We start from the raw sequence: 288,358 nt of genomic DNA on the forward strand, positions 1-288,358 counted from the left end.
TGTCACATAAACCTGTAGTAAAATATAACCAACTGCATACAACAGAGTTAAGGAAAACTCTACCTCATGACCTGCAAACAATTATACAACACTATTCTTGACATAATAAACAGTGAACACAGAATAGTTTGCATTGATGTTAAGGCTGGGAGATTATATGATTAATTGTGATTATTGATGATTATATCACTAGCTTTAACAGTTATTGCTACATACTGTAGCTTAGCTGTTGACATGTGTAATGTGAGTTGGAGTTGGGAAAATTTTTAGTTTGTCATCACATGATTTTTGTAGTCACTGGAAACAGACATAACTATGGAGAAATTGTGAAACTAGCTATAAACAGAGGTCTCAAATTACATGCAGCATTTTAAAAATATCAATTGGTACATGGCATTGTGTTGGTCTAGACACCATCAAACCAGTAGATTATGAGCATTATGATTGCATTATACTGGATAATTTTTGAAATAACTGAAGTAATTATATCTGTGCGTTATAATCATTGTGATTTCTGCACAGTAAAAATAATATAATGCTGCTCACAGCACATGCATATGACTATTGAAGTTACATTAGTAGATGAAGCAAAGCTGTCATCTGAAGTATAGAAGTATTATGGATCATGTAGGTTGATGTGTGTGATATACATTGTATCATAAACATTTCCATTCCTAATTAATACAAGGATGTAGCTATATGCATATCTTCAGGATGTGCACCCACATTATATGCTTTGATCAACATGTTTGACTTTCTTTCATATAAGAATGTGTGATATACAGATTTTATAGTTAAGTAGGAAGGACACTGTCCATTACCTACATCTAACCATGCATGTGTCATTTACACTGACTAGTGCTAATAGGGACTTGCAAGTAGGCTACTGAAATCACCAAAATCCTGGAAGTCAAAAACTTAAAAACACTATTGAAGATCCCAGACCAGGTGATTACATTATAAGCATGCGCCTGACACAGCCTGGAATCCATGCACTCTACATCATTCAGATGTAAGACAATGAGAGCACTGTGGGTATGTCATTTTTGTCAGTTGTGCTGCATCAGGATATTATTTTTAACACCAATATCTTCACTTTAAAATTAATAATTAATAATTATTCATTTATTCTTTTGTCTGTTTGCTATATTAGAACATTTAATAGTTGTGTTTCATACAAATACAAATCTGACTGTTTTATTAAAGTAACCTACTACTGTATACAGGGGCAGATCCAGGGTTTGACGAAGGGGGTGATTCTTGTTTTATGTATATTAAATGTAAGTTTTGTTGTTATAATTGTATTGTGTATGTATGCATTGTGTGGTGTACTATTGTATGTGTGTGTTTCTCTGTCAAGGAGAAAAGGCCATAGCCAATTGGTAGAGTTTAAATCACCTGGGTAGTATATAAAGTAGAGGGTGCTCCCAGAGGCTTTAGGTATTTTATATGTTTTCAGGAGTGAAATATTTGATGTACGGTAGTTTCATGCACACATGTCAAAACAATAGTAATAAACTAAGTGGTCTGCATTAATCAAGAGCTGCATGTAGGGATCAGTGACAGTCATGAGTTCAGGCTATGAGCCTAAATTAAATTATCACATATAAGAATGACATACAAAGGACCAAGCAAATTTATAGTTTACAAAAAAAAACTCCTAGCAAGTCACTCAGCTTAGCATGGATTGGTGCTGCAGATGCAAGCTTTCATACTCAGTGGAGGATTGTTATAGTGTTACATGCAGTGACTGTTCTATTAGAGTATTTTACTGACTGCTCTATTAGAGTATCTCAATCTTGTGTATAGATTTTTTTTTTTTTGTGGAGGGGGGGGGGCTATCTAGGTGCACGTGCTTTCACCTGTTAATAATAGTACATCACCTATATGTCCTGCCCATACCTTCTAGAGTGTAAAGTTCCTGGTAGTGTATAGATGTAGTTATAGGTAGTTAAAAAGTTATTGTAAACAACCCATAATAAGAGAGTATCATGAATCCTATAATGCATATGAAAACTCTATTAGTGAGAACCATCACATATTTGTTCATGCAAGAAAAAGTCAAATGCAATGACCAAACACTAAACACTTATCAAGATAATGTTTATCATATTTCACGAACACTTACCCATGTTGCGATATAGTATTACTTGTGACACCCAACTATACATATTACGTAGTTGCATTTAATGCTAAAGTTTAAGTATTTAGTGACATGTTAAGCTGTAAATATTGCATCACAGCGTTGTCCCTCATGTGTAGTTGGAACAGCTAATAATGATGAATGGTTAATGATTCATCTAAAATATCTATTTCAGTGAACTAATTATTAAATGATATATACTGATGCAGAATATGATTGCCTACTCAGTGACACTGCTGGGCCACCTGTGTCCTACTTTGTAACAGGCATTGAAAGTGAGTGCAGGCAAAAATCCTTGCTGCAAGTACCATATGTCATGGATGCATCTGAAATCCCACCTCAACTTCACCCACTATGTGAGACATTGATAAAGAGTTGCTTCTCCCTAATCCTTCTAATGGTGATCAACATTCACACACTTATAAACACGCGCATAATCAAATACAGTATACAACATGATGTATATAGCTATATGCATGTGTGTTGTGTATTTTTGTGTATGCATCATGCCTTGTTATTTTCTTGAACAAGAAACTTTGTTCGCATTGCTCCTGAATACCCATGGAGACTTGGAGAAAGTAAATACAATTTGACTGACAGTAAGACATGGTCTCAAACTGGATGACTTTATTAAAATGTGGGTCATGTTATGAGGTGCATATAGAGCTCATGCATGATCATAACCTCAAGAGGATCATCATATAGCCTTCAAGACCATACACAGTCATCACCAACAAAGATAACCATTTTACTAGTGCTATTACTTATGTATGTGCATATATACCTCCTGTGACCATGTGTTTGTGTAAATTTTAACTTTCTGGGTTGATATAATATTGTAAGGCTAATGAATAGTTCTTACATGTGCTAGCTATATAGACAGAATCTTAGATTACTATAATGCTACATATCGTGTGCAATAATGTGATCAGCTCATTATTGCTGAAGTTTGGTTAATTTAAAACTAACAGTTCTTAAAACCATTTTCATAATGACATTATTGATTGGACATCACCTGAAGTGAATTCAGCAATGCCTTAGTTAACAGTAATCCCTCAGGTTGCACAAATAACAATAAAATTCTTTTAATTCTGAACAATGATTAATTAGTCATCTCCCCAATCATTGGTCATTACATTTGAGAATACTTCAGCATATATGCCTCTATCATCATCATTATACCCCATCATGCCAGGGGCGGATCCAGAGGGGGGGGGGGGGGGGCTTTGGGGGCTGAAGTCCCCCCCCCCCCTTCATATTCAGGCTTTACTTGATCAATATGCTGAGTATAAAAATAAAATTTTGTCTTAGCATAATTATATGATCACTAATAATACAAATACTCATAAAACCACCTTATAAACATCTTTCCAAGGTATTATCAGTAGATTTATGCTAAAGTTTATGCAACAAGGACCCGATCAGCATTGGAGGTGTACAAAGATCGAGATACTCCAATAGAGCAGTCAGCTAACTACTCTAATAGAACATTCACTGGAAACATGTAGTTGGTTCTGTTATGGAATTTTTCAAATCTGCCTGCACCTATACATACAATGAAGTGCATTGGTCTGTTCAAAGGGCTTCATTTATCTACTTGTGTAGTTAATATGTATGGCAATACTTAATTCAGGTACACAATTTCCATTGAAAATGCTCTCAGATTCAATCTTGTATTGTTCAAATTTCAAAATTTTCCACTTTCAACATTCTTATTCTAACATGCACCTATTCAGTGTTGTGCAATTGTGAGAGGGGTGCATCATGTACTTGGTTGTCTGTACCTACCCAAACTTTTCCATTAGCAAAATGCTTCAGAGAGCCATACCTATAATCTAAAGGCAGTATATAAAATATCTACAGGTATGAATTTTATGTGGAAATGTCTCCAAATTGCAGTATTTTAGCATCTATTTTTCAAAATTTTCCTGGGGGGGAGCATGCCTCCAGACCCCCCTGGTTGCAGCATGCTTCACATGCTGGGAAGTGTGCTTCGCACACCTCTACCCAAGAGATTAGTACCTTGAGTTAGCCCCCCCCCCTTTATATATCCTAGATCCGCCCCTGCATGCCATACCATATAATTGAAGATAGGTGTGACTTGAGGGAGGGGGGGAGAGAGGGTAGAATGTGATGTCACAATAACTGTGTGATGTGTTCATACTATGCATTTTGCCATAGGGCTTATTTCCAGTAAGCTATGAAGTTTAGTGCTATATTTATTGTCAAATATGGTAGCTGTGTTATTATTTGCTGTATTCTTAGTCATTACAATCGACTTTGTTGCCTACAATGATGCAAGTAGCTGGTACGTTAGTTTTTTCATCATGTAATAATCATTGGGATTACACAAAATCATAAATGTTATGATGTCATATGGTACCCCCTACCCTGAGTGTGACTTACTGTATCGTGTCAACTTCATTTTGTCATTAGCAAATTCTTGTATTAGTGCAACACTTTAATATTTAAGAATTTCACATGGTACTTGAGTAACCTATGATCAATAATATTTTAACCATCTATGCTATGTTGACAATACGTCCACCCCTCTAGGCATGTTTGATCATGATGGTAATGGTCCCATTGATGTAAATGAGTTCAACCAGTTGTGGCAGCACCTCAACCAGTGGAAGGGAGTGTTCGACTGCAACAATCGTGACAGATCAGTAAATATCAATCAGCAAAAATTATGTACTGCCTTAATTGAGATGGTCTTCTGTGTGTCCATGAATTTCTGTTCACTTGTGATGACAAGATTTGACTGACAGGCAAGACATAGTTTCAAACTGGACAACTTTATTCAGGCATGTGTCATCCTATAATGTCTGACAGATACATTTAGAGCTTGTGACCAGAACCGTCAGCTATGAAGACTTCATTCATGATCATGGCCATCAATAACAAGCAACCATTTGACTATACACTGTTATAACATATAGTCGCATGCATCATTTGTGTGTAAATATTGTTTAAGCTATTTTTCCACAATAGTGGTACATTTTGTATATTAAGTCTTTATTTCTCTATGATGCTACTATCATCACATGATGATCATTGCATAGTATGTGACCATGTGTGTGTGTGTGTGCGCGCGCGCGTGTGTGTGTGTGTGTATTAGTATACATATTACTGTGATCATGTTTGTGTAAATGTTTATTTATCCATGATACTACATGGTACACTATAGTATTGATTACATGAGATAATGTTGAGAGTTTTGTAACTATTATCATCTGCAATCTCCACTGCATATACAATTCATGCACATGGGTAGAAAATTGCTCATGTCTCTGATATAATATTGTGTGCAATGACACAATCAGCTCATTGCTGCTGAAATTTAGTCAATTCAAAACTGACAGTTCTTGTGCAACTGTTCCATGATGACATTATTGATTGGGCACTAGCAGAAGTGAACTCAACAATGTACCGTTTATCCCTAAAAATCTTGTCAATCCTAAACATTGATTGATCAGCCATCTCCCCCAATATTAGAAACTACAATAACATCAGCATATATATTATATGTGCGTACATGGTGTAACAATGCTGCATACCACAACAATGTGATAAATCATAGCCATGTAGTGTTTATGTGCATTATACACTGGTACCTTTCTTGAGAATAGAAGCCCTCTGAATATAAGGAGATAGTAAGCTATTTAGCATTCTTATGTGTAACCTGTAACAAGATAGTTACTGTTTGTCAGTGGCAGCTATGGGATATCAATACATGTCAGTTCCTAGTTCAGTACATAACTTGACATATCATATATGTACTAGTGTTCCACCGATAATCGGATCGGTATCGTATCGGAGCCGATATTGGGCTTTTCGTATCGATCGGTATCGGTTATTCAGGTATTCCGATACCGATTAATAGCCACTCGCGCCAATCGTCATAACCATAACTATCATCATAAATCCTATGCTAGCAAAACATGAGGTATAACAAGTTGGAAATAGTGTTGAGTATTATTCTAGCATAAAAGGTACAGGAATTGCTTTGCTAAACATCAAGCAACTGCTACTTACTATGTTTGCATGAAAAAGATCGAAATACTCTAATAGAACAGTCACTACACAATAATATATTCTACTAGAACAGTCACACATAGCCAGCTTGAGATGATTGTAAATTGTATAGCAATTATCGGTATCGGAATCTGTATCGGTGAAAATTTGCTTCTAGGTATCGGTATCGGATCGGTAGTTATTTTTCTGTATCGGTGGAACCCTAATATGCACATAGTCCTTAAACTAGTTTTGAAGGATGTGTTTACCACAAAAGTTCTGTAATATGTGCAAATATATTCTTTATATACATGTGGCATGGTGTACTATTACAAGTCTGAAGTCCCTACCAGCTGACATATCATGTACATATGTATAGTGTCTTACAACATGTTGTGGTGGACATGTTATACTGTGTACATTATAAGCAACCCATAATTGAGGAGTATCTGAATTATACATGACAAGCACTTCAAAATGTTATAGTGTTATTTTGACACATAATGACATGGTCACATGTAGGTCCGACCGTTCACTTCTTATAACAAAGTTTAATTAGTACTGCCATTGTCCATTTGAGGACATGTCAAGCTGTGAATATTGAACTAACAGTTTCTATATGTTATGATGACACACATTCAGGTTATGCGACTATACCATATAAGGTATCTTGTATGTATGTAACTAAAAATAAACTAACTAAAATAACTCTCTCTCTCAGTTCAAGTGCTCAATTAAGTTAATGAATGAAAGAAAAATGAGTGGGACTAATTGTGGCGAACTGTTGATTCATTCACTAATTCTGTACCAGCTTCAATGTAATATTATGGAGTGATGAAATGTACACATAACTGTTAAGCAGAGATCATTTATACTGCTCCAGTTTAGAAATAAGTTATGATCATTCTAGATCTGTAGAAAGTGTATCTACATTGATAGCAGCTTTGCCGTCACAGTCTCTTGTCACAATACAGTCTCTGCAACTGTGTCCTTAAGCCCTACAATATCAACAGCAGATCCAGTATGGGTGATTACATTTATTTATTTATTTATTTATTTATAGTAGAGCGGCTAAGCAACAAAGTTTGATGAAATCATTCACTTTATGATGAAAGCACCAAATTTTTCTGTGAAAGTTGAATAAGGTATACTAAATCATTTGAGATATGGTGCCACATCAAAATCATTGTCTTAGGGCATGTTTTGAAACTTTAAAACTAGGTTATAAGCCCATTTCTAGCTACAAGTGCACCCAAAATCTTCATTTCTGCTTAAATAGCATGAATGTATCTCAAATTTACAGGTGTAATCAGAAAATCTTTCAAAATGTGGTAAAATATCCTGTTTTCAAACATTTCTAATGCAGACAATATTCAGTGTTAAAGTACAGGTATAATCCAATAGAAATAACACATCTATGGTTTCATATACCATGACCCTCCATGCTCCTTAACATGGCAAGCTAATGACCTGGATGGACATATTCCTTTGATCAGCTTTTGGATATGACCATCCCTTGCTTGTCTACTCAGGTGCAAAGTTTCAGTATATCAATACCGTGTGTCGTGCGGCCCAAGAAGCCGGCGCGTAACACCCGTGAGTATATTGACAGGAAGAAAGATAACGCAATTTTCGCACCTCCGTAGCTCTGTGCTTCCTTGATGAAACAAGACGATTTTTGCTGTGGACATGCCCTCCAACTGCAGCACTCCACATTCCAAATTTGAGCGAAATCGCTTCGCGCGTTCCCGAGATATGCGACTTCAAAAATTGGCTCAGTTTCTTCGTGTTTTTTTCTTCTTCTTATTTTTCTTTTTCTTGTCGCACACTTACAAAAACTGCTATAAAACTCGAACGCCATATTCGATTGCCTTGAAATTTGGCACACAGAAGGGGAATATAAAGGCGAATCTTGGTACCAACTTTGGCTGGAATATAATAAACAGGCAAAGAGTTATGAGCGATTATTCACGAAAAATAACACCAATATGTTGTCACGCCTACAGGATAAACCGCGTATGGGAAGAAGCTGAAAATCAGTGGGTAAATAGGTTAACTATTGAACCTCAAACCTTTTGTAGTTTGAAAGAAATTGAGCTAAAAACCAGGAAGATACAATGAAAAAACCAACAGTGTGTAACAATTATGCAATCGAGATCAGCTAATAAAAAAACGACTGCTTGCCACGCCTACCAGATAAACTGCTTGGGGTAATGCTTTGAAAATCGTTGTACAGATGGAGTAATCATCTTAGAAAGGCTCATCAATGGTGTAGAAGAATCAGACTTAAAGCCACGGAGTTATAACACGAAATCCAACTTGGTGCAGCAAGTGCGAGATCGAGATACTCTAATAGAGCAGTCATCCTAATAGAGCAGTCATCCTAATAGAGCAGTCACCCTGAAGAGAATTCAAGAGATCAGCTAGAAATAAGAAACCTGTATAGAGATCAGCTACACACAAGTCACCCTGTAGAGAGATCAGCTAGAAGAAGTTACCTTGTAGGGAGTTCATGCAACTATGGAAAGAGATAGTTCAGCTAGAAAAAATCACCTTGTAGAGTTCAGCTACAAAGAAACCACCATGTAGAGAGTTCAGCTACAAATAAATCACCCTGTGGAGAGATCAATAGAAGAAGTTACCTTGCAGAGAGTTCAGCTACAAAGAAACCATCATGTAGAGAGTTCAGCTACAAACAAATTTCCCTGTCGAGAGATCAGCTAGAAGAAGTTACCTTGTAGAGAGTTCAGCTTCAAACAAATCACCCTGTAGAAAGATCAGCTAGAAGAGGTCACCTTGTAGAGAGTTCAGTTACAAAAAAACCACCATGTAGAGAGCTCAGCTACAAACTAGTGACCTTGTAGAGACATCAGCTAGAAGAAGTTACCTTGTAGAGAGTTCAGCTACAAAGAAACCATTCTTTAAAGAGCTCAGCTACAAACAAACCACCTGTACAGAATTCAGCTACAAATAAATCACCCTGTAGAAAGATGAGCTAGAAAAAGTTACCTTGTAGAGAGTTCAGTTACAAAGAAACCACCATGTAGAGAATTCAGCTACAAACTAGTGACCCTGTAAAGACATCAGCTAGAAGAAGTTACCTTGAGAGAGTTCAGCTACAAAGAAACCATCATGTAGAGAGTTCAGCTACAAACAAATCTCCCTGTAGAGAGTTCAGCTACAAACAAATCTCCCTGTAGAGAGATCAGCTAGAAGAAGTTACCTTGTAGATAGTTCAGCTACAAACAAATCACCCTGTAGAGAGATCAGCTAGAAGAAGTTACCTTGTAGATAGTTCAGCTACAAACAAATCTCCCTGTAGAGAGATCAGCTAGAAGAAATTACCTTGTAGAGAGTTCAGCTACAAAGAAACCACCATGTAGAGAGTTCAGCTGCAAAGAAATCACCCTATAGAAAATTCTGCCAGAAAACAAATTGCCCCGTAGAAAGATCAGTTAGAAGAAGTTACCTTGTAGAGAGTTCAGCTACAAAGAAACCATTCTGTAATGAGCTCAGCTGCAAACAAATCACCTATACAGAATTCAGCTACAAACAAATCACCCTGCAGAGAGATAAGTTAGAAGAAGTTAACTTGTAGAGAGTTCAGCTACAAAGAAACCATCATTTAGAAAGTTCAGCTACAAACAAATCTCCCTGTAGAGAGATCAGCTAGAAGAAGTTACCTTGTAGAGAGTGAAGCTACAAACAAATCACCCTATTGAAAGATCAGCTAGAAGAAGTCACCTTGTAGAAAGTTCAGTTACAAAGAAGCCACCATGTAGAGAGTTCAGCTACAAACTAGCTACCTTGTAGAGAAATCAGCTAGAAAAGTTACCTTGTAGAGAGTTCAGCTACAAAGAAACCATTCTGTAAAGAGCTCAGCTGCAAACAAATCACCTGTACAGAATTCAGCTACGAACAAATCATCCTGTAGAGAGATCAGCTAGAAGAAGTTACCTTGTAGATAGTTCAGCTACAAACAAATCTCCCTGTAGAGAGATCAGCTAGAAGAAATTACCTTGTAGAGAGTTCAGCTACAAAGAAACCATTCTGTAAAGAGTTCAACTGCAAACAAATCACCTGTAAAGAATTCAGCTACAAACAAATCACCCTGTAGAGAGATCAGCTAGAAGAAATTACCTTGTAGAGAGTTCAGCTACAAAGAAACCACCATGTAGAGAGTTCAGCTGCAAAGAAATCACCCTGTAGAAAATTCTGCCAGAAGCAAATTACCCTGTAGAAAGATCAGTTAGAAGAAGTTACCTTTTAGAGAGTTCAGCTACAAAGAAACCATTCTGTAAAGAGCTCAGCTGCAAACAAATCACCTGTACAGAATTCAGCTACAAACAAATCACCTGTAGAGAGTTCAGCTACAAACAAATCACCCTGTAGAAAGATCAGTTAGAAGAAGTTACTTTGTAGAGAGTTCAGCTACAAAGAAACCATTCTGTAAAAAGCTCAGCTGCAAACAAATCACCTGTAAAGAATTCAGCTACAAACAAATCACCCTGTAGAGAGATCAGCTAGAAGAAATTACCTTGTAGATAGTTCAGCTACAAACAAATCACCCTGTAGAAAGATCAGTTAGAAGAAGTTACTTTGTAGAGAGTTCAGCTACAAAGAAACCATTCTGTAAAGAGCTCAGCTGCAAACAAATCACCTGTAAAGAATTCAGCTACAAACAAATCACCCTGTAGAGAGATCAGCTAGAAGAAATTACCTTGTAGAGAGTTCAGCTACAAAAAAACCATCATGTAGAGAGTTCAGCTGCAAAGAAATCACCCTGTAGAAAATTCTGCCAGAAACAAATTACCCTGTAGAAAGATCAGTTAGAAGAAGTTACCTTTTAGAGAGTTCAGCTACAAAGAAACCATTCTGTAAAGAGCTCAGCTGCAAACAAATCACCTGTACAGAATTCAGCTACAAACAAATCACCTGTAGAGAGTTCAGCTACAAACAAATCACCCTGTAGAAAGATCAGTTAGAAGAAGTTACTTTGTAGAGAGTTCAGCTACAAAGAAACCATTCTGTAAAGAGCTCAGCTGCAAACAAAATCACCTATACAGAATTCAGCTACAAACAAATCACCCTGTAGAGAGATCAGCTAGAAGAAGTTACCTTGTAGATAGTTCAGCTACAAAAAACTCTCCCTGTAGAGAGATCAGCTAGAAGAAATTACCTTGTAGAGAGTTCAGCTGCAAAGAAATCACCACTGCCCAAATTTCAAGGCAATAGCTCTTTCCAATCTGAAGTTATCAATTGTCAAAGTTGGCAAATTGGATGTGTGTGGAAGACCCCTTTTCGCAAATCCGATCACATATGTATTCTATATATAATTTGTACATTTACTGATAAAATATTTAAAGTACATCTACTTCATCTTTTCTTCTTCCTGTAGTAAAGAAAAAAACATAGGTTAAAAAAGTCCCAAAGCTGGCCATAGGCCGGCTTTGGGGTATACAAATACAAAAAGAAATGAAATCTAATCCAAAACAGCCAAGCTGTAAAAAAAGTGTGCGGCCCTCAGAAAGGCTATGGTGAAAAAAGATGTGAAATCCAAGGTGGCGGCCAAGAAATGGCTGTGATGGTAGGTTAATGGTAAAAATTTTAATAATGACAATTCAGTTGAATTTTGTGCCACTTAATTCACCTGAATTGTCGTTATTAAAATTTTTACCATTAACCTACCATCACAGCCATTTCTTGGCGGCCACCTTGGATTTCACATCTTTTTTCACCATAGCCTTTCTGAGGGCCGCACACTTTTTTTACAGCTTGGCTGTTTTGGATTAGATTTACTATTAAGCCAGCTCAGAGCACTTTCATGGTTTCCCCAATACATTTTCTATTGATTTTACTTTTCAGGTTCGATATTATTGGTAATTTTAATGGCACCGTATCTAATATGAAATAGTATGAATTAAGCAAATCTTGTACCAAGTTTGGTGCTTTTATCAAAAGTAAACGATTTTTTCACTTAGCTGCTCTACTATTATATTAAATACTGTGCAAACCTTCAAAATGAAATATTTATGCACAGATACAAACAATTACACAAAAATTATACAGTAGCTGGGTTAATACAATAATATTTCAATATTCTCTTCTTTAAATCTTCTACATTTGTTGCTTCAATGACTGTATAGCTGGTAAACTGTTCCACATTTTAAGAGTTGAAGGAAAAGAGGAGTGCAAATAAACATCAAGGTGAGCTTGTGATTGTTGGAATCTTTGTGAACGATCTCTTGTACACGAGTTAGTCATTGTAGGAATGTGATGGTTAGGTATACTGACTACATTGCCCACCTTCCTCCCTCCTTTCCCATTATCAAGCTATGTATACAGTTATTTATTAGTGTGTATAGAAAAGTTGTACATGAATTTGGTAACTTCATATAACTTAAAAAAGACATCTTCCCCACATCCCCTAATCATATAGGTATCTACCAGATACTCTATAGAATCTCTAATAGTACATACAGTCATTGTAAAGTACTATTCAGCAATACCTTTATAATCAACATTGGTATTGATATATACCAATGTATAACCCATTTAGACAATTCAGATAAACAATATCCTATTATAAAACTGAGCCTACATTTGGAACTTTTTCTTTTGTAAGCCTTGGTGTACCCTTTCCCTTAATTTGCCGACTTCTGGATTTGTTCCTAAATGTCTGCCCACTCTTGTCAAATTGCTATGCATTCTTTTGTGACCATGTAAACCCTCAAGCATGACTAGTGTGGGTGAGGATCATGTTTCTTTTAGGAGCATTACAATGTGTTTATCATACATCACAAACTATAGAGACATATTACAGTGGTATAGTGGTAGTATACTCACATGTGATCATATAAGATTGATTAAATCAGCAGGATGTTCTCTATGTAAAGACAATAATCAACTATAGACATGTGTATTTTTAATCACATGGCTCTATTGGAGCAGAGAGTGATACTACCATAGGTGGATCTGAAGGGGGGGCCAAGCTTCCCCCCCCCCCCCCATTGGACTTACAGGACCATATTGGCACCAGAAACAGTATTCAGAAGAGTACAGAAAGCCAACAGGCAAACACACTGTAGAAGACAGCATGAGACAAATAAGTCCAAATTTTTGTGCTAAAGATCGAGATACTGTAATAGAGCAGTCACTACTCTAATAGAACAGTCACAGTTCGACATTAACTAACAATTTTTGTAACAGTAATTACTACCTTATTTTGTTTAGTACACTTTACCATCAAACAGGTTTATCTAACCAATTTTACATGTCTTGCAAAGCATGCATTCTGTTAGCCAAATAGCTATCAAAAATGCTCCCAAATTCAAACTTAAGAGGTCTAATTTTAAAAATTTTCTCAGAAGATATATCCAACTAGAGCCTTAGAAAGTGTATTCCCTTCATTCATCCAGCTAGCTATACCAGACAAAGTTATGCAATTGAATATAACTTGCACTACTAGAGTTCCATTATTCTCTTAGTGGAATGAACACTGTTTTAGTGTATAACTTCTTTCCCCCCTCAGCCCCCCTAGCAGTATCTCCTAGATCCACGTATGACTGCAAAGGGGGGAGACAAGTCGTGTGGGGTGCATGGCTGTCATTTAACTGCATATAGTGTGCACTAGCACAAGTAGTATGCCAATATTATGCATGGAGGTCTGGGGGCATGCTTCCCCCCCTCAAACAAGAAAATTTTTTAATTGTTGGTACATGTTTTCTTGACACTACTGTGGCAATAAGATATTGTATATACATCACTAAACGAAAGCATTTCAGAGACTCATGTCATGTACTTGATTATGTATAGATACATCTGCTAATGGAGACAGACAGACAGACTGAATATCCCAAATCTTAGGGGTTAAGTCCATTATGTCAATGCTACAGAAAAATCATAAATAGCTTGTGGCTGCTAGAAATATGCAGGTTAGGATTGGAGATGATGCATTGAAGATGGGTGGTGGGACACAAGAGTTGATAAGTCCCGGCAGTAATGTCATGTGATACCATGTACTAATTGTATTAATTGATACTATAAACAACATGACGATGTGTACTGGCACTTCTCACTCACCATCATGCCCTGATAATGTAATATTAATGGCTTTTATGTCAAGATACACAATAAAAATGCTCACCCATAGACTGTTCTATTAGAAAACATATCATTTAACAGTGTGCAGGTCATGAGGTAGAATGTTGTTGTACACATGACATGTGTAATGTGAGTTGGGTGAGTTTCTAGTGTAACTCATTTGTATTCTATATTAATGTTGGTATAGATTCTTAATATACATGAGTTGCATGGATAAACCCGATAGAGATTATATGAGTGGATGATCGCATTATTGATGATAGTTAACATGTGATCTGAATTAAATAGTTTACTTACGTGTACATTGTCAAAAGTTAAAGGATTCAGTACATGCTACGTATAAAGAATTAAAAACTGATAATATGTGATCATTTCACAAATTTAATAGTGTAAAGTGTCTAACCATTATGAACTCCTGATTTAGCATTTACTCCAATTGGCTTATATCTTACACATGTAGCCAATTGGAGGAAATAGATGACTTATAAACATGTTATAATTCCAAGTATCTATAATATTCATTCTGTCTGGACTAATTCAGTATTTAATTTTCAATTATGCATGACTCAAAATTGAGTTTATTTAATGCGCATGCATGTTAAGTTAAAGTATTAAACATGTTATCACTTTAGTAGCTGCCGGCACAGAGCTATGGTCATGTTGCAAAAAGTATAAATGACTTGCTTCATCTGTCTATATTAAATCTTGCTATTTTAAAAAACACATTCTTTTATGCAAGAAAGTCAGATGTGTTGATCAAGTACAGCATCATGACTTATGTAGGTGAACATCCTGAAGATATAGCTATACATGCATAGCATAGTATTCAGGAAATTTCATATATCGCAAGCATTACCCCACAGCATTACCCACAGCTATCACGATGCTACAGTAACATGTATGCACATGGCTATATAATATACTTTGTGCACTTCAATGTCCCTCCTCACTTCTATGTAGCATTTCCAATCCTTCTATGGTTTTAAAATTTTAATTCTTTCGTTGTTCCTGTTGGAGACTAGGAAGGCTTTTGTTATGCACAAAGGTAAGCCAAACATAACATTATGGGTAGCATCCTGAAGATATGTAAACTACATCCTTGTAAGAGCTTGTTATGACTGCAATATATTTATCATATATCTACCACAAGTATACGTATATACCTAATGATGTCATAATGAACCTGATCTGTAGTAAAATACAGCCAAGTGCAGTGCATACAACAATGTTAAGGAACATTCTACCTCACACAATGTACATAATATATTCTTGACATAACAAATAATTAATAGTCATGATAATTACATTATTAGCCTTTACAGTTATTGCTGCATACATAGCTTAGACTGGTAAGCCGATGACATGTGTAATGTGAGTTGGGTGAGTTTTTAGTATGACTCATTTGTCATCACATGAATTTTGTAGTCACTCCTGACAACAGACATAGCTATGGAGAAACTGTGAAACTAGCTATAAACAGAGATCTCAGATTACACTTTAAGAATATATGACAATTGGTACGTGCTGGTATAGACACACATAATGTGTTGATTATGAACACAATTGCATTGTAATGCTGCTCATTATAAGAGGGACTACAAGGTATAACCAAATCATCTGAAGTATAGAAGTATTATGGATCATGTGGGTTGATGTTTGTGATATACATTGTATCATAAACATTTCCATTCCTAATTAATACAAGGATGCAGCTATTTGCATATCTTCAGGATGTTCACCCACATTAGTTGCAATGATATGCTTTAGTACTTGATCGATTTTCTGACTTTCTTGCATAAAAGAATGCGTGATATATTCAAGTAGGGCACTTTCCTTTACCTACATCTAACCATCTGTCATTTACACTGACAAGTGCTAATAGGGACTTGCAAGTAGGCTACTGAAATCACCAAAATCCTGTGTAGCTGGGAGCAAGGATTGAGGAAACACTTTTATTTAAGGGGGCAGGGTCTAGATTGGTGATGTCATGGCCTAGCTGTACATCAAAGACCAATAAAAAAGAAAGAAAGAAAAGGTCACAACTTAACACTAATGAAGATCCCAGACCATGAGCAAGTTCCTGAAGAGTTACACAGCCTGGGATCCATTCTGCATCATTTAGACCAGCCAGATGCAAGACAATGAGAACACTGCACACATCAATGGATATGCCATTTTTGTCAGTTGTGCTGCATTAGATTATTTTAACATTAATATCTTCACTTTAAAATCAATATTCTTCCATTTTTTATGTTTGCTCTATTAGAACATTTCATAGTTGTGTTCAATGCATACACTTCTGACTGTTTTATTAAAACATAGTCTACTACTGCAGATCCAGGGTTTGACAAAGGGGGTACACCGTGACTAGAGTAGTATATAAAGTAGAGGGTCTGGGGGACACAGCCCTCGGAAACTATAGGTATTATAGGTGTTTCAGGAGTGAAAATTTTGATGTACAGTAGTTTTATGCATACATAAGTAATAAATCACTTTCTAAGTGGTCTGCATTAATCAAGAGCTGCATGTAGGGATCAGTGACAGTCATGAGTTCAGCTATGAGCCAAAAGTAAATTGTCATATATACAGATGACATACAAAGGACCAAATGAATTCAATCTGCAAAATTTCTAGCAAGCTACACAGCCATAGGTTGGTGCTGCAGATGCAAGTTTTCATACTCAGTGGAAGATTCTTATATGCAGTGACTGCTCTATTAGAGTATCTCAATCTTGTGATGGGACAAGTTTAAGGATTTTAAAAAAGTCAGAAAGAGATGAGTGTAAATGTACTTTGCTTTGATTTAACTAGTTATACACATGCTGCACACTTATGATGTATATATAGGCATGAATCATTAGAAGATAATTACAACCATAAAACTTAATCAGTTTATTGGGTCATACTTTTTATTTAAGTGCATGTACTTTCACCAGTACATCACCTTCCACTTGACCTATGTCCTTCCCACTGTTTACTCTAGAGTGTTAAAGTTCCTGGTAGTGTACAGAGTTAGGTGCGTAGTTAACAAGTTATTATAACAACCCATAATAAGAGAGTATCATGAACCATATACGCAAACTCTTATTAGTGAGAAATGGATGATCCATCACAAATATTTGTCCATACAAGGAAGTCGAATGCATTGACAAACACTAAACATAGTAACTAATGTGGTTGAAATGCGCTTATCAAGATAATGTTTACCATATTTCACGAACACTTACCCATGTTGTGACATCATTATAAGTAGCATTAATTGTGACACCCAATTACATACATATTAGTTATTGCGTTTGTATTCAATGATGTGTCAAGCTGTACATAAATGTTAACATGAATACTTTCCAGGTCATATGATCATACATCACTGCCTTGTCCCTCATGTGTAGTTAGAGCAGTTAATAATGATGAATGATTAATGATTTATCTAAAACAGCTGAAAAACAGCTATAGCTGATGCTGTCTCCCTGTTTAAATAACAAGAAAAAATTACTTACAGTATTTCAGTGAATTAATTACTGAATGATACTGATACAGAATATGATTGCCTACTCAGTGACACTGCTGGGCCACCTGTGTCCTACCTTTTAACAGGTACTGAAAGTCAGTACAGGCAAAGCAATCTGCATGCACCATGTGTCATGGGGCACCTGAAATCCCACTTCAACCTCAGCCACTATGTGAGACATTAACGGTTGGTATTTGTTTCTCCTAATCCTTCTAATGGTAACAACACTCACACACTCATAAACACACACATAATCACATGCAGTATGTAACGTTACCATTAGTTAAAGGTTTGTAGCTATGCATGTGTGTATTCTTTGTGTATTATAGTGAGTGTGCCTGTTTAGTGTATGTATGTATGTATGTATGTATGTATGTATGTATGTATGCCCAATTGTGCCTTGTTGTTGTTTTCTTGAACAAGAAACTTTATTCACATTGTTCCTGAATACCCACTCATCAAAATGGGAACTTGGTGGAAGTAAATACAAGTGGTAAGACATGGCCTAACTGGATGATTTTATCAAAATGTGTGTCATGCTATGAGGCGCATATAGAGCTCATGATCAGAACCTCAAGAGGATAATATAGCTGTCAGCTATGAAGACTTCAAGACTATGCACGGTCATCACCTATGAAGTTAACCATTTTAGCAATTATAACTAATTTATGACCTTGGTAAGGGTATGTACTTCATTATAATTGAGAACATATTTTAATGGTCCTTCAAGATAGCTGGATACATTAATCAAATTTTACCACAGTAAAGTGTAAGAAACAAAAGCCATATATCACCAACAAGATGTATCAAACACATTCAAAGTAGGAAAACATGAACTCAAACTATAATGGATATTACCATACAACACTGCCTGCATTACGTAAATGAGACGAAGCTTCTGAGAAAGTGAATTGCTCACATTTTCAGAAGCCTTGTGCTACTATATTTAGTGCAGTGTTTGGTTACTGTATTCCATCTTGCTTGAGAATAGAAACCCTTTGGATATAAGGAGCTAGTGCTGGGTATATGCCTTTTAGCATTCACATGTAGTAACTACATGATAGTTACTATTGTACCGGCAGCTGTGGGATACACTAGCACTGATTCCAGTTCCTAGTTCAGTACACAAGATGATGTATCATACAGTTACTTTAATGACATGCTGTGAATTTTGAAAGATGCAGGTATGTACCACATTAATGGGTGAATGCATCAGTTTTAAAAACTGTTTTTCAGCAGTGCTCTACAATTCAAAATATACAATATTAGCTAGCTATGCAGCAAATGAAACATCACTAGTGCCAACAACAGGAAAAAAAACAACAAGGAATATATACAAGAACAATAATCACAAAAATACAAAAACAATTAACAGTACAAATGCTTAAAAGAAGATATAAAAAAACAACAAACGATCAAGACCAACTAATGTATTGTTCCAAATTACTGTTCCACGATAATAAAAAACTATTTTTCCAGTTCCATAGTTATTAAATGTCTGTCTGAAGTAATTGTATGTTGCCATCCAACTGGCCAATCATGCTATCAAGAGTTCATAATACAATTATAAGAGTTCATAATATAATTATTATGAGCTCTTGAACCTACTGTGCTGTAAATTGTACAGCATGTGATGTTGTAGACTGAGATGTAATGATAGTTGACATCATAACGACAAGTTATTGTAGTTATGGTTACCTTTGTTGTTGTGTGACACTATTTGGTCAACATCAGATACTTTTCTATTGTGGGTTGTTTATGCACATATTCATACCAGGAAAGATACTGTTTATTATAAATGACAAGCACTTACCATATATGCATGTCAAATGTTAAGGAGTCACCATGACACATAATGACATGGTCACACGTAGCTAGGTCAGTTCACTCAACTTCTTATGACAATGATTAATTAGTACCACCATCGTCCATTTGAGGACATGTCAAGTTGTGAATATTAAACTAACAGTTTCTATATGTTATGATGACACACATTCAGGCTATGTGACTATACCATATAAGGTATCTTGTATGTATGTAACTAAAAATAAACTAACTAAAATAACTCTCTCAGTTCAAGTATTCAATCAATTTAGTTCATGAACAAAGAAAAAAATTAAGTGGGACTAATTGTGGTGAACTGCTGATTCATTCACTAATTCTATACCAGCTTCAGCATAATATAATGGAGTGATGGAATGTACACAGAACTGTATTTACAAACTGTTAAACAGAGATCATCTGTGTTGTTCCAGTTTAGAAATAAGTAAAGAGAGTATGTCTGCAGAATTTAATGTTGATAGCAACTTCTGTCAGCAAATTTAACAGGTCACAGTCTCTTGTCACAACACAGTCTCTGCAACTGTGTCCTTAAGCCCTATAATACCAACAGTATAGATCCAGTATGAGATGATTACATTGTCACACACCCCTTTCATTTCAAGTTACAGCTCTATATGTGCTATGCACTCATGGGGCTATATATATATACTAATTATGTACAGAAAAATTGTACACATATTTGGTAACCTCATATAGCTTAAGAAGGAGCATGGAAGGCATCCTCCCCACATCCCTAACCACATAGGTAACCAGCTAAACAATTGAGATACTCTATAGAAATCCTAATAGTACATACAGCCATCGCAAAGTACTGCTCAGTAAGACCTTTGCATTGATATTGATATATACACCCCATTTAGACAATCAGATGAACAAAAACATGTAAATATTCCATTTTAAAAGCCTACATTACGGTTTTACCACCTGCACCTAAGCTTTGGTGTGCCCTTTTCCTTTGCCAGCTTCTAGATTTGTCCTGAATATCTGCCCACTCTTGTTAAACATGCTATTCATTTTTTTGTACCACCATGTATTTATCCTCAAGCATGACCAGTGTGGGTGAAAGTCATGTTTCTTTTAGGAGCATTACAATGTGTTTATCATACATCACAAACTAGAGACATATTACAGTGGTGGTAGTATACTTACATGTGATCATACAAGATTGATTAAATCAGCAGGATGTTCTCTATGCAAAAAAATAATGACCTATAGACATGTGTATGTAATGTAATTTAATCATGGCTCTATTGGGGCCAGTGTTTATTCTAGGATTTCTCCCTTGGGGGGAATCTGGAATTTGGGAGGTGACCAGGTGTAAGTCTACATGTAGTTGTCCAAGTTTACAACTAGCTATACAAATAGTTGTCAAACTGGTTAGTCATTTAAGACTGTATATTATGAGTGTCGATTTTGATATTTGTGACCTTGATGCATGAGTGTAGTAGTGATGACATGATGATGTAATATCTAGGACAACCATATGCACTTCACGTACACAATTATTCTATTAGTAGTGCACTGCGTATGAATCTGTGGAATGCACAATTTGTGTGAGACCACTGAGATAGCTATTATATTAACTATTATTGTATGATACCACAAAGCACTAGCAAATTAAAAGATCTGCATGGGTGAAATGTCTTCCAAGAAATTTAGCCAATTTAAAATTGAATATTAGGGTAATAGAAATTTGTTGAAATCAGGATTTCTGAGGTTAAATCTGGGGGTATTTTTGTTGACTGTGCATACCATTTTGAAAGTAAACTGGTTTTTACAAAATTACACTTTCTGAGTCTGAGATTAAATTCTGAGAGTTAAGCATGCTAAACTGGGGTAAACTTGGGTGGGCTCTCAGACATTGAATATATATCCATCACTATTATGTAGGGATTTTTGTTATTTGTATATGTATCTTAGGAGATTTTTAAAATAATTAGATATTGAATCTGAGGTTGTATTTGCAATTTTAACCTGGGAAATTTTTACATATTAACACTCTGAGATTGAATCTGAGAGCATTTTTGATAAATTCTGTACGTGTGTCATTTTAACAACAAGCTTATTAACCTAAGTATAGTGTAGTACAGTCACTCACAATTTTAGGGGGTGAGTCTGAGATTTTAGGGGTGGAAATTTCCCCCTGAACAGTCCTAGAATAAACACTGATTGAGACAGAGAACAGTACTACAAAGTATATGGGGGCAAGTCATGTGGGGTGCATGGCTGTTAATTAACTGCACTACTACAAGTAGCATGCCAATATTAGAGAGGTCTGGGGATATGTCCCCACCCCACCCCCCCAAAGGAAAATTTGTACATGTGTACTTTAAAAATAAGATACTGTAGTACAAACACATACATCAGTAAATGAAAGCATTTCAGATAGACTTGTGTCATGTACTTGATAATGTATAGATATATCTATTAACAGAGACATGCAGACAAATTGGAATGTTCTATTAGAGTATAGTTAGGTGACTGCTCTATTAGAGTATCTCCATCTCGTGCTTTCCCAATAGTTATTGATTCACATAGTATTCCGTTCTTGCATAACCTTTAATTAACACATGCAGATCCTACTAAATCAAAGCAAAGTAAGTTGGCTAATGAATAAAAAGAAGTACTACTTCAGCTACTAGGCACTGCTCTCCACTCTTCAAAGTGGGGGAAAACTGAGGGGTGCTGTTTTTCCCTCTGCCAATTCCCCCCCCCCCCCATTTCTCTACCCATTCTATTTGGTAGAGCATTGGCATGCAGACCTACGTATAGATGCACTGGACACACTATTCCTATCTTCCCCTATTAAATCACAATTACTAGCTCTAATATAACAATCACAAATTGTAAATGTTCCAAGTGCACTTTAAAGTATGTCTCAGTATAGTATGCTACTGCAAATGTAAGTCCTTCAAACATAGTCATGACTGCCTTTTGCATACCATAACTATGTCACATGTTTGACATATACTACTCACAGAACTCACCACTGGCAATGGTCCCTACACTTTACAAAGACCACTAACTAAGAAAACTATTACTTTTATTTACTACAAATGGCTGCAGTGCATGATGTTGATGTGGCTCATATGTTGATGTCATCAATTAATAACATTTGTGTCATGGTAAATGCTGAGTGGAAAAAAACTCTTCAGTTTGTTTTTAGGGCAACTTCATATCAGTAGTTACTTACTTGAAATCTTATAATAGCTATAGTGATTATTTTGTAAGAGTTACGCCTGCCATTAGCACATTATACAACTATTATGGTGGACAAAGGAGTCAGTAAAAATATGTGACCTATTCTAATTGATGAGTACTACAAGGCTGTTATTATTAAAAATTGCCAGATACTTCTTGGCTGCCACCTTTGAATAACTTTAAACCCTGAAGGCTGCACCTTTGTTAACAGCTTGACTGCTTTGAACAACCAAGCCCTGACTTTTTTGAAGGCTGCACTGTTGTTAACAGCTTGACTGCTTTCCATGGATGATTTTAACTGAGTAGCTAACTAGCTATAAAGTGTATAAAATGTCAACAACTTCTGCTTCATGTACCTACTACCCTGGTGTGCATTTACTTGCCAAATCAACACTGAGAAATGGGTTATAAGTTTTATCAATAGCCTTCTGACCCCCTGCCACTTAGGATGTCAATAAAATAAGTGCTGGATGATGCACTTGGAAGGGGCATGTAAATTGATGTAATATACTTCAGTATTATAGAATGTATTACATAACCCTCAGTTACAACATACATCTAGCACCACAAAACTTACAGGGACTCTAATTCCAGCTAAACAAAACAATCTGGAAAAGCATGGGCAGCAGGGCCGCCCAGAGAAATTAAGGGGCCTAGGGAAAGAGTTAAAGTGGGGCCCTAGGGGCAAGGAGGGTTCCACTCTGAATCACAACTTCAGCCTAGCTGTAAGTCAAAGACCAAAAAAAAGTCACTAGGTGCTATATACAATGACAATAGCTATCCCTTACCAACTATATCTCCTTAATACATAGCTTGCTACACTGCTCCTCTGAAGAATATGGTGACTGCTGTATTAGAGTACCTAGATCTTGACTGCTCTATTAGAGTATATTGAACTTTTTAACTCACCCAACCTGTGGACAACTCTGATGGGCAGTTTATTAATACTGAGTATAGTACAAAAAGGATAATTAAACATGCATCATCACACAAGAAGATATATACTGTTGACACCATGATTATCATGTTAGCACCTATAGAGCCATGCATGCATGATCATCAAGGAAACCATGGAGATATTATAAACAGCTCACAATAAAGCCTACATATATGAAGTATTGGTATTATGATTGTACATTCTTTAATACAAGAAAGCAAGGTGTACCGATCATAGCATCATAATTAATGTGGTTGACATGAATATATATATATATATGCATACTATATGTGGAACTCAGGGGCGTAGGGAGGGGGGGTTCCGGGGGGTCCAGGAACCCCCCTGTAAAATTTAGACTTCTGCAAGCAGGATCCTGACACCATTTAGTGTGGCAGGACAAAATGAGTGAGCAATATAGTGTAATGGCACAGCACAACAATTGATAAAACTTACATTCATCTCTCAGGGAAGGATTTACAGAGGTAACATGAGCCCTCTTCAAAACTTGTTAAAAAGATCGATATACTCTAATAGAGCAGTCAGGTATATACTCTAATAGATCAGTCAGGTATACTCTAATAGAACATGCATGTAAATATCCATGTCCATATGAAGTTTTCAGACATTCCAACATTAAATGCAAAACTTAGCATGACCTTATATTGCTATAGCTTTGGTGTGCAGTGTTTAAAGATATAGAGCTCCAGTAATTTATCACTTGTGTTATGCAAAATGAATCCATGTTATGCATGCATATTTGTATAGTTATATTGTTTTGATTGTCATTTGTATCAGTGGATTCATGGCTCCTATACTACAGTGAGATATAACCATCACTTACAGATTACTATATATATGTGTCTCTATGTGTTATGCTGTCTGTTTCTACTAGGTGGCTTTATATAGTACTACCTTCATCCCAGGGGCACTTAATGCATCATAATTAATGTAAAGCTTCTTCAAAACAAAAGGCCTTTAGGTCACTTGTGATTCCTATTCTGGATTATGCAAGTACTGTGTGGAATCCACACACTCATAAAAACTCCATTGCCCTTGAACGAGTACAAAACCGTGGTTCTCGCTGGATTTGTGGCAGCAGATTTTGTCCTAGGACCTATAAATGGTCTAAATCATCTGAGGAATGCTGTACAGAGCTATCATGGCCATCTCTTTCCACCCGACGTAAACATCTGTCATTGACAATTATCTATGATATTCTTCACCATCATATATCTCTAAAGTTTAGCAATTACTTCACTTTTTCTTCTGCTGCCTCTACCAGATCACACTCATTGTCTATTCTATGCAAGCAGTCCTCCATAAACTCTTACCGTTACTCCTTTTTTGTGAACAGTGTTTTTTTGGTGGAACTCCATCCCATTTGACATTCTGTCAACTACACGCCGCACTACTTTTAGGCGAATGTTATACAATTTTTGTTTCTGATTAAGTCATGTATGTTTTTAATGTAGGCTTTTATTTCAATGTACTGTTGTAATGTATCCTTAGTTGTTTGGTTTTGTATTGTATTGTTTTTGTAGGTGGTACTCATATAGGCATATTTGCCTTTTGTATTCACCTTACCTTTTGGTTAAACTAATAAAAATAAAATAAATAAATAATGTACTTTTTGCATAAAATATAGCAATTTGCTGAGTTTTGATTTATTAAAATATTGAAAGTCTCTCAGCGGCTGGGGGCTGCACCCCCAGACCCCTGCTTCTAGTAACTCAATGCTGGTGCTGGAACCCCCCTTCAAAAAATCCTGGCTACACCCCTGGAACTAGCTACATCCTAATTAGGAGTGTAAAATATTTATCATGCACCACTAGTTCTAACCCTCATCATGATCCATAATAATGTGTAGCCTGCCAGACTTATTTAATCACTATATATCCCACTGCATGCATACATGGGTTCTGCAAGAAGCCTGTGAAGCAAGAAATCAGAAACTTAACACTAAAACTCGTATATAGAAAAATCTCAAACCAAGAAGATGATATACTTGACATTTATGCCCCTCCCCCAACTCCTCTCAACTTCATGGGCTACACTGACCACTGAAGGCATACCTTAAGTATGAACTTCATGTTTCTGAGAGCACAAAGAAAAGTAATTAATAAGGGAATATGAACTTAATTAATTCCATTGTATCTTTGTTTCAAAAAAATCGTAAATAACTTGTAGATACAGGTTATAGGACATGCATTGAAGATGGGTGGTGGACACAAGAGTTGATAAGACTATATATTAAACAACATGAGGATGTATACTACTTCTGTTACCTACAGCTGATAATATTTACCTGTAGACTGTTCTATTAGAACAATTTGCTGTTCTATTAGAAAACATATCAAAAAAGTGTGCAAGTCATGAAGTAGGATGTTTTAAACATTGCTGTACACATGACATGTTTCTAGTGTAAATTTGTGCTCTATATTATTACAATTTGAGCTATATATATATATATGTTTGTACTGATGCAATAACCATGGAACCAACTACAAACAAGGGGTTTAATCATAATGTGCATGGAGTTGCATGATAAACTATTATTCATTATTGAAAGAAATGCTTCAAACTAGAGGTGTGCAATGACTAATTTAGACCCATCTTGATATTTCCTTTGAAGTTATTTCATGATATTTCGATCACTGACACAATTATTTATTTTAGTAAACTGCTAATATTGTAACCAGTGTAGTGAGCAAATTGCAATTTGAAGACTATAAAAAAGTGAAAAAATGTTAATCTTAACACTGTTCTCAAGTGGTAGGAGAGTTGGAGCCCCCAGGAGGTACCTACACCATCAGGTATACAAATAATTTATGGAATTTTACTATTATCTAGATTAATAAACCTATCATCCTTATCTCGATAAGTCTTATGATATCCCGATAATCGAATATATCTAGATAATCGCACACCTCTACTTCAAACCACTGGAACAGTAGGCTATCTGTCACTGTAAAGGTTAGTTAAACCTTTCTAAAAGCTAATAATTACATTTTACTTGACAGAGATTATATGATTATTGATGATGGTTAACATGTGAATTAAATAGTTTATTTACGTGAAGTTAAAAGATTCAGACATATTAAAGAATGCAAAAATTTTAATTGTTATGTGCAAGAACAGTTTGATCATTTTAATAGTGTAAAATTAGTATCTAACATTTCCTCCAATTGACTATATCTTATAAAATATAAACATGTTAAGTATAGTTGCAACACTTCAACAGTACAACTAGAGTCACGGTTAGGCCGTGCAAATTAATTATATGTTTCTGGTCCTACCATTTCCCCAAAATTGACCAGGTGACCAGGCTTTTTTTTCTTTTTTTTTGATGTGGTACACTACATTTGACATACATAGCAGTACATGGAATTAGCAGGCTATAGGGAAAAACAAAGTTGATGTAAAAAGTTAGTGCATCTTTATAAGAAAAAAGTGTTTACTACAAGACATGAAAACTTTTTGACATATATAAAATATTATAAATTATTGTGTGGTGATTATGCAATTCATTCAGCAAAAAAATGACCAGGAAGGGAAGTAGAAACATATAATTAACTTTTCATGGCCTTATGTAAGTGAGAAGTTGCTATAAGCAGTTCGTTATAGCTTACTTAATGTGAATGTGTCTATACTAGCTGTATGTAGTCTACTATTAAAGATCATGTACACATTCTTTCATGAAAGAAAGTCAGATGCGTTGATCAAGTGCTAAACCATAACATTTTAACTAATGTGGGTGAACATCACATGCATCTTCATATAACTAGGATGTTTACCATACATCACAAGCAGTTAGTATATAGTGATTAATGATACCATGACACATCTATATATAGTGTTAATAGGGCTATAAAATGTTTCACTTTTTTTCTCCAGCCCACTATATAATACAACTTGCTATTCAAGCTATGTAACAGTTAAAGAGTAAAATACCCTGATGATGTAATCATCACGCATAACATACTATAGCAACATACATAACTACACACAGTAAAACAAACTACTACTAATGTCTGCCACAATACTCCTTATTTTTGTGTAGTGACATTCACTACTAAATTTGTAGTGAATGTCACTACCATGTAGTGATGTTCACTACTGTGTAGTGAAGGTCACTACAAAAGAGTAGTGATGGTCACTACAAAAGAGTAGTGAAAGTCACTACAAAAGTAGTGAACGTCACTACACAAAAATAGTGAGTATTGAGGCAGAAATCAGTAGTGACCTTCACTAGTTTGTTGTTACAGTGCATGCAAGGTAATAGACACTATTACATGACAAGTATACACATGGCATGGTATATAGCTGGCAGAGCCAGGATGGATGATTGCATTGTAGATAGCCACCCTATTCATATACTACACGGCTAACTTTTATTTCTTATGTGAGAGTTGCAAGTTAGCTAACAAACAATGAAGTATTCCAACCATCCAAACATATAGGAACCTTATGACCATAAACTGTAACTACAACACTTGCCAAAATTACAATCATAGCTTATACACTATTATAGACAAGAGCTTACACGTATACAGTGGAAAGAAGCACTTTGGATGTATGGAACTGGTAGCCTTATATATGTTAATTGAAATAATTTACCTAACTTTAAGCATTCGGTGCATGCTATAATTATACCATTAAATCTGAAAATTAGCTATAATTACAGTACATGAAGTGTCCATAATATTTATTTTTCCTGCAATTAAATATCACAATATTTAATTTAATTTTTAGTTATGCAAGACTCAAAATTGAGTTTAATTCATGTCAAGTTAAAGTATTAAACATGTTATCATTTCAGTAGCTGCATAGAGCCATGGTTATGTAGGCAAAAGATTATAAACAACTTGTAATATCTTACTTCACCTGTCTATATTATTAATGAAACACATTCTTTCATGCAAGGAAGTCAGATGTGTTAATTGATCAAGGACTTATGTGGGTGAACATCCTGAAGATATAACTACACATAGCATATTGTGTCAAGTGTTTACTACATATCACAAGCACTGACCCACAGTGGGATTACCCACATGATGTTAGTAATACATACATACATGACTACATAAGATACTTCATGCACTTTAATGTTCCTCCCCATGCACCTCTATAGTATTTTCAGTCCTTCTCTGATGATAGTTACACTGTCTTGTTATTCCTTAAAATTTTAAAATTATCTTCCATTGTACCTGTTGGAGAATCTGGTATTAATATTAGAAATAAAGAAATCTGAACTTGAATTTCTGAAACTATAGTAAAAGCAAACCTGCTAGCTGTATGGGATACAGCCATCAAATATTTAATTTGGAGGTTTAATTTTGTAAAAGTTACAGGTTTAGCACTTGTATACATGCATTTTAGCTTTTGTTGAAAGAAAGTGTTCTCAACAATGAATTTTCTCTATCTATACACAATGTCTGTCTTTACTTCAATCAAGTGAACTTCAAGTTAGCAGATTTAATCAAAATCTAATATACCATGTGATTTAGTTGTCAACAATATTTTGCATATCTTTGCAGGAGCTGTAGCAAAGACCACGTACTTTTATAAAGAGAAAAGTAAAAAGTAGGAACAATAACTTCGTGTCCTTTAATATAACAGCTCATGGCTGTTCCTTATTAGGTTAGCATGCGGTTAAGATGGGAAATTATGTGGTGGGCACAAAAGTTAAGACCATGTGAACACTACTGATTTGTTTAAAGCTATTAAGACTAAACAACATTACACCAGAGGATGTGTACCACTTCTACTACCCTGATGATGTTTTCACATTATAACTACTTGTTATGAATACATAATAAATATATTGTGTTATTGTGTGCGGGTCATGAGGTAGAATGTTCCTTAACATCATTGTATGCATGACAATATGTAATATATGAGTTGGGTTAGTTTCTATATAGTTTAATTCATTTGTAGTCTATATTATGATTGGAGCTATGTTAGTACTGATGTTAAAGCAACATACGTCACCATGAAACCAACTATAAACAAGCTATAAATGAGAATATCAAATTAGGTTGGTTTAATGATCAACAGTTAGTACATGACATGCATACATGGAGTTTTATGAATATACCTGACAGAGATTATATGGGTGGATGATCTTGAAACCAACCTTGCAGCTCAATTAAACATGAAAATATATTTTATACTTGATAATACTCTCACAGTGCATGTAATTAGAGACAAGGTTATGTATATGACAAACTGTTATAAATGGCTCACAAGTATATGTGTAGCTATCTTGCTGTATGTGCAGCCTGCATGAAGCCTTGTGATTTAGTTCACTGACACATTCTTTCATAGAACAAAGTCAGATGTGTTGATCAGATACTGAAGCATAACATCGTAACTAATGTGGGTGAACATCCTGAAGATACAGGCTACATCCTCATATTAATTAGGAGTGTGGTGTGTTTAGTATATATCACAAATTAATGTAATCAAGAGGACTATCACTTTTATGTGCTGGCCTTTTGTAGCTTTTCCATTCAAAGCTATAGTATCGGACTTGTGTTAATTTGAGCTTACTTTCCGCAATCTTTACTAGTACATTTTATGACATTTATGAGCCACATAGCACCAATAGTCAGGCAGTGTTAGCAAAATGCTGGGGGATCTCCCCATATACAAATCGTATTTTCACTCTTGTAAATTAAAACTCACATCACATTGATACAGCAGAGTACTCATACATAGATGTACCTAGCTAGGGCTATGGGACATGCATGTACTGGGTGGGGAGGGGGAGGGAGGCACAGGAGATTTGATGGGGGGAGGAAAAGATTTAGGATTTATTTTACAGGGCTTCTCCAAAAGCTTTGAGGGAAATTAATTGATGCATGGACCTCTATGATATGATACACAAATGATTCTTCTCGTGAACAAAATTGACATAGTGTATGAAGTACACTTACACTCTAAGAGCTGTCTGTGGTTGAATCTGAGGACATTTTTGTACTTTGATAGCATGTATAGCATGTGCTTTAGATAGAATTTGTTCGATAGCTGAGTGTGCTCTGTGTTAATTTTTAAAGAGAGAAGAGGTAGTGTCACAGTAGAGAAATAATATAATCAGTGATAAGAGTATCTTGATGTTTCAATTCTGTTGCCAAATGGTTCAGACTGTGCAGTCAACAACAAAACTTTTGTCTTCTAATTACTCAATGGTTATCTATACTTTATTAGAATTATTTTATTTTAAATACTGTGCGAATCTCCAGTATTGAGTATTTATGCACAGGTACCAACAGTTCTATACAGTACATACAGTAGCTGGGTTATATACAAAAATACGTAGTTCAATATCCTCTTCTAAAGTCTTTTACATTTGTTGCTTCAATAACTGTAGCTGGAAACACATTTTAAAAGTTGAGGGGGAAAAAATGCCTACTAATTTAGTTAAGCTTTTGTACATGACTTTTTCTTGTACTTGTAGCAACCACTGTAGATAGGTGCATGATAGCTAAGTATATAGACTACATTATGGTAGAATCTTATATAGCACGGTACATAAAAGTAATATTGTTCTAGGGGGTAAGCATCTTCGTTTTCTTGTGATATCAATTCTATGTCATGTCAAGTTAGAACACTACATGAGGATGACACGAGTGCAAGTGTTGATAAGACTATGCGTGAAGACCATTGTTTATGAAAGTATTGCATCACACCAGAGGATGTGTATCACTTCTATCACCATCATACTCCTGATGATGTAATCATAAGTATTATATGAAACTACGTGTTTGTTATGTCAGGTCATGGGGTAGAATGTTCCCTAACACTGTTGTATGTGTATGATATGTGTAATACAAGTTGGGTGCATTTCTACTGTGTAACTCATCTGATTTGTACTCTATAGTATTATAATTGGACTGATGCTATAGCAACATGCATCACTATAGAGAAACCAACAATGAAAAGACCAGAGGCATCACATTCCACACTCCACATGCAGCATGCATGAGTAGCAGCTGTGGCCTATGGTAGCCAGTCAGCTGCCATAGTGCAGACCCTATTCAGAGGTGCTGTTGATTTCTAAGTTTACAAATAACATTATGAAATACAATACAATTCCAAATCTTTTTGTAATAGACAATTTGTATATGGTATTGTATTGTACTGGGTGCCATCAAAGTTGATGTGTGGATTATGCATGAGTAAGCAGTCTCTTGCCACCAATCCTGCTCAAAGCACATGACTAAATCACATAATTTTATTATTAGAAGAAAACCACATTATACATGGTTTTAACCTGAAGAAACAAAAGAAAATTTGAACTGAAGCTACAACACTGAAATACAGTATACACAAGGCTTCTAAGCATAGAAAGAAAAGCAATTATATAATAAGAATATTTCACTGGATGTCCTCTTACAAAGTTATTGCCTAACTGTAAGGTTTTATATCAAACAACATCCACCTGATATTGTATGATGCATACGCTAAAACGCTCTTACGTACAGTATATATAAATACACACAATTTTTATCACTATATAGTTGTATACACATCAACATCATGGTTATGATTGTACAGGTGTCCTATGTACTTCCTGAAAGCTTGTGCTATGCACATTCCTTTATACAGGAACATAACATGTGACTAATGTGGGTGAACATCCTGAAAATGTGCACCTACCTACATCCAAGTAGTTACCACAGTAATTAATGATGTCACATAAACCTGTAGTAAAATATAACCAACTGCATACAACAGAGTTAAGGAAAACTCTACCTCATGACCTGCAAACAATTATACATAATAACACACTATTCTTGACATAATAAACAGTGAATATAGAATAGTTTGTGTTGATGTTAGGGCTGGGAGATTATATGATTAATAGTGATTGTTGATGATTATATCACTAGCTTTAACAGTTATTGCTACGTACTGTAGCTTAGCTGTTGACATGTGTAATGTGAGTTGGAGTTGGGCAAAATTTTAGTTTGTCATCACATGATTTTCGTAGCCACTGGCAACAGATATAACTATGGAGAAACCATGAAACTAGCTATAAACAGGGGTCTCAAATTACATGCAGCATTTTAAGAATATCAATTGGTACATGGCATTGTGTTGGTCTAGACACCATCAAACCAGTAGATTATGAGCATTATGATTGCATTATAATGCTGCCAACAGCACATGCATATGACTATTGAAGTTACATTAGTAGATGAAGCAAAGCTGTCATCTGAAGTATAGAAGTATTATGGATCATGTGGGTTGATGTGTGTGATATACATTGTATCATAAACATTTCCATTCCTAATTAGTACAAGGATGTAGCTATATGCATATCTTCAGGATGTGCACCCACATTATTATGCTTTGATCAACATGTTTGACTTTCTTTCATATAAGAATGTGTGATATACAGATTTTATAGTCAAGTAGGACACTGTCCATTACCTACATCTAACCATGCATGTGTCATTTACACTGACAAGTGCTAATAGGGACTTGCAAGTAGGCTACTGAAATCACCAAAATCCTGGAAGTCAAAAACTTAAAAACACTAATGAATATCCCAGACCAGGTGATTACATTATAAGCATGCGCCTGACACAGCCTGGGATCCATGCACTCTACATCATTCAGATGCAAGACAATGAGAGCACTGTGGATATGCCATTTTTGTTAGTTGTGCTGCATCAGATTATTATTTTTAACACCAATACCTTAACTTTAAAATTAATAATTATTCTTTTATTCTTTTGTCTGTTTGCTATATTAGAACATTTAATAGTTGTGTTTCATACAAATACAAATCTGACTGTTTATTAAAGTAATGCATGCAGACCACTCAGTAAACATAATTTATTACTATGGTTTTGACATGTGTGCACGAAACTACTGTACATCAAATATCTCACTCCTGAAACATATAAAATACCTAAAGCCTCTGGGGGCACCCTCTACTTTATATACTACCCAGGTGATTTAAACTCTGCCAATTGGCTATGGCCTTTTCTCCTTGACAGAGAAACACACACATACAATAGTACACCACACAATGCATACATACACAATACAATTATAACAACAAAACTTACATTTAATATACATACTTAAAGTAAAACAAGAATCACCCCCTTTGTCAAACCCTGGATCTGCCCCTGTATACAGTAGTAGACTAACCAAGAGCTGCATGTAGGGATCAGTAACAGTCATGAGTTCAGCTATTAACCTGAAGTAAATTATCACTGATGTATAAGAATGACATACAAAGGATCAAGCAAATTTATAATTTACAAAAAACTCCTAGCAAGTCACTCAGCTTAGCATTCCCATGGGTTGATGCTGCAGATGCAAGCTTTTATACTCAGTGAAGGATTCTTATAGTGCTACATGTGGTGACTGTTCTATTAGAGTATTTTACTGACTGCTTTATTAAAATATATCTCATTCTTGTGTATAGAATATTTTTTATTGGGGGGGATGTGCTTATTTACCCCCTCTAGATTGGCCACTGGTATGATTTTTTGTTAAAGCCAAAATGTCTAAAGAACAAAATTTAAATTTCTTGTGTTAAAGTCATTATTATATTGTTGTTTCATAATGTTAACATGATTAATGCCTATAATTCTTACACATACTTATTAATTCTGTGATTATTCTAAATTATAAATTGCCACCTCCCTAGTGATACTATAAAAATGCTGTGCAATAGATTGTTCTGGATAAATGTTAGATTGTTGATTCTATACACCAAAATACAGTTTTGAAAGGAGAGAGTGATGGCAGAATCTTAGCTACATGCCACATTGACTAAATTTTCAACAGTAAAATTAATAGTTGAGAACAAACCAACAAAAGTCATATAACAAAGTACACATTCAAACCATCCTAAGCATAGAAACAGGAAAACTGTAACTACAACACTGTACAATGTGTATTACTGTACCATACAACACTATACTATTGTATACACTATGGTATCAGTTTACTATGATGGGACAAGTTTAAGGATTTTTAAAAAGTCAGAAAGAGATGAGTGTAAATGTACTTTACTTTGATGTAACTATAGTTATACACATGCTGCACACTTATGATGATGTATAGGCATGAATCGTTGGAAGACAATTACAGCCATAAAACTTGATCAGTTTATCAGCTCATTCTTTTCATTTAGGCGCATGTGCTTTCACCAGTACATCACCTTCCACTTGACCCATGTCCTTCCCACTGTTTACTCTAGAGTGTTAAAGTTCTTGGTAGTGTACAGATGTAGTTATGTACATAGTTAACAAGAACCCATAATAAGAGAGTATCATGAACCCTATAACGCATACGCAAACCCTTATTATTGAGAAATGGATGATCCATCACAAATATTTGTCCATATAAGGAAGACGAATGCATTGACAAACAATAAACATTGCAACTGATGTGGATGAAATGCACTTATCACGATAAATGTTTACTATATTTCACAAACACTTACCCATGTTGTGACATCATTATAAGTAGCATTAATTGTGGCACCCAATTACATGCATATTAGTTATTGAGTTTAATACTAAAGTTTAAGTATTCAGTGATGTGTCAAGCTGTACGTAAATATTAACATGAGTAGTTTCCTGCCTTGTCACTCATGTGTAGTTGGAGCAGTTAATAATGATGAATGATTAATAATTCATTCAAAACAGCTGAAAAACAGCTTTAGCTGATGCTGTCTCCCTGTTTAAATAACAAGAAAAATACTTACAGTATTTCAGTGAATTAATTACTGAATGATACTGATACAGAATATGATTGCCTACTCAGTGACACTGCTGGGCCACCTGTGTCCTACTTTTTAACAGGTACTGAAAGTCAGTACAGGCAAAGGAATCTGCATGCACCATGTGTCATGGGGCACTTGAAATCCCAGCCACTATGTGAGACATAAACAGTTGGTATTTGTTTCTCCTACTCCTTCTAATGGTAACAACACTCACACACTCATAAACACACACATAATCACATACAGTATGCAACATGACCATTATAATCACATCAGCCAAAGGTTTTACTTCGATGTATGTAGCTATGCATGTGTGTATTTTTAGTGTATTATAGTGAATGTGCCTGTTTATGTATGTATGCCCAATTGTGCCTTCCTGTTGTTTTCTTGAATAAGAAACTTTATTCACATTGTTCCTGGATACCCACTCATCAAAATGGGAACTTGGTGGAAGTAAATACAAGTGGTAAGACATGGCCTAACTGGATGATTTTATCAAAATGTGTGTCATGCTATGAGGCGCATATAGAGCTCATGATCAGAACCTCAAGAGGATGATATAGCTGTCAGCTATGAAAACTTCAAGACCATGCACGGTCATCACCTATGAAGTTAACCATTTTAGGTTAGTTTCAATTATAACTAATTTATGACCTCGGTAAGGGTATGTACTTCATTATAATTGAGAACATATTTTAATGGTCCTTCTTCAAGATAGCTGTATATATTAATCAAATTTTACCACAGTAAGGAGTAAGAAACAAAAGCCATATATCACCAACAAGATGTTTCAAACACATTCAAAGTAGCAAAACATGAACTCAAACTATAATGGATATTACCATACAATACTGCCTGCATTACGTATAATGAGACAAAGCTTCTGAGAATGTGAATTGCTCACATTTTCAGAAGCCTTGTGCTACTATATTTAGTGCAGTGTTTGGTTACTGTATTCCATCTTGCTTGAGAATAGAAACCCTTTGGATATAAGGAGCTAGTGTATATGCCTTTTAGCATTCACATGTAGCAACAAGATAGTTACTATTTGTATCAACAGCTGTGGGATACACTAGCATTCAAGGAATAAATACAAGAACAATAAACACAAAAAAAACAAAAAAAAAACAACTGATAATACAAATGCTTAAAAGAAGATTTAAAAAGCAACAAATGATCAAGACCAACTAATGTGTAGGGTATAAATTGTTCCAAATTACCATTCCACAATAATAAAAACTATTTTTCCAGTTCCGTAGTTATTAAATGTCTGAAGTAATTGTATGTTGTCATCCAGCTGGCCCATCATGCTATCAAGAGTTCATAATATAATTAAGAACTCTTGAGCCTTTTTTAAAAGCCTTTTTTATGAACTCTTGAGCCTTTTTTTAAAAGCCATTATTATGAACTCTTGAGCTGTAAATTGTACAGCATGTGATGTTGTAGACCAAGATGTAATTGTAGTTGACATCATAATGACAAGTTATTGTAGTTATGGTTACCTTTGTTGTTGCGTGACACTATTTGGTTAACATATTTTGCTTCCTTATATATACATGTGATAACTTTATTTATTTCTTAATAACAAGAGACTGTAGTGTTTATTATAGGGTTTACTCAAGTCAGATACTTTTCTATTGTGGGTTGTTTATGCACATATTCATACCAGGAGAGATAATGTTTATCATACATGATAAGCACTTGTCATATATGCATGTCAAATGTTTAGGAGTCATCATGACACATAATGACATAGTCACATGTAAGTCGGTTCCCTTAACTTCTTATGACAGGGTTTAATTATAGTACCACCATTGTCCATTTGAGGACATGTTAAGCTGTGAATATTGAACTAACAGTTTCTATATGTTATGATGACACACATTCGGGTGGCTAAATAAAATCACTCTCCTGTACTCAGTTCCATTAATTTCATGAAAAAATGCTAATTCTGTTGTCAATTCAATAATTATGTGGAATTACGCAGAATACTCACAAACTGGATCATTTATGTAGAAATAAGTTGAGGTCATTCTGTAAAAGAGCTAGTACATCTGTAGAGTTGATATTAATTGACAGCAAGTCCCTTGTGCTAACACATTCTCTGCAACTGTGTCCTCAAGCCCTACAATATCTTGCCCACCCTTGTCAAATGGTTATGCATTCTTTTGTGTTACAATGTCCTTACCCTCAAACATGACCACCAGTGTGGGAGAGAATACCAAAGAAATGAACATGTGTTTATTATAGGAGCATTATACAATGTGTTTATCATACATCACAAACTAGAGACATATTACAGTGGTATAGTGGTAGTATGCTCACATGTGATCATACAAGATTGATTAAATCAGCAGGATGTTCTCTATGCAAAAAAAAAATTACCACCTATAGACATGTGCATTTTGATGTAATGCTCCATACTGTGATGGGACATACACTATTCATGAAAACTACCATATGCATGGCAGTGTCCCCTGTACACATTAAACAAAGAAGGTATTATTTGTTTTTGATAGAAATAATGTTGGTATTCATCAGTTTTTATAATCATAGGGCAGGGGTGTCATTATTAAACTTGACCACCACTTTTAATTGTACAACTTTTTAAGTCTGGACCTTTTAAAAAAAAAGGCTTTTACAGATTTGACTGATTTGGCAGGAATAATTTGTAATTTGTTGATTTAGACTACATCAACTATTATGATTTTTCTGAACGGCTTTTGTCACTCCTGTATGTAGTATTTGCCATTTCTGACGAAGCTGTTGACATTTATAAACCGGCATTATATACTCACGCCAATGACTATGTTTTAGTTGTACTAGTGGTTGGGCGCAGTAGTTGGTAAGACCATGACATGAACTAGGCTAGCTAGTTGATCAGTATACTATATTGAGACTAAACAACACCACACTAGAAGATATGTTCTACTTCATCAACACCATCATTGTATCCCATAACAGTAACCATGTATGGTATAAGCTATACAGGAAACAAGATATTATAAACATCACATGCACATGCAGCAAAGGATGTAATACTTTGCTGAATATTTACTATTGTCTAATACTTTGAGTCAGTTTTGTTGACCAAGTACTAAAGCACAACACTGTAACTAATGTGGGTGAACATCCTGAAGATACACATAACTACATCCTCATATTAATTAGGAGTGTAATCATATACCACAAGCACTAACCCAAATGATGTTGTCATGATACATTTATAAATAGTAACATATGATAGCTTACTAGGTTATGCTTAACCTTCATACCCGCTCAGCCTCCTCCACCATATTTTATTACATAAATTTGTTGATGAATTCAAAGTAATAGCTATATCACTGAAAAGTGAACCTGTGTTAACCCCTACCACAATTCCTATCAAAATATTTTATTTAAGCAAGTCCATACTGGATGTATAGTGTGGTTAAAACAGCATTCCATTTTGCAAGTAAATAGATAAATAAATGACATTATGAAGGAATTTCAATATTCATATTAGACCATCAACTATACACCTTTACTAATTTCACAATTGTGATTATAGCAGTAGGCATAGCACAGGGAGTAGCCATGTTCTGGAACAGAGGAGTGTTTTGTCATTATTTACTCTTTTGTTTGTGTTTTGTCACTATTTTTATTTAGGTGTGTTTACATGGTTGCCCAGGACACAGCTGAAAAACAGCTTTAGCTGATGCTATCTCCCTGTTAAAATAAATAAAAAATATATTGATGTCTTTATCTGTTTCATTAGTTATCCAATAGATTGTCTTCAGTGATCATAACTGACCACTGTAGGATTTGCCTGCACAAGACTTGAGTGCCTGGTGCACAGGCATCCCAGTGCTGGTTCACTGGGTGGCAATAGTTGTTTTTCACAGCTGCTGGAGGCTTTGCCTTGTGTGCATGTTTTCACTCCATTATAGCTAGGTTGTATAGTTACTAGTGCATGAATAGTAAAGTCCTCTCCATGCAATGTTGACCAATTATTAGAGACTGCTGACTGAATGCCATAAGAAAGTAACATGATGAGTCTCTAAAACCCATCAATGTACGTGTTTTATATATGACACACATTCTGTGTGTAGGTGCTTTTATTAGTGTAATGACAAATATTTATACTTATACTGTGAAATTTAGCATGGTGCGTACAAAGTACACTCAACTGCAAGGAAACAATAAAGTGCAACGGTGTTTGGTTTGTACTGTATACTGTGTATGTAACTTATTGATTGGCTGGATCTAACTGTATTATGTTTAGTACTGTGAAATATCAAGCACCACCAGCACCTTTTGTTTTGTATCATTATTATGGTATCCATATATGGATTGATAAAATCTACACAGACTAGTGTAAAAAATAATTTTTAAAAATTGGAAAAAGACAAATAATGGTCAAACAAGTCAGCAGCATGTCAAATGCTTTAAGGCCTAACACTTGAAATTGTCACACACAGATCTCTATTTGGACCCAACGGATATATGGTAGCTAGAGACTGAGGGGAAATACTATAGTTATCATAAATCAGGAGCAGATAAATAGCTACTGAGAATGTTTCTGTATAGCTACCATGACTTTTAGACATGGAAAAAGCAGCTACACATGTATTATTCTTAGCAAGGGTTGTGCAGCAGCAATTTCAGCATACTTTTCTAAATATGTATCACTATCAATGGTATGTACCATATACATTGAGTCCGTATAGAGATCTTTGTGGAACAATTTCAAGTGTCAGGCTTTAAAGCATTTGACATCTTTAACATGCTGACTTGTTTAACTCTTTGTTTTTTTCCGAGCAATCTCTATTTTCCATATTTTTAATTTTTTAACTGGTACATACCAGCTGTATTAATATATTAAATTAATAATCCATTAGCTAGTTCAATGTTGACATATATAAGTGTAAGTGTTCCTGTTTGATAAATTTCACAACTTCTTCAGTACTGTCGAGTGTACAAGTATCCAAAGCTGACATTACTTCAGGCCAGGGATCTTGCTTCTTCTCAATTTTATTTTCGTACCACAACTCAAGAATATCATGATCATTCCATGAGGAATTGTCATCAGTGCTGAATTCTTTCTGAATAGTTCTCTTGAATTTTTTTATTAGGTATTCCTTGATCTCTTGATTTAGTCTATATATGCCTTTCTTCAATTCCTTAAAGTTAATTGTATAGGCCTAAATTAGGAGGATAAAGTTGTACTGTTTGCACTGAAATGCTCACCTTTGATACAATCCTTTCATTATTTTGGTCAATATCATCATGATATCCACAGCCCTCACATTGGAGGTAATCTGACCATTCATCATTACCATAAGTGATGTAGGTTAATAGTCGCTCTTCTTTACATTCTGAGCAAACAGCAACAGGTCCCAGGTGATAGTCAATATTGTTGAGCCCTTTTAGCACAGTTTTCAGCTGTTCATGTAAGTACTGCATAGCTGGAAGGATGGTACGAATGCTTTTCCTGGTCCTGTAAGAGAGAGAGAGTCTGGACAACTTATACATGGGGCACACATTTGACCTCTTAAGATTGGCAGATGTGGCTTTGTAGACTGAAGACAGAAGCTTCTGAATTATATCAATTAAAGCTTCATAGGTTGTGCCTATGTATCATGCCTCTAAATATACCAAATTGTCTTTTAAGCAATTCCTTTTTTTCTCTTCCAAACTATTCTTTTTTCTCCACCAACGTATTATTCCTAGGCAGAGCACCTATTATTCCCAAAATTATTTCCAGAAATGATGATGCTACATATAGGTGTTCCAACACATGTTTTTAATAAAAATGTGATAATATACTCATGGAGTAAGCAAGAACAAAAACAGAGTGAAAAATGAAAGATATAGCTATAAATGTCTAGGTGACTAATTTTATTTTCTAACGGTAATATGATTTTTATTCTAGTCATACGCTAATAATAGTTTAGAGGTACTACAAACAAATTTCTGGAATTAAAATAAATACACTCTCACTCACACTGCAAGTATGCAGTGCAGATGGGATCAGTCGATAATGTGCCGTCCCATCAGGGATGGCTCTCACCTCAGCATGGGAACCAATCATTTGACTACTTCTGAAATGAGGCACAATCAGAACATCCCTACTAATGGATGAATTGGTCCCATGAAAGTTACCATATAACATACAAACTATTACAATGTTTCTGCTATAGCATTGCAGCTGTGAAGATGAAGATGTGCACTTGCATGTACAGTATATACAGCACTTCACATTAGGTGACTTAAGATATGTTTGGAAAATTTGGAGAAGCTTGGCAAAGCACACAGTAATGTATGTCAGTCAGATTAGTCTTGTGTTATGTATCCAGGCCAGTAGTTACTATCAATTAGAGATTACAGGTATAAGCACATTGTTAGCTGTTAATATTTGGCCTGGAAATATGCAATCAGGAGTGTCTAAATTAAGGTGTTATATGGATGCACTCATTTCTAACCTGACAGTGACATGAATGGTATCATTACTCTGATTGAGCCACCACTGACAGTCGTTCACCCACTCTATGAAGCATTGTGTCTTCAAGAAACAACAGTTGTCCTTTTGTCCATCACTCTTAGCAGAAGAATACATCAAGAACATCAAATGATGCAGGACAAATGGGGGAAGAAAACAGTGCTCAAAACTGACACGAAATTTGCTGCAGTTATTGGTTTGTGTCACCAATGTGTTATCTTGGGTGGGTGAAGTTGGCAACTTGCAGGGGACATAATACAAGGAGGACTGTTGGTTCACAGGAATGATCAGCCCGTAGGATTGAAGTAGGATGCAGATTTGTTCAAGCAATTCAGGCTTTCCACCATGGTATTTCTTCAACAGTGGACAAAGAATCCTGTATCTGTCAATTATTCCTTTGTAATCTAGCTGATGTAGAGCTTCAGGATCATAGCCACTATTTCTCTTTAGCTGCATCAACTCCTTCATCACATCAGCTAGCCATTGAGGACTGATCAGTATCACATCTTGTACTCTAGCCATTTGTTCCTTAGTAACAAACAGTATGGGCAACTTACCTGTAACAACATTACATCCAATATTGTATTCATATATTTTTAAACTAGGCTATGGGTGTGTGCCTGGCTTCCCAATATTGTTTTCCAAACACTGTGCATGTGCCTGTGTGTATACATATATGGGCTCCTCAAGATATTTACAATATCGAATGTTTGTGTATAATAAGTATTAGAACAACACCATGCAGTGTTACTAGTTTACTGGACTATTTTGGTTGGCCAACCCTTGAAACTAGATCATACTTGAATGATTTGGGATAAGTTACAGTGTGGCACTTTGATCCTCCCATGAGGGGAGGATATAAGACACAATACAGCTACCTGTGATGCATGAGGCTGATATCTGATTTTATAAACATGGTGTCCATGGTCCAAGGACTGTGTGTTAATCAGACTCTAACTGAAGGAGTGTTATACCTGTTTTGTGATAACATTGATGAAGCAGCTGTAGTGCTAGCTGCTTTTGCTTTATCATGCATTCAGTTTTTGTTGCTGGTGGTGCAGCCTCAATGAACAGATTCACAATGAAGCCAAATTGTATGAGAGTGGAATAGGCATCAAGTTAGCCAGCTAAACATGTTGGTTCTGTAATGAAATATTTTGGCCTGCCTCTGTTTTAAATATAGAATATACTTTTGAAATTGTGTGATTTTTCTAACTTACTAGGATCAATGATTGTTCCAATATCATGGAAGAATTTCAATGGCACAGAAGAATCATCAATCCCATACTGGCTGGCCCAGTCTGCTACATCTTCACGAGAAACCAGACTGTGCAATCCATCCTGACGTTCCATAAAGATGTGAAGCTCCAACTGAAGATAAGAGATAGGAAGATCATCCTTGTTACCAGAATGATCATCACCAAGATCGGACAGTTTTTCTCTGATGATATCAGCCCCATTACCACTCTCACTGTCATCTCCTCTGATCGAGTTCTCAACTGTAGCTATGATGCTGTTTTCAAAAAACTGCAATTGCTGCACATAATCCTTTCTATCAAAATGTTTCTTCATTATTGCTTTAATGTATTTATCCTCTTCTGGTGTAAGAGCATTAAGATGCTTTGGGCCAGGGACATTGTATGGTCCTCGGTGGGTCCCTACCAACACCATTTTAGCATCAGTGTAAACATGTATGCTATTGACCCAAAACTTCAGCTCCTCAATACATTTGTGCTCCTTTTTAAGAAGATGACGAACATTGAAGGCAACCACATAAACAGCTCTGGAAGAGATAAAGCAATGATGCATTGGTTTGTAGTGCTTTTGACCAGCAAAATCAAAGGATGAAAACTTAAGAGGCAAATTGGGGATTTCTGTTATATTTTGTTTCCTCCGCTTGGTTGCAAGTTTGAAGATATCTTTTTGGGTAGAATTTGGATCACTGGGCACATTTTGTGATGGGTTTGCAAGTGGAGAGGTTACTGGTCTCATTTCTTTAACTGATGGAGGATTGCTTTGTAAAGGTGTAGGTGCAGGACGTACATCTTTTTCCCTCATCACAGGAAGTGGTGGAGCACGGGAAGGTACAGGTTGAGGCAAAGAAAAGGGCTGGTGAGGAGGTGGTTGATTCATGATGGTAAGATTAGGTTGTACATTGTGAAACGGTGAACTCATCGAGGATTGCATTTCAGAAACTCTTGGTCTTGATGCTGCTTTAGGTTTTGGTGGCACAGATTGTGATTGCTGTTGTGTATACTTCTTCTTCAGCATATCAAACTGCTGTTTTAGGGCAATACTATTATCAGGCACAATAACAGCTTTCTGTTTGCTAGATTTGACAGTTGTAGATTTGTTATCTGCCCAGAACTTTGCTAATACCCCAGCTGCTATTTCCTTGTACTCTTCATGAAGGAGGTAGTACTTCATGGCCCTCTTCTCCCAAGTGTCAGTGCGGATGGTAAATGTATTGACAAGATCAGTATCAATTCCTTCTGTCTCATTGTGCTCTGGGTTGAAGTCTTCTCCCGTCAATACACTGAGTAAACTGGTCTTGCCCACACCAGCCTCCCCAAGGATCATAAGTTTACAACGAGGCATTTTAATCTTTCCCTTCCTCAGTTCTGTCAAATATTTCTTAATGGCTTCTTTTCCTTGCCTCTTGATCTCAGCAGGAACTACATCAATGACAATAACTCAAGGTCATCAACTTAGTATGATGGTAAATGACATTACTGGGCATTTATACTTATGACCAGCTCAGCAAAAACTCACGTACAAATTGAATCTTAAAGTATTTGGTTGGTACTGTACATGTAAAGTAACTTTAAAGTGTTACATGTTACACAATAGATGTAACATGTGCACTAGTGCACTCTGGTAGACATATCAGGCAGACCACCTGTGTCCATGTTACAACTATAAAATAGCCACAGGGTGATACTGATATCATATCATTCTGATCACTTTGATGCTGAGACAGTACAAAGTATTACTTCTTATTGATTCTAATTACAATTGAGCTTAAAGTTTACATTGTAGATTTGAGTTTAGCTCAAATTTCTTAGTTCAGTTAGGCTAAGCGTTTTCTCAAAGAAAATGTATTGTAGTTCAGATGCTTTGAAGGTTAATAAATCAAGACACACGGTAGTGTGTCATGTGGCCAAGAAAGCTGGCACACCACACTGTGAGTATATTTACAGGAAGAAAAAAATGCAATTTTCACACATATGTAGATCTGTGCTCCCTTCTTGAATTGAAATCATTTTTACACTGTAAATTCTCTCCACCGTTAGCACCCCACATACCAAATTTGAGCATGATTGCCTACTGCAATCGTAAAAGATAAGCTTTCAAAATCCGGTTTAATTTTTTCATTTTTTTTCTTTGTTTAGGGGGCTTGGGAGATTAGATTATTCTTTTCACACACTTTACAAAAACCATTATAAAATGCAAATGTGTAGCTCAATTGTCTTGAGCTTTGGTACACTTTAAGAATGTATTGCGGCATAATCATGAACCAAGTTTAGTGCAAATCTGATCAATAGTCATAGAGCTAAGATGATTATTTCTGTTTAAAAAAGGCTAACTTGTTACCACACCTACAGGTTAACCTCTTAAGGGAATTACTTATAAATCGGTATGAGTATAGGTTAATCATCATAGCTCAAACCTTTTTGTGGTTTAAAATAAATTGCATTGACAGCTATAGAGTTACAAGGCAAAAACCAAACAACTGTAAATCGCGGGGTCGAAATACTCTAATAGAACAGTCACCACAGGGTGAAAAAGTGCATGAAAAATGTCAAAAAAAACTTACCAGCGTTCTAACCAGGGACCTCCATACTGAACACCCAAATTCTTAACCACTGAGCCACTGCTATCATGGCTGATCACCTTACTTAATTTCTATTTTATAAATGAAAATTCTAGCTAAAATCTAGACACTTACACTTACACACACACACCTACAATGGTCAATGTGAACAGACAAGTTCTAGGGATATATCGAAATATGTTTACCAAGTCCCACAATCAATTGTGCATTGTGAGCAAACTCAATCACTAGAGGAAGTCTATGAGTACTATGCCAAACTATGGTGAATTATGCATGTGTGTGTGTGTGTGTGTGTGTGTGTGTGTGTGTGTGTGTGTGTGTGTGTGTGTGTGTGTGTGTGTGTGTGTGTGTGTGTGTGTGTGTGTGTGTGTGTGTGTGTGTGTGTGTGTTACCATCCATCATCTAAGTTGAAGGTATGCCTGTAAAATGAATCCAGTGGGTAGACTCTTACTGGTTGGAGTGGTTGGTCACCTAGTGCAGCGCAGGCTATTAGCCTACACTGGCTTGGGTGATCAATCGTACTGACACCCGCTGTGGGCTATTGGCCTGCAAATAGGCATGACACACATTAGTGTGTCACTTGCTTCAAACCTCAGGTGAGTATATTATGCACTTACCTAACAGCAGTTCACCTGTGGCTTGAGGTCTATGTGCTCCCACCAAGGGCTGATCTAGACTTTTGGAAAGGGGGGGGTCAAAATGAAATGGCACTACATTGTCTGGTTTGGTAAGGTGAGACCAAAAAAAAAGTCCTAGCCTGCATGCTTACAATAACTGCCCACCTCACCAACTACACATTTATCACTGATAAAGTACATAAAAATCCTGCGCTACACACTGCTCTGAATACTGTGACTGCTCTATTAGAGTATGCATACTAAAAAAATTTGGAGGGGGTCAAGAGCCCCCCCCTCCCCCACCATGGAAGATATTGAAAGATGGTGGGTAGTCAGAACTAACAACAACTGAAAAGAGTTGTATATGGACAGTTTGAAATGATACTGGAACTTTGAAAGGGTGCAAAGCTTGTGTAGTAAACATTGTTAGCATTTCACCCTTGCTAGAGAAGAGTCCCATAGTGAGCACTGATAGTGTAAACTACAGTTTGTCAAAACAATGCTAAAGTTGGTAGTAGGTGATTCTGAGTGAAATTAATGCATCTTTAGTACTTGGTTCAGTTGGTTATATAATTACGGTAATTGGTAAGGTGACTAAGGATTGATATGCAGTAACTCACTCTCATGATTCTTAAACTGCACATCTTTGGGACACTGTCCTTCCTATTGGACCAACTAATACTCATTACTAACATGTATTACACCAACTTTGTTCTTTATTGTTTTATCAGCACCTTCAGATATTAACAATTCTTGCACCTTGTAGCTTCCTCTCTTGTATGCTATATGGAGTGCAGTTTCTCCATACTGAGGGATATGTGCAGTAATTTAGAATTTGTAGCTATAAAAATTACCTTATCCTCAAGGTCAATGGGAAAATCTCCCTTAGCCAATACAAATTCAGAAATTTGATCAGCATCATGTAATGCGGCTACATGTAGCACACACTTCTTATCCTGTAATAATCCAATACTACACCCAGTGCATTTTATAGTGACCATGTAGTATACCTTTGTGAGTGCTGTCACCTCACTACACTTGTCATACAATAACTTAAACATTTCTATATTTTGATATTCACAGGCAATCAAAAGAGGTGTAGCTCCTTTCTACAGTTTGTACTACAAATGCAGTACATTACTACAGCCACACCCACTTTATTGGGTAGGTTGACATCAGCTCCACACGATGACATGTTATCAATCAGCCACTCCATCACTTCAGTGTTGTCTTGAGCACTAGCATGACATGCAATGTTCCATCCTCTCTGTGGGAGAAGCTCATTATAGCAACATGTACAGAGTATGGTCTACCTTGTCCATTGCAGGTGGGGAAGGTAGTGATTCACTAGCTTCAGCTGCAGCAAATAACTCCTTGAGACATGCCAAGTGACCCTTACAAGCTGCTAAGTGGAATGCTGTGTGTCCTTGCTATAGTAATGCAATTAGGGAATATGGTGGTTTTTTAAGATACACTTTTAGGATTGTATGATGGCCTTGGATGACTACTACTAGACCACAAAGCTAACCAGATGTATGAGGTGAACCAGTATATGCAATCCTTAAGGCTAATGTCAGCCAGGAAGATGTGACTACAGTGGATCCTCAATTACCTGAGCATCTTTATTCCCACCAGATAGGTGAATTCTGTTTGGATAAATGAAACCCAATTATAGAGCTGCATTACTCTAATAGAACAAAATACTCTAATAGAACAGTCACTTTCATTATCAAATAATTGAGATTGAAGATGTACAGTATAGGTGCTACCAGTGTTGGGAGTAACGCGCTACTTATGTAACGCGTTACGTAATATTATTACTTTTGTGGTAACAAAGTAATATAACGAAATACGCTATAAAAACAGGTAATATAACGCAAGCTACTTTACTTACAAATGTAACGCGTTACCTAAGTAATATAGTTACTGTAACGAGTCTAATATTACATAATATTATTACTACAAGTAACGAAGTTACTAATCTCGTTAGTTATCCTCTGAGTAATGCCTAGCCACAGCGAAGTAACGAGGCCTACTGAATGAAGCTTATTCACCAGCTTCTTACTTATAACCAAAATTTGCATATTGTCCAACAGCGCAATCATGTCACGTGATAAGGTGGTAGTTTCACATGTGACAGCTTAAGGCTGTGGACACAAAGTAATATAATATGTAATATTATTACAGTTACTTTATTTTATGGGTAATATGTAACTGTAACTAAATAGTTCAGTTGCAAGTAATATGTAATATGTAACTAGTTACTTTTACAAAGTAACTTGCCCAACACTGGGTGCTACATCTCTTATGTAACCACACGGGAGAATCATGGGTACAAAAAGACAGCAGCAAATTCCAAAGATAAAACAAACCATTATTTTTTGTTATACTATTATAGGGACCTGCTAAAAGCCTGTATATTACAATCATGAAACTGAATGCAGCCCAGCCAGATCATTGTCAGCAAGAGGTCATAATGTCAGGTATTTAGCTATGCATTTGTACACTTTAATAATTAATGCATCAAGCCATTTATTTGACTCATTCAATCTCTTTATGATCACATTATATTACACAAGTATCTAGTTGAGACAACTGCAGCTAGGCATTTAAAAATATAGCTGATGGCATCTCACATTTTTAGAAATATTGATCTATCAAATTGCTACTTCTGTGGATTCTCCACTTATAAACATGGTATTTCCAGCACACATTATGTATTATACATACACACTTACCCTATTCACACTGGTCACATCACAGTTTTTCTCCATCACTAACACACGAAGGATATCAATATATCCATTATTAGCAGCATAGTGCAATGGAGTCCAACCATGCTGTGTGCAGACAGCTAATTAGCAGCCCCACCTCTCAATCGATGCAAACCTTATTCTTCCTGTTGATGATGCCATGATTTGAATTACTCTGTTGAGAACGTTGTTGTTCTTGATTAGGGCTTGATAGTGGTGACTGAACTCTCTTGATCATATGCTGCACTAGTTCATATTTGCCCTTGATGACGGCTTTATGGAGTGGAGATAGCCCTATTGGCTGTAAAGTAAATCGGATGACATCCCAGCTATTATAACATCTTTTATTATACCTTGCATTTGATCCCAATTTGCTTTGGTGTCATTACTACTTTAATTACCTCTATTGTACAGTCTTGGTCAAGTGCTAAACAAAGGGGAGTGGCTCCATCCTGCAATAGCAGTACATGATCACTACAACATCAAATAAGGACTAGCCTACCTTATTCTTAATATTATCAATATTCACACCTGTCTGAAGTATCTCCTTTAGCAAGTCAAGACAATTACTGTGTATGGCACTAAACAATATTTTGTGCAGCTTCTCTTGATCTGGCTTTGATAGTCGTGAGTAAAGTGTGTCTTTATCTATGGGTAACATAGACATAAGTACACATACACTACCTTTAGGTGTTCTAGGTCACATACTCTGTGTTGTCTGTGATCCATGGGATACATGTGGTGAACTGTTTGTCTTCAGTTTCTTATTGGCCACCGCCACACAATCTTGGCTGTATCCATTGTCCTTGTCCATCATCGAGCTAACATCTCTTTTTCTAATACGCGACTGTGTCTCAATAGATTTGACACCTTTACAAAGTAAATAACAAAATGTAACTGTAACACTACAACGTTCAACAAAGAAATGGTGCCACACGCCCAACTATCAATTATTGTCTGAAAAGTGGAGTATCCATTACGCTTTGTTGTCAGCTATGTTCAACTTGTTACACAGCAGTACGAATCAAGAACTGTTCGAAAATCACCTCTGCAATCAAAGTAGCCACCAGTGTTGGGGGTAACGTGTTACTTATGTAACAAGTTACATAATATTATTACTTTTTGTGGTAACATAATGAAATAATATCATGTTATAAAATTAGTAAATTACTACTGGTAGCCACTATGAAAAATACGACGATTTCCGTTGCGAAAGGAAGCCATCACATGCTACTGCCAAATTGACACTTTTGGCTGTCAGCAAAGATGAATGGGACACAAAGGAGGACACTGGTAAGCCCATGAAGAATCCATTGTAGGTACTGTGGTACGCCAAAAAGGCAGCTGAAGTGACGTTGAATAGTGAAAAAATCAAACCTGTAGCTTTTTGGCTGTTATTAAGTTACACTTGTCTGAAGGAATCAGTCAGTCAGTACCGTGAGAAAATTCCATTTAATAATTTCTAAAAAAAAAGTCTATATCAACTTTTTGAAAAGTGTTTCAGGTTGATCTGAAGGCTTGTTTACAAGGAAAAGTGAGGCTGGGTTTTGGGTGATGTTTTTCATGCGTCACGCCCAAACCTTTGTGGTCCCTACTATACAGTACTATCGTAATGATTGTATGATTATCTATGACAGTACTGATATACTACCAAGAGCTCATAATATATATAAGAGAGTACCCTACTTCAGTATAGCCTGTACAAACACGTAGCATGAAGTAACACTAGGATATCATTTCAACACATAAAGTGAGTGTTGTTAGAGTGCTGATTGCTTATTATTAAAGCCATGACTACACAAGGATCATTAATGCTGAGTAGAGACCCGACCAACTAACACATTAAAAGTATTGGACCCTAACTTCATGCTACTGCAGTGGGACACTCTCCTCTCTTTATATCCGTACTGTATGATTATGTAATCGCTCACCAGGATCACGGTTCCTGTCAGCCATCACTCCTCACAGATAATAAACAAACTCCGCGCCCCTCTATTATCTCTGACAAAACCTGAATGCCGGTTTCCGAAAGAAATTGACGTCACCCTGTGCTGTAGATTGCCACACCCATAACCATTTATGGTCGCAAATAGTTTGGCGCCGCCCGCCCCTTCGCAAAAAAGGGTTGATCATGAACTGCAGTTCATTCGCAAAAAAAAATCATGCTTCAACCTAGTCTGGCGGCGCCCGTAGGCCTCTTTTGCGAAGGGGTGGGCTAGGGGCGGGCGCTGCCAGACTAATCATAGATATGGCTCAACCTTGAAAATTATTATTCTCCTTTTATATTAGCTATGCAAGATCAAGCAACAACAAAGTATAGCTAAATAAGGTGTCTAGCACCGCTAGCATAAAATATATAAAAATTTAATGGGGTGGAAAGGATACGAGTTAAAAAGTATTATGTAATGGACAAAAATTTACAAATCAACGATTAATAGTAAAATAGTTGGTAGGAGCAAAGGTTTAGAGGATAGCTATAGAGACAGTAGCTAATAAGTAGCTTGATGAGTGGTTAAAAAATATATTGTTATTGCTGAAATGATCTCAAATAATTCCTCCCGATTGATGGAAGGGAATGCGATAGATCAATTACTGTATGGTATACTATTCCACAGTCTGGGTAGCTATAGCTACTGTTTGTAGCTAGATCCTAACTTGTGTCTAAGCTTAGCTATATCTGGTATGACCATGCAGAAGAAGATTTCACATAGCTAGCTAAATTAAGGTGTTAAAACTTCTGTGTTGGAAGATTTTCAGTTATTAAATACATGATATCGGTAGGTCGTAAACATAGTCTTACTTTATGGTTGCTGGTGTAATCATGCATGTAAAATATACTTAGATATACCACTTTAACACCTCAGATCAAAGGAAACTACACGGTTATATTTCATATATTACCCTGACCACAACTACCTTTGATGCTGAGGCAGTTACGAAACATCAGTTCCCTTTGATTGTTTATATAGAGCTGCTTAAAATTTGCATTGTGGGTTTGAATAGAGCTGCTTAAAGTTTTGCATTGTGGGTTTGACTCTAACATGTTGGTTTAGTTAAGGGCATTGTTGTGAAACAAAAAGAATTGAGTGAGTCAGCATTGCATAGTTCAGTTACTAGGTATCACTAATAATCATTTTTGCAATGTGGGGATTGTTTTTCTACACAGTACGTATCAAATGCATGAAGACATGCCTCAAACATTTCCAACCTATATAGCTATATGTCTAAGTGTTTATTTTAGTACCTTAGCTTACTTTATTCATCCACAAAGTGGTTATTTGGTTTAAAATGGTATCACTACAACCATTGAAACCCACATTCATTTCTTTTTGTGCCCATAATTTAAACCCACAATCGATGTTTGCAAACCTCTGTATAAAAGTAATGTGGTGAATGCAGATTTGTCTTCCTTCACCTATTAGGTGAGCATACTGCAGTGTTATATATTATTTATACCATGGCCACTCAGGATTTGCCCGATATAATTATATGCTCACGCCCTCAGCATATATATGGCATATCCCTCGTGGCCATGGTATAACTATTTGCTTCTGTACTGGTAGCTAACCTCTAATGTCAGGACTGTGCCTTAGGTCAAGTATAAAATAAAGACAGTGGTAGCTACAAGACATTAAAATTGTACAATTGATTTGATTTCTGCTTTACATGGAGTGGCTACACTTGCTCAGACAGACAGCTATACATGTTGACTAGCACTGGTGTGTGAAATTCTCAGTATGTCGGCAGTTGTTCTTACACTCAGTGCCAATAATTTTAGTCATGTCTTGTGATGAATGTGTATGTTGTCTAGTTGACTCTGAGTACATGCAAAGACTTTTTTGCAGCAGGACAATGAATGCTCTCAATGTTCATACAATTCTATATAAGTGGGTAGCTATAATGAGGACTATTGTCATTGTATATTATCACTATAAACCAGTGTTGCATGCATGATGCAATCAGCTTGTTACTACTCAAGTTTGGGTGATCCAAAACTCACACACGTCATACATTCCTTAATGACACTATTGATAGGACACCAATAGTTACACTAACCCCTCATTAGCCACAAACGATCAGTTAACCAAATATTTCTAAAATCCTTTCAATGGCAGTGTAAATCTGTCAATCAGTGTAACTGTAAGTATATGTGGCACTTCAATCAACAACATATACCTAATTTTACATGAAGACAATGTGATAAATTATAGCCATGCATGCAGTATTTATTATGTATGTACATTGCACACATGTCATGCAGTAGAATATCGTGTAATGCTGTTATACGCATACACGCATAAAGTGAGTTTCTTCTGGCTCAGTTGTATTCCATTAAACACTAAAACTACTGTGCTGTAGTATGCCATAGCAACAGAGTTAACATAGACACTACTGAGATGAATTCACCAGTCACTTGATGGTGGTAGTACATTTCATGTGATCAACTTTCATATTATTGAGTGGGCAAGAGTTTGTCATGCTTAAATGTTTTGAGAAGCTGATACAATGTATACTTAGTATATATTGTGTAATTATAGAGCAAATGTCAGGTGAAAGTGGTTTAGAGTAACCATGTAGCTGTGAAGAAATAAAAGCCATACATATCAAAAGGAAATGTCGACTATTCAAAGTATATAGAAACAGGAAGACATAAACTATAACTGTACAATGGATATCACAATACTACATTATAATGGAACAAAGCTTCTGAGAATGTAAAGTAACCACTATTTGGCATGTAAACAGCAATAAGATAGTTACTGTTTATGGTAGCTATGATATTTTGATACATGTCAATTCCTATATTATTGTTCAGGACACAGCTGACAAGCCATAATATTATGGTTACTACACTGACATACTGTACAGGTGTTATTATGGCACACATTCAGGCTATGAGACTACCGTATACATCATACAAATTTTTGAGGGACATAATTTTTGTGGATCGACATATTTAAGGATTTTCTCGGTTTTATTTTCAATGATCGCTCTTTTTTCACTGTGTTTACCTATTAGAAAACATAGAGATAATCATGTTTTGAGCATGAATGACATTCCAAGTAAACTATATCATCATCTATACCATAATAGTTTAGTAGTTGAGAACATATATTTACAATCAATACAAAATACATTTATACGGTAAGTGATAAGTCATTGTAGCTTTGCAGGGTTGATCAGTTGAGCATTAGGACCATATTTGGTAAGATTGCTATTTTTAGTTTTCTTCTTTGACTTTGTATCAAACAATATTTCTTCCTCTGTCTCTGACTCAGTCACCATGATACTGTTCATGTTGTACTCTATGGGGAATGATGTAGATCATATTATACTGTGATGTACACTGTAGGCTAAATATCAATGGTAATACTAGACTTTATACGATCTATGATTACTACAGGCGACTGAATGTGTTTAAAAGAAAACTTGGCCATTTTTACGATGCTAAATAGTTTAACACATTCAGCGATATTTACATGAATCTAATCATCACAAAATGATATAAGACAATGACACAGTACATGAACTAACTTTTATTATCATTGTCTCCTGGCAGTAGAGCATAACGCACCCTACGATTGCTCACCACACGTTTTTTCCTTGATGAGAATAAACAAACAGATAAACTCTTCCTACAAGCACGTGTAGACTCACCTCTTGTAACAACAGCAGCAGATACACCATATCAAAATGGCTACCAACACCACTGGTGCTAGCAGTATTAACACAAAGTATAACACACTCCAGTCACAGTTTAGTCCTTTCTTGCCGTCTACACGACGGAAAGGATTAGCCATCCAGCCGACATCACACATACAAGTCTTGCTATGGTAGTCACAGTGTCCGTGACCAGAGCAGTTAGTCTGACACACTGAGAAAAGATTGAACAGGTGGTGAATGTGAAGTGATACATTCAGTGTACATGTACATTTGACAGTAAGTGTAAATATAACACAATAGCCTCTGACCCTCTTTTGTCCATAGTTCCACACAAAATGACTATTCAATTAGAATATTTCAATAGCTAGAGCTCTGTAAAGCTTCGATGACACACTGGCCAATGACCTCAACGAACTAGCTCTGACTTATTTGAGAACTGCCATCACTCCGCTAGAGAAAAAGAAAGAGCAAATCACTGCCCTTGATCAACAAATCATTGGTCTTATACAGAACCCAGATGAACTGGAAATAGCCATCTTAGATGCAGAGGAACTACAAGATCTGATTATGGAGAAAATCAATGAACTGAATCAACGAGTGGAGATGCAATCAAGACCAACTCACGTTGTCCCTGCAGTGTCATCAAGCAACAAAGTAACCCAAGAAGCCATCCATGAGAATGTGAGTAACACAAATAACACACCTCAGTCAATTAACACCATTATCAATGACACACCTGCAGTTAGTGCTAGTACTGTAGCAGCTAGTGATTTAGATACTCCTATGTTGTGGGCGATTGAGTTTGTATTTTTATTTACTATTGGAGGGTTAACAGGTATTGTATTATCAAATAGTTCTTTAGATGTGGTGTTACATGATACTTATTATGTTGTAGCTCATTTTCATTATGTTTTGTCTATGGGTGCGGTATTTGCTATTTTTGTTGGAATGTACTTTTGATTTGGGAAAATAACAGGATTCAGCTTTAATGAGTTATGAGGGAGAGTACATTTTTGGGTCATGTTTGTCGGGATTAATTTAACTTTTTTTCCTTAACATTTCTTAGGCCTAACTGGTTTGCCTCGAAGATATTCAGATTTTCCTGATAGTTTCGCTGGGTGGAATTTTATAAGTTCTGTGGGATCTGTTATTTCTATAGTTGGGGTCTTCATCTTTTTATATATTATTTATGATGCATATGTTAAAAAGGTATTATTTCGAGGTTGAGGGTATGATGGAGGCACATTAGAATGAGTGTTAGGATCTCTGCCTGAGTGGCATACTTATTTGGAAGCTACACCATTGCAACCACATCATTAACACTTGAGTCAGCCATTTCTAGTACACCACCCGCGGTTACATCACTTGAATCAATCCCACATCCAATTTCAGTGACATCAGTTTCCCACCCACTTGTGAGCCATGTACATAATTCAGGACCGCCTCCACTGATACCAGCAAACATGACTCAACACGAACCATTGTCAACCTCTGCTTATAGCTCACTACTGTTACCACCCTTGTCAACTCTTAACTTTGGGAGCAGTACCTCATCAACCTTTGCAACAGTACCGGTAGTAACATCTAGAGTAAATCCAGATTTGATGGGTGTCAGGACCACAATCACTGCAGTAGATCACCGTGACCACTCTCGACAATTTGCTGCAAGTAGGCTACCCAAGTTGACCTTACCGACATTCTCTGGAAACCCCCTAGCCTGGCTTACTTTCTGGGATTCATTTCAGGCTGCCATTCACTTGAACCTCAATTTCAGTGGGGTCCAGAAGTTTAATTATCTGAAGGCTCAACTTCAAGGAGACGCAGCACGAACGATTGACGGAATACCTCTCTGTGATCAGAACTATCTTCACGCAGTCACCCTACTTCAAAACCGTTATGGGCAAACTCACAAGTTGGTTTCTGCTCACATGCAAGCCTTGCTACAGGTGCCAAACCCAACGAACACATTAAGTAGTTTGCGCACATTTCATGACACAATTGAGAGCCACTCCCATGGCCTATCGTCCCTTGGGAAATCTGAACAAAGCTATGGTGACTTGTTGGTGCCGATTATTCTGGGCAAACTACCCAAGGATATCCAGCAGAACTTGGCAAGAAACTCCACAAGTACAGAGTGGAAATTTTCTCAACCCATGGTAGCCATTCTCAGGGAGATCGAAATCTTAGAAACTGGTAACGCCAACCCTCACAGTTCCCCATTTACAGCTGCGTTTATGGTGAATTCTGTGCCACCTCGAAGCACCAAACCTCAGGACAAGGGACCACCAGCTTGTGTGTTCTGCAAGGGACCTCATATAGCCAACCAGTGTACTACAACTGATCATCATAGAAGACTAGACATTGTCAAGCAGAATAACCTATGCTTTAACTGTTTAGGGAAACACAAGGTCAGCACTTGCTCATCAAAACATCGCTGCCGCAAGTGCCATCGTAAGCACCACACTAGTCTTTGCACTGAAGTGACCACTGCTAAGAAAGAGGAAAACACTGAGACAACTCCAGTCGCCAAGACAACCCCAGTCACCAAGGAAGGGTCCTTTAGTACAGTGGTCTCTCAACCAGTAACAACTTCACTTCACCTGGCTAGTAACTAGACCTGTTTACTGAAGACTGCAGTAGCCACTATTTCAACTGGAGGTGTTTGTGTGGAATCCAACATTCTCTTTGATGAGGGAATGCAACGTTCCTTCCTAGCCAAAGGACTGGCAGACTGCTTACAAGTGCAGCCACATGACACAGTGGAACTATCTCTCTCTACCTTTGGCACCGGTACCAGTCGCACGGGCAAGTTCGATGTCGCCACAATCAATCTGCACAGTATCTCTGGACATTTGATACCATTAACTGTCTTGATTGTGCCAACCATTGCAGCACCGATACACACAGTGACTCAGAAGTCAATTGCTAACCTTCCTTATCTCAATGGATTACGTCTGGTACATCCAATTTCTTCAGCAGAACAATTCTACATTACCCTGTTAATTGGAGCAGATCAGTACTGGAAGATAGTAGAGGATCATGTGATCAGAGGCAATGGTCCAACGGCTGTAGGATCCAAACTTGGTTACCTACTTTCAGGTCCACTAGACACAGCCGCTTCAGGACAGTTAGTCACCAATGCATTCCATGTGGCAACTCAACCCACTGCAACCCCTGATTTAGAACAGTTCTGGAATGTGGAGTCAGTAGGAATTTCACCCAAGGATGAGTCACCAAACAATTTTCTGGACTCTTATATCACCAATAGTGTCGAACGCTTGAATGATGGTTCTTACTGCGCCCGTTTTCCGTGGAAGGACAGCCATCCTCCCTTACCCACGAATTTCTCAACTTCTGCTCACCGCACTAGATCACTGGCTTGCAAACTGGCACTGAACCCTCCATTGTTGACCAAGTACAGTGACATCTTAACAGATCAGGAACATCGTGGTTTCATTGAGAGAATGACAGATCCAACCAGTACCACAAGATGCCATTACATACCACACCATGCTGTACGCAAGGACTCATCCACTACTCCAGTACGTACAGTGTACGACTGCAGTTGTCACCAAACAAGGAACCAACCTAGTCTTAATGATTGTTTACTTACCGGCCAACCCAAGCTTAATGATCTCTGCTGTATCATTTTAAGATTCAGGCTCCACCCTGTAGGAATTTGCACAGATATCGAGAAAGCTTTTCTACACATACAACTTCATGAAGATGATAGGGACTGGACTAAATTCCTTTGGCTAAGTGATCCACAAGATCCAGACAGTGAGTTTGTTACATATAGATTTAGAGTTGTCTTGTTTGGTGCTGTGTGTTCACTGTTCATGTTAAACGCTGTCCTACATTGTCATTCAACTCAGTACAAATCACCAAATGCAGAGAACATGCTTGATGACTTGTATGTAGACAATATTGTACCTGGATGCCCAACAGAATCAGAGGCTATCAGTTTTTACAACAAAGCTCGATCCATAATGAATGATGCTCACCTCAACCTTAGAAGTTGGGCATCTAACAGCTCCCGACTTATGGACCAAGCAAATAGAGACAAGATTGCGGACACCAACAATCCAGTCAATGTTTTAGGACTACAGTGGAACACCCAGACAGATACATTAGCACTCACATCCAAGTGTTCCATCCCCAGTATCAATTCACTTATCACCAAGAGAGATGTCTTGAAGGAATCATCCAAGGTGTTCGACCCCCTGTGTCTACTATCCCCAGCAACTGTTAGAGCAAAGATCTTCATGCAGTCATTATGGCAGAGAAACATAGACTGGGACGAACCACTATCTGATGAGGACCAGCAAAAATGGCTTACAATTGCAGGGAATATCTAGGAGGCTAGAAGTTTACAGATTCCAAGACGATACTTCCCAACAGTTAGGGTTTCAGAACAACCTGACAGGCTACACATCTTTGCTGATGCCAGTCTCACTGCTTATGGAGCTGTAGCCTTCCTTTGCAGTGGCAACAGCACATCATTCGTTATGGCAAAGTCCAGAGTCGTACCCCTCAAACCACTGACGTTACCTAAACTGGAACTGATGGGTGCACTGACAGTGGCAAGGCTATGTGACTTCATTGTTCAAGCTCTACACCCTCTCAGTCAGTCTACTCACTTTTGGTCAGACAGCCAGATCACTCTTCATTGGATCAAAGGAGAGAAACATGTCAATACATTTGTCACTCATTGTGTTGTCGAAATCCTCAACCACTCAAAACCAGATCAATGGTGATACTGTCCAACACAGGACAACCCAATGGACTTGCTCACTAGGGGCATCACTTCATCTCAACTGAAGTTGTCAACGTTGTGGAAGCATGGACCTCAATGGTTCCCATTCGAGAACAGTTGACCCACTTGGAGCTTCTCACCAACTATCGAATTACAGGCACTGACCATTACCGCAACCAGTTTTAGTCCTTCAACTACTCCACAGTATGCAGGTACTTTACATATTAACTGTATTATTGACATCTCCAATTATAGCACACTGTCCAGACTTCTGGCAGTTACTGCATACATGTATAGATTCATCTCCAATTGTAAGAAGCCACAGCAGGAACGAGAAACTGGATCATTGACACCATCTGAGCAACACCACGCTTCAATCATTTGGGTGAAGCAGTGCCAAGAAGAGGTTTACTCCAGAGAACTTGTGAACCTTACCACCAATCCCGCCAAGAGACTACCACTTGTTTGCCAATTACGTTTATTTGTTGACAAAGACCACCTGCTCCGCTGTGGCGGAAGAATCCATAACATTCCCCTAAGTGAGACAGCAAAGTTTCCGCTTCTGCTACCACCCAAACATTGGCTAACATCTCTGATCATTCATAGTATACATGTACAGTTATTTCATGCTGGAACCAATGCTACCCTTGTAGAGAACTAGACAGTATATAAGTTAGTATTGTAATTTAGGCCTCCCTTTGATAGCATGTATTTAGGCATTGTTATGCGCATGCGTGTATGTATGTATGTATGTACGACGTAACGTATTAAGATGGTGAACGTGTAGGCACATATGGCGTGTTAGTACTCACGGATTCATTGAACCCTGCTACGAATACGATATTAGTTGGTGGTGTGACTAGCTGCAGAAGTGCTTCGTGAGAAGCTACCCTCTTTGAACGCTCAACGCCACCGATCATCTGGATTGATCGCTCCTCCTAAACTCAGAAGTCGTGGTACCGTGGCATTCGATTTATTCGAAACGGTACCCCATAAGGCAAGCGTTCCGTAGTACTAGAGCCGTTGTTGTTTTTTTTGCACATTTTCTTGCAGTGTGCGCTAATTGAAATCACTTGTTCACACGATGGCAGAGATCACAGGCCTCAAGAATTCTAGAAAGGCCTACAAAAGCCACGTTACTAGAACACTCAAGAAGGTGGAAGAACTGATGGCCATAAAGGATATCGATGAACTCCAAATGTCATCCCTGAAGACCTCACAAGAGATTCTGGAAAAGAAGAAAGGTACCATCCACCAGTTAGACTCCCAAATCCTTGAACACACAGAACCAGTTGACTTAGAAGATATGATCCTAGAAATTGAAGAAACTCAATATCTCCTTTTAGAGAAAATTAACCAAGTTGAAACATTCATCAGTCTGCATACCAGGGCTCCTCCAGTTGTGATGCCACCAGTTTCAACACTACCATCTACGACCCCGGTTGCCGTTGAGTCTACCGCTGTTGTGTCACTTCCACATGCTGTGACATCCAGTTCTAGTGCTGCAACTAACACTGCATCCACAACAGTTACAATGCATGGAACATCACCGGTGGTCACATCAGTTATACCGCCTAGTCAACCACCACCGGGTGTCCCGACAAGCACCAGTGCAGCAAACCTGTAACCTCAAGCAGCCAGCAGGCTCCCCAAACTGACACTTCCAGTATTCTCCAGTGACCCACTTTCTTGGCAGACGTTTTGGGACTCTTTCAGTGCCGCAGTGGATACTAGTCCCACATTGGGTGCAATCCAGAAGTTTAGTTATCTCCGGGCCCAGCTCCAAGGAGACGCTGCCAGGACCATTGCTGGTGTTCCTCTTACAGAGGCCAATTACACCCACTCAGTTTCGTTACATAAAGAACGCTTTGGTCAATCTAGCAAGATCCAGAATGCACACATGCAGGCTTTGCTAGAACTTCCTGGCCCAACCAATGAGCTGTCCAGTCTCAGATTATTCTATGATTCGGTTGAGACGCACATTAGAGGACTATCATCACTTGGGGTGTCAAATGAATCCTATGGAACTCTTCTGGTGCCAATTGTTTTAGCCAAATTGTCAGTACCAACCCATAAGAACTTGGCTAGAGAACACAGTAATCTGGACTGGTCCATTGACAACCTTCAAGCAGCAATACTTAAGGAGATTAGAGTGATGGAGACAGGATTTTACACCAGTGATGCACAGTCAAGTACTACCAAAGGATCATATCCTACCGCACTGTTTTATGCTGGTATTAGAGGATCACGCTTTAACCCCTCTTCTAATGGTAAGAAGAAACCACTGTGTGTATATTATAAGGGTGACCACTCCCCAAGTATGTGTGAGGTAGTTAGTGATGTTCAGAGGCGGCTTGACATAGTTAAGAAGGGAAATTTAGGTTACAATTGTTTGGGTAACCACAAGGTGTCACTCTGTAACTCTAAATTTAGATGTAAGAATTGTAGACATAAGCACCACACTAGCCTATGTAAGCCCATCACTGAAGACCCCAAACAACCTGATAAGAGAGACAGCGAGGTGAAAGGTGCAACTTCATTAACACAGGCCAATACTCAGACACAAACCAGTATGACCATGGCTCCAGTACCATATGATTCTAATAAGTCCCCACTTACCACCAATACCATCAGTCTGCTAAAGACAGCTGTTGCTCCCATTAGTGCTGAAGGCTTACGGATACAGGGTAATATCTTGTTTGACGATGGTTCCCAACGTTCTTTCATTACAGAAGAGGTGGCCATTAAGCTCAAATTGAAGCCTACTACCAGTGAACATATAGCAGTTGCACCCTTTGGTGCAGAATACACATCAGCACAACATTTGTCAGTAACCTGTGTGTATGTAGAAACTAACTCAGGGGAACGAATACCAATCGCCGTTCTCATTGTCTCATTTATTGCCGCACCACTTCAAAATTCTGTGCGTGCTTCTGTCAGTACCTTTCCACATCTACAGGGACTGAAATTTGCTCACCCCATTACTAATGAAGAGAATTTTCAGATATCTGTGTTAATTGGGGCAGACTTCTATTGGACATTTGTTGAAGACAAGATAGTGAGAGGAGATGGTCCAACAGCTCAACAATCTAAGCTAGGTTACCTCTTGTCTGGACCGATACACCAAGTGATACCACATTGTGCCACAACCAATGCCTTTCATATTGCCGTGATGAACCTATCTGTTGAAGATCCTGATCCTCAGCAATTTTGGTCTTTGGAAGAAACAGGTACAGTCAAACCTGCTTTGCCGAGTACAGATGAAGATTTTCTCCACCAATATCAATCAACCAACATCAACCAAGCTAAGGATGGCACGTACACCGCCAGATTTCCCTGGAAACCAGACCATCCCTATCTTCCATCGAACTTTGCAGTGTGTGAAAGACGTACACGAAATCTAGTTTCAAGACTGACACAATCACCAGCTCTCCTACACCTATACAATGACATCATTTCAGATCAGGAGAAAAGGGGCTTCATAGAGAGACTATCGTCTGATCATCAACCTGAGCAACTTCACTACCTCTCTCATCGTCCTGTCAAAAAGGACTCTGTTACTACACCTATACGGATAGTTTTTGATGGTAGTTGCCGACAGGGGAAAGGGTCAGCAAGCCTTAATGACTGTCTACTTGAATGACTTGTGCTCCATTCTGCTTAAGTTCTGAGTACCAACATTTGCATTTGCCACAGATATTGAAAAGGCATTTCTTCATGTGAAGTTAGACAAGGCCGATATTGATTATACTCGTTTCCTGTGGCTTTCAGACATTACCAAGCCAACTGGTGAACTAGCAACATACTGTTTCAAGGTTGTTCCCTTTGGAACCACAAGCTCACCCTTTATGCTTAATGCCACCCTAGACTTACATCTCAGTAAGTTTTCCTCTCCAGTGGCTAGTGACATGAAAGCAAACTTGTACGTTGATAACCTCCTTTCCGGTTGTAATTCAGAGGACGAAGTTATAGATTACTACGAGCAAGCCAGACACATTATGGGTGAAGCGAGATTCAATCTACGTTCATGGTCAACAAACAGTTGCCGTCTTCGTTCTATCATTACATAAGATAACACTAATGATCTCAACACAACTGTTAACGTGCTAGGTTTACAATGGGACACCTTGACAGACTCGATATCATTCACACCAAGGCATTTTGTTTCGCTTACTTCAACCTCACTTGTAACCAAGAGGGAGATACTACGTGACTCGGCACAGATCTACGATCCTCTAGGGCTTTTAGCACCTGTCACAGTTAAGGCTAAGATCTTGGTACAAGCCATGTGGAAACAGAAGATTGATTGGGATGAGCCACTGGATCAAGAACTAACCAAAGAGTGGTCCATCATAGCTGAAGACATCAAGGAAGCAACCACTATCACCTACCCACGGCCCTATTTTGTGCCACACCATCAACTCTCATCAGCAACGCAACTCCATGTATTTGTTGATGCAAGCCTTAGAGCATACGGAGCAGTAGTGTATCTACGACAAAGCAACTCCATTTCACTGGTGATGTCCAGATCCAGAGTCACCCCCACCAAGTCAATCACCCTCCCAAGACTGGAACTTATGGCAGCAGTTACCGGTGTGAGCCTGGCGAATTTTGTGATAACCTCAGTGATGTACAAGTTTTCTGAATTTTCCACATTTCTTTGGTCTGATAGCCAAATTGTGTTACACTGGATCCATCACCTGAAGTTATCCACACAATCCAAGCCTTTTATTGCCAATCGTATTCAGGAAATTAGAGACTCTTTTCCTGTGGAACACTGGAGTTATGTCCCAACCGCAGACAACCCGGCAGATCTTCTAACAAGAGGGTTACCCACACAACAACTACGTACATCAAGACTCTGGCTCTATGGACCTTCATGGCTACCATCAGAAACTCAATGGCCAACCTGGTCTCCCATCAATGTTCTCTCTCTCCAAACAACAGAGGCTACAGAAGCAGTATCAGATCTTGATTCCACTAGTGACATTGGACAACCCCAGAGTCATGGGATTCACTGTATCATTGACGTGTCTCGGTACAGTCAACTTTACAAGCTCCTGTCTATCACATCCTATGTCTTACGTTTCTGCAATAACCTACAACATCCTACTAACAAGAATTCTGGTCCAGTTACAGCTAAAGAACTATCTACAGCTAGATTAGTTTGGATACAGTGTTGCCAATCACAAGCATATAGTAAGGAAATCACCAACCTTAAGGAAAAGTCTGGCAAAAGATTACTATTAGTCCGACAACTCCGCTTGTGTCTGGACAAGGATGGTTATATTAGGTGTGGCGGGAGGATTCACAATGCTCCCATAGGTGAGTTAGCCAAGTTTCCGTATCTGCTTCCAGCAAACCACATGTATACAAAGTTACTTGTCTATGCTACACATGTTAAGCTTTGTCATGCAGGTGTAAACAGTACAGTAACTGCACTGCGACAATCATACTGGATTCCGACAATAAGGCAGTGTGTGAAGAAGATATTGAGAAGGTGTGTTGCATGCATTAAGTTGATTGGAAAACCGTACAGGATTCCGGATCCCCCACCACTACCCAAACTCCGCATTGAACAGCCAAACCCCTTTGAAGTCACAGGCGTTGACTTTACAGGTGCACTTTATGTTAAGGATGATGGAACTGAGCGAAAGGTATACATTTGTCTTTTTACCTGTGCTACCACACGTGCAGTGCATCTTGAGGTGGTCCTGGACCTTTCTCTTGAGAGTTTTATGTTGGCGTTTTGCAAGTTCACCAGTCGCAGATCAACACCTGTAACCATGGTGTCAGATAATGCATCTACATATATGGCTGCAGCAGAGGAGCTAACCAGACTGTTCCAATCTCCATCTTTGAAGACCGCTCTTGAATATCATGGAGTCACCTGGAAGTTTATTCCCAAAAGGGCTCCATGGTATGGGGGCTTTTGGGAGAGGTTAGTAGGACTTACCAAACAGTCACTCAGAAAGGTGCTGGGAAGAGCTTTCGTCACTTTACCAGTTCTCCAGACTATAGTAGTAGAAATTGAGGCAATACTGAATGATCGCCCATTAACGTATGTTTCAACAGATGTCAGAGATGTGGAGCCTCTTACCCCTGCCCATCTGTTATGTGGCAGAAGAATCACATCATTACCTCATGAGTACGATGAGAATGTTGACGACCCAGATTATGTGGATGCTGCAGCTATGAGGACACAAGTTACCAGACACTCTAGGATTCTTGTTCATTTTCAGTCCAGGTGGAAGAGAGAGTACCTTACCTCCCTGAGGGAGTTCCACAAGGCGTCCGGACACAACAAACAATTGATCAAGAAAGGAGATGTTGTTTTGATGCATGACGACAAACCTAGACTGAACTGGAAACTTGCAGTAATTGAAGAGCTCCTAGTTGGAAATGATGGACTCGTCAGAGCAGCAAACATACGGACTGGCAATTATATCACATCTAGACCTATATCGAAGCTGTACCCGCTAGAAGTATCTACAACTCCGAGTACTGAAGCAGACAGACTCACAGAGCAAGGTGACAGTGAACCCGCTATTGTTGAACAGACTGTTATTGAAGGACGTCCTAAGAGAAGAGCTGCTGAAAAGGCTAAGTTACAGATGGTCAAGAGACATATGCCGCCCCCCGGAGGATGTAGAGAACTAGACAGTATATAAGTTAGTATTGTAATTTAGGCCTCCCTTTGATAGCATGTATTTAGGTATTGTTATGTGCATGCGTGTATGTATGTATGTATGTACGACGTAACGTATTAAGATGGCGAACGTGTAGGCACATGGCGTGTTAGTACTCACGGATTCATCGAACCCCGCTACGAATACGATAACCCTAACGGCCATAAGACAGAAATTTTGGATACCAACTGCCACACAACGTATAAAGTCACAACTATGCCAATGTGTTATTTGCCGTAAACATAGCAGAAAGCCATACCAGATACCTGACCCTCCACCACTGCCACAGATTCGCACTTGTGCTTCAGTTCCCTTCACCATCACAGGCATCGACTTTACTGGGACACTCTATGTACGCAGTAATCACACTGAGGAGAAAGTCTACATCTACCTGTTCACATGTGCCACGAGTCGTGCCATTCACCTAGAGATTGTTACAGATTTAACAGTGGAGACTTTCCTTCTGGCATTCAGGAGATTTGCCAGTCGCAGGTCACTCCCACAGATTCTCATGTCAGATAATGCTTCTACCTATCTGGCAGCTGCAGATGAACTGCAAAAGCTTCTACAATCAGAACGTCTCACAGAAGCACTTGGGAGGAAAGGTGTACAGTGGAAGTTCATCCCAAAACGTGCCCCCTGGTACGGTGGGTGGTGGGAGCGCCTTATCGGTTTAACAAAGATGTGCTTGAAGAAGGTACTGGGGAGATCAAGGATCAGCTTAGTTGTGTTGCAGAAACTAATAGTAGAAGTAGAGGCCACACTCAATGACAGACCTCTGACACACGTATCCTCAGACCTCAGTGATGCCGAGCCACTCACACCAGCCCATCTTTTACATGGTCATCGCATAACACCACTTCCTCATGAAGTAGTGGAAGGGCAGGACTTGACTGATCCCACATATGGTGGTATAACCAATGTTTCCCATAGAGTAAAACTGCAAGCCTTTCTCTTCAACCAGTTTCAGTCACGCTGGAAATTTGAATACTTGACCTCCCTCAGAGAGTATCATAGAACCACAGGAAGCAACAGTTAGCAGATTAAGCAGGGAGATGTTGTCCTGATGTGGGATGAAGCTCCACGGAGCACTTGGAGATTGGCGATTGTTGAAAAACTGATGATTGGGAAAGACAGACTAGTGCGTGCTGCCTACATCAAGACATCACAAGGAAGAACAAACCGCTCCATTGCCGAATTGATACCGTTGGAAGTCTCATCTCCAACAGTTACCGAAACTGAAGGATCTACCAGTGGTTCCCAGAAGGATACAATCAACAAGCCCACAGTGAAGAACACAGCTGATAAACGACCGAGAAGGGCAGCCGCTCACAGGGGCAGAGAGAGAGTTGTGAATTGGGTGAAACAGCTTGGTGCCTCCCCGGAAGATGTCATGGACTGACTGCATAGTTACAGCTAACAGTAATGTATAGTAGTAATATAAGTAACTTAGGCATTATTTAGAATGTATGGTGTCATGTGCGTACAATACAATAAGATGGAGTCGTAGTGTGTTCCTTGCGGTCTGAGCTGTATCTGACTGTATCGGTAGAAGACGAAGTAATACTTCCTAGAAGCACTCCCGAACCTTCTCTACTATCACGCCGTCCCCTACAGACGCATCAATTTTGCCACGGAACTAAGTATTTGTTAAGTGCATGTACCTAATAAAAAGCCTTGTTGTAATATGGACTTACTCTCTTGGGGTGGTGTGATTTGCAATCACCACGTGTACCAGTATTTGGAGTCCAGTTCCTGTGCAAATCCTTCGTATGAACCACACTGCAGAAGACCATTTTGCTTGGTAAGCATAGCGAAAGGCTTGTTATTATTGGCCATGTGGCAGGCGGAAATTTTGTACTTTGCGCCATTGACAAATCTCTAGCATTTCTTCTCTTGTATAACTACACTTCATGTTGGAGCTTCGTGTTTGCCACATGCGCTTATCAACCATGATTAAAAGCATTTGATAATATGTTGCAGTATATGTTGGTGTTCTTTGTCCATTGGTTTACCAACATTATAGAATTTATAGCTTAGACATAAAGTGGATTTTGCAGTAGGATTTATTGTACATGTCTGAACAATAATAAGTACTGTATAGTCTGATTGTTAAGCACACACAAATATATATATATTAAGCACACACTTGTTTCTGTACACTATATGCAGGAACATTAAATAACATTAATACATTTAGCAGTAAACAACTCAAGATTTATAATTCTAAATTACCTTTAGTCTCCATTCCACTGATGGCAAACTCATCATTCAGTTTCTTGAACACGCTGGACTGGTCTAACTGCTTTATCACATAGCTAGCTCTATAAGCCACTCCTGTTGACCCCTTCACCACATAGAACTCTATGACATTCCTACAACAACATGATCACATGATCAGGAGGAATATAACAATACACAATAGTAAATGATAAAATGTGCTGTGAATAAGCCATCATTATTCGGCTAGGGTGTATGTTCTATTAGAGTATTATTAGTGGTGTGGGTACATACTTTGACAGTAGTTGTCTTGTTTCTTGAATGATCACTTTACTATCTGGTCCTATTTCATTGCTGATCATCTCTCGTAGTAAATTCTGTGTAGTAGTATGTAGCAGATAAATCTAGTGTACTTGTACACCATGTAGCACTAATACCATGTACTAAGATACAATACTAGACTACACATACTCACCAGCTTGTGAAAGGTCAGATCAACATAGTCATCAGATAAGAACAATTGTACCAGGTTCTCCTCATGAACATCTAGATAAACACAATATACAACATTCACACTAACAGGCAGTTACTAATTCCCTCACCAGGTAGCACAGTAAGATTGACGATGGTAGTAGAGTGAACATTATACTTGTTGTGTACGGTGAGGTTGAACAGGTAGACCCCCTCCACAAAGTTAGTGAAGTAGAGCACTGCAGACCGGTCTGATCCCGGTAACATCTCCTGTAATGGATGTAACACAGCAGCTACCTTTATGGGATACTAGTAATTTTCACAAAATGTGTAGAGAATTATCAAGACTTAGCTATAATTAGAAAATTATGTGATCACGTGTCAGGCTTGATTCTATAGTGAGTATGAATTAGAGTGTACATGAGAATGGTGTATATGGTCTGCTTCCAACGTAGGTTCTCTACTTCAGTGCTGTGACCAGGATCAGTCAACTCTTGTTCAGGTTCTAACCCTAGTCGCAGAAGCCATGGTAAGGCACAGCTACAAGGAGATGCTTCCCGACCAATTACTGGTCTACCACTTACAGATGCAAACAATATTACTCTGCTAGAAAGAGACAGATATGCTCAACCACATAAACTATTTAATGCACACATGAAAGCACTCCTGGAAATGCCATCCACAATGAACTGTCTTGTTAGCTTGCATATTTTCCATGACTCTGTTGAAAGTCACAGCTGGGGATTATCATTATTAGGCAAATCAGAACACTTATATGGAGACATCCTAGTACCAATCCTTATGGGCAAGCTATCACCAGAAAACCACATAAACTTGGCTTGTGATCACTCCAACACTCTGTGGATCCTAGCGGACCTAATGGTAGCAATTCTAAAGGAAATCCAAGATGTTGAGTCTGGACTATATGACTCACACAATGTCTTATCAAGGTCGACTGTTGCATCCTTTCACATTAACTCCCAAGATTATCTAAAGAAACAGTGCCAAGACAACACCGATGGCAAGAAGAAATAACAGTGTGTGTTCTGCAAGGGATCCCATCCTGCACCCTGCACACAACTGTGATGCAGTAACCGATTGCCAGAAGCAGCTTAATATCGTCAAAGTTTGTGCTTCAACTGTCCAACCCATCACAGGGCTTCCAGTGTCCATCCGAATTCCACTGTAAGAAATGTAAGATGAAACATCACATAAGCTTATGCAATGGATCAGTGAACACAACAGTTGTCAACATCCCAAGATGGAGCCACCAACACCTTGACAACACAAGAGACTCCTGCGTTACCAGTCTCATCCCATGTAGTTCCTGATTCACATCACACTCCTTACTTGTCACTTGCTGTTCTTTGAAAACTGCTGTTGCTCCTGTGGTTGCTGGTGAAATCAGAATGAATGGCAACGTTTTATTTGATGAAGGAGCACAGTGTTCTTTCATTTCATTACAGTTGGCCACAGCACTAAAAGTTGTACCAACCACTACTGCACATGTGGTCTTTTCCTCCTCCAGTACTGAGATTCTTCCAGACACTTGGAATCGCTACTGTTCATGCAGAGACAAATATTGGCAATCTGATTCCTATCTCAGCACTAACAGTTTCAACAATTGCAGTGTGGTTCAGAGAACAGGTAGCCCAGTCTCTGATGGTGTCTTAACAAATAACCAATAGTAATCTGTACCAATGAGCATAAACAGATAAAATCTTACCAAGATTAGCACTGAGACCCTTCCAGATCATGAGCTTCAACAGTTGTGGTCCATAAAGGCCATTGGAACAAATCCTAATCAGAGTAATGCTCGAGCATTCCTACTAGTCCACCAATAATATCTCCCCATATACCAGATAGAACACATGTTGCCAAGTTTCTGTGACAAGCCACATCTCCCATCCAACCTTGCCATTTGCACTAGACAAACAAAGTCACTTGTTGCGAAGCCCGGAGCTGCAAAAGTTACATTGCAGAGCAAGAATGTCATGGATTCATTTGAACAGGTTGATGATGCTTTGACCACCTCTGATGCCCACTACTTATCTCATTACACAGTTAGGAAGATTAATGAATATAGTTATCATGAGAATTCTTATGCTGTGATTGCTTGACAGTGAGGCCACCGTTTATTAATGACCTACATGCCATCTTGTTACATTTCCAATCACATCCCTTCACACTGTCCACCAACATATAAAAAGCATTCCTCCATGTTTAACTCCATGAAGGTAAGACTTTTCACTGATATCCGTTCCTTCCACCGTCAGAACATTAAGTGACTAGGCCGATCATCTTAGATATGCACAACAAGCTCCTCGTTCTTGGAGGGATAGATATTATCGTTACAGCACTCCATAAAATATATTGGATACCCATCATTCAACAGTATGTCTGAAGAGATGTTACATGACATGCGGAAATCTTCTAGGCAAGCCATACAGAGCCCCAGAGCCTCCACCTTTACCCAAAGCGAGAATCACAGAACCCTTACCATGTACCATCACTGGTGTTAACTTTACTGGTGCACTATACGTCAAGGGCTCCAAAACTGATTCAGAAGAAACCAAAGTTTATATTTGCTTTTTTAAGTGCAGTGTAATGAGCTGTACGTTTTGAATTTGTCAATGACCTTACTGTCGACACCTTCCTACTAGCATTCCACCATTTAAATCACTTCCAAGAAAGATGATGCTTCTACATATTTATCAGTGGCAGAGAAGATAAGCAAGATAATTGTTGAGTCAAGCACTCAAAGAGGCACTAGAATCCCAGAATGTCTCATGGACCTTAACTCCTAAATGGGCACTGTGGTATATGATGATGGGTTCTGGGAATGTATTATTGGTAAACAAATCAGACTGTGAAGAAGACACTCAGTAGAGTCATAGCAGACTAGCAGTGTTAAACAACAGGCCCCTAACATATGTATATTCGATCTCTCAGACCCAGAACCCTCGCATGTTATATTCAATTCCTTATCACGTTGAGGACCCAGAAGATTTGAACAATCCAACTTTCACTTCCAGTAAGGACATCAGAAGAAGTGTAGCATCTGATTTCGCAAATATAGTGGAGGGAATACCTAACTTCACTTAGGGAATTTCATAAGACTTCTGGGTTCTGGGTATAATCAGCAGGCTATATAAGGGGTGATGTGGTGATTGTCCATGATGACAAGCCATGAGTCCAATGGAAATTGGCAGGAACTAATTGAAGGGTTGGTTCAATCTGCCCATATCAAAATGGTAAACAACTCAACCAAATGCTAATTATACGTATCCTCTGGAAGCGTCAGATACTGATGAAACTACTGACCTTGATGTTACTCCCTCTGGCAGCTCAGAAACCCCCCCGTGGCAAAAGAACCCAGCACACAAGTTGCTACTATGAGGGTTGGCCAGAAGATGGCTGAATGGACTAGTGCACTTTGGGCCCCAGAGGACATATAGAAATATTGAGACTTAGAACATTATGTAATAAGTGATCATGTGTATGTTTAGGCTTGATTCTTTACTCAGTATACAGTAGACATGAGCATGGTGTATCTGACAGTAGTTAGTTGATCTGAGTCATCTGATTTCAACATAGGACCTTATCAATCTCTAAGTGATTAATTTTCAGAAACAGCCACTCAATACTTCATGTATTACAATGCTCATTTTTAGATTTTTTTTTGTTTTGTTTTTTTGCTAAAGGTTCCTTTTCCAAGCCTCAAAACTTTTGTTTCTTGAGATATATTAACTGCCTACAATTGTGCATCATGCCAACAGCCTGATACCTACCTAGGTTTGCCAGGTACACAACTGCTTGTTACCGCAAGCACCATACACACAGCCTCCCCCAACTGCATATACAATATGATCTTGACAGGTATGAGACATATGGTACCCAACACCAGTCATAGTGTATTGCCTAAGCACAATACACCAGCATTCAGGTGTGAACTTATTTATTATTAATTTTATGATTGATTGTAATTATTTATTTTAACTACTTGTATATTTATGTGTACATGCAAATTATTAAGATCAGTCTTTTAGCACCATAAAACATGTTGTACCTGGTACAGCTACACTGGTAGCAGAGGACAGTTTGGTGAAGGAATCTACTACATAAGCACATCAGTCTACCATGACAATTTTTCGAGGGCGAGCCAACAGAGTGGTTCCAGAAGTACGAAATACGTTGTGATGCCAACAATTGGGATGATGCCATGAAGGCCAAGAAGCTACTGATGTTATTGGAAGGCAAGGTGCTCACAATTTTGGTTGGAACTGAATACAGAACAAAAAGGTAAGCAAGGCCAAAATAATCGCTTGAGTGGCACTGGTGCAATTCGTGTATCTTGATGATTTCTGTGCACAGAAGTTAAATACTGGGGAGTTTCGGTTTTCTTACACGAGTAAAAGCTGCTATCCAAAAAGCTAGTCTGATACAAGTCCTACATTGATTTGTGAGTGGACTCCCACCGACTCTGACTCCCAGGCCACACTGAGAAACAATTGTGAGCCATGGGGGAGGTCAGTGACTTGGACAAGTCCTAGAGCAGGCGAAGCTACTCATGACAATTGAAGAACCCCAGAAGGCACCTGCAGTTCAGTCAAGTGAGGTGCAAGAACTTAGGGACCAGGTGTCAAGTCTGACAGAGCAGGTGGCAGAATTGTCTGTTAGGTGCACTAAACAACCTTCAAGTGTTACGTGCTGTAGATGCAAGCAACCAGGAACTGCCCCCTAGCTAGAAGACATTATTTATGTGGGAAGCTTGGAGATATGGCTCGAGATTATCATTCGGGAAATTACCAAGGGATGTCCCAGAGAGGGGGTGGGGGCATCCCAGGAAAGAAGCCACGCCAAAATAGCTGGTGCCATGGCTGCAGCTATCCAGCCCAGTGCAGCTGTTGTCATACAGGGAATGTTAGACAACAAAGAAGTGGACATGATGCTGGACTCAGGTTCTTCAAATTCACTGATTGAAGAAAGTGTTGCAGTAGGCTTCTCTACATAAGTAAACATGACTGAATCACCCATTAGACTGATGTCAGCAGCAGGTGACAACATCCCCACATTAGAGTCCATTACTTTATCCATACATTTGGGGTCCCTGCAAATCACTCCCTGGTAATAGTCTGCTCATTGATCCCTCCAGTAATACTTGGGTTGGATTTTCTCCGCAAACACACGATAGTTGTTGATGTATCATATCAGCAAACCTTATTGGACCAGTATCACAACCAACTGGTTACTTAAGACTGCAGCTAGAATACAACAAGTGGGATACTGGGCAGGTATGCTCCATGACATTAACAAGTATTGCAGAGAGTGCACAGAGTTCTAAATCACCATTTCCACAAAAAGCTCCACTGCTTAGTATGCCGATAAGAAGACCATGGTGAATGGTGGCAGTCAACATCCTGGAAGTGCCGTTGTCTTTTAAAAAGAATCGTTATTTACTTGTTATCCAGGACTATTTCAGTAAGTGGGAAGATGCTATCCCACTCTCCAACCAGATCGCATCACAAAAGAGCTACTGAAGGTGTTTGCCAATTATGGCATGCCTGAAATCCTACACTCGGATCAGGGCTGCAATTTTGGTTTGAGACAGACCCTTGAAGCTTTTGGAGTACAAAATCCAGATCTACCGCATATCATCAACAAGGAGACGGTATGGTTGAGCATTTCAACTGCTCTTCACTGCATATAGTTTGCTCTTATGTTTGTGATATTGCAGAGTGGGAATGATACTTGCCATCTGTTCTGTTTGCATATCATACTGCTGTACATGCCTCAACTGGTGTGTCGCCATTTGAGATGATGCTTGGAAGTCCACCACATCAGCCACCCCTCCCTGAAGCCACAGCTTATGATGTTGTACCATACCAAAACCAATTATGCTCTAAACTAGCACCACTAACTAGAAACACGTATGACAGAAGCAAAAGTTGTGTTATGATCAGCACACTACATCTTGCTCTTTCAACCCTAGTGACTAACATCACCCACAGACGGCAAGCTGGATCCTAAGTGGGAGGGAGATTGGGAAGTACAAACAGTAAATACACCTACAGCATACACCATCTTTGATGGATACATTATCTCTGATGAGGAATGAACAAAAACTGTCCTTGTCAACAGACTGTGACCTCAAATTCAACCTGCTTTAAGGGCTGCCACCACTCAAGGCCATAAAGTGTAGACCACTGGTTGCCTCCATCCTTTGAACAAATAATTATGGACACAGGAGAGTCACCAGCAGAGTCTTGTTACCCTACTCGTGATCGTAGACTAGTTTAGACCACCTTAACTCAAGGGAAAGTTTAGTCTAGGAGGGGCAAATGCAACTGAACTGAATTTATTAATTTTAACCTTATGATTGATTGCAATTACTACACGATTGTGTATTTATGTATGTGTGCAAAATTATTGTACCTGGTACAGCTACACAGATATTCTCCTGGGAGAGGAGAGGTCGGACAAACTAGTTTACGCCTCTGCCTCACACATACGCTGCTCTATGGATGCATGCTGGCTAGCCTGCCACCTTTTTCTGTCCTTGATACCCATGACACTCGATTGAACCATGCCTAAGATTGGCCAGTCCAACTGCATCTAACCCTCATTATAGCAAACTTTCAATTAATAAAACTACTGCAGAGAGTGATGAAAACTGTTTGGTACACAGCAAAAGTACATACATTTTAAGTGTCCATTAAAGGAGCTATTAAATATACTGGAAAATTGGAGTAGCACGTACTCATATGTTTTTAGAACTACATTCATTCACTCACCCCAATGGCAAGGTTCTGAGGGTGTGGGCTCCACTCATAACTGACAATACCAAAGTCATCATGACTCTGACTGGCATTGAGCACTACCAAGTGTTGAGGGAGGGACACCTTGACTAATGACTCCATCACTATGCTGGGGGGAACTGCTGCATCTGTAACAACAAGACTAGTGTGAAGTAACGATACTGTTTTAGACACACTACACAGAAAAACAGACACACATATACTGACAGACCCATTTACAGAGACAGACACACATACAAGCTGTACATAGAGACCAACCTTTAGTTACAGTCACCAACACAACATCACTGCTGGTCAGGTTATGCTCATCAGTCACAGTCAAGTTAAACTGGTACACAGTAGGGGACTTCCCCTGAATGTGTAGTTGTGTCACATTAGTCTTCACAGAGTGAGCATCCGTAATCACTACCCCTGAATTGTCTGGCATAGGCCTGTGAAGGAACAATCAGATTGCTAAGCAATTCGTGGGCTTGGAAGAAGATCCCACAAAAACATTAAATGGCTTTGTAATTTTTTCAAACTAAAAGTCAAATAATGAATAGGATATGTAGGTAAAGTAATGGGGCAGAGCCACTGCACCAGCCATTAATGGCCACCTCCTAGGTGTATGTTCTATTAGAGTGGTTAGGAATATAGCATTTCAAAGGAAGTGTTATATTAAATGCAGCTTATCCAAAATACATGAGTGCAAGAGATGACATACTTGACTAGTTCCCAACAATACTTGATGATCCTCTGGTTATCACTACTACCACTACCATCAAGTAAGACACTATCTGATGGCCATGATATTGCCTGTAATGTAGTAGATAATAATAACACAGCACCAGACTCCTTGGCTACCTGAACCACCACATGATGAACTACTATTACATCATGTCACACTCGAATACCTCTAAATGATGGTTCTATTTAAGATAATACTTTTGAAAGTGTAAACCATGGAGCCAGTGAGCTGGTCTAAGTATGTATGCATTTTTTACAGGAAGAGATTTATCATAAACATTAAAAAGTAAGAATTCTTGACTTACAATGTAGCTGACACTGCAATGTTTACGTAAGTATGAGCAAGTTAGTAATGGTTTTTCAATGTCATATTTTAGAGGCAAAAATCAGTGGGCTCCATGCAAGAAAATGAAATACACCACAGCTTCCTTATTTTTTCCAGCATTCCTTGGCTTGCAATTCATTCTTACTTCAGGCATTCACAAAGACCCTGTGATTATCTCCAGAAAATATTTACATGCCGCTATTTCTATTTTAAATGTGGATAATGGACACATGTCTGGTACTAGCCTACTATATGTTACATACCTTGTCCTTGCCAGCATTGGCTACAGGCGGCTTGTTAGCCTCTACAGAACAGTACACACATACAATATATACATACAACAGTGATGAATCATAACTAACCTTCTAGTACAGCTACAGACACTTCTGTAGCGGAATGTTGTCCACTGGCATCAGCTACAGTCAGTGTAAACACATATTCTCCTTTCTGAAGATTTTTCAGTTGTACGATTGGATTTGTGCTACCCTGAGGCAGATGCATTATAGCCAATCAAATCACAGGCTACTACATACCAGAATATCAACTGATGGTCCCACTGTCTTCTGCCAGTTGTATGATACTATTCCCTAACATGGAATGACAAATGATCAACACAACCATTACTCATGTACACACAAACAGGAGTAGAGAAATCTTTCGGGGTGAACAAGCATTGTTTTTTTCTGTGGTCTACTTACAACACAATAAAACTTGTAGAAAAACTTCATCAGTTGCTCAATTACTGTTAATATCTAGCAACTTTTCTATCAGAAAAGCATTTACTCGTATGCTACCACCGTACATCTCAGAAGTCAGGAGAATCATTTCCATGAATAGTGAGGTAATGTAACTTAAGCATAAAGATAAACAAATGATAATATGGTGAGATGGCCAAACTCAGCTAGTGATGATATAATGACAAGGAATCAAAGGTACTGTATAGTGGAAAATTTTGGAGAATTTGGCGAGTATGCATGGATTCGCCAAAATTTTACTCGTCATTTTTCTAAACACAGTAGACGCTGTTCATCAGTGAGTGAATATTGTTACAGCAGTGAGTGGTTAGTCTTTCGCATTGAATACAGTATGGTTTTAGACTAATAGCTCAGGCAGATGGGCAATTCAGCTAGTCTTGCATAACCAGACCACTACCTTTTCTTTTTTGTTTGGATGGGAAAAAGTAGTACCTTTTCCCATCCACACAAAAAAGAAAAGGTAGTGGTCTGGCTACGTGAGACTACTATTCAACTCAGTGCCCATGCACATGCCTTGCCTCACTTGCCACGTGCATTCCAGTCAGTCTTGATTACTGACTTAGCGAGCTAGTGCATGTTTTTTTATTACAGCTAGTTATTTGCATAAGAACATGTCAATTCGAATGAGAGGTATTGAACTGTAGTACTTCATCCGTAGACATCGCAAAGCTTCATTGCCAATGCTGTCAGATTTAATAAAATTGCGTGGGCAAAGTAATGTCGTGCATTCGCCAAAATATTATTTGCCAATTTCTGCTAATGATCAATTCGCCAGCGGCAGCAGCAGTGGCAGCAGCATGCAGAAGGGATAGATCAAGCACACATGAATTGGCAATGGAATCACAAACAGTAAGACCCTATGTTAGTATGCACTAGCTGTGTTTCACCTTTCTGTAGGGGAATATCCCATATGGATGAATATTAGTGGTTGTCTAATACATGGATGCAGCCAGTAAAACTAACAATAAAATCACATGACCATCAAGATGGCATAGACTCTTGTGATTTGTAGCAGGTGCAAAGGGGCTACCTGAGTAAAACATTTTCACTTTATGTAACTTAGCCCCTACATTTGTCAAACCAAGATACTCTAATAGAACAGTCAGCAGTCAGATGCAGCTACAAATCTGAAGAATACTAATTTCATTGATCTGCCAGTTCATTAATGAGAATCTGTGAGACATTTTGGCATTCAGGAGTGGGTGTACAAACAATTTATATTATTATAAAAAACTTACATTGTCATCAAAGCTTGCATTACCATATAACGTGATGTGGTTGTTAGGCCAGACCAGCACTTGTGCCCCACCAGCTTTAGCAACAGGAGGGTTATCAACAGAGGGTACCACAGTGATGTTAGCAGTGGTGGAGTGACTGACACCATCAACATCTGTCACTGTCAGTCTAGCAGTGAATACCACAGAAATGTGAATGCATGTACAATAAAATAAAAACTGGTTTCCATTTAATGGCAAATTCCCTGCATCATTGCTCGTGATTACTCCTAGGGTCGTGATGTGAGCATATAAAATAATACGGAAACAAAGCTGACTATAGCTGTGCCAGAGCCACTGCAAGATTTGGGAGAGGCTAAACTTTTCTAGTCCTTTTAGTACTATCCTGGATTGTTTGTAAATGGAAACATACACCTCAGAGCAAGTTCAACACACAGCAATCAAGATTAATGCTTCCACGCTTCACCTTGTGTCACTAAAATGTTTACCACATTGCAACAGAGAAGGTGCACAATTGCTGTCACACTTGCTACTAAGGTTGACTAAATAAAGGAATATCCAGAAATCACAAATATGTAGTTTCATCCATCTTGACTATTGTTTTAGGTCAGTCACAGTTTACAGCAAATATATACCAGCTTGCATTTGTGACTCAGGCAACAACACAAGCATTTGCTGCTATATATTATGGAAATCAGCTTTACCACAAATGGACATGGACAATTGTCATAATTATCAAGGTATCCTTGTTAGAAACACTTGTATGGTATAAAATTGTTTACAGACCACGAACAGGTATCCTTATAAAGAGTGGAGGGGTACCATAATAGCTTCTTCACAATACAAGCAACACACACTATACACTCTTACTCACTTGAGAATGTATGTACCAGCTACTAATCCCCTTAAGGTGAGCACAGGATCAGTGGAAGATGGCAAGTGAGTCTCCAGTGGTCCGCTGACCTCCTCCCACTTGTACGTCATCTTCTCTGCCTTGTAATCGTCAGTACTACCTACACAATATAGTACACACTGGCATTAATAAAGCCATTGGCTGCCATATATACAGTCACAGCTACCCAATACAGCTGCCGGTGGTGATACAAATCAATGCATGCAAATCCTCCTGGGGTCAGGACTATCCCAAAGAGTCTGTACAATGTCTCACAGGCAAAGGTGTGTGCACCCACCTGTTATGTGAGATATAAACAGTTGACTAGGTTAACACCATGTCCCCACAGATTTTGGAGCAGCGTGATAAAGTTGCTTGCTCAAGGAAATGTATCACGGATCTAATGCACTACTCTAGTTGCACACATGGTGTCACATTACAATGTAAGGATACACCACATGATCAAGTGTGCACTAGTAATAAGATCACCATGGCATTGATACATCAACTATGACTAGAGACTAAGACCACTGTAATGTGGACATCTTACAGGTAGCTATAGTCCCAGTTTATAGAACAGGGCCAATACACCTTAACCACTGTTGTTAAAATACAGTAGTTCTCCACACTCAGAGCAAAGAGAGGCACATAAATGCACAGTTTACCCGTCCTATACCCTGGAGCATCATGTGCTCCATGAACATGCTATTTACATTAACAGCACACAATTTTAGTGGCACCATTTCTCACTTGACCCATCCAATATGGTAGAGCTGGTCGGTAGGTGCAGCAGGACATGGTTGCTTGGGGTGATGATAGCGTGAGGAGGCTTGTTCACACGTGGGGCAGGGTGGACAGTGACATTGACAAACGTATCTCCATAGCTACCATCACTGCCAGTAACCGATACCTTGAGTCCATAAACTCCTTCAACCAGCTAAACAAGATTGATGTTATGTCACATGATATGATAATGGAACAACTCACATCAGTTAATGAGGCCTCCTTGCTGGTCTCTCCTGAGATGGCTCCCTTGTTCGGTCCAAATACTCTTGACCATTGCCAACTGTACTGTATCCCTGACAATGACATACTCAGTCACACACTTTCACACTACCCATGCGCGCGCACACACACACACACACACACACGCATACCATTACGAAGTTTGGGCCAGGTGCTGGCAAAGATCTTCACACTAGTAACTGGCAAAGTGATATCCTTGTTTCCATCAAGAGCATCAGTAGCAACAGTGATTGATGAAGCATGGCTAGGGGTGGGTGGGACTGGGACATTACTAGTGTATGATGTAGCCTGAGGGGAGGGCGTGACAGCCGGAGTTTCAGTGTACGATGTGTCCTTCACAACAACTACACTAGCCAGTGGAGCTAAACTTGATGAAGAACTACTTGTAATAAAGATAACAGATGATGGAATAATGTCTGTAGTAGAGAGAAAGGACGATGAGCCAGCTAGTTCATCTGCTAAGTCTTCAAATGCTGGGTTGTACTCATCATTAGGGCTTGTTGGCTGCATAGTCCCTGTGGGCTCTTTAACAGGAAAATGAAATACCATTGTGTAAACAATAACAACACAACATAAACACAGAAAATATGTTAAAACAACCTTCATAGGTTTAATAATAATAAGAAAATACACTGGAATCTGCATAACAATTATGGATCAACTTGGGTATAACAAAGTATTCAGACTATCATTGTCCAAAGTTTCCAGTACTAAAGATGTAGGTGTCCTCAAGTGTCCACATGAACAGAGTGCACTCACAGTTAATGTATACAAAACAAACACAACAAAGAGGTAGCATATCACACACCTGGAGTGACATGGTCCTTGTCGTACTTAATCTCCACTAGGACAGACGGTAAGGACATCAGAGTATGAGGACTACATGCTGTCTTGTTAGTAATACATGGCAAGGCAACACAACGTGTGCCAAACAGCCACAAATAGCCACACTGTGATGGACCCTCATTGCAACAGAGTGAAAGACACTCATTAAATGAAACGTTTCCAGATAAAATGCGAAGTCCCTCTACATGTGTCTTCCCCAGCGGGTAAGAGTGAGTGTGATAATGGGCGACTGAGCACTGATCACTACCTCTGACACTACCTAGAAAAATAGTACATGAATGCCATTACTTGTATGTCTTGATATCACATACCGTGTTAACAAAGGAAAAGTGAGTACAAGTGTAGTAGATAATAAGTTTTAAAATAAAGAAAGGTGTGTGATTATAAGGACAAGGTATAGTCAGGGGGTCGGGCAGTTTCCTGGTTCACTCGCCCACAAATGTACACCACTTGCCGGGCCACTCGCTAGCCACTAAATTATCGTGCTAACTTACCTACACTTTACACTTCACTCACCTATACACAACAAGAACAACAGCGAGAGCAATATTCGTAACGTCATCTCCCCTCTTTCAATTCCAGCTCCGTATTTCGTTCAGTCCGTAAAACAGCCAGTGTCAATGGATACGGGAACAGGGGCAGCTAGCGCCACCAAGTCTCTGACGGTGCTGAATAGTTGGAACGTGGAGAAGTACGCTAGATTTGTGAACGAACCATCCTCTGCATCTTTAGTGCCACAGAACAGCAAAACCGGCTCTTGGAAGGTGAGGCTGTGTGTACTAGTAATATTACGGAGATTTACGGATACCAATTCTAGCTGTATTCCAGCAGCCCAAGTGGACAGATTAAATTGTCACTACTAGAGAGCAGCCATTTGATGATATACAATGGAGCAGTGATATATGTGTGTATGTTTTGAATGTGTGCAGTTACTGGCATCTTTTGATGTAGGAGAGCTTCTCACTGTGGAATGCCAAGAAGTGGATGAAAGGTATCACTAAAGGTGACAGTATTCTCTTCATACATAAGATAAACGTGTGTGTAGTGTAATAATGTATGATGCTGTCACTTGGAACCATTCTAGGTGGAGTCTCGACGGTTTAGGATCAAGTTAGCACCTGACAGTGGTGTCAGCTCCCTGGAGATGTGTCATCAGTGTCGCACGATGCTTTCCACGTTTATCACATTTAAAGAAATATCCAACACTACACTAGACAGCTCCTTCACAGAGTGTTCCCAGTCAATGTTGGCTGAGAGTAGCCAGTCACAACTAACAGCTACATGTCCATCACCTCCAATGGAAACTGGTGGTAGTCAGCTGATAGATACTAGGGAGACCACATCTCATGAGCAATCTTCTCTACTTGTTGATACCAACTCTCTTGCAAAGGTACGAGTTTATTGCTCTAGGTGAAACTCGCTTACAGAATTATATTGACACCAAAAACAAGCATTCACATTGTATTGAAGTATGGGAAAATAGAAGACAACAGTTGTAAATGGATAACAACACTGCCTTATTTTGATTATCATCAAATAGGTTTTATCTCAGATAGGCTAGCTAATTTTCTAGGTTAATACGTGCTTTGCAAAGCACACACTTTGTTAAATATCCGTCTAAAATTCAAACCTAGAAGGTCTATTTATTTATTATTATTAATGCTTTACAGCACAAGTGCTGAAGGTCTGTAGGACACCTGGTCCTACAGCCTGCTCAAAGACTTTAGTCTAATTTTTAAAAAAAAATTCTCAGAAGATATCCAACTTGAGTCTTAGAATGTATTATATGTCCTTCAACTATACCAACTATGCAAATGAGCCGTTTACTGGAGTTTCATTCTTTTCCTCTTAGTGGAATAAATACTAAAACTTCTTGATGTCCCCCCTAACAGTGTCTCATATGATCCTGTGTACATAAATAACTGGTTGTTTGCAGTAGATGTCAATTGGAGTGTTGTGATGGTGTATCACAATGCAATGCAGCTGTTGGCATGTTTGCATATCAATATTATGATTTCACAGACACAGAGATATGAAGGTCTTGGCTTTCAGTGCACCTAGTCTCTATGCAAGCATCACAATGGAGTTATAGGTTATAGCTTTTACTATACAATGAAAGGTTTTTTTTTTGATTTGCTACAGTTTCTCACTAACAACACGTCACAAGACTCACAATTAATATCCTTGCATACAATTGACTGTTCTATTAGAATAGTCTGTATTATTTAATTTATTAGAGTTAAGTGAATAGTTGATTATCAAACATGGAGGAAAGGATGTTTTTGTGCAACTGAAAGTACGTGAATTCAAACAGTCATTCGTTTAAATGCAGGGTTTTTATCAATTATTCTAATAGAGCATAAACTTGTTGACAAATACTCTAATTAAACAGTCTTGGAATTCAGTTAATCGACATTCGGATAATTGTCTTTTCACTGTTCATAATATCACTCCTCAGGAGCGCATCAAATCTTATGGACAAATTGTCCAATGCACTCCTGCTATCATGTACTCCTGATATCATGTACTTCTTGATAACTTGTAATATGTTGTGTCACTCAAGCCTGAAGTGTTGACTTCTGTATGTTTTTTAAGTACTGTGTGTAACTTAAGGAAATTTTCTAAAAGGAGGACCATTTTTGGTGAACATTAAGGATTCAGTGATTATCCTGGAATAAATATGGGAATAATAGACATTATACTGGCACTTTTACTTTAGAAGTGAGAAAATTAGCCATGCACATTTTGGGTACAAAAGATCAAGACACTCTAGAAACATTATTAGAAATGTCATGGGGTGATGGTTACCTACCCTTTCAATGAAATACTCTAATATAGCAACCAACTAAAGCATGGGAAGGCTAAGGCATTAATGTTATGGCATTATTGACAAAAGATGGTGGCAAGTATTTCTGGTGATAATAGGCTACTGCTCAAAAGCACAATGCTCATTTTTTTATGAGGGCTCTAACGATCAATACAGTAGTCAAGCACCCCAATAGAACAGTCCCTGAATCAACCTACAGCTTGTACTTGAGAACGTAAACATTAGCAATAGGTCTAGAACACTAATAAAAAGATGAAAAATTTTAATTTCCTTGGAAGGATTCCCCAACTGACCCCTGGTGTAAAGCTGCGTATAAAAGTTTTCACACTGACTACCTTACGTTGGCATAGTTACATGTACATATCATCTTTACTAAAGACTGGCTTTCAATAATACATGAGCTGTGTCCGCTAAACCCTTTGCATGCATCTTATGCCTACTAGTGTTGTTTTAAAATACTTTTACTAGTACAAAGTCAGTGTTCCTGATAACAGTCGGATAACAGTCGGACAACAGTCGGACAACAGTCGGACAATAGTCGGACAATGGACAATTTCCAAACAAATTAGCCAATGTCTGACCATAATTGTATTTGGCAGGACACAATGTCCTATCAAAGGAGCCCAAAAAGCCCAGGGTGTGCATATTTGGTTTACTGTTTACTTTACTACTAATAGCTGTCTCTTGGTTGCTAGGAGATTAAACATTCAAGCCATCCAAAAGAGTGACCACTAATGTACCAATGCCAACCCCTTTGCTGTACAGAAACCTCACAAAATCACTTGTAATAGTGTCTCAGCACATAAAAGAATGTCTATCCCACATCACCTGGAATGCCTACAGCCAGAGTGCCTTAATGCTTACTACAGGCAGTGTTATAGGTCACTTGTGTCCATGCAAAGTATAAATTTGTCTGGAAAAGTTTGGATTTGTCAGGACATTTTGCCCTGGTGTTTAAGAATTTTTATCTGGAGCACTGCAAAGTATATATCACTGTTTTGCCATTAGTATTGCTTACTACATGAAAGCATTACTGACATGAAAGCATTAAGGCTGTGATATATATATACTAAGTAAATACTCAATACTATATAGTTAAATACTAAGAAATTGTATTTGTTATTTATTTATTTGGGGAAAAAGGGCAGACAGCAAAGCTGATTAAGCCCAAACAATTACAATTATAAGTGCTGTTCTATCAGGTTTGAAAATGCAGCTAAAATGTTCAGTTCAATTAGTTATACTTAGTAAAATTCAAATGAAAATCCCATAGTTCTTAAACTGACATTCCTACTCAAAAGTAACTGTATCTGAAGTCCTCATATATATGCTGCTGTAGACCTAAAAGCTTTTGAATAGCTTTGTACAATGTTGAGTGTTATCCTATGCCTGTTAATTCACACAAGACGGACATCACTTGAAACTTGATGCAGTATATACCTAGAAGAGCAAACTTTTACCAAGGGGTTGTGAGCGAGTGGAATTCCCTGCCAGAAAATCTAGTTTTATAATAGCTACATTGTCATAAAAGCAGAGTGCTTTGTATACTAAGCGCTTTAATCGGAATTGAGCATGTTGCTTTGTGATGATCGAGTTATTTCACTCATATTTTTTGCAACTCTTTTATTAACAGTAAACAATGGTGAAGTGGATTGATTATCTATCTATTGCTTTGTGGTAAGCTATTTCACTTGTTTTTTGCAACTCTTCTTTTACCTGTAAACAATGGTGAAGTGAATTATCTATCTATTAAAAGGAAATGGTATTGTTTATAGTGTAGTGAGTTCCGTCCAGGGGGTAGGACAGCCAACGTGAACTGTATAAATTATGCTATGCTCGAAAATAGTTTATGTGGGTCCAATGCTTTCTGTAGAAAATAACTGATTGAAAGTTTGACAGGGTCCTATTGTAAGAATTGGTCTACCTGCAGGTATGTACTATATACATAGGCATGAAAAAAAATTCAGACACTAAGGAACAAAAAATTATAAATTTGAACGAGAAGATTAGGGATTGGTGAAAAAATTGCATAAACAAGAGATGGAGAAGGGAACACTGAGGTGGTGGTGTAAACCACAATTCCCTATTTGACTCTTCTATCAAGGCAAAATAGGGATGTGATTTTCTCAGCAATCCCCTGTTTCTTCTTGTTTATGCAGTTTTTTCGTCATCACAAGTTCACAACTAATGATCCCTATTCTTCTTGTTCAAATTTACAATTTTTGTTTCCCTACTACTATTATTACCATTACTAAAGGGCTAATTAGTGATTAAATTTTATACTAATTCACCTACACTATACTAGCACACATTTTTGAGTCTAATACCAATATTAAACTATTCTAAATAAAATCAGAACATACGATATATGTTGTGTGGCCAAGTACAGCTAGTGCGAACATACAACAGACAAGTGTGTATTTTACAGGAACCATGCAAGAAAATGCCATTTTCATACATCCATAGCTCAATAGTGCCTGAACGGAAATTAACCAGGTTTGCTGTGGAAACTCCCTCGGGGTAGGGTACCTCCTTTTCTAAATTTGAGTCAAATCTGTCCAGTCATCACTGAGATATGCGCCTTCAAAGTTCATCTTATTTTCTTCTTCCTAATCTTCTTACGTATTCTTCCTTTTGCACAATTTAGAAAAGTTGCAGTAACTCACACGTGCTTTAGTTGATTTACTTCAAATTTGGAGGGCAGTAAAGCATAATGCAGCACATTTACAGTCTTATTTTCATACAGATCAACATGTGAAACAAGTTACTGTAATAGAACAACACTCACTGATAAATATAAAATATCCACAAAAATGTTGGAAAAATTTTTCTCCAGGGTCCCTCCACACCTATATACCCAAACCCTTTACCACTCTGCCACTGCAGTCAGTTGTTCACCTCACTTCATTTCTACCTTATAAATGACACTTCTAGTTTAGTATGCAATGATTAGGTTTTATCTATAATCTCGTAGATCTATCAGTGGAAATTCTATGCCCGTTGTATTAGAAGTGATCAGAAAAATGTACACTATTAGAGTACTGGCTATATCAAGACACATAGTATGTGTCATGCAGGCCTGGTGTCATGCAGCCAAGTACAGCCAGTACGGGGATGTGATGGACTCGTTTATGGAACCAAGAAAATGCCATTTTTACATATCAGTAGCTCTAATAGTGCTTGAATGGTAGTTAACCATTTCTGCTGTGGAAACTTTTACTTCTGATTCTTTTTCAATCAAGTTGCCATGTAGAGAGTCAATTCAGCTTCAAACAAGTCACCCTGTAGAGCATTCAGCCTTGTAAAATCATCTGTAGATATTGCTGTAGATAGTACATATCACCCTGTACAAGGTTCAGGTTGTGTAACGAGTCATCCTAATAGCTATATACAATACATGATAATCATTTTATTCAGTTTCAAATTTACAAAAAAATACATAGATTCATGCGCAAATAGCTGTCTTCGATGATTCCCGTAGTAAAGGGGAAAAAAAAGTTAAAAGGAAGCTCCAAAGCCAACCATAGACTGGTTTTGGGGCTTGCAATTACAAAAAGTAGTATCTATACTAAAACAGCCAAGCTGTGAAAAAGGTACAGTCATCACCATTGATTCGTAACTTTTTTTTACCCTGGCCTTTTTGGTAGGCTGCACCCTTTTTTACAGCTCAGCTGTTTTAGTATAAATATCTAATACTGGAACAACACTATGTACCCACATGTGTACCTCCCTTGCTAACCCCTGGGCTTATTAAATAAAGTAATCAAATTTCACATCAGAATTTAATCAACAGTTGTGTTTACTGTGTAGTTAGCTTTGCTTCTGAGGCTATGTGAGTTTTAAGTAATTTACCAACACTTTCCAGATGAGCTATTTGATTGTGAATAAACTATGGTATATAGGTTGTTTGTATAGCTGTCTTCTTACATGGGAAACTGAAAATGCAGAACTTCAGTTCATAATGGGTTCAAAGCCAACAGATCTCATTTGCTGTGTGGTTTCATGCAGTTTTTATGGCTGTTTCTCATGTACACATTGTGTTTTCTGTAGTCACTACTACAACAATCCAGCTTTAGTCTGGGCAGAGCTTATGCTGAAACTAACTTACCTACCAGCCAACTTGGACCATTCATTCGGCTCTGTTTGTGTGATCCCAATTTTCCAAATTTTGTGGAGAAGGTGGAAGCAGAACTCAACAAGATTACTAGCTGAACATGAATTGTACAATTGACTCCAACAATGACTATAATACATGATGTATATATAATATTACTATGTATATAATGATGATAACAGTTCTAATAAGAAATATGGTAAGGTGTTCTAATTCTTAGATTTCTGTGTCCTTTTCTTCTTTAATAACCATAAACTTTTTTGACACATTTGTGTATCCATGAAGCTTTATTCTCTTTGTTGTTGAGGTGGTGGTTACCAATTTTGACTCAGTCTTCTCAATCATTTCTGCTCTGGTGCCATGGCTACTTTTCAAAACCTGAAATTTTTTCTCAAGCTCAGAGAGTTTTGGGTCCATGGCTTTGACATGGTGAGGAGCAGCTGACCCTTTAACTGTGGTTGTATCCTGTGCACACTGTTGGTTGGTTTGTAGGGTGTGGGAATTTGACATTGATGTTTGGCCAGTTGCCTTCATCGTTTGTAATTTATTTTTAAGCTCTTCCTGAAAATCAATACCTTCAGTTTTCTTACAATTTATCTCTTTGCCTGATTGTGTCACTGATGACTTCTTTAGAGACACACTAGAGGAACTCATACCCACATTTTGACCAACAAGTGAATGAGCTCCTGTCTTGTTAGCAGCTTTCTCAGTAAAGGATGCCGGTAGTGGTGGAGGTGGTGGAACAGGTGCCACAGGACTGAAGCTCTTAGCTGTATGACCACTAGTACTAGTGGTTTGCATTTGGTTGTTAGCTGTAATAGACATTCCAGCAAATGGTGCTGGTGGAGGAGGTGCTGGTGCACCCGGTGGCTTGCTTTCCATAACAACATAATCTTCCTCATCACTTTCATCAATTTCATCATAATCAGAATCTACATCTTCATAAATGTGAGGGGAACTGTAGTTACGTCGGCCTGTTCTGGCAGCTTGTGAGAATCCTTTAATTTGAGATTCTTGTTTACCAGAATGTGATGGCTTCTTCCCACATTGCCACAAGCTGTTGCTTTCAGACATTACATCTTGAGTAGCTACATTGTAGTAGTAGTTGTTAGCTAATGTCTTGGTACCAGAAGTAGGAGGTGATGTCACTGGTGTTGTGAGCTGCTCTACAACATATGATTCCTCATATTCTTGAGGCACCTGACTATTGTTAAATGTGGCTGTTGTATTAGAGTGTTCACCACTAGAAGTCACTGGAGGCTTACTAAAATCCAGATGGTCATATGTAAAGTGATCTTGGTGTTGGTGGTTAGATTTAGGGTATGCCACATTATAAACATGCACTGAACTCACTGGTGGCAGGTGCCCAGCCTCTTGTTCTACCTTATGATCAGCAACAGCATATAGTGTGTCGTCATTAGAAACAGCTACATCATAAATGGGAGCACTGTTTGGTTTAGCAGTGTGGTGGGAGTTGGCATCTAGTGCTGCCTCAATATCTTTAAAGCTAAAGAGAGAGTCACTACTCATTCTTTTGTACTGCAGTATAATATCTTCATCTGAAATGTCGGATGATGCAAGGGATGAACTCCTCTGGGGTACTCTTGGTGGACTTGGCTTTACCACAACAACATTTGGTTCAATGGATGGTTGTGATGAAGTAGTCATCGCAGCTCTTATTGCCATCATTTCCTTTACTGACACATTATAATCAGAAGGTTCTCTGACTAAATTTGGTTGTGAGTTCTTTTTCGGAGATTTAGAGGTTGCAAATTTCATGATAGCTGCTTTCTTGAGTGAATCAGGACTACAAAGTGATGTTATCTTTAAGCTTGTCTTTTCCAAAGAACTTCGAAAGTCAGACACGCTGATACTCCTTCTTCTCTTTATGGATTTTGGAGGGCTATTATATTTTGGCAGTACTCCAAAAGTTGCTTCTGGTTGTTGCCCATTTGAAGGAAATAGATCCAAATAAGTTGGTGACTTTTGTATTGCCTTCTTCTTCTTAACTGGCAGTGTACTAGAGCTGTAAGTGGTAGGCCCAAGAGTATCCATACGTCGTGGTGGTGGTAGAGGTGGTGGAGGGGGAGATGTTATAGCTGGCTTGGAATTTGGCACATCTTTTTTCTTCTCTACTTTGTTATCTAAATCTTTCCTGGTACTTGATATGGGTTGTGTACTGGTACTGTTTGAAGCACAGTCATTGTTTGCAAGGGCTTCCATAAGACAAGGCATTGATATACTTGATAATAAGGGACTGTGGGATTTCATTGGCTTGAGGTTTTTGGATGATACTCTATCAAGACTTAAAGACCGCACGCCTTCCCTGGTAGCACTGTGGATATCTAAACTAGAACAGGAACTATATGGTGATAGTTGTTTGAGCAATCCGCTCTTGTTTGACTGACTCAATGAACCAGTATGGGAGGGAGTATCTTCTTCAATGACACTTGGTACATTAATGATTGGGAGAGAAGTGTAGTGTTGGAGTGGCCTAGCAAATGGATGAACTTTGCTTTTGTGTGTTGAGCTGGATAAGTCGGCCATTGACTCAACTTGTAATTGTAGGGGCATGTTGTTGTTGTTGTTGTTAGAATTGTTTGAGTTTACATTAACACCTTGAAGCAATGGAGAAGGCGCGACACTAACAGTCCTCATCAATGGATGATGACTTGATGGTGTATCTATGTTGCCAGTGCTCAACATTTTTGCTAAAGCAGGTCTTTGCTGTTTGCCTCTGTCAATCGTGTATGATCTGTTCAAAGTGGTAACTGAGTATGATGACTTCCTTGGGCGTGATTGTGGTTTTACCACCTTGAAGTGTATTCCTGACTCAATGTAAGGGTCAACAACACGCTTTTTACCCTGTAACAACAGATGATGTTTTATATGTGCTAACATATGTGTAAAACCCTAAATAGTTAATTAAGTACCTATATTAAGGTACTGATAGTTTCAGTATTGTAGGAATTCCTAAATTATTACCTCATCCAGTTGTGCATTTGCCTTGGCCCAGGCTTCTGCAAAACACTCAGCAATATATTTGTTTGTGACCTCATTTATGGTTTTGCCATTGTGCACGGCTACAGTGGATAGCTTGCCACGACATGTTGCCACTTTAATGTGCTTTTGTATTTCTGTATAGCACACAGATCATGTTCACGATCAGATATGTTGTGTTTAATCACTTACTTCTGAAGTCTGTGACATCGTGAGCAAAATCAGAATCATCTCTTTGTTGCTGCCGCTCCATCTCCAAGAAATCTCTTGCAAACGATGCACCTGTAAAGTAGTTAATGTGTGGAGTACACTTGTATTGATAACATACATCGTGATCTTGAATATGAAAATTCTTCTTTACGGCACAAGTAAATCCTTGTCACAGTGTCCCATGTGTTTGGATTAATCTCTCCAATTCTTTCATCTTCCCCTGCAATTCTTCCATCTGTTATGCATACAACTGCTACACTGAATGGATTTTGTTTGCCCTGGGCTCACCTGAAATAGCATACTGGATGTATAGGCCATACTGAAAAATTCTCATATCTAAACTGATTTTCTTTAGTACATGTTGTAGTATCTCTTTACAAGTAGTGTCGGGGTTTGTCCTGATAGTTTTGTGTGTTCCATTTCTGTACAATTCAACTCATATGAGTGTACATGAGGCCAACATGAGTGAATACCTTAGAAACACTCTGATGGCTTGCATATTAATATCAGGTACCTCCATGCCTACATATGTTCACAAATGAAATATCATTCTGCTAGTGTTACACATAACAGGAAACACTATATGCAGTGAAGTGCTCTGTGTGTGCATGTGAGCATTAGAATGATGGACTACTTCCAGACAAGTGCAGGGAAGGTGTAAACAGTACAACATGAGAAAAGTCCATAGCTATATATAGTATTGCATGTGCATGCATATATGCCATGTATATATACACGCGTGGTAGCTATACACGATATAGCTATACACAAATAATGCACATCTAACTATTAGCCAATATGTATGCGTGGTGTGTGTGTGTGTGCGTGCGTGTGCGTGTGTGTCTGCGTGTGTACATACATGTTTTTGGTACATTAATTGGGGCCTCTAACCATACAATTGATGCTGCTTGTTTTGCCAGTATCAACACACTAATCAAAGGCATGCATACCTCCGCCAGCTCGTCTAGATAAAGTGGAGAATCCTGAAACAATCATCCGTTCGACTGGTTTTTTACTCCTCTGTGTGAGATAGTTTGTCCAGTTCTTTGAAGAGGTTTCCTGCTCTTGCTTCACCCCACCGAGGGAGTCTGGTTCTTGTTGCTGTTTGCTCGGCTCTGAATCACTCTTGGCTGATTCATTATCGCTATTCGCTTCTTCCTCTAACAGGTCGTTCAGTGATTTTATTTTCCTCAAAGTACCATAACCTGATCGTGTGGTTGGCATCTCAGCAAAGCTGTCATCCTCCGTCATGTTGATTACGTCCACCTTATAGAACTTTGTTGAGCCACCAGCACCCTTCCTTCGCCTTGACAGCGTCCAATCTAGCACTGGCATGTCGTCTGGTCGTATTTGTATGAGCGCGTCTTCTCAAGTTACCCAATCGTCTTGCTGTATGTGATTTAGTAGACTTGGGGCTTCAATCACTTCTCAACTTACCAATGTGACTATACTGAGTGCCACACGAATATTTTCAGCTATTAACGCATTACCTGTGTTAACCTGTTGTTTATGACCCGTAACTATCTACACTATAGCTATATCATGTATATGGACGGTTTGTGCATATATGGTTTGTGTGCGCGTGCGCAAATCACGTGAGCGTCGGCTTTAAACAATGGACAAGGGGAGGGATGAGCACAGGTCGCAGGAGGAGGATGAGGACGAGGATGAATATACTGATGAACATACCATCACCTTTAAGGAAAGAAAATCGAAGTATGGTCGTAGAACACAAGTTGAAGTACTACTTGGTTTTGTGGTCCATTTGTTGATGTTGTTTTACTGGGTGTTCGTGCACGTGTATGATGCATCTGTTGTCAAATCTTTGAGCGAAGATGCCAGGCGTGTCGCCTTTCCTACGCACGACCAGTTCCTCGGGCGATGGAGGTTTCTCACATACATTAACATGGTAAGAGGAGTAACTGTGTATTTACGAGGCGATTGTACTGCTCGCCACAGCGTAAAACAAAAAGTTGTATGGAGGAAAAATTGCACAGCATGTAGTCAGGACTGTCATTACACTAAAACAAAGCCTTAGGATCACACCTACACCCCGCCCATATTTAGTGTGACGTGACGTCACATGAGTCAAAGTTTATTTCTACATAGATCAGGGGTGTAAAGGATCTATGATTTCTGCAAAGTGAAAGTGCATACATATATACAACTCAAAGGATATGCTTTGCTTGACTTGTAGAGCAGCTCAGGTATTCTCAGTCACCATGTACTTTTGGACAAAATATTTCCTAGAAGAACAACAAGACTCGATCAATTAGGAAGACCCATAGGAGGTTGGACGCACTATAAGCGTTACTTAAATATATTGCTCTTAATTGTATTCTTTTCTTTGGTATTTCACGTGATCCTCAATAGTCGCAATACTAAACTGAAAAACTATGGAGTTCACTGAGGTTCATTAGATATTCAGATCGTCCTTCATGTAGGCTTGTAGGTTTCAAGACTATGTACTTGTTTTCTCAAAGCACTTGAGATTCAGGGTGAAATTAATAAATTGTGATTTGATGCATACAACTTCACCAGACTTGTCACGTATGTTTTCTATAATGAAACAACGACCCTTTACTGTGACCGCTGTATTACCTTCCTCAATAAAACTGATTTTGCGTAATTTATTTTATTGGCGCTTTAAACTCTGGCTTTGTTACCAGCCAAACCAACGGGGTTCGCTGGGGTTCGCCACGCTGTTAGATTTAGAAATGCACTATAATTTTAATAAAATTGTCAAGATTTTCCAATGAAAATGTACAGCTCACGTGAACGCGTCCAACCTCCTCCGAGGAAGACCTATGACTATAACATCCATATACAAAATATGAAAGGATTTGGTAATATTGTGTGGCTGCAGTGACCTTGGAAAGCCACTGTCAATGCTCTGACAATGCCATGTGCACTCAGACGACACCTTCTGTACCCTTCCCATGCAACTATTGTGTGGTAGCGATTTATAAAGCTAACCTTAACCTACCCCAGGATATTTTATTAACTGGTGTTATAGATAGCCCTTGTTTCCCAGAAGTGGTAACATGATCAAACATCGATGGAAAAAATAATTTTTTTGGACTTGTCTGATTTTGTGAATTTCAATAAAGCACTAGCTTAAAATCAGCATTTGAAACAAAGGTGTTTGCCATCAATTCTAGACAGGCTACATGCATATAGCTACAATACAGTAAGCCTGTACAAACTAGCGAAATAAAATCACTCTTCTTACTCACTTGACATTCTTGATCTTAGTGGAGGTCAACAATAAACTGCTACAGTGTGCAAAACCTTGCTACTGCTTCTATGACTGTTCTATTAGAGTACTCTGTACGTTGAGCACATTTTGCTTGTTAAGTTTTCGTCTATGCATGCAGTGGTTAGATATAATATATAAAATACCTACATGTACAACCTGTTCCAGAACAGATTCTAGAAAAGATATAGCTAAAAGCAGGAGATTACAACACAAAAGTTAACAAATGAAATGCACTCAATGTATGGACTATACTCTAATAGAACAGTCATATATGAGGCTTTGGACACTGTTGCAGGCAGTTTATTGTTGACCTGAAATGAGTAAGAGGCTTTTTTCACTTAGAATCGATGACAAACACCTTGTACCTGTGTTTTGCTGAATTTAAAGTCTTTTAAGCTAGTGCTTTATTGAAATTCACAAAATACCAAGATTATTACAAATCTATATATATGAAGCTAAAAAGCCGTCTGTCCATCTGCCATGCTGCTTACTCACCAAACTTTGAACGAATCAACACAGTCTGTGTTGATAATGAAGCACTCATCACCTGGCTACTCTAAGATTGCTATCACACAAGTTCACGTATATGTGCCACTACAACATCAGAACTGAAAGTGCATAGCATAGGACAAGTTCTGAACCTTTGCTTGCCATGCAGTAACTATAATTGCAAATTGTGTTGGCTTTAAATTATGCCCAGGTTCATTTCTCTTTGTTGGCAGTAAGGTTAAACATCATTTAGAAACTGAAACTGCATGTGTACACCACCTGTATGCAATGTAGGCATACTGTATATACAATTTGCCTTAGCTCATATGCAGTTTAATTAATTAGCCCTGCATGCTCATTGTTTCACTATATTTACTTCAAGAATGGCATAAGGATCGTGTACTTTAAAGCACTATCGGCATGCATGCTACACAACAAATATAGGACACTAATATTTATGCTTGGTTCCCAATATATTAATTATTGCCGCATTAGTTGTCCTGCTTGTAAAGCAGGTACTAATGCTTTTGTTTGTTCTTTACAGCACGTTGAAGTCACTGGTAGGGAAGATGCACTGAATAATTGAACTACATTCCTGTCAAAACCACAAACAATAAATTTAGGTATTTTGCATCAATAATTTCAGCACGATGGCACAAGGAAACCTCATGCTCTTTAAAATGTGACATCACCATGCACACTACGTAGCTACATGAGCAGTGCTGGTGTTTAATGCTTGGTCCCTCTTCCTGGCATTAATGTGGGCATGGTCTTGCATGTAGGGCCTGCACCAATTACTAGCATTGGTCCTGCACCAATGCTAGTAATTGATAAGTCCGAAAATAAAATGATTTTTTCTGTCAGATCATTTTGCCACTTCTGGGAGAAAAGTACTATCTACAATACCAGTTAATAAAAAAATCTCATCTGCTTATGTTCTGGGATAGCTCATAGCTTTATAAATCACTGCCACTCAGTAGCTTACATGGGAAGAGTACAGAAGGTGGCGTCCAAGTGCACATGGCATGGTCCGAGCATCAACATTTTTGGACAGTGGGTTTCTATGGTCACCGCAGTCACACAATATAACCAAATCCTTTCATATTTTATACATGCATACTACTATACATGTACCCACAGTAAACAACTTTTCTCTACAATGTTTACAAGAGAGTTTACAAAAGGTATCAATGGAACTGTAGGTGAGGAGTACACACTGACACATAAGTATAACAAGTTTTCTATCCCGGGCCTTACGGCCCTCTATAATCTATGACTGGGGTAACTTCATGAATTCCAACTTTTGATGAGCTGTAACTCCTAAACTGTTTAATGAAACTTGTGTTGAACCAGGGCATGGTGTTATTAGTGGTAGTTTCTAGCTACTCTGGTTGTTATGGCAACACAGTTTGATTTCAGTAGTGTAGCACAATTCTGTTAGAAAAAAAATCAGTTCTATGTCTAACCTTTGCTATAGCCGAGGTACATGCAGTCACATGTGACCGAGGGCTTGTTTTGTATGTTTAACAGTTTATCTGATGGGTTCATGTTAAAACTGTTTTTCCACCACGTATTATCAGAATCATCCCTCCAAACTCTCTTTTTTCACTTTTCTTTACTAAGCTAGATGATATAAATGCTCCCTATATGATACATACTTCTTGTTTTGCAGACTTTGCGGTAATGTCATTTTATGACAGAAGTGTTAATTATTTCCTTTGATCAACACATCTCTTTACTGATAATGATGATAACCCATCTATTTCTTTACAATGCAAATGCTATTTGTAGAAAAAATTTGGGCATTTTGTTCAAAGGTTGTATGATCCATCCACCAGATTGTTGACCAACTAATGGTTTACATGATACTTTTCTCTAGAGGATAGTACATGTCTTATAGGGTTCAAGATCTCATGCAGGCATATATATATCCAATGAAAATCTCTCCCTCCTAAAGTTAAAAAATCAACAGCATATCCTGTGTTACTTGACTGCTATCATGTGTTGTATTAGAATAAAAAATAAATAGTATAATTAAACACATACAGATTAATGGTGTAATGATATACCATTAATGGATTATTTAAAGGGGTTTCTGAAAGTGTTACAATGTTATGCAATAAGGTATAAAAAACAATGAGGGTTGGAGACAAGTCACTCACCAGCTCTGAGATTCAGTTTTAGCCAGTAATCAAATGTGAACTACATGTGTATTGCTGAAATATACTTTTTGCTCTGCTGAATAGAGTCAACACGGCAGTAGCATAACTACTGGAGCTTCTACTGAGCTTTTAAATTCAAAACCTCAGAAACCCAGCTACTACAAGACACAAGTTTTGCCCTTTTTTTTTTGCTAAGGAAGGCAATACATCTTAGAATTTTGCAAAAGGCTAAAATATTTTCTAGTACTTGTGGTAGTATCTGTTAAATACCATGTGTGTAACTATGTAGCTGCCATCTCTTTGTTTAGTGGATGTGCTTGGGATACTATTTCCTTGCTTTTTTTACCGACATCATGCCCAGAAGTTATCTGAAAGGAGTTTTCCAAGACATTGTTGATTTTGCCTTCACTGCATTGATATTCCCAATGTCGTTGGTGAGTATGGCTTACATTGTGTACCGGTTTGTGTTCACTATTAGTCACAGTTTGTAGCAGTTGCATTCTGGGGTGTGTATGCAGTGGATCGTGAAGGGATTTACCCGTTAATCCTAGACAGTTTGCTACCTTCTTTACTCAACCATGTCTGGGTATGTGATTATGTCAGTGATGCCATGATAAGGTGTACTATGTGTTTCCTCCAGCATAGTTTTATAGTTGTGTGTGTCATTCTGGAGATGTTGTTAGTATTTCACCCCTACCCAACCGCCCTGAGGGCTATCATAAGTATGTTTGTGATCAATATCATATACTCAATCATGTAAGTGTTACTTGTACACACCAGACGTGTTGTTACATCTCATGTCATGATAGGGTAGTGTATTTGAGACAAGCAACTGGCAAGTGGGCATATTCATTCCTACATAGTTTCCCTCCACCATTAGTACCAGTGTTCTTTGCTTCGTCTTATGTAACGACGATAATTTTCTACTATATTGGGAAGACACTAGCATACTTGAGATGGGGAGGTGAAAAATATTTGTTACATGGTTTCTTGTTTATTTGTTGTATACTTTACAGACCGTATCACTGCTAACATCAAGGGTGAAGTGAAACAGGACTAACTCTGTGTGTTCGTGTGCATGTTTGTGTGTGTGTGTGTTTAAAGTTGACATGACTAAAACAACTATTGCTTCTGACTGCAGCACTAAAGATAGTGAAACAGTCACCTCTTTAACAAAGACCATGTTGTTATATTAGTGGCCATATCAAGTGGTCCCAAACACACACACAACAAAAAATTGTAAAACATAAGTCGGACTCTTGAGTTGGATTAGATTTTTACTAGGTTGTGTTGCATTATGAAAAGATCCATGGAGTAACTTTGGGGCAATTTTCGATGTGCAAAGGTAGCCATGAGGTTTCTCATTGGCGTATGTCTATGTCTGTGAGCTAATTTTACTGTAGACAATGATTTTCTGAAAGAAATAAGGGCGTACGCCTGGTCTAAGCGCATGCGTTTAAAATAGACATGGAGCAGGGGACCGTGGCTAGTGGGAAAAGGTTGTTTACTGGAACGTTGTTACTACACCTTGTCTTGTTCATGTACTGGGTGTATGTGCACGTGCACGAGTCGTCCCTGATATCGCAAGTCGAAGACACAGTGGGATCTCATGTATTTCCAAAATTTTTAGAATTCCCTGGACGATGGAGATTTATGACATTTGTAAACATGGTGAGCCATTGCCATTTGTGTGCATTCACTTGGTGTGCGCGTTGAAGATGTAATACCGGATAGGTTGAAGTATCACGTGATTAGCTCTCAGAGGTGCGTACCATACCCTGTATTTGTATTTTAAGGATAAAGGCTTATGCCTGTCCTCTGTCAAAGTGGTCAAACTCGAAAAATAAGCCTTGACCCTTGACTTACGCCAAATCCGTGCTTGACTCTTGACCATTTATTATTTTTTTTGTAGATTTTTGTAAAATTATGGCTGTGTTCAAATTACACTTCACAAATAGTCTCATGTAGCTAGACCCATCTAATGCACAGGTCGATTAGAGATTACAAGCGCCCGCGCTGGAAGGCTTCCATGCGTAGGCACTTATAATCTCTAATTGATAAGCGACCTGCGCATTAGATAAGCTAGATTACTTTTACAAACAAACTTGTCTTTTGACCTACTGCAAATTTCTTGCTTGGCTTGACTTTCGTTTTGACTGAGGACAAAGATCAGAGTACAGGATATGTTGGAGTGTCATCATCCCCTTGTATATATACTCATCCGGATTATCTTGATTTAATTGTCAGCAGAAGGCAATATATGTCTGTGTGATCATAGATTAGGCCAATATAGTAATACCCTTGTTCCCTTAAGGAGGGTAGGTGATTATAGTCTTGTACCCAGACCGCTTTTTTTCCCTTTTGTATTTGGGATAAAGGTTTTTTTTTGTTTTTTTTTCCACCCAAATACAAAAGGGAAAAAAGTGGTCTTGGTATAAGACTAAGGTGGTTATTGGTAAAGCCTTCAAAATAACAGTTTTGTATCCATCCTACTTTGACTTTGTTCTTTGTGGTCCCATGTGACCAAGGAATCGTACTTATCATTTAACACTTCATCTCATTTGATGGTTTCAAAAAAAATGTTGCCAGGTAACAACAGACTAGATGTTTCAAACAATTCTGTAATGTAACAGGTGACAATGAAGCACTTGCCAATAAGTACGTAACAGTGCAATAATAATAATACAATGAAACCTGTATAATCAGGTCACACCTGTCTAAACTGGTCATTATAAAAATCCCCACATGTGCCAACTGTGTACAAAGTGACTGGCTTAATGCAGTCACCTCCTTAATGAGGTCAGAAAATTTTGTCCCTATGATGACCAGAATAGACAGGTTTCACTGTAATGATGATGGTTTTGATGTTAGCTGAGTGTTATATTAGAGTGGCTGGCTGCTCTATTAGAGATTAGCCATCACTCACCTGACTCTTTATCCTGACCCATTGACAAGGTTGGTCATGTGTCATAATAGCCCTATGATGTGTTTCTATGTGTAAATTTGCAGACTTTTATTGTGAGTCATTTTGTCACGAAGTATGCATAATGTATGACTTGGTAGTATTGATTAGGTATAATCAAGCCTAAAATGTGCTTTCAGAGTGACCAAGAATGCTATTGGTGAGTTATTACTTTTAAATTGAATTTTCTAACTAACAGTAAACTGATTCCAGACTATAGCAAATGCTACAGAGTTGATTTCTTCACTGTTTGACATCACTTCAAGCCTGAGACATACCTACTACTGCAGCTACAATACGTGCGTTGTGGCCTGTAATGATATATTTGGGCCCCCAAAAAAGTGGACACCTGGTCCACTTTTTCTTGAAATATTTGAACCCCTCTGAAATATTTTATCCCCCTTGCAAAATTTATTATTAACACTATTTGCATACATTCAAAGGGGGGTCCAGATATTTCAGCTGAAATAATTTGATATCCCACCCACCCCCCGTCTATATTATCCTTGTCCTTACCTGTTGCATTCAGCTAACCATCCCAGTTTATTGTGGAAAAGTGACAAGTGTATAGTGTCTATCTATACTATTATTTTCTCTTACGGGCTACCTCTGCCGACACTTTGCCCACTGTTGTCAGTTTTCAACATCGATCCATGCAATGTGATGCAAAGGCTTATTGTGTAATTCCACCTGCCTTACTACAGCAAATGTTTTTAAATGATTGTCCCCTGTCTCTTGAAGTTCAGCAGAGATACACTTACCATCACATTAAGGTGCTACATATTCTAGCTACAAAACTTATTCAAATTTTTGCTAATTTTTAGTATATGCAGACCTACAGAACTTCCGAGCTAGCTACTAAATCACCTTAAGCAACAATTCCAGTATCATACTAACAACATGCTATCGCCCAGATATTATTCAATTCACTACTATGAAAATGTGACGTTAGAACTGACTTGCCCTCTGGACTTTGTACATCGTATACAATCAGCCCACAATCCAAAATAGAGTACCTTCAATTGCTGCAGAGATTTAAAAGTAGCTATTATGTTACTATGAGACAGTTAAAATTACAGTGCTTGGCCACTACCAGCCAGTCTCCGTGAATAATCTGCTGGAATTAACAGCATCTTCCACGTTGTTTGTTAGAAAGATGTTGAATGATGCTGCCTGTATATAATAGATTTCATCTTCTGAGAGAATTTCCTTAGCTCAATCATGCAAAGAGTGGCCAACCATACTTATTATAATAACTGTATTTTACTGATGTAGCTAAACTTTATTTTTGTAACCACACCATGCCCACACAGGTCCTTTATGTTGAGGTCCTGTTTGGTCACATGCGTAAAATTTACCTGCCATTTAATTATTTTTTTCTTTTGTACACATCCAGCATCATTAATTTATCAATGATGGTTTCATTTCTTATATGTACTGTGGGAGTGTGGGGAACAAATAATTTCTTTTGAAATGTTTTATTTCCCTCCTTCTATTGACTTTATTGACTATAGGGAATTTCAAATTAAACTATTTAATCCTCTTTTAAAGGTAAGGTTGTGCTGCAAGGGAGCAAATAGCTGAAATATTTATAGCCACACTCCCAGTTTGCTAATCGGTCCACTACTTCTTTACTACTGGCTACAATGTACACATGACTGGGCTAAAATACTTGACAATCGCCCACACTCTCACTGTAAAGCATTTGATTCTGTCCGCCATGAAAGACTGTTGTTAAAACGGGAAGCTTATGGAATCCATGGATCATTGTTACTATGGTTCTGTTCATTCTTCACTACCCGCAGACAAAGAGTTGTCATCAATGGTCATTATTCTGACTGGAGCTATGTATCTTAAGGTGTTCCTCAGGGATCCATTTTGGGTCCTCTTTTGTTCATCCTGTATATCAATGATATTCCCTCTGTAGTGAAGTCAAAGATTAAGATATTCACTGATGATGTCATCCTGTACAGAAAGGTAGCAACACACAAGGACTGCATGTGACTTGTTACAAGAAGATTTAAACTGTGTATCTGATTGGTGTAGGCTCTGGAAAAATGAGCTTGAACCCACGAAAGTGTGAACTTTTGTAAGCGATCACCTCCTAAATACAAGATCTGTTAAATTGGTGCAATTCTGTTAAATATTTACGGGTTATATTTCCTCAAATTTGTCTTCAATGTGCAAATGTTGCTTCTAAGGTAACACGAATTTTGAACTTTCTTCGCTGTCATTTGTTCAGCTGCTCAATGGAATGCAAGCATAAAGCTTATCGTGCATTGGTACAACCTGTATTGGAGCATGCCTGTCAAGTATGGAATCCTCACACCCAACAGAGTATTAAACAATTAGAATCTGTTCAACTTCATGGTGCTAGATGGGTTTGTAGTGCTTGATTTAATTGTTCTACCTTTCATCGACTCATCTTAATGTTACTCTGACTTACAATGGCTTTCCCTCGTATCTCGTCACAAAATTTTTTACCGTCCTATCTGCATGTCTATGACATTTTGAACCAGCATCATGTTCTTCTATAGGCCTATAACCTTTTGTATTCACCATGATCTTGTCATTGTTGTAAAGAGAAATTAATGTATGTATATATAGCTATATTGCCTGAAGTATACTTAACAACGGTATTACGCTTGTCACTTTTCCATATAGAGACTGGGGTGGTTACAGGTAAGGGCAAGGATAATATAGACAGGGGAGATTGATTATTTCAGCTGAAATATCTGGACCCCGGTGCAAATGGTGCTAATAATAAAATTTGTAGGGGGGGGATAAAATATTTCAGAGGGGTCCAAATATTTCAAACATTTATGTTCCAGGGGGTCGGACCACCAGGGGGAACCAAATTTTTCGTGATAGACCCTACCTTTGTTCTCCTTTGTTTCTCCATTACTGTTGCTGATTTGTGGATAATGGCTTCTTGTGCTATCATGAGAATTGTCTGAAATTTCATTGGATTGATTGCAAAGCTGTGTTGTTCATTTGTAATGCTGTATAACAAGTGGAACAGAGCTAAAAATGAAGCAGAATAGCCACCTCGTTTTATAGTAATTGATAGCTAGGGAGTGTCATTCTTTCCTTTGATGTGGACTGGTTCACCAGTCATACATTATTCATAAAAATAAACAAACAAACAAACAAGCACCAAGAATGTTTTAAGGACGAGCGTGACCAATCAATGGGTGTTTCTCTGTACATGAAAAGTATTATGTATTACAATTTTACTTTACAGTTTTCTCAGCTGGTATTCTATGGTCTGTGCTGTGTTAACCATGTCCTCCCATCTGGAGGTGTGGTCAATAAATACCTTACCAAGTTACTGGACTTGATGTTCACCACAGTAATCTTCCCAGCATCGTTTGTGAGTTATTACGATTGTGTGATGTTGATATTATGGGATGACAGGTGGTGTTTACTGTGTTCTGGCCGATTTATTATTTGGACAGGGAGAGCATCTTCCCTAGCTTCTTTGCCAAACTTGTACCAGTCTACCTAGTCCATCTCTATGTGAGTAGTGTATGATATATGCTTTTGTGTAAATTAAGTAGCTACTTGCCAGTAAACGTGACTGTTCTATTAGAGTTATGGATTGCTCTATTAGAGTATATATCTGACTGAATCTTTTGTTCCATGTTTGCACTGCCCATGTGATGTTTTGTGATGTTTTGTGCAAGTCACAATGGTCAGGCTTTACAATTAATAAAACAACTAGCTTTGTAGTAACTGCTTTACAGAACAATTTTTCAACTTAGTTGTGAAGGGATTGTTTAATGGATCTATGTGGTACAAAGTACAATGTACAGTAATTGTTTACTGTTCAGCACACAGGTATTGTGATCATTGCACTACTGGAAGTCTTGTTGGTGTGTCACCGCTACCCTAGTACCCTGGTGGGGTTGTTCTTCATGGGTGCCTTCAACTCAGCCTATCTGTGCATGTAAGAAGACACTAGGGCTGTGTGATAAAATTTCTTAATTACATTATATACGCACATAAAATACCACAAACCCAGAAAAACGTTTGTTAAACTTTCAGCAAAATGGATTTCCATTTGTCACCCACTTTCAACAAAAATCACGGGTTTTCTCCAACTGATAAAAACATGAAAGTTAATTTCCCACTTACAATAGTACAGTGTATCTATATCCTCAGGTTACACATAAACTTGTAATAATCCAACGAGGTGCAATTACATAGGAACTGAGTGTTTTCTGATTAGGCATATTTTCAATTAATCTTTGCAAGTCAAGTGATAATTATCCCCACAGCCCTAGACAAAGCCCCACCCCGTGTATGTAACATGATACAACCCACAGGATGATATCATCATTACTAATACTGGGTCACTGGCCTTATGATTTCCTCAACAATCTACCCCCAATTGGACTGGTGATATTCTGCGGTACATCATTCCTACTCTATATTGCACTGTACTATGTCGGCAAGATGTTGTCCCATCTCAGATGGGGAGGTGTGTTTGTGATCATTTGCTGCACGAGTCACTCTGTGTGTGTGTGTTTTAGATCGTCTGAGATGTGTGAAGCAAGATTAGTGCCTGCGTATATTTGCACTTTTAATGCAATATTTAATATTATATTTGCACTTTTAATACAATATTTAATATTATATTTGCACTTTTTATACAATATTTATGTTATTTATTGTATATAATTGATTTATATCCATTTCACTGATCTGGTATACAGAAATATTATAATATACACTTCCTGTGGGACCAAAAACTCGGCCTCAATAATGAGGTTAATAAAGTACATTTTGGGACCTACAAGAGGTGGTCCACTAAGTGAGGTTTCACTGTATACGCACTTCTGTAAAGTTTAAAATGTATTAATGTGAAAATAAATGTTAGCGAGAGTATATAGATATCTCACAAGTAAACATTTATTATGTCATATACTCACTCCCCAGTGTTAGCTAGTCTGCTTTTGTTTTCTGACCACCCAATACCTTCTTCCTCTGTGAGATCATGTGACCATACAGCTGTGGGAAGACTGTAACACAATGCATACCATATAAGGACTTGTACAATCAGACACTGGACAAACAGTTAATAAAATCTTAGAAGTTGCCAAATGTCTGCCTTCCCACAACATAATTATGCATACACCTAGTGTACTTTCGTTTTGTGCTATAATATTACCAATTTTGCTGTACACCTCAAACGTTTTGGTGACCAGGTCTCACAGTATAGCAAAGTACTTGCTTTACTGCCATCAGACAGTGTAAGTAACATATGTACAAAACAATATACACTACAATGCAAGCACACTATATTAATTCTACGCTACAACCACACTGGGCATTTGTCAAACTAGTATATAGCTATAATGCGTTGTTCATTATCAGCAGCATAAAATTTCGTTCTCCAAATTGCTTAATATAACAATCTCATTTGTCAAACTTTTGTAGTTTATGGTATAGTAATCTAGTAACATAAAACTTTATGGTGCAAGAGCACACTTATACATACACAATATACTACACGTCAAAGCCTTCAGCTACCGTAGTAATACTTTTGTGCCCAGACCCATTGAAGACATGTCTGAAAGTTTTGAACCGACTCTAATTTTTGCAATGCTAAAACAATGAAATCACCAACGGATACAGAATGCAATATGACAAAAGGTCCGCAAGTCACCAGATCCTATCCCAAACAGTGTGCAGGGTCTGGGCAAGACACAAATGGTCACACCTACACACTGACACTTACTAGGGATATAAAGGAAGATGATCAACACTAAAAAGTAGTAGTAGCTGAATGCCCAGTTGATGAGGTTAGGTAGAGTGAAGGAGAACTGTCCGGTAGCATTTACAATGGGTAGAGCTGAGAACACTAACATTAGTTCACCCTGTGGGGTAGTAGCAGTTGGTAATGAAGGACACTAACAACTAGTACACACTACACTCTTACCAACACACCAATGGGATAGAGAATGTAGAAGAACGTGTACCTACAAAACGAACAGAAAAATCTCAACATGATGTTTCTTTCCCAGGAGCTCATAAGCACTGCAAGCTCCTCTTGCAGCATATTATATGATACGTCATAGTGGGACATAACAACAAGGGCCTAATACTATGTATAGGTTTATTTGAGGGGTGTTATACTTTGGGACATTAACTGCTGTATTTATCTGTATAAAGGCCTGGGTGTTTTAAACCATTTTCGGGTCCAGGTGCTTGTTTCTTAAGACTCCACAAGGTGCAGGATAAAGTGGTGCTTACTTACAGTTCAGAATTTTCACTGCAATAATGAAACACCAGGTGAAACATGTTTATTCAGTATGTAGACACATGACTGGACACTTACTAGTCTAATTTGTTAACAACCTGACATGTAAATGGCCCAGGTGTGTATGGAATGACTTATAAAGCCCATACATGTATTTGAGTCCGGCTTTAATAAAATACAGTAAGTCTCTGGTGTCCTCATTTACAGGTTTTAGTATACACAGCTAGTACTAATCATTACAACAGACTACACTACCTGCTCCACTGTAGGATGTAAGGGACTGATGAAAACATCAAAGATGAGGCATAGAATGCATAACGGATCACTTCAGTTATTGACCAAGCAAACAAGATCAGTAGTAACCCAAATGTTGCATTCACCTGTCAATAGATCATGAGAACAGCTTTTGTGGCATGTGTACTCACCCCTGCAACACTGTGTACCACCCCCCACAAGACAAGTAGACGAGATGACACTTGGAAGAACGTCAATACCACATTTGATCTCACAATACCTACACAACAGCAAATAGACATTTAACTAGCAAGTGTATTAGTACAAATGTTGGGGTTGAACTTTTCTTTGGGACCAAGAGACTTTTTGACATGTGACCAACTTCCTTAGAGCTGGGACCAAGTGGCCAATATGTAGTACCACACACAATGCCATAGTATACACAATAGTCTAGGGTGTAATAAAAATGTTAAAGGCTAACTGGTGGTAAGCACTATCTAACCAATGGGGGGTCAGTAGTAATATTACCACATCATGATAGATAAGGTTGACTTAAAACCAGGCTGTTCCATTTCAGCAAATCCACAAAACCAAGAAAACATTTTCCACTGTAAGGTCATCATTATTATATTGCTTGTTTCCCGTTACCTAGTGAAATAAAAACTATACAGCTGACCTGTGTGTTTAATAATTGAGTATATGACTGCTCTATTAGAGTATCTCCGTCTTAAAAGGTGCAAAGACTATGCACCCACGCACCCTGTTGAACAACAGTAGAGAGACTCTTGATATACACAGCTAATATAGTTATCTTACAAGGGGGTGGCATGCCAATATATACTATACTCCGATCTTCATCCTTGGTAAAAGTGGTCAAACTAGATTTTGACTTTTACTAAAAATCGTACTTGACCTGACCAAATTTTAGTACATTTTATCTGAAAGTATCAATAGTGGTATAGACTGTTCAAGCTGTGCTTATCTTTTGACCGACTGCAAATTTTCAGCTTGCCTTTCATTTTGACCGAGGATGAAGATCAGAGTACAGGATATACTGGAGTGCCACCCCCTTGTCTTACCACTTAGTCACTCTGTGCCTCCCTCTATCATGAAAAATAGTGATCAAATAATTAAAATTTGGTGTGGCTACTCTAAAAATTGAAGCGGGCAGTGACAGGAAACAATGATAGTACAATATTAGGCCATCATCATTACATTCCTTGTTTCCTGTCACCACCCGCATCAACTTTTAGGCAACTGCACCAAATTTTAATTATTTGATTATAGATCACGTGAATGCACTATTTCATGATAGGAGGCACTCAGTGACCAAGTTGTAAAGTAAATACATTAGCTGTGCATATAAGCATAGAAGGGTAAAAGCCCCTCCACTCTTGTTCAACAGGGTGCATGGGGCACAGTCCTGGCAGCCTTCAAAATCGAGATACTCTAATAGAACAGTCAAAGACTGAAATAACAAGAGTCAAGTGTATAGTATAATTAACCCTTTGTTTCCCACCAATAGTTTTCCTGCCATACATTTTTTGACTTCATTTATTTTTAGATGAATAGAAATAGCTTAATAATAACATACATTTTTGTTGGATCAGTAACCTCTAAGCAAACTCTAGAAATAAAAATTTCCTTAGGATATAGTACAAGGCATTGATATATATTCCCGCATCTATGTCACGACAGTATTTTCTTTGTAAAACCATCATACAATATTTTTTTGCGCTGCATTTTTTTTCTGCTTGTGCCTAAATGGTATAGCTACCCTGCAAATAAACAGAGTGAATCTATTGTAATAATTTCTTACACACTTTTTTGCAAATTTAATTACATCATACATTATTCAATCACCATCCCATTTACACCACTAGTGCATAATTATGTAGAGAAGTGCTGCTAAAAATTAGGTGATGATACCTACAACTAAACAAGAGTTATAAGGTTATAAAGCAAGGAGTGTAATTGTTTGGTTAAAGGAATTTGGGAAACAAAGGGTTTTAATCAATAATCACCTCCCGCCCGCATCAGTTTTTGTTCCATTGGGTGATGGGAAACAAGCAATATAATGATGATGGCCATAGGTGTTCATGTATTTTAAGCTGCAGATTCGTTGCTAGGTGGTCTCACTGTAATCCTTAGGAGCGATTTCGTATGTATAAAGTTCAGTTGCAGCACATGACTTGCTATTCCACTTACCAATAGCACAGTGGATTACCTGCAAAAATATACGATTCAAGCACACCAATAGCAGTCCTGTCATACCTCCAGAAATGCTGCAGTCTGGAAAATGCGAAGAGAAGGCCCTATAGCATCATATAGACCGATCACGTGACTTCCAAACTTCGGTCGTTCTTCCCAACAATACTTCACGGTCCCTACCAACACAAACGCCCACCCTACACACAGTACTACGTTGTAGAGGATGAGGTAAAGCTTGCTAATGAAGGAGAGCTCCTTATGGTTCATCGCGAGCACGTAAAAACCGAAAGGCGAGCTGAAAGGTCAAAATTTCAAGCTTTCACGCACGTGCTGGGCAAAAATACAAAACATTACATTAATTTTTTGTTTACGCGCTCAAAATTTTAGTCTTCAATTTGAGAAGTGCCTACATACCAGTCACTACACTGGTTAAAGCTTCATAGCATCAGAGTGGTGCTTGAAATGTTCTCCAATGAATGAAGCTATGAAATAAAAGCTGTGGTCATATTCGTCATGGTTACGAAGGATCACTGGTACATTATTGGAGCGGCACGCTTGCACAAAGTTGTCTGGGTACAGCTGGGTTGGCAGAAATTCATCACTCTTTCCCTGGTCGATCAACAGGTGCAACGGGGGACCATCATACACCTTAGCTAACTCAGTAGCATCATACTGTTTCCAAGTTTCTTTGTCCGTACCAAGGTAGCCAGTGAAAGCTTTAATTCCCCATGGACAGATGGAAGGATTAGCTATTGGCGCAAATGCTGATGTAGCCTTGTACATCCCTGGATTCTTCAGGGCACATATAAGGGCTCCATGACCCCCCATACTGTGGCCACATATTGACTGCTTCCCTGGCAATATTGGGAACTTCTCAGACACCAGTTGGGGTAGTTCTTGTGTCACGTAGGAGAACATGTTGTAATTCTCCTTCCATTTATCTTCGGTGGCATCCACATAAAAACCAGCACCAGTTCCAAAGTCCCAACTGTCATCTTCACCAGCTATGTTGCACCCTCGAGGGCTAGTATCCGGAGACACGACTATTAGACCGTATTCTGCCGCATACCTCTGGAACCCACTCTTCAAGATGAAGTTTTGTTCGGTGCACGTGAGACCAGAAAGCCAGTATAGCACGGGAACTTTTTGCGTCTCAGCTTGAGGTGGCAGGTATACGGCGAACTTCATATCACACTTGGTAGTCTTGCTATGATGTTTGAATACCTTCTGGAAGCCTCCAAAACACCTTGTCGCTGACACCAACTCGAGCCCCGCCATCTTGAATGGTGCAATATGTAGTGCGCATGCCCAGAAAGAACACTGAAACACGTGTTCAACGCCAGAAGTAGCAAACGCGCTTCCTCTTCGTTTACTGATTAGTGAGTGGTCGTATGTTGTACTGTGTGTGAGTGTGCGATGGGTAAATGCTAATGATGTTCGTTGTTATGGTAATTCTACTGGTTTTATTGATTATTTCAATGTGTTATCTATTTAACGTGCATTATGTGACATGGCAGTTCTTTAAACCTCCCGAGAGGCTCTCCCTGATCACTTGCAAGGATGGTCAAGGAAGACAGGACGAGTTGGAAAGCCAACTACTTCCTGAAAATACTGGTGAGCTAATTGGTGAAAGTTAAGTGTGTAGTAAGTGTACAACTTACCCTCCTCCCCCACAGCAATTGTTTGATGAATACCCTAAAGTATTCATTGTCGGTGCAGATAATGTTGGCTCCAAACAGATGCAACAAATCAGAAGTTCACTCAGAGGATCAGCTGGTTAGTATTATCTACTGTTCTGATAATTGTTTCAGTTTGGTTGATATCTCCATAGTGGTTCTGATGGGGAAGAATACAATGATTAGGAAAGCAATCCGAGGACATCTTGATAAGAACCCTGGACTAGAGAGATTGTTACCTCATATCAAGGGCAACATCGGGTTTGTGTTCACCAAGGAAGACTTGAAGGTTGTGCGTGACAATATCCAGGCAAACAAGGTACCTCGTGTGCTACTCTATTAATGGGATAAACGTGGTGATGTGGATGTTAGGTCGCGGCCCCTGCTAAAGCTGGTGCTATGGCTCCAATTGATGTGTTCGTCTCAGCAGGTAACACTGGACTTGGTCCTGAGAAGACATCTTTCTTCCAAGCCTTATCCATCACCACCAAGATCTCAAGAGGCACCATTGAAATATTGGTATGACCTATCACACACCCAGCATAATCTGTTAGTGTCTTACAATAGAACAATGTACACTTGATCAAAGCAAACGAGAAAGTGGGAGCCTCAGAGTCTACTTTGCTTGGAATGTTAAAGATATATCCCTTCTCTTATGGTCTTAAAGTGATGCAGGTGTATGAGGGAGGTGCCACGTATGATCCAAGTGTGCTGGACATTACTGATGAAGATTTGTTGAAGAGGTTTACTCAGGTGTGTTGTTGATGTGTTCTCAGTCTGCCAAGGATTAAATCAATCGCTCGCCGTTCATATTTGGTGGATAACATCAGTGATGAATGGGCTTCTGTTATGAGGCAGCTAATATTTTACATAAAGATTTAAATAGATTTTACATGTCTGGAATTACTATTTAATTCTTTTAGGGGATGTTGAATGTAGCCGCAGTTTCATTACAGATAGGGTACCCGACTGCAGTGTCTGTACCTCACTCTATTGTTAATGGATTTAAGGTAACCATTTCTCTAATGGAACTGAGCTAAAGGTTATTTCTTTACAGAACTTGCTGGCTGTTGCTGTTGCTACGGACATCACATTTAAACAAGCTGAACAGGTCAGACTAGTTACTGTATTGTGTACCTAAGGCAGTCTGTGATTATTACACTTCAAAGTTCTCTGAACACATTGGTGTAGAGTATGTACTCCTTACCTACAATGAGACTGCCATACTGTAGGTAATATCAGGAGCGCATTGAATCCTATGGACAATTCCATAATATCCTAATCCAATCCTTGTCCATAGGACACAATGTGCTCCTGGTTATATAATGGACACCGTCCTGTAAAGATACTGTATGTATTCAAATTTGCGTTTCCTCTTTTGGTGGTATAAATGCAGACTGTATACTTAAATGGGAATAAAGTTGTCCTTATTAAGTTCTCCATATAAGAGGTCTTTATCTACACAGGCAAAGGCATTCCTTGAAGACCCTAGTGCTTTTATCCAAGCAGCCCCTGCAGTTGAGGAAGAGAAAGTTGATGAACCTGCAGCTGAAGAAAAGAAAGAAGAGTCTGAGGAAGAGTCAGATGATGACATGGGCTTCGGATTGTTTGACTAATAAAATTGTTTTGTGTAATGCCACAATCAAAAAGTTTTGTTATACTGATGAAAATAGTTATTTGTGGTAATAAAATTCAGTATCATTTTGGAATGGGATTGCAGTTTGCCCAGAAAGAACACTGAAACACGTGTTCAATGCCAGAAGTAGCAAACGCACTTCCTCTTTGTTTACTGATCAGTGAGTGGTTGTATGTTGTACCGTGTGAGTGTGTGATGGGTAAATGATAATGATGTTCTTTGTTATGGTAATTCTACTGGTTTTATCGATTATTTCAATGTGTTATCTATTTAACGTGCACTATGTGACATGGCAGTTCTTTAAACCTCCCGAGAGGCTCTCCCTGATCACTTTCAAGGATGGTCAGGAAGACAGGACGAGTTGGAAAGCCAACTACTTCATGAAAATACTGGTGAGCTAATTGGTGAAAGTTAAGTGTGTAGTAGTTAGTGTACAACTTACCCTCCTCCACCACAGCAATTGTTTGATGAATACCCTAAAGCAGGGATTTTTCTAGAAAATAAATTCGGGGGGGGGGGGGGGGGGGGGAATCCGAATTTTTCAGAAATTGAGGGGGGGGGGAGAGAACTTAAATTAGGCTAAATTTGTTTTATTGTAGCTAGCTAGCCATCGACTAAATTTTATGATTTCAAATCAATTTATCATTGTTTCATCATTGGTCTGGTTGAGGCAGAGTTCGGGGGGGGGGGGGGGGGGGAATGCCCCCTTGCCCCCCCCCCCCTAGAAAAATCCCTGCTAAAGTATTCATTGTCGGTGCAGATAATGTTGACTCTAAACAGATGTAACAAATCAGAAGTTCACTCAGAGGATCAGCTGGTTAGTATTATCTACTGTTCTGATAATTGTTTCAGTTTGGTTGATATCTCCATAGTGGTTCTGATGGGGAAGAATACAATGATTAGGAAAGCAATCCGAGGACATCTTGATAAGAACCCTGGGCTAGAGAGATTGTTACCTCGTATCAAGGGCAACATCGGGTTTGTGTTCACCAAGGAAGAGTTGAAGGTTGTGTGTGACAATATCCAGGCAAACAAGGTACCTTGTGTGCTCTATTAATGGGATAAACGTGGTGATGTGGATGTTAGGTCGCGGCCCCTGCTAAAGCTGGTGCTATGGCTCCAATTGATGTGTTCGTCTCAGCAGGTAACACTGGACTTGGTCCTGAGAAGACATCTTTCTTCCAAGCCTTATCCATCACCACCAAGATCTCAAGAGGCACCATTGAAATATTGGTATGACCTATCACACACCCAGCATAATCTGTTAGTGTCTTACAATAGAACAATGTACACTTGATCAAAGCAAACGAGAAAGTGGGAGCCTCAGAGTCTACTTTGCTTGGAATGTTAAAGATATTTCCCTTCTCTTATGGTCTTAAGTGATGCAGGTATATGAGGGAGGTGCCACGTATGATCCAAGTGTGCTGGACATTACTGATGAAGATTTGTTGAAGAGGTTTACTCAGGTGTGTTGTTGATGTGTTCTCAGTCTGCCAAGGATTAAATCAATCGCTCGCCGTTCATATTTGGTGGATAACATCAGTGATGAATGGGCTTCTGTTATGAGGCAGCTAATATTTACATAAAGATTTAAATAGATTTTACATGTCTGGAATTACTATTTAATTCTTTTAGGGGATGTTGAATGTAGCTGCAGTTTCATTACAGATAGGGTACCCGACTGCAGTGTCTGTACCTCACTCTATTGTTAATGGATTTAAGGTAACCATTTCTCTAATGGAACTGAGCTAATGGTTATTTCTTTACAGAACTTGCTGGCTGTTGCTACGGACATCACATTTAAACAAGCTGAACAGGTCAGACTAGTTACTGTATTGTGTACTTACAGGTTTTTGCAATTGAATTCGTCGCCTTTGCGATTGAATTCGTCCCGTTTGCAATTGAATTCGTCCCGTTTGCAATTGAATTCGTCGGTTTTGCAATTGAATTCGTCGGTTTTGCAGTTGAATTAGTCGGTTTTGCAATAGAATTCGTCGCGTTTGCATTACAATTCGTCATAAACAAAACGGCTCCAAGAAACCAACCCGTTCATTAAGAGATGAACTATTTATGCCTTGGAGAGTTACACTTGAGACACTAGAAGGTAATTGAAGCTGGTAGTACGCAAAGTTGATAGCTGTCTGACAAGTTAATTAACTTGCTTGCGAGTGACCACACCCATCGCGAATGGCGTAGTAGAGTTTGGAATGTTGCTGGATAGGCTGTAGAGGAAGAATTATTGCCTTATAAAGAGTTGTTTACTACCGTTGTACTGGAACAAGTTCTTGTAGCAGCTGCTACATCATGTTTTCGTGTTTGCTCCAGCTGCCATTCTTGTTACGGACGAATTTAACTGCAAAAGCGACGAATTCAATTGCAAAAGCGACGAATTCAATTGCAAACGGGACGAATTCAATTGCAAAACTGACTAATTCAATTGCAAACGGGACGAATTCAATTGCAACAGCGACGAACTCAATTGCAAACGGGACGAATTCAATTGCAAAGTCGCCGAATTCAATTGCAAAAACCTGTAAGGCAGTCTGTGATTATTACACTTCAAAGCTCTCTGAACACATTGGTGTAGAGTATGTACTCCTTACCTACAATGAGACTGCCATACTGTAGGTAATATCAGGAGCGCATTGAATCCTATGGACAATTCCATAATATCCTAATCCAATCCTTGTCCATAGGACACTATGTGCTCCTGGTTATATAATGGACACCGTCCTGTAAAGATACTGTATGTATTCAAATTTGTGTTTCCTCTTTTGGAGGTATAAATGCAGACTGTATACTTAACCCTTTATTATCGAATGGCTAATATATTGCCATAACAAGTGCCCTTTATAAACGGAGCCATAACTCCTTTTTCCTAGGGGCTACGAAGCTGAAATTGCTACCAAACTACTCAGAAGGACCGGGCGCATCTAATGAAGTTTACCGTTCGGCGATAGGAAGAAGCATGGGCAAGATATGGCACTTGGCAATATAAAATAGCGTATACAAAACAATAATACCTGTTTAAAACTCCATGTTCGCCTTCTCCCTGCTACTAGGAGGCTTTAGTTAGAATTACTTCATTCCCCACGTGATAAGGATTCTAAAAATAAATAGTGTGATGTCATCGCGTTGATTAGTAAGATGGCGGCGTCCATCTTTCAATGCCATGGCGATACGGAGAAGATACGCTTTCTTCGCTTCATAGCGCGTGAGTTGTGTGTGTGATCTGTAAGTATTCTAGCTGTGTCGGTAGAAGAGAGAGATGGCTATCAAACGGTATATAGCTTGATGGGTTAATTAATGGGTGGGGTCCACTCGTATCGCACACAGTTCACACAAGCCATAAAAGTTTTCACACTTGCGGTTTTGTAAAAAAAACTTCAGTAATAAAGGGTTAAATGGGAATAAAGTTGTCCTTATTAAGTTCTCCATATAAGAGGTCTTTATTTACATAGGCAAAGGCATTCCTTGAAGACCCTAGTGCTTTTATCCAAGCAGCCCCTGCAGTTGAGGAAGAGAAAGTTGATGAACCTGCAGCTGAAGAAAAGAAAGAAGAGTCTGAGGAAGAGTCAGATGATGACATGGGTTTCGGATTGTTTGACTAATAAAATTGTCTTGTGTAATGCCACAATCAAAAAGTTTTGTTATACTGATGAAAATAGTTATTTGTGGTAATAAAATTCAGTATCATTTGGAATGGGATTGCAGTAGGTGCACTTGTAGCTTAAATGTCATGTTTGGGCTGTTCATCAGGTACTACCACTTCTTCCCCTGCTGCTGCAGTCTCATCACCTTTGTCAATGCTTGTGCCCATTACACGGTCCTATAGCCCACAAGATGACATTACTAGCATACTGTGAGGACTGACCTTTAGCTTGATCGAAGTGCTACGAATGGCAGACCCCATATTCTGGATACGTTCATTCTCCTTGACCTTGTGATAGGCACTTGAAGTAGTTGAACTGTAGTAAGAGACAGTTGAACATCTTACCATTTCTCACCATATACCTACCTTATGGAAGATCCTGCCTTGGATATTGCTGTTGAAGTCTTACTGCCAACTTCATTAAGTGTTCCCTTAGTCTTCTGGTATCTGCAGTGATGTCATGTTAGGTGAATCCCCTACAAACTACACTCCCACCTTTCTGATGACTCTAGCTTATCTTTCCAACCAGTGAGCTTTTCATTAGTTTTGCGATATCTGTTAGTGTGTATATTATTAGGGGGTGATGTTATGGGAGTTACTTACGCTCCTGTCTCTTGTATCTCCTTCCATTTATTGCCTATCACTCTCATACCAGTTGCAATGCTCTCCTTAAACTCGGTGAATGGGGTGATGCCCAGCTCCTTCTTTACTTCAGATAGTTCATTGTCTTTCCTTTGTAGTTGTTCATACAAGTCACCAATCTCAACCTGCAGCTATACACAATAGGAAATTTGAATTAACAGTCATTTTAATAGAGCCTTACAATGGGGCCATTAATACTTACTTGTCTCATTCTCTCTTTCAGTTCTTCTGTCCTCATTTCCTCCTCGGTGGGTTCCAGTTGGATATCATCTTCAGGCGAGGTTGGGCTGAGTGGTTGGTCTGTTAGGTCGCTCGTCTCGTTGGGAGGAGAAGTGTTCGTCTCCAGTCCATCGTATCCAGTAGTGTCCGTAGCCATGTTACCGACAAAACGAGCGTGTAAATCAAATAAAATGTAAATTCCGAGCTCTTTACACTTGCTGACAATTCACAATGATTTCGAAGCGCTTGTGCTCCAGGTTTAATATTTTAGGTCACGTGTTTCCTTTGCGTCATAGAATTGTTTACTCGGCAGTTTACAGTGATGGCTCTAGCGGCAGTGAGGAAGTCTAACGTGAGTGGACCACTTAGTGTATGGATTATGTGTAGGGTAGAAAGATTGCGTGTTTATAATGACATTAAAGCAATGCGATTCTATTTAATGCACCACATAGACAATTTCGGCTCAGTCTATATGTGTTTCTACGTTAATTCCAGATTCGGTTACCTCCTGAAGTTAACAGGATATTATATGTGAGGTTAGTATATAGATACCCAGCTCTGTGAACTGATGTATCAATTATTTTCTTGTACAGGAATCTTCCCTTCGAGATCTCAACAGAAGAGATGTACGATATATTTGGCAAGTATGGAGCAATTCGGCAGATAAGATTGTGAGTTGTGTCTAGTAACTTACTCTGTTGAATCACCACTATGAACCTTATCCGCATTGACGAAATGTTACGTCATTATTGACAAAGTAGCTGGGTACTTCATCACACGTTAACAAAAATGAACTTTGTTTGTGGCTTTCACGACATGGAGCTATGAGATTATGAATGTAAGAGACTAGTAGGCATGTTGTGACAATGTGTAATAGGCCCATCCGGTGAAAGAACTAAATTCTGATGTGGATACAAAATAGCACACTTTCGTAAAGTATGTATGCCTCGCCTTTGCCCCTGTTAGAATGTACTAACATTATCATAGCAAAATGCAACCTCTCCCAATACTCTTTTGTATAAAGTCCCCACACTATTGCCACCATTTTCATCAATCTAGATAAGGTCCACTGTTGATGATCAAATGTAATTGAAATGTTTCATTACTATAACTTTTCTAATAAAATATCCCCAAGTTGTGCCTGTAGCAAATGAATATTGGCAGCCATGAGAAAGAAGGAAACAATTTATCATACAGGGGAACATTGTGCATTACATTGTCTATGTACAATAGCTTATGTGTTAGCATGTAGTGACTTATAATAAGGCCATACCTAGTTGAAAGTTGTTGTTAGGATTTTTTTTTGCTAAATAGTGAGTTGTTAGGTCGGGGGACATCAGAAATCCTCCATTTGTTTGTTCGGGTGATTTTGTGGATGAAAACATAAACATTTACACAGATTGGTTGGAAAGCAGGTAAGTTGAACAACCTTGAAGTAGTTATGGTCAAGTGTTTAGCAAGGATGCATTTAAAGAGTACCATTGGTTAGTTCTCCCCAAATATTCTGGTTTCAGCCCTGTTTAGTGAGCCATTGGCTAATATCAAAACCACTTCATATTTGAGCTGTGAGATACTTGGGTAACTAGACTATAATCTATAATCATAAACTCTGTTACCAGTGGATGTTGTTCCAGGTTCTTATGTGTAGTGGTAATGATCACTATACAGTAACAATGTAAACATAGTGACTAATGGATTGTCAATGGAAGGAAATTTTTTGCTGCAAATTATGTTCCATTTCCCCATAGCTGACTATTTATGAGTTGTAATGGTAGAATTTTACCTAGTTGAATATGTTCACAATACCTTTATAGGTAATAATAACCTGGGGGGGGACAGATATGACAAAATGGAGGTCTATCCACTAATGTGCTTCTTTCTGCTGTAGGGGTTGTACAGCACAGACCAAAGGGACAGCTTACGTCGTCTACGAAGACATTTTTGATGCCAAGAATGCCTGTGAACACTTATCAGGTTTCAACGTGTGTAATAGATATTTGGTTGTTCTGTACTACCAACCACATAAGGTCAGTTACCATGACTACTAAGCATTGTTTACATCTCTCACACAGGCGTTCAAGAGAGTCAACAAAGATTTGAAGAGAGACCAAATTGATGAACTAAAAGCTAAATACGGTATTGACTTGGACAAAAAGTAGCATTGTAAAGTATATAAGATACATTATATATCAAATTTCTTGAACAGCAGTTTACTGCATGAATTTAGTTTAGTGGAAGCTCCAGGAATGTGTTCACTGCCAGGATTGATAAATGTTCTATTCAGTCTACACTGTAGATCTTGTGTTGTAATGTCAGTAAGTAGGCCGAGTCTGTGTCTCACTTCAGTCATTGATTGCGGTACTATGGGATATAACAAGACACAGCACAGACGGACACACTCAAGTGCCGTGTGAAGGACAGTGTCCAGCCAGGGCTGCTCCTCCGGTTGCTTGATCAACACCCATGGCTGGTGTCTTTGGAGGAAGGCATTACCCTGTAGACACCAGTAGCAGATTATGACATTTCTGGAAAATGATGAAACTCCTAAGTATGTAATTTTTGTGCAAGCAGCCACAAAACATCCCTTGAAAATTTGTACATATATGGTATGCGAAAGTGCATCAAATCCTAGCATACAATTTTGTACACTACTAACATAGAGAAAACATTATGAGTGTTAAAAAGTGCAAGTTCCCCACTTGAAAGTTTTGTCATCTACAGCTAACCACACACTTACCTGTTGTACACACTCCATAATCTTAGTGATGGCCATACCAAATTTAAAATCATTGTACAACTTGCTGACCTCATCTGTAATGAAACAATAGCCCTATATGCTGTATATGCCTACTAAGTCCCAAAGAGTGTGATTTGGTAGTTGATTATTATGATTACAATCATGTACATTTCACACCACTGCTTGCAAGCTCAGTACAGTGACACAGCTTCACTAACAGTTTAGTATATAAGGCCATAACAAATTAATCTTATGTTTCACAGATGCGGTGGGTCAATGTTTTTGGCAAACTCAAAAATAAATGTAAATCACGTGATCTCTTAAAAAGATTGCTAATATAGAAGTAACAGGTGTAGTAGCAAAGGGGAAGGAATGGAGTTCATTACTTTATTTTTAACTTTTGCACCTGTCAAGAGTCAAGATCGAAGTACTCTAATAGAGCAGTCATATAAACTCTGTCAAATGATTTACATTTTTGTTTATTTTTTGACCTGCCAGGTCACTAACTAGATGGCAAACAATCCGTGAAACTAGGCCTACGTGAAACATATCATTATTTTGGTATGGCCTAATAAAAATGTATAAACCCAACACCATCACCACCTTATAGTGAACTACATCACCCCCATACTAACCTGTGAGGTTGTTCATAGTGTTCAGTAGTTCATAGTCCTCACTGCCTGCTCTACACTGAGGGGATGAGGTGGCGTTTAATGGGAACAGGTCAATGTGGAAGGGAGGGTATGTCTGGGAAGGATTGACCTTCACTCCTGTAACTCTGTTCAACATATTACCAAGATTATCAGCTAACTCTGTATTGAGTAGTGATGTGATCCGATTCTCAGTAAAATCTAATAAACACAACATGTGAAGTCAACTGACATGACAAAACACTCAAAAGAGTTTTTGGTGGTAATACTCTGTTGGTGCATAGAGCCAGGTCTGCTGGGAACAAAATACACAGTGCTGAGAGCTTGTGGCATACAACTTGGCATGTCTACATAACTCATTTAGGTTGTGTACTGCATTAATTTATCAAAGCACACACACAATACATACATTATACAAAATGAATTTCTACACTATAATTCTCACCACTGTCATCTTCCAGTCGACCATCTTTGAGAAAGAAGTACCTCACAGCATCCACACCATACTGGTCTAGGATGGTAATTGGGTCCACCACATTACCCAAACTCTTTGACATCTAATATAACACAGCCCCAAGTAATATTGCCCTTGTCAACAACATCTTGTACAACACAATGCATACCTTGACCTTCCCCACAGTCCAGTGAGCATGTGACACAACTCTCTTAGGGGGAGCCAGATCAGCAGCCATCAGGAAGGCTGGCCAGTAAACTGCATGGAACCTGAGGGGTGGGGCTTGCAACAACATAACACAGACCACCCACTACCTCAGGATATCCTTGCCCACTAAGTGTACCACATGAGGCCATAAGGAGCTGGACAACTGGTTGGTAAATGGTTGCTTAGCAACTGTCAGATAGTTACATAGAGCATCAAACCACACATAGACCTGCCACATGATACATTATTAATTGAGATAACTATAGGTCACTGAACTGTTTGATTGGTGTTGTGTGGAGTGGGGATTCCCCAAGGTACTCGTGATGATGGTCTAGAGATAGAGAGATCTTTCAGCCCTTGATTGATCCAGGATAGCACCATCTCCCTGGACATCTTGGGAATTATTGCTACAGGAACACATTATCATGTTATTGGAAATCACAGAAGGCACACATAAACCCGATTACATAATTCACATCTCATCCTTACCCAGTGGTGTGGATACTGGTAGGGGCACAGGCCAAGCAATCAGTTCCAGTGCCCTACCAACTCAGGTACTTACCGTATGTAGCTAGCTCTAGCTAAATTGTGCAATATGAGGTACAATATGAAGCCTCCTACAGCTACACAACTAATAATAATTATTATGCAAACAAAATGTTAGTACAGCTAGTGTCCTACTAGAGATGACAAATTTTAGCTGTAAAATGCCACCAAATTGAATCTCGGTATGTAATTTTCAAAAATTTTCCTGGGGGTATGCCCCTAGACCCTCAGCATGTGGGTTGCTACAGCTTGTATGCATACAGTGGTGCCCAACCAATCCTTCTGTGCTAGCTACACCGCTGTCCATATCCGTCACTATTTTCCTTACTGCATCAATCATTTTTTGGTACCATAGGCAGCTACCTTATAGTAGGAAGTTTTCAAGGGATGAAATTCTTGCGAAACTGTGCAAATACGATTTTAACGTTTTCACGAAAGTCTAGAAAGCGGGTAATAGCTATGTGTATAAACTGAAACATTTCACGATTATATTTTCATGAAGCTATCATCACTCACGAAATTCACAAAAGTTTCGTCCCTTGAAAATTTTCAGCTATACAGTATACACAACCAACTTTTTACTACAAAGTACCATATTTGACTGGTTATAATAGCTGTGGTTACTATAATTTTCAGCAAGGAAAACCCTGCGGTTACTATGAGAAGGTGGCTCTATCTGAGGGCAGCTACTATGAGCTTGTGTGGCAGCAGCCCATGACATTTATATGGATTCACAAGTGACTGACCTTGTTTAATCGTCCTTTAGTTATCAACTTCTCTTTAAAATGCTATTTCCTGGCTTAAAACGACTCCTTTGCCCGGCTTCCGCTTCAAACAACACTTGCATCATTCAAATACAACCCACAGCTCTTATGACTACAATTCTAGGCTGTGGAATGGCTACTATCCAGGGGCAGCTATTATATGAGCCACAGCTACTAACCAGTCAAATACAGTAACTAACTAGAGCAGTTGAGAAACTGTCATACCTGATACACCCACCACATTACTTGGAAGAGTGTTTCAATCAGATTACTATTTTATTGCTGATATAGGTGAGTAAGGTGGTTAGCACAATAGAAACCTAAACAACTTGCATGGCACCCTCCACTACAACATGTTAATGTGGACATTTGAACACCCAGACACTTAGTTAAAGGCCCCAACGCATTCCTTAATACTGATCAGGACACCTTGATAATTGGGATACTGTTGGTTGGTCCCAAGGTACCCATACATGCTAAACTATATATTGTGATCACAGACTCACCATCTGGTTGTGATGCCCACTGCAGCAGCCTTTCTTCCATGTTAGATAATCGGAACTTGTAATTGTCCTCTATTGTCCACTCCACTGGATTATTTGTTTCCACTGAAACCTATGCCAACTGGTTACCTAGACAACAAAGTACACCACACCACTACACCTAACCTTCACTCCTGCATCATTCGTGGTCACCTGTGAGATGACAACATGCAGTTTGCTCATACAAATGAGCACAGTATACATAGTGTATATACACTTAATACTGTGGTACGCATTTTTTTATAAATTACTACAAACGAAAAAAATTATTTTTGAGGATACATGTATTCTACAGAGGCTGCCAATTACAGTGAAACCTGTGGCCAACTGGTCAAAAGTGTCCTGATTATCAAGGTGTCCTGAGTCAGTATACATGGTAAGGGATACTTTGAGACCATTACCAAGTGTCCAGATTCCACTAGCATACGGTAAATCCAAAGTGTCAAAGATAGAAATTTTATATCCCTAAAAAATTTCTATATATACAGTGATGCACTGTCAATTAAACATGCATCCAAATTAGTGAATAATTTTTGGACTGATGCACCACATCATTACTCACATCATCAGAACTATAGAATGCTTCATCATTGACAGAGTACCATCCTTCATAACTGCCTCGATATATAAACCCATTCTGTTCCAGTCTGTCCTGCAGTGATCAAGGTATGCAGACAGCAGGAGGTGTGGCTAGCTTGCTCACCCATAACTGATACACTGTCTGCTGATGGGCAGGGCTTGTTGTGCAGATAAACTTGTCATTGTTGATGTTTGCTGCCGCTAGCATGTGCTGTAAGAAGTATATTACATAGCTAAGTAATGTCTTATAATCAGGGCAATTTGTTACCTGGAATTTAGCCGTAGCTCTTCTACAGAACATTTCCGGGCTCATTCCCATTTCCCTAGCAACCCTATACACCTACACTACTTATTATAACACTAATAGCTGGAGGTAAGATTATACCTTGGCACCATGTTCGTCTGTGCCACAGGCGTACACGGGATTCTTGGCTCCTGTGATGACGGACCACCTGTGTGCGGCGTCCCCCAATATCACCGTGTACAAGTGACCTATATGCGGCTCTGTGGGCGGTTGGTTGAAGTGAAATATGTGCATGTGTAATTGCTCACTTGCGTTCACGTAGAATATCGGGGTGGTGATGAACGATCTGGGAATAAACGCCATGCGCCAAACGACGTGCTAAAACTAGCCAATCACAGCACACCACGATAATATTCTAATTGTTTCGTCAGCAAGTTGTTTGCTAGCGATGTTTAGAAGAGGTAAGGTCGGTTAGCTTGTATGAAGTGTTCATATTATACTTCACAGTCATGTTGTTCCTCGCATTGGTCACGTTACAGCTACTGGTTAGCTGTGCAGCGTTCTACTCGCCAGGCGATAATGTAGTTGAACTGAACCCAACAAACTTCCAGCACAAAGTGATTCAAAGTGATGGCATATGGCTGGTGGAGTTCTACGCTCCTTGGTAAGTGCTAGTTGTACTAATGCAATACTAGAAGTTATGCTGTTGAATGCAGTAGACTTTCCAGATCCAAGGCTGTGTTGGCCTAGTTAACAAGTAGCCTGGGAATCAACTGGGCTGGGATTTTTTGCATTCAACAAAGTTTTAGTGTGGTGTCCCTGAGTACAGGCTTCAGCCTTCTTGCAGGTCCCTAGTTGATTATACATATATTCTTTTCTAAAGGTGTGGACATTGCCAGTCACTGGCCCCTGCCTGGAAGAAAGCTGCCGGAACACTAAAGGGCGTGGTCAATGTGGGGGCAGTAGATGCCGACTCCCATAAACAGCTGGCTGGACAATATGGCATCAGGGGATTTCCCACGATCAAGATATTTGGTGCAAACAAGAACCAACCGGAGGACTATCAGGGTGTGTACAGCTATTGTATGGTGCAATGTTACATAGCTTGAATTTCGAATAAAAAGAACCTTTAGTTCCTATTGTAAAACTTCAGTAATGCCATATTGAAACAACTATATATTATTTTCTGTTTAGAAAGTTTGTTAACTTGTCTGGTATGACACTTTGTAACTTTTTGCCCAAAACTCAACCCCAGTGTGATTGGTAGTCATTGCATTGCACTTGAGTTTGTACAGTTTACCTTGTCAGGGGCCTTTTCTATGAAATTGAAATACAATATACCTGTTAGTGTTGTCTGACTGTTCTATTAGAGTTATATAAGTAGTTTTGCTATTTATGAACATGTCTATATTGTTTGTTATTGTTAGGGGCACGGTCAGCTGATGCCATAATTGGAGCAGGTCTCAATGCAGCTAACTCATTGGTCAAATCCCGGCAGTCAGGTGGAGGGGGTGGCTCCAGCAGTGGTGGTGGAGGTGGAAGTGGCAAGAAGACGGTATGACATAGCACTTATGATAATGTGATTAGCCCCTTCCACTGCTGCAGGGTGGCTCCAGTGATGATGTTGTCAAGTTAACCGATAGCAACTTTGAGGAAACAGTTATTAACAGTAATGACATGTGGCTAGTGGAGTTCTTTGCTCCATGGTACGTACTTGTGTGTGTAGTTTTAAAGTTAGGCCACTTCAAATAAATTCTCTGTTTCCCATCTACTTCCCGCATCTGGTTACTATCAGCTCTAAATGTTTCATTATTCCATACTCTTCCATTATTTTCTGGTTATTCTTGCGTACTGACAGGCTCATCTTGAAGCAGTGCCAACTCATGTGTCAACAGTGCTATCAAGTTTGCACAAACTTCACATTTGTGTTATTTTACAACTTAAAAAGGAAGAAACAAGCTTAATCATGCTTTTATGCAGCTTTTTATGGCTGTACCAGACAAATAATGGCTTGAAAAGCTGCCAATCTAATAATGAAATAATGGAAATGGACCGCCCGCCCGCTGCATGCAAATATGCATGAGTCCAGGATGGGAAACGGGGGATTTATTTGGAGTGGCCTTATATGTGTGCATGTTGTGTGCATGTGTGTGTACCTGTGGTCCTGTGTGTATTTTACCTACCAAGTCACGACACCATACTCCCCTCCTCTAGGTGTGGTCACTGTAAGAATCTTGCCCCTCACTGGGCATCAGCTGCTACTGAGCTAAAGGGAAAGGTGAAGCTCGGAGCACTGGATGCCACTGCCGAAACTGTCACTGCATCACGATTTGGAGTACGTCCATCTGTCTGTGTGTACGTGTATGTCCCATCATGATTGTACTTTCCTGCAGATCAGGGGCTACCCAACGATCAAATTCTTCCCTTCTGGTCCGAAGGAGTTCAGTAGTGCTAAAGAGTATGATGGCGGTCGTACCAGTGGTGACATTGTACAGTGGGCCATGAACCACTATACTGAACTGTTACCCGCTCCTGAAGCGCATGAGGTGAGTACAATCCTATAACTGCCCTTTGCAACTCCACCAGCAGAAAAGCAGTTTATTATCTGTATACTGTGAAATCTCTAATACAACACTTACATAAAGTTTAAAGGACATCCTTCTGACTCCATGTACACCTGATAGTTTATTGTTCTCTGTTGTGTAGTTGACTGGACAAGAAGTGATGGATGAGTGTACTAGCAAGCAACTCTGTATACTGTCATTTCTCCCACACATACTGGACACAGGAGCAGCAGGACGTAATGACTACATTGCTCTACTGAAGGAAATGGGCAACAAATACAAGCAGAAGTCATGGGGGTACGTATCCATGTTGTACTTGTGACCTCTCCTTATTTGATACCATGCTTAGTATACACATGTGTATGCGAAGTATGGCTAAAATCTATTGAGATGGTATTTCATACAGCCATAGTATTTTATATCTATCACTGTGTGTTGCATGTAGATGGGTGTGGCTTGAAGGAGGGGCTAACATGGAGTTGGAGGCAGCCCTTGGGATTGGCGGCTTTGGATATCCAGTGAGTTGTCATTTCTGGTGTTCTGTGTATGATGGTAGTGTATGCTATGTAGGCTATGGCGACTGTCAATGCTCGCAAGAAGCAGTACTCCTTACTGCATGGAGCCTTCAGTCAGACTGGCATCAATGAATTCCTGAGGTGAGCAGTACCTATATGTATCTTTGTAGAGATGATGGAACTATATATTGATACATCACTTTGCTGTTATATGATATGCAGTCTGTCTACCTGCTAACAGGTGTATCATGCAATAGTATTGTAGGCAATGTGGTAGGACCTCGTTTATCTAAATCTTAAATACTATCTAATTGCTATTCTGTTAGTGTTTTACAAATGGGTGTATGTTTTATTAGAGTAAGAGTATGCTGAATTTTAGTATAGACAAGAGCCTATCAGCAACAAACAAATGAAGGCACTTATAAGCTCCTGGTTTACCGTATTTACTTGGTTAAATGATGCACCTTCAATAGTAGCCACACTTGAGTGGTGTAGCAATCGATTTTGAAAATAAGTGCTGCAATGAATAGCTGCTGCATCATTATTTAGAATTAAAGTAATAAATTTCACAGAGTTTAAACAGTAAATTTATTTATCAGAACTAATTCACTTATACTGAACTGGTACACCTATGTTCAGCATACATTGAGTCCTGTATCTCTTTGTGTGCTTATTTCACACTGACCTTCCCTGTATTACACTGACCCCCCTCACATTGATACACTATCCTACAGGACTATCGTGGCTGGGCGTGGTCCAGGTGTAACATCACATGGGCTCACTAGTGATGCTCTAACTAAAATACCAACCAGTGAACCATGGGATGGTCAAGATGGAGCGGTATGTGTTGATTGTGCTTTGATCTCGATTGTGATTTTGGTTTCATGTTGATCTTGTGTTGTTTGTTGGTTTGTTGATTGTGCTTGTGTTGGTTGTATTTTGATCTGTGTTTATCATGTTTATAGTTGCCAGAGGAAGAAGATTATGACCTGTCTGATTTTGACATGGATGCTGATAGTGACAAGGACGAACTGTAAACACAATTTGTAGCTAATTCAGTATACTTTTGATTTAGCTTTTATAACATTATGAATGATGGCAGCGATTAATAGTTTTCGAATCTTCTTGGTGTAATATGTGCATGGCATGGAAGGTATATACCACTTTGCATGGTTTATATCACGATGGCTGCTAATTGCTACACATTTCACTTGTAAAAGTGTTTGCTTATAACATGTACTGTCTGCTAAAGTGACAAAGTGTAGTAGAGCCTGTTGTGATGGCTTGTCAGTCAGAGAATTTTGATTTTGCTGCCCTACCAATTCTTGATGAAGGGATTCTGCTGGAAGGGCTGAGACAGAGATACAATGAAGACTACATTTATGTGAGTCACAATGCTGTAATGTGTAAGCTACACTATAAGTCACTGTGCCTGCCACAATACTCAGAACTGTAGTTTGACATAGTAGTGACCATTTAATTTTGTTCGATAGTAGTAGTCTTTAGTGTGCTGCCATCACTGTAGGCATATGTTGGGGATATATTAGTAGCAGTGAATCCATTTCAACCTCTTGACTTGTATGGAGCAGAGGTGTGTAAGTAACACTGCTACAGTTTGTAGTCAAATACCTCATGTTATATGTAGTACACAAAGAGATACCAGCTAGTCAAATCACGATGGTCCATTGCTCCACACATCTTTGCTGTAGCAGATGCAGCCTATCAGAACCTGTGCAATTACCATGACAACCAGTGTTGCATTATCTCTGGAGAGAGTGGTGCAGGAAAAACAGAATCGGCTAAACACATTGTGCATCATGTGATCAGTCTGTGTCACTGTAGCAACAACCTGCAGCATCAGATATTACAGGTATGCACACTCACATCAGTGGTTACCATAGTTATTGGTAGGTGGTATATAGGTTAATCCTCTGTTAGAGGCATTTGGTAATGCTCGTACTGTGATGAACAACAACTCAAGCAGGTTTGGTAAATTCTTGGAGCTGCAGTTTGATGCTAATCTGATTGTTACTGGAGGTAAGAATTGTTCTCGATGTTGTTTGCTAGTTGTGTTTCGCGTACATAGCTAAAATCACAGAATACCTCCTTGAGAAATCTCGTGTAGTCACTCAAGCTCCAGTGAGTGATGCCCTACATACATACTGTAATTACTGCCATCATTAGGGGGAGAGTAACTTCCACATATTTTATTACCTTGTTGCCGGCCTGGATGAGGCAAAGAGGAAATCATTGCAATTACATGACAAACATCGCTTCATTGCCTCTAAACATTATGACAAAGATGAACACGTTTTAACACAATTAGAATACAAGACTTCCTTTGATGTGGTCTGTCAATGCTTTGATGTGGTTGACTTCTCAACAGAGGTACAATGTATTATAGTTGGATGGTTATGTCACACATTGCTTATAGGAAGTAGAGACAATATTCTTGATCCTAGCTGCAGTGTTACACATAGGTGACATTCAGTTTGTAGTTAAGAAGGGACGCGAAGAAGCTGTCATCTCTAACAAACCTGTGGTATCCATTGTTGTAAAATTACTGGACCTTGAGCCTGTAGAGTTTGAGCAATCGCTCATCACCACGTTGACCTCAATGAGAGGGGAGACCATATGTAGGCTACACACACTGACACAGGCAGAGGATGCTCGTGATGCCACTGCAAAAGCCTTATATGGTCGACTGTTTGCATGGATAGTGTATAAGATCAACCAAACTCTCTGTAACAGGATTAAACAGAAGTAATTATCTGTCATGGTCTGTGCATGTGATCAAAATGCTTTGTACTTACAGGAGGGCAAGATACAGTATAGCCATATTGGATATATTTGGGTTTGAGAACTTCAAGCAAAACTCATTTGAGCAGCTGTGTATCAACGTAGCCAATGAACAGCTTCAGTTTTACTTCAACCAACACATCTTTGCGTGGGAGAAGGTGGGTGGGGCATCACCATGTGTTTTTAATGCAACAATAATTAGGAGCAATACATCGGTGAGGGGATTACTATCAAAGATGACATTTCATATGTTAACAACAAGCCACTTTGTGACCTCTTTCTTAAGGTCAGTTTAACATTTATTAAAACATATTTATCATGCAAGATGTTCAGAAACCAATTGGCCTATTAACACTACTTGATGAGGAGAGCAAGTTCCCTCGAGCTACAGATAGTTCACTAGTGATGAAGTTTAATCGTCACTTTAGTAAGAATGACTATTTCCTCTCATCTCGAGATGCACGAGCAATCTCCTTTGCCATCCGCCATTATGCTGGTAAAGTGGTCTACAATGCTGATGGGTTCCTTGAGAAGAATCGCGATTCCCTCAGTGATAATTTGAAAGATTGTTTTAAAGGTAACCATATTGTAGAGGACTCCTTGGATCTCAGTTTGACTGCAAGCCATAGAAATTTATTAAATAATTTCATTATCTACACAGCTAGTGGATGTGAGCTGTTATCTGAAATGTTCATCAACAAACTAACTAGGACTGGGTCAATGACTAAGTGAGACATGACACTTGTGATGACCTCATTATTATAGTTTTCTTCTTCAGACGTGCCACACAGATCCTAAACATGGATCAAGCTAAGTCAAGAGCAAGGTGACGGTATTTGTTGTCTCATGTGGCCAGACCACTAGTAGTTTGTGTGGGGGTCTTGCCATATGAGACCATGTGTGCAGCAGTAGTACTAAAATATGTTATGTTGTGGTTTAGTTTACTAACTGACAAGAAGCCAGTAGATATTAAGTCAGCTACCTTGTTTACAAGGCGTCCGGTCAAAGAGGATATCAGCGTGAGAAGACAACAGTCGATGGAAAGGTTGTGTGTGTTGTCATCACACTTAATGTGTGTCACTTGGCGTGGTACCATTACAGGAGGAAGGGCAGTATTACTATATCAGCTAAGGATACCCTCAGTAGACCAACTACTAAAGGACCATTGACTCTAGCCAACCATTTCAGAGTAAATATCTCATAGTGGATTATTTTACAGGGGGGGGACTTTGCAATGGATGTTCTGTCTGTGAAAATTATTAATTGCTAACAGTACACTATTTTTATACCCTCAAATTTTTGTTAGGTTAGTCATTCATGGAATTCTATCACTCATTGAAAAATAACCCACTGGCATTCAGCACATATGTACATTACACACACACACACACACACACACGCACACACACACACACACACGCACACACACACACACCATGGGAAGATGAGGTATTTGTATGAGCAGTTTAAATTTAAATGTGGTGTATAGTTTAGTACCAATGTTAATGTTGAGGGTCTTGGTAGAGTAACAACTGGTATTGCGATGGTTGTATTATTAGACATATTGAATACTCTATTAGAGTATCCTAATTGTTCATGAAATTCTTTTTATTTTAATGACATGAAGATGGTTGAGTAGGGAAGGATGCCCCTATGCATCTTTTTGCTTTAATGAATCTAGCTATAAAATAATACAGCTTCTCTAGCTACATGCGTTATACAGATCCGCATGTGTATAGAATCTTTAAGAACTTGAAAGTAGGAAGTGTGTGCGTGTATGTGTGTGTGTGTGTGGTATGGGGGGTGGGGCATTTACCTCAAACATCCCACATACACACAGAGAGTTCCACAACAATCCCAACTCCGCTAAGCAAGACAAAGGGGCATTTATTTTCCCAGTAAACACCAGGTACCCATTGATGTTACAGCTGGGTGGGCTACTTCCCCAGTTAACACGCCACTAGGTCCCCACTCACTACCTTGCACACTGCACACACACACACACACACACACATACACATACATTGTATGTTTTCATGAATGTTAACATCCTCTAGAACTCACTAGCTGACTTGATGGAGAAGATGTTATCAAGTACTCCACACTTTGTGAGGTGAGGCCCCCCATCATATATACCTCCATCATTAGCTGGTTACAACAGGTGTATCAAGCCTAACAAGCGACAAGTGGCCAGAGACTTTGATGCCGACTTTGTGATGAAACAGTTACGCTACACTGGCATCATGGAGGCTGTTAGGATAAGACGTCATGGTTACCCCACTAGATTAAGCTTTGTGGACTTTGTGGACAGGTAGAGATGAAGTAGACCTGCACACACACACACATACACACACACACACACACACACACACACACACACACACACACACACACACACACACACACATACACACGCACGCACGCACGCACATGTACACGCACAATTGAATTGCCAGCTTCTAGTCTATTTACCAGAGGTGCATCAAATCCTATGGACAAGAATGTACTTGGACTTGTCCATAGGATTGATGTGCTCCTGATAGTACTACATGCATACAGTAAAGAATACCTCAGACTATGTCATCATTGAAATAATAATGAAATGGAGTAATATTGCAATAAAGTTGGGTGAGCCTTTTAAGGAGTGTTCGTAATGAGGTCATGAAGTGAGAATGCATGCACATGAGTATGGGATATGTTGTGTGTATGAGGTGTGACATCACCAATTATGTAATCACTAGCTCTTCCTGTTTAGTTACTCTAATATAGCAAACACCTGTTTGTGGTCAACCTCTATTTGTTGCTGGGTAATTGTATTTGTTCACTCAGTGTACACTTCAAGTTATGGTTGACCAGTCAATATCCCACTATAATATTCATTTACTAATCAATATGATGTAGTAGCCAATCAGGATTAATTATTTGAGCACAAAAATATGTCAGGTACAAATGGATAGTGTATGGGTTTGGAGAACAAGTGGAGGCCAACAAAAAGACATGTCTGGTGATCCTCAAGGCTAGTGGACTGTCTGGTTGGCAGGTAGGGAAGAGTAAGGTGTTTCTCAAGTGTCAACAAGCAGAGACCCTTGTGACCATCATCAACAAAAAACTACACAAGATTGCGATTGTTCAGAAAAGTATGTGATATACTGTTTTAAATAATCCGTTAGTCTCAAGTCATGCTGTTTTAGTGGTTCGTAGATGGCTGGCAGTGAAGGGTGTGGCCAGGCTGAAACAAGAAGCTATCTCACAGTCAGTAGCCTTAGAGACCATGATGAAATCCATTTTGATGGGCAGTTGTTATGATCAACAACATCAACTGAGTCAAGATGATCAAGACACATCAGATAATCAATGTCACCTTGTGGCTGAGGTGATGGGGAAGGTACACAACATTGTAGTAGGGTTGGTCTCTATTATGATCCATTGACAGGTGATGACCAGTAGTGCAGAACTGTGTGATATGATTCAGAAACTTGTTGACGAAGATAAGACACTACAAGTAGCTGAGAAGAATTATATTGGTGCATTCTTATGTGAGGTGTGTGTATTAACTAGTATGGCCTTATATTACTAGTAGCTATATCCTGTGTAATGACATTATAACATATATGGCAATCGCCTTTGATTATCATGGTATTTTTCTCCTACACATGTGCTGGTATGAAGGTGTCTGAGGTTTCTGAACACCTGAAATTACAACAGTACAAATTATCTGAGGATGACAGCAAATATATTTTAATGGGTCAGTCCCAGATCACCAAATTCTTATCTTCAGTAAGTGTAACGAGTACAAACCATCTAGTATCTAACGCAATATGTGTACTGTCTAACTGTTATTATTTGAAGTTTATTGAATTGACTACAATATTATTATTTTGTCATTACCAGGAAAATGACAAGTCTCCACACACAACCCTATCAAACTTTCTTTGTACCAAATAATCTTGAAAAATTTTTCTCTCCATCTTATGCTATTAGCATGTGCGCGCATGACATTATTAGTGTTACTGTCACAATTTCTTGTAGTTAGTTGTCGCCAGTTGTGAAGAGCAGTTGTACAGACTACAGACAGAAGACCTACAAATGATGGAGCAGGACACCATACAAGTATCAACATTTTTATCCACAGTATGTGAGCACATTTTGTGGCCTCACTAGTATTTTGTTTCAGGTATTGCCTAACATAATGTCATGTTGCCAATGGCAACAGTTGCTGTATCAGCAAGATGAGGTAAATTCTGACAGAGAACAAGACCTTGTGACCTGGCTGATGATGCAGGTATGTAACCGTTAAGTGTGTGTGTGTGTGTGTGCGTGTGTGTATGAGCACAACACAGTACACACACATCATAGTTATAATGACACAGGTCACTCAGACTAGCATTGATTATGGTGAACATCTACTGATTCTCAACGACGAGGACGTTATGAGACAGAAAGTACATAAGATGATTTGCTCACTGTACAATACTGTCACATATTGTTGGTAGATGATGCAACATAAGAGTGACATGTACACTACACCACATAGGGAGGAACATAATGTTGACCACACACTCTTCCAAACACTACGCCAACACTTACTCAACTCTACCCACTATACTACACCTAGTGGACACCCCAGGCCATGGTGTAGTGTGGTGTGTTTTGAAGATGGCACTTGTCTGGGAGAAATGCAACTAGTTGCTCCTGTTATGGTTATTGATGGCTCATCAGATCAAACCAGTGTAACTCGTATTGGCCTGGGGAGTTTCCCCACCAACAGTCAGTCTGTGGACTATGTGAAGTGCAGAGACCACATTGGATTGGTATGATACCAACAACTGTACTTAGTTAAGTAACTGTGGTATATATTTAGGGTGTAATGGTAAATCGTGACAGTTCAGGTACGTTATGGATGACCAGCCTAGTGGAGGATGATGTAGTAACAGTTACTATTGGGAGCACTACTACCAGCTTGGATAAAGGATTACCTACTAAGGTATTGTGTTGTGCTAGGTGTAAGGGGCTGCTGCAACAGCAGCAGCAGCAGCAGCAGCAGCAGCAGCAGCAGCAGCAGCAGCAGCAGCAGCAGCAGCAGCAGCAGCAGCAGCAGCAGCAGCAGCAGCAGCAGCAGCAGCAGCAGCCCTAAAAGTCTTTTGCTTGTGGTCTCTCTTTTTCTGTTCAGTAATTTAATTGTGTAGTGAATGTGTAGTATTAGTTACAGTGAAGACTTATAAGACTACCCATCTACTAGGTATTCTTGATCAGCAAGTTGCAGCCACATCTGGCAGACATACAACAATGTATAATCACCATAAACTTCAAAGGAATACATCACGTGACCTGCCCATATCATGTTATGATGTATGTCAACGAAGCCATAGATACGGTCACAGGTTGGTTATTCCACACAGATGTAAATATGCTGTTGATATATACCAACACAGAAGTATTACAAGTGAGCAGAGACCACCTCCTATCAGTGACCAACTCAGATATTCAGTCACTTGATATAGTCACTAACTCGTCTGTTGCACAAGACATGACAGATTTTCCACCAGTGTCTGTAATAGGATGGAGGGTAGTTATATAACAATTATAAAAACATTACAAACATTGTTATGTTGATTTACTACAAACTGCACAAGTTATAGATAATGATTGAGAGTATTGTGAGGAGCTACAAGGTATGCCTTGTTCACAGTCCACCTTAACTTTGCTCATATATGTCACCGTGTCTTCTCCGTTTGACTGCAGTGGTTCAGCTCCAGGGTAAGTTTCAAAAGCATTGTCAACACAAATGTACTCTGATTCCTCAACGTTATTTATAAATCCAACCTTAGAGCTCTGAGCCATGATAAAGCCACTGTACTCCTTATCCCATCCCTGGGGGCATTTGTTAGTGCCGGGGATTGTGAGCAGTGTACTGGCATCATGGACTTCACACACGCTGCAAGGAATTGGGTGGGGCTGTCCAGTTCTGGTGGAGTCATTGAGATATAGGGCAGCATATAACGTTGATGCCGTAGATGGTACGTTATCAGATGAATCATGTGGTGATGGGGAACTTGTTAAACATAACATGTTAGTACCACCACCATATATAGCAATTTCTACTGTTCTTCTTCCATTATTATTAAAGCTTTGTCTTTGTGATCCTGGCCCTGCAGTATATCCAGTATAAACTTGACTGACTCCTTGTTTAGAACAGTTCAGTCTGCCCCACTGAGTGTACACCTGGCTAATGGATGGTACCTGGGTGTAGCCATGTGTTATGATTGAGTAATTTTCTGGTCACTGGAGATGTAGACTATACCTTATATTCTGTGTTAGTTGTACCATTTGATGTGGTGGAGCGGTCCTCTAGCTGCTGTAATCTGTCTTCCAGTGTTGTTATTGTGCCATTTTGGACATCAATGGTCTGTGGGTGTAATTAAATAATGTGTTGTGTGGAATTTGCAGCTTTATTTGAGCTAACCTGAGACATTTGATTAATCACTTCTTGGAGGTTTTCTAACTTCTTACTCATCCTTTTAACATCACCTGTGGAAGCACACATCACTAACATTATATACACTACACACCAAAGCAAAGTGTATATTCATGGTCATGAACTACCTAGGTGCTATGAGTTAGTGTATACAAGGGGACAAAATGTAATAAAAGGACAGTTTACATTTCCTATCTTGGGTTGGCTGTTTGCCCTGCACACACATGCACACACTACTACTACACTTCCTCACCTCCTACAGCCACTAATAATGGTTGTAGTTCATCATATACTCTAGTAAGTGATTTGTTGTTGGTCAATTCAGCCTCATTCACTGACTGGGTGATCTGATGGCTTATTTGTGTTGTGATGTTATTATTTAACATTGACAGTGTTTCATTTAACTGATCAATTCTTGAAAACAGATCTTCAATTGGTACAGTAGATGGTACGGCAGTGTTAGTTTGTGGGGCAGTGGTGGTAGCTATTACCTCAGAACTTGGTCCCCTATTTGGTACTGGTGCAGGTGTTGTACTCTCTGATGTCTTAGCCAGTGCAATACCAGCCAACACCATGGCTATCACTGCCACTATCAGCGACACACACGTCACAAATAATAATATCCATAATAAATTATTATTCCTGCTATTATTTTTATTGCTACTGGAATCTATTTCTTTCTCGGCTGGTCTATCAGCTATCGTGCCCTTTGATATGACACTGTATCGATCATCTCCAACTGCCACCATTTTACCATCTAACATTTTGACTGGAGTGAGGTAGTCTTGAGGTACTCCATTTGACAGTTTAACACTACTTGTTAGTGATGAGTAAGTGTTCTTAGGCATTGTACCATTGGGATCAAGTCGCTGGTATTGTGGCTCTACCATACTGTAATCACTGTTGTCATTGGATGTGCTGCCATTGTGCTGCCTTGCAGGATGGTGGGGGGACTCCAGAGTGTTGTATGTTGCCTCATCCGCCATCATGTCTCTCTTCTATTAGCTGTGTGTAAACTATTGTGTGATTACGACCTAGTCTATAATAATTACTATGCATTGCTTATCTGTTAGAAAGTCAGTATTGTTCTTACACAGCTATTATACTAGGTACAAGGGTCTGTATTGTTACATATTGCAAGTAACTAGCTATGATGTAGAAGCTATTTTATGAAGTAGTTCTCTACTTAACGTTATAAAGAGCATTAGAACCTGCGAATGTGGACACTTGAGGACACCATGGTCAGATGCTTACTTAAGGTCCCAAAGTATCCTTATACATTACACCTTGACAATCAGAACATTATTGATTGGTTCTAAGGTGCCCATATCACCATCATGCACACAGGCACAGTTTATAGTTACTCACCATCAATCGCACTGGTCTTGAAACTACTAACAGACTTGCTGCTCAGACTTGCACAAATGATCTAGTAACCTGAGCTATTGCTATTTATTATCTTCACAGCTCAACACTTGAGTGGCTTCTAATTATGACTGTCGCCAGGTGACCACCTGTTATGTAGTGACCTCAAGTGACATCACTACATACATAATGTTAGAAGATATGATCATGTCTTGTGGTTGATGACAGTGTGAATATCTCTAGATCTCTCTGTACTTGATGACAGCCACTGGGCACCTTTATTAGACACTATAATAGCTATAGTGGCTGTATTTCACAATAATAGCCAGGCTGTTAGCTACATGATTACCAGAAACATGATCTGTGAGCTTGCTATTGATGTGAAACTCCACACAAACTTTATGATGCTTTGATGTACATCTAAACTTGGATGTGTGTAGAAGCCTGGCTGTCAAGCTCCAAGCAGTATTGGGTTACATTATGTAGCTGACACAAGTGAACTTGATAACAACACTATGATGGGTCAGTCATCAACGACCATATCTAGACAAGTTCACACCTTCACAGTTACAACTGACAAATATTCTTTTCTCGTTACGTTGGCTGGTCTGCCTGCCATATAAGATATAGTATAGTCTATGGGGACTAGTGATCATTTACTGGTCACGGTAGACAATTAATTACTCATTAATAATGTCAGTTTGGTGTGACAATAAAGTGGCCGTCTATCCATAGTGGCTGGGTGTAGTGAGCTATCAAACCAGTTACCAACTAGTGGGCATTATGTCTTGGCCACACTGGCACTCCCTTGAACTATTCAACATGTTGACTTGTCACTTTATGTATCACCTTGTGTAGTAGACTAATCAATTCCATCACACTTCATTTTCTCATATACAAACTGACTTTATATAGCAACCCACCTCAGAGGTGAATCCAAACATTTGGATAATGTACCAAACTTTCAAACAAATAAATAGATAGTGAGTGGGACTTAATAATAGCAGTGATGGTAGTAGCTACACAATTGACGAAGCCATATAAATTAGCCATTTAGATAATGCAGACAATTGTGCATTTTCTTTTGTTTATACTAGTGAAGCCAGCTAGCTACTTAACTTAAACCCTCTTAAAATAATCTAAACAAAATTGGCCACAATAACCCCATCATCAGAGTTTCCATTCCCACAGATTAATAGATTGCATGCACTACTATTTCCCACAGTAAACACTTGACACTGAAGTGATAGTTATGCATAGATATGCAGTCCCCAGTTGTTGACAAACCATGAAGGTTACAACAAACCACAGTATATGTGGCTGGGTTACATAATTTCTTCAACACATGCAGGAACTTATCTGTGGTTGTTGTGTCTAAAGAGCTACATACTACATGGCCAGGTATAATATAAACATTAATAAGTATATTAACGGCATAACTTATTCACTATATGCAAACAGCTAACTTGTAGTTATATATAGCTCTCAAATCTATTTGGTTGTGGGTTTCAATTAGCACATGGGCTTGCTGTTGGAACTACAGCCATCACATACTAAAGATCATTAATGTCACAAATAGAAAGATAAAACATTGACACATTCACAAAAGGTATGTCATAGCTGACATGCACACTAAAGTAAACATTTTGTGGCAGAAGGGCAAGGCCGGGTCTTGCCTTAAATCTACTCCTGACCTACTACTTTATAACAAAGCTGTTATACATTCACATAATCACTAGCAATGGATGATTAAAAATATAATTACAGTTTAGACCATACAAACTCAATTTCTCGTCCACCAGTACATGCTCAAAACAACAATACAGGACAGGTGGGCTTTTTATGATTTGGAATAGATAGTTATACTTAATAGCTGCATTTCTCCACCAGTGGTACCACCATAACCTGGTAAAGAAAAATGCAATGTGGGCAGGGATGAGAAACTAACTGTATTTGAAGATACACTGTCATTCCAGAAGCTCATGTCAAACTACTCTTGATACTATCAATAGTGTAGGAGATCAAGTACAGGAGTGCATGGGCCAACTGCAGATGCTTTGGTTGTATGGCAGTTCACTTGTACTCTTAATTACTTGTAACAGACAAACCCTTTATTATCACTTCACCATGTCATAAAGAATGATAGCCCAAAATATTGGGCACAACAGGTGCAAGATAATTAATTTTGCTGAATTATTGTACGAAATATGTATAATTAACTACTTGGATGATCTGAATTTAAGTGATTTCGGTACATACACATGAAAACATTGAAATATATCAACACAATTCTGGTGGGGGTGCATGGGTAGGTATCTTGTACAGTGTGAAATTCTTAGCCTTGAATGCAGCAATGTCTTCACTAGTCAGTGAGGCTTGTAATGATGACGATGGACCTTTAGTAGTTAGACTGCTAGAACTGGTCACCTAATATGATCACATGATGAACATTTGATAATTAGGGTGAAGCCTCATCAACAGGGATACCATGGCATCAATGAGGCAATAAGATCACAAACTTAGTTATATTTTGGGACCTACTGAAAATGACAAAAGCTTGGAGTGACTAAACTTTGGCGAATTTGGCGAATCAAGGAAATTCACCAAACTTTATTCATCAACCTGCTTTGTATACTGATTCGCCAAACTTAAGTCTCGCCAACTTTTGTTGTTTACAGTACTTGATATGGTTACCCTAATAAAGCAGTCTTATCAACGGGGTCGTGAAGCATAGCTTAGGTGTGTTCGGGACCTACTTGACATGGTTCCTTGTAATGAGATGGTCTTATCACAGAGGTGGATGCTAAATATTCACTAACTTGTGGAGAAGACTTTGGTATGGTACTAGTGGTAGTAGTAGGTTGCTTAGCTGAGGACAGAGTTGCTGTCGTTGTTGTTGATGGTTTATCTGATGATGCTAGTGATGAAGAAGGTGGTGAGGTGATCACTATGGGGTTCGTTGTTGTTAGCAACTTCTCCTTCACTAGTGACAGCTATAATGACACCACAACACATGTAACACACATGGCCTTACTAAAGCAGTATATTTGGAATTGTTTGCGTGAAAGGTTGGGTTGACAAAATACTATATGCTATTCATGACAACTAAATGATCTCATTATAGAGAGTAACAAATGAAATAAGGTAAACTTGCAAGTATTTTTATCTCACACGACTTGCAAAAGTGTTCACACATGAACATGCATCTCCGGATTATGACTCGGAGATGACTTTGTGTCAGAGAAACTTCACCTGTTGTCACAACCCACTCTATTAGGGATACAAGGGCATGACCTTTGTGCAATACATGTGTTTGTACTTAAAGTTCACACTTACCCGGTTGACTATGTTATCAGTACTAGCAGTGACCAATTGAGACATCAACATCTTGTGTGACAGGACTAACTGGTTCAGCTTGCTATTCTGCAAGAATGATGCATGTGTTACTAACATACCAGTAATTGGTAGTGGAGAATTGGACAGGATATGTTAGACAGACAAAGGTTGAGAAAAGAAACATGTTATCCCTATCGTGAGACTAGAAACTGTTGAGGGGGAAATTTTTTTGCAACTTTTCAACCCTATAAGTAACAGGCACTGAGCTATTGACAGCTCTAGCACAGATTTCCTCACAAATCAAGACACATGGTCAGTGATCACCAATACCATTAACAATATTGCCCTATGTTTTGGTGGTATCGGACTTGTGTTGGTAAAGCTATAAAGCCCGAAACCAACCGATACTTTGTATAAGAGCTCTGTGGCATTGCCAAAATCTTTATTTGAAGGTAATATCTCAGTAGATTGAATCAAGAGTTCATAATATATATATTTAGGAGAGTATCCAACGCCTGTATTGCCCCTTCAAAATGCACTGCATAATAATTGTGCAACATATCCGAATATTTTAGTATAATTTCAGTAAACTCCAACACATGGCTTCGCCATGAAAGACTTGTTGATAGGAATTGATATATCAAAGCAAAGACCTGCAAGCACTCCAAGGCCTTTCTAGCTCTTGAAGCAAGTTAACACATTTGATGATGATGGCTATTGTGTAACATTATTACGCAGTGCATTTGGAAGGGGCAATACAGTGTTGGATACTCTCCTAAATATATATATATTATGAATTCTTGATCATTGAATGGATAATGTACCAACACTATTGATCCCAAATACATGGAAAAGGTATTTAGTAAGTGGCAAGGTAAAAAAAAATTGTACTCAGCTACCTCCAGTAACCATGCAGCAAAATCTTGATGTCAAAAATCCTGTATTTCTCTCATAATCAGTACTATATATTTGGTATTTTCGATATTTCAGCATTACGGTTTCAGGCCTTAATGGCTTTGTTAACAAATACAGGTATATCACAGAGCCCTACATTGCATGATGTCACATAATGGCTTTTCAAGATGGTGGTGTACGTAGTGAATTGAATGGAGTTGGGTGAGATCTAATATATCTATAAAGATGAAAAGCCATCTGTCTGTTTGTCCATCATCATTCCATTTGAGTTCACGCATTTTTTTTTGCCAGCTGCTGCATGTATAGCGGGTTTTGTGCCAAACGAAGTACTCATCATCTCAGAGTAAAATCTCTTTTAAAAGAAGATTCCAACTGCTGTTGTTCATCATTTACAGTGTGTTGAACGCAAGGATGTAGAGCAAAAACTCGCCTGAATTCTTTCTGTAAACTGCAAGTAAACACCTGTGCTATTCAACCTATGCATGCCTTTAATAAGCAAGTTTTACTCGCATTATAACCATATATGATGTGCAGCATAGTGGTTAGGGTGAGTGCTTTTCAGGTATGAGGTAGTGGGTTTAATTCTCACATTGAGCAGTTATTTTTCTTCTGTCCTTGTAATACAAAACTAAGCACGCAATTAACATAAAAAGGTGATTTGTTGTCATGCCTACCAGGCAATGAATTAAAAACTGAAAATTGGATTAGCAATCATAGAAAAGCCTGATAGTGGCATAGAAGAATTAACATTGAGCTATATACTGCAAAACCAAACATGTGAGAAAGTGTGCTACTGAGATATCCTAATAGTACAGTCACCCTAACAGAGCATTCAGTATACAGATTCATTCCTATATGATCGTAAAAAGATGTTCTGATAAACACAAATAAAAGCGAGCCCCAACAAAGAAGTGATAATCAAAACAGCCAAGCTGTGAAAAAGGGTGCAAAGAACCAAAAAAGCTATGAAACCTAAGTTGGCAGCCAAGAAATGGTTGCAATGATGTTAATTAACATTGAAAAATTTAAAGGGTGTTACCATTTTTTTGACCACCAACTGTGATTTCATAACTTTTACAACCTGGCTTTTTCTTTTACGGGGCCACACCTTTTCTCTCAGCTTAATACAGCCCTCAAGAATTCCTAACCTGCTGTAGCAGTGCAGTGAAATGTAATGACATACATGTAAGAAATTACAGCTATTCAGAGGTCTAACATCTACAAATGAGCAAACACCAAAATCACTTCAAGCCAACAAGTACACAACCACACAACTATTCTCCTACAACGTGCTCTGAACACTACAACACTCACGTATTCTTGTAGGCTGTTACTTAGACAAGCTTTGCAATACTCCCATCTCATCTCCTCTGTAGATACATCAGTAAATTCTGTCCCAAGAGGTAGAAATATATTCAATACTGCTAAAAGTTTTGCATTTCATTCTTAATGCTGATCTCATGATACCATACTGTACCTGCCTCAGTACAGGTAGTTGTACAAGTGAATATCATTGGGCAGGGATGGTAGCATGACATTAGCATTAAGAACAAAAACACGTATACATGCAACTGTGTGTGCGTGAGTGCATGCGTGCGTGCAAGCATGTGTTACAGGCCAGCAAGAGTGAAACTATACTCATTGAGAGTATTTTAAGTGTCCTTGGTCCAAGCCTGCTTACAGGGAATTTAAATTTTATATGCACAAAGCAAAACTTTTGGCTACCGCTAGCATGGTCACACCTACCCACTGAACCAGCACTGGGATATTTGTGTGATACTCAGGTGCTAACAAAGTTGCACAGGCAAATACACCTGGGGCAGGACTAGTAACTGTACCATGTCTCACAGGAGCACTAAAAAGTTCAACTTGAACACATTCACTCACTATGCGAGACATGGACAGGCACCCAATGATGATAGACCTGGGTGGGCTGCTTCCCCAGCTGATGCCAGGTCACCAGGTAAACTGGAGCAATGTGAGTAAAGTTTCTTGCAATAATGGAAACAACAACAGCAACTGAGTGTAACTGGGCATCAAAACCTGGAACCTTTTGATTACCAGGCCAGTGCTCTAACCAATGGCTATGCTGCCTCTGACACACACACACACACACACACACACACACACATGGATCCATACATGCATGCACTACTACAACACACACACAACTACACAAACACACACACATGTACAGACAAAGAGACAGACCTGGGAATAGTGATATTCCAGTGATAGGAGAGTAACTGGTGAGGGGCCACAATGCAGAATTGTTCCAGTCTATGACATCAGCACGGAGGGTGGCCCTAAATAGAATGCAAATGTAGTATGAAAGAGACTTGCTCACAAGGAGTATATGTCTACCCTTATCCTTACCAAAGAAAAGAGTACAAACAAGAACTTCATATTGATATACTCTAACAGAACAGTCAATACATACAACACCAATAAAATTAGGTACGACACGGTTAATTAACGTGAGCCATAAGGTTTATACAGAGAATCTATTTCAGAAGGGTAAACCTAAAATCTCTATGTACCAATTGAAAGTTTATCTGGTGTAATCAATCTCATTCAACCCTGATGGTTTGACTTCAATATACACAGTCTATTGGAGACTTTGTCACGTGATAAATACTTAACATACGAAATTGGGGATAAGCAGTCACCAGGAAGGACAGCACTCTTAAAATCCTTCAAAGTCTGTTATGACATTACTTTTTGCATTATAAAAATGCTAAGCATGCATTTAACACAAATTATTTTTGATGACGCTTATTTCGTGTCGTACCTCCTCTAGAAATTATCCAAGTGAATGCCATTCACAAATATGTGCAACTATCCTCACAGCACGACGCTACTACAAATGCTAGTTTACATACAAAGCAGTGATAGTCCTTTGTATATTATAGACATACACCACATTTTATACTAGGGTCATAAGCCAATCACCACTGGAATTTATCCCTTAACAAAGGCCACTCGGGAAGCATAATTTGTTACTATCATAAAACTACACTAAATCTATTCACAAAGTTTACAGTTTCTGAGATGCAGACCCATTGCACCTTGCTACTATTATGGTGTGTGCCCCCTGCACAATAGAGTTAGAAAACTAAAAGGGAAATATTTTTAACTAACTATCCCACGTAGTAAACACCGTCATTAGCAATATTGTATTGTAAATTACCACTTCACCTTACACGATGGATAATATCAAACTTTACAGTCTACTGTATTAAAAGCTGGCTAGCACTAGCATACTAACCAAACTGTTTATCACTGCTATAGGGGAATTTGCGATTTGCACATAACTCCGTAATTTTTAATTGTGATACTATCTGCCATTTTGGATGTATTGGACGTGTTGTGGTCTTGTAGCATGTAGTTGTTCCTGTAGTGTCATGTAGCGCCAGTAGTGGTGGTTTTGTTTCAATAATGCCTATAAATTATGTAGTACCTGGCTGTGACAACGTGCAAGGCGAATGTCAGTACAGTTTCCATCACTTCCCGGCAGGCAATGATGAGAGATTGAGGGAGAGATGCAAGCGATGGAAGCAGCTATTCGGCGAGAAGGATGGTTTGCAACAGAGTTCAGTAGAATTTGTGTTCCCACTTTGCTATAGGTAAGTTACTGCTTTATAACAACATATCCTGCAGTGCTGATTATCATGGTAAAACATAACTATAATTAATCATGTGATTATCAGGGACAAAGTATAGCTATGTAATTGTAATGTGTGTGTTCCACAGGGAAGCCCCTTGACAACATTTACCATGTAGGGGACATCGTTATTTCCTCATACACTGGCGGATCAGATATCTGAGCAGTATGAGAAGGTAGAAATCTACGAGCAGCGAATGGCTCAGCGGAGAAAAAGAATGCAAGCTGAAGCTGCTACTAACCAATCCACTGCTGAGGATTGTAAAATCAAGGCTGCAGTTAACAATACTTGAGATTTTTGTTAAATGTTGTTGAAAAACAGGAAGAAGAAGAGGAATCAAGTTTTTCACTAGAAATGCAAATGACTTAAGAATGGAATTAATAGAATTGAGAAAAAGTTGAAACAAGCCGAGAAAGAAGTGGAGGAGGCCAGAAGTGAAGCAGAGCAAGCAAGAAAAGAAGCAGAAAAGGAGATGAAAGAAAAAGAGCGAACAAGGAAGAAGCAGAAATGGTAAAAACTGACTTAGAGGAGTTAAAGAAAGATCTTTTGATGTGGGAATCGTTAAAAGAGAATGATGACAAGGTTTTGTTTTATACAGGACTGCCAAAATTTTCAATTCTCAAAATGGTCTTTGAGTTGGCATTGAAAGTGCTACCATCCATTGATAATTTTACAGAATTTCTAATTACCATGGTAAAACTTAGACTTAATTTGAAGAACGCTGGTTTGGCATATCATTTTGGTGTGTGTGAAAGTGTCATTTCAAGTACTATTCACAAATGGCTCCAAATTCTGTATGTAGTTTTTAAGTTTTTAATTCGATGGCCAAGCAGAGAGGAAGTTCGAAAGACCCTACCAGAATGTCTCATGGGACATTTCAAGACAGTTGTAATCATTTATTGCACAGAAGTCTTCATCGAAAGAGCAACTGATTTATTGGCAAGGTCCCAGACATATATACCTTTTTCACGTAACACGGAAATATAACGTAATTATACGTGCACGCTTTCAGTGGTAGGTTGTGCTTAACCGCAGTATAATTAATCTAATCAAAAACAGCCAAGCTGTAAAAAAAGGAGTGCGGCCCTTGAAAAGGCTATGGTGAAAAAAGATGTGAAATCCAAGGTGGCGGCCAAGAAATGGCTGTGATGGTAGGTTAATGGTAAAAATTTTAATAACGACAATTCAGGTGAATTTGGTGCCGCTTGGTCAATTGGCACAAAATTCACCTGAATTGTTGTTATTAAAATTTTTACCATTAACCTACCATCACAGCCATTTCTTGGCCGCCACCTTGGATTTCACATCTTTTTTCACCATAGCCTTTTCAAGGGCCGCACTCCTTTTTTTACAGCTTGGCTGTTTTTGATTAGATTTCACTTCTTTTTGTATTTGTATACCCCAAAGCCAGCCTATGGCCAGCTTTGGGGCTTTTTAACCTATATATTTTTCTTTACCACAGGAAAAAGAAAAAGATGAATCAGATTTTATAAATACTTTAACTCATTCTGATTTTATCAGTAAATGTACAAATTATATATATAATGCATATATCAAGAGTTCATAATATAAAAAGAGAGAATATATTTATTACATGTCAATTAATCCCCACAGGATAATTTGCAGCTGATTTCTCTACTGGGTGACTTGAAATGTAGCTGAACTCTCTACAGGGTGATCTGCTTGTATGTAGATGAACTCTTTACAGGATTCTCTCTACAGGGTGACTTGACTCTAGCTGAACCCTCTGCAGGGTTATCTGTTTGTAGTTGAATTCTCTACAGGGTGATTTGTTTGCAGCTGATGAACTCTCTACAAGGTAACTTCTTCTAGCTGATCTGTCTACAGGGTGACTTGTTTCTAGCTGGTCTCTCTACAGGGCGATTTGTTTGTAGCAGAATTCTCTACAGGGTGATGTGTTTGCAGCTGAACTCTCTACATGGTGGTTGCTTTGTAGCTAAACTCTCTAATAAGTGACTTCTTCTAGCTGAACTCTCTACAGGGTGATCTTTTCATAGCTGAACTCTCTACAGGATGATTTGTTTGCAGCTGAACTCTCTACTTGATGATTTCTTTGTAGCTGAACTCTCTACAGGGTGATTTGTTTGTAGCTGAAATCCCTACAAGGTAACTTCTTCTAGCTGATCTTTCTACAGGGCGATTTGTTTGTAGCTGAGTTCTCTACAGGGTGTTCGTTTGCAGCTGAATTCGCTACATGGTGGTTTCTTTATAGCTGAACTCTCTACAAGGGGACTTCTTCTAGCTGATCTCTCTACAGGGTGATTTGTTTGTAGCTGAACTTTCTACAGGTGATTTGTTTGTAGCTGAACTCTCTACAAGGTGATACTTCTAGGTGATCTCTCTACAGGATGACTTGTTTCTAACTGAACTCTCAACAGGGTGATCTGTTCATAGCTGAACTTTCTACTGGGTGATTTGTTTGCAGCTGAACTCTCTACATGGTGGTTTCTTTGTAGCTGAACTCTCTACAAGGTAATTTCTTCTAGCTGAACTCTCTATAGGGTGACTTGTTTCTAGCTGATCTCTCTGCAGGGTGATCTGTTCATAGCTGAACTTTCTACGGGGTGATTTGTTTGCAGCTGAACTCTCTATACATGGTAGTTTCTTTGTAGCTGAATTCTCTACAATGTGACTTCTTCTAGCTGAACTCTCTACAAGGTGACTTGTTTTCTAGCTGATCTCTCTACAGGGTGACTTGTTTCTAGCTGAACTCTCTACAGGTGATTTCTTTGTAGCTGAACTCTCTACATGATGGTTTTGTTGTAGCTGAACTCTCTACAAGGTAACTTCTTCTAGCTGATCTTTTTACAGGGCATATTTGTTTGTAGCTGAGTTCTCTACAGGGTGATTTGTTTGCAGCTGAACTCTCTACATGGGAGTTTCATTGTAACTGAACTCTCTACAATGTGACTTCTTCTAGCTGAACTCTCTGCAGGTGATTTCTTTGCAGCTGAACTCTGGTTTCTTTGTAGCTGAACTCTCTACAAGGTAACTTCTTATAGCTGATCTTTCTACAGGGTGACTTGTTTCTAGCTGATCTCTCTGCAGGGTGATCTGTTCATAGCTGAACTTTCTACGGGGTGATTTGTTTGCAGCTGAACTCTCTATACATGGTAGTTTCTTTGTAGCTGAATTCTCTACAATGTGACTTCTTCTAGCTGAACTCTCTACAAGGTGACTTGTTTTCTAGCTGATCTCTCTACAGGTGATTTCTTTGTAGCTGAATTCTCTACAATGTGACTTCTTCTAGCTGAACTCTCTACAAGGTGACTTGTTTTCTAGCTGATCTTTTTACAGGGCATATTTGTTTGTAGCTGAGTTCTCTACAGGGTGATTTGTTTGCAGCTGAACTCTCTACTTGGGAGTTTCATTGTAACTGAACTCTCTACAATGTGACTTCTTCTAGCTGAACTCTCTACAGGTGATTTCTTTGCAGCTGAACTCTGGTTTCTTTGTAGCTGAACTCTCTGCAAGGTAACTTCTTCTAGCTGATCTTTCTACAGGGTGATTTGTTTGTAGCTGAATTCTCTACAGGGTGATTTATTTGCAGCTGAACTCTCTACAAGGTGACTTCTTCTAGCTGAACTCTCTACAGAGTGATTGATTTTTTTGCAGCTGAACTCTCTACATGGTGGTAGCTTTGTAGCTGAACTCTCTAAAAGGTGACTTATTCTAGCTGAACTCTCTAAAGGGTGATCTTTTCATAGCTGAACTCTCTACAGGATGATTTGTTTGCAGCTGAACTCTCTACATGGTAGTTTCTTTGTAGCTGAACTCTCTACAAGGTAACTTCTTCTAGCTGACCTTTCTACAGGGTGATTTGTTTGTAGCTGAATTCTCTACAGGGTGATTTATTTGCAGCTGAACTCTCTACAGAGTGATTGATATTTTTGCAGCTGAACTCTCTACATTGTGGTTTCTTTGTAACTGAACTCTCTACAGTGTGATTTGTTTGTAGCTGAACTCTCTACAGGGTGATCTGTTCGTAGCTGAACTCCCTACAAGGTAACTTCTTCTAGCTGATCTTTCTACAGGGCTATTTGTTTGTAGCTGAGTTCTCTACAGGGTGATTTGTTTGCAGCTGAACTCTCTACATGGTAGTTTCTTTGTAGCTGAACTCTCTACAATGCGACTTCTTCTAGCTGAACTCTCTACAGGGTGACTTGTTTCTAGCTGATCTCTCTACAGGGTGACTTGTTTCTAGCTGAACTCTCTACAGTGGATTTGTTTGCAGCTGAACTCTCTACAAGGTAACTTCTTCTACCTGATCTCTCTACTGGGTGATTTGTTTGTAGCTGAATTCTCTACAGGGTGACTTTTTTCTAGCTGATCTCTGTACAGGGTGACTTGTTCCTGCTGAACTCTCTACAGGTGATTTGTTTGCAGCTGAACTCTCTTACATGGTGGTTTCTTTGTAGCTGAACTCTCTACAAGGTTACTTCTTCTAGCTGATCTCTCTACAACATGACTTGCTTCTAACTGAACTCTCTACAGTGTGATCTGTTCATAGTGGAACTTTCTACTGGGTGATTTGTTTGTAGCTGAACACTTTGCATGATTGTTTCTTTGTAACTGAACTCTCTACAAGGTAACTTCTTCTAGCTGATCTCTCTACAGGGCAATTTGTTTGAGCTGAACTCTCTACATGATGGTTTCTTTGTAGCTGAACTCTCTATTAGGTACCTTCTTCTGGCTGATCTGACTACAGGGTGACTTGTTTGTAACTGAATTCCCTACAGAATAATTTGCAATGTAATAAATTATAATTGAGTAAATTATAAATGCAGCTGAATGCTTTATTAGGGTGACTGTTCTATTAGAGTATCTCGATCTCGCATTTGCTACACGTAGTTGCCTTTCGAATCATAACTCAGTGGTTTGTAATCCGATTCTTCTGTACTACTGCAAGGACTTTCTATGATGATTATTCCAGCTACATACTGATTTTCAGCTCATTGCTCTAAGCGGTTTGCCTGGTAGATACAAAAACTAATAGTTATTTTATTCATAAAAATCGATTGCGTAATTTTGACACAGGTCGGGTTTTGTGTCATATCTCCGTGGTCTTTATCCCGATTCCTTTCAAACCACAAAAAGGCACTCCTACGATGGTTGCTCCATCTACATATCAATTTTCAACTGATTCCTCAAAGGAGTTTACCCTGTAGGCGTGACAGACCTTCGACCTTATTTTACGCAAATAATCGGTCATAACTCCGTGAATGCTCATCGGATTCCTACCAAAGTTGGTACACAGATCCGCCTTAATGAGCCCTTTACGTGTGCCAAATTTCAGCCCGATCCGAGCACGCATTCGTGTTTTATGGCGGATTTTGCGAATGTGAGAAATGAAGTAGAAAAAAACGAAGAAATTAAAACGAAATTTTGTTCGCTCGTATCTCGGAAATGGCTGGAGCGATTTTCTTCAAAGTTGGTGTGTAGACTCCCCTTACTGGCCGGCACCTCTCTAGCAAATTTGGTTCCAATCAGATAAGGGATCACAGAGCTACATAGGTGTGAAAATTGCGTTTTCTTTCTTCCTGTTAATATACTCACGGGTGGCACGCCGGCTTCTTGGGCCGCACGACACACTACCGTGTGTCTTGATTATAATAATTAACAGCCACTAGTTAATTGTCACGAATAACTGGAGAATGCCAACTAGCTGTGTTGTAGTTGATTGCTACAACCATCACCAAATGGGAGGTGGCATAAGTTTCTATCGTTTTCCGGCAGAATATTAGAGAGGCGACGAAAGTGGATTAGCTTTGTATCACGAAAGAATGAAGATGGATCGCCCTGGGAGCCAGCAGATGGTGATAGAGTATGTTCTGCCCATTTTATCTCTGGAAAGAAGTCTGATGATGCAGGTGATCCCGATTTTGTCCATCCATCTATCCCAAGACCAGCGGCGGAGGAAGTAGTTGATATGAGGGGGGGCTGGGCTGACCCAGACTTATTTCTATAGTTTGGTAAGGTGAGACCAAAAAAAAAAAAAAAAAAAAGGTCACAACCAACTCACAAGAGCTTTCCACCTCACCAGCTACCATTTCTAGCTGATAAACTACATAAAAATCCTTACATAGCTCGCTACAAACTGACTACTTTATTAGAGTGACTGCTCTATTAGAGTATCTCGATCTTTATCACGGTTTTCAGCCCCACTCCAAGAAAGATAATTTTGGTGTGATATCATTCTGAGGGGGGGCTTTAGCCCCCTAGCCCCCCCCCCCTTTCCGCCGCCTATGCCCAAGACAGCTTCTAAAAAACTAAGTTCTACTCGCACAACGGCAAACGTGGAGAGCGTAGCTCGTTTCAAGCGTGCAAAATAAAGATCTTTGGCTAAAGAGATAGTAGAAGTGGAAGAGAGAGGAAAGGAAGTAACAAAGAGAAAGGAAGAAGAAAGACGTGCTATCGTCAACCAGCACGTTTGAAAGGCATTCCAGCACGACCACGGCAGTTACTGTAGCAGAAGTAAGCATCCACCAGCTAGAGATGAATCGATAGCATCCTCGTGTAGCCTGTACTTGCAGTCGAGTCGGAGTGGTGATGAGAGAGCCATTTGTGCTGAAGTAGGTAAGTCATGTGGAATCATGAATATACCTACTGTAGGTGTTAACTGTCATCATAACATTTTCAGAATGCCAGACGGATGAAGATGGAAATGTAGTTGCAAGACTGCAGGCAGAGAATAGAATGTTAATTATTATTATTAGCACTTTACAGTGACCAGCACTGAAGGTCTAGCAGCAACAAGTGCTGCAGCCTTAGGACTACCTAACCTAATGACTTGACTTACTGACTGACTGATAAGGTGAAGATCTATGCTGTTGGAGAGACCTGAATTAGATGTACGATTGCTGGAGAACAATGATAGACTGACAAGGTTTTATACAGGAATGCCAACATTTGATTCCTTTTTAGCTCTAGTTGAGTACTTAACACTTAAGGCTAAGGAGCTCAGGGCATGGAAAGGTAGCAGTACATCATTAGAGGAGAAGCAGTAACATGGTTCACAGCGTTTTGGTGGCTTATCAATTGCCAACCAGTTGTTTGCCATTCTAGTACGATTAAGACTGGCTCTACCATTGACTGATGTATGCACTCGTTTTAGAATGGCAGAGGGAACATACAGTTGAATGTTTACAACATGGATTTGCTTTTTATCTCAAGAGCTTTTATTGATTTTTCCCTTCCCTTCACGTGACCAGGTTACACAATGGATGCCAAGACGGTTCAAGAACCATTTCCCTAACACCAGAATTATCATAGATTGCTACAAAATAGAATGCCAGCAACACTCAGGGCTAATGAATACTTCAGTCACATACTCGCAGTACAAAAGCAGAAATACTTGGAAAGTTCTGGTAAGCTGTACTCCTTCTAGGTTGGTAAGCTTTGTGTCAGATGCTTGGGGTGGACGAATTTCTGATCGTGAATTAACAGAGAAGTCCGGACTTTTAGACTTCTTGAACTGAAGGATATGATAATGGCTGACAGAGGCTTTGACATACAGGAAGCAATAGCCCCTAAAAGAATTTTGGTTAATGTGCCTCCTCGTTTGGAATCTAGACAGAAGCAGATGGCAGCACATGAAGTAGAGAGGACAAGGAGAATTGCTGAATTAAGAATACATGTGGAGCGCGTTATTGGAAGAGGTCGACGTTTTGATGTTCTCAATCAAAAATTTCCCAACACTATGCATGATTTAGTTAGCAATGTTAACCTTGTTTGTATGTATCTTACTAATTTTGATGTACCACTTGTTTCATATTAAATATTAAAACCATTTACAGAAGTAGAATTAGCAAGTGTGTATACAATAGCTGATTACTATTTAAGTATGTACATGTTGTAATTACATCATAATGAACATACATTGTTGTTAACAAGTACAGGACAAGATAACTAGTACATTATACATGCATAGCTGGTTGACCACAAACCAAATCATTGAACTAACACTTAGCACTGGTATTCCTCTAGAAAGATCCTTCCAGACAAGATCTCAGGAACGATATAACGAACATAGAACTCCTCCAGCTTTTCTTCTAGTGTACCCCAGTACTCCAGGTCTGCCAATATACGCTCAACAACCACTTCTCCATTGCTATACACAACAAAGTCACACCATTCTCTGTTCATTACAGCCAGCTCTCCCTGCACTTGTGCAAAATAACGATGCTGCCGAGAAAGGTGCAACTTTCCATCTTCTTCTCTTTCCAGAAAAAAAAACTTCTCTCCAAATTTGTCAGCAATTTCACCTGGTGTCATCTCCACAGTGATGCATTTGTCAATGCTGTATGGACACTTGATTTCCAAACAACCACTACAGCATGTGTCCACACTTGTGCAAGTAACTTTGCCATCAGATGATGCACCAAGATAAGCTTTTTCTGGCATAAGATGTAACCCACTGTCCTCTACTATCATTGTCTCACCAGCATGATGTCGATTATCTATGTAGCATTTCCGTGCCTTGTCTTCATTCTCCTTCCCCCATCTAATCTGTGGTGGTAGTATAGTCATTGGCCCACCATATCCCATAAAATCTTGAACTAGCCTTCTTGGATTGGTAGACTCCCTTCGATGGAGTATCTCTCCAAATCTTGAACTAGTTATCCTGCCATTCCTCAGTACTACCCAAAGGTCATTCTCTCCTTGCCCTCTTGTAGCTTCTTCAATCTTTGCAGTTTCATCACTTGATATGGTCATATCACGAAGGTAGTCGTAACACTGTGCAACCTCTGGAACAAAAAATTTTTCTTGCACTACTGTAGATGCATGCTGATGTGAAAAAATAACATGCTGCCACAAAGTCTCTACATGGACCTGGCTTCCTGAGTGACCAGGCTGCCAAAATTGCATCAGTCCAGTGTTTGGTACAGTTTTCTCCAGGCGGACCATGAGCTGTTGCAGTCTTTCTTTGTGTACTACACAATCTTCAGTGCGGCGTGGATCAAATGCACTGCGACCTGTAGACTTGCTCACTTCTGGGACATCACCGTGACTTGGTTTAACAAAAGTCATATCACTTGCACAAGCTGGATTCACTGCTTTCTTGGGGGGTTGGTTCCATTTCATAGGGACAGAAGTTTTAGAAAGCTCCACTGGTAATTCAACATCTTTGGCATGAAAAACAATAGTGCTGCAATATGGTTACAAGCTTGTCCCAGTCTGTATAATAAAATATAATTACAATCATAATGAATATAGATAATTAATACTGATTGATAATTTTAACAAATCACATAATGGAATCAATTATGTTGATACAATTAATGATTGTTGTTATCTCACAATGTTAGCTAATGACTTACCCAGAAACACAAACACATTGTCCAGCGTAAACATCTCCATTATCTCCATTGAGTGACACAAACACTTCATAAGGTGTATCAGTGGTAAAGAGTGATAAACAAAGGCACAGAAATACAACACTCTCAAGTTTAACTTGAACACTGGTACACCCAGATGTTCTTGACATAACCATCAAAGAAGTACTTGTATGCTTTCAGAGACTTGTGAGCTCTCAATGCTTGCATGTCAAAAGTTTTATCCCGTCCATACACGAGATAAATTACTATATTGATCAATGTGAACTCAGCAAGGATGCCACTCAACTTCTTGCTCCACTGTGTAACGTTTGAAAACGACGGCAAACTCTTGAGAAAAGATTTTACTTCTTCGGTCAAGTACGAAATAGCTATCACATCTTCACCATTCTCTTCGCCGGATGAATCACAAACCGCCCCTATCTGTGCCATTCCAACTATCCTGTCTACGATGTCCTTCTTACGGGTGGAGCCGGTAAGGCAAACGGACAAGCTACTCGCAACCTTCCGCAGCTCATCGATCTTCTTCACAACTAACTCGTCCCTTAGTACAGCTATATCGCTGTCTGATAGTTCATTTCCTTTCAGTAAACGAGAGTGAATAGATTGATCCAGTTGATCTGCCATGCATCGTAACATACAGCTACAGCTTTGTTACAACGGAAGTTATCTATTACCTACCACGAAACGGAAAATTACACTTGAGCGGCTTCTCCGTGTTACGTGAAAATGGTCTATAGGTCCCACAACATAGTAAACTAATTGGCATAACACCGCAAGGTACCATCTCATTTGTGTCTGAAGCATGGGGTGATTGTGTTTCAGACAAGGTGATTGCAAAGGAGTGTGGCATATTAAGTCACTTTTTGCCCGGATATGTGGTTCTGGCAGACAGGGGCTTCAATATAGGAGACCTAGTTGCAGAATACCGTGCTGAAGCAGTATTGCCAGCATTTACTAAAGAAAAGAGCCAGCTTTCTGCAAAGGAAGTGTTAGGTTCAAGAGAACTTGCAAGAGTGTGTATCCATGTAGAGAGACTGATAGGAATGGTGAAACAGAAATACACCATATAGGAAGGTATTCTGCACAATTAATTCTATTAAACAATGTGTAGGTATAGTGATAAAAGCATATCAGACAAATTAATGGTAGTTTGTTGTGCACTTGTTAACAATAGTACCGGTAAATTAATAAGTTAAATAATATTAAATGATTTACAACCATACTATAATATATATCACCTTTTAACACGACAGTCAGGACAAAGCCATCTTCCTCAGGGCTTTTTGGTAATACTTAGGCATTCAAATGAAACCAAGTACCACTACTGCACTGCTCGTTTTCACACAATATCATGCGTCTACCATCATCTGTGCCATTGTATACACAGTATTTCTCAATGACGCTGTCGTTGGTAGAATCATTTTCATTTACACCATTGTTGGAACTGGTGTTTGGATCTTCACCAGGTTCAGGCATGTTGATAGTTTTACTAGCTGACAGTTTAGTCTTTGCTAACCTAGTAAACCAATGAGCAATCATCTCAGGTAAAACAGCTTTGATCAAGAACTCATCTACTGCAGGTAACAAAGTGGTAAATAGCTCGGTATCTCTTTAATCTTCTTCCACATACATGTACATTGCATCAGGGCTCCAAACCAAAAAGTAGTACTTGTTCACTTCACAAATGTTCAGTTGACACTGTACTTGGTAATAGTAAGAGTGAGACCTGTCCAACTGAAAATGTTCTTCAACATGATTAAGGCAGAAGCTTTTGCTCTCTTCCAGTTCTGAAAACACAACTTCATGCTGGCAACCCCACACAGTTACTGTACTAATAAACTTACAGGCCTCAAGATAACATATTTTCTTAATCAACGATTTGGATGGGTTGTTCACATCCGTACGTATTGCAGCTTTCAGATTGCTAGCAGTCACTCTACCTGCTCTGTGCACTTCCCATAATTTGCATCTTGCCTGCTGTCTTGTAGCTTCCTCTAGCGTTTCAGAATCTTTGTCGACAACTCTATAAAAACGCTTAACTTTGCTGCCGTCAGTAACGCTTCATATGATAGCTTCATCTTAGATGGATCAAACATTGATGTGATTGCTGCACTTTCTGTGACACTGGTACAAATGGATCATTAAACTTATGGTGGATGGACAGAATGTTAGGGTAGTAACCAAGCTCACTGTTCATTCTTGCATAAAAACTTTCTGGTCACTCTCCATTAGTTCTCTCAGTTCTAGATTAGATATCCTTTACACTATGTTTAAATGATTTTGGTTGCTAAATCATTGACTTGCAGTGGTCTACTTTGGGTAGGGAAAAACTCACTTCCTTCATGGGAACTGGTGGAACTACCTTCTTTGCAGGCAGCCACTGATTAGGCAATGATGTACATGATTGTGGTTGTGCTGCTTCATGCATGCACTAGAACCAACACGGTTACACACTTCAGATAGTCCTGCCATACAGGTACAGTGTCCACTGATCACCTTGTTACTCTTCTTCTTCACAGCTACCCAAGTCTTGTACAACACGCTGCTTCATTGCGATGGCTTGACTTCCCCTTTTATAATTACAGTGCTTGCCCATGTCTTAGTCTGTAACGTGCTCATCCATCCCTCTGCAAACACCATTCTGAAGGCATCTAAGCTTTTGAATGCGTTAGCTGGTTTACCATCACAAGAAGGGTCATTACTGCTACATATGAGATAACCGTAATTAGTGTAGCCCACCACTGGTAGAGATCCACAACTGAAAGTTCCATTGATGTAAGGGTCAACATTACACTTAATAAGTTTCTCTGTGTAACATGCCTTCTCTAATTTTGGCAATGCTTTCATTGTTCATACAACCTTACAATCCATTTAGCAGTCTACCACTACAAAAACAACTACACGCTACAAGACCACAACACGTCCAAATGGCGGATAGTATCATGGAATTAAAAATTACGGAGTTATGCGCAAATCGCAAATTCCCCTATAGGCTGTAAAAATTTTTTGACCAACAAACCTCAGAGAGTGTATAGTTAAAATGACTGTGCCTTAAACAGGCAAGCCATTTATAAGCAGGCAAACCCATCAAGGTATAATGCTTTCTCCACATTCCTCTGTGTGCAAAAAGAAGATTATTCCATGACTTTATGCACTATAAACAGTTGCCCACAATTCATGTGTCATTAACAATAAGAACATCAAACAAAGATATTCCTACTCTTCATGAACAGGTGAATCCAATGGTGTACAGGTTTTATTGATTTGAGCTTGTTTCACTGTGTATTAAGCAATAAAAACGTGCATATAGGTGTAGAGGTCCTTGGAGAAAATTTCTGACATTTTTTACACACGTTTTATTTTTTTGCTTCTCAGTGACTGTTCTATTAGAGTATATCTATCGTGCTTGTTTCATATGTTTGGTTTTTGCTCTATATTTCATTAGCTAATACCCTCAGTATTTTCAAACTACAAAAAGGTTTGCACTACGATAGCTACTTCATGTACAAACCGATTTTAAAGTTACTTCATCAAGCGGACTACCCTGTAGGTGTGACAACAAATCACTATAGCAATTTTTAAAATCACCTTTGTTCTTAATTTGATCTGTATGAAAACTGTACTGTAAATGTACTGCATTATGCTCTTACTGCCCTCCAAACTTGAAGTAAATCAACTAAACCATGCATGTAAATCAACTAAACCATGCATGTAAATCAACTAAACCATGCATGTAAATCAACTAAAATACACACTTGTCTGTCGTGCATCTGCACTAACTGTACTTGGCCACATGACACACTATCGTGTGTCCTGATCAGGTCTGTGAGGCATGTCAATAGATAGGAATTTCTCACAGATTGTAATTCATTTCTAGGTAGGTCTGTCTGTAAAGTTACTAAAACAAGTTAATAGTAATAGATTACCTTTTGTAATTAAGCATTATTGTGTTGATGTCCACTGAGCAGTAAGTTACATGTATAACTATACTGAAATATGGTGTAATAAAGTCCTGCACGTAGGGCAGGTACCAGTTCAATATATTGGATTTGATATTTATTACATGGGTGGTATTTTGCTACAATCAAAGATACACATATCAAACCACATCATGATCAATGATCAGAGCAATATGATATCTAAAATTGTTCTCAGTTTTGTGCTACATTGGAAATTTGTTTACCTGTTGCCTAGACACTTGTGTTAGTGCATAAAATGTACATTAGCGCACACACTGAGGCTACATTTTGTATGTAACCCAGCTAGCTGGGATACATACAAATGTAGACTAGGCTACAACTGGGCAGCAATTATATAGACGTTAAGGCTGAAATCAGATGTGGCGATTAATACTCACGTGATTAGTATGTGGGTTATTCCATGTCAAATCAACAAGGTATTTAGGGTCACCTCTTGGATTTTGACAAAACTTGGTGTGTTTGTAGTACCTGTCGTACTTATCAATCATGCAAATTTTTAGCCCCATATATCAGATAGTTTCTGATTTATGACCACAAATATTTTGAGTATTTCATGAAAAAATTGGTCCATCTGTAGATACAAAATCGACTGTAACTTCACACTGTGTAAATATTTTTAAATGCAATTTTCACTGATGGAAGACTGTTGACTGATCTTTCCAGTAATCCCTAAACTATGGGATATCTACTTAATTATGGTTCGAAGGTAATGTATTGAAAACTTTAATCCTTATATTTAGAAAAATGATTGAAATTCTAATCCTTTATATAAATTCAATTTTTTTTGGTAAATAGTTATTGGGTTATGGTCTATGTTTGATGAAATTTTTGTGGTGGGAGGCATGCACTCCCATACAGCAATAGCAGGCTACAAAATTCCACTGTATACCATAACATAATTCAATATATATCTCTTGAGCACATTGTGGTCCCATAACCACTTGCAACAAGGCCATGTCAAGTTTGTCTTACAGAGTGAAGGTGTCTAGTATTAGTCACCACCTGTATTGAAAGACCACTTACGTGCTGCAGTTTATTTATACTTCTATAATTGGATATTAATGTACAGCAGCACCAAAGCATTAAACCTTTCCAAAAATGGTCCTCAATAGACAGGCGGACTTTAAATGAGATCATCATGCATCCATAAACACGTGAATGTTGTACCGTCTCTTCGAAAATACTTTATTAAGTCAAATCCCGCTATAGTGCACTTACTTAGCCCCCACTCCACACTATTCAAGTTATGTACATGGCTGCATAGGTACAATGACCTCCTCAAAAAGGATACCCGGACACCTTGATACCAGGATATCTCTATGTACATTTGGACCTAAGACAAGTCTGTGGTTTCTCAAAAAATAAACACTTTATCAATGGTCCAGGGAATACACTAGATGCATTATATTATGAAGCACCTCAATGTGTGATTTAGTAAGTACTGTAATTACTAAATGGTCTTTCAAAGTATTTTACATTCACGCTTTGAAGATCATCAGTACAGGAAAATGTTAAATACACATGAAAGCGTGGTCAACATGTTTACCTCCTGCATGAGTATGTGCATGAATTAATGACTTGATCTTAAAAGTGGTCATGAATGTAAAGTGATTTAGTAATTAATTTCACACATTGAGGTGCAAGTAATGCATGTATATGGTAAAACCCCTCCATTCCTAGGACCATAATAAAGTGCTCGTATTACAGAAGCCACAGAAGTATCTTGGTCTAAATATATGTGTACCACTAGAGTGGGATTATAAACAGGCGTCCTGGTTATCAAGGTGTCCTGGTATCCCTTTTGAGGAGTTCCATTGTACGTACCTATGCAGCCACATATGCAACTTAAATAGGGCTAAGTCTACTACAGTGGAATTCAAAAAAATAAAGAAGGTATTTCTGAAGAGATGATATAACACTCACGTGATATGTTATATGGACACATTGGTGGTCAGATCTGTAATTTAAAGTCAACCTGTCCATTTTTGGATTTGCTAGAAAAGGTTGATGCTTTGGTGCTATACATTGGACATTAAAGAATAATAAATTAACTGCAGAACATAGATGGTCTTTCAATACAGGTGGTCACTACTACAAGTTGCATTGTACCTAGATACCTTCACTCTGTACGACAAACTTGGCATGGCTTTGTTGTGAGTGGTTATTGGAGGTGTACACACCCATACAGTAATAATAGACTACAAAATTCCGCAACATAATTCACTATATCTTTTGAGCCTATTGTGGTGTGAAAATTTTAGCATACATCCATGATCCATTTATTATTTGCAAAAAAAAAAAAAGTTCAAAGAATTTCAAGCAGCATTTTTTTGAAATATGAAGGATTAAAGTTTTCAATAAAGTACTTTCAAACCATAATTAAGTAGATATCCCATAATTTAGGAATCACTGGAAGAAAAGTCAATCAACAGTCTTTCATCAGTGCAAATTGCGTCTAAAAATATTTACACAGTGCGAAGTTACAGTCAATTTTGTATCTATAGATGGATCAATTTTTCATGAAATATTCAAAGTTGTAAATCAGAAACTATGGGGTGTATGGGGCTAAAAATTTGCATGAGTGATAAGCACCACAGGTACTACAAACACACCAAGTTTTGTCAATCTGAGAGGTGACCCTAAATTCCTTGTTGATTTGATATGGAATGACCCATGTAAGACTTGGATTTCGCCACAAAACCATTCAGACGGAGAACGTTCTGTTATCTTTATTATCCCATGGGTTGAAAATGTTGGGATAAGGTGAGAGCTAGTGCTATAGCTTATTCACCAATTGTTTCCATACATTTCTGAATATGGACCACACACCCATCACAAAGTAACCATGCTTTTAGTAAGCTCTGTAATTATTCCATAAACGATTTAATAAGCACTGATTAAAAAATTAAACTCGCATAACTGAAATTCTCCGTGATATCTCTAGGATTTGTCCGTTCATCGTAACTGAATGTAACCAGAATGTACTAGCTGCTGAACCACAATTGAAATTTTTAGGTATGCATAATAACATATCCAGTGATTGCACTCGTATTGGCTTGTGTGATTGATCGTGCTGTGCAGGCTATCAGCCTAATACAGATGGGAAGTACTACATACAGTGTATTAGCTGTAACACGGGAATTCAGGCTTTGCCTGATATGTGTACCCTCTTCCCTTGGGCCTGCGGCCACGGGCAGTTGGGCATACATATCAGGCAAAGCCTTCATGCCCATGTTACAACACCAAATAGATTATCACTATCAATGTAACATCATGATATATGTATCAAAGCCAAGATCACCTTATTCCACATTACCATATAGAGTATCCTCTTTCAGATGTAAAGTTACATTGAGACATTATATCTGCTAGAACTGTTGACATAATACTGGTCATTTGGGTGTGTGTTGTATTAGAGTAGTTTGCCTCACCACCTAACCTTTTGTGTGAAAGACAAAGGGCCTGGTATAAACCTCACAGCAGTAGAAACTTGCATTGTTGAGCACACCACTGCCTAAAAAAATGTACTGTATGTCATGTACAGTAGGTGTAATTGCACTCTCCTGATAAGAGATCTGTAGCTATTTAAAGGGCGGGCAGCGCCAGACTAATTGGATTCATAGTATTAATAAGTAGTTTAATATATGCTACTCGTACAGTATATACAGTAACCACTGTATTTTATTACTTGACACTTTCAACATCGATGACATCATCATCATCCATGGCAACCTCTTGGCTTTGACCGAGGAATGGATTCAGCCCACCAATAACTGAAGTTGATGACCTACAACAACGTAATTCATGTCATTACACCTACCAAGAAATTACATACAGTATCATCTTCAGTGTAGAAACCGACCATAGGATATATATATATATATATATATATATGACACAAGGCTTCACATATGGGGAAGGTACCTCACTTGAAAAACACCTCCTGAGACACTTATAAAAGGGCTTAGCGCTACTAGATTAAAAATTAGTAGTTGTCTGGGGATCGAGTCACCACTTGGACTTCAACAAAACCGAAATTAGGCTACAAGTAACATACGTTTATGTAGTCTGTGCATACCAAATTGTGAGTGATTCAATATACTCATTAGGAGGGCACAAAATATTCGACAGCATAAAAAAAGTGTATGGGTAACTTTTGTGAATTTCTGATAGTAAGCCAGAAGACCACCACCAATGTTTCTTTAATGCAAAAAATGGTCTTAAATTGTGTTGTAAAAATCAGAGGTAGCTAGAAACTTCAACTTTGGTAAAGGTACTCATCCTATCCTGGCATATCTTCAACACAAATATCAAATGATTTCATTTAAAGGTTTAAGAGTTACAGCCCATCAAATTTGAAATTCACGAAGTTACCCCGGTCATCACAGTTACCTCCATTACCTTATTATCAGTGTGGAATAAAAAGATTCACAAGTACTTTATCAAAGATCAAGCACAAATACTAGGCTCACAATGTCTTAACTATGAAATGCTTGCACAAATATCTGGTTAAAAATTGAGAACAAGAAATACTATAGCTATGGCAACACACAGAGAAGCACAGCAAGCTTTCTGCTTTCAAAAACAAAATAATGTACAATGACAAATATGAAAGAAATTGTGTTTGAAGCTCTTGAAAGTGTGTGCCTGTATGTCTGTGCATGTGTGTGTACAATGCATTATATCTAGTGAAATAAGTAACTGTGAAATCAGAGCTGAAACAGATACCAGTATATATCTGTTACACATTTTATCTGGAATCTTCTGAATAATGATAATCTGGAAAGCACCACTATAACCATGTGTAATAGTTTCATGTTAAACTTAGCTCGTGTAGTTGCCATGCTAGAAACTACAATACTATACAAGTACAAGGAAAAAATTAGGAATTTTTGCATAACGGATTGAACGTAGCTGAAAATGAAACATACAGTTGTAATAGTCACTTAATTTTTGATAGTTGGGTACACATTCAGATACAAGTTTTATTTTAGGGTTGAGATGTGCCTTTTCACCTACTGCAGCAGCTACAGTACATGCATCATGGACTTACCTTTGTATCCAATTTCTTTCTCTACTACCATGTAGGTGTTAATTCATGCACGGGTAGTGCATTAATGTCTTCCTGCTATCATGTTTATAATGAAAATAGCCCATATTTTCCACAGTGAGTGGATTGTGCATTTCTTGTACTGTTCTTTGTCTGCACTGCTGTGCAAGATATTCCTGGCACCATTCCTCCTTTGATGATGCATGCAGTATGCGCTGGTCACCAGTGATAAATGATGTTAAGCCCATGGCATTGATTAACCATAGCTGAGCATCAGTTAGACAGTCAATAATTAGAAGGTAAAGATTTTTTTTTTTTAAATGAACTTGTTGAAAGCATTTGGAGTTGCTCTGAAGGCACATATGGGTTTGATCATGTCTAACCAAATGGAAATAAAAAGAGTTGGGAAGAAAGCCCAAACACCTAACAAACATGTCCATACCATAGAATATACTGCTTATTGAAAACTTGATGAATACAGTACAATGGTTTATTAGGGGAGGTCCCTTGAGGTAGCAAGTTAGTCCTCACTTCAGCTAACAAATTTTTAAATATGAAATATGTAACAAATCACTGATGATTAACTTGTATAGACTGGTGGTATATGAATTATCTTTACTTTAATCCAAGTTACCATAGTAACAAATATCAAATATTAAACCGATTCCTTAGCAACAAACACACTGTAAAAAATTCAAACTGTACTTTAGGTTGTCTAACTAGTAACTGATGTGTAACATAATACACTTAATAGTACACACAGACTCGTGCTACTACAGATGTCCTGTAAAGAGCCAAGTTTCTCCACTGGACCAGTTGAAAACTTTGGCTGTATGTGACTTTAAAAAGCTCACAAAAGTTCTCCCAACAGGTGGACATCAGTAAATGCACACATCCCTTATCATTGTGGCTGACCAAATTCCTCTACACATGGCTACCTTGTTACAGTGTTTTGCTGGACACTGGGGGTAGCTTAGTTCAATTTGACAGGCACTAAATACTTCAAACGGAATCCCATGAAGACGCCACTATATTGTCTCAATTTGTGTGCGTGCATTTGTTGCGTAAGCATTAGATTTACTGACTGCTCTATTAGGGTATCTTGATCTTTAGTATTGGACCAAATTTGCCGTTACTGTCATAGATTGTTATATGTGGCTACAATACGTAGGCACCATTAAATATATTTATACAAGCTACTAGTAGTAGAGTATGAGTGGCTGATAAGTGTGGGCAGTGCCTTAAACAATCCAGTATACACAGGTGACCTTTTGTGGCATGGCTTATTAGTAGCAGCTGTGAGTGGTCATGTTAACAATCACAATTTGTTGTTTCTATCAGCTGCTCCAGCCCACATTCCCACATGTATACTATCATCAGGAGACAGGACTAAATGGTAATTGGTGAGACAATTTTTGTGGTTTTGTAATACTTCAAAAGTAGTTGTTGAGGTATTAACAAAGCCACAGTACTATCAAGAGTTAATAATAAGAGAGGAGAGTGTCTAACACCATATAGTCCTGTAACAGATGATTGTGCAGAAGTTAAATGGCTTCTTTTCCGCGTAACGTACAGACTGGCTAGTATATTTTTGCATTTAACCACAAAGGCTATCCCAGACACAAGGGCGTGCGTTCAACTCGATGTTCAAGTTCACCAAGAAGAGCATCGCTCTGTTGCGTAAAGAAGTGTGGCTGTTAACCTCGAAGATAACTCGAGAAACCAATAAACAATGAACCAAAGGCGGAGTATCGCTTCGAATTTTCACTGCATTGCCATGTTACCCTACCTTTGAGCATTCTTCAATTGAAGGAGCACTGTTCCCTGTACATACAGCTCAGTCTTTAGTTCAGTCTTCGAATATTCTTGAGGATTCATCACGGTGCGGCTAAACTAATTGCGGTAAGGAAACGAACAAATACTAGAAGCCTACACGTTACACGGAAAAGGAAGCCGTTTAACTTCTGCGTAATCATCTATTACAGGCCTATACAGCGTTAGACACTCTCCTCTCTTATTATTAACTCTTGGTACTATATTATACATTTGAGGTCTGCAAATTAAAATTGCAATACCAACATATTGAAATATACCATGTAAATACAAGAGAGTCAGATGTGTAACACTGTTTGATTTGTTGCTGCAAACAAAAGTAGCCCCATAGGCTGTGTGGTGTTTCTTACAATGACAAAAAGTAACACACACACTTGATGCTCGATGTGCCAGATAATTGGTAGTTTCTGACAATGTTTTCCTTGTGGTCATATTTTGAATTTCTTCATCACATGCTTCCAATCTTGTGTAAGTGGCCAACTACCATAGATACTAAAAACTTGCTACAATACAGAACAATTGGCTACATCACTTCTTGCAGCCTAGTACAGTAACCCACCCTCAACTTAGAGATACATTACATCCCATCATTTGCTACATTTAATCCATTGTCTGGTAGTTTGCTCCATTATCATAGGGTAATAAGCATCACTATTACCCTATGATAATGGAGCAAACTACCAGCACAACAGAATATCTAACCAAGGAACAAACTCAAGATTGTGCCTGTGTTCTGTGCTACTGCCATAATACCTTTACTCGGTAGCTTCAAGAGATGATGCCTTGCATATACAATGCCCGCATCCAGCTCCCTTTACTCCATAAATAATTTATACAGCATTGTGGCTTTGTTAGTATGTATATTATTCCAGTTACCTTTGGACCAAATTTCCTGACCTTATAATAAACAGTGGAAGGTCACTTTGTAAACTAACAACGTATTTAGTAATTATAAAATGGTCAGCTTAGAGAGGTGACCTTATTTCGCAGTGAGATGATAAGGCAAGTCCCACTGTATTGATACATTGCTGAGTGCTATATTAGGGAGATGTCTTTAAAATTTACAACATATACCATAACACATTGAACAAATAAGCACAATACGGCAAACATGCAAGTTTTCTTACAAATATTGCAAATCTTCCAATATCCAAATTGATAACATGAGCAGATCAGCCAAATTTCTGTCATGCCATAAAACATACGTACTATGTCACGGTTCAATTCTATGGCATGACATGTCACTATGTACCAGCTACTATGGCATCCCTATAACGCATTACTAGGATGATATCACTTGACATGTCAAATACAACATATTCACTACATTGGAATCTAGGCTGAAACCCTGCAGGGTTAATTTAAACAACTGGGAAATCATAATAGTGGAATCATTAGAAACATTTTTGATATTTCAACGTAAAACAAATATTTAAAACTACAGTGTAACTTTGGTCGTACAACAGCCATGTGATGTGAACTACTAAGTTAGTTGTGTGTTACCACAATCCATATGACCCGAGAAAGAGTGACATGCGATTAGTGACAGTTCTTCAATGTAAGCCAATCACTTCCTTCCTGCGTGCACTTTGTTCAAACCTTGCAGCAGATGTCCGCCACAAGAAACCTCAAGGGTGTTTGGTAATTAATAAATTACTTGAAAGATTGCAAAATGCCACAAGTTGCTAATTAATATTTTTTATTACTTCTTCTGATAAATCTGATGATGAAACACAGTTACTATAGACCACCTCAATATAGTGACCATATCTAGTAGAAGATAGTGTGTACTTCACGTCCTCAACTATAACATCAGGGATTTTTCTAGAGGGGGGGCAAAGGGGGCATTTTGCCCCCCCCCCCCCCCCCCTGAACTCTGCCTCAACCAGCCCAATGATGAAACAATGATAAATTGATTTGAAATCATAAAATTTAGTCGATGGCTAGCTAGCTACAATAAAACAAATTTAGCCTAATTTAAGTTCTGCCCCCCTGAATTTCTGAAAAACTCGGATTGCCCCCCCCCCCCCTGAATTTATTTTCTAGAAAAATCCCTGTAACATCATCCATTGGACCTGAAAGTGGTCTTATTAATAAGGTTCCATTTAACTGCTCAATGTTGTGGTTCACCAATCGAGCAACTTGATGCTTCGACTAACTCACTTGACACTTCAAGTATGAATTTGTTGGCTACAAGCTTGCATCCTACTTGACCATTGGCTTCTCTAGAGAAAGTGCATGTTTGAGCGCTATCTGGTATTTGAATCACCCTTGACAACCATGCAGGCAATCTGAGTGGCCTACTGGTATTAGTTTACAGTATGTATACATTGGTACAGTAGTCTTATGTCCAGACTGCCTTTTTCTTAGTGTGGGGGCAAGAAGAAAAACTGCACACACACACACACATATACTATTTTTCAAATTCTTACTAATTAGCCTTTTGCTATTCATCAACAGTAATCAACAAACCCTAAAAGGCGTAGATTTAGCAAAAATAACTACTAGAGATTTTCTTACAGCCCCCACACAAAAGAAAAAGTGGTCTGGGCACGAGATGTTAAGTTTATGGAACACAGTCTGAAGTTCTTTCAAACATAAGGGTGCATAAAAGCCAAATTACTGACAGACAAATAGAGTGGTCAATAGTTTGGCTTGTATCCAGTTTATCCCTTAATTTAATTAACCCTTTGGCCCCTATGTTAATAAAGAAAAGTGTTCCGTTAAATGCGAAAACCAATATATTGGCTTTTGATACATGCATGCGTTCAAACGTACATATCTCGTAAATGAAATATCCTATGAATATACGGTTTGGACCACGCTGCTCTGTGGTTAATGGGTAATACTCTAAGCTTTATCCAAATATTGTAGCACGATTGAGCGTGAAGTAAGGACAATATGCATTTGAACGAATTTTTGGCCGTTTTTAAGATGATAATTGCTACGATACTACCTGTCATAAAGAAGAGATGGAATAAAAATGGTTAGTAAAAGTTATATATGTTGTAGATCTATCCTTCGTGAGTAGTTTAACACGAACCACGAAGGAATAGGTTGTTCCTACATGGAGTAACAGGAGCCCAAATTTATATGTCAAAACGTGTATTTTTCATAAAATAACTTTCGTTTTTAAGAACCAAAGCCAAAATATTGGCTTTAGGGGCCAAAGGGTTTTAAACCCGCATAATCCAGAAAACTGGATTTAAACTTAATAAATATGCATGCCTTACACAAAGCGCTGTAACTTTCGAAGCGTTCATCCTATGGCTAGGCAATTTTTTACGTCATTCTACTTGTGATGTAACAAGGATTAAAATGATACCTAGGGTTTTACCCTAACGCTAAATGGTGAGGCTAAAACTAGCCACGAAAATAACTTTTCGGTAAGGAAACACGCAAACCCTTTACATACCTTACAAAATGGTTGATAATTCAATGGTAGTTGTTCCTATTCGATTCCTCATGAGATTTTCTATCAGGCCATATATGATTCACGCGAGTAAACCCACAATCGAAATTAAACACATGGCAAGAATTTTGAAACACGGTCGTCGCTGTTCATCGCTTCATAACAAGTAAGCCACTGTAGTTACAGTGTTCATTTAACTTTCTCAAGTAGCCCAGTGAACATCTATGTGTATTTGTAGGCTGTAAGAATTAAGCTACCCCACTTAGTGTCGCCATCCATGCCCATATTGTGTAAACATGTATTTCCTAAAAGTTCTCTGCGGGTTTAATGCACTTGTCAATTTCATGCCCCACCCCCGGGGGTGGTGGGGGAATATAGGGGATTTGACAAGTCGTGGTGTCAAATTCCCCACTACTGGGGCAAAATCGGCTGTCAAATCCCCACTATGTCCCCATCCCCTAGTAGGGGATTTGACAACACCTCAAGGATAAACGCATATTTCATGCATGCGACTAATAATTAGCCTGGTATACACCTGTAGCTAGTAAAATTAGTGAGTACGATTTAATTGTTTAGAAATGCAACTACCGAAAATCGGTCAGTGAATTGGAGAACTGTCAATTGCCCCAGGGGTGGGGACAAGAAGCAATGTCAAATCTCCACTTGGGGTGTGGGGATGCCCAGGGGTGGGGCATGAAATTGACAAGTGCATAAGGATTAAGCATTATTAGTAAAGAAATACATGTCAACTTAGCTTGGTTAAATGTTGCAGCATTTATTATTTTAGTTAATATTCAAACGTTTGGTCAAGTTACTCAGGTCAAGGGGACTACGTATATGAGCAAGAAAAAAATAGAATACAGCAGGATGCATTGGAGTGACTGCAATGACACACAATGGACTTATCCAGTCTCAATCTATGACTACACACACCTGTTAGTCCGGTCAAACAAGCTGTTAGTAGTATTACTACTACTCCAAGTATTCCCTCCATCATCATCTTTGAGGAATGAGTATCTGTTGTATTGACCGCCCTGTGGTGTCCAACATCACGTGATTACACAGCAGGAACACACTACACTAACAGGTTTTGCTTGCTGTTGCTGTCTAGACTGGTTGTAAGGGTTGTTTAATGAAGGGCCCAGGGTGCCGGGCCGCGCTGTTAGCGAATTAAATGCTAAAAGAACGGTAAACTCTTACAACCAAAATACGGTAAATCTGTATTTACATTATTTTACCGTTTGCTTGTGCTCCGGGGTGAAAATTACGACATTTCTGTCCAAACCTGCACTTTCCTTGTAGAAAGTAATTGCACACGTTAGTCGCCATCAGGTGGGTAGAATATCTATGCCATCAGTGAAGATTCGACAAATACGGAGTCACCATTGCGAACACGGAGTAAATATTTGCGAACACGGAAACCTGACCACTATTATTATAATTGTTACTGAGCAGACAGCACAGCTGATATGCTCCGGAAAAAAGCAATCACAAAATGAATGTAGCTATGTAGTTACAAAGATTACATATTGAGTTCCATACAATGTTTGCAGTTCTGCCGAAAAAGAGTCAATAATGTTGCTCTCAATTATGGAAGATGGTAAATTGTTCCAATCCTTAATTGATCTGGAGAAAAAGCTCTGTTGGTATGAATAGGTGGATGAGTTTGGTAGAATAAAACGATGTGGGTGATATAGTCTGGTGGATCTTGTCATTGAAATAAAATCTTGATGTATAACCACAATCAACTGCAGTGGAACCTCTCTATTATGGACATTTTTGAGGTTTTCCTCTTGGACCTGTTGGGATCACTGTCCTTATTATGGAGGTTTTTTCTATTGTTTGGGGAGTTTGTTGAGAGAGGTTCCACTTTATCTGGCTTGTCAAATGGTGGCCTTTTCCAAGAGTAACTGGTTCAAGTTGGCACAATAGGCTCTGCCTCCAGTGTTTTCCCTCCATGCAGTGCTTAATTGGTAGAGCAGATAAAAACATATCATTTAGCTGGCTATCCAAACAGCATGTGTGAAGATAATTGCTGCTGCTCAGCTGAATGAGTTGGGTAAGTAGATCATGTGTATTAATTCCTTACCATAAGCTTCAGTCATTAAACCACAGGTCCTATTTTGTGGCTTTACCTCCCCAAAATTACATCATGGTTGGTTTTGGTGCTATAGTTACTGATTAGCTTCATATGGAAAATTAATTTATGGGGTAGATAACTCAGTTAAAATAAATATGGAACAATATTATTATTATTATAGCTGCAGTGGTGATATAATAAAATAGCTAGCTCCCTTCAGAGCTAATAATAACACAATACAGTTTACAGGTCATAGTTTGTAGTGAGGTGGAAGTGCAGATCAGGTTCACAGGTTCAACTAGTTGTCCAGATCTGTTTTTGTTTACTCACAATACTGGCAGATGTAACATAATGCTATCTACAAGTAGTGATTAATATAGATCATTCATTTTTGTGCAGCGGTTTTTTGGTCTCTGAATTAGGTCAAGGACACTTAAGGAAAATTAGTTTTAACAATAAAAGAGGAAAAGTAACCAACTTTGAAGTACTAATGCTCCTCAGTAGGGACACCTTGGGACTGTCCCATTCTTTATTTTGTGACCTCTTTTATTGTATTGTCTTGTCACCTTTTAATGGCACTACCTGAGAGAGGAATTTAGTGACATCCTGTCACATGTTTGAAGTGTGTGGGACCACTCTATCCTCAGACCACCATGCTATATTTATCTCTTCACTATATTTGGGTTTCCTGTGGTCACTTAGGAAACAATGTAGCCTATTTGAACCCCTACACATTTTCTTGTAAAGAGTAACACTTGAAGGCTTCGTGGGGTGACACTGGGTTAACCACTCATGCCATTCACATGGTTACTACTAGAATTCATGCCCAGAAAGAATTCCTATCAACCCTTAACACCTCAAATGAGCATATACAGTTAGTAGTTGCCAGAAACATACACACAATGTTACATGTGAGGCACAAGCATACAGTACTCTACATTTGTTGCATGGAAAATAAGTAACCTCCACAATAAATAAAGCAAAAATGATGTTACACAGTTTGTTCATTATCATTGAGGACGTAATAAATAACAAGATTGGTGGTATATAAATTGCCAAACATAGTCAATGAACTTTTGTCTGTTGTGCTGCATGTTGTTCTTTCTGTAATGTTCTGTCTTTCTGTTGTGTTTCTACGGCTAGTGTTGCTTGGTAATCAACGTCTGAGTATTGTCGATTAAATTTGTTAGTAGGTGAAGGACTATTGGATCCCGTGTTCTCAATCTCGCTGTATTGAAGACTGCCTGCTCTGTCACGTACAGAATTTTTTCTTTCTGCTTTTTTAAGGATCACATTTTCATGAGTACTTAGTCTTGGTGAAGAGGACATTTTCAGTGAAACATTCTCGTATTCTTGGCTTAGTTGACTAGTCAAAGGTGGGGAAACATTCTGGTAAGCCTCTGACGATGCAGGTTTAATTTCATTATTCACATAGTTAGCTGAGGCTGAAGGTGGGGAATGGTTCTCATAGACTTGTTGTTGAAGGGGTGTGCCCTCTTTAATGGTAGCAAGGTTGTCTGGTATTCCCTTTGGCATGAGTGGCGGTGTTCTTAGAGCATTAAATCCAGCGTTCTCGTAGTTTTCAGGAGGAGGCTTCATATCTGCAGGAATGACATGATTTACATAGTTTGAAGATGGGGGTAACGATGATCTGTTCTCTTTAGATCGATGATTGGTATCTTCTGATGGGTTCATTTGCACATAGTTACTAGCAGCAGGTGCTGGGGGTGCTGACTCTGTTCTTGGTTTGGTGGGATGTCGCATGTACTCATAGGTTTCTTTACCATGAGAGACTTGCTGGGCCCGTGCACGAAAAGTTTCACTTTGTTGTTCCATAGGATCAGAATGTTCTGAGTTTGGTGTCTCACGACCACAAGAAAACTGTAAATCTTCTTCATTGTGAGATAGCTGTGAAGCACGTGAACTGTCTGTTGTAGTGGTATCTATTGATAATGATCTTTGTACATGAACACTGCTACCCTGACTGGAAGTACGTTCATGACTACGCCTTCGCAGTGACGGATGGGTCTTCAGATTAACTGGTGGTGGCGGGGAAGTACTAATACCCGAGTCGCCATTGAGCCGTTGGTGAGTCGACGTTGACAAGTGAGATCCTGAAACACTCTGGCTATTTGGTGACACGCTGTTTAACCCAGAATCAAAAGTGACTGGTTCACTGCCACTGACTGAAGTTGACCTTGGTGGAGCATCTAGCCCATTCCTGCGGCCTTCATCTGGGCCAAAAAATAGGAAGCTGGAGAAAAAATATTTAGAAATTAATAACATCACTATGAATGAGGTAAGAAAGCCAGATGGGTGCCCTCTGATCTAATAAAGGAAGCCATGTGTGGGCTAATCAGGCCACAACAGAAAATTGTCTGCCTTAAAACTGATTTTCACTTTCATAGGACAATAGCAGGTCAAAACCTTTAGCTTGAAATGGTAAACAATCAACATCTATTCAGCTCATGCTAGTTGGGACTGGACTAAGTCTTTGTTGACATCAATACTAGCCACAGGCCAAGCCCAAGTACTCACTTGTGCAGACATTCTCTGAACTTCGGAGCTACTGAAGAAGGACAATACATCCAGAGTAATCCTGGCCCTCCAAGACACCTTCTGCCAGCCTCCATGAAAACTAGAGATCCAATACATCCTGATCTCCTTAGCTTATCCCGGTCCCAGGCCAACAGGTGTTTCCCACTGTGAATGTTATGGATATTCATAGTAGAGTTTCTGCGAATAGCCACAATGTGCAGCCCTTCATAGCCTAACTTGCTGCCAACATCTTCACTGATTATGTACACCACCCAGACTGATACTAAACAACAAATATGCAATTAGTAACAACCACATCCTTTTTCATTTTCACTTAGCAACTATTCAAAAAACAACATCCAATAACATACACTAAAAGGGCGGGAGGGGTCAACAAAGTGGACAGATACAATCAAACAACAAACAAGTACATGTAAACAACACACACTTACTGGCATCAAATCTTCCAGGATCACTGAATCTCTCTATGTAGTCATGAGGTACAAGGTTGTAATTAGGCTCCTCTGGAATGGCATAATTTGGAATGGTTGATAGAAGGCCACAAAATCTGACCCATTTTCTATGCTCTGTGTCATTGTCTGCATAAAATGCTATCCCATCAGATTCTTGCATCTCAATAGTGATCAGTTTTTTGCTTTCATTGTCATTAACAATCCTCTTCACTTTAGTAAATAACAGTTCCAAAGAGCAAGACTTGCCCTTGTTAGCTGCCTTGGAGTCTTCATATAGCTCTAGCTTGGCAGGCTGTTCCTCTGCTCCGCCGCAGCAAGCGCGTAGAAATCTCTTCTTGTGCGACTACAAAATGGAAACAATACATCACTCGATAAATTGTCAATCTCATTTTTACGACCAGGCGGCGCCTTGTAACGGGTCGGGTAAAAACGTTTGTTTCAGTGCGATCGCTAGCCCATTTAAGAACTGTTTGTAGTGTCGCCAGCAGAGCGTACCCGTGACACAATTAGCGTTGCAGGCAAAACAAGAATAGCAAAGCCGATCAGTTTAGCCGACAAAAGCCCTACAATTAATGGGATGACAAAAAGCGTTGGAAGATCTTCTCAAGTTGTACAAGATGGGATTAAATTACAGGCAGAAATTCCACTGAAATATTTCAAAGCCCGCTAAAAAATGGTGCAGGAAAGCTAACATGTACGCACACACTACATACAACAAAATACACACAAGCACCCACCTTGCCGTTCTTGACATGTACGACTCCACAAATCACAACTCTTCCAGGCATGTTGACAATCGCCAGCGATGAATCTGCAAGAGACGACATGATTACTTCACTACTGTAATCATTATAGAACAGGAAACCAAATGGTTTACTTTACCAGCGCGCAAGCAATAATACGCCAGAAAAGCCCGCGCCCGCGACTTACGTCACCCACTAGTTTGACGCGGGAAGCATGTAAACAAAGACCCTGCCCATTTTTTCAAACTGGTTCAACCCACTCCACTCAACATACTGAGTCCAACACAGTTCACAATGAAATAACTACCCAACCATCTGAACTAGCTATACTTAACTACTTTGTCTTACAATCAGTCAAACCAAACAGTCACACAAACTTTTTTACACACCTTGGTGAGTTATGCTCCCAAACGGTCCAGTAGACTGGCGCTGAATCACTGAACGATGATTCGACTGTTCCACTAACTTATCTCTTCTTTACAACACAGAACAACTTAGCGCCAACTCGCGCTCGCTCAGTAAAGTTGATTCACGACGTTACCACAAACACAACCGCAACTATCTTCGAATGATAAGATTTCCCACAAGTCAATCCAAACTATTCTGGTCTGATGAATAGCCACCGTATAGAAACCAACTATATCGTTTGTTCATACACGATATAGAGGGTCCTAGAGACTCTATTCACTATAGATTATTACAACTAAAACCGCCAAAGCGGAGGCGCGCCTTTTTGTACTTTCAGTCACGAGATTTTCCTACGCAACCAAAGAAGGAAACGTTTCATACTAATGAGAACTATGCGAGGTATCTTAGCGGATATGCGTGCTTAAAACACTCACCCATTTGTGATTCACAGCAAAATTTTTATGATACTTTACTATCAGTGGCGCCACTGACTGTACAGCTGACTTTTAACTGGCTTTAACAAGCTTTGCAATCAACAACTATAGGTGTCTATGATGGCTCAATGACTTGTCACTCAGAGTACAGACTTTATTGTGATCAGAGCAGCATGTGTTGTGGGAGCTAAGATCAGCCTTTGGTCATATTCTTCATAGCCACAAACCACTACACAACATGGATGGCTTCAGCATGCAGAGAGCATGAAGGAGGGAAAGGTGCATGACCTAAACAGGAAGCAGACTGCTATATTTACCAACACCCATGTTATGTAAATAATGCCAGAAGGCCAGTAATAATGGGCCTTGGATTACCACACACAAAACAATTTGAAGAATCTACAGTGGGTAGGGCACATGACTGCTGGCCTGACTTAAAGTAGGTGTTACTAAAATTTCTTGGAATGCAAACAAATTTTTATATTTGTTATTCTTGTATAATCAATGTTTGAATAGTAAAGTGTATAATAAGATCCATACAAAATTATTAAATCCATTGAAATGAAAACATTGAGTGAATATATACATGTCAGGATTGTTTAGTTCTATGCCTCAGTTCCAGGTAGTTATGTGCCAAGCTTTGGTAACCTATTGGGTGAGACAGTTATGGACAGGGATGGTCACATGAGCGTTGACCTACTGTGCAGTAAGTGTCTTAGCTCAGCCACAGTTAAGTCCTCTAGTCTGCATAATGTGTAACAACACACACATGACACATGCACACATATCTAGGACACATGACTTACTGTGAGGTAAGGAATTTCTCAACAATAAAGTCTAAAAAAGAAAAGAAGTCATACCTCATAAGTACAACCACATAGTTAACATCTCAGTATTGTAAATGGACTAAAGTCATTAAAGAAATGCAATTACCCAACTCCCACCAATTCCTACTGTGAGCACCAATGAATGCCACTATAGACGAATTATTCAACTACCTGAATCAGTTATGTCATTGGTAGTGCCAATCTTGGTACTGGCTGTGTCCTGTGATGTGCTATTATGTGATGATGATGAAGGATGCTGATGATGTAAGTGAAGGGATCCGTTAGGCAATGAAGAATGAGGTTGTACTGCTGGAGTAGATGTTACTAACTGATTGTGAAGAGAAGATACTGATAATCGTGATGTGTTATTGAATACTGAGCTTGTCTCTAAGATAGAATCTTTTAAGAAAGTTACACAAGATAAAATTATAAAGCAAGATGAAATCGGTAGCATACCAGTAGGAGTGATTGTTCCAGTCATCATAGCTTCATCTCGGTCAATAAATCTTCTGATTCCTTGTGCTAAAAGGTCGGGAACAACATCCTTGCCATTCCTGATCTTTTCCTCAGACTCGCTTACTCCACTACCAGAAAAAACAACAACTCAAGATTGTACATTTAAGGAAGTTCTAAAAGAAGAATGCACAATGCAGGAGAGAAGCAGTGGGAATGGCTAAGGAATGAAATACACATTAACTACAATAATCACACATCTGAGGGTATGCCACTAAAGGCTGGTGACCATAGTTAACTGAAGGAACTCAAACTATTCCCCACAGTAAACTGTTAATATCATCACTAAACCAGATCCCCCTAGTGGTGAAAATGGACTTGATATGTCCTGCCTAAAGTGGAATCCAAATATTGAAATTGTTGATGGTCTGATGAAATGTATGTCTTGAGCATGTAAACAAACCATTGAAAATCTCCTTCTGATATAGAGAGTTCTTTACAAGATATGTTCTCAATGAAAGCTACAGCAGTTTCCTATAAAGTATAGATGTATGGTTATGTTGAAAGTGTCAAAAGACATACTTTGAAAAGGATTGAAACAGCCCATCAAATACATAATACACACATTGTAACAATAAAAAACAATAACGAAATATTATCAAAACATTAAGAGAGTATGCCGCCATCAGACCCCATGACATGGCTAATCCTACACTACCAGACATACCACTTGCATCAAATAGTACGCGGGCTCGTCAATCAAGCGTGACTTGTGACGGAATCTGTAGATGAACCTGTAGCACCACCAGGAGTGATATGGACACAGTGAGACCACAATGAGTACATACCGAATGTTTGAGTGAAACTGTTTCGGGGAAGCTTTTAATATCGTAAATATTAGATAGGGGAATAAGTCATCTGCTCCTATAACAGCATGTAGATAGTTGTTTGAGTGCTTGTATACACAGTAACATACACAAAACACAGACAAACATGTAGTAAAAGCTAGAGACATAAAACACACAACACTACACACCCTACTACACTACACACCCTACTACACTACACACAGACACACAGCAAAACAGACATACACCTGTTGATTCTTCATCCCCATAGTGTCTCAACAGATCTAAGAGGATACTCACTCACAAAACATTAGGAGCTAGAAAAAAATAATCTTACTTGTGATAATCTTGATGGCGTTCAACATGCAAGCTAGTTTCTCTCTCGGTGACTTGCATCTTTCATGGTCCAAGAAGCAGAACTCTACACCAATAAAAAGGGATTGGAAGAAGGTGGTTTATTGACTTGTTTACATTTCAATTGATGGGATATCTAGCCAACTTGGTGGTGTTTGTCTATTGCTACATAGCCAGCTACAAACTGTAGCAGCAGTATAGGTAATTAACAATTACACAACACCACCAGCTCAAGTGAATTCCCACCAACTGTGGACAGCTCTAAACCAGCTGGAACAGGGCCTCCCAAGAATAATCCTATACTTAACAGGTGTTGCAACATACACCCAACAGGTGCAAATGAATTGCTTACTCACAAAATGGCCTGAAAATGAAGAGACCTTACTGCTTAAAGCTAACAGACTGAAATAAATTATTATCATAACAGGTAATTTAGTTAAAAATAAGTTTAGCCAGCAATACATCTGTAGTTTACTTGGAAGGAATTAGTGGTAAAAATAAAATATACTTACTATAGGGAAGCCATTGCCATTGGCCTAACTGACTCTGTGGCTAAGCTTCATTAGTATGTAACTTAAGAGCATTAAAACATTAATGTGAGTTTAACAGTGCAACATATTTTACCTTGAGCTGCCAACTCAAAAGCAGTAGAATTTAATGGTCTGTAAAAGTAATACAGAACTCTTAACACACCACATTATACCAACATATGAGTATCAGTGAAAACCACACCATCATGAAATTTTAGTACCACTTTATTAAATAAATAACACTTTACATAACAAATTTTTCAGTGAACCTGGAATAGTACTTTGTCACAACGGACAAATCACTTGTACAAGACTACATGATAGCATTAAAGAGCAGCAGATATGGTTGATGTGATACTTGGGGGAGTTGATGTATGTACCCCCTTTGAACAACTAAACCTTCTCCTTTCCTTGTTGAAATAATCCTTCTCCTTTCCTTGTTGAAATAATCCCACACTCTCAAGTGCTGCATATTAATATCCTCATTCAGACAAGTCATTGTTCTACCCCTCAGCACACACACACACACACACACACACACACACACACACACACACACACACACACACACACACACACACACACACACACACACACACACACACACACACACACACACACACACACACACACACACACACACACACACACACACACACACACACACACACACACACACACACACACACAACACACACTCTCTCTCTCACCTCTATAAAACATATTAAGTGGCTAGCTATTCAACCTCCAAATCACATTTCTTACAACACATGGTTGAGGCATTGCATCAGTAATTTAGGCGGGAGAAATTTTAGGGTGTATGTGTACACTAGGATCAGATCACCAGGTTAACTATGATTGATTTAATAACTACACAATGATACGTTGGAGAAGACATTTATTCTGAAACTCAACAAGTGGTAAAACAGCTCTAAGGTTTAGTTGAGGATTTCACACTTGAAATGAAACTGTAGAACTTTGCCCCATTTCTCCATTCTCCGAGTTCTATTCAAGCCTTCTCCACTGGAATTAATTACATTAAAATGCTAACCTGTCTGGAATATCGAGGTGAGTCGGCTGGATAAACTGGAGCCGTCGCAGCTGGTAAAAAAAACGCTCGTCCTACAAAAGACCAAAAAATATTCCAGCAAGAGTTTAAGGTAACATTAATGCACTTACAGCTGTCATATCACTATTGGAAGGGTGATGAAATGTTATTCCATACAACTTGTGCATCAAATACCTGCCAGGAAACACACAATGTCTAGACACATCCAGGTGGGTAAAAGCATTACAAGAATGCCTTGTTCAATGTTTGTATGGTGTGGCCTTGAGCTTGTAAATATTTATGCTAACAATACAAGTAGGAATTCACCAACATTGTTACGCATAAAGTCTACATTGGGAGTTGGAAAGCTGGCACCCTAAAGTTGACAACTCTGACATACCCCACTAGTTTACAGTTCAACACATATGAAAAATTCTTTGAAAATGATATCAGCAGTTAGTGACATTTTTTACACAAGCATGAATATGAAAGTGACCCCACTGGCTTGATGATTGTGTGCTTTCCAATTATTTACATAAGCATAACAACAATGGACCTAATAAAGAAGGAATACAATTGAAATGGTACTAAAACATCCTTTACAAATGGGGTAGTAAATTCCCTGTGCTTACCTTTCCAGTGCTTCAGAACCTTGATCTATGGCTTCCTTTCCTTCAGATATCCACAATGGATGCATGATAATCCGGTCCATAAATGACTAGTAGGAGTGAATGGCATGGATGGATACACCACAGTATGTACATGTTGAGCTAAGCTTTGAGGAAACAAGCTGATAAAAAAGAACGTGGATTCTTTTCCCCAAGAGAAATAGCATTTCAGCTAACTAGTGATGGCAGTAAAGGTGTGAAGAGTAGGCAAGTGGGGATTGCCTCCATTACAAGTTCAGGGAAGGGCCACAACAGACTGTGTATTTTTATGGCTTCCATGTAAGAAATGTATAAAACTTTAATTGGTCGTGTCAGAAATTTGAATGATATGGGTAATCAAGATTTTCTATCCATGAGTTATTAAATGTTTTTGAGGATTCAGCTTAACGTATACATACTATAATGGTACCTTAACAAACTCATGAACTAATTTGGATTGTTCGTCGGGGGTGTAATTTCCCTCTAAAAAGTAGCTAGTAAATCTGCAACAAAAGACCACTATTATCTGTACAATTCTAATGGACAAAAGGTACTCACTCTTTAATGGACTTGACTAGGTCAAAGGCACTGTATAAAGACAAGGGACGTCAATATGATTACATACATGTTAAATATTACACACTTCTTGTGTTTCATCTTTTCGAGGAAAGCATTTGACTCCTTTACATATTCAGCAGGCTGTATGGAGACACCAGAACACTAGAGTTACCAAGATACCTTATCCTCCGGTAGTGACTGGAAGTATCAATGATATTGTGGTGTGTTTTATTTAGAATACACATAAACACATTAGATACGAGAACAATATAGCACAAACGGGTACTTGTACTATACTATACATACATCAACCACTCCTTCTAGCAAAAACTCTGTTCCTGAGTCCATGCAGCGTCGAGATACATGTAGCTCCAGGTATGCAAAGTACGTAACCGAAATTAAGCGGAGTCCGTATATCCCTATGTACAGCTAGCTAGGTGAGGCGAGGGGCTAGGTGTTAGGTGCTCTGCGCTTAAGTTCATCGTGACACGCTATTCAAGGAAATAATATATTACATTTACGTTATCCATCACATGACTACAAAGCTGCTTTCGCATTCAAAGAAATGCGTTAATTTTTCGGGTAATTATGTTATTCTAAACAATGCCCCTGTCTGGTTGTCGCGTGTTCCTCTGCAAGCCTATAATTTGCTATATTAATCGTGCCAATGGTAAGAAGACGAAAACTAGTAAACTTGGAGCTAAACGGTTAGTAATTTGTTGAAATGTGAGGTTTTCTTGCTGCACAAAAACATTAGAATATATATGTTATAATTTCAGCTGAAGCAAGGCACAAACAACAGGCTCAAGCAGAGAACAAGACAAATGGTGAAGTGTCTGATCCACTCAAATATCAGACACTTCCACAGCAGGAGCTAGACCAGTCTGATGGTGCAGTACAGCAGCCCAAACTAGCTGAGCAGGTTGTCGTAACTACTAAACTACCTGATAAACTTGTTATACCTGCTGAGCAGGCCACAACTAGTGCAACAAAACCAGCTCAACAGCTTTCTATATTGAATCGACCAAAACGGTCCATAGCTGCCCGAGCACCACGGTACGAAGATGAGTTTGCTCCTATTCAGGCTAAACACTCGAAGGTTGTAAAGAAGTCATCTACACCAACTAACAAACCATCATTGTCTGATTATCATGTGTTCCGCCAAGGAGCTACGCTTTATGTTATTGATCGTGTCACTGGTAAGAAAGAAACAGCAAGCACACTTGGACCCAAGTGGTTAGTATTAAAGCGCCAATTTTTAGAAGGTATAGAATTTTTTGTTTGACTACATGAAGTATGGAACTTTTATTAATAGTTGAAGCAAAACAGAAACAAGAGACTCACAAAACAAATGGTGAAGTATCTGAACCTAGTGATGCAGGACAACACCTTGAACCAGCTGAACAGGCAAGTGCAACTGCAAACCAATTTGACAAGCCTGCTAAACAGGCTACAACCAGTGTGTCAAAACCACCTGAAGCACAAGCTGAGAGCCAGACAAATGGTGAAGTTCCTGAGGCTGTTGAGACAAGTCAGCAGGAGTCAGACCACCCTAGTGATGCAGAGAAGCAGCTTGAACTAGCTGAACAGGCTGATATGACTACTACAAATCGTGATGCACCTTCCTGTGTGCTGGCTGAACAGCCTGACCAACCTCAACAATCACAAACCACCCCAACACTTCATTATGAAGATGGGCTACCTCTTGTCCAACCTAAACAGACAAAGGCCTTGAAGAGGACACACCCTAAGACTAGGAAGCTACCAGAGTTTAAAGTTTGTGTTGTGTGTATGGTCACACATATGTATGGTAGCACATATGGATCCAGTCCAACTTAATTTGTTGTACTTTGCTCTGTTAATCAGCAAGCCATGTGTGTATGGATTATTTTTGAAGTTTTAATTATGCTCAAAAACCTTTGAGCCTTGAACTTGTAGAAACTATTCACACTTTACTTACAGATGTGCACCTAACTCTAGTAGTCTTTTTGTGTGAGCAAGGAATGTACTAGATCCTTTATATAGCTGCTGCACCATAGACTACAGTTGTAAAGTGTTTTATTTTCATTACTTTAGAAACCTATTACAGCACTGAAGCATGAGTGGAAGTCTATGATTGTTAAAGGGTTGCCAGTACAGTGTCGTAACTATGAGAGGTGTCACTTTCAGTGTACATCGCTTACTGACATGGAGTACCATTACATGAAATGTGGAACCGTACGTGTGTAGTCTGTGTGTGTGTGTGTGTGTAGTGTAGAGTTGTTCCAGTCCACCCAACTGTTTAAAAGGGTACCTGGTATTAACTGGGGGAGTAATTGCAAACTGCCTCACATAACAGGCAAGGCGTAGAGCTTTGGGTGCCTACACCTTCACCCTAGAGACATGCACGTGCTACATTCTCCTGCCACCTGGAAGATTTGCTTTCACTGATTTGTAAGTACCTGAGTAGGCCCAGTCTACTGCATAGCCATGATAATTTATACAGCTTTGCTTGTTTCATTGTGTGTGTGCGTGTGTGTGTGTGTGTATAATGCATTGCTTGGTCTTTGTTGTAGAACACTACAGTGTACAATTGCAAGTGTGGAAAGTTTTACTGCAGTAAAGGCAGCTTTGAGCAGCACACATATCGTTGCAGTGAGGTAAGTTGTTAAATAATCACAAAATGTATGTTGTTGCTGTTGATATACTACCAATACCTAGGACCAGCTGTACATAATATCAGCTGTTTAGTGTGGGTGTGTTGATGCTCCACAGGTGTTCAAGTGTAGCCATTGTGGTAAAAATTTTCAAAACTATACCTTCCTGGTCAACCATACTGCTCAATGTCAGATGGCTGCTGGCACGAATGCAGCAGCTAAACTACAAGGGTACCAGGTACAGATGATGCTGTGTTGGTTGTAGTACATTGGAACCTGTTAATGTACCATTGGGTGTGTGTGGGTGTGTGTGGGTGTGTTATGCAGGGTTGTAGTCAGGGCTCAACCCAGAATATTAAGCTGGGGGGGAGCAAGCTACTTCGGATTCTAGGGGAGCCTGGGGGCATGCTCCCAGAAAATTTAGGTGTAAATATACTCAATTTGGTGAAATTTTACTGTGATGCCATTGAATATTGACCATTCGATTATACAACTTTGGGATCAATTAAACGTTTCCATTTCTCAAGGCTTTAGGTATAAAACCGGGGGGGGATAGCTAACCCACCCCCTAGATTAACCCCTGATAGTGTATTTTTAGTAAATAAGTGCTTCCCTGAGAACAATTTTGCTGAGTTATTGGCTTTTTCTGTTGTAGATATCGATGATCACAAAGTTGTTCCACACTTGTCCTGTGTGTAGAGATGTGTTTGTGTCTGCTGATCATTTCTCTCGTCATAAAACTATCATGCACTCCTCTTCATCTTCTATTACTTGGGCTCCCCCAGTAACCACGATTACTGCTGCTGCAACATTGGCACCCGTAACCACATCTACTGTTACCACGGCTGCTGCTATAATATGTACTGCCCCACCTACTGTTACTACTGATGCAAGTGTTAGTATGGATTCCACTGTTACCATGACCCCAACACCTATTACAAATGTCACAACCATGATGACTACTATGGCTTCTGTCATGCCTATGGCTTCCATTTCTATGAGTCCTGTTGTTACCACGACAACTGTTTCAGCCCCACCCTCTATTTCAGATTGTACAATGACTACCACTTCTGAAACAACCTCTGACACTGGTAGCATGATTACTAACACTGCTGTTGCTACTGTTACTACTGCTGCGACCACTGTGATGACTAGTTCAGTTAGCATGACAACTGCCACTCCAGCTGTGAAGACTACCACTGACGATAGTATAATCCTTGATGATGATGATGTTGATGTCCCTGGCTGTGTGCATGAACCACCAGCAAGTGAGTGTAGTGTGTATGTTAACTATCTTACGTGATCTGGTATTGTTGTGTAGCAGTTGATCTGTTGAAGATGACTGAAGAGCAGTATGTAAGTCTGTGTAGGCATAGTACACTGGAACCTGGACACTTGAGGATACCTACATAATCCTAACTTGTCAAAAAATGTCCATATCTCTTGTAAAGGCAGAAACTTTGGTCCCAACAGCATGCATTTTTGTTTTTGTTTTTCATTTTACTTCTGGAAAGGAAGACCTCTTATAGCAGGCCAAACAGTGTTGGTCCCCAAGTGTGTCCACTATAGAGAGTCCCCACTGACCACTTTGTGCATATTCCCAGTGTTATTCGTAAGAGTATACACCCTTTGTTCCATCTGTTCATCTCAGGACTTACTCAAACAAGGCTGGGAGGAAAAGAGCCATACAGGGACAGCTATTGACTGCCCCAACTTCAAGAAATGTTACTACTCCTGCTATACTGCCTCCAGGATGGAGAGACACTTCCTAAACTGTGTACGTGGCAACACCTACGTGTGCCCATGTGGCTACTCGTTCCGTTACAAGTTTGGTTATGTCAGACACAAGTGTCCTTGTAACAGGGTAGGTGTGTTGTAGGTGTGGTTTTTGTATTGTCATTACACCACTATTAGATAATATTCTGTGAACAGTGTGATAAGAAGTATTATAGTAAGGATGGGTATGAACTGCAAGTGAGTCCATCTGTGTGTGTTGTGTGAGTTTAAACAAAGATTCTGTTGTTTTTTTATAACAAACAATAATATATCTTATTCACTGCAGGTAGGGCCACGCCTCTATTATTACTGTGACACTTGCGGTGAATCGTACATCAATCAATTGGATGATCTTGGTAAAAAAGACTTTGTAACTCTTTATGACAAACGTCTACACTGGGCTGCTCTGAAAGATAGCAAAACATTGTCACAGGAACATGATACATCACCAGGACAAACCGCATCAGAGGAAACCACCATGTCACAACAAGGTCATGACATATCACAAGAAGATGATATGATGTACTCTGAAGACATGTCAGTAGAACCCAACTTGTCAGAGGATCATGACATGGCAGGAGAACATGATACAGACCATAGGTTACATGAATGTAATGTGTCAAACGAGGCCGAAGGGCATGACACGTTGCAAGGACAAGATAGATCAAAAGAAGATAGTTTTTCACAAACACAAGAGCTTGATATACCACATGGATGTGACACACACCAAGAAGACAATGCATTAGAAGACCACAACAGGCTACATGGTACATTACAGGGGCATGACACACCAGAACAAAGCAGTTGTCAGGTTTCTTCAGTTGGTGGTCCCCCTTCACAATGTAACTCTCTTGTAAATATTATCTCAACTTCTCAACAGAATTGTTCTGTGATTCCTTCTACATTAGACACTACTCTAACACAGGACTTCCTTCCGTTAGAGGTTACTTCCACAAGTACTCCACAACAAAGCACCCCAGCCTCCTTCCCTTTACATGAGAAAAGAACCAATCTAATTCCTTCTTCACAGGTTACTAACTCTGCTATTATCCCTAGTACCCCTCATAATGGTCACTTAGCTTCCTACACTGGTAATGATTCCGTGTTTTTAGAATGCAATGATAGATTAGAGACCACTGCCAACTCTAATAAATCTTCAGGGGGGACCCCTGGAGAGAACAGTGCCACAGGAGAAAACCCAGGGGAGAGCACTGTCACTGGAGATGGCACTAAGTCCGACAGACGGGCCAGACGGAAGAAGCCTTATAATTTAGACAAGCTTCCTAGTCACCATAGGGTGGGTATATTGAGCACCACAGGAGGTTGGTCATGAAACATCTCAAATCAATATTTCACACCAACACTTTAGTGTATGCTGGGAATTATTGGTAGATGTGTGTCCAAGTACCCTCACAAACCTTTCACCTACCCCAACACAATACATGACTTTCCTAGTTAATGAGCAAATGCTAAATACTTACAATATCAGTGTCAACACTAGACGCTATGGGTACACAACCACTCATATATATTTGGCATATGTCACAGGATTGTACACATGATGTGTGACCAACCTCCTATGGTCTAGTATTGTAAGCTCATGGGAATTATCCCTTTCCCTCCCTTTGCAGTCGATGGTGTTGAGGTTATGGAGGAAAGAATTGAGAGAGAATGGACACCTTGAGTGTCCCATGTACGAGGTTAGCACTGTTGTTAGTATTCACTTGACTAGTAATTGAAATATTGTAATGCATTTACAGAAATAACGTAGTTCAGTTTGTAATTAGACTTATTTCCGATGTATTCCCAATCTGGTAATTACAAATGCAATGCTGTTCCCCAGTACTGTGGCTGCAGACTAAAGACCATAGCAGGGATGCAGCAACATTATCGACTATGTGGTAGTATTCCCTGTCCTCTCTGCAATAAGACATTCACCATAACATCAAAGTTTAATGCACATTACATCATGGAGCACAACAAACCACCTGCTATAGAACAGGTTAGAGGATTCTATGCAATTAATAATGATCTCTATTGTGATAGGCAACCAATAGGAATGTCACATATACAACAAGGTATGAAATTGTAACTAATGGACTGTTTATATAGGAAGTAGGGACGTTTTGCTAGCAAATGAGCCGAAGGAAAGAACATTAAGAACTTTTATCACATGACCAAATTTGTAATGCATGCATAACCCCTAAAATTTTGAAACAACGATTGAAATGGTTTCAGTGTCATAATATAGTGGAACTCAGTTTGAATTTCAGTTTATTTTTGTGTCAATGTTTGTTCTTATTTGTACAGTGAACCCTATTTTTGTAATCAAGGGTACAATAGAAAAAAATCCTCAGGGTAAGGACAAAAATTTGCAACAGTTCTGGCCCAATACGTTTTTAGGATAATACTTCTATTGCAGCAATAAATACTCTTGGTTCCAGCCTGTCTATGATAGAAAGGTTTCACTGTGTTCCTACTTCCTTTATTAGACTCATTATAGTTTTGGCGGGATAAGAATTCAAAATATTTTGGTAATAATTTGGTTACAACTACACGTTGCTGTACTTTTTGTAATGGACCCACTTGTTTGCGTAATTTAATTTACTGGTTAGTGACACACTAGTATCCTAGCCTTTGATGTGACAGCTTCCACTTTCTGCCTCATTGAATTATGTGTAACGTTAATCAAATCTGTGATATCACCACAGTGATTTGTCGTGTTGTAACACAGCTTGTAGCCAATTAGTACATTTTATGTTAAACGATTTGTACTAGACAGTGAACTGAAACCATATGACAGGAGTTGATATGCTCCATTTTTGAATTGTGCTAGACCACCCACAAACAAGACCTAGTGTTACCAAGTGAAGTATTAACACTCAAGAGTGTGAGTTCATGACTACCCTGGAACCTGTTAGAATATGGACACTACTTTTGGACCAACAAAATTTAATAGATTTTGTAGATATCCAGTACTCACAAAGAACCCTATCGATATGTTTACTGACACAAAATGTGATCCCCTCTGCTCTGTCACCATATCAATGATGTCATGTTTATTTGCAGTGGGATTTCCCCTGACTTGGGAGAGGAGTTCAAGGGATACTTGAAGAAGGTCAGGAAAGTAAATGGCCCATTGCCCTTATGGCTCCGGCAGAAGATTGTAAGTCATCAGATGTGTGTTTTGAGTTTTGATAATAATATTTTTTTGTGTTCATTTGTAGCAAGACAGCTTACCAAAGTAAGTTACTCTCCCTGTGAAGAGTTGTTAATTTTAATTGTGGTGTTGTATTATTGTAGTAGAGGGAGTGTGAGTGGCTACATTCCTGTGGCATCCTCAAATACTCCTCAAAGTCACATCTCTCAGCCTGAGCCAAGGTGCTTGTAGTTAGAGACTGGAACCTGTTAATTTGGACACTTGAGGGTGCCTACATTATCCAGACACTTATTTAAAGTCCCAAAATATTCCTTAGTACATAAAGTAACTTGGAAATCAGGACAATCAGAACACTTGATTGGTCCCAAGGTGTCCATATTACACTGGTCTCAGGCTCCCAGCATATAAGATTTTTGGGTTATACAGTGAAGATAATCAGACAGCGACCACCACCACCACTCACACCACTATGACTTCTTCAGCCACACCCACAAAGATTGCAGCAAGGTTAGAATTGGACATGTACACTGTAAATGTTGTAAATGTGAGTTATGATTTTATAGCAATGTTAGCAACAGCAGCAGTCAGGATCAAACTGTGTCTATAGTCAGTTCCACCTCAACCAGTGCTGTAACAATGTAAGCTATTTATTCTCTCTACACCTGTTTTAACCATACCCACTAGTATTACACCGTCAGCTGTGCAGACCTCAGTTGCACCTACTGGTGTTATATCAGCTGCGCAGACCTCAGCCACACCCACTTCATTAACTGTACAGGTCTCAGCTACACCCACCTCATCAACTGCACAGATCTCAGCCACACCCACTTCATCAACTGTACAGATTTCAGCTACACCCACCTCACCAACTGCACATATCTCAGCCACACCCACTTCATCAAGTGTACAGATCTCAGCTACACCCACCACCTCATCAACTGCACAGATCCCAGCCACGCCTACCAATATTGCATCATCAGCTGCACATATCTCAGTCACACCCATCAGTACAACATTAATGAGTGCACCTAACTCAGATACATCCACCAGTATTATATCATCAATTACACAGACCTCAACTACACACACATGTGTTACATCATCAACTACACAGATCTCAGCCAAACCCACCAGTGTTATACTTACGTAAGTCAATTTATTCCTTGTGTAACTTGGAATGTAATTCTGCAGTAGTGACAGCAACCAATCAGTAACCACAACCACATGTACCCCAGCCACACCCATCACTGGCAGTGAAGGTGCACAGCAGGGGGAGGAGCTACCCAGCAGCTCATTGCATGATGAGCAACCTGCCATAGTAAGTGAAATCTGCCATAGTAAGTGATTGTGCATTGTAAAAGCTCTTGTAATTGAACACCTTGGAACCAACCTATATTGTCCTGACTATCGAGGTGTCCAAGTCAGTTTATGTACTAAGGGGTAATTTCTTCATATTCCTCATAAAGGGATTCCACTATATCGCATGCACGCACGCACACACACACACACACACACACACACACACACACACACACACACACACACACACACACACACACACACACACACACACACACACACACACACACACACACACACAAACACACACACAACACACACACACACACACTACATGCTTTCATGGACAATACAGTCTTGTGTTCCTATAGGTGGCTTGGACAGCTGGACAGAAGAGATCATGGTTTGTGCAAAAAAAAATTGTGTGGTAGCCATAATGTCTCTTGTAGTAATGATGATGGTAACAATGGTGATGACACTGAAAAGGTGGCAAAGAAATGCCGGTCTAATCTCCCTCCTGGTGTAAGTATAGTAGCCCACAATAGTACATCATGTTGTACAGTGGACTCTTATGGATGGGGTCACTAAAATAATAGTCACTATAATGAGGTGTGGTCTTAATATTGAGGTTGTGAAGCATACTTTAATTATGTTAGGGACCTACTTTACATGATCCCTATAATGAGGTGATCTTATTAATGATATCACAAAATATACCTTAGTTATGTGTTGGGCCATTATAATGAGGCGGTGACTAAGTGAGGTTTCGTGTAACACAATAACTATATAGTTTACAAACATTCAGATAGAAGCCATGAGGCAGCCGTTTCCTACATTGTCAGATGCTTGGCGTTGAATATTTCTATATTTGGTTGAGAGACAGTTTGTAGCTGCCAGCTAGCCATGTATTGTCCACTTGAGATCAGCTTTCATGTGGGGTTTCATGTTACAGCACAATTTTGTAATAGTTATCATATAATGTACTAGCATTACATGACTAACTAAGTGTTGTATGGGTTGTAACGTGATGAAATGTAGTGGTGAAAATGCTTAATAGAATTATAGTCCATTAGTGCATGTACCGTATGGAGGGAAACTTTGGTGCGGTTAAAATTTGGCGAATAACTACGAATTCGCTTACTTTTCCCCATCCAATTATTTTGGTGGCAAAGAAAATAGCAAACCAAACCTCAATTTTCTACTTGATCAAGGGATAGTGGGCCAGGTATTATGCTAGAGCCAAGCCTGCCTCGACTACCTCACTAGGTAGCTAGTTACTGTACACGTGGTATCCTCCTGGTATCCTCCTGGTATCCTCAAACTTCACCCAGCTTGAAACGGGAGTGACAAGTAGCGAGTCCTACCATATTATTCACTATTCCAGAGGGTGTAGATCTGCTGTCTATATAGTATTACCTTTTAGTTGGTAACTGACTCCAGGCGCCGAACCGCTGAGAGGCGTGGCACTCTAGTTCTCACTTCAGGCACAGCAATTAGTAATCTAATTAATTAAATAGGGCATGCACTTTGCTAACAATTCGCCAACAGTGATATTTTGCTTGATTCGCCAAATTTTCCTCCCTCCAAAGTTTCCCTCCGTACGGTATATGATGAGTGTGTGTGTGTGTATGTGTGTGTGTGTGTGTGTGTGTGTGTGTGTGTGTGTGTGTGTGTGTGTGTGTGTGTGTGTGTGTGTGTGTGTGTGTGTGTGTTTTAGTGAGTGCCTGTCTTTGTTTTCATTGCAGGAAAATCCTTCAACTTCAGAATACACCTGTAACACTTGTGGCAAGAAGTATCAATCTAAGCCCTTTTTCCTTGAGCACGTTGATAATTGTGGGAAGGTAAGAGGTGTAGCTCATTGTGTAGTTCAAGCCTGTTGTCATGGTGATGCATAGATATTATACTACTCAAATTCAATGACCTTTTAAAACTGGTAATGCCTTTTAATAGTTTAGGTAATGTGATGACCTCTGGATTTCTATGCTGTTGTAGCAAGTTTTGTTATTCATTACAACAAAACCTCTCAGTTGATTCTTTGTATTAGAGATGCAATTGAAAAACTTCCATGAAGGATTGGTCCCAAAGGGTATGACTTAACTTCTGAAACTCAAAGCTGAGGTGTGTGCACATGCTGATGGTTCCATGTGACACCCATGTGACATCCTTATGACAAAGCCATTGAACTATTGGCCATGTACTGTATGTGACTAGTATATTGGTCCCTGCCATATGCACATACACATTGTATATAAGCCCAGGGAATCCCCTGAGCCAGATCAAAAAGAGCATTGTGTGCGTGTACGTATACAGTCGTCCCAGGGAAATACACCATAATAGTTCATCCAACCATTCAATAGTTGTCAAATTCTGTGTTGATTGTCACTGTCTTTACCAAAGTACATAAACTGACCTGGAAATCAGAACACTGTTTTGGTTCCAAGTCCCAAAGTATACATACGTGAACATTTAAAAGGAAATATAATTTTTGGTGTATATAGTAATGTATAGTCAGCTACTGCCTGTCTTGTCATCATCAAGTCAAGATAGGTCTTCAGTGACTACCTCAAGTACCATGACAAATTGTAGTGTCTTCCTACAATCATAATTAGTAAATTAGCTACTCAAGGTGCTGCCAGACCTGCGATATTTTGTACACTGTATCTGTCTAAATTGTATAACTTCGTACTAGCTATAATGTCCAACTATTATCTTGTAAATACTTTGCTATGTCACTTTGGGCCAACTGCATTTCATTTCAGTTGCAAAAAATTGTTATTCATATCCTCTGTATGAGGTCTTGTGTTTGTCACATGATGGTCTATGTCAAGTCCTGTGATACAGTGGTGTGTTCATTGTGTAATATGACATCACATAACATTACATAGTGTCTGCATGTGTGTTGCATCCAAATGGTGAATATTATATAGTGTCTGCATGTGTGTTGCATCCAAGTGGTGAGCGTATATGCGTCACAAAGTCACATGGAACCTTTAAGCTAATTATAACCTTAAGATGTTCTTGTAATTTGCCTCTTAAACATTTTTTAAAAGTTGCCTTTGACTAGCTGTTACTGCTAGTAAACTAAATTAGTAGATTTGGTGAGGTTAAGTCTTGTTTCCATCATATAGGGTTAGTACTGTTTGGGAGGTTAGTACATAGACTTTTTACTGCTATATAAAGAGGTTGCCCTTTTCCAAATAATATTGTTATAGACCTGTAAAGTTTAATGGAAGTGTTTGTGTCCATAATAAGGAAGTGTTTGTGTCCATAATAAGGAAGTGTTTGTGTTCTTATTGTGGAGATCTTTAGGAAAGAATTCTATCTTTATTGTAAGTATGTAAGAGATAATAAGTTAGGGAAATTTTCAATGGTGTTCACATTAGTGTGTGTGCGTGCATGCATGCATGCGTGCGTGTGTTTGTTTGGAAGAATAGTCTCTAGTAGTAATAATTATTTGCTGCTATTTTGCCATTTTAGAATCTGTCAGTGATAGTAAGTTGTAAGTAGTTAAAAGTGTAAAGGTTGATTTACAAAGTTATTCTTTGCTAATCATGGCAGGGTGTCACCATGGCAATGTGTACATTGTTGTTCTTTGGACAGGTGGCATATAAAGTATTGGACCTTCTATAGTACAGTGTGCATGTGATAACCATGTTCAAGCCACAAGTGTAAAAAATGTACACAAATTGTTGCATGGTGCATGCAGGGCAATCGTACTAGTGTTGTGTTGTCAACTTTGTGTTGACAAATGTGAGATTAAAAAGTTTGGGTGTAGGGTAGCTTGTCAATGTGTGCTGACTGTGTGACTGTAATACCCTCAGGGGAGGGTGGACATGATCACACATTTTGTTGTGTTACTATTTTAACACATACTAAATATTTGTGGTTATTATTCTCTAGTATGGAATAGTCATCTTTTGTCTAACTTTAGACTAGTATGTGGAACCTGTTAATGTGGACAATCAAGACCAAGAGTTAATAATAATATCCCCAGTACATGAACTGATCTGGTAAATCAAGATACCTTGATAATCAGGATATTTTTGGTGGTCACACATATTTATAGTGTACAGGTTCTGGTATACTGCAAAAAGCCTTTGCATGTATATTGTAATAGCTAGTATAGCTGCAATTTTACAAGCCATATCCAGAGGTCAAATCATAGCTCCCAGAGCTTTCTCAGGCCAATATAGTCCTGGGGAATCCCCTGTAATAGTCCAATAGTAAAACATCACATGACCAGGACACTTGTCTATGGTCCAGTTTGTATTAGTGTACACACATTCAGACCTTTGAGATAAGGTCACCTCTCTGGTAAGGACTCCTGTTGATAGTCTTTGTATCAGTACACCTCACTAATGTGGACACTCCCCATAACCACATCATAGGCGTACAGTGTAATGAATCAATACATGTAAGTGCATCTTATCTGGCTATTCTGGGAAACTTCATGACACCAATAAATCATTCCATTGTGACATGTGTTATGTTAAATTCTTCACTGTGTAGTTGTGTCCTTATTAGGTTTTAGCTACCCATTTGGATCATTCTCATCATGTACTACATGGAGTATGTCATGTGACCCTGTTGCCACAAATGACCCACTTGATGATACTGTGGGCTAAAAATAGTTACATTGTTGCTTGTATAATCATAGATACTGTTGTCATAGTGTTGTTGTTCTGTTGCTATGATGTAGGAGTGGCGGTGCCAGACATGTAAACAACAGTTTACCTCCAAATCTCGGCTAAAGACACATGAAGAGGGATGTAAATTGGTGGGTGTTGATTTTACGTGTGTATACTTGTGTTGTACAGTTTGTAAAACAAGGTGTTGTAATCACAGGTCCAGTTGTTGTGTATGCTGCTCTTAGGTGGGTCTTCATGTGCCCACGACTATACCTGTGAGACATGGTACAACCTCCTACAAATTATTAGCGCTCAAAGCAGTAGCTGAGATGTACATAAATGCTTATTATAGTGTAGTGTGACTCATGTATATTGCATTTCTATCATTTAGAACTTGCGATGTAGATTTTGTGGTCGTCGTTTCATGATAAAGCATCATGTTGCGGAGCATGAGGCACGGTGTGAAGTGGTGAGTATTCAGTGATAGTTGTGACCCATTGTCTTACTCCACATTAAGACCAGCACTGTGGAGTCCATTTGTCAATTGTGACATTAACAATACTTGTATTCCATAGACCTATTATATGCATTTTGAAATGGAACCTGTTAACGTGGACACTTGAGAACACCTTGTGTTTTTGTTACAGATGTCACAGTGTAAAGCATGTGGTCGAGAATTCCGCAGTCAAAGTGGGTTACAGAACCACCAGACACGCTGTACTAAGGTGTGTGTATCTGTCTGTCCATGTTACATGTGTCTGTGTGTGCGTGCGTATGGTGTTTGCGTGTGTTTGTCTGTCTAGATCTTAGCTCATTCCAGTACAGTGCCTGGTACTATCCACATCTAATAGTAACTATTACAAATAGATGAATAAGTGTTTAGTGATTAGATCAATATCACTTCCTACCGTATAGCGGGTTTTTATTGTGAGGACTTTAATGTTGCGATTTGGGCACTTTGCAATATTAAAATTCGCGACATATTTTATCACGTGGAGTTTTGTTGATCGTGAGTTTTTACCAGGTGCTTGTTTATGTAGATAACAGCTGATTGTTTATAACTGCTCAATCAGTGTGCTCGTTCCCCTACACAACAAGTGTTTCTTTACCAAACATAGCTGAAGATGGCTGCCCTACCCGTTTCCTGGAGAACTTCAGGCGCCTGCACCAATTCATTGTGGATACAAACATAGATACAAAGAAACACGGCTAACATGACAAAATTCCACTGCTTTCCATCTCGTATGCAAACACTTATTACAACGAGTAATCACCTCGCAAGATTAAGTGTTGCGTGATTTTATTTTCGCAGGTAAATTTGTCCGCGAGAAAAACCCGCTATATGGTATTCCAGTAAGCCTTAATTGTACCATTTTTTACCTGGTATGTGAAACTAATTAACAGTGCATTGCTATTTAAAAAAAATGAAAGTTGGGTTGTCTTGAAGGCCAAAGGGTGTTTGTTTGTTTTTTTTGTTAGAAGATAGTTTGGTTTGTTCTCATAGGAGCTTGGTCATGTGTCTCATCAAGTATCTCTTATCATAGTTCAACCCTTTTATACCATCTCAGTACCAAGTGTTCTAATGTGTGCCGTGTCATATGTGTCCCAGAGATCTGCTTCAGCCACCCCAACACAATCACCTATATAGCCAAGAAACACAGCAGTAATGATTGTCGATTCCAGGCACTGTGTCTTAGTTGTGATCACACTTTCAGACTTCTGACCTTAATAGAGTTAGAGGCTAGGGGATTACCCGGTTGTGTTGTTACAGGCAGGGGGGTTACCCTACTACTTTTGTGAGAAGTGTGGGAAGGTGTATTTGACACAAGATGAACTGGTAGAGCATCACTCTGCCACACATAACAAGACACCACAGCAACCACAATTCAGCCAATCAGGAGGCCCTGCAGAGAATTCTATCAATCAGGGCATAACACAAGGTGACGAAGATACGTCAGTGAATGGCCCAAGCCCAAGTGGGGAAGAAGCTCTCGCCATGGGTGAGGTTGTGTCGAACAAGAATGGCAGTTTCTCGATGGATGGAGACTTGGAACACAACAGGAGACAGGTGAGCAGTATCTGTTGCTAGAGACTGGTGAAATGTGGCGTTGTTATGGTAGCTGGAGATGAGACTGATGTTTAGTTACTGGAGGGCAGAGCTACAATTGAATGGTTGCATACGATGTCCAATGTACAAGGTAGGCTGTGTAATGTCAGTGTAATGTCAGTGTAATGTCAGTGTAATGTCAGTGTAATGTCAGTGTAATGTCAGTGTAATGTCAGTGTAATGTTGGGACACGGCTTACATACTACTATCAAAATATTTGCACCCTTGATCCTTCAAATTATAACAAAACCCTCTAATTCTATGTTGGCTTTATATAAATTCCCATAACTTGATAATCATTAACACATAACTCACAATGAATCATACATTGTCATGTCTGGTGAACATGTCTTGTAATATGCTGCTTAGAAAGTAGAGTTATTAAACAGTAACAGGTTGTATGATATCAGTCAGAAGTCCGTGAGGGTATTATTAGGGACTACCCCTTGGACTGTGTCCACCTTTGTTGCCGTGTGTTATTGTATAATGGAACTAGACTTGTTAAATTATGGAGGTTTTTCCTAAATTCAGGAAGTGCGTAATACAAATATTCACATACTTATTGTCACATCTCTATCTATCAACTAATTCTGATAGATCACACTCATCACAGTATGTTGTAGCAAAAACAACCGATTAAAACTTTGCGTAGTTACACAGTGTCTGTTATGTAGTGATACATTGATACAGTATATATTTGATACTATGACATAGATACTACATACATTCGCTGTGTTTGGAATGGAATTATGAATTATTGTGCTGCCGAAGCCACATAGGCTTAACATTTCCAAATATATATAGATATTGTTTTCCTGTAAGAAAACCTAACATATAATACACTTTGTGTATTGCAATATATTGAGGACAATATATCAAATCCCCAGTTGGTATTGCTTAGTATTGCAAGCTTTCCTCCTTTATCCTAACAATGTCCTAGTATTTCCCATAAATATAAGGGAAACATGTACTGAAACTGTGTGGTGTATTTACAACAAGTGGAATGGGGAAATAAAACACTGTTGATGATCGATCATAAGCGTGACAAAATAGTCATTAACTGTTTGTTTTACGATTAAACTATAGACATGTGCTGGATAGAGATTTGAGTTCTTAAGATAAATATTCAGACAAGTAGTACCTTATGGTATAACACTGTTTACTCATTTATATGACTAAAGTGTTCAAACTGAATACAGCACTTCTTGTTGCTTTGCCTCATGCATGCCTCAGACTTGCAAACTGGTGCCATATTTCATACAGCAATGCTTTATCTAGTACATGTTGTGTTATTATGTATGTTGTGTAGTTCTGCGGCTGTGAGTGTAACTCAGTGAATGGTATGAGGTACCACTACACTCGGTGTGGTACCGTTGCATGTCCTTGTTGTGACCGGACATTTACTACAATCGGAAGGTTCCATACTCACTTCATGGATAGCCACAAGGGGCAGGTAGGTGTGACATCATCACTGTGATGATTTCATCATGATGACATCACAGTTACAGGCAAATAAACGTTTTCTTGATAATCGTATCAAGAAAGTGGTCCCTAGCAAAGAGTGAGCTATGTGTCCATGTTGGTGTCTGTATATTCTAGTAATCTTTTAGTATACAAGATGTTGCTGCTAAGGTTGTTAAGGATGCCATTGCTGCTAAGGTTGTTAAGGATGCCGTTGCTGTTGCCAACGATGAGGTGTTGGTCTCCAGAAGGGAGAAATACAAGTATGTATTTTACTAAATAAGGGAAAGTTTGAGGGAATTTAGTATCTGTGTTGTAAGCAAATGGACATTGCATATACTACTCTACAACAATAGTTGTTTCTCAATGGCATCATTTGAATTCATGTTTATTGGCAGACTAAGTCCCTAAACATTTCACTATTGATGGCATAACTCTTTTGTATACATTGTCTAGGAATAAAGTACAGCCCAGTCCATCTAAATGCTCCAATACTAAGCCAAGTGTCACTAAATCCAAGCGCTCGGCTAGCAAGAGAGTAGCTGTGGATCAATATCAAGACAGTCATGATGCTATCAATGATCTAGATGACATCAGCAATCAAGATTATGAAGTCAGCAATCAAGACTGGTCAGCTCCCGATCATAAGTGGCAAACACGCAGCAGAACCACAAAGGCTTACCGTCAGGATTGGGGTCGGCTTGCACCAAAAAATAAGGAGTCTTATACAGCATCAACATCATCAGCAGCTCGTATCCGTCCGTGGTTGAAACACAAGACAACCTCAAGGGTAAAACAGGTACGGCTTCAAGCAAGCCGAAAACGACAAGCTGAAGAATTGGCTCAGAAAAGGCATGCTGAAGAAAAAGAAGTTCAAAAGAAGTTAGCCCAAGCAAAGCAAGCTCAAGCAAAGCGAGCTCAAGCAAGAGAGAAGGTGACCCAAGGCCAGGAGAAACTAGGTAATGCTAACCGAGTTAAAGAGAGGTTGCTGCAAGAGAAGTTGATGCAAGAGAAGTTGAATGCTCAAAAGACACTAACCCAACCTCATCCTCCAGTAAGTGTGCCATACCATCTGGCCTCTCCAATACAATCAGCTAGTGCCTTACCTACCATCCAACAGCAGTCTGCTGGCAGGTTAGTAATAGTTGTATACTGGAACCTGTATAAAATATATATGGATACCTTGTTGTGTAATATGGACACTTTGTTACTGTCGTCCTGGTTTGTACTAAGAGATACTTTGGTAACAAGTGCCTGGATTAGGTAGGTGTTGTCAAGTGAACACATTAACAGTTTCCAGTGTATCAGCTAGTCAGGGAAGGGTGTATGTTGTGTGTAGGAAGTTTGATAAAGTTCACTGGGCGAATCCTTTACTGTTGCAGTCTATTGCACACTTGCACAACAAAATATTTCATGGTAATTGAATGAAGCTTTACGATTGTTGTCATTGTTTGTAGTGTTTGGAGGCAAAATTTCCCAGTTCTTTGTTTTGTCTGGAGGAGCTTCCCCTGCATGCTACTGGATAATTATTTGTGGTCTAGAGACTTTATGGATTTCTTAAAACCCTCTCATGCTCTAAATGCCACATTTGGGTAGAACACCTACCCAGTTTCCTAGAAGATGGTTGGCTGAATTACATAAATGCTTGCTAGTGCAGGTTTATAAACAAATCACTAGGTGTCTTTAGTTTACCAAACAACCGCCCAAACATGGTCCTTGCTTCATGCTAGTTGGCTACATGTGCTGTGAAGCTTGGCTAATTTGTTGGTACAGTCTATACAATTGAACACAACCTTCATGCAACACACAGTAGTATTTCTGAGAATCTTCAGAGAATGAAGTAGTACTCAATCTTGTTTTGCTCCTCTCTGTAGCTCACGCGCCTACTTCACTAAAGTGTTGTATGCACGATTGAAGGCACAGTTAGATGGTGTGCCGGTGTCTAATGATTTTCCTCCAGAGCCCCCAACCAGGTCCCCAATCTTACAAGCCACTCCAATCTCACCAGAATTGCTCCAGCAATCCTCACAGGTTAGTAAGTTGAGTTGTGTTAGTAGTCACGTCTCATACACTTTACAGAAGACATCGCCTTTGCACCTTCCTCTGATTTTACGACGTTCTCAACCCACACCAACCTCTACACAACCTTTACAACAGGCAAGTGTAGTAGGGATGTATCCCTCTGTATTACTCAATGTGGTACAGAATGCAATCCCTGCATCACAATTGTCTCCACTCGTATACCCACGGTACCCACCCTACATCTCATTGGTAAGATTTGTATTGTTGTGGGCATGTGTGTATTAGTTACTTTGTCACAGCAAAGAGCACCATCACAGGAAGGAGCTCCGCCACAGGAAGGAACTTTGTCAGGAGTTAACGATACGATGGAGGATTCTCCACAGTCTGCACACACCTCACCAGCTACTGTATCAGATGATGAACATCCACCTGCCCTGACTGTCCCTTCTCCAAGTTTGGAAGGGTACGCTATGGAAGAGGTCAACATTAATGTACAAGCCAATATCAATAGGTAAGGCATCATTCATGCTCTAGTTGAGGCCCATGTTATGATATTGGTGTTAGTGTGTTGGTCTCCTTTTCTCATATAGGACATGTACTGACCCAGAAACGATCTCCCGATACAATCGTAACACTGTTTCTGTCATATCTAATAAAAAAAGTACTACTGTTACCAAGGTAACCACCACATGTTAGAACTGTCATTGAAGGTGTTCAGCATGTTATATAGTATTGTCCAAATAAGGTATTTATTTTTGTAAATATTTCTGAGAATAGCGCTTCAAGATAATAGGACCCATTAAAGATTACAGCATGCTTGATGTGTCCTTAGTAGAAGACTGTTGCGCTTGTGAACCCTTTCAATGTAGTATTGTGACTTGTCAGTAAATGTGCAGTAGAAAGTAACATGTTTGGGATTTTTTTCTGTTTATAAACAAGTATTCTTTATTATGTAGAACACTTGGTTTTCAGGTTGGTTGTCCACAACTATGTTACACATGTGCAGTGAATTGCCAAAGAATTTTGAACGATGAATTTGAATTGTATGAAAAGTACATTTCATTGTCTATCTGTGTTACACGTGCATAACACAATTCTCACAATTGTGCCATCTTGAAAAACCCCATTGTCTGCAGTGATTCTGGGTTTCCCTCTATAAGGATTCACTTTGCTTTGAAATAACTTAGAAAGTCCAGCATTGTCTAGTGGAACCACTCTCCTTGAAGCATGAACTCTTGTCTGTGATCACATGTAAAATGCAGGACACCTTACTAAAATGGACTGTAAATTCAGTGGATCATGTAATGTGGACGGACACCTTGGCACTTGCCAATAGTGTCCTGATCATCAAGGTGTCCTGATTTTTCTAAGTCAGTTTGTGTACTAAGGGATACTTTGGTGCTAAGAAGGTGCAAGTCAAGTGCCCATATTAACAGGCCCCATTGTAGAGAGGGGAGTTAGTAGGTGCTAACTTTCACACTAGGAAGTGTTGACTACAAGGCATCTTGTTGACAATAACAGAGCCTATACTGTGTGTATGGTGTCTTCTTTCTGTGTGTGTAGTGTTTACAATGTATTGGAATGTGCGTGGTTACAAGTATGTGTTGATAGTGGCCTTTTAGAGGTGTGTCCTCTTGGAAACACTGTACAAGGGCAGGCAGGGTGTGTGGCTGCCACTATGATATCATGTACACCAAGAGGTGTGGCTAAAGTGACATCATAGTGGAGATAAACAAGTTCCAACAATAACAATAAGCAAATGAGTCATTGTTAACTCCTATGGTTGTCAAGGCTACCACAACATTATGGGATATAGTTACCCTTTGGGAAATTGAAACTGATAGTGGGTGCACTTGTAGACAGCCAAATTTAACCAAAGAGTTAATCTTTTGCTGTTCAACAACCCAGTGAACAAGGCTGCATTCTCTCAAGTAGTTATCATGACACAAAGACAATGAGATCATTTGTTATTGTGCTTCTAATGGATATTCTAAGAGTGTGCTACTAATGGATATTCTAAGAGTGTGCTACTAATGGATATTCTAAGAGTGTGCTACTAATGGATATTCTAAGAGTGCACTTCATTAGTTTATTACATGCAGTGATGGGTAGCATCATTTAAATATTTGTAATGCCATCATGGCTTATTTAGTAGTGTTGTTTTGTTGCGCACTTACGTGCCCTGTTTGATGTGGAAAGTTATGTTATCACCACAAACCACCATCATCATACCTGTTATGTGTAGTACAGATATATCCACAATTCTCTACCATTTGTTCACTTTACATGGGCGGCAGCGTTGGTAATGGAGGAACTTAGTGACATCATATGCCATTAGTAGTGTTTTGTATAATTAATTATTAATTAGAGTACCACTAATGGTTATGATGTCATATTGTGTATTTTTGCATCACTTGTGTGTCATGGCATACAGAGGATTGTGGAATCTTTGCAATACAGGAAGTCACCAGAAACGTGACCTATCAATGTTGTGGTGACGCATTTCAAAGTTAATGGATCACGTTTTTCAGTTGGCGTTATAAGTTGCATTGCAAACATTCTGCAAACCTCTGTAGTACTGTCAAGGGGGCCAACAGCCCTTGGGGGGCTATTCCTTAGCTTCCTCCTGGGTGGGCATAAATGGTTTTGTATCTTGTTGCTCAACTGAATAGGGTCACTTTTTGAAGTTCAGGTAGAAGGATGTTTTTTCTGCTTGCCTGTTTATTTATTTGGACATCTAGAGGCTGTAGCTCAATTTTGTTGTCAGACCATCAGTACTTCAGAAGTTCTGCATTCTAAACAGTAGTGTGGCTTATACAGTAGTGTAGCTTATACAGTAGTGTGGCTTATACAGTAGTGTGGCTTATACAGTAGGTGACTGACTTACTGTCACCTATGTGGTAACTCAGAGCTCTTGGCTATATGAAATAACTCCAGTCCTCCCACTCAGACACACAGTGAAATATTATATCACTGATGTGGTGCCCACACTATTGTGAGTACCTATTTTGGAGGGAACAGATCAGGCCACCATATTCTCTGTGGGGCCTGTACCTAGGAATTGTTGGAATGGGACTAATTGTCTTTTGTGGGTTACAACTGAAAGTGTTTGTGTAGTACTACCCAACCATATTTGGTATTTTGTGACTATATTTGGTGTAGATTAACGCATCTGCCTTACACGAGATCACATGATTGTGTTCAGTGACTAAAGTTGATATTGTACAATCAATTTTCAATTTGTTGTCAACACACAGAATCCCAATGTACATTGCTGTAGGATAGTAACCAATGAAATTTCATTGTATTCTGTTGGCAGATTAAATTTCATTGGTTAGTGTTTTTATGATTTCTGCATATGGCTCTGTGGACAACTGATTGAAAGTTGACTGCACTTTTTTGGTCCTTATTAAGATGCCAGCAGGTAGCATACAGTAAGTTGCCTATTATTGGGCTACGAATAAACAGTGCTTCTTTTAGAATGTCTTTACAATAGTAGTTTCCTAAAGCAACTTAGAAGGTCTTGTGGATGTGTGGGAACATCCATACAGTTTATTGTCAATTGTTAAACAGCCTGTCAAACCCTGTGTAAATAGTGAAAGGTGTAATCAATCTTTGAAACTACTATCATATGTAGTTTTATCCCACAATAACCTCAAAGTGTCACCAGATAATGGTAAATACACCAAGTGTTCAAATTACTGTGGTTCAACAATATGTACCAGTGTTCAATAATTTTCTGGGGTTGGAGGGATTTTTTTTTTCCCCTTACTTTGGCCCCTTTTCTGTTACACCTTTTCAGCTATAAGCCACTAAGTCTAAGTCCTTGAAATTAGGTTAGGTAATCCTAAGGCTGCAGCACATGTTGCTGCAGACCTTCAGTGCTGGTCACTGTAAAGCATTAATACAATACAATACAATACAATTGGCTAATCTTCGGTTCTACAGTTTTTGCTCATAACATGATCTTAAGATTTATATTATAACATGATACGCAGGAAGACCACAGACGGCTTTATTTACTAGTTCAAAGTGGAAGTGTTGTCATAAGGAAGTATGTTTGTAAATTATACTAACCCAAGCATATTTTGGCAATTGATAATAACGAAGCTTACTAGTAAAAAAACAAGGCAACTGTGCACTTGTAATGTTTGGTAATGCTTTTTGATCTGCCTATTGATCTTTTCAATAATTCTTTTATTTTCAACCAATCATACTCATATTTTGCTTGCAAATATCTCTGGTAAGTGGCCATTTCCAACCTATCTACATAGCTGTCAATTTTAACATGTGGTGACTATTCTATTAGAGTATCTTGATCTTCCAATGTACCTGTATTGTTTAGTTATCATATGAACTATACTTTTTGTAGCAAAATGTGCAAAGTTTATGTTCCTCAGTGTCCAGTTTATACAGACACATCCCTAGCAATATGTGGGCATTAAATAAAGTACAGCTGTGGTAGTATCACGGATAGTGGTATATCAATATAATATTTTTCTACTGATTTTCCATGTCATTGTGTTGTTAAGAGATTAAGGAAAAGTTCTAACATGGATTTTAATTTCAAGCATGCCTATTGCTACAGCTGTACTAGTCTATATTTGTAACTTAAGGAGGGTCTGTGGTGGTTGAGATTTGTCCAAAAACAAGTTGTATATACCAAAGACACATTTTATGTTTCCGTGTTGGAAGATTTCTCTGATGTCCACAGACTCTACACCCGTAGTACAATCAGTGGTTAGGCTAGTACGATCAGTGGTTAGGCTAGTACAACCAGTGGTTAGTCCTATTTGTGGATAATGTTGTTCATCAGATTTTTTACAAAGCATAGTGAGGATGAGCAGGACATTATCATTAATCTATTCCATCACCAGATTAAAGTGTCCATGTAAAACTTCAGGTTCTTTTGATCTTAGTAACTCTGTTTTGATCTTAGTAACTCTGTTTTGATCTTAGTAACTCTGTTTTGATCTTAGTAACTCTGTTTTGATCTTAGTAACTCTGTTTTGATCTTAGTAACTTTGTTTTGAAGTGTACATTGAACATAGTAGCATGCTTGACTGGAAGACAATAGATAGCTACTGATAATCCAAAGTTGGCTAGGGAGGATAGTAGTTTTTACTTTCCAGATATCCTATGAATAATGACATCATCACTTGCTATAAAAGCATTGTGATGGTATATTTTGTTGTGAACATGTTTGTTTTACTAATACTTTAGAATAAAACGTAACACTCAATTTAAAAGTTTGTAATAATGTTTAACTGTGGTAGCTAAGTATCAAGATAATAAAGTTGTTTCAAATTATTAGAAACTATCCCAAATTACTATCTGGATAGTAAATTATTATCCTGATATCTGAATAATACGGGTATCTGTTTCAGCCCTAAGCCAAATAATGGTAAACACAAGTGCTAATGAAAACAAAACTGCAACAAATGGTAACCTAAGGTGAATTATTACAGCTGGCTAATTTTGTATCATTGTTAAGTTAGTTTTTCTCTTTTAAAGTGATATTATGAGTCATACCGGGTAGCTGGGATTTTTATTGCAACATTCTAATTTTTTCAAAGTATGCATAATAATTTCCAGCATAAGTTTCATTTCAAAATAATTTTTTGTTTTGTATTTGTGACCAGTCATTTTTGCAATATTTGATTTTACTATAAGAACTTATTGGATAAAAATACACATGCCACATAAATTATTTTATGCACATTTTAAATCACTTCAGTATACAAACCTATACACCATTGGATTCGCTTGTTCATGAAATGGAGAGTAAGAAAATCTTTGTTTCACGTTTGTACAATAAAATGCATGTGATTGATTTATAGCGCTTATTTACAATGTGGTAGGAATAGTGGTTACCTTCATCATTTGTTTTTGTCGAAATGGCTTTCTTTGTGCATGTGGAGAAACATGAGTAAAGCACTCTACCTTGATGGTTTTGCCAGTTCATAAACAGATTGAGTCAAGTGTCATCTTCATAGCTTGTTTTAGTCATGAGTTATAGCTGTACAATCGAATTTCTTGCTGTTCCAAATGTCTACTCCAAGACTATTCGTCATCAAAGACCGAAACTTTGGCAGTCCACTATTTATAATTAGTTGCTATAGATACCAAAGATGCAATAAAAATGGAATACAAGGAATGTGCAAAAATGACCAGTTTTTGCTTTAGCCAGTCACATTTATCATATCAAAACTTTGATGCATTAACTGTACATTAATGAATTAAATTTACAGAATTACAATATCTTTCAGACAATGTAAGGCACCTTAACTTCTGCATACTTCAGTGTACAGAAATAAGGTTTAGTTATCAGAATCCTTGATAGAATGTGAGTCGCATGATATATAACTTTTAATGTAGTGACCAAGAGAGAAGAAAGGAAACACCCTTGTACAGCAAGTTTACACATTTAGGTACAAAATATTTCTGTGAAAAAAAAATTATTTGCATGTTTTGTGATATATCTTGGTAAAATGGCCAGTTAAGCCCTTACTTAGTTTATATGGATTCTTAATCAGTTCGCTCCAACCAGTTCAGTGAATTTGGGTAAGGACACTTTTAAGGTTTGCATACTGAGTTGACTAATTCTCCAATAGAGAATTGTGTGGAACACGCATTTATTCTTAAGTTTACCGTTTCTAATAATAGCCTGTGTTTTCTTTGCATAGCAAGAACATAAGGCAATTTTTAATCACTAACTACATTCAAGTTTTTATTGGTAGGCATCTTAGCATATTCCACCTATTGTATCAGTGACATGTGATGTCCAAAGTTTTGAATTTGTGATTAGTGCATTATTAACTTATCATCTAATTAGCTCATCAAAGCAACTGATTTCTGCACCATAGTACCATCACTGAGTAATATCAGGTGGTCCACTTGTGAAGAGTTTTGATGCCAACTATCAATAGCTACACTGGGATCCCTTTTATTTTCAGGAACCTTGGAACCATAATGTCATGGGCTAAGTGATTACTTGTTGAATGCTACAGTTACCATCACTTTCAACATGGGAAAGTATGTATGGCTACTAAGGCTCAAACGAATAGTGGTTTACTGTATTCGAATATTTGCTTAGCTCTAACGAAATTAGTCGAATAATCGGTGTAAGGTTTCATTGCAACTCAGTAATTAAGATGGCCACTACCAAGAAGTCTACAAATAACCACAAACAGCTTAGCTACATCTTTACCAATTAGTGGTTACTACTCTTCACTTTATCACCATAGTCCTTTCCTTTTTGTTACTTTCATTAGCATCACCTTCCGCTTCATTAATTACTGACAGCTAATCACGTGTCACTATATAAATGATCACGTGCAAATAATCGTTTGTTGATTTTATTATTTGGCTACAAAGCGAGTGAATATTAATCCAAATATTCGGCTAATCGTTTGAGCCTTAGTGGCTACTGGCTACTATCTAAGTAACTGTATCTTTTTGCAAATATGTGTAACCTTATCTTCCTGTTTGAAAGTGTGTGCATTGGGAAACATTTCTTAACACTTCATACTCGTTGCTATTATAAACCTAAGAGTTGGCAAAGCTAGAGTGAATGCATAGACTACAAGCAATTTTTATATCATAATGGGGTAAAACGTATATATGGTGGTTATTTCACAAAAGAAGACTAAATAGATAAGACGGCAGTGTTAACAGTGCACTGTGCTTGAAACATTGCTAGCAATAGGCAAATTACGATAAAGAACTGTACCAAGGTTTTAGTATAGTTTTGTGATCAATGTACAAGTGTTATGTCTCATGGTGAATGGTATCAGTTTCTAAGATACTTATTCTAGTTAAATCTGGTGATAAAAGGCAAGAAAAAACAATAAAAAAACTTGAGTCCAGTAGTTCAGTCCAGTGAATGGTTGCAGCCAATCCAAAATTCAACATCACCTTTAACCTCACGTCAAATGTCCCTGTGTCAAAAACCTTATTTGACGTTTAAGGATCACGTGAGTTGTCTCAACTAACTAACTATCACATGATCAAGTCTGTAGTGGAATGACTTACAATGGCTACCAGCATGGCTTTAGTCACAATTTAAATGGATGGAGCAATCATTTTCTAGAGTTTTCAAGTAGAAGCTGAGCAGCTGTATTGGATGGCAAATTACAGTTACGCAGATTACATCATCGAAAGACTGGAGATGTGTATTTCAACATTATTCAGCAAATTTTCAATTAGAAGATGATTACAAGGTGTCTTTGCAAGAATTAAAAGATTATTTAAGACTACTCCACCAAGAACGGAGCAAGTATGAAGACATTCTTAACTCATATCTTGACAGCAAATAAACGCATTCCATAGTTTATCATATCATACTCCTGTGGTCAACTCAAGCCCAGGCTTTGGAAGACCAAAGTTTCAGATAAGTAAAGACCAACTTGAATACCTCAATTCAGTGGGCTTAAATGGAACAAAATTGCTGCATTACTTGGAGTAAGCATTTACAGGTAGCTATAAGACACCAACAGTCATAAATAATACACATTTTAAACTCACTATGCATATATTTGTATATTAGGAGGCACTTGGAATATAGACTTTTGTAGTGAAATATGTGATGCAGATCTAATCGCCTTACTCCAGCAAATCAGAATGGACATGCCTTACTCAAGTGTTTCTATGGTGTATGGAAGCTTTGCTGGTCGAGGTTTTAGGGTAATGATAGAGAAAGTATGGTCTATACTGAGGTCAGTTGATCCACTTGCCTCAGCCTCAAGATGGCAAGCTGGAATAACTAAGAGGCACCTGTACTCAGTGGCAAGACCTAATTTACTCTGGTGTATAGGTGAGAAAAATGATTTTAGTATTCTATATATGGTTCCTTAATACATGTAGATTCCCATCACAAGTTAATAAGATGGAGGCTAATAACACATGGCGGCATCGATGGGTATAGTCCCTTAAATGCTCACCAAACAACCAAACCATATGAATTGTTTTTGTCAGCTCTTCAAAAGCACACCTTCCAGAGTTCGGTCAGATCAAGGCGGTGAAAACATGCTTGTAGCAAGATACATGATTGAACATAGGGGAGTTGTTAGGCGTAGGGAGCAATACACACAACCAGCATATTGAAAGATTGTGGCATGAAGCTGCATGATATGCATAAAAGTGTGTGTGTTTATTTTCTGAACTTTTCTGCTTTACAGAACAGAACAAGCTATTAGATTACTTAAATGGAAAACATTTATACTGTGTTTTTTATTCCTAAGTTTATTCAGGAATTGTAAACAGCTGGAATAATCATCTACTGCGTACTGCAGGAAACAATTCATCGCATCAGTTATTTACAGCTGGTGCACTCCTGATATTGTTGCAAAATTCTCAGTTGTCATTGCTAGACTTGATTCAGATTATGGCTTTGATCCTGATGGACCACTACCTGTGAGTGATGATGATCATGATTTGGAAGGGGATCCTGTACCTGAAACCACGCTAAGGTTTTCTGACAGAGACATGACAATCATTAAACAGACTAGTGGGCATTCTGCAATTACGGAATTGACCTATACGAGCAAACTGTTTTTTTTTTATTTCACCATTAAATCCATTATAAAACCTTCCACAGCTTTCATAGTCCTAGTTGTACATAAAATCTTAAATTTGTTATTGTAAAATCATAATAGTTGAAACATCTTTTCAGTCTACAGCACATCAATCAGCCAGGTAAAATCATCTCTTGTGGCCTGAAGTATTAAGAGTACAGTCACATGTGAATGAAGTCAGCCTGCCACATAAGTGGTTGAACTGAACATGTATTTTTGTAGCCACACACACACACACACTTGCGCCTGTAACAAAATGTAGAAAGTTCATCAAATCTTCAGGATCTGTCATATTGCCAATCATAGCATTTAAAAGCACAACACAATTGGAGTAGCTGTTAAAGCTATGTGAACTTTCTGAATATCGTTTGGTGTCTTTGTTGACCCGAAGCCATTGTGTATGCCTGTGTTATAGCAGCTAATAGCTTTACACAAAACTCATGCACTGCCACGTTTCTTTTCATCTCACTAAGCTGGAAGGTGTAGGAATTGTCCTATATCTAAATCTGGTTAATAAAGTTATCAACTGGCTTAGCATGTTAGTTGTAAAGCTTGATGTGATTTCCAGAGTCATTCAGCAGTACTTATGTAATCTACAAAGGTCTCCATTGGTATGTTACTGCCATGATTTAATGCTGACAGTGATATTTTGTCTGGAACAACACCTGTTGCTAAGTATCCAAGAGACAAAACTTTCCCCAGAACTGGGAAGGTTAAAAAAATCTATTTGAGGATGTACCATTGGAATCACAGTAGTGACACCTTCAAAAAGTTTTGCATAGGCATCAATCCAAAACCCTGCAAGCGTGTTTCAAGCAAGTCCTCCTTGATCAATCCCCCTTAATTTCATGAGTGTGTCTCCATAGGTAGCTACCAAGATATTGTTCATTTGTGATTGATATACTGCAGTAAAGTTGCATAATATTTTCCTAACAAATTTTTAGTCATTTTTGGTCTGCGTCACTCACTAATCCCTCAGACTCCTACAAGGTAAATATATTCACACATCCTTATAACAGAAAATTGACCCATTGACTGAAACTGAGATATTTCCTCATACGGTTGACCCATCACCAAAGTACGTGGGGGATATCCCTTTATAGAAAACTGATACGAATCCTAATAAACAGCAGTATTAGGAAATAAAACGAATCAAGCGATATGATATGCACAAAACAAGGATAATCTTTATGCAACTAATCAACATTTTTTATCCAGGAAAACTGGCCAAAGACCAGCTGCTGGGTGCACGTTACTGTAATTGATATGCAAAAAAAAGATTGTGCGTCTGTGCATGTGTGTCTGTGTCATTTCTCCCACATGAGCAGAAAGCTTTAAAATGTTAAAAGCAGCCAAATGAACATTGTATTAGATTTTTAGGTGGGTAGGTTTTACAGTTTCTTTGAAAAAGTGGTGAAGTAGTTGCAAACACGGATTGACCTCCTTTTCTAATGGACTCTATGAGCATTGTTACCAGAAATAGTGAATAATCCTTATGAGTTAAAAGTGAGCGTGTCTTCCCATACGTGTGTGAAAATGAAGACCCAGTTAGTAACTTTGTTCAGTGAATTTCCATTAAGAAAGTATTTGAAAGTTGTATATTCGCAATCTATTCACACAAAAAAGTTGAATGTTAATTGTAGTCTGTATGTGCAATGCAAACACACACATACAGAATATATGTGAATAAATTAACATGGTTGTGAAAGGAGCAACAAATTCATATTGCTGGTGGACAGCCTGAGTGTGTTGGCCAGACAATTTTTCTGTTGATTTTGCTACATATCATTAAGGAGCTAGCACAGCCTTGTAATCTCGTGTCTGGACTCTAATCATGGTCTGCCTCCATTCTGAAGAGTATCTCTTTCCCACCCTGCCACCTGCCACCCCCCACCCTCCACCTCTTTGTGAGCACCCGTGATACTACTTCACTCGTTTAACTGCTCAGATTTTCTATCTTATTTGGCAGGAAACTGTATAAGCAGCTACAAGTACTGGAAGTAGTCTGAAAGGTAATAGATTGATGCATCTTTTGTGTAAATTTTAAATGCTTGCTTGTTATCCTTGGCAAGTTATGCTGACTTGAATTCCATTTATCTTGAAACTTCTATTGTGCGATTTGGAATGTTTTTCCAAAATTCAGTCATATCAGCAAATATGGTTTAATTCTGACTAGGAACTAGAGTTGTTTTTCATGAAAATGCATATTTGTTCTTCCTACTATAATATACACTGATATAATTGTGTGCCAACTTTCTTCACTGTAAGACACTATATTGTTAGGTTTCAAGCTGTTCATGATCAACAAAGGCAAATAGTTTATGCGGCAAGCTGGGAACCTTTCCATACCTAAAGGGGCATTTAGAGAGCACCTTAAGAAGATTGGCCAAGTTCAAGAAATTTTGTTTGATAGACACTTGAGCATTGTTGAAGTTGATCAATTGCTGTCTAAGAGTTTTGAATGTCTAGGAAATGATTTACAGTTCCAATGCTAGTACTTTAAGCCTTATCAAAAGAACAGTCTTTCTGTTTTAGACAACCATGGTAAATAAGTGGTGGAATTGGCAAAAATGCAAGTCTTTACATCATGTAAATCTACAAAGGAGTACAAAACAATCTGATTAACCATTTAAAAGTTACACACTTCACTGCCCAGTTATTACTACTAATGTCTCTCTATCTTGCACAAACCCTATTAAACCTCCTCATTCCTTGCCTTCCCTCTCAATGTAATAGTCCAGAATCTTCCCTTGGCCTCATCTGACTGCAGTACATCAGGAAAAGCAGACTCAATTTCTTTCTTCAGGTTCATTCTGTGATCTTGGACAGTTGTGTTTGGCCCCCAAAATGTCACAGGTCTTCTTCTCCCCTTGAATTGTATTTTCTGCAGCTTCTATTGCAGCCTCGTAGCAACTCACGTGATCTTTAAAATATCAGATAAGTAAAGGACATTCAACATGAGGTTAAAAGTGACATTGCATTTTGGATCTGACATTTATCGTGACATTTGACGTGTGGTTAAAGGTGATGATTTGGATTCGACATTTAATGTGATATTCAAAGTAAGGTTATGTGTTGTAAGTACGTTTTAATTTTGCTTGACATAAACCAGCATACTGCATCAAAAGAAAGCATGGTGCAAAGCATGGTGCCAGAGGTAATGTTTTTGACTTTAATACTGCCAAGGCACTAGGATAGTATTGTGAAGCTGATTTTTGGGTAATATTTTTGGCCAGAAAAAATCCAAACCTCTATTATGCAGTACTATTGTACTGTATGATTCCTAATTTTTCTGTGTACTTGTTTGTTTACTTTTTGTAACATACAGTATAAGCAGAAAATTTGGTGTGGAATTAAATTTGGCGATTTGGCGAATGGTTACAAAATCGCTAAATTTAAATTTCGCTGTTTGTGTTTCTGTAATAATAATAATTATAGTAGGTAAGCAATAGAATTACACACATGTTGAAACCTGCTGAAAATTGAAGCTGTGTCCACTTTTGCTATTGTCATTTTCTTCTTGGCTGGAGGTTTGTGTGGCAAGTCTAGATTTCTTTTCAATGGCTCCATCTGTTCGGCCTCTATGGGAGGGCCAGTCTTTTACTAGCGGTTTAATTTTGTACATGTCGCAACTCTTAAACATAAGCAATTACAATACAACTTGTGAAATGGAGGATGAAAATTTATTCAATCCATATGCAGTAGCCATCACTGAGAAAGGGAGCAACGTGATTGGGCATAATATTCCACGCAAGATCTCTGCTGCGTCAGTGCCCCCTATTCCTGGACTGACCTTGAAATTATCGATTCCGATCTTCAGTTTTCTTTCGCCTGATTTTATACCACAGTCAGTAGCCACTTACACACTTTTTCACCACGTGTAACTCCAGCTGGAATTCCATGCTGCTGAAAGGCTTGCTGATACGCACATTTACACATAATAGCTACATTTCGCCAAATTAATTTTTCGCCAAATGCAATTTATCAAAGAATTGCCAAATATTCAGCTCGCCAAAATTTCTGCTTATACGGTAGTTGTGACTGGTGGACCCACACATACTGCATCAAGAAAGGATGGCATCAGAATTAATGTTTTTCATCTGAATGATTGTCCCAGTTATCAATTACTGACTCGAAGGTGAAGTGGCCATTACGCTTCGTTTTCAGCTATGTTCAGCCTATTACACAGTGTTACAAATGAAGAACAGTAGTAGAAGTATCTCTATAATCAATGCAGTCACCATGAAAATGTGGACAATTCATGTACCCCAACTATCAATTACTGACTTGAAAGTGAAGTTACGCTTTGCTTTCACCTATTTTCAGCCTGTTACACAGCGTCACAAACTAGGAACAGTATTAGAAGTGCCTCTACAATTAATCCAGTCACCACAGAAAATGCAGACGATTCCTGTCTATAAATGTATGGAAGCCATGCATCACACTACCATGAATCAACACCTTGGGTTGTCAGCAAAAAGAAATGGGACACAAAGTAGGACAAAGGTAAATGCATGATGCGTGCATTGTACATACTGCAGTATGCCAAAGTGCACATCTTGGGACAAAGCGACATTGAACAGTCAAGCCTGTAGCTTTAGCTGTTATCAAGTTATGCTTGCCTGAAAGCAGGCAGGTAGACAATTAGTCAGTAGAAAATTCCATTAAATAAATTTTTATTTTAAAAATTGTAGCAATGTGTTGAAGGCACTTAGGGGTTGCACTTAAGGCACTTTTGGGCTTGGTTATACCTTACCAACTCCAGGATGATATTGTGAAGCTGGTTTTGGGTGATGTTTTTGGCCAGACAAACCCAACCTCCACGATCCCTAATATACAGAGATTTATAATTCAACACACATTCACTCAAGTACAAACCACCGGGCTTATTTGATTCTACAATGTACTTTCAGTATAAACAGAGTTACAACAAATGCATGTTACAAGTGGGAATGTTTATATAACTACTATTATATGTTGTGTAACAACACATAACCACATAATCAATGTTTACATTATGTTACATTGTAAATAAACAAAAACCATATTGTAGTCAATTACAGGGAAGGTCTGATAAAGTGGGTACCTTTGATAATCAGTATACTTGTTCATTGCCCCATTTTGTATTGTATTAGTGCACACACACTTTAATACCCCTGAAATTAGGATATCTCACTAATAGGGACACCTTGATAATGAGGTGACTTATTTATCCATGGTCCTATTTGTATAGTGTACACACAGGACTTAAGGACAGTTTGGCATGAACCCATGATATGTATCTCACAATTTGTTACCAAGGCTGCAGTCTGAGGAGCTTTAGCAAATTTTCAGTATAGTAGACTACAGGTTACTCTGCATAGCTTTCTATCTTAAATCATAACCTCATTTAGCATCTAAACATCAAAGAGGCTTATTATAAGTAGAGCAACAGAACTCCTTTTGTAGAATTCTAGGGAAATGAGAATGGGATGACCAATGGAATAAAGGTCACCATGTCAATGATGGGTTGGATTTTATGCCAAAAGGTTTCTGTGCAATATTGCAGGACCCTTCTAAACTCTCTAATAGGGCAATCGTGTGTACTAATAATACTCTAATAGAGCAGTCAAGAATTTCATTGATATGCATACCAGTTAACTTGTAAACATTCTAAGATGCAGGGTTTACAAAAGTATTCTATTTACTGTGTATAAGTAATCAGGCACTTTCCATTGGTCATTCCTGGCCTGTTTCCATTTCCATAGAATCAGTCCAAGAACCCAGCATGTCATACTAACGTGTCATTGAACAGGAAGAACAAAAATAAGATTTACACATACATACCTCCATTTTACTTTGTCTTAACAAAATAGTTTTTACAGTGGAGTTGCCTGCCAAGTAGGGGGTTACTATTCAGTGGACTGGAACACTGGACTGGACTACTGGACTGACATATTTTTGGTTTTAGTACATTCTATGGTTGGATTTACGGGGTCTTGCTAGTAGCTAAGCACCCTTAGGGCACCTGCAGCCCACTTCTAAATGCTGAAGACGAACAGTGTGACCTGCAGTTCGAACCCTGGGGTTGGAGGGATTTTTTTCCTTACTTTGACCTCTTTTCTGTTACACCGTATCAGTCAGTAGGTCAAATCATTAGGTCTAAGTCCTGAATTAGGTTAGGTAATCCTAAGGCTGCAACACATGTTGCTGTCAGACCTTCAGTGCTGGTCACTGTAAAGTGCTAATAATAAATAATAATAAAAACAGTGGAATATGCGAACACTGTCTCTTAATAATTTCGCTACTATTATACAGCACTTATTTCTTACCCTGGTGTGTAGTAATGTTGTAGGCAGTGAAGGGAATGTGACAGCAATAGTTAACCAGCGATCAACTAACTTTCCAGTGGACAATATCCTTCGAGATATCCTTAACAAGTTTGAGGAGCAAACTAGTCTTGCATGGCCAAACTTCTAGTTCAGTGCAGGAGTTTACCAATTCGATTTTTCAGCAGGGGCGCTTAGCTATAATCTTTAATTGATAAGCCCCTGCACTGAAACAGAAGTCTATAGCAGCAAGACTAGCTTGCTCCTCAAGCTTGCTCTAAGGATATCTCAAAGGATATATTGTCTACAGGCAAGTTGGTTGCTAGCTGGTTAACTATTGCTGTCACATTCCCTTCACTGCCTGCAACATTACTACACACCAGGGTAAGGCATAAGTATTGTATAGTGGCATAATGAACGGTACAGTTTTTGCCTATTCCGCTGCTCATCTTCAGCATTTAGAAGTGGGCTGCAGGTGCCCTAAGGGTGCTTACTGGCAAGATTCCATAATAAATCCAACCATAGAATGTGCAAAAACCAAAAATATGTCAGTCCAGTAGTCCAGTCCAGTGTTCCAGTCCAGTGTTCCAGTCCAGTGTTCCAGTCCAGTGTTCCAGTCCAGTGTTCCAGTCCAGTGTTCCAGTCCAGTGTTCCAGTCCAGTGTTCCAGTCCAGTGTTCCAGTCCAGTGTTCCAGTCCAGTGTTCCAGTCCACTGAATAGTAACGCCCCTGCCAAGTAGGGCAAGCCACACACTGTAGCACACTTTAGAAAAACACTCATAAAACACAAATGTATCATCCAATGGCATTGGAATTTAGCATACACATACAAGGGGGTCCAAAGGCAAATTTCAGTACGTGTATTTTTATGTGAATTAGGTAAACATAGAGTTATGACTGATTATTTGTGTAAAAAAGATCTGTTACACCTACAGGGTAAACTGCTTGAAGAAACAAGCTGATCTTGGTATGTAGATGGACTAACCATTTGAATGCAAACTTTTTGTGGTGTGAAAGAATTATGGATAATGACCATGGAATTACTACTAAAGCAAAAATCAAACAGGTGTGGCGTGCAATCGACTCTTATGAATAAAAACCATAAGTTGTCATGCCAACCAGGCAATCTATTTTGGGGAATGAGCTGAAAATTATACAGTATGTAGATAGATTAATTGTTATAGAAAAGGCTTTTCAGTGGTTAAAACAATAGGATTAAAGTCACTGACTTATAATGACTCAACTCCATGTAACAATTGCATGACTGAGATGTGCTCTAATAGTACAGTCACCATATTATAGCATTCAGCTATATAACAGTAATTTAAGTCATCATGTAAAGGGTTCAGCTATGTAACAAGTCACCCTGTAGATACTTCAGCTATGTAACAAGTTACCCTGTAGAGAGTTCAGCTAAGCTACAAGTCACCCTATAGAGAAAGTTCCACTACCCCAGTAAAAGTGTTCAGGTTATGCAACAAGTCACCCTGTAGAAAATTTAGTTATGTGATAATAGTACAGTTGCATATTTGTTATAACTGCAACAAAATAGTTCCAAGTAAAGATATTATGTCTACTTATATTGCTGTAATAAACAAAACAGGCAAGTCTTATAGCCAGCTGCAGGCCTGCTTTGGGGCTTTCAATTACAAATAGAAGTGATATCTCCTCAAAAACAGCCAAGCTGTAAAAGGGTGTTGCCCCCCAAAAAGTCAAAGAATCAAAAGTGGCAACCAAAGAAAAGTAAGGCATGGTGATGCAGTCATTGATCAACATTCACTTGGCTGCCACCTTTGATTTCACAACTTTTACACAACGTTTGGGGGTGCACTTTATTACAGCTTGGCAGTTTTTGAGTAGATTTAATATCATACACTACAATAGTAGTGTATAGTAGGGACCACAAAAGAGTAGGCATGACCCACGAAATAATATCACCCAAAAAACAGCCTCAATTTCCCTAACGATGATCAGGCAGTATTGGTTAGGTGAAACAAAGCCCAAAAAAGCTTTCAAATCGACCCGAAACAGTTTCAACAAGTTACTACGGAATTTTAAAAATATTTTATTTAACAGAATTTCTACTGACTGAGTAAGTAAGTAAGTAACTGACTGATGCCTTCAAAACAAGCGTAACTCGATAACGGCTAAGGCTACAGGCTTGATTTTTTCACTGTTTGACGTCGCTTCAGTCTAACAGGTGCCTTTTGGCATACTGCAGTACGTACAATGCATTCTTCTTGGACTTACCAGTGTCCTCCTTTGTGTCCCATTCATCTTTGCTGACAGCGAAAAGTGTCGATTTGGCAATAGCACATGATGGCTTCCCTTCGTAACAAAAGTCGCCCATATTTTTCATGGTGGCTATTTTGATATCAGAGGTGCTTTTCAAGCAGTTCTTGATTCATGCTGCTGTGTAACGGGTTGAACATAGCTGACAACGAAGCGTAATGGATACTTCACTTTTCAGACGATAATTGATATAACCAGGGTGCGTGGCACCATTTCTTTCAGTATGCATGGATTGCAGAGGTGCTTTTCGAACAGTTCTTGATTCGAAATGCTGCGTAACGGGTTGAACAAAGCTGAGAACAAAGCTGAGAACAAAGCTGAGAACAAAGCTGAGAACAAAGCTGAGAACAAAGCTGAGAACAAAGCGTAATGGATACTTCACTTTTCAGACGATAGATGGGGCGCGGTGCCATTTCAGATGCAGTATGTGTGGGTTCACCAGTCATAATAATTGTTTACAAAAAAAGTTAACAAACAAGTACACAGAAAAATGTGGAATTTTCAACTAGAGTAGGGACCATAGTACATCGATAAAAGTACTGAAACAAGTTGGAGTAGTGTAAATCACAGTAAAACAATAAGAAGTGTTATATCCCTACTGTGCTCATGATACTATAATGAAAATGCAAAATAGGGATATAACACTTCTTATTGTTTTACTGTGATTAATATTGTGCACTACTCCAGCTTGTTTCAGTACTTTTTATCGATGTGCTATGGTCCCTACTCTAGTTGAAAATTACAAATTTTTCTCTGTGTACTTGTAAGTTATGGACACAGTGACCATCATATTAACCATGAATAGACAAATCCATATAGTATTGATATCAATATCACTACAACCATTTCTTGGCTGCCAACTATAATCCAACAGTACGGTAATACTGTTTAAGTAAGAATCTCCCCACAATGATGCACCACCTAAAATCTCACCTTTAAAAAAGCTCATCCATCTTACGTGACGAAAATTGCCTTAACAGAATAATATTAGTCTATCTAATATCAAATACAGCAATGAAAACACTTACAGGTGGTCAGATAAAGAATTTTAATAGAACCACCGAAACTTAAATTTTTGCCTGCCTGCCTGCCTGCCTTCCTGCCTCCCTGCCTGCCTGCCTGCCTGCCTGCCTGCCTGCCTGCCTGCCTGCCTGCCTGCCTGCCTGCCTGCCTGCCTGCCTGCCTGCCTGCCTGCCTGCCTGCCTGCCTGCCTGCCTGCCTGCCTGCCTGCCTGCCTGCCTGCCTGCCTGCCTGCCTGCCTGCCTGCCTGCCTGCCTGCCTGCCTGCCTGCCTGCCTGCCTGCCTGCCTGCCTGCCTGCCTGCCTGCCTGCCTGCCTGGGTAGTTGGAAAAGGCGGATACGGTCGGACGCGGACACGGATGTGGACATTTTCAAAAAGCACTTTTACATTTATGTAACAGCTATTTTTCATACCTAATGCTGTTTTTACAGCAGTCTTCGCTTCGAGACCCAGGCGTCGATCCTTTCATAGCGCTTATCCATTTATAAACGCACGTGCGAAGGACTAGACCAGCACTCCACAGCATGCCAAAGACCATAATGGTGTTGTACACATGTTCTAAAGTCTAATACAGAGTTATATAGTTGTAGAGATTAGCTTGTATGCCCCATGCAACTTAGCTTAGCAGGCCAAATCCACAATCTTACGCCTTTTAGTATAAGGCGCAGGCGCTTATACCGAGTGTTGAGGATTTCAAGGACCTGGCCTACGAGATTAAGTTGGGACATGCTAGATTAATCTCTGTGACTCTGAATTAGATTTCTAGAGCACGTATACAACACTATAATGGTCTTTAGAGTGCTAGTCTATCCTTCGCATGTGCGCTTATAAATGGATAAGCACTATGAAAAGATCAACGCCTGGGTCTGGAGGCGAAGACTGCTGTAAAAACAGTGTTAGGTATGAAAAATAACTGTTATATAAATGTAAAACTCCTTTTTGAAAATGTCTGTGTCCGCGTCCGTGTCCGCGTCCGACCGTACCCGCCTTTTCCAACTACCCTGCCTGCCTGCCTGCCTGACCACAATTGCAAGGCTGGAGGCCAAACAAAGCTGCATTATATGCCACAACAACAATCTCACCAGTGGGATGTGCCTTTTGGATTATGACAAGTGTGTGCCCTCTGCGCCTTGTCTTTCCTTTTATCTTCGGTCTTCGTCCTTCACCATTCATCTGTCACCATTCATCAATGAAACCACATAGAGGTGTTAATTTTTCCTATCAACACTTCCCTTAAGCAGCATAGTGAGGTGCTGCAAACTTATTTAAGTACCAGTGTTGTTTTAGTAAGGACTTTTAGTTTTAGTTATAGTCATAGTCAGTTCATCAATAATTTTAGTTTTGGTTATAGTAATTTTTCTTAATTCCTTTTGATTATTGATTTAGTTATAATTTACAAATCACCTGTACAGAATTCAGCTACAAACAAATCACCCTGTAGAGAGATCAGCTAGAAGAAATTACCTTGTAGATAGTTCAGCTACAAACAAATCACCCTGTAGAAAGATCAGTTAGAAGAAGTTACCTTGGAGAAAGTTCAGCTACAAAGAAACCGTTGTTTTAGGTATAGTTTTAGTTAAAAATGTGAGAATCTTTTAGTTATAGTTATAGTTTTAGTAACATTTCTAAAAACGTTTTAGTTATAGTTTTAGTAATCTTTTCCGATACTTTTTAGTTTTAGATTTAGTTTTAGTAAAATATACTGTTGTATTTTAGTTATAGATTTATTTTTAGTTATAACTAGAGCTGCACGATATGGCGATACTTATCGGTAGAGGCGATATCACCCTTGTACGATGTCAAGTTGTAAGCATGGCGATAATTATCGTACGTAATTAAAAACTGATCATGATCACGTGTTCTGAAAACAAAGGAAACATGGCGGATGAATCTTCGCCCCTGCAGTCCGAGCTTGAGTCCGAGTCGTCTTCTACTAACCCTTCTACTGACCCACCCGGAACTATAGAAGGGCTAGTCAGTAAGCGAAATACAAAGGCGTTCATATGGAAATACTTTGGTTTCTTACCTGATGAAAACGGAAGACCTCGTGGCAATCCGAAGTGCCGCCTTTGTGGAGCAGAAGTATTAGCAAAGGATAGTAACACAAGTAATTTGTACAGCCACTTACGCTATAAGCATCCAGACGAGCACAGTATCGTGCAAGCTGCTACTGGCACTAAGGGGAAGAAGACAGACGACGACAGTGGTAGGCAGCCATCGCTTGAAACAACATGGGATAAGACGAAGATGTTATCAGCAAAGTCACAAGAATACAGAAGACTCACGAAGTCTGTGACATTTTGTTTGGCTCGAGATATGCTACCTATTTCTACTGTGGATAAGGTGGGATTTCGTGAAATGCTCCATACTTTCAATCCCAGGTACAAACTTCCATGCCGAAACCATTTCACAAATATTGCCATTCCTGAATTAGTAGCAGAGACTCGAAGCAGTATTGAGAGCCAAATTACTGATGGTAACATTTATCATTTTGCTGCCACCACTGACATGTGGACATCAGCAGCTGGAGATCCTTACATCACCTTAACATGTCATGCCATCAGCCAACAATGGGAACTCAAGTCCTACTGCTTACAGACCCACTATCTACCCCAAGACCATACGGCAGTTAACATTAAGGATGTTCTGTTGGAAACTCTGCACGAATGGAATCTGGAGCCAGATAAATTAGTTGGGATTACCACTGACAGTGGATCTAATGTAAAACTAGCTTGTGAGCTTTTAGGATGGGTAAGGCTTAGCTGTTTTGGACATAATTTGAATTTAGCAGTGGGCAAGGGACTAAATGATACCAGGATACAGCGTGCTTTAAGGGTTTGTCGAGCATTAGTGGCCAGCTTCTCAAGGAGCTGGAAGAAACAAAGGGATTTGGTTGAAGCTCAAGAGCAGAAGAATTTGCCCATTCATAAGTTAAAAGTTGATGTTGTGACACGCTGGGGATCTTGTTATGACATGGTAGAGCATGTGTTGGAGCAATTAGAAGCTATCAGGATGGTGCTGTGTGATGACCGCAACTCATCCCATCTAATACCATCATGGCAAGATAGTGACATGTTGGAATCAATTGCTGCTGTGTTAAAACCATTGAAAGCGATGACAGATGCTTTGTCTGGTGAGCAATGTGTCACTATTTCTGCGGTAATACCATTGTTGAGCCACATCTATAGTACAATGGAACATGAAGTAGATGATACAGAAATAACTGATGAAATCAAAGAACGTATTATGGAGGATTTGAAGACAAGGTACATGGATCCAGATGTACCTTGCGTCATTAAAAACTGATCATTATGTACAACTGCTTGAACTGTACATTTTTGGACCCTCGTTTCAAACTTGCACACGTCACTGACAAGGATGGTATACTAAAGGAGATAGAGAAACAGATGATGACATGGAAGGTGAGCCTTCCATGTCATCATCCATGCTGGTACCTTCCATGCTGGTACCTTCCATGGTGGTACCTTCCATGTCACCATGGAAGGTACCTTCCATGGTGGTACCTTCCATGGTGGTACCTTCCATGCTGGTACCTTCCAATGCTGTCACCTTCCATGCTGGTAACCCCTCAGCATGGAAGGTGAGCCTCTTCCATGGTGGAAGTCTGAGTGTGTTCGGTATCCAGTGCTTGCTAAGGTAGCAAAAAAGTTTTTGTGTCTGTGTGCTACCAGCGTGCCCTCAGAACGTGTCTTTAGTTGTGGAGGAAATATTGTCTGTGACAGTAGAACCTGTCTTAAACCTCAGAGAGTAGATAGTTTGGTGTTTTTGGCACAAAACCTAAAGTGAACCACATTGTAACTGAACTCGTTAGTTGTTATTTACTGGTCATGTCTTGTTATACCTTATACTGCTTTTACTTTGTACCCTAGTATTGTTGCTGTTTTTATCATGTCATATCACAGGTACATAACTCATTGTTGGTTCAAATTAGACACTAATATTTTTCATATAATATCGTGATATTTAGTAATATCGTGATATATGGTTGATGATATATCGTCCATGAAAAATTTCAATATCGTGCAGCTCTAGTTATAACATGGATTTGCTTTTAGTTATAATTTTAGTTAACTAAGTGTAGGTTAGAGACCTAGCACAAGGATCTTCGTGGATTTTTAAAACCGAGCGAAGCAAGGTTTTTAAAATACACAAAGATCCGAGGGCGTGGTCTCAAAAAATGTATGCATTATTTATGGGCATATAGGTGGAGTCATTGTGGGATTGGGTTATATGTCGTACTGAAATCGTCGTGCAATGTTAAAATAATCACAGAAGACTGAACATCTGAACATGCTTTTGTTGAAGTATAGAAAAAATTGAAGCTCGCACCGCTTCCTTTCACAAGTTAGACTAATTGGATCTGGCACAGCTGGGGAACGGCAGTGATTGATAATGTCGAGCCGGTTGGTGGTAGCCAGTGCCTATGGCGTCACAGCAGTGTAAAGAACATGTATGTCAAAGAAGCAGCTTGTGTGGATTTATATGAAGGGAACGAGTTGTCACAAGTTGTGCCTTCAGTGGCATCACAGTAGCGTGAAGAATAGGCACAGTTTCTAATATGGACCACACCCACATTACACGTAGTGAAAAATAACGTTCTACAAGGAAGCTTACCTAGTTAGGTCTTGGTAAAGTCCATTCATAGCTTAACAGACGACGACAACAGCCATAAAACACTCTAGAAACAGATGGGTGCTAAACAGAATTTTCCGTGATATTTTTGGACTTCTCCGTTCATCATGACAAACGTGCGTACAACGTTAGATTGTACCTCCCATAATTGAATTCTTTTAGGTATGCCTATAAAATGAATAGAGTGGTTAACCACATGTTGGCCTGGGTGACTGGTCACCCACTGCAGACTATCAGCCTGAATTATGCTTGGAGGGAGCATTGCAAATCAATGATCGAAAGTGAGATTTGTGATGCTTGAGGTCTTTTTTGCTAGCAGGTTTCTAACCATTTTTAGACAATGGCATGTCAAGAATGCTTTGATATTTGCAAAGTATGCAGGGTTTTTATTCTAGTAAGACACCTGTAAACAGGTGGAACCTAGTAAGACACCTAGCCACAAACTTCAACAAACAAATTGCATACTTTGTGGGTTCATAACAAAATTCCAGTCACCACAGGCCATTGTCTAAATTACTAAGACGTGCATTGCTAGGATTCTTCAGTGGATAAACACCCCTCAGGAATGATGTAATAATCACCGAGGCGGAGCCGAGGTGATTATTACATCATTCCTTCGCGTTGTTTATCCACTAAAGACTCCTAGCAATGCATGTCTTACCTATACTAAGAACCTGCTAGCAGGTCTGTTAGTGGATTTTAAAGACCTAGTTATCCTCCAAAGATCAAAGCATATTATGCATACCATTTTCTAATACATATTTGTCTTACTAAAAGTACTTTTAGTTATAGTTATAGTTAACTAAACCACCATCAGGTCACAAACTATAGCATATATTGATGTTTGGATGCTACATACAGCAGTACAGTTTCAGTCTGTGCATTGTTCCACCTGTACAACATATGTGAACTTATACGTGCAGTGGTCTGAGCAACATGTAGTGTTGTTTTAGTAAAGAGTTTTTAGTTTTAGTTTTAGTTATAGTTTTAGTTGTGCATAAAGAAATCTTTTGGTTTTAGTTATAGTTTTAGTTATCTTTCTTAATTCTTTTTAGGTTTTGATTTAGTTTTAGTAAATTATTCTGCTGTTTTTTAGTTATAGATTTAGTTTAGTTATGATATGGATTTGTTTTTAGTTGTAGTTTTAGTTAACTAATACATATTTGCCTTACTAAAAGTACTTTTAGTTTTAGTTATAGTTAACTAAAACAACTCTATTAAGCACTCACACTCTAGGTAAATACCTGTAACTTCACAATAGATTCAATACCACAACTATTAGCATGATCTTGGTTGATTAATTGTAATGATTGAGCACCAAGACCACACCTCTTACCAACCTGTTTACTCGATCATGATGTCACACCCCGTTATTATTGGCCTAGCTGTATCCATAATGCTAGCACAATGAAAAGTGACACACCCTCTAATAGGTGAAGGCTGACTTGAGATATTCTAATACAGCGATCACCCTTATAGAACAGTCACATGTGTATGCTATTAAAAAAAAAATAATTGGTATATTATATATTATCAGCTAATTTAAAAAATGAAGTAGGGATCCAAGTGATAAAAAGTAGTGAAACAAGAGATGAATGATGGTATTACAGCATAGCTCAGTGGGAAAATCCCTACTTTGGAACATGCCAATAAGTTAGATAATATACATCATTTCTACACTATCCATTTTTAATGCCCCACTCCTTTTTCTCAAATTAAACAATTTTTGTACGCACAAGCCCCAAAGCAACTGGTTTGAGGCTGATCAAGACATACGATAGTGTGTCCTGCAGCCGGTGCGGGCACGCAACAGACAAGTGTGTATTTTAGTTTTCACGCATCTGTAGCTCAATAGTGGCTGACTAGAAATTAATCATTTCGTTGTGAAAACTCCCTTGAGTTGGGGCACTTCTCGTTTCAAATTTGAGCTGAATCTGCCATACCATCACTGAGATATGCTCCTTCAAAGCTCGTCTTAGTTTCTTCATATTTTTCTTCTTTTTTTTCGCCCACTTAGAAAAAATCACTATAACTCGCACATGTTTTAATCAATTTTCTTTAAATTTGGAAGGCAGTAAGAACGTATTTCACCACACTTACAATCCAAATTTAAAGAACAAGGGAGTTGTACGCGATTTTTGAAAAATGCGATAGTGATTTTTTGTCACAGCCACATTGCAATCCACTTGAATGACTTGAAAATCAGTGTGTACATGGATGGAGTGACCATTGTAGTGCAAACCTTTTGTGGTTTGAAAGAAATCGCACTAACAGTCATGGAGTTATGTGAAATCAAAGGTGGCAGTCAAGAAATGACTGTGATGGTAGGTTAATGGCAAAAAAATTTAATAATGACAATTCAGGTGAATTTGGTGCCGAATCCTAGGAGAAGGCAACACAAATTTACCTGAATTGTTATTAAAATTTTTACCATCACAGTCATTTCTTGGCTGCTACCTTTGATGTCACATCTTTTTTCACCCTGGCTTTTTGGGGGCCGCACCCTTTTTTCACAGCTTGGCTGTTTTTGTATAAATTAAGAAAATACTTTGAAAGCTTGTGTTTCTTGGTTGTAACTGAGTTCAAATTTGGTGTGGAAGGTATCACACCTAAAGGGGAGTTCACCATTCTGGCAGGACACAAACAAGATATGGTAGTTCTTGTATAATATACATTTGTTTAATGCACTTCTGCACCAGCTTGCCTTAGCCACACAACCCTACCACGTCTGTAAATTATTTGTTGTGTTTTTTGTTCACTCTAGAATGGTAACATGTCCCCTACAGTACATGATGTGATCCATGACCATCCCTATGTACCTCGTCACATGATCCATGATGAGTATTATGTTCCTGAAGTGAACTTCTCATACAAGACCCCTCCTCCTACCAACCAGCCTGAACTTCTTGTGATCAGTATCCCTAGATCATCATATCATACTATACCAAGCACTCCTACAAGTCATGATGAAGAAGATGAAGAGGCAGCCAAGCAGCCACTGAATGTTATCCCAACTAATACTAGTAGTATCCTGACTACTAACAGGAATGATGATGAATAGTGACCTAACCTACTGTGATAGTCAGACTTTAGATTTAGTGTGTGACCACCTCCTACTCCAAACAGTGATCATTTCATCGTAATTAATCATTTCTTTGATTCATGTACACACTGTCTGATCAACAATAAATAATTAATAATTTATGTTGGCTGGGTGAAGTTTGTGTGTAGTTGTGCTCTAAACTATGAAACTGGCTTCCTGATACATATACTGCAGTTTTTATTTTATTTTTTGTGTAAAATTCTTTGCATGCAAAAGTTAAAGCTTATAGCTACCAAAGTCTCCTCTGTTAACTGTGGGTCATCATTCCATGTCAAATCAACAAGGAATTTAGGGTCACCTCTCGGATTTTGATGAAACTTGGTGTGTTTGTAGTACCTGTGGTACTTATCACTCATGCAAATTTTTAACCCCATACATTCCATAGTTTCTGATTTATGACCACAAATACTTTGAATGTTTCATGAAAATTTAGTCCATCTCTATTTACAAAATCAACTGCAACTTTGTACTGTGTAAATATTTTTAAACACGATTTTCACTGATGGAAGACTGTTGATTGACCTTTCCAGTGATTATGGGATATCTACTTAATTATGGTTCAAAAGTACTTCTTTGAAAACTTTAATCCTTTATATTTTGAAAAATGCTGCTTGAAATTTTTCAAATTCTTTTGTGAGTAATGATTGGGTCATAGTCTGTTTGATAAAATTTTTGTGGTGGGACCACAATGAGCTCAAGAGATATAATGAATTATGTTGTGGTATGCGGAAATTTGCAGGCTATTATTGCTGTATTGGAGTGTACACCTCCAATAACCACTCACAACAAGGCTATGCCAAGTTTGTCTTACAGAGTATAGGTGTCTAGGTACATTGCAACCTGTATTAGTGACCACCTGTGTTGAAAGGCCATCTATGTGCTGCAGTTAACTTATACTTCTTTAATGTATAGCACCAAAGCATCAACCCTTTCTAGCAAACCCTAAAATGGTCCTTATTAGACAGGTTGACTATAAATTATAGATCTGACCACCATGTGTCCATAAACATCATGTAAATGTTGTACCATCTCTTCACAAGTACCTTCTTTATTAAGTTGAATCCCACTGTAATGGACTTAGCCATATTTAAGTTCCATATGTGGCTGCATAGACAACAGAACTCCTCAGAAAGGATACCTTGATAACCAGTACACCTGTTTATACACTGTACTCCCACTCTAGTGGTACACATACATTTAGACCAAGATATTTCTGTGGCTTCTGTAATATGAGCACTTTATTATGGTCCTAGGAATGGAGGGGTTTTACCATACACATGTGCCTCAATGTGTGAAATTAGTTACTACATTACTTTACATTCACGACCAGTTTGTAGGTCAAGTCATAAATTCATACACGTACTCATGTAGGAAGTAAACATGTTGACCACATATTTAACATTTACCTGTACTGATCTTCAAAACATGAACACAAAATACTTTGAAAACCCATTAATTTTAGTAATTGTAGTACTATAAATCATGCATTGAGGTACAAGCAAGCGTTAATAATATAAAAACTCTTGGTACAAGTAATGCATCTACCGTATATAGTATAACTCTTCTATTCCCTGGACCATTGAAGTGTTCATTTTTGAGAAACCACAGACTTGTCTTGGGTCCAAAATGTACATACAATTATAAAGTGAGATCATGAGGCTATCAAGGTGCCCAGATATTCTTTTTGAGGAGATCTGTTGTACCTTTGCAGCCATGTACGTAACTTGAATAATGTAGAGTGGGATGTAAGTGCACTATATGGCAAGATTTTACTTAATAAATAAGGTACAGTATAACTGAAGAGATGGTACAACATTAATGTGTTTATGGATGCATGATGATCTCATTCATAGTCAACCTGTCTAATAAGGACCATTTTTGGATTTGTTAGAAAAGATTGATGCTTTACATTAAGATCCAATTAAAGTATAAATTAGCTGCAGCTTATAGATGGTCTTTCAATACAGGTAGTCATTAATACAGGTTGCAATGTACCTAGACATCTTCACTCTGTAAGACAAACTTGGCATGGCCTTGCTGGAAGTGGTTATTGGAGGTGTACACTCCAGTACATCAATAATAGACTGCAAATTCCACTGCATACCACAACATAATTCATTATATCTCTTGAGCCCATTGTGGTCCCACCACAAAAATTTTATCAAACATAGACTATGACCCAATCATTATTCACAAAAGAATTTGAAAAATTTCAAGCAGCGTTTTTCAAAATATGAAGGATTAAAGTTTTCAAAGAAGTACTTTTGAACCATAATTAAGTAGATATCCCACAATTTAGGGATCACTGGAAAGATCAATCAACAGTCTTCCATCAGTGAAAATTGTGTTTAAAAATATTTACACAGTACAAAGTTGCAATTGATTTTGTAACTAGAGATGGACCAAATTCATGAAACATTCAAAATATTTGTAGTCATAAATCAGAAACTATGGAATGTATGGAGCTAAAAATTTGCATGAGTGATAAGCACCACAGGTACTACAAACACACCAAGTTTTGTCAAAATCAGAGAGGTGACCTCAAATTCCTTGTTGATTTGACATGGAATGACCCCTGTGTGGCTTATTAGGCTGCTTTTAATACTGTAACCATTGGCTTTTAATTAAGGCACATCAAGTATCAAAGGCATTCTTTTTAGTGCTGGCAGCTACCAGTGCTACAAAAAGGTCAAGACATTCTAATAGAGTAATAAACTTCATTTAGTGTAAAATTTTACATAAGGTATTGTGAGAATTTTTAATGCAAAATTTAAGTGGACTATATACAGTATTATGTAGGCCATACATTCGTATGACATCAGAAGCAAGTTGTGTAATTATAAGATGTGTAACACCACAACAGGTAAGTTAGCATTCCCTAAAGTGATAATGCACCTTTTGTTGCATTGTACATGAATTGCTACTTTGATAGTTCAGTAACTTGCAGTGCTTCATTTAGCACATGATTGTTTTTGTTCTGTGTTAAATACCATGCATATTAATTTTTTTTATATTTAGTATAGATCATAGTGTGAATACAGAGATGTTGTATACAACATATAGTCTACTTGTCATTATCTGTCCTGTATCTAGCCAAGTTTTCCTATATATAGGAAAACTTGACGCATGCATGCAGTAAAGCAAAGTAAACATGGGTACACAGGTAAGGTACCGTATTTGACCGGTTAATTGTAATGGCTACTATAACTCAGAAAGCAAAACCCTGAGGCTACTATCCAAGGGTGGTTCTTATGACAATAATTCTAGGCTGTGGGGCGGCTATTAACCGACACCATTAAGATAGTATGTGGCTCAACTGAAATGGATTACTTTTAGGCACCGGCCGATTATGCCAGCATAATTTAAAGCATAATAAGTGACCAAAAGCATCAAGCATATATAATGCCAGCATAACAGGGACGGTGTTTGAAAAAATAATTAAATGCACAATACGCGCGCCCGTGAAAGAAAGCAAATATTCACTCCCAATAGTATTATTAGTGCATTTCATACTTAAAAACACGTTTCTTTGTTGGTTATTCACACTTTGCAGAAATAAGATCGAGATACTCTAATAGAGCAGTCACTCTAATAGAGCTGTCAGGAAAGGCTGATATACTCTAATAAAACAGTCAGTTCTAGAGCATAATCTTGATTTTGAAAGCATAATTTTTTAGCATAATAGGCTTAATTTTTGAGCAATGCTCAAAAACATAATAGGTAAAATTTTGGGCATAATAGGCCGGTGCCTAATTACTTTGCATTGAATTGGAGTTGCCATATGTCACACCATTTAGCTAGCTATAGATTGTTTAATTTTATACCATCACTGTTATATAGGTAGACATGGTGACCTAAAATTTCCTTTTGAGCCTTTTTCTCTCACACACAATTACTCTGGCTCCTACCCACGTTGTATCAAGTTCTTTGGTACTATATAAGGTAATAAATGGCTGGAACAATATAATTACTAGTGATATTTTGGAAAATTTGATTTTAATTTGTAGCTGGATAATTATTTTTACAACTTGTAGCTAAGATTTATGTTTCATAATAATTAATTTTGGTTTATTTAAACACATAAATATTTTTTTTTTAAATTGTGTATTGAATTAACAGGTGTACAGGCTTTTCCAAATCAATCCTGAGTCTTGATCATAATCATTATTTAAAACTAATATTAATAACAAGTGTTTGAGGCACAATCTTGATCCTTTGCCCAATGTCTTTGCATATAAGTGTTGAGCTAGGAATTCAGTGTAAATACTACATTTTAAAAATCTTTTTCATTTATGAAAATTTACATGTACTAATAAACCTCCCATTGTAAAGCAATTAGGTAATTGTGTGTACTTGCAACATCACATGCAATTACAAAAATTATTAGTTATAATTTCAATTGTACAGTATAACTAAAAAAACTTGCAATATCATCTGCTGCTTCATCACTAATATTGTTGTTATTCATATCAAATATTGTCAGAGATGTGGTACTTTGTAAAGCTTTTGCAATTTTAATGACACCTACTGTTTGTTTGTAAATTATTTCCGCCTAGATATAGCTCTTGTAGTTTAGTATTATGAGTTAAAACAGCTGCAATGTCATCTGCTGCTTCATCACTAATATTGTTGTTCTCCATACCAAATATTGTCAGAGTTGTAGTAGTTAGTAAAGCTCTTACTATCTTAATGGCACCTGATGTTTGTAAATTATTTTCACCTAAAGCAAGCTCTTGTAATTTAGTATTGTGAGATAAAACAGCTGCAATGTCATCTGCTGCTTCATCACTAATACATTCGTTGTTTTCTATAACAAATACTGTCAGAGTTGTGTTAGTTTGTAAAGCTCTTGCAATCTTAATGGCACCTGTTGTTTGTAAATTATTTCTACTTAAACTTAGCTGTTGTAGTTTAGTATTATGAGATAAAACAGCTGCAACATCATCTGCTGCTTCATCACTAATATTGTTGTTATCCATACCAAATCTTGTCAGAGTTGTAGTAGTTTGTAAAGCTCTTACAATCTTAACGGCACCCACAGTTTGTAAATTATTTGTACCTAAAGCTAGCTCTTGTAGTTTAGTATTACGAGATAAAACAGCTGCAATGTCATCCGCTGCTTCATCACCAATATTGTTGTTTTCCATACCAAATATTGTCAGAGTTGTAGTTTGTAAAGCTCTTGCAATTTTAATGGCACCTGCTGTTTGTAAAATATTTCCACCTAGATATAGCTTTTGTAGTTTAGTATTGTGGGATAAAACAGCTGCAATGTCATCTGCTGCTTCATCACCAATATTGCTGTCTTCCACATCAAATTTTGTCAGAGTTTTAAAATCCTGTAACTGATTTCTAGTTGCAACACAAAGAGCTGATGGCAGTGTGTTTAGATATGATGTATGTGATTGACCATTATGGTACACAACAGCTGCTAAATAATCAACTACTGCATGTGTTCCATGGATTAGTTTGGTATATTACTGAGGCAATATTCATTGAGTAAGCACCTTTTGAATGTAAGTTAGACCCACAATTAGCGACATGAATATTGGCAGGTAACATGTATACAGACTCTTTACTGATATAAACACTAACATCAATGTTAGCTATTCTTGAAAAATATATTTGTTTTGTAAAATTCTTTAATATCCCAATCATGTCATCATTCAAACTGCAATTTTTAAACTGAGCACAATTAATATAACCATCATCTTCACACACAACAATTATCTTGTTTTGTTTAGGTGTGTAGTTCACTAACATTCTGTTGTTAAATCAGTTTCTGCTAATTGCACTTTGTAATTTACTTGTAAAATTATTTATTGTTTTAGCGCTTGTGCATTTATACAGACTATCAATTGGGATGATTACTTTTTTACTATTCCAGGATCTCAAGACATCAGAAAATCTGTTAAGAGATTCCCAATGTATATCGTTGTTAGAAATGTCAACAGTTTTGACTGTTACACTTTGAGTATGAAATATTTCACATAAGACGTTACAGCACTTGTCATCAATGTTACAGTGTGATAAGTTAATCATTTCCCACTGCTTATTGGGTGATCTTAATAGTAGAACTGCAAGTGTGTGTACATCATTAGGTGACAAGGATTGGTGACTGAGATCAATTATTCCTCCCTGGAATATGTTTTCAACAGATGGTAACATTTCATGATTAGTCTCTGCTAAACAATGCAAAAGGTGAAGACATTTAATTTTATCACTTTGTATTGTACTTGAAATATTACCACTCCCAAATAGCCAACGGGACAGTTGGGAATTATTTCCAGAGAGAAAGTGTTTAAATATAAATTGGCTGCCACCAGTTATACCAACATACATTACCCAAGTATTGTAGTATCAAATATTCCAAAATGTATCATTTAGTAGCTGTAGTTGAACTTGGTCAGTTAATGAAGCAATGTGATGGGCTGCCATGTATTCTTGGATGGCAAGGTGAAGGAAATGAAATGATTCATGATCAGAGCCATCTTGTGGCTTAAAGTACTGAACAGGTTTTAGCAAGCCAAGTCCATACCAGTTAGCAGGAGTGAGATTAGGACATGTTGCTTTTACCTCAGCTACTGTGAACACCAGTTGATCTTTTTGTAAAGCAAGAAAAGCGAATTGTGACAACTCCTTTACCACTTGACCATATGGATGGGGTAGGTTACTGAAACTGGTTATAGTAGCAGTAGAAATCTTTTTGTCTTTTTTGAAAAAATGAACAATTGTCATAATTACAAACTTTTCATACAATTTAGTTTGAGTTTTTGGTAATGTATCAATACCATCTTCAGTGAGGCAAAGTAGTATGCTCATGTTTAGTGGAATATAACATAATGTGTTGAGGAATGGATTAGACTGTAGAAAGCTTTTCAGTTCTTTGATTAAGTCATTTTGATTATGCAGTGCATTTGGATGAAATGTTGTCGATCCTCCTCAGTAAACCCCAACACTTCTGCCCTACAGTCCACAATATTGTGGAGATTAGATGAAGTAGCTGGACGAGATGTAATTACCAGACCACACTTTGTTAACTTTTTCGATTAATAATATCATTTATAAAAAAATTGCTACCTTCAGACATTTCATCATATCCATCAAGTACAATAGTAAAATATTTACCATCAGTGTTAACCAGCCAATCAGTTATCTTACTAGCTAGTGCATTTTCCTCATAGAAATAGTTAACAAGTGATGAAATATTTGTAATATTTTTTACCCGAGGCTCTCGCATGAATAACAAAAATAGTAACTTGGTGTTGTGTAGTATATCGTGATTGGCCCATTGTAAAGCAATTTCTTTACTTAAAATAGTTTTCCCTATTCCAGGTGCTCCTTCTATGAGAACTGAATAAGAATGAAGGGTAGCTCCTTCAAATGGAATCATAAGATCACTAACACTTTTAGTAGTCCTGCCTACACTATCCCCCCCCCCCCAACCATTTCTTGTGCTACAGTGATGACTTCAGTTTCGGTATGTCTTCCCTCATGATGGATAATAGTTAATGGAGTGTAGTGTTTAGGGTGGTAGGGTGGCCAGTCATCTTCTGGTGGAATGTACCGGTTTTGTATATAACGTTGACACAACCGATCAGTGGCTATCTGAATGTCTTTATAATCTACATGGGAGAGGAAAATGAATCTACATGATACTACTGTATAAATGAGTGAACTTAGTATTATTAAGTTAAAAATAAAGTAGGGATCTAAACGATAAAAATTAGTGAGACAAGATTTTATGAATGGTGGTACTAAAACATAGCTCTGTGGGAAAACCATCATTTTGTTCAATACCAAAGTAGGGATTTTCCCACAGAACTGTGTTGTAATAGTATATCCATGCAAAAAACAGCTAAGCTTTTTGAAGGCCACACCCTTTTTATATAGCTCGGCTGTTTTGCATGGATTCACTTTTTTTTTGTATTTCAACTATATACCCTAAAGCCAACCATAAACTAGCTTTGAGGTTTGTTTTTACACAAATCATTGCTCTTATCTACAGATACAATGATGATGATATAAGACAAACTAGTGCTCTGCCAATACAGAAAATTACCTACCGATGTGATACCAAAGCCAAAGTATCTATGTTAATACTGATAATTGTTCTATAATTTTGTGCTTGCTTGCATAAAGTTGCCTGTATTTCTTTGAAATAGTGTTTTATACACAAAGTAAATTCCTTCCAAGTTAGGTATGTATGACTGTAGTATTTATCTATAAGTATTTTGCAGTGACTGTTCTATTAGAGTACCTCAATTTTGCATGCAAAATGTAATAAATTGCAGTTACTCAATTTTTAACATATATGACAACTCTTTCTGAAGACAGACAAGGAAAGCAAGTTTCCCGCAAAATATAGCAGCGCGACACATACCAACCCTAATACAAGTAGGGTGAAATAATCCATCTCAATTTCCTAATACGTTGTTCATACTTCTGTTATTTCTCATGTTCAAAATGTTGTAAGCGAGGATACTTGGTACCACGATATGAAGATGCATTTGGCATTAATAGCATTAAACATTTGACATCAAAAATGACTTCTGATGTTGAATCTTGAAGAAGAAATGTCTACACGAGCTCCATCCTCATAATTAGCTGTTACATCTCACCTGTAAGAGATTGTAACGGATACGGCATTTTCTGATTTCGTAAATAAGTATGTTGCCCACCTACACTGGCTGTACTTGGCTGCACGACAGGCTATTGTCATAATTTTTGTAGTACTCTAATAGAACACACATTTTTTCTGAGCACTTTGATACAGTGAATATAGTATGTTCTAGAATTTCCCTGATAGATCTATGAGCTATTATTCTAGTGTACTAAACCAGAACTTTCATTTATAAGGTAGAAATTAAGTGAGGTGAACAACTGACAGCAGTGGCAGAGTAGCGAAGGTCTTGGGTATATATGTGTGGAGGTCCCTAGTTTGAATTCTAGCTGGAGAATTTTTTCCGGTGTTTTTTTTGTGCATGTTTCTTACTTCTCAGTGACTGTTCTATTAGAGTAACTTGATTGCACTTTTTTGAAATGTTTAGTTTTTTGCTTTATATTTCCTAAGCTAATACTCTCAGTACTTTCTAACTACAAAAGGTTTGCACTATGATGGTAGCTTCATGTACAGACCAATTTTCAAATTATTTCATCAAGCGGATTACCCTGTAGGCGTGATAACAAATCGCTTTTGAAATTTCAAAATTGTGCATAATTATTTTGATCTGTATTTAAATTGGACTGTAAATGTGCTGCATATGTGCTCTTACTGCCCTCCTAATTTGAAGTAAATCGACTAAAGCACGCTAAAGTTATTGCAATTTTTCTAAAGTGTGCAAAAAGAAATTTACGTAAGAAGATTGAGAAGAAAAATACGAAGAAAATAAAACATACTTTGAAGGCGTATATCTCAGTGATTGCTGGGCGGATTCAGCTCAAATTTGGAATAGGAGGTGCCCTATCCCGAGGGAGTTTCTGCAGCAAAACTGGTCGTTCAGACACTATTGAGCTACAAATGCATGAAAACAGTTGGTTTCTGTAAAATATACACTTGTCTGTTGTGCATCTGCACTAGCTGTACTTGCAATTGGCCACATGACACACTACTGTGTGTTCTGATATTGCCAAATATTGAACTAAAGCATGCTATTCAATACATTTATAAGTCTGGCTTCATTGTGTCAGTATAGATAATAAGAAATGTGAGTAAAAACAACCCCAAAGTCAGCTGTAGGCTGATGTTGGGGCCTTATAAAGTACAAAAAGAAGTGAAATCACACAAAACAGCCAAGCTGTGAAAAATGGTGTAGCCTTAAAAGCCTGGTTGAAAAAAAGTTGTCAAATCAAAAGTGGCAGCCAAGAAATGGCTGTAATGATGTTAATCAGGGCCAGATCTAGTATTTGAATGGTGGTCAGGCCATCTGAGTAGACTATAAGAGTCGTGGAGCAGCTAAACCTAGGGGGTCTGGGTGCATGCCCCCCCCCCCCAAGAAAATTGTGCTCTAAAATGGCATCTGGAGCACTTTCAGTATTTCAAATTTTATGTTTAAAATTACTAGTGATTATTGTGAGAATAATGTGAAAACAGTCAAACACAAGATCATATTTGTACACATTATTGGTTACATTGTAGAAAATATGGTACGCCTTACAGGACAATCACCAATAAACCTATTAATAACACTCTTTAAATCTAATGAGTCTATATACTCCTTGTGGACATGAAGTAGCAAAAGGTTGTTCAGCCTATTCTGTGTCATTGTGCTCCTCAAAATATGTTTTAACTTGACATAAAGCACTAAAAGAACGTTCAGATGTTGCATTTGTGGCTGGCATTACTAAAATCAGCTTGAGAAGTACACCAACTTGCATCAAAAGATCTTTTTGAGCGGTAGATAGCTTTGCAAAGTATTTTTTGATGTTGGCGTTGCAGGTTTTTCCTTGTCAGGAATACTTTGAAACTATGACCAAATATGACAAGCTGTGAATGCAAGTCATCTGGAATAATATCATCCTTGTAAAATTTGCACACAAATAAGAACTGTTGGTCAAAGTTTTTCTGCAGACCTGCCTTGATCAATAAATCCTCAAGGTTGCGATAAACCCTGTATCCCTCCTGATCAAATCTGTTCAACTAACAGCCAATTGCTGTATTGATAGCCTCATAGTACATTTGTCGATAATGTTCCTTAGGTGAAGGAGCAGTGTGTTCCCTAGACAATCCATCATCAAAACGTTCTGGCAATTTTCTAGGTTGTGGTAATTGTGCTTCTTGCACATTGTTGTCTTCACAGAAATGAACAACCTTTTGCCAGAACAAGTCATAAGACTCTTCAGTCCTAATACTTCGCAATGTGTCAGTAACCATTTTGGCTACATGTTGACCTTCAGCAGCAGATATTGTTTTCTTCTGAAGACACTGACTGAGGTTGTCAGAATAACTTAAGACCACTTCACCAAGAATGGCACCAAATGCGAACTCAATTTTTTTCATTTGGGATGCTACTCCATTAATCCTTGCTTTACATTCTGTGTCTGAAACCACTTCTACAGCCTCATCCCATGTGCTCAGTAAAACTTCATAATTAGAAATAACACTTGACAGAGCATTGGCACATATTTCCCACCTTGTTGGACATAATACTCCTACCCCAGGTGTATGAATTGATGGTCTACAGAGAGGTCATGGGTGTCCTTAAATCCCTGAAAATAGCTTCACAGTGTGGGGAGTACTTGTAATTTCGTGAGTTACTTCCAGGGAGTTCTTGACAGACTTGCAGGCCTTTATTGAATCATTCATTGCAAGATTGATAGAATGGCCGTAGCAATGAGTATACACTGCCCTAGGTTCTTCGTCAAGAATTCGCTTGGCTACACCAGATCTTATTCCTCTCATAGCTGCAGGCCTATCATAACATTGGCCATGGAGTTTATTGATTGGTAGACCAGCATCTTTCAATGCACCCTTGGCTGTAGCAACAAGAGTAGCTGCATCAATTGATGGTACTTTATAAAGACCTATTAAATCTTCATAAACATCAAAGACATCTGTCACATATCGTACTGCCTGAGAAGCATTTGACACATCAGTTGTTTCATCTATCATCAATGTAGCCATTTTGGATTGTTGCAAACGGGATGAAATGTTGTTTAAAATGTCCTTCCCCATTAAATCTAAAAAATCATTCCGGATTTTGTGTGAAGTGTAACTGTACCTTTTCTTCTGCAACTATCCAGCTATCAACGGATTATGACTAGACAGGAGCTGTAATAGCTGTAAATAAATTTCCATCCTCTTCTGATCCATTGCCTCATAAGGCCAAGCCTTGTCTGGCTAAGAAGCGAATTGAGCACAACAATTTCATTAGAATGATACTATTCTGCTGCTTTTCTCTTTGATGGCTTGTGGGAATTAGTTCACCAACATCTCCAGTAGTAGCTGGGAGAGTAGTTACAACTTCTACAGCCTGACAATGGCAAGCACTGTTTGCATGCTTCTTCAAAACAACAGTTGCATCTTTCCAATTTGAAAATCCCTTTGAAACCTATTATATAGAGGTAACATTTATTTAATACTCATCACAACACTAATAATATTCTAATTTAAATAGCTATCTAACATCACGTGCACAGCACAGACAACAAATCGTTAATATATGTCAACTTACAAAGGCAGAATCAGCATGAGGACTTCTTATCTTCTTTTCCTTAAATCCTGTGACACAGATGTGGCAGTACACACTGTCACTGGTTTTGTCGTAATGGAGGAATGGCCACTGTTGAAACCATGATGGCTGGAAGGATCGATATACTACCTTGGTTTGGCTAAAACGTCTCTTCGGAAAAGGAAAATTAGTTGGTTGGTGTTGCTTCAAGGGAATATCTGCCAAAACAAAACGCGAGTCCGCTGAGGAAGAATTCTGAACTGACGCAAGGCTCACCATAGATAGCACGTGTGCATTTCGTTAATCGCACATGCATGCTTTATTAATAGCAAAAGCACTTTAAAAAAAAAAAGATAGCTGTCCAAAACTGGTACAGCCAAAACCGTATCAGCTGTACTGCTAGATCCGGCCTTGAGTATAAATGTAATTTAGTTTAATTTAAGTTTTAGTAAATAAAGGAAATTGAGTTTTAGTTTAGTTTCAGCATAGATAATAGACACCCCTACCTGGATTGGAAGCACACATATAGTGTCCATACAAAAGTATGTGATTATCCATGTTTCGCGCCTGAAGTTTTGAAACACTCTTTCTCACTCAAAGATTCTGTTTTACTGTCTGGATATAGCTCAGTTGTTTTAGACTATGGTACAGCTCATTTAGAGGGTTACTAAATCACTTAGTCACCTGACATGCTCATTTAGTCACCTACACATGTTCATTTAGTAACCCGCCCTCAGGCAATTTTGTACGTGAAAAATAATTATAACACGACAGGTACACTGGAGTACTTGATAATACTGTAATACAATTCTTCTCCTTGTTCTGTGAATAATTCCGGAGAATAGTAGACTAAACGGCGTATCTACTGTAGCTCTAGCCGTTACTCTGGTTACCAGTCGAATAATTATTTTTGTGGGCGCTGTAAGGACTTCAGAAAGAAACCGTTCTGCTGTTCTGCATTGCTCTTTCACACCACCCAATGCTCTGGCTATAAAGGTATGTACTTTAAACCATAGTCTAAATAAGTTAGACACCGCGACCAACGGGAACTAAGCGATTTAGTAACCCCTCTGGCCCTTAGTAGCGCCCTCGCTGCGCTCGGGACGCTACAGCCTCGGGCCATTGGGGTTACTAAATCGCTTAGTTCCCTTGGTCTTGGTGTCTAACTATTATTTAGCTAGTAAGTTTAGTAGATTGTTTCTTGGATGGCAATTAGCCTATACTGGTATAGGCGCTTTCTGTATAAAAAGTATTTGCACATGTTTGTGAAAATGGCGGGTTGAACAAGTCTAGTTTAAGGCTGATGCTTATTAGTTACTAGCGCTACGTGTACTGGTATGTACGTGCTCATGGTATATTTGCTACATGTACTGGTATGTACGTGTTCGTGGTATATTCACTCCAGTTCACAAATCCCACCTCTCGTATCAACCTTTCACGCTTGTCAAACTCCTAGCTAATACACATCAATACACCCACTATGAATAGGCCAAACCTTACATTCCATAATGGTGCACCTACTACTCACCGGTAAGGAAAACATGTTCTGATAAAATCCACTCTGGATACTGTATACAGTATAAGGGGCGTGAAGCACAGATATATTAGGTGGCGCTTAGAAGTTTCCAATCCAGTATGGGGTGTCTATTATCTATGGTTCAGTAAAATTCAGATTAAAGCTTTTAGTTTTAGTTTAGTATATATAGTATATTTATGCTTACTAAAATAGTTTTGATTTTTCTCCCCTGGGCAAGGAAGAATGGCTGTAGCCGATTGCCCAGAGGTTTAATATATAAATCAAACCAAATCACAGTTTAGGCTTGAATCCATCCCTATGGCAGTGGGTTTCATCTTGTATGCATTTTGGAACAGTTTTTGCAAAATCTAATTACATACAGTTTGTTACTAACCTGTAGGTAGTCCCTCATCTAGTGACTGCATAATTTTATTAGCTATTTTCTCCAATTGTGGACTAAAGTCCTGCATGACTAACAGTAGTTTATTGAACGGTTCATCATCATTAGTATTCAAGGAGGGTCCAATCACATTGTCTAAAAAATACTCAGCTGCTTTTTCTTGTGTGGGTTGAGCTCCAACTGTGGATTTTACGTTGCCAAAGAATAAGTGTTTCTCCATCAGATTTGAAAGAAATATAGCATCTTTCATAGGTAAAGCAGTGACTAGCCATGAGTAGAAATCCCTGTACACCTTTACAACAGACATTTTCCTAGTTTCTAAAGCAAAGCACACACCATAATAATATTTCTCATACAAGCATTTAAAGTATCAGTTCTCAGAAAGCTTTAAACTTAATGTAATTAAAACAACTAACAGCAGTCTCCATTAATAGTCCTGCAGCTGTTTTAACTGAGGTTTGAGCAGAACAAAATTTAGAGGATGTTTATTTTCATGGATTACAAATTATCCACGAAATCCGCAAAAAAAAATTTATCCTCGAAAATAATTTGCCCTATAGTATGTTTGATAGGGCCACCCTTTTTCATAATTGCAGCAGCTACAATGCATGAAATTAGCTTTGCCCTCCTTTGTGTTCCATTTACCTTTTGCTTGCAGTGCAAGGTGTCAATGGCAATGGTTACGGTTTCTTGTATTGAAGTCTTATCATGTAAGAATAAATTAAGAATCATCTATAATTTTCATACCACACCTCCAGCTGTTAAAATATCATCATCGATTAAACACCAGTCTAGATCATAAGCCAGCGGGGGGTTCCAGCATGTAAGAAAGTAAATTCCCAGTGCCGAAATTTTTGTTGTGTAGGTGGTGGCGAAATGGCTTTGCGGAAATGCTTCGAGTGAAAGGTCAAGACTCCTTTTCCATCACCTAAGGTAGCTACTGCTCAAATGCAACGTCGATCGTCTCGTGTGATTGTTTTGCTAATTAGTTCATTCTCAAGTATTCTTACCAAATAAATCACTTTCTGATCACTGCATTATGGACTTCATTAATGATGGCATTGCTTATACACGTCCATACGTAGGCATAGCTAACTGAAACTACTGTATCAATCATAATCATAATAATAATAATCACAATAATAGTAATTTCAGTTAGCTGCTTGTAAATGTGGTGGCCTTGGATCATTGATGAGTAGCTAGCTACTAAAATTGATCACACATCTCAAGAAAGTATTCAGCATGCAATTTTAAATTTCACTGTTTGCCTGTAACCTCGAAATTTTTTCTACAAAATTTTTTGTTTAAAGTAAAAATTTGAGAATCCACGAAATTTTATATCCTCGAAAATAATTCGTCCTATGGTATAATAAAGATATCAAGTTTGGTGTGTTTGCCATTGCTACACTAGTCAGAAAGCATCAAGATAGTAGAACATTCTGTTAAATAAAAATTAGCAAAACATGCACCTAGAAACTCAACAGGAATATTTTGGGTTGCACTGAAGACATGTTTAGGTTTGATGTCATTTACTTCAAAATTCCTCATGTTTCATCAAATTTTAAATAATAATTGTTCTGAACCCAAACAGTGTAAGCAGCTTGCACAAACCAATACACAAAACCATCTATTTACTTACTGTACCCTTGATCAGTACTACCATTTGGGTACAAATTTGCATGACTAATTGCTGTAACCCTGAAAAGTACATGTTATAAAAACACAACTTTCCAGTGAACTAAATATCTCCATCCAAAAAAGCACTCTACCCTTTCTTGTTTATATACTGGAGACAATAGTGCAGTATCCAATATTCTGAATAGTGACTAGTAAACATAATGCTTTATGAAACTATGCATCAAGTGATATCTCAAATACTGTAATGAGGAACCGTCAGATCTAGTAGCAATGCATGCAAATTATTACAAGTCGCTTCTGCTAACACATTAAAGAGCATTATAGCTAGAGGTGTACTGATGGCCGATATAGACATTTCTACTATATCGGTGGGAGCCGATATTACTGCTAAAAACTGATACAATACACCGATATACAACTGAACTATCTTGAGGACACTGTCCAATGATCAAGCCACATTATAAACTCTTATTTAGCTAACAAGGATAGGAAACAGTAGTTATCTTCCTTGTCTCAAAGCAGTACGCTCGCGAAGCCATCTAAGTGCGTGGATACTTACTGTTTTGTTGTCACAAAGCTTACCAATCATACAACAAACACTCATAGTGGTGGGCCTGGGGAAACAGCAATAAGATGAACCAAGAGAACAGCATAAAACAACCAGCCATCTCCACAAGCCATTAAAACGCGGAGTAATCCGGATTAATCTTGGCAGGAGCATGTATTAAAATATTTGTGGGTACCTTATAGTCTGAGCTATCAATAGAGGCCACACCACCATGGGTAACCAAGCATAGCCAATAATCTTAAAACTGTCTTCAGTAGTTTCTTCAGTAGTTAAAATAAAGTTGAACATGGCATATGTGGTTCCTCAAATATAAATAGCTACACTTAGTTATATCGGTGTATCGGATCGGTATCAGTGTTCAGACTCAGTATATTGGTTTATATCGGATCGGTTCAAAATTTCCCTATCGGTACACCTCTAATTATAGCCTCAATTAGCTGTTTGATAGTATCTCTAATATATTAATTGATGAAACAATGTATTTTGATTATCATTCTAGACAAAGTTGCTCTTGGTTTTGTGCAAATAGCAAAGCAAATAATCAAAGGCACACACCATAATAAAATGTCTCATACAAGCATTTAAATTATCAGTGGTTACCGTAATTTGCTCTTTTTCATTGTAACTTGTATGCAAAACTTGTACAAAAAACAATTTTTTTACATACGATTGAACTACTCTAATACAGTAGCCATCCACATAAATCATGCAAAAATATTTTTACATTAAAACGAAAACATTTTTGCACAAAAATAAAGCAAATTATGATACCTTATACCATATAGCCTAAATATTTTGAAGGGTAAATTTTTGCTGATTTTGTGTTTTTGGATGTTAACAACGAATATTTTATCCTCAAAATATTTAGACCTCCATATAGTCTAATACATTTTGGGAGTGTTTGCAAATCCACAAAAAAAACTATTTTTAACAACATTGCTCAACCTCAAAAAATTTGCACATTTAGGCTATATGGTATGCATGTAACATTAGTCCACCTAACATCAAAATACAGCAAAAAACGCTAATAGGTACAGTGGAACCTCAGTTACCCGAACCCCTTGGGACCAGAGGTGATCCATAAGTCTGAAAAGTCTGCATCTCTGAAACTGTGTATAAATAACATTAAAATTGCATAAGCAATTTTTTAAAAATATTAGTATATTCAACTACCCTAATAGAACAGTCACTAATCTAATAGAGCAGTCATTTCCGTAATTCAGTTAACCCAGAATCCAGATAAGTGGGGCCTGAATAACTGAGGTTCCACTGTAGCTGGATTTAAATTGCTAAAACTTGGATTTCAGTCTCCCTGCCAGCCTGCCTGCCTGTCTGACCACAGTCGCAAGGCTGGAGGTCAAACAAAGCAGTGTACAACCACCATTTTATGCCCAAATAGCAAACTCACCTGTGGGATGTGCCTTTTGGGGTTCCGACGAGTGTGTGCCCTCTGCGCCTTGTCTTTCCTTTTATCTTCTAGTCTTCTTCCTTCTTCATGCAATAAAACCATATTGAGGCATTAATTTTTCCTATCAGCACTTCCTTAAGCAGCATATTTAGATGCTGCAAACTTATTGAAGCGCTTATGCTCAATAGATACCTGTAATTTCACAATAGGTTAATGCCACACCTATTAATTAATTATCGCGATCTGGTTGATCAATAACAATCGAGCACTGACAGGGGCGTACCTACCATGTAGGCAGGTGAGGCAGCTGTCTCACCAAATATTAGTAATTGAAGTGAGAAGCTAGTAGTGGACTTTTTGATACTTGAAACTATGTTACAACAATTTATATGTTATTTAGTGCAACTTACCATGGAAATTAGTACGAATCCATCCATAGCAGATTACCCTCGGTACTGCTTCGTTACAAACAACAGTTGGCACTTATTAGAATTTTATGAATGGTTAGGCGATTCTTTTTTTGTTACTAAAAATGGATAATCAGAGTGAGGACCACAGTGAGTCACAACCATAGGCGTAGCAACCCGGGGGGCAAGAGGAGCTGGAGCCCCCTTGTGATTTTATGATTGTAAATTCAAAAAAGATCGAGATACTCTAATAGAGCAGTCACTTACTCTAATAAAGCAGTCGCAGTATTCTGAGAAGCAGTGTGGCAAACTATGAAGTTGTGAATAAGGAGTTTTATGTAATTTATCAGTGATACAAATTATTATTTAGTGCATGGAGGGCAGCCATTCTTAGTACGTTTTGACTTTTTTTTTGCTCTTCAACACTAAACTAGAGCCGGCCCCCTATCTAAAAATATCTTGCTACGCCTATGGTCACAACAACCAAAAAAGAAGCACCAAAAGACCATTCTACATTTATGGGTTGAGTTTAGTTAATTCTAGGTATTAATTTTATTATAATCAATTCCAAACTATTCTATTATAACCATACCAATGCTAGTTTGCATATAATAGGCTAGTAATAACTAACTAATCTAGAGAATAGCTTTGCCTTATAGATTAAGTAATGCCCTTTATGCTTGTAGGGTCTGCTGCTCATTCTTCTCAACCTGAGTCAACACCTGAGCTTTAACCAAGTGCTTCTTTGACAGTTCAAAACTCCAAGGGGCATGCACTTACAGAAGGTATATAAGCTATTGTACATAATAATTGTATTAATTTTCCAGTGCACATTCTTTGCAATAATTATTACCATAGTATGACTAAAATTGCCTCCAGATTCAAACACCTAATTTTTAAAATTTCCTGGGGGGGCATGCCCCCAGACCCCCATAGAAGGCAAAATGCTTCGCATTTCGCATTTGCACACTGTGTGTGCTTCACACACTGTGTGGTCACTTCTACCACCCTTAGCAAAATCCTAGATCTGCCCCTGGAGTCTGCCTCACCTATTTAAAATTCCTGGTTACACCCTTGACTGAGACCATATCTCTTAACAATCTATCATGATGACACACGCTGTTATTATTGGTCTAGCTATCTGTATTTAAGTATTGACATACCCCTGGTAGTGAAAGACTGACTCAAGATACTCTAATACAGCAGGCACCCTAATAGAACAGTCACACATGCATAACTGCATGCTATAAAAAATAATAAATAAAAAAGTATATTAAACAAGTTGATGTTATGCTACTTCTAAAAACAAAGTATCCATGCAGTTTATAGCTATTAACTAACTTTGCGATGTGTTTCGTGGGTAGGAGAAGAATGAGCACATTTAAGAAGTAATGCAACTGAAAAAGATAATTGTTACAGGCAAAATGTGTATTAAGCTTTAATTATTATTTCTGAGAGGAAAGGCAAAGAGGTGATGAGGTTGTACAGAAAACAGCCATATTCAGTGAAACATCAGCTGCTGGTTCAATAGTACAGAGCAGCTGTTTTCATTGACATTCATTTAGACATGAAAGACAATACAATTTCAATTGTATTGCAAGTTTCTGATGTGCTAATGCATGCACAAGTTTGCCTTGTTGATTGATTGCATGGCTAACTATCAAACAATTGTTAATGTCTTCTTAACTGCTGTTTGTTATCATACACCATGATAGTAGTGTATAGTAAGGACCACAAAGCAGTAAGCATGGCCCACAATTAAAATCACCCAAAAAACAACCTCAATTTTCCTGGTGATGATGAGGCAGTATTCTTAGGTAAAACTAAGCCCAAACAAGGTTTCAGATTGACCCGAAACGCTTTCAACAAGTTGCGATGGAATTTAAAAAAATTTTTATTTAATGCTTTGGCCCGACAGGTGCCTTATGGCATACCATAATATGTGCAGTGCCTTCTTCATGGACTTACCAGTGTCCTCCTTTGTGTCCCATTCATCTTTGCTGACAGCAAAGTGTCGATTTGGCGATAGCACGTGATGGCTTCCTTTTGCGTAATGGAAATCGTCTGTATTTGTCATAGTGGCTATTTTGATAGCAAAGGTGCTTTTCAAACAGTTCTTGATTCGTACTGCTGTGTAACAGGTTGAACATAGCCGACAACGAAGCATAATGGATATTTCACTTTTCAGATGATAATCATTGATACAGCCCGACATCTTTTCTTTCGATATGCGTGAATTGCAGAGGTGCTTTTTGAACTGTTCTTCATTCAAAATGCTGTGTAATGGGTTGAACATAGCTGACAACGAAGTGTAATGGATACTTCACTTTTCAGACGATAATTGGGGCACGCGGCGCCATTTCAGATGCGGTATGTGGGGGTTCACCAGTCATAATAATTATAGTTAACAAACAAGTACACAGAAACATTTGGAATTTTCAACTAGAGTAGGGACCAGAACACATAGATAAAAAGCACTGAAATAAGCTGGAGTAGTGCACGATATTAATTCACAGTAAAACAATAACAAGTGGTATATCCCTACTGTGCTCAAGATACCATAATGGAAATGCACAGTAGGGATATAACATTTCTTATTGTTTTACTGTGATCGTGCACTACTCCAGCTTGTTTCAGTACTTTTTATTGATGTGTTATGGTCCCTACTCTAGTTGAAAATTCCAAATTTTTCTGTGTACTTGTTATTATATTGTTTTAAATGATTTAAATGTTAAAAATCAATTATATTACATTGGTTATAATGCAAGAACGCAAAATGAATAATGATGTGAGTATAATACAGCTATAGCTACAGAGACTGCCAACAAAAAGATGAAAATCATATCCAAAGATGATATCAGTTCATTAATACTCTTGGACTGGCAGGATGATGTCCATTCTAACAACATAGCTACAGTAATAATAAGAGAGAGATTGCTGAGAAAAGATCAAAATCAAATCCATGATGTCAATTCATCAATGCGCTTGGGTTGGTAGGGTGATGGTGTTGATTGATAGGAGTGACAAAATGATGGAGTTGATTGTTCAATGTTAATGGGGTGGCAGGGTCATGCATGGTGACGTTGATTCTTCAGTGCTATTGGGGTAGCAGGGTGATGGATTGTGTTAATTGAATTAATTCTACAATGTTGTTGCAGGGTGTAATCATATATTGTACTGTATAGTAGGGACCACAAAGGAGTAGGCGTGGCCCATGAAATAACACCACCCAAAAAACAGCCTCAATTTCCCTTGACGATGATGAGGCAGTATTGGTTAGGTAAAACTAAGCCTAAACAAGCTTTCAGATCGACCTGAAATGCTTTCAACAAGTTGCTATGGAAATTTTTAAAAAAATTATTTAACGGAATTTTCTAGTGACTGACTGACTGACTAAGTAACTGACTGACTGATGCCTTCAGACAAGCGTAACTCGATAATGGCTAAGGCTACGGGTTTGAATTTTTCACTGTTCGATGTCACTTCAGCTTGAGAGGTGCCTTTTGGCATACCGCAGTACATACAATGCATTCTTCATGGACTTACCAGTGTCCTCCTTTGTGTCCCATTCATCCTTGCTGACAGTGAGTGTTAATTTGGCAGTAGCACATGATGGCTTCCCTTTGTAGCGGAAATTGTCCGTATTTTTCATAGTGGCTATTTTGTTAGCAGAGGTGCTGTTCGAATGGTTCTTGATTTGTACTGCTGTGTAATGGGTTGAACATAGCCAACAACAAAGTGTAGTGGATACTTCACTTTTCATCCGGACAATAAATGATATAACTGGGGCATGTGGCACCATTTCTTTCAGTATGCAGGGATTACAGAGGTGCTTTTTGAACAGTTCTTGATTCAAAATGCTGTGTAACAGGTTGAACATAGCTGACAACAAACTGTAATGGATACTTCACTTTTCAGACAATAATTAACATAGCTGGGGTGCATGGCGCCATTTCAGATGTGGCATGCATGGTTCACCAATTACAAAAAAAAAGTCAACAAACAAGTACACCAAGAATTTTCAACTAGAGTAGGGACCATAGCACATTGATAAAAAGTACTGAACAAATTGGAGTAGTCCATGATATTAAATCACAGTAAAACAATAAAAAATGTTATTTTTTCATAAACTTTTTTTGTAAATAATTTTGTTATAACTGGTGAACCCATGCATACCACATCTGAAATGGCGCCGCACGCCCCAGCTATATCAATTATCGTCTGTAAAGTGAAGTATCCATTACACTTGGTTGTCAGCTATGTTCAACCTGTCACACAGCATTTCGAATCAATAACTTTTCCGGAAGCACCTCTACAATCTATACATATCAAAAGAAATGGTGCCACGCCCCATTTTTATTAATTATCGTCTGAAAAGTGAAGTATCCATTACGCTTTGCTGTTGGCTATGTTCAACCCATTACACAGCAATACGAATCAAGAACTGTTTGAAAAGCACCTCTGCAATCAAAATAGCCAGTAGTGTTGTTTTAGTAAGGACTTTTAGTTTTAGTTATAGTAATTTTTCTTAATTCTTTTTAGTTATCCATTTAGTTATGGTTATATTCTCTGTGTTATTTTAGTTTTAGTTTAAAATGTGAAAATCTTTTAGTTATAGTAACATTTCTAAAAACGTTTTAGTTATAGTTTTAGCAATCTTTTCCAATTCTTTTTAGTTTTAGATTTAGTTTTAGTAAAATATTCTGTTGTATTTTAGTTATAGATTTAGTTTTAGTTAACTAATACATATTTGTGTTACTAAAAGTACTTTTAGTTTTAGTTATAGCTAACTAAACCACCATCAGGTCACAAACTATAGCATATATCAATGTTTGGATGCTATATATAGCAGTACAGTTTCATTCTGTGCTTTGCTCCACCTGTAGAACATATGTGAACTAATATGTGCAGTACAGCATTGTAAGTGGGCCGGGTCAATTATCCGGGTCATTTGGGTCACATTTTGTCTGGGTCAAGTGAGTCTTATCCGCTTCACTGAATATCTGGGTCTGACCCGGATGAGATCACGTGTAACTATAAGTTAACAAGCTCGATTGTATTGATGAAAATGCAGTTGTAAACACTCAAGAAACTTACACAGAGCCACACCCACCATTCAGGAATATGCTTTGCTGTCTGTGCGGGGTATGTAGTAGAGCCATGCCCACTTATTGGAATTGTACCAGCTGTGCTTTGTGAGCATGCATGCAACACCAGATCCATGTTGCTACTTGAAATGTAGGTAACTAACTTCTGGAAATTCTGTAGCTACATGTAAACTTACGTGGAGCAGCCCCCACTTGATAATACATGCGTGGAGCCACACCCACTTGATAATACGTAGCTACTCACTTCTTGCAGACAATTTTTTATAGTGTAAAAAATGTAGGGCTGACTAGTGGAACTTGTGGACTTTTAATCTAGCTCTTGGGGCACGCCTCTATTTTAATTAAACCAGGTCACATGCAGGTCAGATCTGGGTCCTATCCAGATTACTATTTGGATCAGTGGGTCAAACGGGTCAACAGCACTGACCCACTTACAATGCTGGTGCAGTAGTCTGAGCAACTGATAGCGTTGTTTTAGTAAAGAGTTTTAGTTATAGTCATAGCTAGTTTCTTCAATAATTTTAGTTTTAGTTATAGCAAGAGTTAATAACAGTAGAGATAGTAGTCCTTCTTAATTAATTTTAGCTATAGATTTAGTTATGGTTATATTGTCTTTGTTGTTTTAGTTTTAGTTAAGAACATGAAAACCTTTTAGTTTTAGTTATAGTTTTAGTTGTGCATAAGAAAATCTTTTGGTTTTAGCTATAGTTTTAGTTACCTTTCTTACTTCTTTTTAGTTTTAGATTTAGATTATTCTGCTGTTTTTTAGTTATAGATTTAGTTTTAGTTATGATATGGATTTGCTTTTAGTTATAGTTAACTAAAACAACACTAATAGCCACTATGAAAAATACGGACGATTTCCGTTTAGAAGGGAAGCCATCACGTGCTTGTGCCAAATCGACACCTTTCCCTGTCAGCAAAGATGAATGGGACACAAAGGAGGACACTGGTAAGTCCATGAAGAATGCATTGTACGTACTGCGGTATGCCAAAAGGCACCTGTCGGGCCGAAGAGACGTCAAACAGTGAAAAAATCAAACCCATAACCTTAGCCGTTATCAAGTTACGCAAGCTTGTCTGAAGGCATCAGTCAGTTACTTACTCACTCAGTCAGTAGAAAATTCCATTGAATAAAAAAATAAAATTCCGTAGCAACTTGTTGAAGGCGCTTCGGATCGATCCGACAGCTTGTTTGGGCTTAGTTTTACCTCACCAATACTGCCTCATCGTTGTCAGGGAAAATTGAGGCTGGTTTTTGGGTGAAGTTATTTCGTGGGCCATGCCTACTCCTTTGTGGTCCCTACTATACAGTTACTGTCGTACTGTATGATATACTATCTATGGTTAATTCCAAATGAGTTAGCTAGCTGCATGACGCCTGGTTTTTAGAAAGTAGCACAACATCAACTTGTTTCATTTACTTGTTATATTAAACGCAGTGGCAATTTGTCCGGCAGTCACGTGAATAAAATAAAACTTATAAGACAAAAAAGGGTCCTGAAATGGAAAAAAAAGCCTTGACTGGGATTCGAACCTGATACCTTGAGCTTCGTAAGCAGGTGTCCTAACCACTGTACCGTGGCTCCCAGTTACTCACCTTCTTTTTAGTTTCTACCTTATATACATCATTCAAGAAGAAACAAAGAATACCCAGTGAAGTAGAAACAAAGCTGAAGTAGAAACAAAGCTGAACCTGACCCTAACCCTAACGTAATGTTACATTCGCCTGTTACGTACAATGATGACTTTCACTGTCTGTAGGGTTGGAGCGAGCGTCCCGGTGAAGCCGGGCCAATCCTAGCTCGCCTCCAACTCACCCAAAAACTTATCTTCATACAACTAGTGTGTTTGATATTTGAGTTATGAGTGATACTGCCAGACGAATAGTGCAAAAAAGTGGTGTCCAGCTGCCGGACGAATAGCATAAGCGATCGATTGTCAACCACTATTCAATTATACTCCACAAAGCCAATATCATTCAACCCACGGCAAAGCTTATTAGTTTAATACCACTGCAAGTGTAAGTAGAATCTGCGCCTATACTTAACTAACCTTTAATGCGTGGCAAAAAGTAGTTGAGACGGTTTTGGTTTCATCCCCTCTGTATCAAAAGTCGACCACGCATATTTTAACTTGACCGTAACAGATTATTCAATATCTTTAAGTCGACCACCCTTGGTTTTTCCCTTTGCCATGGTAACTGCATTTACGGAGTAGATTAGTAATGGATACTATTGGACTCCACAATTCTCAAGATCAATATCCATATAGGTATCGCCTGTAACAACCGCATGGTAACGAAGTATTCTATAGTTTTCGTGAAATGAAACACGAAGACCTTGTCTAGTGTTGCAACATGGCTCAAACGGACGACAGTGCCATTACTGGCTACAATTTCATTGTTTATTCATCCAGAGCGTGATTTCAGGTTTGTTCCGTAATGTTATAGCATCTCGATCGTCATTTTCCTTATTTGGATATGATCGAGTTCTCGCGTATAGACAATATGCATACTTTATTACTCGAACGAAAAATGATCAATTAAGCATAGACGGTGCAAAACTCGACGGTAACTTAAAAGCGGAAGTCCCATACAAAAGTATGGGAAGCAAATGCAACTCGAGCAATAACTCACCACTCGAGCTAAGGACAGGCCATCTTGCTTGCCATACACTTCTTTCCATGTTGTATGGGGCATCCGCTTTTACGTTACCGTCGAGTTTTGCGCCGTCTACACTTAATTGATCATTTTTCGTTCGAGTAGTAAAGTGTGCATATCGTCTATTCCTTGGGGCCTGTTTCACTTCTTGGTTCTAGAGTTCTTGTCACCAACTATCCTTACCGTAGTGAATATTCAGGCAGCTTCTCATAATTTCAGTATTCGACTTTAAATACACCTGTGGCTGTGGTCGACGTAAGATACTGGTCGACATTTGATCGCTAACGCCTCGGCCGTTATTGCTAGCCACTGCGTAGCTAGCTATATTAAAAGAAAAAATTAAAAAAACTTTTTTTCCCTCCCTATTGTATTTTTCCCTTTTGTGGGAAACCAAAAGGGGTTATACAGCGGGGAAGGAGACTCAGCCCAGTGATTTGCCAGTCAGTGCGGCGCAGCCGTATGACTGCAAGTATAAAGTTGGCGAAAACTTCACACAAACAACATTTCAATACAACTATTTGTATTTTTTACTAACTTGCTGATTCATTTCTAAAGGATTCAATCTCTGCCAGCTGAGCTGTCCTCAAACCGGTGACTTCTCGAAACCATCTTTGTTTTGGAGTTGCGCATGCGTATAGAGCCACTCCCTCCAACCCTTTTGGAACCACTCGTTATTTCTGTAACATTAAAGAGAATTGGTTTAGTAGTAGAGGATGCTACCAATTCTCACTTTCTAGTAATCCATAGGCCAGACAAATTTAAAGTTTTACAGTTTTATACTGGTCACCACCCGCCTGGTATTTGCTCCAAAATAATTGTGTGAGATGCACATTTTCACAATAAAAGAACTATAACATATTCTTATAGATTACAATAAGTAGGCTGAAGCTTCTTTAGTCCCGCAATTTGCCGGGGTTACCAGCCCCTGGCCACCACCAAGATTTAGACAAATTAGAACTAGAATCAACTTATCAAAGACTTGACCTTCAGCTAGTGCAAGATCAAGTTTTTCTAGTGAAGCAGACAGCTCTGATGTGATCTACAGTGGAACCAGTTAGCTAATTAGAACACTTGAAAATGAGGACACCTGCATAATCTGGACACTTGGTAAAGGTCCCAAAATGTCTCTTTAGCTACTGCATGTAAATGACGCATTATAATCATCAGTGCCACGTGCGCATCAAAATAGAAATGGTGTATTACCAAAAAGGAGAAACGATGGTGGTTTGAAATGCTGTCGATAGATATAAAGACACAAAGGAACAAAAATCACTAAATTTCACAATTATTAGTATATAATGTTGTGCTGTGTAGTACGTCACATAGCAGATGGAATCTAACTCACCTGATCAATATTTATAGAGGAGTGGAACCAGATGGCCATCATGAAAGTGGATGCTTTCCAACAGCTGATATATAAAGAATGCTTATCAATTAAGTGTCTACTTGGTCTATCCTATATCTATGCCAAAATCCTTAGCTATAGCTGTATGGCCTTTATTGTAAACACCAAAAGGGTGAAGTTTACTATAGATATTATGATATGTAGACATCTACAATTTTCACCATCAATAGTTCAAAAAAGTTTAAGTGAGATCTAGGTTATACTTGTTACTAATATAGGGAAGGTCTGATATAGTGGACACCTTTGATAATCAGTATACTTACCCATTTTGTATTGTATTAGTGCGCACGCATTTGTACCCCTGAAATTAGGATATCTCACTAACAGGGATGCCTTGATAATGAGGTGATTTATCTATCCATGATCCTATCTGTATAGTGTACACACAGGACTTTGGCATGAACCCATGATATGTATCTCACAAATTTATTACCAATGCTACAGTCTGAGGAGCTTTAGCAAAATTTCAGTATAGTAAACCACAGGTTTACTCTACATAGCTTTTTCTATCTTAGATCATAACCTCATTTAGTTTCCAAGCATCAAAGAAGCTTATAAGTAGAGCAACAGAACTCCTCTTGTAGAATTCTATGGAAATGGAATGACCAACAGAATAAAGGTCACCATGTCAATGCATGGGTTGGATTTTATGCCAAAAGGTTTCTGTGCAATATTGCAGGACCCTGGCAATCACATGCACTAATAATACTCTAATAAAGCAGTCAAGATTTTCATTGACATACAAACCAGTTAACTTGTCAACATTCTAAGATGCAGGGTTTACAAAGTATTCCATTTACTGTGTATAAGTAATCAGGCACTTTCCATTGGTCATTCCCAGCCCGTTTCCATTTCTATAGAATCAGTCCAAGAAGCTGGCATGCCATACCAGTGTGTCATTGAACAGGAAGAATGAAAATAAGATTTTCAAACATACATGTCTCCATTTTCCTTTGTTTTAACAAAATGGTTTTTACAGTGGAGTTGGCTGCCAGGTAGGGCAAGCCACACACTATAACACACTTTAGAAAAACACTCATAAAACACAAATGTATCACCCAATGGCATTGGAATTTAGCACGGTGGAAAATTTCAGTATTTTTATGTGAATTTGGTATGCAATTATTTGTGTAAAAGACCTGCTACACCTACAGGGTAAACTGCTTGAAAGAACAAGCTGATTTTGGTGTGTAGATGGACTAACCATTGGAATGCAAACTTTTTGTGGTGTGAAAGAAATATAGATAATGACCATGGATTGGAGTTACTAAAGCAAAAACCAAACAGATGTAGCATGCGATCGACTCTTATGAATAAAAACCAAAAGTTGTCATGCCAACCAGGCAATGTATTTGGGAAAATTGGTACAGTATGTAGATAGATTAATTGTTATAGAAAAAGGCCTTTCAGTGGTTTAAAGCAATAGGATAAAGTCACCAACTTATAATGCAAAACGTGTAACAAGTGCACAACTGAGATGCTGTAATAGTGTAGTCACCCTATTAGAGCATTATGCTAGATGACAGTCATTTAAGTCAGGGTTCAGCTATGTATCAAGTTGCCCTGTAGATAGTTCAGCTATGTAACAAGTTATTCTTTAGAGAGTTCAGCTAAGCTACAGGTCACCCTACAGAGAGAGTTCCACCATAGTAAAAGTGTTCAGGCTACGTACCAAGTCACCCTGTAGAACATTTAGCTGTGGGATAATATTATAGTTGCAAATTTGTTGTGACTGGCAATGAAATAGTTCATTCAAATAAAGATATTACACATATTTATATTGTTGTAATATAAGAAACAGGCAAGTCTTAAAGCCAGTTACAGGCCTGGTTTGGGGCTATCAATTACAAATAGAAGTGATATCTTCTCAAAGACAGCCAAGCTGTAAAAAGGGTGTGCCCCCCCACCCCTCCCAAAAAAAACTCAGGGTAAACAAAGTTGTGAAATCAAAAGTGGCAACCAAAGAAATGTAAGGCATGGTGATACAGTCATTGATCAACATTCACTTGGTTGCCACCTTTGATTTTACATGACTTTTGAGGGTGCACTTTTTTACAGCTTGGCAGTTTTTGAGTACACTTAAATTCACTTAATAACTTATGGATACAGTGATCATCATATTAACCATGAATAGACAAATCAATATAACTACCATTTCTTGGCTGCCAATTATAATCCAACTGTACGGTAGTACTGCTTAAATAAGGATCCTCCAAAAATGACATGCCGCCTAAAATGTCACCTTTAGAAAAATCATCCGAGAAACATTGTTACATCAAATACAGCAATGAAAACAAGAAAGCACAGGTGGCCAGATATAGAATTTTAATACTGAAATTCGAATTTTTATCTGCCTGCGTGCGTGCGTGCGTGCGTGCGTGCGTGCGTGCGTGCGTGCGTGCGTGCGTGCGTGCGTGCCAACCTATTCTCGTACTTATTTTGACCATATGGTTCAATAGTGAAAAGTGGCTTATTTTGAACTATACGGTCGAAGTGTCTGGTGGGAAGTATACAGGGAACTAGGGGGCAAGCATTAGTCGGGGATTTCTCTGTATACTGATACCATGCAAACTTGAGTCTGTCGCGGGTTGGTTGCAGCTGCCGGGTTGACTACTCAGTTGATGCACACCATCAATATCGTTTCGATTGTTGCTGCTTTCAGGAATCCAGTTTCACGCAGAAATGTGAGTGCCATTTCACTGTTTGTAACTATGAGTCCCATATTGTAGAATTAGCCTGGGAGACACACTTGGTTAATGTGTAATGCATGGCACTGGAGGTGACGCAAGGGATAAATACGTGTGGATACACTTTACCTAGTACCCCATAACCCCATCCTCTGAGCAGTTATGAATGTCACAATATAATCTATTAAATCATTACAGGGAAGGTTTTTGATACGTATCAGTATTGCGTTTTGTTTAAGGTGGTTTAAAGAAACCAGCTACATAGATCCTAAGCTGTGTAGCTAGGCCGTCATTATTTAATTTCTTGTTTCTCATCTCCACCTGCATCAATTTTTTGGTAGCCATACCAAATTTTGATGATTTGAATTTTTAATGATCACATGGATGTACTACATATTTTCATGCACATGAAGAAGTTTGCTACATTGAGACATCATCCTTGTAACATTTGAATTTTGCAAACTATAGCTAATTCAACACATGCTTTATACTATTGTCTCAAGGATTAATGGCCAGGTACATGTCAAGATGTCAGAAATCAATTTGAGTGTTCACCCTTCCAATGCCTGCCATCAAAGTTAGCTTTATTCAACATATTCTCATATTTACTTTGACCACATGAATACTAATGAAAAGGGACTTATTTTGAACTATACGGTCCAACTGTCTTGTGGACAGCACTCACATTGACTAGGAAACTAGTAGATCAGGATACCATACCCGTTTCACTTCATCCTAACAATTCTGCCCCAGGATATGGGAATTAGGCTTAGAATGCTGATCCTTTCCCTCTAAGTTCAACAAAACTTGGATAGACACGTTATTACTTAGTAGGCCTATATATGTGGCATCGAATAACTATATAGACCTGTACTGTTCAACTTAGCTATATACGTACTTTCCTTTTACAAGATGAATAATTAGAAACTCATTCACAGGAACTGGAATTTCAGTGTTTGTGCTGGAAAATCTTAATAAATAAAAAGTAATATCCATTTGGTACCACATGGGTACCTTATGATAATAAAGGCACTCTCTAGATGAAATTTGTAGGAGAAAATATCCTTACTGGCTGGTAGAGCTTCTGTAAGCATTCGAGCATAAATTGGATGGCTACATGTAATGAATTTCATGCAATGCAAAATTTTGGCGGGAGAAATCTGTTAATTTATGTGAGTTTATTTTTGGCAAATACTCGTGTTGTATATAGCACTCTTTTACAATTGGCTAAACATTTGGACACAAACTTTTGGCGAATTGAAATAATTTTGCCAAATTCGCCAAAATGTTCTCCAGCCAAAAATTTGTATCATACGGTACATTTCACCATAAATATAGACTTAAGTTTCTCATTTTAACAAAAAAAATTGTGATTTTTATGTTCACTATTTTGTTTTTACTCGACAGTAACACCAAATTTTTAAAATAACCAAAAGGTTTTTACCCTTGATGTACTTTGATCATACACAAAGTTGCAAGTATGAAAACCATTTATGCAACTATATACCATAAAATGAAGCTATTTTAGTCAGTTTTAAGATGTTTAGTCAGTTTTAAGGTGAATGACATTGTTTTTATACAGTTGTTGCAATGACATCCAAGAGAACATCTACACCAATTTCTGATACTGGTCAGGAGGATGTAGAGGCTCTTCATGCACAGTTTGAAGCATCTATCAAAAGAAATAATCTTCCTAAGCGAAGAGTCTGTTCAACCTTTGAAGTCAGATATGATGCTGCCACTGGAGAAAGAATAACATCGTCAAGGAAAAGGCCACGTAAAAGAAAGCCAGTGGAAAATAGGCACCAAGACAATTGTAAGTGGTATATGGATTATATAATGCAAACAATTGTGTGACCTTATTTTGATTATTTTAGTCTATGAGCAAGTTTTAAAATAGCACCACCATCACGTGGCCAGAGTTGGGGGTAACGAGTTACATTTGTAACGCGTTACGTAATAATATTAGTTTTGCAGTAACGTGTAATATAACACATTACATGATGAAGTAACGGGTAATATGTAACGGATATTACATCCGGAAATTGTAACACGTTACTTCTCTTTAATGCACATCGTATCCAGCTCGTGATTGGCTGCATTTTGGGTCCAGACAGCACTGGAGACAGCATTTCAGGCATGAAAAAGAGTAATAGTGTATAGGGAGTGCCTATGAGGCCACGATACTACAACAAAGTATGTTTTTGAGGCTGAACTTACACCAGAAAAACATGTCTCACTCGTGTAGTGAACAAATGTAATATGTAATAATATTATAGTTACTGCCCTCAGAATAACGAGTAATATCTAACTTGTTACTTTTTTTCTGGAAGTAATATGTAACTGTAGCGAGTTACATTGAGTAGAAATAAAGAGTAATATGTAACGAGTTACATTTTTAGAGTAACGACCCCAACTCTGCATGTGGCTATACACCATATCTGGCTTATACTTTTTGACAGGTCTGCCTTTTGACAATTCTGCCTTCTGGAAAAATAGTCCAATAGGCATGTTAAACCGTAATGTGTTCAGCTGGCTGCGACAAAGCGCTGGAGTGATTGCCTGGAAAAATGAAAATGTGATATTTGCCATTGTGGCTTAGTGTATTCAAAGTATGTTCCAATGTTTTTACTATAATTATGCAAACGAACTTTTCACAGACCAAGAAAGATAAGGAATTTTGCAGTTTTATGTGTTGTGACGATCATTTATTTTCACACTATTATTGAAGCATAGAGCCTATATAGTCATATCTCTCAACAATTTGTATGTATGATATGAAGCATGTACCATAATAACACTAAATCCACTTTAAATCCTACCACCTTACCAACACCCTACTTATACCATAATGTGATACAGCAACACCCATTAAGAAATAATTATTTCAAGAAATAATAATTTCCAAATGGCTCACATCATGCAGTGATTGCATGCTATTTGGAATGATATGAAGAAGCTAGTCACAAGCATATGGCCTTTTTCTAGTGTATACAGTACTTCTAGGAAGCCAGGCAGTTAATTCATGGTTCACAAAAACTCTGTACAGCCATAAAATTTATCGTCAGTGAAAATTTTAATCAAATACCTTCAACAGAGCAGAGGCGTAGCTACATCCGGGCTGAGGACAAAGCCCTAGTAAAGTTTAAAGAACTCTGAACAGAAGTCAACAAACCACACTACACACACAGACAGTACTTACACTCCCAGTTGTTACTTGTACTCCATTGCAGCTCATTTTGTTGGGTCCACCTGTGGAGCTTACGTAAATTAAACCCACTATCGTAAATTACAACTATATATTCATGTGAGTTGATAATGTCAAAACGTGAATCATCCAGCTAAACGTTAGCTGTAGGTCAGCAAACCCCTTTTGACTGCCAGAAAAAAAGAAGGAAAAGTACCAATAATGAGGTTATATAGTAATGAATGTGTCGATCTGGTAAACGGCATGACTAGCAGTGGCAGCTGCAAAATGCCCTCCCTAGTGAGTAATTTTTAACGCAAATTACACCTAAAATCTCAAAATTTCCTGATGAGAGGCATGCCCCCAGACCCCCCTAGATAGCTCATGCTTCGCATTTCGCTGAGTGTAGAGAGCTACCACTGTATTGCACAAGTTAGATTCAGGTGTGACAGGTTAGCCCTGGTAAGCATAAAGGCCTGGCTATGCCGCTGACCTTCAAATAAAGGTTGGTGGTTATAACTGCTGGTAAAAAAATACATGATTTTTGCAAAATAGGGTACGTCACACATAACTTTGATTATCTTAAAGATAGATCTCACTGTGAATAATGTTAACCATCAGTACACAAAGGCTTGTGTGCAAAGCTAAATTAACAAGATATTTCATATGTATAATTGTATTGTGTGTACATGGGTGCAATTTAACTGAATGTTATACAACAGTTAATGGTGTGCAAAGTGCAAGTGCAGAGAATGAACAAGTTTCTGAATTAGGTGGGTGCAATCACATTGTATAAATATTGCACTTTAACTGTGCTTCATGCATGAGTGTTATTTGTGTACACATAGCCATTGACCATAATTATGAACAGAGCGACCAATTTGGAGATCCTATGAATGATGTTGATGGAGAGTCAGGTATATAGACAATGCTGTCATATGAGTTCATACAGTTATACGTATATTTACAAAGTGTTTAATTATGATACTACTGTGTACCATGTCCTTTTCTTGACTTAATGTCCTGCATATAGTGTGCTTGGAAGTTTACCCAGCTGTATAATGGGAACCTGGTGCCCAAGGGGGAAGCAACTTTGAGTAAATGATACGTACCTGAACCCTGGAAGATAGTAAATGATACCTGGTCGATAGTGAATGATACCTGGTCGATAGTGAATGATACCTGGTCGATAGTGAATGATACCTGGTCGATAGTGAATAATACCTGGAAAATAGTGAATGATACCTGGATGATAGTGAATGATACCTGGATGATAGTGAATGATACCTGGACGATAGTGAATGATACCTGGTCGATAGCGAATGATACCTGGACGATAGTGAATGATACCTGGACGATAGTGAACGATACCTGGACGATAGTGAACGATACCTGGATGATAGTGAATGATACCTGGACGATAGTGAACGATACCTGGACGATAGTGAATGATACCCGGACGATAGTGAACGATACCTGGATGATAGTGAACGATACCTGGACGATAGTGAATGATACCTGGATGATAGTGAATGACACCTTGACGATGGTGAATGATACCTGGATGATAGTGAATGATACCTTGACGATGGTGAATGATACCTGGACGATAGTGAACGATACCTGGTGAATCCTCCTGCTGGTCACTAGTCCTGCCCCAAAAGCATGCACAGACTTAAGCCCTACAGTGGTGCACAGACATCCCTGTGCTGGTTTGCTGGGCAGTAATAGCTGTGTTTTGTGACTGCTGTTGGCTTTTCTTTTCTTTGAAGTTTAGTCATTAATAACAGTGTGGATATCTGATAGATGCATATACCTATGAGTAGTTATGTAAACAGATTATATAAACTGTACTTACCTGTGACAAATTTTTTCCATTACCGTACAATGTCAATTCAAAGGATACATAATATAATACTAATCAAGCACAATTATTACAAAACACCACAAATTGCAACAATCATAAACAGTTTGAATAAGGACATTTTGTCATGTATGTCGTGTCATGTGCTTGGCCTAATTTCTAATTTCAATCGCAGCAACTATTAGTGTGTACAAGAATCCATGTAAATATGTAAATCATCACTGTATATCCACTAAATAATGCCAGCACTTAATTGTTTATCAGTATGACTCATCACAGCACATATATACTACTTTCAAATAATTATGTTGTTGGTCTGCTATTTATGCACTTAGATGATGCTGCTACAGTAAATCTAACTTTGATTTGTGATCAACTTAGAAATGAGCTAAGAGCTCATCAACAAAACATGAGATTCAATAGAGATAGACCATCAGAGTGGCAATCTCGCATAAGTAGACGAGAGGAGAGTTGGGATGAGACGAGAAATGTATTGCTGGACGCTGTTATTTCTAACCAAAGCATTCCACATAACAATGTAAGTACAGTAGTAAACATATAAATTGGTACAAATATCTTAATGTATAGGAATGCACTTTTTGTGGAAGCACTGGATTCATTCGGTGTTCTGAGTGTACTCCTATGGGAGTACTATGCCAAGCTTGTGATGGTAGACTGCATGAGGTTTCACCCTTTCATGACAGAAAAGCATGGCGTGGTAGCCATTTTGAGTCAATCCCACCTACAATTACAGTAGACCACATGATGCAAACTAAGACAATTGGTATAGTAATGTGCATCACATCATTTGTATTGTACGTATTTATTATACAACATACACAAGTGCTCTGCTTGATATAAACGTACGAGCCTGAGGGAAGTCAGGCTTGCATATGTACAAGCAGAGCACAAGTGCACTTTGTTATGTACTACTCACCTACTAGGAGAAAAAGGCATTGCTGTATGGCTACATTTCTTTTATAAAGTAGCTAGAACGCCAATATCGATCTTGGTCTTCAGAATGGTGACATTTCAATGCCGTCTGGTGGACGTTCAATGATGTTACAGCCCCACAATCAACTCTTACATGTTAGGCTATAAAAGAATTTGAGTGAACTGAGGCATCTTTCCACCTATTAGATGAGTTGTCGTAGTGGTCTCAGCCACCGGCACTTGTGCAACGCTGCACAAAACAGCAGCCAGTATATGCACTATTAAAACTTATAATGCACTCGTTGCTGTCTGCAACAGTGCCATATACAAATCTGGCACTCATGGTGCCTTTGAATTGCCCATGCAGAGTGGTACACATATATATGTCCTATATTGTGCTAGCAATCATAATTTTGTGTGCAGTACTTTGATAGTACTGTTAAAATTGTTTGTGCAAATGGCAGAATTTTAATGCAAAGATTTCATCATTCATGGTGCCACCTTTCCATACAGGTCCATCTATTATTCATTGATTTATTTGTTAGAGCTTCACTAATAGTTTGATCTTTTGGAGCCTTGAAATTTCAATGTGTCATGAAACTGTTTTCACTGACTTTAATTATGCTTAAATGATCGCTTTGTCACAGCACTTAACTCAAGTACAACTGTAATGTATATGTATAGTACGTAGTTATGTGTCACTAACATTGATGCACGTTACTCATGTGTACATTATTCTACAGAGCGATATTGGGCACTACCAGCAGTCTGGAGGTGCAAGAATTGTGCAAAAGGTGGCACATTGAAGAGAGTGTCTTTAAACAAAAAAGTCATTATAGTCACTTGCAAAGGCACGCAATTTTTGTTACTGAAATGTGTGTTGTAGTGCTGCTATTTTGGCTGTACAATTTTAAATGGACTATGCATGCAGTATCTGTTAACTAGTAAATTTGTCTTTGTCACTATACGATTACACATGTCCATTTTTTCAGGGCGGTATGATTTAGACGACTCTCAAATCGTTTGCAACAATTGCAACTACCACTACGATGACAGACTTTCATCTGTAGTGTCAGCTGGATACTGGCCTGGTAATGTTTCCCGTGATATTGCTTATATGTTTTCACAAGATCTACTTGAGTTTTTCGACACTCTTCATAAGTTCATTCCCAGTTTATCAACTGGAGGATTTATTCGCACTTTGGAAAAAATTTCTGCTGACAATGCAAGAGTTAGTATATAATGTATAGCATTTTTTTACTGAATATCATCCAGGTTCCTGTTATAAATCAAACAACTTTTATGAAGTCATTTGAGGAGTATAGATACATGAGGCTGGATATTTTGAAGCTGAAGAAACATCCACTTCTTCAATGTCCAGCATGCTTCGAAGACCACCATTCCATGCATGTTGATGGAAACAGAAAACTTTATAGATTCAGCAAAGTTCCTAGGTAAGTATGCTTTAAACAAACGTGCTTGGTGGGACTGTAATTCATTTTGGTTGTTGTATCTAATATACGTAATATATACGTATGTGTGTTTTATGTAGAGGTATTCGGACTTCATACTATAAAGATTTGTTTATTTGCAAGAATGAAGAAGTAGATGCACATTTGCAGCAAGTCGGATACAGGGATGATACCGTAAGCTATTGTATGACTCCATGCAATATATACATGCATGCTTGTACCTTCTATACATGGTATTTTCCTGTTAATATTTTGTAGGTAATTATAAAAACAAATACACAAAAAAATTGATATAAAAAATTCTGTTACTGTTGTTTTTGTTTTCTCCGAGATAGTTTTCATCCAAGTCAGGTATGTGACGATGCCTTCCAAGGATAAGAGCAAGACGGAATAGGAGGAAGGAATTAAACAAATCTTATTATGAAACTAATAAATCTCTCAGACAGGAAGGATAAATATGACAAGCACAAAAAAATATTTCACAATATTTTACAAAAAAAAAAAAAAAAAATGGTTTTACAATATTTTACAACAAAAAAAAAAGTACAAAAAAGACATTGAAATTTTCAGTTAGAGTAGGGACCATAGCATGGCAGTAAAATGTACTGAGTAACGACATTAAATCACAGTAAAACACTTAGTACTACAACTAACATCCAATGCAGAATATTTATCAGCACTGTGAGCAAAATGTGTGTTTAGAAATACTTTACATGTATAGTCGTGTATATCTTTGCTTACGCCTTTCCAACTTGCATGCCACAGAAAGTTACTACAATATTGCTTTCACGTGTTACACCTAGTTAACCTGAATAGTCAACTTCAACTTGACACTCGAATTGACATTCAACTTGAGAGACTGTACATTGCACGTGTATTGTAATGTTTTCACATAAGGTGAGCTCAGTAATAAGTCCATGATACATGAACAGTAGCTGCTGCTGTAGGCAAAAAGCACCTCTCGGGCTGAAGCAACATTAAATGATGAAAAAATCAAGCCAGTAGCCTTAGCCGTTATCAAGTTATGGTTGTCTGAAGACACTTGTCTTAAGGCATCAGTCAGTTACTCAGTCATTAGACAATGAAAATTCTGTTGAATAAATCTTTTTTTATAATTCCATAGCAACTTGTTGAAAGCATTTTGGGTGAATCTGAAGGCTTGCTTGGGTTTAGTTTTGCCTAACCAATACTGACTCATCATTTCCTGAGAAAAGTGAGGTAGATGTTTCTGCATGGGCCATGCCCACTCTTTTTTGGTCCCTGCTATACAGTACCATCGTACTGTATGATATGTTTTGTAACAAATAGGTGAACCCCATGATATTATCCATATTGCCTTTATTTGTAAGTACAAATTTTAATTTCTGAAGTGACCACTCCTAGTTTCAAGACGATGGCATGCTCAATTCATGAGATGTGACACCCGTGTGGTTTCCCCATATATGTATGTTAGGGAGACTAATATTCCACAGATATACAACCGGTCATTAGAAATTTACCACTGATAAATCCCCCACTTTTGCAGTGGGTAAACTTCTTCTAACCTTGGACTCACTTTGTATATATGCAGAATACAACCCATAGCCATGATTTATATATTAGATATACATATATATTGTTAACATTAAAAAAGCATGCACGAAGAGTACATAGTTGTTGTTAAGTTAATCAAGATATTACTGTAGGCAACAGGAATGTGTGGAACAACTAGGTGGAAAGCTGCCAAAGCAACATCTAAAACCATGAGGAATCTTGATGAAACTGGTTTAGTGGTTGCTGGCTGTCGTCATACATTAGCTCTAAAGGCAGTGAACATGTTTCGTGGTGAACTGTAAGTTGTTTCGTATACCTTATGTACATCACTACACACTTGGAGGTGCAGATTTGGCTACACTCACTTTTTGCACACGGGAGAATTGTGTGAAAGAAATGTGAAATTCATGTGGCAAGATGTTGTGTGCCAGTACTTTCCATGGAGTGAAAGGGTCAACTTTGACTGTCCTGAAGCCTTGGACATGAAGCCTTGTCTTCCCATAATGCATTCGAAAGCCCACTCATGGCATTGTCAGGTGATTAGCAATTGTCATACCCAAGTAGCTATATGTTGTCAGCTTCAAAACTCAAGATCTTGTGGGGAGGACGCTGGCAAGATGGTGCAGGTAGTGGCTCTGGAGAAGATATGGAGCTATTGTTTAGCTATTTGTCCCAGTGGGCATTTCCAACAAGGAATATGCTAGCTTATAGTAAGATTACACTGTTAGCTAGGGCATACAGTTATGTTTAAATTATATGTTTAGGACGAGAGGAGTTTTTGACTGAAGCAGTTATATTTTGGAATGACCGAAAAATCCGATCTCTTCCAAGAACATTAGTGCGCCGTCTTCGAAAGGTCCATGCATGCATGACACATTAAAATGTGTTCAATGTTCATTTGTACTGTATATTAGTGCCAAGAAAAGCTTCTTGCAGTGGAGGGACAGATGAATGTAATTGGGCTCCCACAAGCTATCTTAGAATCATATAAACAGGAAATAGTAGCTGCTGCTAAAAGTTAGTTGTAACAGTTAGTATTCTTAATATGATTGTACATATTAAGAGTATGTGCCATAAAATCTTGATGGAAACTTTTTATACAGAAATTCACTGGTTTTATGCAGCAACTTGCTTAAATAGACTATTTCTTTTGTATGTGAATACATGGTATAGATTTACACATTGCCATGCCAACAGTCCGGTATAGCAACAGTTATGATGCATTTTTCTTGTATGATAATATATACAGGGGAAATTAATTCTGAAGATCATAATCCTGATGATGATAGAGAAACCTACTTTTTACTGTGGAAAAGTCTTGGATTAGCTAGCCAGCTGAGTCAGTACAATGATAATAATTCTTCAGTGGAGAGTATAATATTTGGTAAACCACAGAATGTAATTGCTATCATAGTGCTGATAAAACCCTGGTATGCACACTAATCCATGCACAAATGTGGCATATCTACTGTAGACATTGGTTTTGTTGATCACTGCTTGCTGCCAAAAATTTATCAATCAAAATGGAAAATTAAAGCACTTATAAAAAACATAAACTGATTTAGTGTTCTATAAATTGTTTGGTTCTTCTTCACTTCAAATCCATAATGCACGATGACAAGTACTGCTCTGATAAATTGACTGAGCATAGCTCCATGTTGCATAGAGAAGATAGGGCACCAGAGTTTAGGCCCTATATATAGGCTCACCCTAGATATGCCACTTGCTGCAAATGTAATATTATGTGTATTGCACATGTACTACAGGAACACAACATTTATACAAAGAAGCCAATAGTATTATGTCAAAATCAGCTGAGAATTTGACAAAGCTGCAGGCTTTAGAAAGCAAACTACAAATCAGTGATGAGAATAGTAGAGAAGATTGCTTACATCAAGGAAAAAAGTTGGCAATACAAAGAAAGTTACAAGATCTACAGGGAAGAATGGAGCTGTATTATTTAAGTATCAAACGAAAGTTATCTTCAATCAAGAGTGTGGCAAGTAGGCTTTTCTTTGTGTGTACACCTATTATTGCTTGCTGTATTGAAGCATCTAGCAAGCAAAGAACAAATTTACGGAGATCTGTATCATCAGAAAAGAGGAAATTGTCTACTTGTATTACTGAATATAATGCCCTGGGAGTTTTCATTGAGGGATTTCATCCTGCTTCTGTTGAAGTTGTTATGGAGGGGGACTTCCCTTGGTCCAAGTTAACAGGTAAGATAATATTCAAGGTGCACGTGTTTCCATGATTAATACGAAGACTTAATGATGCTGTGTACATGCTAGGTCAGCATCGCAGTGCAGATATCCAATTAAAATTGGAATTAGTTGAACATTTTAATGAAAGCTGCAGGTGGAAAGAAGAACAGCACCTAGTGACAACTGAAATGCATAGTTTTCTTCATTTCTTCAGCCAATTGTTAAGAAATTTATCTGAAGATGTTAAAAGTATTATATACATTATATGCATGCAAACTTATTACTAAGAGTTATATTAATCTGTACTACTGATATTGTTGTATGTGAAATGGTGAGAATGCATTTGGAGCTTATTTCTATTGCTTGCATTTTCATATATGTACAGCCTTAGTGGTTGTCAACTCACATGCCTTAATGTGCTGATAGTCAGCTTAAGTAGACACTCCTTGGTATAGTCCTATGCTTTGAATTAATGGCTATTCAACCTTGCTGCTCTTTCCTGCCATTTATGACTCCAGATACCTGCATGCCAACCATGTTGTTAGAATGTTACTCTCACACGTTGTCTGTTCTCTCTCTGTAGAGATTGAAGATGAATTAAGTGACTTGATAACAACACAAACAGAAGACAGAAGTAATGTACGTTCATAAAATGTGACAGTTATGTCATTGTACTGTTGAGTTGGTATATGTCTAGGAATAATATGGATCTGTTGTATCTAGTTTGTTTTTGGTACCGTATAGTTAATCATTCTACCATTTTTGGCATGCTGGTGGCTATAGGAGAAAATCAATTATTTTATGTATATATTTGTATAGGTGCATACACGGTCCATATAACTTTTTGGCATTGCACGGCCTTTCCCAACTGATCAATGTGTTGATTTTAACAATTAGGAGGCCAGCACAGTGTATGATTTTATCTGTATACTATGCCTGTCCAGTTATATATCGACTCTATTTAGGCTGTTTTGGGTGGTCAATAAATCTCCTATACCCCACCATGTTTACTTATACCCCACACCTTCAGGCACAGTCTGCATAACTAACTTACTTGGCATCCAGTTATTACTACTACTCACTTGATAGACGTGACTGCTAACTTGGGCATATCCTCATTTGATTAAACTAAACAACTTGACTAAATGTCAATTAAAAGTCATTAAAGTTTATTTTCCATGTTTTCCCATGAGTTCTTATAGTTACCAGCCTCATAACCAATCACTATAACTTTACCCAATGAAAAAAACGCCAGCATTTGTGCCAATTACGAACCTAAATTTTTCACATGCAAACTGATGGTTGCTATGGTGACTCTTTACCCAACTGACAAATTAGCTTGAGCTATCAAAAACTTCATTTTGCTCTATAGAGAGGTATATAGTGTGTAACATGAAGAGTCTACATTAGTTATACGGATACAATGTGGAGTCTACATAATAAACCTCTAGCCCTTAGTAGCACCATTGCTGCTACAGCCTCAGGCCTTCGGGTTTATAAGTTCCGTAGACTCCACATTCGTTCATTGTATCCATATGACTATTATTTAACCCCCCGTCATACTATTGTGCACTCTTGAAATCCTTTATCTTATTTCACACCAGGTAGCTTCTAGTTTAGGACATAATTATAACAAAATTAATTACATCTTTGATATAAATTATTTCATAAAACAAATGTGACTATATAAATCTGTTTGTATGCTTCATCAATAATACTTTATTTTAAGATTTTAGTACATTGTGTACCTTATATTATATCATGGCTCATGCTTATGTGATCCAACACAATTCCAGGTCATCACAGAAAACCCAGATACAGCTGCACAATCCTGGGTTAGTGACAGATGTCAACATTTAAGAGGAACCCTGGCCATACTGAATCAAGCAAAGGCAGAGACAGCTGGACGTCTCTCAGATGCCATAGAGTTATTCAACACCACTGATCATGACCTTGATTATATCGGCACTACTGGCCATGGGGATATACATGATGATGAAGATTACATGGCAGCACAGTCTGAGAGTGATTGCAGTAGTAGCAGTAGTGATAGTAACAGTGACACAGAAGAGTACACGTAACGTGCATGGAGTATTGACATTATGACATAACTTTTATCAGTATATGCGCTAGACCTTTTGTTTACCTTCACCAGCACCACCAGATATAGCTACAAACATTAGGAAATAAATTACTATATCAACTTTAACATTCACACATAGTTTCATGGATAGCAAAGCTTCCCTTCATACCAAGACAAATAAACACCGACTGCAGACCAGACACAGAATAATCATTACAATCCCTATATGTACACTTAGGTGGAAGCAGTGGGCTTAAGCTTGTCTTCAGTTTAAGCATATTATATTATTAAGGATGTATAAAATCACACAAAATAGACAAGTTACAGTAAGTCTGCTCTTGGCAAGAATTACAAAACCATAATGTGCATACAAGTGTTAGGAATAACAACCATTGGTATCCCATGAGTTGTATATACTTCTGCTATAATTATAACTGAGCATGATAAAGCTATGCAGCATACAATAAATCAGGCATGTCCTGTATGTAATACAACATTTTTAAGCTCAGTTAAAACAACACTTATGAGTTACATAACCTGAAGAAACCTAAACAAGACTTAAACATATTCTTTTTACACACGTTTTCTTCAACAGTGGATTGCTACAGAATTTACATATACCACAGCTACTAGCTTTGCAACCAGCACATTGCCTGCAGCGAGTTCTTCGTTTCCTTTTAACACCTGAAAAAAAAAGTTGATAGAGCTGCTTTTAATATCATTATTTTTTAGTTGCAACTTATGCATAGAGTCACAGTTGCACTATTCAACTAACCAATACACAAAACATACCAGTTGTTGCCATGGCATCCTGTGTTGCTACGTTCTGACCAACTAAACACAGCATATAAAATTATTAGAGAATAGCATTAATACGTACGAGTTGTTGTCAAGGCATCTTGCCCTGCTATGTTCCGACCAACTAAACACAGCATATAAAATTATTATTAAGAGAATAGCATTAATACGTACGTACCAGTTGTTGCCATGGCATCTTTCCCTGCTATGTTCTGACCAACTAAACACAGCATATAAAATTATTAGAGAATAGCATTAATACATACGTACCAGTTGTTGCCATGGCATCTTGCCCTGCTATGTTCTGACCAACTAAACACAGCATATAAAATTATTAGAGAATAGCATTAATGCATACGTACCAGTTGTTGCCATGGCATCTTGCCCTGCTATGTTCCGACCAACTAAACACAGCATATAAAATTATTATTAAGAGAATAGCATTAATACGTACGTACCAGTTGTTGCCATGGCATCTTGCCCTGCTATGTTCTGACCAACTAAACATGGCATATAAAATTATTAGAGAATAGCATTAATACGTACCAGTTGTTGCCATGGCATCTTGCCCTGCTACGTTCTGACCAACTAAACACAGCATATAAAATTATTAGAGAATAGCATTAATACGTACCAGTTGTTGCCATGGCATCTTTCCCTGCTATGTTCTGACCAACTAAACACAGCATATAAAATTATTAGAGAATAGCACAGCATATAAAATTATTAGAGAATAGCATTAATGCATACGTACCAGTTGTTGCCATGGCATCTTGCCCTGCTATGTTCCGACCAACTAAACACAGCATATAAAATTATTATTAAGAGAATAGCATTAATACGTACGTACCAGTTGTTGCCATGGCATCTTGCCCTGCTATGTTCTGACCAACTAAACATGGCATATAAAATTATTAGAGAATAGCATTAATACGTACCAGTTGTTGCCATGGCATCTTGCCCTGCTACGTTCTGACCAACTAAACACAGCATATAAAATTATTAGAGATTAGCATTAATACGTACGAGTTGTTGCCATGGCATCTTGCCCTGCTACGTTCTGACCAACTAAACACAGCATATAAAATTATTAGAGATTAGCATTAATACGTACCAGTTGTTGCCATGGCATCTTGCCCTGCTATGTTCTGACCAACTAAACATGGCATATAAAATTATTAGAGAATAGCATTAATACGTACCAGTTGTTGCCATGGCATCTTGCCCTGCTATGTTCTGACCAACTAAACACAGCATATAAAATTATTAGAGATTAGCATTAATACGTACGAGTTGTTGCCATGGCATCTTGCCCTGCTACGTTCTGACCAACTAAACACAGCATATAAAATTATTAGAGATTAGCATTAATACGTACCAGTTGTTGCCATGGCATCTTGCCCTACTATGTTCTGACCAACTAAACACAGCATATAAAATTATTAGAGATTAGCATTAATACGTACGAGTTGTCAAGGCATCTTGCCCTGCTATGTTCTGACCAACTAAACACAGCATATAAAATTATTAGAGAATAGCATTAATACGTACCAGTTGCCTGCCCTGCTACGTTCTGACCAACTAAACACAGCATATAAAATTATCAAAGAACAGCATTAATACGTACCGGCTGTTGCTATGGCATCCTGCATTGTTAAGTTCTGGCCACCTACACAAATCATAAATTACCTTGTATTCACTCACCATAAAATTTTGAGAGCAAACATTTATTTATTTATTTATTTATTATTAATACTGTGCAGACCTCCATTAGGGAGTATAAAGCACAGATACATGCAAGAAAACAAAATGTACAACATTTTAGACTATATAGCTGGATTAGTACAAAAATAGTCTACAATCCTTTTCTGAAGGTCATCTACATTGGTTGCTTCAATTGCAGTAGCTGGGAGGCTGTTCCATATTTTGATAGTGGCAGGGAAAAAAAGAGTGCAAATAAATGTTTAAGTGGGCTGATACCTGTCTGAATCTGTAAGAGTGCCCTCTTGTACATGTGGTTATTGGCATAGGAAGGTGGTAACTGGAAATGGATGTTTCATTATGTAATATTTTAAAAAGCATGATAACCCGTGAGATTTCTCGCCTACACTCCAAAGATGTCCATCCAAGTGAGTTTAACATCCCTGTGACACTAGACATAAAACCATAATCACCAGTCACAAATCTTGCGGCTCTACGCTGCACCGACTCAACTAAGTTTATGTTTTTATTTGTAAAAGGTGACCACACAACACTAGAATATTCAACAACTGGTCTCACCATAGATATATAGCAGGCTTCTTTCACCCTAGCTGGGCAAGAACTAATGTTTCTTTGTAAAAAACCCCTAACTTGGTTTGCTTTATTAACAATTTTCTTAATATGTTCATTAAATGTTAAATGCTCATCCAGAATAACTCCCAAATACTTTGCATTAGGCACTGATCTCACCTCCTCACCATCCATATGATAACAATACCTTGAGGGGTTTTGTTTGTTTGTAATGCGCAGTAGCTCACATTTGGATAAATTAAACGTCATTTGCCATGTTTTTGCCCATTGTGTTAGTGAATGCAGGTCTTGTTCATGATTGCATGTGCAAACCACTTAATTAGCAGCAATTTAAGTGCTGAAGTACTGGGAGGCACAATATACAGTGTCAAATTTACAGAGGGTCTGCTTAGATGCTGTAGGAGTATTGCAAGTCATTTGTATTTATCAGGGGCTATGGCCCTCTCTGACAATCTCCTATGACCATATCCATGGTAACAATTGTCAGTGGGCTTGTCATGCTCAAAGATTGTGTGCAATAATGTCAAACTGACAATATACTTCATCTAGTTACCCATCCACAATTCGGCAATTTTTGTTAGTTCTCAGAGGAATAGTAGGTGTTAATATAAATGAATTAGCTGGATAGAATTGTTACCATCATTCGTTTAACAGTGTCTGTGACCAGTTACATCAAGGATTCTATTTATTGTGCAAATCGCTCAAGGCTGTGTTTAACTATCAGTACAGTTGATGCTTTGAAAGGGCCCAAAATAATGATAAGGTCCAATCTCTGTTCTCAGAGTAACCTTAAATGTTACTATTAGCAGTATTTTTTGCTGAATGTATACAACTCCGCACACACATGCACGCACGCACACACACGCGCGCACACGGTGAGAGTAATTTTCAATTTTGCCATATGCATAAATTATTGGCTTTACCTTAATTTCAAAGACACAGGGTACACAGAGTGTTAAATAGAACATATGATAAATAGGTGCTGTAGGTAGCAGTGCATCATACTCTAAAGATGGAAATATGCCCATACTATAAGCTTATTCTGGCAAATTAACACGAAGGATGGCATACGCATGTATCATTTATACAACTACTTACTTTCATAGGCCTCCACAAAATTCCTCCAATATTTATACCCTTTCATCTCCTCAAACCTTTTGAGAAATGTATCACCTGCTCCTTCTGCTGCCACATCATAGTATGTGTGGCGAGACTCATTCTTTTTGTGCATGAGCACAACTATATCTATGTCAAATGACTTGTGTAGAGTATGAACCTGATGGAGTAATATCCATTATTACTTTTACAAATGTGCCAAAATACCTTTGTCTGTAATATTTTCCATTGCTTGTGGCAATTTTTTACAGTCTTCGCCAGTTGCTTTGGATTGGACTTTTTAGGAAACGTCAGACCACAAGTACAATTCCTCGTGCCTACATACACCTCTTTACCGCAACTGGTGCACTTCTTCAGTATCTCTATGTGTATATTGTAATTGTAGTTAATTAATTTACATAATGTAGCTGCAGTCAGCTCAAGACTGCATACAACTTCACCATGGCGTACTATAGATCATTACGTACTAAGTTCTACATTTGAGGCATACAACTACATAATATTATGTCAAAAATAGAGCATCCAAGAATTGTGCATACAAATATGACAGACATACAAATGGTCCAGAGCTCAAAATAATACCATATCATTAAATTTGACACTTGCATGATGACTGACCAAAGTAAAATAGTCTGACCTTTGGCCTACCAGTATAAGCTTTCAATACACTTCGCCCATATCTATGTTGTGTGGGAAAAACTATTTTAAGTTTGGCTAGGTAGGTCAGATTAATAGAGATAAATTTCATACTAGACAATGGGTGTAGTTAAAATCTACTTTTATATCATTAGGCTCCCTGGTTGAGCTTCCCTGTAGCATTTTGAGCATTGTATGATCTGCAATGATCTTATAATGCTTCTAACCACACATGCCCACAATGTTGATATCCACACATGATTTTCAATAGTACTTTTGAAGAAATAATTATACAGTCGGTTGGACCTGCACAACATAAGATTTTAAATAGGTATGGCCTAATGTATGCCAACCTGTTTAATATTGAGTATCAACATTAACTATGTAGCATATTGACTGGTAAATCATGTGTAAGAGATATTATTGAGCACTATGCATTTAGTACAGGCATTTTACCAAGAATATTGGGTCAACCTCACACTAACTGCATTCGTATATCAGCAATGTTGCTGCAAATACTGTAACCCACATCAAATAGCAAAAGATGCCAACCAAGAGGAGCCAATGCCAAGCACATCAAGCAATGGCAGACCTGTACTTCAGTCATCTTTGGAGGAATTTTTGGTCATCTTTGGTCATTTTCGGAGGGATTCAGGTTGATCCACTGCTTCTCTTTCAGAGACTTACTACTGTCATGCAATCATCAGATGATCTGGAGTTAGCCTTCAAGCATAAGCTGTGCAGCTCATGCTTGAAGGCTAACTCAAGCATGATCTGCGCAACTCATACTTGCACAGCTCAGCTCATGCTGAAGTATGAGTTGTGCTGTGCAGCTCATACTTCATGCTCTCTTTGATTCCTCTTTCGCTCTATGAAGCAGACAAGCCAGCACTTTCTGATACAATATAGAAGATTTGTGAAAGTGGTGTCCTACCAGATATTGCAGATGATGGCATTCAGTATGTCCTGGATGGCGGGGCGCATCCCATGCATAGTGTTGCAGTTCTACATATGGAGACATCTACCACCAATACACAGAAAATGTAGCAGGAAAGTACAAGTATGCTATAGTTGTATTTGATAGCTATGAAAATATGAACACAAAGATAGTCAAAAGGAAAGGTTAGTGCAGTGCTGCTAACATGACCATCACAATGAAGAAGGACCAGTTTTTGGTCAACCGAAAGAATAAGCAGCAATTTATTTTCATGCTGAGCACAGAACTGGACTGCCAAACTTACCATGCACCAGCCACCAGGAGAAGCTGATCTCTTGATTGTTCAGAAGACTGTTCAATCTACTACTATGTACCAGTACCACTGTGCTAGTTGGTGAAGACACTGACCTCATTGTTCTGCTCTGCAACCATGCAAGTCTCAAAAGCTTCACGTTTGGAACATCAGAGCCACAAAAGAAAAGCTTGGTCAAAACATCTGCAACAACATCTTCTTCATCCATGCTATTCTTGGGTGTGACACAACATAACATCTCTATGGGATTGGAAAGGGGACATCCCTTAGCAAGTTCAAAGCAAGCAGTGTGTTTCGTGAGTAGGCAAAGGTGTTCCATTCTCCACAAATGATGAGATAGATGCAGGAGAGAAAGCTCTCTACAATGGAATGCTAACTGACACACTAGATTCCCTCTGACATAAACGGTTTTGTGAAAAGGTGGTTTCAAAAACATCTCACGTAAAACCACAATCTTTATCACCAACTACAGCAGCAGCAAAGTACCACGTCCTTTGCACATACCTTCAAGCTCAAGAATGGAAAGAATCAGCTGCAGAACTTCATCCCATGCAGAGAGTGGCAATGGTAGAAGTGTAAAGAGGAGTTTGTGCCACAACTGCCAGACTGCAGTACACAGTGAGATGCTCATGCAAGAAGCACAACATTGAGTGCACTCCTGCTCGTGGTAACTGCAAGGGAATTGAGTAGTCATACAAGGGCATTTGCAACAGTCTCTTTGATATCACCTGTGTATTATTAATTATATTTGATTATAATTCGTTAACACATTTTTCTAAAGTGATAATTTTAGTACCAAAAGATTCATCATTGCGAGGGCTTTTTAATGGTATAATAAGTTTTGATATAAGTAGTATCCTAGACTATAAACACCGTGATACATTAAGCTATTAAAGAGCAAAAAAGTGAATTTTTAATTCAGTGATTTTCACACTGTTCCCCCATGAGGATTCCTTAGGACTTTTTTCTGTCATTGAGGACATAATAAGGAAACAAAATCTGTTGAGTTTCTTTTGTTGCAATTAGTGTGAGGTTGACTCACACAATGACTACTAATTCACGAACATCTTACTAGAACATGAAGGAACTAAAACTTCTTCAGCAATTTCGGTCAAGGTGATATCAGCATTCTCAGCCATAACTACGTACATACAGCATATCAATTGAATCAATGCTTCATGTAAGTGCGACCACAAAATTAATGATAAACAATTTACATTATACACAAATACGTATATGTATATTGCACAACAATAGAGGTATTATGCGTGCCAAGGGGAGACAGTGGTTATCCATGTGAGCTCATGTGAACTCCTTGGCATCTTAACTGCACAACTTCTCCATTAGTGCACCTCTCCAAAGTCAGAAATCCTACACATTAACTTTATAGTCGTATTTATAGTGATAAGGCTACTCACCACATGGAACATCATGGTATAGTTTTGTTTACATTGTGAACCTGTTTATGTAGCTACAACCAGTCCCAAAAAAGTAGGTAAATAATTTTAGTCACTATTAATTGATTTTTCTATAATTTTACCACATTAAATTTTGTAACTAGAATGATCATGGAAATAACATGCATCAGTGTTCACTCCCTGTATTTATTACAAGCTTTTTGAGTAGTAAAGTATGAGGAGCTATCACCAAATGCTTAAGTAGCAGTCATCACCAAACGCTTATTTATACCACCATCTTCAACTATCAACACACGGTACTTGCCCGTTTAAATGGTTTTTTTTGTGGAACAAAGTACCTTTGGTACTAACTAACGATCATTGTACGGCTTTTCATAGTGCACCCTACAGTAAACTTTGTTATATTAAATGAACATTAAGGTTGTGTATAGTTTGCTTTATTGTTTCTTTTGTAGCTGTAAAATTTGTGTCTGTTTTCATTTTACTTTGTTGTCTTTATTTTGCTATATGTTAATTGTTTTTATTCTTTGTAGTGTACTTTCTGTTGGATCGCACCTTGTACAGGCTTGCCTTTTGTGCTGTGTCCACTGTATTGGTAAATTGATATTAAATAATTAATAAATGATTTAAGTGGTGTAGATCATAACACATAATACATCAACATTTAATTATCGTGATACCCTAACTATGGTATCATGATACGCAAAGTTTAGGTGGCACCGCACATGCAGTTCTGGTTAGAGGTCACTTCTGCCTGACAAGTGCCTATATGTACAATGCTTGTATCACATATACATATCCTCTCTTGTCCTACATAATTCCCAGTATAACTGTTGGACATATAATTTCTGCTGGCCTACCATGAGTTTAACAAAAGTGGGCAAGAAGTGAAGGCATGCACAAAGTGGATGACTTGACTACTCAAAAATATTAACTCCACTTAGTGCAGTGTACAGTATATGTATATGTACAAAGGATGTATACTTGATAAATTGGCAGCATATTTACCCTTAATCCTCAAGCTGCAAGAAACACTCTTTGTTGTTCAATATTATTGTATTCTTGTATGGGGGAACAGTAACAATTGCTCATTACTTCTTAGGGTGTTGATATCCCTACTTATCTGATGCAAAATCCATGACATTTGGCTTCTTCTATATAGCAACACAGACTGAAAAACACCATGTAGGTAATATAAATTATTGGATTGCATCCATAGAATTTGTACAAGCAGTGGTGGATTTAGGGGGTTTTCAAGGTTTCCACGGAAACCCCCTTTGAAAATATGCGCATGCCACATCTAATTAACGAGTGGACGGGTGGGAGATACGGTACTAGTGGCGGATCCAGGGAAGGGGTTGTTGAGTGCTGATAAGTCGATCGATCTTCAGCCTCAGAAAGCTTAGAATACCTGTTAAAATTGTTGAGACCTTTTAAAGTCCATTTCTCATGTCCATGCCACTGATGCTCAAGACGACCAATCTCCATCAATTTTCTCCCTCTTTAATGACAATGAACTACAAATTCGTAATAAGTACATAGTTACTATACATAGTTAAGTAATAAGTAATTGTAATGTAATTAATGTATAGCTGTACATTTCTGGCTGTGGGCACAGGTTACCCACAGACCTTTGATGCAGGTTCTCCTGCTTCAAAAAGCATTATAAATACAATAAATATTTTATATATTTTTTTGGTCTCAGTTTTAAAAGTGTGGAGACATCTGTATAAAATGGAAACCCCCTCTGAAAGTTTCTAGATCCGCCACTGACAAGAACCACTATTTTCATGCCTCAATTATGAGTCATTCTGCCACAACTAAACAGTGCTTTATCTTGCTATGTAGATTACTTGTGATACACACAGTTATGACAATTGTTTTTGGTAATTCTGACTATTCTGTACAATGGCAGCACCATGGGATACAATACTTCAAAGCCAAACCTGGTGCTGTCTGTACAAAATGCCAGTATCATAAGGATATAGACAAGGTCTGCAGTATGAATCCCCATCTTACTTTAAGTTTTAGCTATGCAAAACCCAAACAAGTATATAGTGTTACGCATAAAACTTTCAAGTAATGTTGTGTAGCTTGGTCCAGCACGGTATACAGTAGCAGATTTCTTGAATGCATATATCCACCACACCTCACCTTGGTTTCAATTCATACTGTACCATTAGAATTAAAACACCATACTAGAGATACTATTACTATCCTCTAATTCTTGCAGCACGCAACCACTTGAATCCAGTTCAAAATCCCCCTTGGAGGGATCGTGAGTGGGACATAATATTGATAGGTGATTATACACTTGACTGCTTTATTTCGGTATGACACTGCTCTGTTATAGTATCTCAATCTTGAAAGGAGATGACCTATAGGACACTTTTACCTTACCACCGGGTGTGCCTCCCTCTGTCATACAAAAAATTTGTGGAAATTTGCAATAGTATGTTCATGGCAACATTGACAACCACTCCAGGCATGCATGGATTTGCTACTGAAATACTATTAAAATGAGATTATTCATTCTGTACAGCCTAACTAGTGTCCAACAAGTACTTTTCTGGGTGTGATATATATAGAGAAACTCTCCCCGAGTACAATGAAGCTAGAAGCCCAATTCATTAAAAAAAATAGATGCATCTAAATGGCCTAGTCCAACCCAGTGCTCCAAATTTCTCCCATACAGTTTGTATTGGGTGTTTAAGGGTCATCTAATAAATAGCATAATAATTCATGACACATGATAGATACCTCAGAATCTGGACCAGATTTGGGAAGTACACAATTCCAATGAGCTATAGTAGAAGGAAATCAGAGAAATTTAGGAATGTCATTTAAAAATTGATAATTACCTTCTGGTTAATTCAATGGCAGACGTTGGCAGGGTGAACGTTCTAATTAAATTTAGAATTCAATTAGTGCGAATTCTGAATTCAATTGAATTCTTGCGATGAAGCATCCTGATGTAAAGTAAGACTGTAGGGAATGTATAGTACCAAACGTTAACCAGCGATTGACTTGCCAGTTGACAATATCCTTATCAAAGAGCAACGTAGTCTTCCCTCTGCTTCTGGAGAAGGGCTTACTGATTAGAAACTTTGTCAGCAAGTGCTTATAATTAGTGAGTCCCTGATTTGAAATACAAGCCTGGCCATGCAAAACTATATAATTCAATTCCTGAGCTCATACTAAGGACATCTTGAAGAATATCATCAACTGCGCTGGTAACTATTGCTCCCAACAGCATTACTCACATAAAGTTAATTGTTAGTTTCTCATACTGCTTAGATCACGTGCGCTATATTGTGATATAATTTCTAGCTATTGTATCACGATATAAAAAAAATATGTCGTGATATGGCGTATGTCAGCTATATCACCCAGCACTAGGTGCTAGTATAGGCTTGGATATTTTTATTAATGTTTTACAGCACATATAATTAATTTAAAAACCCACGCGCCCGTGTCAAATTTTGGTGGTCAGGTGGATGAGAAACTAACAACTAACTTTATGTGGCCTAATGAAGGGCATAATAAATCACAGCAAAATTATTAAAAGACAGCATTTAGCAGTGGGCTGCAGGTCCTTGACTAGTGAGACTCAAATTTTAGCCACAGAATGTGCATAAACCCAGCCCAGTGAATAGAGATAACCGCAAAACTCAGATGAAACAAAACGACGTCTATATTGTAGCAAACTTTTTCACATGCATGAAAATAGTACAGCCATGTGATCATTGAAGTTCAAATAGTCAAAATTTGGTATGGCTACTTAAAAATTGATGCAGGTGGTGATGAGAAACAAGAAATTAAATAATGACGGCCTAGCTACACAGCAGAGGAGATACGACACTCATTAAGTGCCATCAAAAAGAATGTGTTAATTGCATATTTTGAGTTTTAAAACTGATACTTAACCTGACTTTATCGGGTTATGGAGACCTCGAATACAATTTCCGGTGCTATGGTATTCCATTTTTGCCATTTACCCTCCGTTTTGTGTGGTAAGCTCTTCACCATGTGACAGTGCCTCTAATCATCTTGTATGTTGACATCAAACCACCAGGATTCACCGTATCATTCATTTACGCATAGGAAAAGATGTCGATTGGCACCGAGTTTTTATTGAAACCCTTTTAAAGTTCCTTTTTAATTACTCTGTATAAATCCCATACGCTCACGTGTGTCGTACCCCCTCCTCTGGCTACACAGCTTAGGGTCTATGTAGCTGGTTTCTTTAAACCACCTTAAACAAAACGCAATACTGATGCATATCAAATACCTTCCCTGTAATGATTTAATAGATTTTATTTATTACTATCAATTTTACCAGTTAAGCACTGAAGGGCGAACAAAGAATTCATAACTGCAGAGAGGATGGGGTTATGGGGTACTAGGTAAAGTGTATCCACAAGTATTTATCCCTTGCGTCACCTCCAGTGCCATGCATTACACATTAACCAAGTGTGTCTCCCAGGCTAATTCTACAAACAGTGAAATGGCACTCACATTTCTGCGTGAAACTGGATTCCTGAAAGCAGCAACAATCGAAACGATATTGATGGTGTGCATCAACTGAGTAGTCAACCCGGCAGCTGCAACCAACCCGCGACAGACTCGAGTTTGCATGGTATCAGTATACAGAGAAATCCCCGACTAATGCTTGCCCCCTAGTTCCCTGTATACTTCCCACCAGACACTTCGACCGTATAGTTCAAAATAAGCCACTTTTCACTATTGAACCATATGGTCAAAATAAGTACGAGAATAGGTTGTGCGTGCGTGCGTGCGTGCGTGCCTGCGTGCGTGCCTGCGTGCGTGCGTGCCTGCGTGCGTGCGTGCCTGCGTGCCTGCGTGCCTGCGTGCCTGCGTGCCTGCGTGCGTGCGTGCCTGCGTGCGTGCGTGCCTGCGTGCGTGCGTGCCTGCGTGCCTGCCTGCGTGCGTGCCTGCATGCCTGCCTACCTGCTACCACAGTCACAAGGCTGGAGGCCAAACGAAGCTGTATTGTATGTCAAACTCACCAGTGGGATGTGCCTTTTGGGGTTATGATGAGTGTGTGCCCTTGTCTTTCCATTTATCTTTGGTCTTCGTCCTTCTTCATCAATGGAGGTGTTAATTTCCCTATTAACACTTTCCTTGAGCAGCATATTGAGGTGCTGCAGACTACACTCACACTCTCTGTAGATTCAATACCACACCTATTAACACGATCTTGGTTGATTAACTGCAATGATTGCGCACCAAGACCACATCTCTTACCAATCTATGCATAGGCGGCGGATTGGGGGGGGGGAGGGGGGCTAGGGGGCTTAGCCCCCCCTCAGAATGATATCACACCGAAATTATCTTTCTTGGAGTGGGGCTGAAAACCGTGATAAAGATCGAGACACTCTAATAGAGCAGTCACTCTAATAAAGTAGTCAGTGTGTAGCGAGCTATGTAGGGATTTTTCAGCTAAAAATGGTAGCTGATGAGGTGGAAAGCTCTTGTCAGTTGGTTGTGACTTTTTTTTTTTTTTTTTGGTCTCACCTTACCAAACTATAGAAATAAGTCTGGGTCAGCCCAGCCCCCCCTCATATCAACTACTTGCTCTGCCGCTGAATCTATGTATTCAGTCATGATGACACACCTCGTTATTATTGGTCTGGCTGTATCTGTAATGCCAGCACAATGAAAAGTGACATATCCTCTGCTGACTTGAGATATTCTAATACAGCAGTCACCTAATAGAACAGTCACATGTATGTAACTGTATGCTATAACAAAAAAAACAACAAAAAAACATTATTAGCAATTTAAAAATGGAGTATAGGGATCCAAGTGATAAAAAGTAGTGAAACAATAGATGAATGATGTTGGTATTACAGCATAGCTCGGTGGGAAAATCCCTCCTTTGGACATGCCAAATAAGTTAGCTAATAATTTTTAATATACTAGTATTACATCATTTCTACACTATCCATTTTTAATGCTGCACTCCTTTTTCTCAGCTTTAACAATTTTTGTATGCACAAGCCCCAATGCAACTAGCTTGAGGCTTACCTTTATGAGAAAATACTTTGAAAGCTTGTGTACCCTAGTGGTAACTGAGCTCAAATTTGGTGTAGATGATATCACACCTAAAGGGGAGTGCAAAATGTTTTGATTCTGGCAGGACACAAGTAAGATATGGATGTGCATTGTTTTAGTTCTTATATATAATGCACATTTGTCTAATAAACATCTGCACCAGCTTGCCTTAGCCACACAACACCGAGGAATTGGCCGACTGTTTATCTTGTTCCTGGGTAAAAGATGTATCCACGAAGATTGTACAGAAGGGGTTGCTGTAAACAAGGATGATAAGACTGTGTTATTGTTCGTAATGTGCTGATTTTTTACTGTACGCATTTAACACTAAACGATTCGCCGTTGTAACTCACAAGTGCATGCTTGTACTATATTTCAGTTACAATATCATGGTACTTCAGATAACACGTTGATATAATAATTAAGAGTGTGTAGGTTGCACTGAGGTCACCAGAGAAGAAAAGGTGCAAAACGTTCGATAATTGATTAACAGAAATTAATGGACGTTCGATAATAGGTATCGGTGTTCGATAATTCATATTTTACGGAATGCAGAAATCCACTCATAACACGGACACTAATCGGATACTATTGCTCAAACTTACGTGAGGTATTTTACGAGAAAGTCGATACCTCCTGGTGAACATTCAAGGTTGATACTACTTTCCTGGAGATAGCTATTTATGAAGTAATTCAGCGACAAGCAACTAAATTCATCCTTAAAGACTATGAATCTAGCTATCATACTCATCTCCTCAAACTAGATCTATTGCCTTTAATGTATACACTGGATTTCTATGACATCATGTTTTTCATCAAAGCTCTAAAGCAGCCTTCCAACCATTTTAATATATATGATCATGTTTCTTTTAGCACTGCAAACACCAGATCATCCTCTAATAATAAACTCAACCATGTCTACACTTCTAACAATTACACCAGGAACTTCTATTTCAACAGAATATCAAGACTGTGGAATAAATTACCATCCATCGATCTAAGCCAGCCACTATCAGTCATTAAAGTCAACATCTACAAGTATCTACATCAACACTTCACACTTCATTTTTCAGCTGACAATCCTTGTACGTATCATTTTTGTTGCAGATGTAGTAATTGTTTTAAAGTAGGTTTATCTAGCAATTTCTCGGTACTTTAGTTTTGTAATTAAGTAAATTAAGTTTTAACTTTTCGGGCTGCCAACACGGGTTGTTGGTTGACCCTCAATACGTTTACTGCATTGTAAAGTATTATTAATAATAATGTATAAACCTTGTTTGATAATCGGTCACTTACGCTATATCAGCGGTGTGGCATTGGCACAGTGATCACAGTCTATAATATTATGCATACAGCCATGCACAACATACAGGAGATAGTTACACATTGTTGTATATGCACTGCATCGGCTTCTTGTTTAGCTATTACAGACTCACAGTAGACTAGTAGTTAAGCCGAGTGGAAAATAATTCCAGCCGCCAGCAAGCCAGATGAAGGTGGCGGTATAATGAAAATAATTCCAGCCGCTAGCAAGCCAGATGAAGGATGAAGATGTAGACCTATAATACAACTACCGGTACAAGCGACAAAGTGCCTTTCTTGACGTAAGGGTGTTTCACCCAAATGCACCAAGTTACCGTAACTCCAGCATACCATCTGTATATCGCCGTCATGAATTACAGAAGAAGCGAGAGTATGGCGAACGTGTCCGGGAGGTGGAACAGGCTTCCTTTACCCCTTTAGTTTTTTCCACAACCGGTGGAATGGGAGGAGAAGCACTAACATTCTATCGTCGTCTGGCCGACATGCTTTCTCGCCACAGCTCAACATCTTATAGTGGCGCTCTGGCGTGGATTCGCTGCACACTGTCTTTTTCATTGCTTCGTTCTGCTACAATGTGCATCCGGGGAACAAGATCCATCCTTCATCGTCACAGTTCCAACAATGCTTCCCCGGAAATGGGCCAAAATAGAGAAGACTATACTGCGTTACAGAGTGACTTAGACTTACTTCAAAGATGGTCACAACAGTGGCTTTTGAATTTTAATATTTCCAAGTGCAAACACCTTCACTTCGGCCCAGCCCACCACTATGGTCCTTACTGTCTCAACGGAATATTTATTGACATCAATGCAACGCACAGCGACCTCGGTATTGTTTTTGACGATCAGCTCAAATTCCATCATCACACCACTCAAGTTACTACCAAAGCTAACCGAGTACTTGGTTTGATTAAGAAATCATTTGAATACCTTGACTCTACCATGCTAACTTGTCTGTTCAATACATTAGTTCGACCTATCTTGGAATACAATAATCCTATTTGGGGGCCTCATTATATTCTAGACAACAGAAAGGTAGAGAAGATACAACGAAGGGCTACTCGTCTCATCCCACAACTTCAAGACAAATCTTACTCAGAGAGGTTGACACAACTAGATTTGCCATCTTTTCATTATAGACGTTTGAGAGGTGATCTAATATTTCTTTTCAAAATTCTTAACAATTATTTCACCACCGATTTTACTGATATATATACGTACTCAAGATCTATTACCAGGGGGGCATCAATTCAAATTGTTTAAGGAACGCTCAAGACTATTATGTAGATCTAATTACTTTATCAATAGAATCACCAACAATTGGAATAGTTTGCCTAATTATGTTGTAAATATTTCTTCGATTAACACTTTTAAATCATTATTAGATAGTCATTTAATTGATTCAAGATTTATTTTTGTATAAGTTATTTAATTGATTCAAGAGTTATTTTTGTATAATTACTGCATTGATCGGGTATGCAGGCTGTGCCTTTACCCGTATTTAATCATAATCATAATCATAATCATAATCATATTGCTGGCCCTAGGGACTTTTAGTTGTCCCCCTTTCAGTTGTCCAGCACACTTGCTCCTTGGTGCTGGGGGTGGTAGCTAGGCAAGGGCAGTACATCCAGCCCGGGAGAAAAAAAACAAAAAAACTCAGTAATGATTAAACTGAGATGGCGTATAATACCGAACGCACGGCAAGGAAATAGACCCTATCTCTTACATGGTCCTTCGAGCCGACGACCTACGGATCGATTTCATTTAAGATTAACTGTCAGGATCTCGTCAACCCGGACATACTACTCGTATCTCACCATTATTATTAACCCACCACAAGAAATCCTTGGTACCGGGCATGGTACCCTGGAAGGCGAGTAATTGATTGTGTCATAGAACTCCTTGTTGCATAGGCGGCGGAAAGGGGGGGCTAGGGGCTAAAGCCCCCCCTCGATCTGCTGAGGCAGAATGATATCACACCGAAATTATCTTTCTTGGAGTGGGGCTGAAAACCGTGATAAAGATCGAGATACTCTAATAGAGCAGTCACTCTAATAAAGTAGTCAGTGTGTAGCGAGCTATGTAAGGATTTTTATGTAGTTTATCAGCAGCTAGAAATGGTAGCTGGTGAGGTGGAAAGCTCTTGTCAGTTGGTTGTGGCCTTTTTTTTTTTTTTTTTTTTTTTTTTTTTTTTTTGGTCTCACCAAACTATAGAAATAAGTCTGGGTCAGCTCAGCGGAGCCCCCCCTCATATCAACTACTTCCTCCGCCGCTGCCTTGTTGTGTGTTGCGGTGTGTTGTTACCCGTGTAGGAAGTCTGCTCAGTTTGGTGTACGTTAATTGGATTGGACGAAGCGGAAGTCCTGGCAGTTACCCACGGACACGCCGAAACCTCATTGAACGCGACAATAAGTGAGTTAAGTAATTAAGGCACGGTATGTCTGAAGGATTGAGTAGAAGGAGAAAGATTCGGGTTTTACTCTTTTCACCACCTTTCATAACCCTTGCGTAATATTAAGCTCAAAAGCATCCAGACTTCCTACTGTAGTTGTTGCTCTCTCTCTTCGACTTTAGGGCACGTATCTAGTAGTTGCCGCGAGTAGTCGACTTTAGGGGATGCGTCCAGTAGTTTCCGCGAGTAGTCGACTTTAGGGGAAGTGTCCAGTAGTTGCCACGCCGGAGTAGTAGACTTTAGGGGAAGCGTCTAGTAGTGTTAGCGTTAGGGTTAGGGTTCAGCTTTGGTTTCTTCTTCACCTTTAGGGTTAGGTTCTTCTTACTATATACAGCTTATTTCGTTAGTCACATTTATAAGATACAAAAGAAGGGAATCAAGGGAGCTAGCAGCGGTAGCATAATCGGTAGCACACTGGACCATCACACTGGGATCCTGGGTTCGATCCCTCTTCAATACTGCACTTTTTTTCTTCGCCTTTTTGGTTCGCCGTTATTTTTCTAAGTTCTGTAGGGTTATGAAATAGGGTGAAAAGAGTGATACCCAGAAAGATTCGTGGCGGACATAGGGGTCTGCTACACGTATGGTTCATGAGATATAT

General features: G+C 38.4%; 22 protein-coding genes, 2 long non-coding RNA genes and 1 pseudogene across 36 annotated transcripts; 13 read left to right on the forward strand and 12 right to left on the reverse strand.

Moving 5' to 3' along the window:
• The first annotated feature begins 12,268 nt into the window (after nucleotides 1-12,268).
• On the forward strand, nucleotides 12,269-16,380 carry LOC136250036 (uncharacterized). Its single transcript, XR_010698423.1, has 4 exons — nucleotides 12,269-12,367; nucleotides 14,313-14,401; nucleotides 15,577-15,634; nucleotides 15,689-16,380. It is a non-coding gene; the product is annotated as an uncharacterized lncRNA (long non-coding RNA).
• Nucleotides 16,381-40,307: 23,927 nt separating this feature from the next.
• On the reverse strand, nucleotides 40,308-51,255 carry LOC136250005 (uncharacterized). The gene is made up of 16 exons (XM_066042160.1): nucleotides 51,127-51,255; nucleotides 49,904-50,065; nucleotides 49,698-49,843; nucleotides 49,549-49,647; nucleotides 49,332-49,496; nucleotides 49,181-49,282; nucleotides 47,756-47,872; nucleotides 47,599-47,709; nucleotides 47,453-47,551; nucleotides 47,297-47,398; nucleotides 47,151-47,249; nucleotides 47,063-47,105; nucleotides 43,211-44,665; nucleotides 41,974-42,547; nucleotides 40,739-40,988; nucleotides 40,308-40,692 (listed from the first exon to the last, which is right to left on the reverse strand). The coding sequence occupies exons 1-16, from the start codon at nucleotides 51,149-51,151 to the stop codon at nucleotides 40,390-40,392; spliced, it is 3,852 nt and encodes a 1,283-aa protein (XP_065898232.1). The 5' UTR covers nucleotides 51,152-51,255; the 3' UTR covers nucleotides 40,308-40,389.
• Nucleotides 51,256-54,252: 2,997 nt separating this feature from the next.
• LOC136250010 (dyslexia-associated protein KIAA0319-like protein) lies at nucleotides 54,253-82,293 on the reverse strand. The gene is made up of 20 exons (XM_066042166.1): nucleotides 82,135-82,293; nucleotides 81,581-81,877; nucleotides 80,904-81,296; nucleotides 80,734-80,825; nucleotides 80,497-80,683; nucleotides 79,729-79,867; nucleotides 78,858-79,023; nucleotides 77,398-77,451; nucleotides 77,227-77,350; nucleotides 77,128-77,168; nucleotides 76,517-76,608; nucleotides 76,072-76,244; nucleotides 75,790-75,941; nucleotides 69,127-69,265; nucleotides 69,000-69,070; nucleotides 68,819-68,901; nucleotides 68,540-68,679; nucleotides 54,854-55,070; nucleotides 54,731-54,798; nucleotides 54,253-54,501 (listed from the first exon to the last, which is right to left on the reverse strand). Exons 1-20 carry the CDS (start codon nucleotides 82,178-82,180, stop codon nucleotides 54,353-54,355), a joined length of 2,823 nt encoding a protein of 940 aa, XP_065898238.1. The 5' UTR covers nucleotides 82,181-82,293; the 3' UTR covers nucleotides 54,253-54,352.
• LOC136250026 (meiotic recombination protein REC114-like) lies at nucleotides 82,207-88,775 on the forward strand. The gene is made up of 5 exons (XM_066042186.1): nucleotides 82,207-82,382; nucleotides 82,436-82,522; nucleotides 82,570-82,653; nucleotides 82,703-83,008; nucleotides 88,496-88,775. Exons 1-5 carry the CDS (start codon nucleotides 82,239-82,241, stop codon nucleotides 88,655-88,657), a joined length of 783 nt encoding a protein of 260 aa, XP_065898258.1. The 5' UTR covers nucleotides 82,207-82,238; the 3' UTR covers nucleotides 88,658-88,775.
• On the reverse strand, nucleotides 88,622-93,318 carry LOC136250007 (uncharacterized). 2 transcript variants are annotated; one of them, XM_066042164.1, is made up of 8 exons: nucleotides 93,207-93,318; nucleotides 92,720-93,158; nucleotides 92,243-92,291; nucleotides 92,058-92,191; nucleotides 91,888-92,004; nucleotides 91,752-91,841; nucleotides 91,545-91,696; nucleotides 88,622-91,424 (listed from the first exon to the last, which is right to left on the reverse strand). In XM_066042164.1, the coding sequence occupies exons 2-8, from the start codon at nucleotides 93,102-93,104 to the stop codon at nucleotides 88,776-88,778; spliced, it is 3,576 nt and encodes a 1,191-aa protein (XP_065898236.1). In that variant the 5' UTR covers nucleotides 93,105-93,158; nucleotides 93,207-93,318; the 3' UTR covers nucleotides 88,622-88,775. The 2 variants fall into 2 exon arrangements, with proteins under 2 accessions (XP_065898236.1, XP_065898235.1); XM_066042163.1 differs by having other exon boundaries at nucleotides 92,720-93,292.
• A 38-nt stretch (nucleotides 93,319-93,356) lies between these two features.
• On the forward strand, nucleotides 93,357-98,814 carry LOC136250025 (androgen-dependent TFPI-regulating protein-like). Its single transcript, XM_066042185.1, has 6 exons — nucleotides 93,357-93,678; nucleotides 97,988-98,113; nucleotides 98,164-98,265; nucleotides 98,320-98,435; nucleotides 98,489-98,643; nucleotides 98,696-98,814. The coding sequence occupies exons 1-6, from the start codon at nucleotides 93,385-93,387 to the stop codon at nucleotides 98,737-98,739; spliced, it is 837 nt and encodes a 278-aa protein (XP_065898257.1). The 5' UTR covers nucleotides 93,357-93,384; the 3' UTR covers nucleotides 98,740-98,814.
• Nucleotides 98,815-99,101: 287 nt separating this feature from the next.
• On the forward strand, nucleotides 99,102-105,347 carry LOC136250028 (androgen-dependent TFPI-regulating protein-like). Of its 2 annotated transcripts, XR_010698416.1 has the most exons (7): nucleotides 99,102-99,350; nucleotides 103,886-104,014; nucleotides 104,059-104,160; nucleotides 104,475-104,590; nucleotides 104,970-105,124; nucleotides 105,177-105,261; nucleotides 105,294-105,347. XR_010698416.1 is itself a non-coding variant. In XM_066042188.1 (6 exons), the coding sequence occupies exons 1-6, from the start codon at nucleotides 99,147-99,149 to the stop codon at nucleotides 105,203-105,205; spliced, it is 735 nt and encodes a 244-aa protein (XP_065898260.1). In that variant the 5' UTR covers nucleotides 99,102-99,146; the 3' UTR covers nucleotides 105,206-105,347. The 2 variants fall into 2 exon arrangements, 1 of the variants encoding a protein (XP_065898260.1); XM_066042188.1 differs by having other exon boundaries at nucleotides 105,177-105,347.
• A 133-nt stretch (nucleotides 105,348-105,480) lies between these two features.
• LOC136250029 (very-long-chain (3R)-3-hydroxyacyl-CoA dehydratase 2-like) lies at nucleotides 105,481-109,618 on the reverse strand. The gene is made up of 7 exons (XM_066042189.1): nucleotides 109,415-109,618; nucleotides 109,349-109,367; nucleotides 107,332-107,420; nucleotides 107,162-107,286; nucleotides 106,586-106,625; nucleotides 106,385-106,523; nucleotides 105,481-105,665 (listed from the first exon to the last, which is right to left on the reverse strand). The coding sequence occupies exons 1-7, from the start codon at nucleotides 109,616-109,618 to the stop codon at nucleotides 105,589-105,591; spliced, it is 693 nt and encodes a 230-aa protein (XP_065898261.1). The 3' UTR covers nucleotides 105,481-105,588.
• Nucleotides 109,619-109,687: 69 nt separating this feature from the next.
• LOC136250024 (S-formylglutathione hydrolase-like) lies at nucleotides 109,688-110,666 on the reverse strand. Its single transcript, XM_066042184.1, has one exon. It carries the CDS (start codon nucleotides 110,627-110,629, stop codon nucleotides 109,781-109,783), a length of 849 nt encoding a protein of 282 aa, XP_065898256.1. The 5' UTR covers nucleotides 110,630-110,666; the 3' UTR covers nucleotides 109,688-109,780.
• Nucleotides 110,577-112,722, forward strand: LOC136250022 (large ribosomal subunit protein uL10-like). The gene is made up of 9 exons (XM_066042182.1): nucleotides 110,577-110,730; nucleotides 110,869-110,965; nucleotides 111,028-111,127; nucleotides 111,183-111,346; nucleotides 111,400-111,546; nucleotides 111,595-111,780; nucleotides 111,951-112,037; nucleotides 112,085-112,138; nucleotides 112,494-112,722. The coding sequence occupies exons 2-9, from the start codon at nucleotides 110,912-110,914 to the stop codon at nucleotides 112,641-112,643; spliced, it is 942 nt and encodes a 313-aa protein (XP_065898254.1). The 5' UTR covers nucleotides 110,577-110,730; nucleotides 110,869-110,911; the 3' UTR covers nucleotides 112,644-112,722.
• A 117-nt stretch (nucleotides 112,723-112,839) lies between these two features.
• LOC136250019 (large ribosomal subunit protein uL10-like) lies at nucleotides 112,840-116,366 on the forward strand (annotated as a pseudogene).
• Nucleotides 116,256-117,478, reverse strand: LOC136250030 (tumor protein D54-like). The gene is made up of 6 exons (XM_066042190.1): nucleotides 117,160-117,478; nucleotides 116,919-117,088; nucleotides 116,811-116,870; nucleotides 116,682-116,762; nucleotides 116,538-116,631; nucleotides 116,256-116,492 (listed from the first exon to the last, which is right to left on the reverse strand). Exons 1-6 carry the CDS (start codon nucleotides 117,331-117,333, stop codon nucleotides 116,394-116,396), a joined length of 678 nt encoding a protein of 225 aa, XP_065898262.1. The 5' UTR covers nucleotides 117,334-117,478; the 3' UTR covers nucleotides 116,256-116,393.
• Nucleotides 117,403-119,379, forward strand: LOC136250033 (splicing factor 3B subunit 6-like). Its single transcript, XM_066042192.1, has 5 exons — nucleotides 117,403-117,528; nucleotides 117,672-117,712; nucleotides 117,770-117,847; nucleotides 119,065-119,203; nucleotides 119,249-119,379. Exons 1-5 carry the CDS (start codon nucleotides 117,499-117,501, stop codon nucleotides 119,333-119,335), a joined length of 375 nt encoding a protein of 124 aa, XP_065898264.1. The 5' UTR covers nucleotides 117,403-117,498; the 3' UTR covers nucleotides 119,336-119,379.
• LOC136250012 (methionine--tRNA ligase, mitochondrial-like) lies at nucleotides 119,316-124,336 on the reverse strand. Of its 3 annotated transcripts, none has more exons than XM_066042171.1 (14): nucleotides 124,208-124,336; nucleotides 124,041-124,159; nucleotides 123,924-123,995; nucleotides 123,780-123,866; nucleotides 123,639-123,728; nucleotides 123,203-123,229; nucleotides 123,041-123,149; nucleotides 121,501-121,631; nucleotides 121,332-121,453; nucleotides 121,187-121,286; nucleotides 121,009-121,120; nucleotides 120,549-120,764; nucleotides 119,914-119,987; nucleotides 119,316-119,670 (listed from the first exon to the last, which is right to left on the reverse strand). In XM_066042171.1, the coding sequence occupies exons 1-14, from the start codon at nucleotides 124,260-124,262 to the stop codon at nucleotides 119,359-119,361; spliced, it is 1,626 nt and encodes a 541-aa protein (XP_065898243.1). In that variant the 5' UTR covers nucleotides 124,263-124,336; the 3' UTR covers nucleotides 119,316-119,358. The 3 variants fall into 3 exon arrangements, with proteins under 3 accessions (XP_065898243.1, XP_065898244.1, XP_065898245.1); XM_066042172.1 differs by having other exon boundaries at nucleotides 123,924-123,987; nucleotides 124,208-124,238; XM_066042173.1 differs by lacking the exon at nucleotides 124,208-124,336 and having other exon boundaries at nucleotides 123,924-124,000; nucleotides 124,041-124,141.
• On the forward strand, nucleotides 124,203-128,102 carry LOC136250014 (protein disulfide-isomerase A6 homolog). The gene is made up of 12 exons (XM_066042176.1): nucleotides 124,203-124,360; nucleotides 124,407-124,563; nucleotides 124,783-124,967; nucleotides 125,327-125,454; nucleotides 125,505-125,605; nucleotides 126,114-126,234; nucleotides 126,293-126,445; nucleotides 126,606-126,760; nucleotides 126,909-126,981; nucleotides 127,034-127,119; nucleotides 127,713-127,818; nucleotides 127,944-128,102. Exons 1-12 carry the CDS (start codon nucleotides 124,348-124,350, stop codon nucleotides 128,013-128,015), a joined length of 1,350 nt encoding a protein of 449 aa, XP_065898248.1. The 5' UTR covers nucleotides 124,203-124,347; the 3' UTR covers nucleotides 128,016-128,102.
• Nucleotides 128,103-128,225: 123 nt separating this feature from the next.
• On the forward strand, nucleotides 128,226-136,012 carry LOC136250006 (myosin-IIIa-like). 2 transcript variants are annotated; one of them, XM_066042162.1, is made up of 27 exons: nucleotides 128,226-128,362; nucleotides 128,504-128,569; nucleotides 128,624-128,848; nucleotides 128,901-129,015; nucleotides 129,065-129,117; nucleotides 129,163-129,366; nucleotides 129,413-129,741; nucleotides 129,794-129,935; nucleotides 129,980-130,063; nucleotides 130,111-130,354; nucleotides 130,439-130,505; nucleotides 130,556-130,603; nucleotides 130,718-130,822; nucleotides 130,879-130,966; nucleotides 131,835-131,890; nucleotides 131,939-132,088; nucleotides 132,721-132,914; nucleotides 132,969-133,162; nucleotides 133,211-133,318; nucleotides 133,447-133,554; nucleotides 133,807-133,908; nucleotides 133,952-134,059; nucleotides 134,148-134,219; nucleotides 134,271-134,588; nucleotides 134,639-134,761; nucleotides 135,017-135,158; nucleotides 135,213-136,012. In XM_066042162.1, the coding sequence occupies exons 1-27, from the start codon at nucleotides 128,258-128,260 to the stop codon at nucleotides 135,353-135,355; spliced, it is 3,693 nt and encodes a 1,230-aa protein (XP_065898234.1). In that variant the 5' UTR covers nucleotides 128,226-128,257; the 3' UTR covers nucleotides 135,356-136,012. The 2 variants fall into 2 exon arrangements, with proteins under 2 accessions (XP_065898234.1, XP_065898233.1); XM_066042161.1 differs by having other exon boundaries at nucleotides 135,210-135,998.
• Nucleotides 135,326-137,732, reverse strand: LOC136250013 (uncharacterized). Of its 2 annotated transcripts, none has more exons than XM_066042175.1 (5): nucleotides 137,621-137,732; nucleotides 136,506-137,257; nucleotides 136,241-136,305; nucleotides 136,079-136,183; nucleotides 135,326-136,017 (listed from the first exon to the last, which is right to left on the reverse strand). In XM_066042175.1, exons 2-5 carry the CDS (start codon nucleotides 137,239-137,241, stop codon nucleotides 135,382-135,384), a joined length of 1,542 nt encoding a protein of 513 aa, XP_065898247.1. In that variant the 5' UTR covers nucleotides 137,242-137,257; nucleotides 137,621-137,732; the 3' UTR covers nucleotides 135,326-135,381. The 2 variants fall into 2 exon arrangements, with proteins under 2 accessions (XP_065898247.1, XP_065898246.1); XM_066042174.1 differs by having other exon boundaries at nucleotides 136,506-137,268.
• A 2,095-nt stretch (nucleotides 137,733-139,827) lies between these two features.
• On the reverse strand, nucleotides 139,828-170,583 carry LOC136250020 (nucleoporin NUP42-like). 2 transcript variants are annotated; one of them, XM_066042180.1, is made up of 9 exons: nucleotides 170,406-170,583; nucleotides 170,253-170,362; nucleotides 170,101-170,201; nucleotides 162,561-162,659; nucleotides 144,080-144,174; nucleotides 143,183-143,259; nucleotides 140,954-141,040; nucleotides 140,437-140,610; nucleotides 139,828-140,044 (listed from the first exon to the last, which is right to left on the reverse strand). In XM_066042180.1, the coding sequence occupies exons 1-9, from the start codon at nucleotides 170,494-170,496 to the stop codon at nucleotides 139,898-139,900; spliced, it is 981 nt and encodes a 326-aa protein (XP_065898252.1). In that variant the 5' UTR covers nucleotides 170,497-170,583; the 3' UTR covers nucleotides 139,828-139,897. The 2 variants fall into 2 exon arrangements, with proteins under 2 accessions (XP_065898252.1, XP_065898253.1); XM_066042181.1 differs by having other exon boundaries at nucleotides 170,253-170,344; nucleotides 170,406-170,582.
• On the reverse strand, nucleotides 151,594-158,564 carry LOC136250018 (uncharacterized). The gene is made up of 2 exons (XM_066042179.1): nucleotides 154,875-158,564; nucleotides 151,594-154,731 (listed from the first exon to the last, which is right to left on the reverse strand). The coding sequence occupies exon 2, from the start codon at nucleotides 154,636-154,638 to the stop codon at nucleotides 153,520-153,522; it is 1,119 nt and encodes a 372-aa protein (XP_065898251.1). The 5' UTR covers nucleotides 154,639-154,731; nucleotides 154,875-158,564; the 3' UTR covers nucleotides 151,594-153,519.
• Nucleotides 170,584-172,109: 1,526 nt separating the features above from the next.
• Nucleotides 172,110-176,000, reverse strand: LOC136250011 (insulin receptor substrate 1-like). Of its 3 annotated transcripts, none has more exons than XM_066042168.1 (5): nucleotides 175,844-176,000; nucleotides 174,996-175,069; nucleotides 174,238-174,601; nucleotides 173,786-174,068; nucleotides 172,110-173,501 (listed from the first exon to the last, which is right to left on the reverse strand). In XM_066042168.1, the coding sequence occupies exons 1-5, from the start codon at nucleotides 175,845-175,847 to the stop codon at nucleotides 172,313-172,315; spliced, it is 1,914 nt and encodes a 637-aa protein (XP_065898240.1). In that variant the 5' UTR covers nucleotides 175,848-176,000; the 3' UTR covers nucleotides 172,110-172,312. The 3 variants fall into 3 exon arrangements, with proteins under 3 accessions (XP_065898240.1, XP_065898242.1, XP_065898239.1); XM_066042170.1 differs by lacking the exon at nucleotides 175,844-176,000 and adding an exon at nucleotides 175,391-175,733; XM_066042167.1 differs by lacking the exon at nucleotides 175,844-176,000 and having other exon boundaries at nucleotides 174,996-175,157.
• Nucleotides 176,001-176,350: 350 nt separating this feature from the next.
• On the reverse strand, nucleotides 176,351-181,560 carry LOC136250017 (uncharacterized). The gene is made up of 18 exons (XM_066042178.1): nucleotides 181,415-181,560; nucleotides 181,194-181,249; nucleotides 181,109-181,138; nucleotides 180,981-181,053; nucleotides 180,536-180,621; nucleotides 180,035-180,098; nucleotides 179,907-179,977; nucleotides 178,950-178,987; nucleotides 178,309-178,392; nucleotides 178,220-178,255; nucleotides 177,972-178,047; nucleotides 177,851-177,917; nucleotides 177,587-177,657; nucleotides 177,127-177,254; nucleotides 176,842-177,069; nucleotides 176,650-176,680; nucleotides 176,544-176,587; nucleotides 176,351-176,491 (listed from the first exon to the last, which is right to left on the reverse strand). The coding sequence occupies exons 1-18, from the start codon at nucleotides 181,454-181,456 to the stop codon at nucleotides 176,433-176,435; spliced, it is 1,284 nt and encodes a 427-aa protein (XP_065898250.1). The 5' UTR covers nucleotides 181,457-181,560; the 3' UTR covers nucleotides 176,351-176,432.
• On the forward strand, nucleotides 181,525-227,263 carry LOC136250004 (mucin-4-like). 4 transcript variants are annotated; one of them, XM_066042159.1, is made up of 40 exons: nucleotides 181,525-181,815; nucleotides 181,888-182,030; nucleotides 182,082-182,373; nucleotides 182,424-182,884; nucleotides 183,185-183,325; nucleotides 183,664-183,747; nucleotides 183,863-183,982; nucleotides 184,400-185,012; nucleotides 185,066-185,100; nucleotides 185,396-185,608; nucleotides 185,659-185,718; nucleotides 185,807-186,817; nucleotides 187,152-187,220; nucleotides 187,364-187,522; nucleotides 187,567-187,598; nucleotides 188,590-188,686; nucleotides 188,748-188,764; nucleotides 188,824-188,901; nucleotides 189,107-189,187; nucleotides 189,244-189,318; nucleotides 189,365-189,826; nucleotides 189,872-189,998; nucleotides 190,351-190,382; nucleotides 190,429-190,501; nucleotides 191,725-191,820; nucleotides 194,679-194,756; nucleotides 194,999-195,076; nucleotides 195,255-195,332; nucleotides 196,379-196,675; nucleotides 196,728-196,805; nucleotides 198,024-198,167; nucleotides 198,217-198,275; nucleotides 198,325-198,438; nucleotides 198,632-199,309; nucleotides 200,050-200,206; nucleotides 200,255-200,332; nucleotides 200,381-200,446; nucleotides 200,497-200,708; nucleotides 200,788-200,875; nucleotides 226,809-227,263. In XM_066042159.1, exons 1-40 carry the CDS (start codon nucleotides 181,776-181,778, stop codon nucleotides 227,103-227,105), a joined length of 7,113 nt encoding a protein of 2,370 aa, XP_065898231.1. In that variant the 5' UTR covers nucleotides 181,525-181,775; the 3' UTR covers nucleotides 227,106-227,263. The 4 variants fall into 4 exon arrangements, with proteins under 4 accessions (XP_065898231.1, XP_065898227.1, XP_065898230.1 ...); XM_066042155.1 differs by having other exon boundaries at nucleotides 181,888-182,373; XM_066042158.1 differs by having other exon boundaries at nucleotides 181,888-182,373; nucleotides 189,875-189,998.
• On the forward strand, nucleotides 207,250-210,173 carry LOC136250037 (uncharacterized). Its single transcript, XR_010698424.1, has 3 exons — nucleotides 207,250-208,475; nucleotides 208,529-209,012; nucleotides 209,063-210,173. It is a non-coding gene; the product is annotated as an uncharacterized lncRNA (long non-coding RNA).
• Nucleotides 220,402-222,657, forward strand: LOC136250015 (E3 SUMO-protein ligase ZBED1-like). Its single transcript, XM_066042177.1, has 2 exons — nucleotides 220,402-222,524; nucleotides 222,580-222,657. The coding sequence occupies exons 1-2, from the start codon at nucleotides 221,240-221,242 to the stop codon at nucleotides 222,597-222,599; spliced, it is 1,305 nt and encodes a 434-aa protein (XP_065898249.1). The 5' UTR covers nucleotides 220,402-221,239; the 3' UTR covers nucleotides 222,600-222,657.
• Nucleotides 227,264-256,885: 29,622 nt separating the features above from the next.
• Nucleotides 256,886-270,484, forward strand: LOC136250008 (uncharacterized). Its single transcript, XM_066042165.1, has 21 exons — nucleotides 256,886-257,113; nucleotides 258,699-258,932; nucleotides 261,026-261,076; nucleotides 261,152-261,220; nucleotides 262,503-262,705; nucleotides 262,756-262,951; nucleotides 263,844-263,951; nucleotides 264,093-264,331; nucleotides 264,376-264,554; nucleotides 264,653-264,746; nucleotides 266,258-266,403; nucleotides 266,455-266,641; nucleotides 266,698-266,815; nucleotides 266,870-266,961; nucleotides 267,020-267,122; nucleotides 267,355-267,489; nucleotides 267,872-268,108; nucleotides 268,157-268,324; nucleotides 268,397-268,558; nucleotides 268,893-268,948; nucleotides 270,106-270,484. Exons 2-21 carry the CDS (start codon nucleotides 258,707-258,709, stop codon nucleotides 270,388-270,390), a joined length of 3,054 nt encoding a protein of 1,017 aa, XP_065898237.1. The 5' UTR covers nucleotides 256,886-257,113; nucleotides 258,699-258,706; the 3' UTR covers nucleotides 270,391-270,484.
• Nucleotides 270,485-288,358: the final 17,874 nt, after the last annotated feature.

This window comes from Dysidea avara, chromosome 3 (genome assembly GCF_963678975.1).
Source record: "Dysidea avara chromosome 3, odDysAvar1.4, whole genome shotgun sequence".
NCBI lineage: Eukaryota > Metazoa > Porifera > Demospongiae > Dictyoceratida > Dysideidae > Dysidea > Dysidea avara.

Excerpts from the sequence above, each read along its gene's own strand:
- LOC136250005 (XM_066042160.1), bottom strand. The coding sequence starts at position 51,151 with ATGGCTGACAGGAACCGTGATCCTG. Across the intron at positions 40,989-41,973 it reads ACCATTCATGTCACTGTCAG|GACCAGGAAAAGCATTCGTA; the intron begins GTTAGAAATGAG and ends TCTCTCTTACAG. Across the intron at positions 40,693-40,738 it reads ATGAAAGGATTGTATCAAAG|GCCTATACAATTAACTTTAA; the intron begins GTGAGCATTTCA and ends CTCCTAATTTAG.
- LOC136250010 (XM_066042166.1), bottom strand. The coding sequence starts at position 82,180 with ATGACGTTACGAATATTGCTCTCGCTGTTGTTCTTGTTGTGTATAG. Across the intron at positions 80,826-80,903 it reads CTGGCCCAAACTTCGTAATG|GGATACAGTACAGTTGGCAA; the intron begins GTATGCGTGTGT and ends TGTCATTGTCAG. Across the intron at positions 68,902-68,999 it reads ATCTGACCTTTCACAAGCTG|AATTTACTACGAGAGATGAT; the intron begins GTGAGTATGTGT and ends ACTACTACACAG.
- LOC136250026 (XM_066042186.1), top strand. The coding sequence starts at position 82,239 with ATGGATACGGGAACAGGGGCAGCTAGCGCCACCAAGTCTCTGACGGTG. Across the intron at positions 82,383-82,435 it reads GCAAAACCGGCTCTTGGAAG|CTGTATTCCAGCAGCCCAAG; the intron begins GTGAGGCTGTGT and ends TACCAATTCTAG. Across the intron at positions 83,009-88,495 it reads ATACCAACTCTCTTGCAAAG|TCACTACTACAACAATCCAG; the intron begins GTACGAGTTTAT and ends TGTTTTCTGTAG.
- LOC136250007 (XM_066042164.1), bottom strand. The coding sequence starts at position 93,104 with ATGCCAGTGCTAGATTGGACGCTGTCAAGGCGAAGGAAGGGTGCTGGT. Across the intron at positions 92,292-92,719 it reads ATCTAGACGAGCTGGCGGAG|GCATGGAGGTACCTGATATT; the intron begins GTATGCATGCCT and ends GAACATATGTAG. Across the intron at positions 91,697-91,751 it reads CGATGTCACAGACTTCAGAA|AAATACAAAAGCACATTAAA; the intron begins GTAAGTGATTAA and ends TGTGCTATACAG.
- LOC136250025 (XM_066042185.1), top strand. The coding sequence starts at position 93,385 with ATGGACAAGGGGAGGGATGAGCACAGGTCGCAGGAGGAGGATGAGGAC. Across the intron at positions 93,679-97,987 it reads TTCTCACATACATTAACATG|TGGATGTGCTTGGGATACTA; the intron begins GTAAGAGGAGTA and ends CTCTTTGTTTAG. Across the intron at positions 98,266-98,319 it reads CTTTACTCAACCATGTCTGG|CATAGTTTTATAGTTGTGTG; the intron begins GTATGTGATTAT and ends TGTTTCCTCCAG.
- LOC136250028 (XM_066042188.1), top strand. The coding sequence starts at position 99,147 with ATGGAGCAGGGGACCGTGGCTAGTGGGAAAAGGTTGTTTACTGGAACG. Across the intron at positions 104,015-104,058 it reads TAATCTTCCCAGCATCGTTT|GTGGTGTTTACTGTGTTCTG; the intron begins GTGAGTTATTAC and ends ATGGGATGACAG. Across the intron at positions 104,591-104,969 it reads AACTCAGCCTATCTGTGCAT|GATGATATCATCATTACTAA; the intron begins GTAAGAAGACAC and ends TACAACCCACAG.
- LOC136250029 (XM_066042189.1), bottom strand. The coding sequence starts at position 109,618 with ATGAACCATAAGGAGCTCTCCTTCATTAGCAAGCTTTACCTCATCCTC. Across the intron at positions 107,287-107,331 it reads TGGTACACAGTGTTGCAGGG|GTGAATGCAACATTTGGGTT; the intron begins GTGAGTACACAT and ends ATCTATTGACAG. Across the intron at positions 105,666-106,384 it reads CATCTTCCTTTATATCCCTA|TCTTCCCACAGCTGTATGGT; the intron begins GTAAGTGTCAGT and ends ATTGTGTTACAG.
- LOC136250024 (XM_066042184.1), bottom strand. The coding sequence starts at position 110,629 with ATGGCGGGGCTCGAGTTGGTGTCAGCGACAAGGTGTTTTGGAGGCTTC.
- LOC136250022 (XM_066042182.1), top strand. The coding sequence starts at position 110,912 with ATGGTCAAGGAAGACAGGACGAGTTGGAAAGCCAACTACTTCCTGAAA. Across the intron at positions 111,347-111,399 it reads ACAATATCCAGGCAAACAAG|GTCGCGGCCCCTGCTAAAGC; the intron begins GTACCTCGTGTG and ends TGTGGATGTTAG. Across the intron at positions 111,781-111,950 it reads TGTTGAAGAGGTTTACTCAG|GGGATGTTGAATGTAGCCGC; the intron begins GTGTGTTGTTGA and ends TAATTCTTTTAG.
- LOC136250030 (XM_066042190.1), bottom strand. The coding sequence starts at position 117,333 with ATGGCTACGGACACTACTGGATACGATGGACTGGAGACGAACACTTCT. Across the intron at positions 116,763-116,810 it reads AAGCTAGAGTCATCAGAAAG|ATACCAGAAGACTAAGGGAA; the intron begins GTGGGAGTGTAG and ends ACATCACTGCAG. Across the intron at positions 116,632-116,681 it reads AAGGCAGGATCTTCCATAAG|TTCAACTACTTCAAGTGCCT; the intron begins GTAGGTATATGG and ends CTCTTACTACAG.
- LOC136250033 (XM_066042192.1), top strand. The coding sequence starts at position 117,499 with ATGGCTCTAGCGGCAGTGAGGAAGTCTAAC. Across the intron at positions 117,848-119,064 it reads GCAATTCGGCAGATAAGATT|GGGTTGTACAGCACAGACCA; the intron begins GTGAGTTGTGTC and ends TTTCTGCTGTAG. Across the intron at positions 119,204-119,248 it reads TGTACTACCAACCACATAAG|GCGTTCAAGAGAGTCAACAA; the intron begins GTCAGTTACCAT and ends TCTCTCACACAG.
- LOC136250012 (XM_066042171.1), bottom strand. The coding sequence starts at position 124,262 with ATGGCGTTTATTCCCAGATCGTTCATCACCACCCCGATATTCTACGTG. Across the intron at positions 124,160-124,207 it reads GATATTCTACGTGAACGCAA|AGCCGCATATAGGTCACTTG; the intron begins GTGAGCAATTAC and ends AACCGCCCACAG. Across the intron at positions 123,867-123,923 it reads GAGCTACGGCTAAATTCCAG|CACATGCTAGCGGCAGCAAA; the intron begins GTAACAAATTGC and ends TACTTCTTACAG.
- LOC136250014 (XM_066042176.1), top strand. Across the intron at positions 125,455-125,504 it reads GTGGAAGTGGCAAGAAGACG|GGTGGCTCCAGTGATGATGT; the intron begins GTATGACATAGC and ends CCACTGCTGCAG. Across the intron at positions 126,761-126,908 it reads TACAAGCAGAAGTCATGGGG|ATGGGTGTGGCTTGAAGGAG; the intron begins GTACGTATCCAT and ends TGTTGCATGTAG.
- LOC136250006 (XM_066042161.1), top strand. The coding sequence starts at position 128,258 with ATGGCTTGTCAGTCAGAGAATTTTGATTTTGCTGCCCTACCAATTCTT. Across the intron at positions 130,355-130,438 it reads TTTGAAAGATTGTTTTAAAG|CTAGTGGATGTGAGCTGTTA; the intron begins GTAACCATATTG and ends TTATCTACACAG. Across the intron at positions 130,967-131,834 it reads CTCTAGCCAACCATTTCAGA|AACTCACTAGCTGACTTGAT; the intron begins GTAAATATCTCA and ends AACATCCTCTAG.
- LOC136250013 (XM_066042175.1), bottom strand. The coding sequence starts at position 137,241 with ATGATGGCGGATGAGGCAACATACAACACTCTGGAGTCCCCCCACCAT. Across the intron at positions 136,306-136,505 it reads ATTATTAGTGGCTGTAGGAG|GTGATGTTAAAAGGATGAGT; the intron begins GTGAGGAAGTGT and ends GTGCTTCCACAG. Across the intron at positions 136,018-136,078 it reads CAACTAACACAGAATATAAG|GTACCATCCATTAGCCAGGT; the intron begins GTATAGTCTACA and ends GGCTACACCCAG.
- LOC136250018 (XM_066042179.1), bottom strand. The coding sequence starts at position 154,638 with ATGAAATGGAACCAACCCCCCAAGAAAGCAGTGAATCCAGCTTGTGCA.
- LOC136250020 (XM_066042180.1), bottom strand. The coding sequence starts at position 170,496 with ATGGCGACTAACGTGTGCAATTACTTTCTACAAGGAAAGTGCAGGTTT. Across the intron at positions 162,660-170,100 it reads TTGTTTGACCGGACTAACAG|GTCATCAACTTCAGTTATTG; the intron begins GTGTGTGTAGTC and ends ACGTTGTTGTAG. Across the intron at positions 140,611-140,953 it reads CTGATAACATAGTCAACCGG|CTGTCACTAGTGAAGGAGAA; the intron begins GTAAGTGTGAAC and ends GTGTCATTATAG.
- LOC136250011 (XM_066042167.1), bottom strand. The coding sequence starts at position 175,085 with ATGTCGTCTCTTGCAGATTCATCGCTGGCGATTGTCAACATGCCTGGA. Across the intron at positions 174,602-174,995 it reads TACATGTCAAGAACGGCAAG|TCGCACAAGAAGAGATTTCT; the intron begins GTGGGTGCTTGT and ends TCCATTTTGTAG. Across the intron at positions 173,502-173,785 it reads TTCAGAGAATGTCTGCACAA|CTTCCTATTTTTTGGCCCAG; the intron begins GTGAGTACTTGG and ends TTTTTTCTCCAG.
- LOC136250017 (XM_066042178.1), bottom strand. The coding sequence starts at position 181,456 with ATGGACTCAGGAACAGAGTTTTTGCTAGAAGGAGTGGTTGAT. Across the intron at positions 177,255-177,586 it reads TCAGAAGGAGATTTTCAATG|TGGAGTAAGCGAGTCTGAGG; the intron begins GTTTGTTTACAT and ends TTTTTCTGGTAG. Across the intron at positions 176,681-176,841 it reads CAATGACATAACTGATTCAG|ACTTTATTGTTGAGAAATTC; the intron begins GTAGTTGAATAA and ends TTTCTTTTTTAG.
- LOC136250004 (XM_066042155.1), top strand. The coding sequence starts at position 181,776 with ATGGTAAGAAGACGAAAACTAGTAAACTTGGAGCTAAACG. Across the intron at positions 183,326-183,663 it reads ATTACATGAAATGTGGAACC|AACACTACAGTGTACAATTG; the intron begins GTACGTGTGTAG and ends TCTTTGTTGTAG. Across the intron at positions 199,310-200,049 it reads CAACAGCAGTCTGCTGGCAG|CTCACGCGCCTACTTCACTA; the intron begins GTTAGTAATAGT and ends TCCTCTCTGTAG.
- LOC136250015 (XM_066042177.1), top strand. The coding sequence starts at position 221,240 with ATGATCACGTGTTCTGAAAACAAAGGAAACATGGCGGATGAATCTTCG. Across the intron at positions 222,525-222,579 it reads GATGACAGATGCTTTGTCTG|TACAATGGAACATGAAGTAG; the intron begins GTGAGCAATGTG and ends CCACATCTATAG.
- LOC136250008 (XM_066042165.1), top strand. The coding sequence starts at position 258,707 with ATGACATCCAAGAGAACATCTACACCAATTTCTGATACTGGTCAGGAG. Across the intron at positions 266,404-266,454 it reads AACATGTTTCGTGGTGAACT|ATTTGGCTACACTCACTTTT; the intron begins GTAAGTTGTTTC and ends TTGGAGGTGCAG. Across the intron at positions 268,325-268,396 it reads CCCTTGGTCCAAGTTAACAG|GTCAGCATCGCAGTGCAGAT; the intron begins GTAAGATAATAT and ends TGTACATGCTAG.